The sequence below is a fragment of the Pecten maximus genome, chromosome 9 (assembly GCF_902652985.1).
Source record: "Pecten maximus chromosome 9, xPecMax1.1, whole genome shotgun sequence".
Classification (NCBI taxonomy): Eukaryota; Metazoa; Mollusca; class Bivalvia; order Pectinida; family Pectinidae; genus Pecten; species Pecten maximus.
Genome location: NC_047023.1, coordinates 36,614,548 through 36,902,905, shown reverse-complemented (window position 1 = coordinate 36,902,905; position 288,358 = coordinate 36,614,548). Strand labels below are relative to the sequence as shown.

The window sequence follows — 288,358 nt, the reverse complement described above, 5'->3', positions numbered from 1 at the left end:
TAAACAGAGAAATTACGTTGTTGAGATATTGTTATAATATATATAGGAGTTTTTAAAAAAAGCACACAAATAAACAACTCATTTAGATAATGCTAAATATAAAAAAAACTTCGCCCTACACCTGCTTTCGCCCTTCAAGCACTGGAGCAATGATATTAGGAACATCATACAGCTGTTTCGCTCTTCAAGGACTCGTCAATGATATTAGGAGCATCATAAACCAGTTTCACACTTTTAGGACTCGTCAGTGATATTAGCGACGTCATACAGCTGTTTCGTTCTAGGACTTGTCAGTGAGGCATGAGACCAAAACCATAGGTAATCTAAAAGAAGAATCAGTCAAATATTAAAATAGAGATCGGAGATGTGTACATCAATCTAGCATGGCATGCTGGGTAACGGCAAACCTCAGTGTCAAAAAGTTCATCAGCAGTGCTTGCTGGTCAGTATTCTCAAATCATTGTTCAAAAGTCATACAAGTGAACTTCATCAGAAAATGTGAAGTTGTTAAACAGTTAGCATTAGAAATAAGTCTGAAAATGTGACATCGTTAAACATTTAGCATTAGAGATCAGTCTGAAAATGTGAAATCGTTAAACAGTTAGCATTAAAGCGCAGTCTGAAAATTATCCGGAGTTTCCTCTGGCCCTGACACCATCTTTGGTAGGAAAGAGGTCTGAAAATATGAAATTTCAAAATAGTTAGCAGTCTAAAAATACTTTTCTAAACTGAAAGGAATATGTATGGTATGTTAAACGGCTATAAATTATATACAGAACCAGGTAGGTTTTCATTACTTTCATCCGGGCTGTAATTATAGTTTGCCGCATCCTAATTAAAGGTTAGATGTTTCGGTTACAGTGTGTCCTTACGTACATCACATCCCTGGAGTGCGGTTATTGTCGTAATTTAACAAAATAAAGCTCCATCAACGTCAGGCATATCATAAAACTGGAAAATGATCATTAAAATACTAAACCTATCCGACTCGTACTGGCAGGTTATGCATTATTTACTCTCAATACTTTATTGTGCATGCTGTTAGCTACATCACTTAATGACTTCCTCCTCACATGAGGGTGTAGCGGAATGTTAAAATAAATAAATCCCCAGAAGTGTGGTATACAGTGTCTTCCGTCCAAGGCTACATATCAGGAATCACAATCACTTTTTGGGTTACTTCCTTAGATTGTACAATTTTATTGGTGTCCATGGTATAATCATATACCAGTATGTCAGTGAAATTCTTAACTTGTCTCGAACGCTTTTTACGCGACTTATCAATACTGATACCAACAAATGATGCACTTTTCATCACCACTAAAATTATATTCAATAAGTAAAGAGGCATATACGTGCTACCTAAGTGTTTTCTCTGTTTTAACGAAATAACGATCTGTATGTATGTGTGTTTTGGGAGGCTGCGGTATGTTCGTGTTAAGTCTCCTTGTGATAAGCCGGAACTTTTGCCGATTTATAGTGCTACCTCACTGAAGCATACTGCCGAAGGCACCCAGCAGCACACCACACCCGGTCACATTATACTGACAACGGGCGAACCATTCGTCCCACTCCTAATATAATATGCTGAGCGCTAAGCAGGAGCAGCAACTACACTTTTTAAAGATTCTTGTATGTCTCGACTAGGGGACAGAATCCAAAGCCTTCCCCCACAGCTATCTCGATATAACATGTTTGAGCTATCTCGTTTTAACAAAACAGGTAGCTCATTGTAACGAGGGGGCTAGTTCGCTATATCTTATATTAATAATATAGCTTTATTGGGGGGGGGGGGGGGGGGGGGGGGGGGGGGGGGGGGGGGGGGTTGTTACAATAGATGACACGCTTCGTGATGTCAATTACAATGCAATTTTGTTTATTACAGACAGACATAGATTTCAAAGATATCCAAGAACGTGTCAGCCCTCGGTATCAAGGACATTTAACATTTTGCATTTTGCAATCATCAGTGTTTCCCCTTTCAGTGAAGTAGCGTTAGTGTAATGCTTACTCTCTAGTATTAGCATTGCATACTTTAGACTGTAAATTTCACGCATGACCATGGTATGGAACCCAATCATGTTATTTGTTTTTATTTGATTAATTTGTGTTTGTATCGCGTTCAAAGTATAAAACATTATATTATCTTCGCGTCGTTCACAGGGTAAATGCCACAAAATGCATCTCTTCAGAACAGTGCGGAGATGATTCAGTTAGTCCATTTTTTTTTCTTTTTCGAAAAGGTAAGTCTTAAGTTTACATATTATATCTCATTTGGCACCAATATAAAAAGATTAGGGAGAACGGGAGATGCTGCTCTTTAGATTGTATGATACTGGAGTAAGTCATTATTTACTATCGAACCATTCATCTATTGTGTGAATATAGTAGATATTGATTAAAGATTAACGTTTAAACGAGATACATACAGAAACATGCCCCGGTTTAATCAACGTCGCTTAGCTTAAATTAGTACATAGGAAAACATTATTGGGCTTGGTTAAGTGAGTTTTTAAAGTTAAAGAATATTGATGAAAATGGGACCTGTTCTTTATTTTTACTATTTGTATTACTGGTATCAAACATGATGTTATGCCGAACAGTTTGTCCTTTGAAACCCGTTAAGTACCCTTGGGAATTGATGAACAGTTAGGAAGAATTACATTAAATATACATAGATAACAATATAAAAAAAAATCTTTACTTAAAAAAGTGGACGTGGATCCTTCTTTACACTGTCTTAAGGAAGTCATAATGCAATAAATATACCATCCATCACAATTACAAAAGTACACACACCAAAATACATACTAAAAACACGGTATCATCATACATTCAATTAGCATCAGTACACAAACCTTACCACGCAGTGAACCCCTGTGTGTATTACACAGAGAATGAGGAAGGCCTCACGCTGGTATAACGAGGGGAACGAAACCGAACACACGTGTCTATCTGGGTAATGTGTTTGATCTTATATTTGTTTTTATTTTAATCTACTGCCTGTAAGTGAATCTTAATATGATTGTACTTGTATACTCTAGTTGGAATATTGCTGTCAGGTCATCTGAACCGAAGGGTCACGATAATCTATAGACATCGTGTTTCGTCCCTCCTCATCATGGTCGCCATCTTGAAAAATATCTAAACTCCGGTGGAAACTAACTTAAAACAATCCCGACTGTTTTCATCTTTCGACTCGGTCCGAAATCAAGGATGACAACAATGGTCACCATCTTGGGGGAAAAAAAGAAGAGAGAAAGAAAAAAAAACAACAAAAAATAGCAGTTAAACTTTTCAAAATTCTACCTGTGGGATTCAGCTCAAACTAACTTGAAATGGCCCAGATTGTTGTTATTTTTCCAGTCGGTCCGATATCCAAGATGGCAACAATGGCCTCTATCGCGTAAAACACATTTTTAACTTCTTCTCAAGTTCAATCAGTCGGCTGAAGCTGAAACTTGCCGAAATAATTCTGTGACTATCCTGACCAAATGCTGCTATTTTTCATGTCATCAATAAATCGAAGATGGCCGCAATTTTCTTAAAAACATTTTCAACTTCGTTTTAAAATCAATTGGTGACTTTGAGCTACAATTGATGGGGATGTTATGGAAGGGAAGCCGACAAACTTTTGTTATTTTTCTGTTTCGAGTTTCGACAATTTAATTTCCAGGTCGACTTGAAATCCAGGATGGCTTCTATGTGCCATTTTGAAAAAAAAAATTGTATACACACTCTAATTCCGTCAGTGGGATATTGTTGAAACTTGCAAGGAAAGATCCTGAGATGGTCCTGATCAAGTGTTGTTAATTTTCAAGACAATGTACAGTATTGCAGAACTGTTCCCAGTAGCACTATACTTCTACCAACTACATTGTACTTTTTAGTCAGATAACCGTTAACGGCCCATGGGCCTCTTGTTAAACGAAAGTGTGCTATCATAAATGGTTAGATTTATATAACATTAACTCTCACTATACATGCTTCCAACGCTGTTGTTAATATTGTAAAACAAAACTTGTTTATGCAACACAGCATTAATATACATGTATATATTCCATTTAAATGTTTATCTATTTGATAAAATAATGTTATGTATACATATTGATGGCTCATTTAAGCGAAAAGGTATTCTGCATACGTCAAAACATTGAAAGGGTATTAGCAAGTGTATTCCGTACAGTATGCAGCTCAATGTATGAAAAAGTTTAGATAAACGCCCTTCGGTGTTAGACGGCCCAGCTGGATTCTTCACGATATCTCGCTCTCAGCAAGATTATGAGTTTTGAGAAAGTGTCGGTAATCGTAATTAATTATCTGAAATATCAAAATAGAGGCAAAGAACCGAAGCCACTCGCGTACTTTTTTTCTATAAAATTTCTGTAGGGGCAATAGAGTACATTCCACCGCTAAATATCGCCTCTAAATCCTGAAATTTATCTGGAAAATGTGTAAAGATGTCTAATGAGATAAAATACATGTCATGAACATATACTGTTAAGCTATTAAAACATGATATGAAATAAGCTAACGTTTATCTTTGATAAAACGAATTTTCGTCGAGGATAAGTTTAGTTTAGCGTTACATATAACATGAATGCGTGTGGTATCGAACTAATGGTAACTGTGTAATGTTATAAATCACGTGATTAATGTTGGTAAGCCAGAAAGACGGGACTTCTTTTGTAGTACAGAGAAACCCGAAAAAAAAAAGAAATTGTGGAATATATCACCTTGTGTGCAAAACATGTAGACAGAGAGATACTAAGCGAAAAAAATATTTTGTAAACTCTTGCAACCGGCTTTGACTTCGATTTCAGCGAAGCATCATTTGTAGAGCATGGAATGATAACTATATTCATTTATGATATGCTTGCACTGCAAAGCTGATGACGATTTCAGAAAAAAATAGGTACGTGAGCTGTTTCTCTACGTATGTAAAGACGGGCTGATTCCTTTTTCTACCAGAAACGGAAATGAACTAGTGAAGAGTGGAAGAAACAAATACCGCTAACTACCACTATGCTAGAAATTGAGCTTATTAAAACCTAAGCAAAAAAGAAGGACGTAACGACCTTACTTAAACAACAATGGTGAAAAAATTATACTTATGATGAACTCACAAAATATCCTTCCAATGTTATGATAGGAGCATTTCACTCGCACGATAAGGTGATTATTAAAGATACGTAAACCAGAGAAGGCTTTGCTTTGGTGTTGTTTCACATCCTTTTTAACACTGATGCTAGGATCACTGCTAATTTTATAGTGTTATTACACTGAAATGCCGCCCCAGAACACGTTAGTGTAGCAAAAATAGAAGCAGGTCAGACAGATAACTCTAAAGATGAATGCCATATAGGCTTCGTTTGTCTTGACCAGAATAAAGGACATACAACATTCCTTTCAGGGGCGAACGTTCAATTAAGACCATACCAACAATACTAATTAGTGGTGGTGTCTTGCATCCTTGACTGTTGACACAGAGGGACGTAGAAGTTTTGGTCACATCTCTGTTTTATACACTCGGAAGTTCCGGAGCGAGGTCATGTTCAGCCATAAGCCTTCTACATTTCAAATCTGACGTAAAGTTGTTGAATATAACACAAAATGACAAGATAGTGAGTCACTCGAGATTACAGAGAAACCATGTACAACTCGAAGTCGCAGAGGGAAGCTCACAATATCATAGAACCTCTGTATCAACCCAGAGTGACACCAGTTGAATCCCACTCGGCCAGAGGCGACGGAGTACTCCGCCTAAAACCTGAAAAATGCTGCAGCTTTATTCATATTAAACGCCTGATAGAATATTTAAAAGCTTTAAATTACAAAATACCAGGGTTTACCTTAACAATTTCACTTAGCTTTAAGACCAGAGTGCACTTTTGCGGTATTTTATTGGACGATTTCATACTGCTTTATGACACTTATCTTAGCGGTAGCACCCTTGCAGTATGGCTAACGATTCATTAGTTGTTTTATAGTTCACAAATCGTGTTGTGAGGGATGAAGTAACCATCTTTACCTATCTACATTGTACGATAATAACGTGTTATATAGGCTAATTGAAATGCAGAATATAGGGTTTGCAGATACAAACACGCACAACGGTTTCCTATTTATTTCTGAATCTGGCTCAGTAAGAGTACAGGTTAGAGCCAAGTATACGTAATTTGAATAAGAGCACATTTTTATTAAAAGGCAATAACTGTTTTTGAAGATTGTATTAGGAATTTAGTTCATGCTTGCTTTTTTATGTTTATAAAAATTGAGGTATTTTTTAAGAGTTCCAAATGGTTCCCTTTTCAATATAGTGTTGAATATGCACATATCTGTTGCTTAATAGATGGGTTTTGAGACCTTGCTTGATATCTATCGCTTATCAGTGGTTATTCACAGGGATGTGAATGGGCATTGAACAATGATATTTTATAAGACTCGTTGGTTACCAACATTGGTTACATGTACGTATATTACCAATATATAAATAATCTTTTGAAGTTATATCATAAAATACCTGTATGCTAATTCTTTACTTTTATATTCATTGATTACCATAGAATAATTAATTTCTAGTATGCGTTGTTTACCTGTATGACCATTAAATATCTGTAATTACTTGTGTTACTGTATCATTAATTACCTTATATTGTTTACGTATACATGAGTGTGCGTATGTGCGTGTGTGTCTATTTTATTACTGTCCGTAAGTTTTTTTGTAAGTCCACGAGTAGGTGTATGCCTTTTGATAGTCCGTTTGTCTTTTGATTACCTGTCCGTAAGTTCACGAGTATGCGTTTGTCTTTTGATAGTCTATACGTTTGTCTTTTGATTACCTGTCCGTGGATTACCTGTAAGTACACACATTCCTGTGAATGCCGGTATTTTGCCTACACGTCTAATGACTACATGTCTAAGGGAATCTAGTTAGTCCATGAATTTCAGCCGGGAAGTTCAAGCATAACGAGATAGGATATGTAGCTGATGAAGAAATTAGAAAGCCAGCTACATGTATGACTAAGTTATAGAAAACTTTCCATTAATTATTGTATTATAAGTAGCGATGGAAACTAAATCTCTCCAAGTATTTTCGTTAAGACCATGTACATTTTCAACCACCCTCACCTTTCTTAAGAACTTCGCTCTTGGTTCAAGTTATACACACATCAAATGTGAACGAAAGTTCCAATAAAATTCCTGAAGCTATCCTCCCTTCACTAGAATGCCAAGCCCAGCTGGAAATGGTCTGGGCTTATTTTTTACAGATAAAAGTTATTTCGTTAAATGTAAAATTAAGTAAGTTTTTCCAAAAATATCTCTATTTATACATATTCTAGATATCTGGTATTATGATTAAAAAAAATGCTCAACTGACAGAAATTACACATATTGGTGAGTTCGAATAATCAAAAAACCAAATGTTTCAATAATCATAACAATTTGAATATATGGAGGAATGCTATTTGTACAATAAATATAGGTATCATTTGCTATGTACATTATGTCTTATCAAATTCGCTATATTCATTCCGTTGTACCTTGTAACAGTATTTAACAAATTATCTATATTCATTCCGTTGTACCTTGTAACAGTATTTAACACCTGATCAACCAAGCTATATTGAAGCTATCGTAGGTCACAAAAAGATCACCTTGGGATTACATTTATCTTTGTCATGTAAGAAATACATTCAAAATTATTCTATTAGTTATGGTGCTATTGTATTGACGAACTGAAAACAATAAAATAATTAAAATTGAAAATGGCAATTGCATATGCATATAGTATAGTGCATATGAATATATAATTGTTTCATACATCTGCTTACTTATTTCATTGTCATGGTGCAACATCTAAACTCGTTATGAATGATAGGGAACAGTTTAAATGTTATATTTATATTTATAAGTCCGGGTTATATTTACAAGTCCGGGTTATATTTACAAGTCCGGGTTATATTTATAAGTCCGGGTTATATTTATAAGTCCGGGTTATATTTATAAGTCCGATATAGTTCTCGATTAGTGTAAATACATCATAGTTCAACTTAAAAAAAAGATCATCATCCAAGGAATAATCCATCAAATGGAACAACCAGAGTGCAATGTTCTGTTCCCATAGTGATAAGCATGACGTCGAAATAGTCACGTGAGAAGCAGCATTATACATATTTCGATTTGAATGGTTTGACGAAATATCAGGCAGATGAAAAATAAAAAAGAAATGCATATGCATAATGTTATATGAAAGTTTAATATGCTGCCCGATATATTCTCAATGGTCGTACATAATTACACTCATTGGTTTGTGGTTCTGTAATTAATGTCAGACGGAGGAATACCCAATAAAGGTTAAAGGTCATAAAGGTTAAACCGAACAGACAACCAGAACTTTCTACAACTTGTTTAAGGAGCCAGACGATACCGGATGAACTTCCGCCCCACCGTAGGGGAAAGTTTAAACAGGACACACTCTAGACATCATGAAAATGGTGACAATCGAAGATAATACAATACAAAGGGGAATACGCGGGTCAGCAAGGTCACGGGTCAAATCTAGTCATTGTGATTACGAACTACTAGGGGCCATGCACTATTGGAGTCGCTCACATTGAGTGGACACTTGACAAAATAAATAATCAGAGTGATGATTACCCATAAAAGGGTACGGCATAAACGTAGCTAGCCCGTATTCCCTTACGATTTAGTATTGGTAGTTACTAGGTATTATCGATATAATCGATATAATCGAACACGTTATCATATTGAGCGCATGCTGAAACACAGTGGCGGATTTAAGGGGGGGGAGGGGGGGGGGGGCGCACGCACCCCTAAAATTGTATTAATCTATCGTGAAATACACTAGAATGCAGGATTTTGCATTTACCTGCTAAAATTTTTCCAGGGGGAGTACCCCCCGGAACCCCCGTAATTTGCCCCCAACCCAACCCAACCCAACCCAACCCATCCCAACCCAACTAAAAATCCTGTATCCAACCTTGCTCAAACATATAAAAAAAAACAAAAAAACAGCAACATGAAACAGTCAAATCGGGTTTGCTATTCATTGCTACCACTGACGTGAATTCCATCACAACAATAGCACGAAAAACACGTCACAAAACTGTCACATACTCCAGAAATTCGTTAGATATAGATAATACGAAACACTTCTCAAATAAAACACATCACTTGTTCCATCAAGCTGAGGTGTGGTATTGATTGAGATATCCCGACAGTAACGTCCTTATCACGGTAACGTCAGATACAGGAGGCCAGTGAAATATGGTTTAAATCATGCTGTTATGTTTCTCATCCGTGTAGTGATTGATTACGTTTATAGCGAATTACAATGTTGCAAAATAATATATCCTTTCTAAACAAAATCAGCTACAATTAAATACAGTAAAATAAATAATAACATATCTTATGTATATTCAGTCGCTGCCAAAATTACAACCATTAATAGATATTTGTGGGTAAGATTATGAGGAAAATTTTGTAGAATTGATTTATAATTGAGTAATAGAAATAGAAGTTAAGTCATAAATTGGTAAAAGTACGTAACAAAACAATTGGCATATGTCTACAATAAATTCATAATCGTTATAGGATTGGTTAAAACCATTGCCGAACTGCTGTGTACATAATATTAAGAGTGATAAAAGACGCATGTTGGTTTTATGAGGAATCACCATCAAAGCTACATGCTAATTGAAGATTGTATAGCATGGGTTTGTAGTTGAGGAAAGTATATCATCCTCTTGGTTCTTGTTAGAAAGGCATGATAATTTGGAGAAAACTTGCCATGTCGTTTACAACATTGTACGGCATGTTATCAGAGCGTAAATGGACGGTATAAACGTATACAATCAACATAGAGTTTGAAAAAAGCAAGACATATTACTTCAGATAAATTACCAATTTCATGACAACAACTGTCAACCTTCAAAACAACTCCTGAATATTCAGGAAAGAATTAAGACATTTACCGTGAAAATTGAATTCATAAGTCACAGAAAGCATGGGCAGCTCAAAGACTCGCTATGTAAATGTGTCCTTTCCAAAGTGCGTTTTCAAGAGCTGGAAATGTATGCCACTGTACGCAATGACATACAAAATATGTTCATAATTTTCTTATTAGAAACGTACAATATGTATATCATTCAAACCCAATAGATTGCTTTGACTTTTTACGTATGTCTAAGATAGCAATAGAGATCTTGCATTATACGATTTTACTTCTATCAATCAGTAATAATTAACACATATCAATTCCAAAAATTCTGTGATGGAACTCGTGTCTCCTGATTGAAAAATGTGTTCTTTATACTAATACGACATCTTTTAACTCTATTTATGGAAACGACTCGCTAACTTATCGCTTTTTATGGAGCTTTTCATCTCTGATGGCGTTCGCTGATATGAGTGCTTATAATTAGCCAATTACTGCCGTCCTTCAGCCAGTCATGACCTCTATGGTATCTTATCGGAAACAATTATCATACAGCGTCTGGTTTTGGTGCAGCAATTCGATAGTCCCTACTTCTGATATGTATCTATAAATGACTTGGTAATTGTCTCCGGGGACTAATTTCTAATCAATAACTATATCGGAGGGACGTCCACTACTAAACGCCAAAGTGATGTTTACTTCACATCATCCCTCAGCTGTTAGCTAGTTATAGAGTTTGTTTGTAACGCCTACATTCCATAAACGAAAATTAATATTATGAATGATGAAAGAATTGGTTGTCATAAAAAACGCCATTCAAAATGTAAATTGGTCACATATATTTAGTGTTCTTATTTTATTTGTATTTCAATCGCCGTTATATCATATTTGCCGCCGCCTCAATCAGAGTGGGTGTTTTATGTGGAAGAGGAAATAATACTTATGAGCGAAAACATAGATCTGATAATGGATATATTGTCATTTAAAACAAACATCATCACCATCACTCATGGAAACACAAAGGCTTTTAAAGTGCATACATCGACTTTGTGGCATTATTAAGACACAGTTTGATCCAATAAATAAATGAATAAATAAAAACAACACCTTAGCTATACGTGCAGAAAGTACAAGCGAACGTATAATGAAATATATAGCCATATTATCTAACCATACTAATGGGACAGTAAAGAACAATAGATATGTATGATAATATACATTTCAAAGACGAATTAATCTAAATGTTATCCTGTGCACAGTTGCAGAGAAACATTATTCTATTGAAATATAGAAAATTATTCAATCTGGAGAAAAACTGTTTTTCACTAGTGAAAATATCCCTTTTCTGATATTTTACGTTAGTGAAAAATATCTCTTTTTCTGATTTGACCAATCGAAGCACTGCTTTCAAACGACAATGGGAAAACTTTAAAGCTTCTGTGGTAGATTTTTCTATAAAAAGAATATCCAGCATTATCTTCAGTTATGCCAAATATATGTCACTAATACGAGTGAAAAATATCAAAATATTAGCACCACTCGTGAAATATATTTGGTATTATTGAAGACAATTTCACATGTCCTGTATATCTTGTGTTACAATATCATATGTCCTGTATATCTTGTGTTACAATATCACATGTCCTGTATATCTTGTGTTACAATATCACATGTCCTGTATATCTTGTGTTACAATATCACATGTCCTGTATATTTTGTGTTACAATATCACATGTCCTATATATCTTGTGTTACAATATCACATGTCCTGTATATCTTTTGTTACAATATCACATGTCCTGTATATCTTGTGTTACAATATCACATGTCCTGTATATCTTGTGTTAAAATATCACATGCCCTGTATATCTTGTGTTACAATATCATATGTCCTGTATATCTTTTGTTACAATATCATATGTCCTGTATATCTTGTGTTACAATATCATATGTCCTGTATATCTTGTGTTACAATATCATATGTCCTGTATATCTTATGTTACAATATCATATGTCCTGTATATCTTTTGTTTCTTTTGTGCAATATTTTGAGACTGCATAGACATCTGATGGTGGAGTTTAGTTCCGAAGGTTTGTCGGACAGGTGGTAGATACTCCAGGTAGGGTCTAGTTCCGAGGTGTACCGTTATTTGTATGCCACGCTTTATCTTATTAGAATAGAGACACGGTTCAAAATATACCTCCTAATTGAAAACCAATATTGCAATACTAAAAACCAGATTTATTGCATCATCGAACTATTGCTTCACCCCATTCAGATTTTGTAAGCTTTTTGGCCTATCTTAACTCCCTTGGTCATCCCCTGACTTATCATTAGCATTACTGACGTCTTCCAGAAGGACGAAACAGTTCTATGATGCAGTTTAATGTTTACTAGACTGTATAAAAGGTGTTTCTTACAACTAGTTGACAGCCTTTTCGTCATTCAGGCGTTACTGGTGACACAGCGATGACAATGGCAATCGTTATCGGTTGGTATATCTTGTTTATATACATATATACATCGACATGTTGAAATGTCTGGCGCTTCCGCTTGATGGCACAGCGCTGGTCGTGGCAATTTGGTTTCAACATATTGCATTTGGCAAACGTGATCAGGTAGGAGAAAATAAAACAGGACTGACTGAGTAATAGGTTGCTCTTTCGGTTGACTTGGAAGTAATTTTGCATGATCAGTTGATTTTTTAAGATATTTCTCTCTGTAGATTTGATCGATTGTTGTTTAGTAAAGTTGTTTAAGTGTTCATCGCTAGACTTTAAGCCTTTGCTTATTGACAGTAAAAAGCCTTAGACATTATGACTGATGCCGAACACAGCCAATGTAAACCTATTATAATGTTCTGAACATATTGACGTATAATCACCAGATTTTTGTTTCCGTCTGGAAAGCAAGCAATAGTCGTTCATGGAAATTGTTCCCACCGTATGTTCACTGGACAACAATAAAACTCTCGCTAACTTACAGATAACGAACGTTACCACCAGGAATTATAATAAACACAAAACATATGGACCTAGGGAGTGACAATCAAAACAATGTTCTATTCCAGAATCTGACGCTATATAGTCCTCCAGTACTGGTCAGCGATAATTGAATGTGACACAAACACACACCGCGATGATTCCATTGTCTCTATCTAATTGCTGCTCGACTCATTATTAATGACATAAAAAAGTGTTTTACGACACACTCGCCCAGTTTTGTGACCTTTTATTCTGCCGTATATTACGTGGTTAATATATGAGATTTTATCATGGTATATCGCTGTTTCTATGACATTTCTGGGATAGCACAGCGTGATCTGACCAGATAAAGACTAGACTGGTAACAGACGCGGAGGGGATATTAGCAATATGTGAATGTACGTTGTCGATATAAAAATGTAATAACAGGAATTTAATCATCATATTTATATATTCGTCTGATTTTTCGCGGATACAACGAATGTATGTGGAATATTGAGAGCATCATGCTTTATAAAATACAGATAGGAAACCTCGCTCTGTTTCTATGGAGAAGTATACTTCACTTTTAGCATTCGTGTTTCTTAAGTTACACATCAACAAGAAAGTAAGGTTGAAAATTATTCCATATTCGAAACAACGACTTATATTTTAACTTTAACTGAGCCAAAATAAAGTTGGAATGTTTTTTTCGTTTTTCTAATTAATATGATTTAACGAATATAATATCAATATATTTTCAAACATTTACGCATTGGTTTTTCGTTTTTATGAAATTGATGATAATAATCTAGCGGAATCCAGGAGCTTATCCTTGCGTATCTGACGTTGCATTTGATATGCGGATTCTGCAACCTGTAGCGAAATAGTTTAATTTTCGATACATGTACAGATCTTTTGGTACTGGTATCGGCAACGCACTACGATTCTGTGGAGAGTTGAGATTAGTCTTTTCACCAACGAAACAACATTACTACAATGTATTTTGATAATGTCGTAATGGTATTGTAGCAGTTATGAATAGTTCCCGTCTAGGTAAGTTCTGATAATATAAATTTTAAATTGAAATACAAAACGAAAACATATTAGATAGATTTCTGTTATTTACCGTTTACTTAGTTATACAGATAGAGTTATCTGAATCACTCTCACTAGAAAACATTGCTGTTGTAATCAATCATATGATATTTTATACAATACAAACAAGTTTTAAGTTTAGTAATTTGTACACAAATTGATTAAACGTCAATACCGATGCCCGCAAACCTGGTGTATCGCTAGTTTTGATGCAGGCTGATGAAATAATTGTTCGGTGCTGTATAGACCTACCTGGACATCTATAACTGCTCATGTATACAACCTGTTTCCAGTTTCATCAATATTTCTTAGCTTATGGAAATTTCTTAACTTAAATTTTCCCATGGGAAAGCATAACAGAATGTAAGGAACTTCTTGAAATGTTTCCCTTAAATCCAATAGTGCATTCATATGTTAAGTTAAGGAGTTTCCTTAATTAAAGGAACGTTGATGAAATCGGGGCCAGATGACAAATAGAGAGTTAAAAGTTATACGAAAATATCTTCATTCAAAAACATTTATAACGAGATTACACCTTTTCTGCAAATATGCGCCAGGAAAAACTTTAGATTCACATACAGTGGAGCCAGAAATGAATACAACTTATCATACGGTTGTTTCTAGGACTCGTCAGTCATGATGGTGACACCACACCGTTATTTCGTCCTTCTATGACTCGTCAGTGATATTAGTGACCTCATACCGTTATTCCGTCATTCTATGACTCGTCTGTGATGTTAAGAACATCATCTGTTGTTTCGTCCTTCTATGACTCGTCAGTGATGTTAGGAACACAGTACCGTTATTTCGTCCTTCTATGACTCGTCTGTGATGTTAGTGACACAAAACCGTTGTTTCGTCCTTCTATGACTCGTCAGTGATGTTAAGGGCACCATACTGTTGTTCCGTCCTTCTATGACTTGTCAGTGATGTTAGTGACACTGTACCGGTGTTTCGTCCAGGACTCTTCAGTGATGTTAGGGCACCATATCGTTGTTTCGTCCTTCTATGACTTGTCAGTGATGTTAGTGACACTGTACCGGTGTTTCGTCCTTCTATGACTCGTCAGTGATGTTAAGGGCACCATACTGTTGTTCCGTCCTTCTATGACTTGTCAGTGATGTTAGTGACACCGTACCGTTGTTTAGTCCTTTTATGACTCGTCAGTGATGTTAGGGACACCGTACCGTTGTTCCGTCCTTCTATGACTTGTCAGTGATGTTAGTGACACCGTACCGTTGTTTAGTCCTTTTAGGACCCGTCAGTGATGTTAGTGACACCGTACCGTTGTTTAGTCCTTCTATGACTCGTCAGTGATGTTAAGGGCACCATACTGTTGTTCCGTCCTTCTATGACTTGTCAGTGATGTTAGTGACACTGTACCGGTGTTTCGTCCAGGACTCTTCAGTGATGTTAGGGCACCATATCGTTGTTTCGTCCTTCTATGACTTGTCAGTGATGTTAGTGACACTGTACCGGTGTTTCGTCCTTCTATGACTCGTCAGTGATGTTAAGGGCACCATACTGTTGTTTAGTCCTTTTAGGACTCGTCAGTGATGTTAGGGCACCATACCGTTGTTTAGTCCTTTTAGGACTCGTCAGTGATGTTAGGGGCATCATACTGTTGTTCCGTCCTTCTATGACTTGTCAGTGATGTTAGTGACACCGTACCGTTATTTCGTCCTTCTATGACTCGTCAGTGATGTTAGTGACACCGTACCGTTGTTTAGTCCTTTTAGGACTCGTCAGTGATGTTAGTGACACCGTACCGTTGTTTAGTCCTTTTAGGACTCGTCAGTGATGTTAGGGCACCATACTGTTGTTCCACCCTTCTATGACTCGTCAGTGATGTTAGGACACCATACAGTTGTTTCGTCCTTCTATGAGTCGTCAGTGATGTTAGTGACACCGTACCGTTGTTTAGTCCTTTTAGGACTCGTCAGTGATGTTAGTGACACCGTACCGTTGTTTAGTCCTTTTAGGACTCGTCAGTGATGTTAGGGCACCATATCGTTGTTTCGTCCTTCTATGACTCGTCTGTGATGTTAGGGCACCATACCGTTGTTTCGTCCTTCTATGACTCGTCTGTGATGTTAGGGCACCATACCGTTGTTTCGTCCTTCTATGACTCGTCAGTGATGTTAGTGACACCGTACCGTTGTTTAGTCCTTCTATGACTTGTCAGTGATGTTAGGGCACCATACCGTTGTTTAGTCCTTCTATGACTTGTCAGTGATGTTAGTGACACCGTACCGTTGTTTCGTCCTTTTAGGACTCGTCAGTGATGTTAGTGACACCGTACCGTTGTTTAGTCCTTTTAGGACTCGTCAGTGATGTTAGGGACACCGTACCGTTGTTCCGTCCTTCTATGACTTGTCAGTGATGTTAGTGACACCGTACCGTTGTTCCGTCCTTCTATGACTTGTCAGTGATGTTAGTGACACAATACCGTTATTTCGTCCTTCTATGACTCGTCAGTGATGTTAGTGACACAATACCGTTATTTCGTCCTTCTATGACTCGTCAGTGATGTTAGTGACACCGTACCGTTGTTTAGTCCTTCTATGACTCGTCAGTGATGTTAGTGACACCGTACCGTTATTTCGTCATTCTATGACTTGTCAGTGATGTTAGTGACACCGTACCGTTGTTTAGTCCTTTTAGGACTCGTCAGTGATGTTAGTGACACCGTACCGTTGTTTAGTCCTTTTAGGACTCGTCAGTGATGTTAGTGACACCGTACCGTTGTTTAGTCCTTTTAGGACTCGTCAGTGATGTTAGTGACACCATATCGGTGTTTAGTCCTTTTAGGACTCGTCAGTGATGTTAGTGACACCGTACCGTTGTTTAGTCCTTTTAGGACTCGTCAGTGATGTTAGTGACACCGTACCGTTGTTTAGTCCTTTTAGGACTCGTCAGTGATGTTAGGGCACCATACCGTTGTTTAGTCCTTATATGACTCGTCAGTGATGTTAGGGCACCATATCGTTGTTCCGTCCTTCTATGACTCGTCAGTGATGTTAGGGCACCATATCGTTGTTCCGTCCTTCTATGACTCGTCAGTGATATCGATGTTAAGGGCACCATACTGTTGTTCCGTCCTTCTATGACTCGTCAGTGATGTTAGGGCACCATACCGTTGTTTAGTCCTTATATGACTCGTCAGTGATGTTAGGGCACCATATCGTTGTTCCGTCCTTCTATGACTCGTCAGTGATGTTAGGGCACCATACTGTTGTTCCACCCTTCTATGACTTGTCAGTGATGTTAGTGACACCGTACTGTTGTTCCGTCCTTCTATGACTCGTCAGTGATGTTAGGGCACCATACTGTTGTTCCACCCTTCTATGACTCGTCAGTGATGTTAGTGACACCGTACCGTTGTTCCACCCTTCTATGACTCGTCAGTGATGTTAGTGACACCGTACCGTTGTTCCGTCCTTCTATGACTTGTCAGTGATGTTAGTGACACCGTACTGTTGTTTCGTGTTAATGGCCAGAAATGTTGATTGACTTAGGATGCGGCGGACAGAAATGGTAATATATGGACGGGGAAGTGAATAGCACTATGATTCAATAAGATTAGTTATTTTATCATTGATTTTCAAAAGATTGCCAATTACATGTATTTTCTGAATGTTGTTACTATTAAAATGACTTAAAACGCGAACATGCAGGTTACGTCAAACCATACAACATGTAATTCACCATAAACATTTGTGTCCAACCTGTGTTCAAATTATTCGGATTAGCCTCCCAAGCCATTACCGGCCGCATACAAATCATGGATCTTGTTGGCAGCAACATCTACTACTGCAAAAGACAACGAACAATTGTTGATACAGATAATTAAAATACTGCTTTGAAAGCAGACCCACATTGTTATTAAAACGACCTCCATTGTAATCCAGTGTATTTACAAAACACATTATTCGACAACTTTCATTTTGAATTTCAATATCCATCCGTAGTCAGAATTTAGAACCTTCAATTGAAAGTTAATGTATTCTGTTCCCCCTACGCTACTTAAAATTTAGGCGAAACAAAACAGCTATTACGAAATCGGTAAAAGATCAGATTTATTCCTCTGTTTAATGGCTGAGCAAACTGTTAAAAACTCCAAAATTATAATGGTATTAATCCCTTTATTCCGAAGTAAATGGATATGGAAATATGACGACAAAGAGTCGATATTTATTGATTTTCAAGAAAACCGTATTTAACATTAATAACTTATAGAAACAAAGAGACATAACAGCAATTTATAAAACAAATATCTCTAACTGGAAGCGAACAATGTAACTTGATTTTAAGGTGCTGTCGATAAAGACTGGTTTTGCCAATTAAGATTCTTGTATCTTTCATTCAGATTTGCCGTATTTGTTTCTTTTCGTTAGTTTGTGGTTTGATAAAATGCAAAATAACATGATAATGTTCTGTAGAAATCAAGGTTATAACGACTTTTGTCAATTATGATATAGAAACCATATCTCATATGTGAGGAACGTCAGATCTCGGTATGAAAGGATGCAGATTTGACGAATAAAACCATAACAGAAATTATAGGCAGACGTATACATACACGAGGTCTAATAGATTAGAATATTAGCTTATAATATCTAAAGTGATTGCCAATAACCGAATAGATACAGGATACACTGTCATATTAGGAAAAAGGAACCGAAAATTTGCTTCGGAATGTTCGCTTTTTTGAGTCATGTAAGCTTGATTTGCCATCATGCGAATTGTTAATACGTATTGTTGTGCCGTATTTGTTATTTTTTTCCACCTTTTAAAAAATGGCATCCATGGCAATATGCACAATAAATCATTTATCACTGTTTCTCATCTCAGAATGGCATATATAACTTAATGAAAGCCATACTAGCTATGAGTCTTGACGTAACCATAAAACAACTCTCTCCTGTTAAAATCACATAAAGTGTGTTTTGTTGATATTGTTTGAATGTTATGAAATTATCTGGAATTCATTTCCCTGTATAACACAAAAGTCCTCCTGCAGATAAGCTAGTCAACCAGTCCTTAAAATCTCTCACAGTTCTAATAGGGGTTGATATGCATTTCTAATTCTCCAGGATGGGCAGTAAAGTCTGTTTAATCTACATGTGTGCTACAATGCATTATAGGCAAACTGCTTAATCATATGATTGAGTACTCATTTTCCGAAACAAAGCCTTAAGGTCATGTAGCATATAGTAACAAGTTCCGTCAAGTGACAATCGGAAATCATAGTTCTAAAAAATAGAAGATAGTTATGATATACATGTAGTACCTTTCGCCTTTCATTAACAAATTGGTAGCTAGATATTGTGGAACAAAGCATCATACAGCTGTTTCGTCTTCTAGGACAAGGTCAGTGATGATAGGGACATCATACATCTATTTCTACCTTTTAGGACTAGGTCAGTTATCTTGGGGACATCATGCAGCTGCTTCTAGTAGCTTAGTTCCGTCAAATAACAATCGAAAATCATAGTTCTACAAAATAAAAGATAATTAATAATATACATTAGTACCTTTCACATTTAAATACAAGTTGGTAGTTAGATACAGCTATTTCTTCCTTCTTGGACATGTCTGTAATGTTAGGGACAGCAAACAGCTGTTGCCGTCTTAGAGGACTAGGTCAGTGATGTTAAGGACATACAGCTGTTTCTGCCGTCTAGGACTTGTCAGTGATGTTAGTGACATCGTGTAGCTGTTTCTGCCTTCTAAGACATGTCAGTGATATGAAGGGCATAAAGTGTTGATACCTGGGAAGCGACAGAAAACAACTAATGCTCTATTTTTCAAAACAACATCAAGTATATGTGTATATTCTTAACTGTATCACTACGGAAATCCTCTGGGATTATCAGCAGTAGCTACATGTACAGCCAGCAATCTGAAAAGATTGTTCAAAGACACTAGAATAAGAACCTTTCACTATACTATGGCAGTTAAATACAACAGAGCCGGACTGAATTAAATTGCATCATTCAACAGTTGCTGTTTTTTTCTTTCTTCTTGGTCTCGCCAGTAATGGAACGCACTTAATTTGGTGTTAAATGGGGCGAATCATCGTAATTGCTTAGAATCAATCTATAAAATTTCAGTCATAGATTTGTCTCAAGAATTACTTAACATTTGTTTATGAAAGTCACCCATGCATTCCAAAGTGTATAAAATGCTGTTTGACAGTTAGGTAAAGCCAAACTTCTATAGGAAAGAATATGCCTGCTGTATCACACTGCATGTCGTGAGAGGCGACTAGTTGTGTGCCTCTACACCCACCCCACCCACTAATACATATGTAGATGACTTAATTGTCAAAACATGTTATGCATTCAATATTTGTCGATAGTTTCGTGACGTAGAAAGATAATAAAGGCCACAGATCGAATTGAAATTGTATCGTCATCAAAATCTCTTAAAACTGTCTGCGACTGGTTGCTACTGATGAGGCATCTAGCTCGTGGGTTTTTATTGGCGTATTTACACCAGTCTTAAATGTATGGAAAGGCTGGGCTCGTCTGGAGGATTTGCCAGTAAGTTACATATATAATACAGCTGTTCATCGCTTAACTATAACTAAAGTTTTAAACTCTGTAACAGAAATAGATAAACTAGTATTCCTTTAAATGAATCTTCCGATCGGACGTGGAAAGGTATGGGCTCACCTGCCCGCCCACGTGGGTTTTTCCCGGGTACTCAGGTTTCCTGCCACAGCAAGACCCCTCGCGCGCTTCTATCGGGGCTAACAAGAGTGATCAATATAAGTTAATATAACTTGAATCGCACTTGTTGTAAATAAAACTTACATTTTTCTAAATTAATTTTTTCCTACCTTGAGGGTGTGACAGAGAAATGTTCAACCCATGTGATATTCTTGGTTGTCTAACCTGAGGTAAATTATTATTGTTCTCTCATCAGACTATCGTAATTACAAAGGATTCAGTTGCACAAATATTACAGAAAAAAACAATATTGTTTACGTGAAATGATTAAATTTGCGTCTGAGCGTCATTGTATCGTTGGCACCACGTTACTCTACTGGATGACAGATAAATCTTAAACAGGTAATGTTGGCAAATATTTCTCCCTGTACTATTGTCGTCCTTTTCTGTTATGTCAGAATATACCATTGTTCAGCGATTTATTCATCTCCACAGGTGTCAACAACATCACGCAAAACAATTGTCCTTTGAATATATTGAAGACGACAATTGAAAACAAGGCACACACAACACTGAGCCATTGATGTTAATGCTACTGGTCTAATATATGGGAAATCATTTTAAGATTTTGAGTTGAGAACTGAGAATGAGGAAAGACTGGACGAGTACATTATGTTCAGGGACGGTTTCAATCGTGACTTCGGGTGTATTTTCTCTGAAGGTTAACAGATTTGACCTTAAGGTCAATTTTTTTACCTTAAGGTCTAAACTTTTGACCTTAAGGATAAAATCACATCATGTCAAAAAAAGTTATTTGACCTTCAGGTAAAAAGATTCGACCTTAAGTATTTTGAGTATTTTATGAAAGAATGGCGTGTCATAGAAAACACAGTAAGCATATTCAAGGAATTAAAAAATAGTATCTTTGTAAAATGCCCTTCTGAACTTCACTATTTATTGCAAATGTATTCCATAATTAACTGTCTATAAGTGACTCCTATTTCAGTCTAACATAAACCCTGTACAAAAATCAGAATATAAATATAATGGGCAGGTTTGGCTGTTGCAACAATGGTTGACTTTTCTTATCGGATGATAAATAACCCTGCTACGTCTATCAACTAACGTTTATAAATTGTTCATATGCTTTATTTCGGTCGTGATTGTCCACAGTCCGTATGGATTGTTTTTCTCTGACTCCATCCCTTTTGTTACATATAAATCTAAATGGAACTTTCATGACATTAGACAAATCAATAGGAACTGACGTATCATTAGATCATCCGAAAATACGCTTAACGAAAACTACAGGTATAAAGTCTCCAAAACAACAAGAACTGGTGAGTCATCAAACAGCACCCACCTAACCAGACATCAAAAACTAGGGTAGGATATGGGCTACCAAACAACAGGAACTGGTTAGTCGTCAAACAGCACCCACTTACCAGACATCAAAACGTAGGGTAGGATTTGGGCCACGAAACGACAGGAACTGGTGAGTCGTCAAACAGCACCCACTAACCAGACATCAAAAACTAGGGTAAGGTATGGGCTACCAAACAACAGGAACTGGTGAGTCGTCAAACAGCACCCACTAACCAGACATCAAAAAGTAGGGTAGGATTTGGGCCACGAAACGACAGGAACTGGTGAGTCGTCAAACAGCACCCACTAACCAGACATCAAAAACTAGGGTAGGATATGGGCTACCAAACAACAGGAACTGGTGAGTCGTCAAACAGCACCCACTAACCAGACATCAAAAAGTAGGGTAGAATATGGGCTACCAAACAACAGCACCAAATGAGCCATCAAAAACAAGGGCAGGATATGAGTCACCTAGTCCGCGCCTAGAAATCCCAAACAAGAAGAAATGCAACAAAAGTAGCATGCAAAGATTTAAAACTTTAGGAACAAACGAGTCGTGAAAACCAAACCAAACGAGCAATGAAAGCACTAGAAATAGATGATTCATGAAAACAGCAGGAAATGAGCAACCGCCACAACAATAGTACCAAAGTAACAAAATCCCCAACTAATGGACGAGTAACAAATTAGCAAGAACTGGGAATCACAAAACAATCGGAAATGACGACTCGCCAAAGCAACAGCTAAGTAATTAGAACCAGCTCACGAGATATTAGAAATTGCGGTATCAAATGTACGAGAAGTAGTTCAACAGTCGCAATAACAAATCGAGGAACATTAGTCACAATGAACTGGTACACACACGTGTTTACGTTTGTATTTGCCCTACAAATACCGCGGAAAAGGATGACGTCGACGGTCTATGTTTGTTACAATATAATAGTTTTATTGTTACAATATAATAGTTTTACTGTTACAATATACAATGTAATAGTTTTGTTACAATATAATAGTTTTATTGTTACAATATAATAGTTTTATTGTTACAATATAATAGTTTTATTGTTACAATATAATAGTTTTATTGCTACAGTAAAATAGTTTTATTGTAACAATATAATAGTTTTATTTGCTTTAATATCATAATTTGTTTGTTACAATTTAAAACTTTGTTACCGTATAATAGTTGGTTTGTTGCAATATAATTGTTTTAATATAATAGCTTGTTTCAGTATAAAAGTTTGTTTCAATATAATAGTTTATTTGTTACAATATAATATATAGATTGTTTGTTACAATTTAATACTTTGTTTGCTACAATATAATAGTTTTTTTTACAATATAATACTTTGTTTGTTACAGTATAACAGTTTATTACAATATAATACTTAGTTTCCTACAGTTTAACAGTTTGTTTGGGACAATATGATAGTTTGGTTGTTACAACGTAAAATATGATATTTGATTTGTAACAATAAAATAGGTTGGTACAATATACTACTTTGTTTGTTGCATTATAATAGTTTGTTTGTTTCAATATAATAGATATTTTGTTTGTAACAATATAATACTTTATTTGTTACAAATAGATAAACTTGCTTGTATTAGAAATGTTAATGTTGAGTCTCCGCGTGGTTATATATTTTATTTGAATCAGAAACCATCGATAGTAACTGTAATGAATGGTCCCTTAAATGTATTGAAAATACGAAAGAGCTACTGTAGAAATAGGTCTATATATTTTGGTAAAATTAGGTCAGAACATCAATATGTCTGCTTTTGAATTGCCAAGACGTACAGTGTATTTAATTACTACCAAACTTATTTGATTCCTGCAAAATTAACTATCGGTAATTAAGACACCTTGGTTGTTGTGGTTGTTTTGACTAGACATGAACACGTATCACGTCACTCGGCATGACCGGACGTCCGACCCTTTCAACTTCACCGCGAGTGATGGCTCGCGTGGCCTGACTACCTAGCTTGAGGGAGCAGGTTTACAGGTAATAGTTTGATTGGAAATAATTAACAGGTGTTCAGTCGCAATTAAATGATCAAAATACTTACCTAACACTGCATCCAACAGTACACGGATGAATTCTTAATTTACCATACAGGACGAGTACTGATAACGTATGTTATTTATACATTTTCGGGGCCTAAAGTTGCATTCAGGTGTCACGTACGTGGTGTATTTTCAATGTGAAAAACAGAATCAATGCTAAAATATCTGATTTATATTAATGTTCTTTTTTTTCTGTCACACAGACATAATGCAATGCTCACACTTACAACCAATTAACCTAAACGTGTCTTTTGATAAAATTTTGCTATATCCCAATGGAGTTTGCCGAAAAAAATCTTACTTTATGTACATGGCCAATGACATCGCAACGCGAAAATATCCACATCGCGAACAGTTTGGAGGCTGACTAAGCGAAAATTTCAACGCGCGAAAATATCCACTTTTACAGTAGTTTGTTTGTTACAATATAGTAGTTTTTTACAATATATTAGTTTGTTTGCTACATTATAGTAGTTTTTATTTTGCGAGTTTCCCTTGGGTCTGGGTGTAACATTGAATTATATCATTCCTTCTTGTTAATGTCTTATTATCTCTTTACATATATATCTATGCGCCACTATGAATAGACTAGAATAGCCTGACTAGAATAGCCTATCATTGAATCCTACTAGGGATATATAAAGTGTACTGCTTCCCAGAAACACCTTAATTTTATCGAAGTCTGTCTTTGAAACTGCCAACACCAATTTCCTTAGTTTTCTCCCGAGATCGGAAAACACGTTTATGGTATCAACAGAGACAAGTGGACACATCACGCACAATTTAATGTCGACTGGGATGAGTCTGTATCCTATATGTTTCCATGTGGGGAAAAACAGTGTATTGATATCTGTTGGTCCGTTTCACAGTTAAAATCTAACGCAGTAGCAAATAATCACAATAATATTTTTGCTGATTTAATGGAAAGTTTTTGTAATTATATTCCTTGCATACGTATTCACTTATATAATGTAACCATAAATTTTCAAATGCAATTATCTGTATTGAGTCTAAATGGCTCCATAACTTCTAAATGCCTTTCAGATAGGTTTGTAATTGATTCATATTCATATTCATATGCAGGTTTTGTTGAAATTTCCTTAAAGTCAGAATTCCAGAGACCGACGTAACGCAGACCTAAGAATAGTATAGGACGAACAAACGCAAACAAACAGAACTCATAAGACCACAATTATGCTAATCATACTGATTTTGTACTATATTATCAATAGAGTGACTCGGAAATGATTTTGCAGAGCGTTTTGCGAGTAATTTGCAAAACAGACTCATTTCTAGATTCAATTTTCTTTACACTTTAAATACGACAGAGACTGACTTGAGTCACCTTGGAAATAGTGATAGCAGAGAAGGTATCCTCTGGTAAAATGAATAGAGAAAGCAGTCAAGAGTGATATTCGATGAATTCGATATCACCCTCCGTCGAACTACATGTATATAGAACATGCCGAAATGAAATGAAGTTAAATCTTCAGTAATAAGATGATATACATTCCCACATGACTAACTATGATTCTGCCAGCGTGGGCTGCTCTAAATTGTTATCTCAGTTATTTTTTCTTGCAATGCTATGTTTTGAAACTAAAGGGGTAAGTACACGACCTCCGTTCCCCCTTTGAGAACTTAACATTTTTACCACCGATAACCCGTATATTTTTTCACCTTGTAATTTTTTAGACATCTGTTTTATTTATATTTTGTGTTTGTTTATCGATTTATCGTGTAAGAATGACTGTTTTGTTTACGTGTAGGCGTTCATTTATTGTTCTCTGTAGAACTCGTCGTGTTTTGTGTCTTGTTTACGATATTTGTGACTTGATGATTCGGTGGTATTCTCTGAAGTAATACATCACTATCATATCACATTTCCGCTGGACAATGCGCTTGGAAATTTTCGCTCTGACTACCACTAATACACATGTCCTTGCCAAGTGGCTGTCCGCAATGAACGTCCAGTGACGGTCATTGCTTCTGGCATTCCCTTCATCAACATGCAGACCGTCCTCTCCTGCTGTCTGGCCTGGACACTGACTGGGAGATTCTTCCTGTCGTTAGAACGTTCCCAGACGTTTGATGACGATATCCGAGATCTGAGTGGACTAATGAATACAATTTTTCACATGAATCTTTATTTTCCACGATACATTTATTCTGTTATGGTCAGAGTCGGAGAATGATGATAGGTGTCTGATTGGGCCAGCAAATTCACAAATATGTATTGATGGGTGACGAAGGAGATGATATCACTCCACCGCTGTAGCGACACCGTAAACTTCATTGACGAACATTCTACTTCAACTATTTATTGCTACTTTTTTGTTTTTAATTTAACTTGCATTTCAAATCGGTTCCCTTACCCAAGTCCGGGTTACTTGCAAATAGCCATGCAAATATGACTGTAGCCTAATTAATAACAGAGGTTGTTCGCGGTTCTTTCAGAATTTGCTACATGTATGAATCGAATTTTGTTATTATGCTGCCAATACAGCTATTTTTTTATGTAATGAAAATGGCGATGTGTAATGTATGAATTGTGAGAATGAACAAAGCAAAATATCATTTTCTGGAAAAATATCTTATGCTTTATATAAGAAGCCAGTCATGTAAATATATATATATATATAAATACCATCAATGTCTCGTTCACTTACATATAACCAATTAAGTGCTAATGACATTTCTTAACACACTTAGATATCCGAACATGGCGATATTACAAGCATACTCGTGCCATGTCAAGGTATCAGATGCTACACATACATTTGTAATTTCTGACGAAGAAAATTTTATTTTAAATAAAGCTTGATACAGATAACGGAGACTGACATTTTGTAAAACTTCCTTTTAATAAGCTTGTTCACTTCAGTCGTGGAATGTTTACTGCTCGCAAGCAGTTTTTCGTCTAACTATTTACATTGTTTATGCATCACCTCCATTTATGAATTGTTTACGCAAATATGTCAACGTCGACAGCGGGTTGTCTTATTTACAATTATAGCAACATTGTCATGAACACCTCAAGCTGATACTTAAAAAGACAGCATTTTAACTGTTAGTGTACATTACGTGTCTACTGTAACACAGCTCAACACTAGACTGGCAAACTGCATCATTTGATGCCATGTTAATTATTTGATTGTCATTGTTTACCACAAGGAGGCAACGTTCATTATTTGACAGTCGCTGTTATATGACGTCATGTTCACCATTTCGCAGTCACTGTTATATGACGCAATAGCTGCCTGGCTCTCTACGTGAATGTTAATTAAGTATTTTCAACTGCTGACCGGTTAATATTTTGACTGTTGACTGGCGAGAAACATCCGCGCGCGCCCATACACCCAAATAATTACAATGAAGCGTCTTTCTGATTCTGATCTGTAAACAGTATCTCTACCAACGCCTACATTCGAAGTCAAGAAGGTTCGAAGAAATCTGTAATCAGAAAGTTTGTTATATTTTATTGAAAACAGGGATTCGGCTACCACATAAAATGTCATAAAAGGGTCTGTATGAGTTCTTACAGCGTACTGCGAGGCCAAATGAACGTCAACTTTGGAGTTTGAAAATGCACCAAAGCCGGAATTAACAGTTTTCTGAAGAATTTTAACGTATTCCACAACCAAATTAAATAGCTTTTATGCGAAATTTGTGGATTATTCAGGTAAACAAACAGGTGTTTGACATGCCTTATCAGTCAACAGTCAAAACTTTCCCCAACGGTGTTGGAACCAACCCCGTAAACTGCGGCCTCGGGAAACAGCTAGTAGTACAGAAGTGCCGATTCTAGCGCAGGGTCATGGGGGTAACGAGCATATCTCGGGTAGAGGGGGTTCTCATTTATTTTTAGCGATAATGATTGTATCAGAATCAGAAACAACTTTGATGTGTTATGCCCTTCTACAACATTTTATGAAAGAGGCAGACCTTTATGGTGTACAACATTTTATTTCCCCGTCGCGACGGAATGAATACAGGTCGGAGAGCCATTGCATTACTGCAAATATGTCAGGTACCACACTTGTGGAAAGACTAACTTTGTCAAAATACTGTAACAAAACTGCAATCAAACAGATCTGTACTACAATAAAGACCGCGAAGGAGAAATTGTCACGATTTGGTATAGTTCAATAACCCCATCGAAAAACAACTGATAATGACTTTAGCCAGGCCCAAAAAACATATGAATATCTTCTCGTCGACTTGAAACTATCAAGATCTGAGACATTACGCATGCGCTGACACGTCGTTTCTGGACAGGCTATAAAAGGACAGAAAGAGCAAACTAAGGCTGATACCCAAACCGAGCGGACGTATTCCCAGCAGCAGCAGCAGCAGCAGCAGATTCAAACTCTAGATGATACTCCTTTACCACAAGAACATATGCCGGCCAGTGACGTTTGCGGTATTATGTTCCATGACATGCCTGATTTACAGAGACACTTGAAAAGCTGGTGTCCAGAAAATGTATCCAGAAAAAAGGACACGAGAATCCATAGACGAAGAAGATGAGCCTAAACCAAAAAGGTGGATTTCACATGAAGAGTCCGATGGGACATGTTGCGAAATTGAAGAAAATTAAGATTTCAATTCCCTGATGAATGAGGCACGGTCTGCAAATGAGGTGAAATGGAATGAGAAAAACGTGAACGAAGGTATGTCTGAAGACGAAGCACAGACGAAAGCGAACGAAAAGATGAAAGTTTAAGATTTGGAGAAATTCTACCAATTATAAATCCATTCTCCAGCACATCCTTCAGCTAAGAAATGGACTGATTCACGAAAAGATCACGGAAAATGTCACATAATTCATAATCGATGGTCATGAGCATCGTAAAGCGATCAAGATGGTACTTAAAAAGAATCGACATGTTTTAAAAGATTGATGGGAAAATGAATCCAAAGATAAAGAATCGGACGATCACTCCGAAGCAGATGAAAACTGATGTAGATAAAGTATATTGTTCAAAGCTTCATTTCAATGACTAGCACTCGATGAGGAAAGATGCCTTCCTGGGAAGACCAGACAAACTGTTTAGATATGTTCGGAAATATGGAAATACTTCATCAGCAAATACAGAATAAGTGAATGGTGACAACGCCAAGAGCCTTAAAGCCTTCAGAGATCCCTCTGACGTATATTTAAGCGAAATAAAATCATCGTTACTGGAATCGACGACCGATGGTCTGCAGATCTCATGGACAGGTTTAATTTCAAGAATGAAAAATGGTTATTCATACGTACCCGTATTCATAGACGTCTTTTCTAAGTGTTTGTGGATGAGACCCTTTAATTGCAGAAGAACTACAAGGCTTTTTAGGTCACCTGAGACAAAGTCTCAAGTGACCTATTCTAATCCCCTTTTGTCCGTCGTCGTGCGTCGTGCGTTGTGCGTCGTGCGTCGTCCGTCCGTAAACAATTTACATTTTCGACTTCTTCTCCAAAACCCCTAAACCAAATTCCATGAAATTTGGCAGGAAGCTTCTATGGCTAAAGGTCAACCAAAATTGTAAATTATATGGTCCCCACCCCCCAGGGGCCTGAGGGGCGGGGCTAAAAAGGGTCAAATTGACTAAAACTTCAAAAATCTTCTTCTCTACTCTCAGATATGGTGGAATCAAACACTCTTCATAGATGGAAGGGTCTTAAGGTGCTTTACTAAAATTGTAAATTTCATGACCCTGGGGTCTCACGTTTGCCCCACGGGAGGGGGTAAACTTTACTATAGTTTATATAGGGAAATCACATTTTTGACTTTTATTTGTTTTAATTCTATTGGAATTCAATCTAATTTGGTAAACATTGTCAGCATGGGATGACAGTTTGATGGCATGCACATGTTGGCCCTGACTGACCCCCAGGGGCTGATGGGCGGGGCTAAAAAGGGCCAAATTGACTGAAATTTCAAAAATCTTCTTCTCAAGACCAAAATAAGGTGGAATCAAATACTCTTTATAGTTGGAAGGGTCTTAAGGTGCTTTACTAAAAGTGTGAATTTCATGACCCTGGGGTCTCAAGTTTGCCCCTGGGGAGGGGGTAAACTTTACTATAGTTTATATAGGGAAATCACATTTTTGACTATAATATGTTTGATTTCTATTGGAATTCATTCTAATTTGGTTAACATTATCAGCTTGGGATGGCAGTTTGAGGGTATGCACATGTTGGCCCTGACTGACCCCTAGGGGCTAATGGGCGGGGCTAAAAAGGGTCAAATTGACTGAAATATCAAAAATTTTCTTTTCAGACCGAAATAAGATAGAATCAAATACTGTTGATAGATGGAAGGGTCTTAAGGCGCTTTACTAAAAATGTGAATTTCATGAGCCTGGGGTCACACATTTACCCCTGGGGAGGGGGTAAATTTTACTATAGTTGATATAGGGAAATCACGTTTTTGAATGATTTGTTTGATTTCTATTGGAATTCATTCTAACTTGGTAAACATTTTCAGCATGGGATGAAAGTTTGATAATATGCACATGTTGGCCCTGACTGACCCCTAGGGGCTTATGGGCGGGGCCAAAAATGGTCAATTTAATTAACTGAAAAATTTCAAATCTCAGGTGACCATTAAGGCTCATGGGCCTCCTGTTTTTACGAGGGGAGACAATCTGGTCGGACACGTACAGATAAAGGAGAAGAATTTAGAAAGAAGTAAAAGCACTCCTAGATGGATATGGCATACAACATTTATATGCCCAAAACGAAACCAAAGCCGCCGTAGCTGAGCGTGTCATCAAGACAATAAAATACAAATATTTCACGCACAGAAGAAACTACGAACACGTAAAGAAACTACAGACGTTTGCCAATAGCTATAGCCAAGCATATCACCGGACGATCGGCATGACCCCCGCAAATGTGTCTAAAGATCAGGAGACATCTGTCTGGTGGAGAATCTATTGGCCGAAAAAACAGTCAGTCTTGCGAAAAACGAAGAAAATCCGTCAACCTTTTAAGTTCAAAATTGAAGATACAGTGATGTTGTTTCATTTGAGAGAATATGACGAAATATGGACGGGGGATATTCACCTTTTCTCAAAAGATACTACGCAGAAGCTTGGCAGTGTATAGAGTCAAAGACTGTGGTTGAGACGAGACCAAATGAAAGAGCTACAGAAAATAGATATTCGGGACGATGTTATGTGGAAAGTGGAAACCATACTGAAAATCAGTGGAAAGGACAGAAACAATAATACTACGTGAAATGGCTTAATTGGCCTTAAAATTGAATTCCTTGATACGCGCGTCTGATGTAACCGATTTATCGGAGAGTGAACTACCCTAGAAAGTTATAATATCAAGACCCTTGGTTATGTGAAAGATTGTACATATGTACTGAACGATCTAATACTATAGCATGGGTGGTAGATGACTCTCATATAGATGCAAATATTTATATTGTCACTCTTTATAGGTAATTTATCTTTTGTACTACTACAGTTCATCGGGTTGGTCCCAACACCTCGGGGAAGAGTTTACTGTTTACGTAAACTGTTGACTGATAAGGCAAGAAACAACTATATCTTATATGATTATCTTTTTGGCAGTCATTGTTATATGAAGTCATAGTTCATTATATGACAGTCACTGTTATATGACGTCATAGTTCATGACTTCATGATTAGCATTGTTCACTAATTAGATTTAAGTGTTTTACTATTACATTTCATTATTCTACTGATACAGTTCATATTACTGGCGCATTATTGGCGAAGATCATCAATTACTGACTCATATTCTATTTGATTGCTACATTTTATTTTAACTGATTTCAAATGACTGCATCAAAGTGCATTACATTAATGTCAAGGACATGCGTAAGAAATAAGGTAATAAAACATAGTTTCCAAAATGATCCACTGCTTTACGTGTGCGCAATACAATAGTAAAATCACTTACGCGCGTTCACACTACATCCGCTGAAGGCTGTTTTTCTGTAGTGAATGTCTCACCCACGTAACATCAACTTACAACTAAGCCAACATTAAACAAAACTTAAAACTTTGTTTTAATTAAAATGGTATTGATTTTTAAAAGAAAAGTCAGACTTGAAATACTTACATACCTTGAGTCAGTTTTAAAGTTCATCGGTTCGTAATTGTTCACTATATAAATACCAAAATCGTGTAAAGGCAGAGTCAGTTATGCTAATTATCAAAAATTGATCAAAATATTTAATAATTCAAATAATCATCAATTGTAATATCTTCCCTAATCTAAACAAAATTGAAAATAGAACCGGTAATCATTGAATCAGAAGAAAATATTAATATTTCTGAATGTTCTGTATGATTTATTGTGATTACATGTTTAATCCAGGATAACGATGGATCTGTGTTATGTGACGTCGAGTCACGGCCAAATAAAAACTGCAAAAGATGGAGTCATCCTTTCCCCTTTTGTTGTGCTCAAATACAGGGAGCAACATGCCAATTACCGTCACAAAACGTTGATTTATTAACTAAAATTAGTCTGTAAATTAGCGAGTGTTAGGAAATCGAATGGTTATTTTTATCAGTGATTGTCATTTATCTTAAAATTGGTATCTATGTACGTGTATGCATATTCAACATCGACAGTATGACAAATATTATCCACATCTGGAATATCAAATATATATTATTATCTAAGTGACTTGATCATGATATAGCATCAACAAAATACATTTTATTTACCCAATCCGCAGTGTAGTTTTCGCCTCGTCAATCTTCCATGATTCCATGATTCATCGCTGAGGATTCATTTGCAAACTTCCAGTCTAGCAATAACATAATGATGACACTGTGGTAACACGTGCCTTTCACCTAAGCACCCGGGGTTCGATTCCCAAATCTGACTCGAAAAGGTATGAGGTCACCTGTCCGAACACGTGGGTTTTTATCCGGGTACACTCGCGCGCTTACATCCGGACCAAACAAAAGTGATTATTGTAAGTATATATAACTTGTTTCGCAATTGTAAAATGAATAAATTGTAAAAGCCATTGACACCAATGATCACACCGAAATTACTGCTGTGTGGAAGAGTCAAAAGCCAAATTAAATTAAATGTAAACCAACCATCACCTGGACGGAAGGAATTCATAATTCTAAGTTGGTAAAAACGAGTCCAAATATGTAAAAAAAATTCTACGTTTACAGTATGTTTGGATGTTAAAACAAAAATGATCACGTAAAGCAGTATTTCTTTGTGGTTTAATTGCTTCACCTTTATCTTCTCCTATCCGATAAGTCCTGTACGGACTCAGATGACCTGGTAACAAGCTCCTCTCATTCTTTCCACTCCGTCTTCTGATGGTTACAAACAATGTTATGCCAGTCTACTGTTTTTTTTTCTTTTCTCTGTATCTCTTCTTTCGTCCTGTTAATGATCCTTTCCATTGCCTCTCTTCGTTCGCCCTGTTCATTTTCATATCCCCTGTCTCTCTTATATTTTGAGTTTCTCTTCCTTCAGCCTGTTAATATTCTAATATTCCTTTCACCTATCCTATTTCCTTCGCCCTGCTAATATTCCTCTCCCCTGTCTCTTTTCCTTTGCCCTGTTAATGTTCCCTTCAGGACTGTCGTAATGACCGATGGATTGCCAATATTATATTTTGGTCCTTATTGGAGACTCGGTCTCTGCGTGTGATTTTAATGACTTTCCTAACGCATCGCATTTCGATGGCTTTTGTTCTTTTTTCTAGGGCTGACATTATTGTTAAAGTTTATAGACATACAGAAAACGAATAGCATTTCCTAAGATACAAGTTTTTAAGTACCGGAAAGTTCACACAGACTGTAGTAAAAGGTGCGAATGTAATTGTATACATGTGTCAAAAGAATTGTAAGCATTTTTCATTTGAGTTGAATATATTTATGTTTGGGACAGATTACGATTTTCTTTTCGGAAGTGTACCAAAGAGGACACCATTGAAGGATTGGTTGTCATAATTTGGATATGTATATAGAGATTGAATGTATTTTTGTCATTCTCATGGCGGCTATGAATAGCAGTAGCTATCTACATGTCCCTTGGTGCGCGTCAGCACACATCTGGAGATATTTACAAAATGTAGATAGCTAGTGATATTCGAAAGAAAAAAAACTACAATTGATTTATATACTTACATTAGGGTGATTTGAAATAAAAACATAGATAACAGAGTCATTGTTAATTTTTAACTTTTGATAGCTGGATGCGAAAAGATGTAAAATTAATGGAACAGTCAGTGATCCCGCTAATGCACTTTGTCATCGTTTACCGTATCCTTCCGCAGTTCCCAGTCGGTCATTTTTATCCAAAGCAACAGGACATCAAATAATATCAAATACAATAATTAGCGCTAAATCGATCGAATTCATCAGATGTTAATAGATGGCCAAGACAAAATCCCGTTTACGGAAATTAAACGATGACTATTTTTGTGGCGTGTAATATTTAAATCGTGTATTGTTTGGAAAATCAGCACGGCAAACGATGTTTTCATACTGCATGCATAGTGTTATCATGGTCAAATAGTTGTTGTTTTCACTTGGTATGTTCATATAAAGAATCAACGCTCAGAATGTAAATAATGGGGTATACATATACCATACATTGGGTGTTCTAGCATATCTCGTGGCACGCGTTAGCGGACCACGTTAGATGATATATGTATTGATGCATGCTCCACATAAAACTAAAACCAATCATTGATTTGAAAACGCCCCTCTTATGATGAGCTTTTCAAAATATTTTTTAACATAATAATTATTATGTTTCTATAATAAATTGTCATCCTGTAGACTATACTGACCAGTGCTCGAACGGGACCAGTGCTCGAACACTTTGTTTATTTTTGCTTCTCCTTTCCTAAATCGTACTTTCCGTCCGTTCTTTCCACATGAGTATTATGGGGTGTAACAGCACTTTCTTACCTCCGGTAGCGATAACTCTCTATCAAGGACGATAATCCAAATTTGAGCAGACGACAATGGTCATCATATAGTGTACAATCAAATATCATCAAACAAACATCGTTTCCGGAAAGGTTAGTATTCATGGAAAAATCTGTATTTTGAAAGAATTATAGCAAAATACATAATTCAAAAGAAAAGTAATGATTCAAATGTAGATCTGACACAGTTTTGAAAAAAATATCAAAATGACGGACAAACACAGATTCTTGGTTGAGTGTGACAGCAGGTACCACTAAGATTGTCTACCGTCACCTGTCCAAACAAAGGTTGACCTTAGCTTGATTGTCGACGAGTACCAATGGCTGTGTACCAGATGTAGACAAGAGTAATAAGTTTTGACATTTCTAGCAAAATATAATAGGTATGGGACATCTTTACTCGTCAATGCTACTATGATCTGAATCGGAAGATATGCGCACTGGTCCAAAATGTCAGCTTCCGCTGTGTTCCGATCTATTTTTATCCCACGGGATGTTTGATAATCTGAACAATATTTTTTTAAGAAAGGATGTATGTACATTGCAATATAACCGACTTTACCACAAAAAAACTGAAAACAAAAGTTTTATAGGGGTGTTGGAGCACTGGTCTGTACTTACGTAAATACCCGCCATTGCACAGGTGTCATGTGACCTGCTGCCAAAAATAAACCAACGTGCAAAAGTCATGGTGATAGGCTTGAAATTACTAACGGTAAGTCTGCCCTGTATAATCACAACTAAACTTTAACTTTTCAATAGGTATTGGAAATAAAACAACAAAAAACTATGTTTTGTGTTCGAGCACTGGTCGGATGAGTCTATAAGATGGCTAATTCCGCATCAGTATTAGAACAAACTACAGCTTCTATGCCAATTTATATTCGTAGGTTGGTATCCAACAGAATTACGCCACAGAGCAAACAAGCATTGTTTGCTGCCCCATCAAACGGATTGTATTGAAATAGATCCCCTTTGATAACAGCCTTTGATTTCCTGGGAAATTCTAGTAGGTTCCTGATGTTGTCATATAGCACTGTGCAGTGGGAATGTATATGCTAAATGTTGATACCTATTCTTGGAACAACCCGCATGTGATACTGAACATCAATTAGAATACAAAGTTACCTTCACTTTCACTATTATGCACTGAACAAAACGGCTGACATGGAATTATGTTAAGGAATAACAAAATGGCAAGAACTAGGAACAATCATCTACACATACATCATTTTATTTATTTTAGATGTACTTTTAATGTTGAAAATATCTTTCAAATAAGGCCAAGGCAAAGTACATGGTAGTAGGCAACATAACAAAATATTAAAGAAACGTCTTTGTGATCCGATCCTTCAGGCTGCTGAGCGTTGGCTTTACCATATGAGATAAGCAGACTGATCACATTTACATACAACACAGCAATATCCGATTGTTCTCCACCACACTGAACAATGCAGCAACATATGTTGTCATCTAGAAACTAGGAATAAGAACAAATATCAATTTTCTAGTGTTTTTGTCGTTTAATTAACGTAATTCAAATTAATTAAATTATTTCTATTAATCATGTAGTCTAAATTTTGATTAAAAGTCTGTAAGCGTACCCTTGAGATCAAGTATTTCGGTACTACATCTTAAAAGCTAATTATACTTTTTTGTTCAGACAGATTGACTTTTCAGCATTAACACGTAGCTCACTACTACATTGTCAATGAGCAAATACCATCATAGCATGTGATTGGTGATCTTGAATGATATTGTCCTCTTGGGACTATCCGCGATACTTCCAGAATACATTATTACGGAACTGTATTCCGTATCGTCATCAGTGCTACGAATTATAAAAAAGATGCATTTTATTATTAAAACAATTCAAAACTAGATCGTGGTCTCCATGGTCAATTTCCTTATCAAAACAATGTAAAACTAGGTCATGGCCTCCATGGTCAATTTCCTTATCAAAACAATGTAAAACTAGGTCATGGTCTCCAGGTTCAATTTCCTTCTTGAAACAACGTTAAACAAGGTCTTGGTCTCCATGGTCAATTTCCTTATTGAAACAATTGAAAACTAGGTCGTGGTCTCCAAGGCCAATTTCCTTCTTGAAACAATTTAAAACTAGGTCGTGGTCACGATTGTCAATTTCCTTATTGAAACATAAAACCAGGTTGTGGTCCCCAGGTTCAATTTCCTTCTTGAAACAACGTTAAACTAGGTCTTGGTCTCCATGGTCAATTTCCTTATTGAAACAATTGAAAACTAGGTCGTGGTCTCCATTGTCAATTTCCTGAGTAAAACAATGTAAAACTAGGTCGTTGTCTCCATGGTCAAATTCCTTATTGAAACATTTTAAAACTAGGTCGTGGTCTCCCAAGGCCAATTTCCTTCTTGAAAAAAATTTAAAAAGTAGGTCGTTGTCCCCATGGTCAAGTTCCTTATTAAAACAATTTAAAACTAGGTCGTGGTCTCCATGGTCAAGTTCCTTATTGAAACATTTTAAAACTAGGTCGTGGTCTCCATGGTCAAATTCCTTATTGAAACAATTTAAAACTAGGTCGTGGTCTCCATGGTCACCAGTTCCACCTATCGACCAACGTTAAAAGGAAACCTATTCAGAAATCGTCATAATTAACCTGACGTCATGCCATTCCAGGTTTCCTATCATTATAGCCGTATAACGGAACAACCAGAATCAGTTTCATATGGAAACGGATTCAACTATTGTGTATTGAAATAGTAGCAATCCTGATGTGTTTTTATAAAGTTTGACCGTTGGAACGTTCTAATAGAAATGGATAGTATTTCGTGAAAGCTGTGAAACGGACACCGGCGATTCAGTGTATGTGTTTATTATGTCGCACAATACATTTGCATCGGACAGTAAGAAATTGTGTTACATCTCCAATGAAATAGCCTTCAATATGTTATTACAATATATGTTATTACATTATATGTTATTACATCATACGGTATCACATTGTATGTTATTACATTATAAGTTATTACATCTTATGGTATTACATTGTATGTTATTACATCATATGTTATTACATTATATGTTATTACATCATATGTTATTACATTGTATGTTATTTCATCATATGTTATTACATTATATGTTATTACATCTTATGGTATCACATTGTATGTTATTACATCATATGTTATTACATTATATGTTATTACATCATATGTTATTACATTATATGTTATTACATCATATGTTATTACATCATATGTTATTACATCATATGTTATTACATTATATGTTATTACATCATATGTTATTACATCATATGTTATTACATTATATGTTATTACATCATATGTTATTACATCATATGCTATTACATCATATGTTATTACATTATATGTTATTACATCATATGTTATTACATTATATGTTATTACATCATATGTTATTACATTATATGTTATTACATCATATGTTATTACATTGTAAGATATTTTAAGTGTTCTACAGTCTGCCGCGAAATTGTAAATAGTGAACTTTAAGAAGTAAATTGCTGAGATAAATAGTGATATATTCATAATGTAAGTAATGACTTGTGATGTTGAAAAGTGAGGTTTCATAAAACCAACAAAAACATAGTATATATGTTCAAGCAATATGCTACATGTAATAATTTGCACTTACCGAAATTGTTTTGTCGCCGTCTCTTTACCATTTTTGCAATTTTTCGCATTTTAAGAATCATTAACTTTCTCAAGTTTAACCACAATTTCGAATTAAATGCTCACCTATTGTGCCAGACTACAACTTTAAAAGATGTCTAGCACTATGAACCAAATGAAATCATTGCTAAAATATTCCCAACCTGTCATAAATCTTGCTGTAGCCCTGAAGAAACATGGAAACCTTACATGTAACTGTTTTTAGCAGACTTCTGTTAATAATTACAAACAGATATTCTCTTCTGAAGTGCAATCTAATCCCATTAAACAGTGCAGAGTTGTGATGAATGTTGTATTCATGACAAAAACTCTTCTTTTCAAAATATACAGAACTCTGCGGCATTGTACGTTCCCTCGTTCCACAGATAACATGGAAAAAGCATTGTAGTTCCGGGGGTTACTCGTACTGCTGAGGAAAGTGACGTCATCGGGTTGGTGGCTTACAGATTAACGGACAGATAGTTAAAAATGTGTACGGTAAAAAGTATCATAACACTCCAACTGTATACAGACGCTTGGAATTGAATTGAATGGTGGGTTCCCATTTCTATTATCTATTATTGTTTATTGAGTATCTTATGTCTAGTGGGATTTCGAAATTGTTTTATAAATATTCAAAGAGGAAGCAAATAAGTTGTGTTAACACCTTACAGCCAAAATGAATTTTTCCTCTGTATTTTAAATGCATGATTGAACAATGTGCCCAGAAAATGTTGTAAGTGTAAGTCATATGAACGATAATTCTTACCTTGTTTGATTGTATTATTTAGATGACACACTAGACTGTTAGTGTTTGCCATTCTTTTCGGATTCATTAATAACATTATGCAATGCAGACATTATACTTTTCACTGAAAAAAAATATCTCTCTTTCAGAAAATCAATTAAACCAGACATAAATGTTCAATCCCTATACGTTTACAGTACGTGTTGTCATAAGAAGTTAAAACCTAAACGTATTATCTATTTGAATGTGATAGACACGGGATTCATCAGATATGTTTTATCCCGTTATCAACGATTCATTCATCCAAGTCGTCGAAACTCAAGCCAGCAAACAAAAAATGAAAATATAAGGATGCATTATAGGTGGTAACTCAAGAATTGCTGTAAAGTGTGATTGCACAAATACGTTTAAAAAACGTCCCGGTACAGAAATTTAATACTGGCAAGTTTTTATTGTTATAGGACCCCTAAAACTACCCTATGATCGAATTTGAACAATTTTTCATTAAATGGCCAATCAGAGACCAGGATATGGCGGCCATGTTTGATGAAAGTATAAGGCATGCAGACTATCACTAATACACATGTGAAGTCTCATCTGTATCCTACAAGTCGTGGATATGTGTATAACAGTTTGTCATTATCATTGTAGTACAGTGACAACATAGTATAACAGTTTGTCATTATCATTGTTTTACAATGGCCTCAGAATATAACAGTTTGTCATTATCATTGTAGTATAGTGACAACAGAGTATAACAGTTTGTCATTATCATTGTAGTACAGTGGCCTCAGAGTATAACAGTTTGTCATTATCAGTGTAGTACAGTGACGACAGAGTATAACAGTCTGTCATTATCAATGTTGTACAGTGCCGACAGAGTATAACAGTTTGTCAGTATCATTGTAGTACAGTGCCGACAGAGTATAACAGTTTGTCATTATCATTGTAGTACAGTGGCCTCAGAGTATAACAGTTTGTCATTATCATTGTAGTACAGTGACGACAGAGTATAACAGTTTGTCATTATCATTGTTGTACAGTGCCGACAGAGTATAACAGTTTGTCATTATCATTGTTGTACAGTGACGACAGAGTATAATAGTGTGTCATTATCATTGTTGTACAGTGACAACAGAGTATAACAGTTTGTCATTATCATTGTTGTACAGTGACGACAGAGTATAATAGTGTGTCATTATCATTGTTGTACAGTGACGACAGAGTATAATAGTTTGTCATTATCATTGTAGTACAGTGCCGACAGAGTATAACAGTTTGTCATTATCATTGTTGTACAGTGCCGACAGAGTATAACAGTTTGTCATTATCATTGTAGTACAGTGACGATAGAGTATACCAGTTTGTCAGTATCATTGTTGTACAGTGACGACACAGTAGAACAGTTTGTCATTATCATTGTAGTACAGTGACGACAGAGTATAACAGTTTGTCATTATCATTGTAGTACAGTGCCGACAGAGTTTAACAGTTTGTCATTATCATTGTAGTACAGTGTCGACAGAGTTAAACAGTTTGTCATTATCATTGTAGTACAGTGCCGACAGAGTATAACAGTTTGTCATTATCATTGTAGTACAATGGCCTCAGAGTATAACAGTTTGTCATTATCATTGTAGTACAGTGTCGACAGAGTTTAACAGTTTGTCATTATCATTGTAGTACAGTGACGACAGAGTATGCCAGTTTGTCATTATCATTGTAGTACAGTGCCGGCAGAGTATAACAGTTTGTCATTATCATTGTAGTACAGTGACGACAGAGTATAACAGTTTGTCATTATCATTGTAGTACAGTGACCTCAGAGTATAACAGTTTGTTATTATCATTGTAGTACAGTGACGTCAGAGTATAACAGTTTGTCATTATCATTGTAGTACAGTGGCCTTAGAGTATAACAGTTTATCATTATCATTGTAGTACAGTGTCGACAGAGTATAACAGTTTGTCATTATCATTGTAGTACAGTTACGACAGAGTATAACAGTTTGTCATTATCATTGTTGTACAGTGTCGACAGAGTATAACAGTTTGTCATTACCATTGTAGTACAGTGACGTCAGAGTATAACAGTTTGTCATTATCATTGTAGTACAGTGACGACAGAGTATAACAGTTTGTCATTATCATTGTTGTACAGTGCCGACAGAGTATAACAGTTTGTCATTATCATTGTAGTACAGTGACGACAGAATATAACAGTTTGTCATTATCATTGTAGTACAGTGACGTCAGAGTATAACAGTTTGTCATTATCATTGTAGTACAGTGACGACAGAGTATAACAGTGTGTCATTATCATTGTAGTACAGTGACGACAGAGTATAACAGTTTGTCATTATCATTGTAGTACAGTGACGACAGAGTATAACAGTTTGTCATTATCATTGTAGTACAGTGACGACAGAATATAACAGTTTGTCATTATCATTTTAGTACAGTGTCGGCAGAGTATAACAGTTTGTCATTATCATTGTAGTACAGTGCCGACAGAGTATAACAGTTTGTCATTATCATTGTAGTACAATGACGACGGAGTAGAACAGTTTGTCATTATCATTGTAGTACAGTGCCGACAGAGTATAACAGTTTGTCATTATCATTGTAGTACAGTGACGACAGAGTATAACAGTTTGTCATTATCAGTGTAGTACAGTGCCGACAGAGTATAACAGTTTGTCATTATCATTTTAGTACAGTGTCGGCAGAGTATAACAGTTTGTCATTATCATTGTAGTACAGTGCCGACAGAGTATAACAGTTTGTCATTATCATTGTAGTACAGTGACGACGGAGTAGAACAGTTTGTCATTATCATTGTAGTACAGTGACGACAGAGTATAACAGTCTGTCATTATCATTGTAGTACAGTGTCTACAGAGTATAACAGTTTGTCATTATCATTGTTGTACAGTGCCGACAGAGTATAACAGTTTGTCATTATCATTGTTGTACAGTGCCGACAGAGTATAACAGTTTGTCATTATCATTGTAGTACAGTGCCGACAGAGTATAACAGTTTGTCATTATCATTGTAGTACAGTGACGACAGAGTATAACAGTTTGTCATTATCATTGTAGTACAGTGACGACAGAGTATAACAGTTTGTCATTATCATTGTAGTACAGTGACGACGGAGTATAACAGTTTGTCATTATCATTGTAGTACAGTGCCGACAGAGTATAACAGTTTGTTATTATCATTGTAGTACAGTGCCGACAGAGTATAACAGTCTGTCATTATCATTGTTGTACAGTGCCGACAGAGTATAACAGTCTGTCATTATCATTGTTGTACAGTGACGACAGAGTATAACAGTTTATCATTATCATTGTAGTACAGTGGCCTTACAGTATAACAGTTTTTCATTATCATTGTTGTACAGTGACCTCAGAGTATAACAGTTTGTCATTATCATTGTAGTACAGTGCCGACAGAGTATAACAGTTTGTCATTATCATTGTAGTACAGTGCCGACAGAGTATAACAGTCTGTCATTATCATTGTTGTACAGTGCCGACAGAGTATAACAGTCTGTCATTATCATTGTAGTACAGTGACGACAGAGTATAACAGTTTGTCATTATCATTGTAGTACAGTGACGACAGAGTATAACAGTTTGTCATTATCATTGTAGTACAGTGACGGCGGAGTATAAGTTTTTGTCATTATCATTGTAGTACAGTGACGTCAGAGTATAACAGTTTGTCATTATCATTGTTGTACAGTGACGTCAGAGTATAACAGTTTGTCATTATCATTGTAGTACAGTGACGACGGAGTATAACAGTTTGTCATTATCATTGTAGTACAGTGACGTCAGAGTATAACAGTTTATCATTATCATTGTAGTACAGTGACGACAGAGTATAACAGTTTGTCATTATCATTGTAGTACAGTGACGGCGGAGTATAAGTTTTTGTCATTATCATTGTAGTACAGTGACGTCAGAGTATAACAGTCTGTCATTATCATTGTAGTACAGTGCCGACAGAGTATAACAGTTTGTCATTATCATTGTAGTACAGTGACGACAGAGTATAACAGTTTGTCATTATCATTGTAGTACAGTGACGTCAGAGTATAACAGTCTGTCATTATCATTGTAGTACAGTGACGTCAGAGTATAACAGTTTGTCATTATCATTGTAGTACAGTGGCGACAGAGTATAACAGTTTGTCATTATCATTGTAGTACAGTGCCGACAGAGTATAACAGTTTGTCATTATCATTGTAGTACAATGGCCTCAGAGTAGAACACTTTGTCATTATCATTGTAGTACAGTGCCGACGGAGTATAACAGTTTGTCATTATCATTGTAGTACAGTGACGACAGAGTATAACAGTTTGTCATTATCATTGTAGTATAGTGCCGACAGAGTATAGCAGTTTGTCATTATCATTGTAGTACAGTGCCGACAGAGTATAACAGTTTGTCATTATCATTGTTGTACAGTGGCGACAGAGTATAACAGTTTGTTATTATCATTGTAGTACAGTGACGACGGAGTATAACAGTTTGTCATTATCATTGTAGTACAGTGCCGACAGAGTATAACAGTCTGTCATTATCATTGTTGTACAGTGACGACAGAGTATAACAGTTTGTCATTATCATTGTAGTACAGTGACGACAGAGTATACCAGTTTGTCATTATCATTGTAGTACAGTGGCCTTACAGTATAACAGTTTGTCATTAACATTGTAGTACAGTGACGACAGAGTATAACAGTTTGTCATTATCATTGTAGTACAGTGACGGCGGAGTATAACAGTTTGTCATTATCATTGTAGTACAGTGACGGCGGAGTATAAGTTTTTCATTATCATTGTTGTACAGTACCGACAGAGTATAACAGTTTGTCATTATCATTGTAGTACAGTGCCGACAGAGTATAAAAGTTTGTCATTATCATTGTAGTACAGTGACGACAGAGTATAAAAGTTTGTCATTATCATTGTTGTACAGTGTCGGCAGAGTATAACAGTTTGTCATTATCATTGTAGTACAGTGACGACAGAGTATAAAAGTTTGTCATTATCATTGTAGTACAGTGTCGACAGAGTATAACAGTTTGTCATTATCATTGTAGTACAGTGCCGACAGAGTATAACAGTTTGTCATGATCATTGTAGTACAGTGCCGACAGAGTACAACAGTTTGTCATTATCATTGTAGTACAATGGCCTCAGAGTAGAACAGTTTTTCATTATCATTGTAGTACAGTGCCGACAGAGTATAACAGTTTGTCATTATCATTGTAGTACAGTGCCGACAGAGTACAACAGTTTGTCATTATCATTGTAGTACAATGGCCTCAGAGTAGAAGAGTTTGGCATTATCATTCTATTCCAGCGCCGACAGAGTATAACAGTTTGTCATTATCATTGTAGTACAGTGACGACAGAGTATAACAGTTTGTCATTATCATTGTAGTACAGTGCCGACAGAGTGTAACAGTTTGTCATTATCATTGTAGTACAGTGACGACAGAGTATAACAGTTTGTCATTATCATTGTAGTACAGTGCCGACAGAGTATAACAGTTTGTCATTATCATTGTTGTACAGTGACGACAGAGTGTAACAGTTTGTCATTATCATTGTAGTACAGTGTCGACAGAGTATAACAGTTTGTCATTATCATTGTAGTACAATGGCCTCAGAGTAGAACAGTTTGTCATTATCATTGTAGTACAGTGCCGACGGAGTATAACAGTTTGTCATTATCATTGTAGTACAATGGCCTCAGAGTATAACAGTTTGTCATTATCATTGTAGTACAGTGCCGACACAGTATAACAGTTTGTCAGTATCATTGTAGTACAGTGCCGACGGAGTATAACAGTTTGTCATTATCATTGTAGTACAATGGCCTCAGAGTATAACAGTTTGTCATTATCATTGTAGTACAGTGACGACAGAGTATAACAGTTTGTCATTATCATTGTAGTACAGTGTCGACAGAGTATAACAGTTTGTCATTATCATTGTAGTACAGTGACGACAGAGTATAACAGTTTGTTATTATCATTGTAGTACAGTGACGACAGAGTATAACAGTTTGTCATTATCATTGTAGTACAGTGACGACAGAGTATAACAGTTTGTCATTATCATTATAGTATAGTGCCGACAGAGTATAGCAGTTTGTCATTATCATTGTAGTACAGTGCCGACAGAGTATAACAGTTTGTCATTATCATTGTTGTACAGTGGCGACAGAGTATAACAGTTTGTTATTATCATTGTAGTACAGTGGCCTCAGAGGATAACAGTTTGTCATTATCACTGTACTGACACGAGAGGACACGGAATCCGTATCTTTTAAGCGATACTGAACAGCAATCTAGAACGCAAATAAGCAAAAGGGCTCAAATGCATATACATGTTATATTGATACAGATATATATACATGTTATAGCGAGACAGATATATATACATGTTATAACGAGACAGATATGTATACATGTTATAACGAGACAGATATATATACATGTTATAGCGAGACAGATACATAGCCATGTTATAGTGATACATATATATATACATGTTATAACGAGACAGATATATATACATGTTATAACGAGACAGATACATATACATGTTATAGCGAGACAGATATATATACATGTTATAACGAGACAGATATATATACATGTTATAACGAGACAGATACATATACATGTTATAACGAGACAGATATATATGCATGTTATAACGAGACAGATACATATACATGTTATAACGAGACAGATATATACACATGTTATAACGAGACAGATATATACACATGTTATAACGAGACAGATATATATACATGTTATAGCGAGACAGATACATATACATGTTATAGTGATACATATATATATACATGTTATAACGAGACAGATACATATACATGTTATAACGAGACAGATACATATACATGTTATAACGAGACAGATACATATACTTGTTATAGTGACACAGATATATATACATGTTATAACGAGACAGATATATATATACATGTTATAACGAGACAGGTATATATACTTGTTATAGTGACACAGATATATATACATGTTATAACGAGACAGATATATATATACATGTTATAGCGAGACAGGTATATATACATATTATAACGAGACAAATATATATACATGTTATAACGAGACAGATATATATACATGTTATAACGAGACAGATATATATACATGGTTAACGAGACAGATATATATACATGGTTAACGAGACAGATATATATACATGTTATAACGAGACAGATACATATACATAGTTAACGAGACAGATACATATACATGTTATAACGAGACAGATATATATACATGTTATAGCGAGACATATATATATACATGTTATAGTGATACATATATATATACATGTTATAACGAGACAGATATATATACATGTTATAACGAGACAGATACATATACATGTTATAACGAGACAGATACATATACATGATTAACGAGACAGATATATATACATGTTATAGCGAGACAGATATATACACATGTTATAACGAGACAGATACATACACATGTTATAACGAGACAGATATATATACATGTTATAGCGAGACAGATACATATATAAGCCTGTACATGTTATAACGAGACAGATACATGTACATGTTATAACGAGACAGATACATATACATGTTATAACGAGACAGATACATATACATGTTATAACGAGACAGATACATATACATGTTATAACGAGACAGATATACATATACATGTTATAACGAGACAGATATATACACATGTTATAACGAGACAGATATATATACATGTTATAACGAGACAGATACATATGCATGTTATAACGAGACAGATATATACACATGTTATAACGAGACAGATATATATACATGTTATAACGAGACAGATACATATACATGTTATAACGAGACAGATACATATACATAGTTAACGAGACAGATATATACACATGTTATAACGAGACAGATATATACACATGTTATAACGAGACAGATATATACACATGTTATAACGAGACAGATATATATACATGTTATAGCGAGACAGATACATATACATGTTATAGTGATACATATATATATACATGTTATAACGAGACAGATACATATACATGTTATAACGAGACAGATACATATACATGTTATAACGAGACAGATACATATACTTGTTATAGTGACACAGATATATATACATGTTATAACGAGACAGATATATATATACATGTTATAACGAGACAGGTATATATACTTGTTATAGTGACACAGATATATATACATGTTATAACGAGACAGATATATATATACATGTTATAGCGAGACAGGTATATATACATATTATAACGAGACAAATATATATACATGTTATAACGAGACAGATATATATACATGTTATAACGAGACAGATATATATACATGGTTAACGAGACAGATATATATACATGGTTAACGAGACAGATATATATACATGTTATAACGAGACAGATACATATACATAGTTAACGAGACAGATACATATACATGTTATAACGAGACAGATATATATACATGTTATAGCGAGACATATATATATACATGTTATAGTGATACATATATATACATGTTATAACGAGACAGATATATATACATGTTATAACGAGACAGATACATATACATGTTATAACGAGACAGATACATATACATGATTAACGAGACAGATATATATACATGTTATAGCGAGACAGATATATACACATGTTATAACGAGACAGATACATACACATGTTATAACGAGACAGATATATATACATGTTATAGCGAGACAGATACATATATAAGCCTGTACATGTTATAACGAGACAGATACATGTACATGTTATAACGAGACAGATACATATACATGTTATAACGAGACAGATACATATACATGTTATAACGAGACAGATACATATACATGTTATAACGAGACAGATATACATATACATGTTATAACGAGACAGATATATACACATGTTATAACGAGACAGATATATATACATGTTATAACGAGACAGATACATATGCATGTTATAACGAGACAGATATATACACATGTTATAACGAGACAGATATATATACATGTTATAACGAGACAGATACATATACATGTTATAACGAGACAGATACATATACATAGTTAACGAGACAGATATATACACATGTTATAACGAGACAGATATATACACATGTTATAACGAGACAGATATGTATACATGTTATAACGAGACAGATATATACACATGTTATAACGAGACAGATATATATACATGTTATAACGAGACAGATACATATGCATGTTATAACGAGACAGATATATACACATGTTATAACGAGACAGATATATACACATGTTATAACGAGACAGATATATATACATGTTATAACGAGACAGATATATACACATGTTATAACGAGACAGATATATACACATGTTATAACGAGACAGATATATACACATGTTATAACGAGACAGATATATATACATGTTATAACGAGACAGATACATATACATGTTATAACGAGACAGATATATATACATGTTATAACGAGACAGATATATACACATGTTATAACGAGACAGATATATACACATGTTATAACGAGACAGATATATATACATGTTATAACGAGACAGATATATACACATGTTATAACGAGACAGATATATATACATGTTATAACGAGACAGATATATACACATGTTATAACGAGACAGATATATACACATGTTATAACGAGACAGATATATACACATGTTATAACGAGACAGATATATATACATGTTATAACGAGACAGATATATACACATGTTATAACGAGACAGATATATACACATGTTATAACGAGACAGATATATATACATGTTATAACGAGACAGATATATACACATGTTATAACGAGACAGATATATACACATGTTATAACGAGACAGATACATATACATGTTATAACGAGACAGATATATACACATGTTATAACGAGACAGATATATACACATGTTATAACGAGACAGATATATACACATGTTATAACGAGACAGATATATATACATGTTATAACGAGACAGATACGTATACATGTTATAACGAGACAGATATATATACATGTTATAACGAGACAGATATATACACATGTTATAACGAGACAGATATATATACATGTTATAACGAGACAGATATATATACATGTTATAACGAGACAGATACATGTACATGTTATAACGAGACAGATATATACACATGTTATAACGAGACAGATGTATACACATGTTATAACGAGACAGATATATATACATGTTATAACGAGACAGATATATATACATGTTATAGCGAGACAGATACATATACATGTTATAACGAGACAGATATATACACATGTTATAACGAGACAGATATATACACATGTTATAACGAGACAGATACGTATACATGTTATAACGAGACAGATATATATACATGTTATAACGGGACAGATACATATACATGTTATATCGAGACAGATATATATACATGTTATAGCGAGACATATACATATACATGTTATATCGAGACAGATATATATACATGTTATAACGAGACAGATACATATACATGTTATATCGAGACAGATATATATACATGTTATAACCGGACAGATACATATACATGTACATGTTATAACGAGACAGATATATATACATGTTATAGCGAGACAGATACATATACATGTTATAACGAGACAGATATATATTCACATGTTATAACGAGACAGATATGTATACATGTTATAACGAGACAGATATATATACACATATTATAACGAGACAGATACATATACATGTTATAGCGAGACAGATACATATACATGTTATAACGAGACAGATATATATACACATATTATAACGAGACAGATACATATACATGTTATAACGAGACAGATATATATACATGTTATAACGAGACAGATATATACACATGTTATAACGAGACAGATACATATACATGTTATAACGAGACAGATATATATACATGTTATAACGAGACATATATATATATGTTATAACGAGACAGATATGTATACATGTTATAACGAGACAGATATGTATACATGTTATAACGAGACAGATACATATACATGTTATAACGAGACAGATATGTATGCATGTTATAACGAGACAGATATGTATACATGTTATAACGAGACAGATATATACACATGTTATAACGAGACATATATATATACATGTTATAACGAGACAGATACATATACATGTTATAACGAGACAGATATGTATACATGTTATAACGAGACAGATATGTATACATGTTATAACGAGACAGATACATATACATGTTATAACGAGACAGATATGTATACATGTTATAACGAGACAGATACATATACATGTTATAACGAGACAGATACATATACATGTTATAGTGATACAGATATATATACATGTTATAACGAGACAGATACATATACATGTTATATCGAGACAGATATATATATATGTTATAACGAGACAGATACGTATACATGTTATAACGAGACAGATATATATACATGTTATAACGAGACAGATACATATACATGTTATATCGAGACAGATATATATACATGTTATAGCGAGACATATACATATACATGTTATATCGAGACAGATATATATACATGTTATAACGGGACAGATACATATACATGTACATGTTATAACGAGACAGATATATATACATGTTATAGTGATACATACATATATATCTGTTATATACTTGGTTTTGGTGCAAATTAAATGGCATTTAGTACAGGAATACCATAATTGATACAGGTATACCATAATTGGCACAGGTATACCATAATTGGTACAGGTATACCATAATTGCAAGAATTCTTTAATTTAAGATTTCCTTATTAAAGCTAATAATGATCTGCCATGAACATTTTAAGATGAAGTATTTCCTCAAGTAAAGGAACATTAAAACTAGGACTAGGGCACGTGCCACGTGCTATAATACATTGTATGATGTCACGTGTCACACAAGGTTATTCGATTTCGGTTTCAGAGCACGTGTCAAATATATTACTATATCAGCTAATATCGCATTGCTCTGTTTACCTGGCAAATAGCACGTGCTACGTATATGTACAGTATACTGAACTATAAATAAGGATCCGTGAACGAAAATTAAAAGTCTTACGAAAACAAGACATTACACAGGGAGTTCACATATTCTTATTGTCGTAAAGTAAGTGCCTAACCTACCCATCAGTTCCGTTTTAGCGGTAATTGTTCCAGATATATGTATAAAAACAGTTCTGAGCGAGACAATAAAGTCAGCATACTTAACTGCCGAATTATCCCCCGTATACACCTATAAAGTAGGCTTTACACGATTTAATGTCTTTTATTTGAGCTTTCCTACGATTGCAACGTATTATGACTGCCATGTCTTATATAAGAAAGCCTGCTTGTTAAATTTGATTATCTCAAACCTTCAAACTGACTTTTTAAAATTGTGTTAGGTAAAGTTGTTTTTTATTTTGTTTTTTTTCTCTATGAGAAACATCACTACAAAGAGAATGAGAACATGCGGGATGTGTCAGAAACCCTCTGTTAGGTGTCGGTTTGTATTTGTGAGAGGAGGAGGAAAGCGACCAACATTGTGATATCATATTCTCCGTAATTATTTCTTACATCATTAAACACTACCTCATTTTCAGTCTTTGTGCTGGCGAGACAGGCTCTGTACTCAGACCAAGACAATCTGACATTGGTACTTACTGCTTTCTGCTGACCTGTACCTTTACAGCTGGCGGTAAGGGCTGAAGTTGTCAGTACATGTATCATGTACCGAGTTGGTTGTCATGCTACCTCATCAAGGTTTGGTATTTCAGTATGATAGCACTATATAACGGAACACCGTCTATAAGCTGTTTTGATGTTTTCCCCAAATGAATAAATTCGATCAGAAAAGTTACCTACAGTATTTATATCGTCTATTTGTGTCTGAAAAGAAGTCGAGCGAAAAGGCGAAACATTTTTGTGTTAAATTTAATACGTCAAATGATTTCCGTTATACAAACTGTGCTCCATTTCGTCTTCGTTATGGTAAAATGTGCTGAAATAGCATAGAATTGTTGAGTTTGTCCTGTTTCCTTCTAAAATCTTAATTTTTTTTCAAAAACTTGTTTCGAATTAGAAATAAAACGTAAAAGTAACACTTAGCATTAATGTGAAACGATGGTTACAAGCTTGCTAAGCTTGTTAATTCGCTGTGCAGTAATGTAATAAAGTCGTCGTACAAAGTTACAAAATACGACTCAAGTGAGTCGCTGAAGGAATACCGCAAGATTTTTAACAATGAAATTGTGACAATGGTGGATCGTTGGTTTGTGTTTTGTATAGTTTATTAACAAATAAAGGATCATTTATCAACTCAATACCAATCAACGATAGTTCATATCTTATATAATATCCCCTAATTTCCAGAAGAAAATCTGAAATTATTGAATGGTATAATTAAGTCACTCTAAGGACATATAGATGTTAACATGTGTTATCGTGGTCGCCAGGAGACGTTCGGAATGCCTTGGTACATAGCGCCCTCCATTCTGTCGATGGTACCCCTTTATTACAGACAGTAAACTCTTGATCAATACACAAACACATATTTCCGTATCGCTGCATGTTCAACGCGAATTGATGCGACACATGATATATATGTAAATCTAAAATCGTAGATACACAACGTTCCGAATACTGCGTGTCATAAATATGGATTTTTCAAATACCACTGATGATAAAAAAAAAAAAAAACTTGGTACCTTTTGTATGTGGCTTTTGACATTAACACTTTTTATATTCACGGGGTAAGTCAGCTCTTGTCTTTAAGAAATTTTACCTGGGAATAATAATAAAAGAAATCGTGTGAAGCCTAACATTTTCTTAAGTTACGCGGGTATTTTAGATTTAATCGCTAATTTTTACCCAAGGCTGTTCTTAATTAACGCCAACAAAACACACTGACATTCTTACTTCATGTTCACTACACACGTGTACAAACATTCTTACTTCACGTTCACTACACACGTGTACAAACATTCTTACTTCACGTTCACTACACACGTGTTCAAACATTCTTACTTAACGTTTACTACACACATGTACAGACATTCTTACTTCACGTTTACTGCACACGTGTACACATTCTTACTTAACGTTTACTACACACGTGTACAAACATTCTTACTTAACGTTTACTACACACGAGTACAAACATTCTTACTTCACGTTTGCTACACACGTGTACAAACATTCTTACTTCACGTTAACTACACACGTGTACAAACATTCTTACTTCACGTTTACTACACACGTGAACAAACATTCTTACTTCACGTTAATTACACACGTGTACAAACATTCTTCCTTCACGTTTACTACACACGTGTACAAACATTCTTACTTCACGTCTACTACACACGTGTACAAAGATTCTTACTTAACGTTTACTACACACGAGTACAAACATTCTTACTTAAAGTTCATTTCACACGTGTACAAACATTCTTACTTCACGTTTACTACACACGTGTACAAACATTCTTACTTCACGTTCACTACACACGTGTACAAACATTCTTACTTCACGTTTACTACCCACGTGTACAAACATTCTTACTTAACGTTTACTACCCACGTGTACAAACATTCTTACTTCACGTTTACTACACACGTGTACAAACATTCTTACTTCACGTTCACTACACACGTGTACAAAGATTCTTACTTAAAGATTACTACACACGAGTACAAACATTCTTACTTCAAGTTCATTTCACACGTGTACAAACATTCTTACTTCATGTTTACTGCACACGTGTACAAACATTCTTACTCCATGGTTACTACACACGTGTACAAACATTCTTACTTCACGTTTACTGCACACGTGTACAAACATTCTTACTTCACGTTTACTGCACACGTGTACACATTCTTACTTCACGTTAACTACACACGTGTACAAAGATTCTTACTTAACGTTTACTACACACGTGTACAAACATTCTTACTTAACGTTTACTGCACACGTGTACACATTCTTACTTCACGTTCACTACACACGTGTACAAAGATTCTTACTTAACGTTTACTACACACGTGTACAAACATTCTTACTTCACGTTTACTACACACGTGTACAAACATTCTTACTTCACGTCTACTACACACGTGTACAAAGATTCTTACTTAACGTTTACTACACACGAGTACAAACATTCTTACTTCAAGTTCATTTCACACGTGTACAAACATTCTTACTTCATGTTTACTGCACACGTGTACAAACATTCTTACTCCATGTTTACTACACACGTGTACAAACATTCTTACTTCACGTTAACTACACACGTGTACAAACATTCTTACTTCACGTTTACTACACACGTGTACAAACATTCTTACTTCACGTTTACTGCACACGTGTACACATTCTTACTTAACGTTTACTACACACGTGTACAAACATTCTTACTTCACGTCTACTACACACGTGTACAAAGATTCTTACTTAACGATTACTACACACGAGTACAAACATTCTTACTTCAAGTTCATTTCACACGTGTACAAACATTCTTACTTCATGTTTACTGCACACGTGTACAAACATTCTTACTCCATGTTTACTACACACGTGAACAAACATTCTTACTTCACGTTAACTACACGCGTGTACAAACATTCTTACTTCAAGTTCATTTCACACGTGTACAAACATTCTTACTCCATGTTTACTACACACGTGTATAAACATTCTTACTCCATGTTTACTACACACGTGTACAAAGATTCTTACTTCACGTTTACTGCACACGTGTACACATTCTTACTTAACGTTTACTACACACGTGTACAAACATTCTTACTTCACGTCTACTACACACGTGTACAAAGATTCTTACTTAACGATTACTACACACGAGTACAAACATTCTTACTTCAAGTTCATTTCACACGTGTACACTGTACAAACATTCTTACTTCATGTTTACTGCACACGTGTACAAACATTCTTACTCCATGTTTACTACACACGTGTACAAACATTCTTACTCCATGTTTACTACACACGTGAACAAACATTCTTACTTCATGTTTACTGCACACGTGTACAAACATTCTTACTCCATGTTTACTACACACGTGTACAAACATTCTTACTTCACGTTAACTACACACGTGTACAAACATTCTTATTTCACGTTCACTACACACGTGTACAAACATTCTTACTTCACGTTCACTACACACGTGTACAAACATTCTTACTTCACGTTCACTACACACGTGTACAAACATTCTTACTCCATGTTTACTACACACGTGTACAAAGATTCTTACTTCACGTCTACTACACACGTGTACAAAGATTCTTACTTCACGTTTACTACACACGTGTACAAACATTCTTACTTCACGTTTACTGCACACGTGTACACATTCTTACTTCACGTTTACTACACACGTGTACAAACATTCTCACTTTACGTTCACTTCACACGGTATACGTGAACTTTGCCTAATAATGCTTTCATTTAAACATATTAACATAATATTCGCATAATAACTGAACAAAATAACAAACATACATCTAAATTCTTAATTTTAAAATGTAGCAATATGCATACAACAAAACATCGATAAAATTTTAGATCAGTTAAGTTGACAATTTTCAAAACGGCTAACCAGCAATCCAAAAGATGTCCGGCAAAGACGGAATTCGAGTCTATTCCCTTTTCTTCTCTCGCAAAGTTCCAACGAATCATTTCCTTTCCTAAGGAAATACTCGGTTGTTGCCGCTTCCAGTCCATTTTACGTTTATTTTTGGCAGAATTCTGTCAGTGTTTTGGCAGGCTCACGCATTCGGCGTTCCGCCATTTTGTGTAGACTGATAACCCGCCCGTTGCATTATGGGACTATTTCGCATAGAAACTTGTTCTGTCGGACCCAGTTATTATTTTTAGGAATACCCGTATACTTTCATAAATACACATTTTCCTCCAGTTTTTGATTCGCGATAATTTATTAGGTATATATTAAGTCTGAAAACTATAAAGAGCTCGAATTGTAAACATTTCTTTGGGAGTATGTGGCTTTAACAGAAGTCAATATTTATATGATATACATGTTAATTTAGTGTCCAGTAAGTAATACAATGTCGATGGTGGTTACATCCTTAGAACGGTATTAATTGGAATCCAATTATCATTTTACACCATCTTCATAACAACTGTTACTTTTAGATACATAGTAACGACTTATTAACTAACAAATATGAGACTCGTTTACATACGGAAGCACGACATCTGGAGTTCTTCACTATTTAGGTAGAAAGGGAGTTTGTAAGGAGAAGGAGATAACATTAGGAAAGGGATCCGCGGAGGAAACCGTAAAGGAGTGGAGCGCCGTATAGACCTGGAGAGACGGAGCTAGGTTCGGCAGCAGTAGGTCGGCGGAAGGAATTATGAAGAAGTAAGAAGATTATACTACTTTGCTATTTTTGAGGGATAGTGAAGAAACCAAAGTTTGAGATGCTACCACCTCCCCCATTGCTAGAAAACAAAGAATACCGACATCATAACAAAGACTTGGAACCTTTATTATTGTCCCCCTTTCCCTCAACTCGTCCCTTTTCTGTCTGTTTCTTCTGTTGGTGTCTCCTGTGACAGTCGTTTTTGTGTGACCCTGGAGAACGTTAAGCCCCACACAAAAACTAAAAACAAATTTCTACGGAGAGAAATTGCAAAAGGAAAAAAAAAAAGTTATCGACTTTTTGTATTCTATTGGAGAGAGTAGCTGACTTTCCGATCAGAAGATGATTGAATTAAGCAGACACTCTGCATTTTTACATGCCCAAGCTCACGGCATGTCGCCATTAACGCCACCTAGTGGCAGAAGAGACCAAACCAACAACGACGACGTTAACGCCACCCACCGGCATCAGAAATAAGCAAATCAATCCCAATGGTGGAACTGAAAATGGCCAATAATGAACATATCATGGAGATTGTTTTTATTGTTATATGAGAACGACAATGTCGATCATTTGTGATAAAATATTTATGATGGCCAGACATGCTCTCTGTAATAGACGTGTCCTATAAGTGTATATCTAGGCAGAGACAACACTGCAGTCGCCAACTCACACTGTGTCATCTGCAGTACCCAGACAGTTGTGACCATTAGCTATCATCATCCCCAAAACCCGCGTTAAAGTAAATACTTGTACGGATACCTACTAACAAGTATATATCTATAGCTGCTCGTCATCGCCAACGTATGTTTTAAGTAACCGTACATTTTAAAATAGAATGATAGATGTTATCGTTTTCTCAATGAACAAGATGGAGGACAGCACTGTTTTACACAATATGTGTAGGAACACGTCTATTTAGGAAAGTGTGGCTATTAACTCGATATCCGGCTTTAAATGAGAGAGGCTCGCCTACTCTCAACGAAAAAGACGGACTCGACATCCATTTGAACATCTTTGAAATTAATCTTAATGAACAAAATGCTATTAATTTATTCGTTGAACATGATCCCCTTTGAGCATTTTCAGAAAGGATAATTTCTCACCACAAATCCTCCAAAGACTAGGACAATAGTACACAAAGAAATTTGATTAGTCGAGAATTTATGTTTTATTTTTGTAGAATAAATATACCCTTTAAGAACGGGGTTATAATCCACCCACAATCCAGAAAGAACCGAGGTTGGACACATGTACGAATTATAAAATCTACATTTAACATGTGAAGGACGGAGTCCTCTAATATACTGTAATACTATGGAAATCGATAGGCTGAATTAATAAGCAAAATATAGACAAATTTGGTTCAGATAAAATTTTATTAAATTGATAATATATACGTATATTTGATTTAGACAAATAATTTGGCTTGAATAGAATGTTATCAAAATATGGTACACAATAGCACACACAATAGCAAGGTCACTGACGAGGCCAGATCCGCGACAGTGTCGTGTTTATGTATCCGGTGGTTATGAAAATACTAGCCAAACACCTGTATCTGATGATATTTAATTTTTGCTTCGTGTGCTTAATTTCAACATATAATCCCTAATGTGGGAATTAGAGGGCAGTCTGGTTATTACGATCAACAGGAACGCACTCCATCTATCCTGAACCGGCTCATAAAATACCCAAGATTAACCATTTTGTAGGTTGAGTGACATACTGTATATTGAACTGTGGCTGATGTCGAATTCATGTGTAATAAACTTTAATGAAGTAAAAACACCGACTCCTTTCCTTCTGTCCGATCGGGTAACAATACGGATACCCACCTTAACTTTAGGACAAGAGCATCGTCCATTAAACACTTCAAACTCTCTAACGACAATTGAATGATTTTGTGTGTTTTGTTTAAGTACGACTCATCGACAGTGAAAGTCATTTAGGGTTAAATAAAGCTAAACGTTCATCACCAGCTGTTCACGGACCTTCCACATCTCAACATCAAAAAATCGAGTCGATTTCCACTACATCTAGATGACAAATATGTCCCTTCGCTAATCCTTTTAAAACAGAACTAAGCTATACAAGTATATACCCTCGCCCTACCCCCCGTAAAATCTTTTAAAACTTAAAGTATGTAGATTAGGAGATGCATGATGATACATTTAAAACGGGCACACATTACAAAATATTAAAATATAATTGCCCAGATATCTATTGGGAAAATCTCCATTATTACGCTATCAGATTCACTATCCCCGTCTCGCCAAGTCCAAAGCACGTCTGGTGCAAAGACGATAAAATTTTGTCTGATCAATCGCAATTATTGTAATGGCATAATTGCTATGATCAGAGAGGTACTGTCCGGGCCGTGTGTTCGATGAGGCGATACTCGTCTGCCGTCAGGACAATGTTATGGCCGGAATAGTTCCTGAATGTTGACGTTCACAAGCGATATCACTTCGGGCATGCTTGATACCGAACTTATATAATAGTCGATGTGCTCACTTAGTCAAGTATTTACTTACTCAGTAATAAGGAAACAAAAAACAAATAAAGATAAAATAAAAATACTACTAATGATAAAACATATATACTTAATAATGAAAGCATGCCTAAAACAGACATTCCTACATGTATATCCATTTCATTAAAAAGACGCCATGTTTGTGACACTGTTTTTGATTGGATAGTAAAACTGCAAACAAATTTCTTAAAGGAAATAGTCCGTTAAAGCAACTAAAATATCATATATTAAGCTTTGCTATATTTAACGATTATCTTAAATGATCATTTATGTTTGAAAGTCATCAGACAAACAAAACAACTCTATGATTGACTTTATACTATACTCCTGTTCTGTGTTACGTATCAACCTCATCAAATCTATTCTTAAAGAACACTAAATCATGAAGACAGAATCCTCCAGACTGTTGATATAATTATGGTCGGTACATGTTGTTGATATAATTATGGTCGGTACATGTTGTTGATATAATTATGATTGGTATATGTTGTTGATATAATTATGGTTGGTACATGTTGTTGATATAATTATGGTGGTACATGTTGTTGATATAATTATGGTTGGTACATGTTGTTGATATAATTATGGTTGGTACCTGATGTTGATATAATTATGGTTGGTACATGATGTTGATATAATTATAGTTGGTACATGTTGTTGATATAATTATGGTCGGTACATGTTGTTGATATAATTATGGTTGGTACATGATGTTGATATACTTATGGTTGGTACATGATGTTGATATAATTATAGTTGGTACATGTTGTTGATATAGTTATGGTTGGTACATGATGTTGATATAATTATAGTTGGTACATGTTATTGATATAATTATAGTTGGTACATGATGTTGATATAATTATAGTTGGTACATGTTGTTGATATAGTTATGGTTGGTACATGATGTTGATATAATTATAGTTGGTATATGTTATTGATATAATTATAGTTGGTATATGTTGTTGATATAATTATGGTTGGTACATGTTGTTGATATAATTATGGTTGGTATATGTTGTTATAATTATGGTTGGTATATGTTGTTATAATTATGGTGGGTACATGTTGTTGATATAATTATGGTTGGTACATGTTGTTGATATAACTATGGTCGGTACATGTTGTTGATATAATTATGGTTGGTACATGTTGTTGATATAATTATGGTTGGTACATGTTGTTGATATAATTATGGTTGGTACATGTTGTTGATATAATTATGGTGGGTACATGTTGTTGATATAATTATGGTTGGTACATGTTGTTGATATAATTATAGTTGGTACATGTTGTTGATATAATTATGGTTGGTACATGTTGTTGATATAATCATGGTTGGTACATGTTGTTGATATAATTATAGTTGGTACATGTTGTTGATATAATTATGGTGGGTACATGTTGTTGATATAATTATGGTTGGTACATGTTGATATAATTATGATTGGTACATGTTGTTGATATAATCATGGTTGGTACATGTTGTTGATATAATTATGGTTGGTACATGTTGTTGATATAATCATGGTTGGTACATGTTGTTGATATAATTATGGTTGGTACATGTTGTTGATATAATTATGGTTGGTACATGTTGATATAATTATGATTGGTACATGATGTTGATATAATTATGGTCGGTACATGTTGTTGATATAATTATGGTCGGTACATGTTGTTGATATAATTATGGTGGGTACATGTTGTTGATATAATTATGGTTGGTACATGTTGTTGATATAATTATGGTGGTACATGTTGTTGATATAATTATGGTTGGTACATGTTGTTGATATAATTATGGTGGTACATGTTGTTGATATAATTATGGTGGGTACATGTTGTTGATATAATTATGGTTGGTACATGTTGTTGATATAATTATGGTTGGTACATGTTGTTGATATAATTATGGTGGTACATGTTGTTGATATAATTATGGTGGTACATGTTGTTGATATAATTATGGTGGTACATGTTGTTGATATAATTATGGTGGGTACATGTTGTTGATATAATTATGGTCGGTACATGTTGTTGATATAATTATGGTGGTACATGTTGTTGATATAATTATGGTGGGTACATGTTGTTGATATAATTATGGTTGGTACATGTTGTTGATATAATTATGGTTGGTACATGTTGTTGATATAATTATGGTTGGTACATGTTGATATAATTATGGTTGGTACATGTTGTTGATATAATTATGGTTGGTACATGTTGTTGGTATAATTATTGTAGGTACATGTTGATATAATTATGGTTGGTACATGTTGTTGATATAATTATGGTTGGTACATGTTGTTGATATAATTATGGTTGGTACACGTTGTTGATATAATTATGGTTGGTAGATGTTGTTGATATAATTATGGTCGGTACATGTTGTTGATATAATTATGGTTGGTACATGTTGTTGATGTAATTATGGTGGGTACATGTTGTTGATATAATTAGTTGGTACATGTTGTTGATATAATCATGGTGGTACATGTTGTTGATATAATCATGGTTGGTACATGTTGTTGATATAATTATGGTTGGTACATGTTGATATAATTATGGTTGGTACATGTTGTTGGTATAATTATGGTGGTACTTGTTGTTGATATAATTATGGTTGCACATGTTGTTGATATAATTATGGTTGGTACATGTTGTTGGTATAATTATGGTGGTACTTGTTGATGATATATATCTATGGTTGCACATGTTGTTGATATAATTATGGTTGGTACATGTTGTTGATATTATTATGGTCGGTACATGTTGTTGATATAATTATGGTGGGTACATGTTGTTGATATAATTATGGTTGGTACATGTTGTTGATATAATTAAGGTGGGTACATGTTGTTGATATAACTATGGTGGTACATGTTGTTGATATAATCATGGTTGGTACATGTTGTTGATATAATTATGGTTGGTACATGTTGTTGATATAGTTATGGTGGGTACATGTTGTTGATATGATTTTGGTTGGTACATGTTGTTGATATAATTATAGTTGGTACATGTTGTTGATATAATTATGGTTGGTACATGTTGTTGATATAATTATGGTCGGTACATGTTGTTGATATAATTATGGTCGGTACATGTTGTTGATATAATTATGGTGGGTACATGTTGTTGATATAATTATGGTGGGTACATGTTGTTGATATAATTATGGTTGGTACATGTTGTTGATATTATTATGGTCGGTACATGTTGTTGATATAATTATGGTTGGTACATGTTGATATAATTATGGTTGGTACATGTTGTTGATATAATTATGGTTGGTACATGTTGTTGGTATAATTATTGTAGGTACATGTTGTTGATATAATTATGGTGGTACATGTTGTTGATATAATTATGGTTGGTACATGTTGTTGATATAATTATGGTGGTACATGTTGTTGATATAATTATGGTGGTACATGTTGTTGATATAATTATAGTTGGTACATGTTGTTGATATAATTATAGTTGGTACATGCTGTTGATATAATTATGGTTGGTACACGTTGTTGATATAATTATGGTTGGTACACGTTTTGATATAATTATGGTGGGTACATGTTGTTGATATAATTATGGTAGGTACATGTTGTTGATATAATTATAGTTGGTACATGTTGTTGATATAATTATGGTGGTACATGTTGTTGATATAATTATGGTAGGTACATGTTGTTGATATAATTATAGTTGGTACATGTTGTTGATATAATTATGGTGGTACATGTTGTTGATATAACTATGGTCGGTACATGTTGTTGATATAATTATGGAGGTACATGTTGTTGATATAATTATGGTCGGTACATGTTGTTGATATAATTATGGTGGGTACATGTTGTTGATATAATTATGGTAGGTACATGTTGTTGATATAATTATAGTTGGTACATGTTGTTGATATAATTATGGTGGTACATGTTGTTGATATAATTATAGTTGGTACATGTTGTTGATATCATCATGGTCGGTACATGATGTTGATATAATTATAGTTGGTACATGATGTTGATATAATTATAGTTGGTACATGTTGTTGATATAATTATGGTGGTACATGTTGTTGATATAATTATGGTGGGTACATGTTGTTGATATAGTTATGGTGGTACATGTTGTTGATATAATTATGGTGGTACATGTTGTTGATATAATTATGGTGGGTACATGTTGTTGATATAATTATAGTTGGTACATGTTGTTGATATTATTATGGTCGGTACATGTTGTTGATATTATTATGGTCGGTACATGTTGTTGATATAATTATGGTTGGTACATATTGTTGATATAATTATGGTTGGTACATGTTGTTGATATAATTATGGTGGGTACATGTTGTTGATATAATTATGGTGGGTACATGTTGTTGATATAATTATGGTGGTACATGTTGTTGATATAATTATGGTGGTACATGTTGTTGATATAATTATGGTGGTACATGTTGTTGATATAATTATGGTGGGTACATGTTGTTGATATAATTATAGTTGGTACATGTTGTTGATATTATTATGGTCGGTACATGTTGTTGATATAATTATGGTTGGTACATGTTGTTGATATAATTATGGTGGGTACATGTTGTTGATATAATTATGGTAGGTACATGTTGTTGATATAATTATAGTTGGTACATGTTGTTGATATCATTATGGTTGGTACATGTTGTTGATATAATTATGGTTGGTACATGTTGTTGATATAATTATGGTTGGTACACGTTGATATAATTATGGTTGGTACATATTGTTGATATAATTATGGTCGGTACATGTTGTTGATATATTTATGGTGGTACATGTTGTTGATATAATTTTGGTTGGTACATGTTGTTGATATAATTATGGTGGTACACGTTGTTGATATAATTATGGTGGGTACATATTGTTGATATAATCATGGTCGGTACATGTTGTTGATATAATCATGGTGGGTACATGTTGTTGATATAATTATGGTGGGTACATGTTGTTGATATAATTATGGTTGGTACATGTTGTTGATATAATCATGGTGGGTACATGTTGTTGATATAATTATGGCGGGTACATGTTGTTGATATAACTATGGTTGGTACTTGTTGATATAATTATCGTGGTACATGTTGTTGATATAATTATGGTGGGTACATGTTGTTGATATAATTATGGTTGGTACATGTTGTTGATATAATTATGGTCGGTACATGTTGTTGATATAATTATAACTGGTACATGATGTTGATATAATTATGGTTGGTACATATTGTTGATATAATTATGGTCGGTACATGTTGTTGATATAATTATGGTGGTACATGTTGTTGATATAATTATGGTCGGTACATGTTGTTGATATAATCATGGTCGGTACATGTTGTTGATATAATCATGGTTTGTACACGTTGTTGATATAATTATGGTTGGTACATGTTGTTGGTATAATTATGGTCGGTACATGTTGTTGATATAATTATAGTTGGTACATGTTGTTGATATAATTATGGTTGGTACATGTTGTTGATATAATTATGGTCGGTACATGTTGTTGATATAATTATGGTTGGTACATGTTGTTGATATAATTATGGTTGGTACATGTTGTTGATATAACTATGGTCGGTACATGTTGTTGATATAATTATGGTTGGTATATGTTGTTGATATAATTATGGTTGGTATATGTTGTTGATATAATTATGGTTGGTATATGTTGTTGATATAATTATGGTTGGTACATGTTGTTGATATAATTATGGTTGGTATATGTTGTTATAATTATGGTTGGTACATGTTGTTGATATGATTATGGTCGGTACATGTTGTTGATATAATTATGGTCGGTACATGTTGTTGATATAATTATGGTTGGTACATGTTGTTGATATAATTATGGTTGGTACATGTTGTTGATATAATTATGGTCGGTACATGTTGTTGATATAATTATGGTTGGTACATGTTGTTGATATAATTATGGTGGTACATGTTGTTGATATAACTATGGTCGGTACATGTTGTTGATATAATTATGGTGGTACATGTTGTTGATATAATTATGGTCGGTACATGTTGTTGATATAATTATGGTTGGTACATGTTGTTGATATAATTATGGTTGGTACATGTTGTTGATATAATTATGGTCGGTACATGTTGTTGATATAATTATGGTCGGTACATGTTGTTGATATAACTATGGTCGGTACATGTTGTTGATATAATCATGGTGGTACACGTTGTTGATATAATCATGGTTGGTACATGATGTTGATATAATTATAGTTGGTACATGTTGTTGATATAATTAGTTGGTACATATTGTTGATATAATTATGGTTGGTACACGTTGTTGATATAGTTATGGTTGGTACATGTTGTTGATATAATTATAGTTGGTACATATTGTTGATATAATTATGGTTGGTACTTGTTGTTGATATAATTATGGTGGTACACACTGTTGATATAATTATGGTTGGTACACGTTTTGATATAATTACAGTTGGTACACGTTTTGATATAATTATGGTTGGTACACGTTTTGATATAATTATGTCTGATACACGTCGTTAATTATCTAACGCTTGACATCCGTTCTAGTATTTTCTTCAAACAGTAATTCCTTACCCATTCTCGTAAATTTTAGATGTCGGATTACCGAAGCTATCATTGTGAGTATGCTGTCCGGAATCACTGGAGGCTTTAGCCTGAATCGTTAGTGTATTGTTGAAATACTAGTTGATGATATGGGTTTAGTGGTTAACTGGAGGCTGGCACTACATAGTATGCACATGATATTACTACTGTAAGGATACTGCGGTAGCCAGCGAGCATTGTCGGCTGGCGAGAGGCGGAGAGTGTGGGTTTCGATCGCACATCGCTAGTTGTCTCGTGTATTTAATGGTATGAAACAGAGAGAGCCGTTAGTCTGCTATACTTTTAAATGGAATGTACGCTCAAACACACAGTATAAATCACACTTATACACACTTCACATTTCGTCGCAGGATAAGAAAACGGTTTAACACTTTAAACAAGTTAAAGTTGTATGTCGCTTTTAAATCTGAAGAATTAGGATTAGGATTAAATGGCAGTTAATCTGTGATCGGCCGAGGTACCGGGGAGTTAGACTCGCAACAGGTGTTTTATTTTAGTGTCTCACGTGCCCCTTGGATTATTGTATGTAAAGAGTTGATGAAGTCTGACATAGAATGGAATAGTTTTAAAGTTTCTTCATTCAGTGGACGTGTATGATGGGGTAGAGTGTTGGGTCGAGTTGACTTGACGAAAATGACAGGGACGTCTGGCTATTGTGGGCCTAGGCGACAATGGATTCTACTGGCGTGTAAAGTTAATCTCGTCCTCAGTGCCACCTTTATGCTAGGTAAGTATTTTTTTTTAAATATTTGATATTGTTAAGAATATGTCACACTGTATGAGATGGCGCTACTTGATCTATATGTTTATATAAAAAAAAACACTAAATAAATAAATGCGTCTTGATGTAACGCTGTGAGATACTCATTTTATCAAATTATATGTAAATGAGCTATGCGATGTTTTCTGAATGGTAATATTCGCTGCAAAAATGTATACCGTTGTTCCACGTGATATTAAAATGGTCCACCCTTTAAAGTGTTCTCCAGGCGGGACGATCTACAAATGGATATAACATAATTACAACAATTAAAACGTCTTTTTATAGAAAACTAGCACATGTATTTATCAATATAAATATTAAATGTATTCATCAAATATAATCATAATATAATCATTAGTTATATCATTTATACTATTATATTTCAATTCCATTGCCGTTAAGCTGCAATTAACATTTTTGTGAAACGTGATGATCATTTCGAGGTATGAGGAATTGTCGAAATAGCGTGTATAACAAATATGGATTGGGTGATTTAAATCTCCGCTGGAACAGAACTCTTTAAGATAAACGTTGAATTCGATGTTAAAACTGCTGTGGGGTTTAGGCAATATTACTAGTATTTAAATTGCAGTAATTCATGGGGCGTTTACCTGCTTTTGTGCTCATTTCGTTACGGAAAAATCCGGAAATAACACCCAGTTGGTGGTGTTTAGATGAATAACGTTTGGTGACTTCAAGCATTCCAAAGAGTTACGAGTTTGGGTGGGTGTAATCTGGATTTTCGACGCCCGGAGGCAATTACTAAACCTTCATTCTCGTCTAATGATTCATTACGTTTTTACGGATTAACGTGATCACGTGTTTAGTACGTTCCAATTTACTGTAGTAAATTATCAGGCAGAGATAATTTGATGGAGAACCGATAGGGTAAAAAGTTAACGATATATTCATAGTTATAGTAATTGTGATATATTTAAAAGTAAGGTTTGTTAAAACAAAATCCTGAAAATTATACGGGAATTGTTCGTATACGTATATTTAAAAATCAATATATCTGTATTAAATTGACATGGAGCATACAGTCAGATTCAATCTATGTGTTCTATCTGTCGTTTGAAAGAGTTTCTCTGGAGAATTTTGGAAAAGTTTTTATTCCCATAAAAATTAAATGTAACTGAAACATTTCCGATTGATTTCTACCAAATCGTATTAAATGTACACGGGTTACTCACAATCTAAAGATTGTAATCCTGTCAATATATATCTTATATGGAACGTACATACATGTATAAAAACAAGATTTAGTTTGAAGAATAAGTATTTTACCGTTATCAAAACACAAAACTACTAGAAAATACTTTACAGGTACACAGAGAAAGGATGTCAAAATCTCTTATTTGTTTAAAGTATAAGGGAAACGATTTTGTAATCTTTGGTTAGTTAAATATTATTTGCTCTACATAATCACATGGTGTTAGGTGCAGAAAGCAATTAAGGAATAATACAATGTACCAGTCAGCGAACAAAGCGTGTACACAGGTATTATATACATCTTTTACATAAACATTTTCATTTCTAAAAAGTCTAGATTTAACTTCGAAACTAAATATTACTCTTGGCCAGGTAAACTTTTGATAACTGTATCATGTAGAGGTTACCAAAACTAAATATTACTCTAGCCAGATATATTTTTGATAATTGTATACGAAAACTAAATATGTATTATATCCAACGACAATTACAAGGTTTCTATACCAAACAAAGATAAGAGAGTCATATGGGCGTATTTATGTGCATTTCCACTTTATCTATTTCACAGCAAAACATGTTATATCAACTTATATTAATCACTCGTGTTGGTCCGGGTTGAAAGGTCTTAGTTTGGGAGGAAACCGGAGTACCCTGGTAAAACCTGCGTGGTCGGGCAGGCGACCCCATACTTTTCTTGTCCAATCGGGGAATCGAATCCCAGCCGCCTAGGCGAAAGACAAGTGTGTAACCACTGTACAACCCGACCACCCACATGTGTAATGGGGAAAAAATATACAACTATATACACAATATCAACATATTTGCATGATTCTTGTGCATTTACATTAACATGCTTATACATTTGTATTTTATTCTGTAATTAAGAAAAAGCGTAAAAGATAATTGATATAATTTTAAATGTACTTTTCCACGCTATGAGAATATCAATATTCTACCTCTACACTCACACACAACATCACTTTCATGTATCATTATTGGTGTACTGGGTTGTGACTGTCAGGTTAATTTATTCGAATATCGCATGTAAACTCACCATTTGTTTTCCTGTCTACTTTACTCGTATTTGCTGCCAAAAGTAACCTTTGATAAAATAAATAAAACGAATATCGTTATTTTTTTCTACACAAAAACGGGACACATAACATCAATTATTGTAACACTGCCTGATCTTTCATCCTTGTCATTAATATGTCAGGGTTTGGGAATATGGACCGAATCTGTTGGGATCCTACGCACAATCAAATGTTGCACGCGTATACTTGCTAATATTTGATATAATAATTTATATATACAGTATGAGTATTAAATAATAATGTATTTTCTCATTGGCTGGCTTCCATATAGAGGATATCGATGGGTTTCCCGTTGAATCTAACATTCACACTCGTGAAACATATCGATATTCTGTCATACGAGTGAAATATATGTTATATTTAACGGGAAACAATTCAATTTTCTATTTATTTAATTATTTAAGACGATAAAGAGATATGCTCTATGTCAAAACAGCGCGGGAATGAGCAGCGTAATATTTACGTCGTATCCTTATGACGTTTCGCTTGACGACACTACAGCGCCATTTTGAATTTACTGCTCAACGCAATTTTCATTCTTTTCTGATCTTACTAGGTACGTTTTGCTTGCATAACTGTTGTCAAATTAACATGCTGTGAAAACCTGCATTGTATAATGCAAAGGTACAGCAAAATAAAATCTTACTTTACCTTCGCTTCATTCATAATCAGTGGGTTTCACCACAGAAAATGCCATTCTGATTGGTCAAAAACAAAAATTAAATCATCACAGTGATGAAGTAAGATTCTTATAATACAATGTACATGTATACATACTTATGACATAACAATGCTATGTCCTTGGGGAAATAACTCATATCGGGAACATAATACTGGATATATCCCTCAACAGAGGGACGTAAACGTTTTATTATACCGAAACAAACAACATGATCAATAATTATAATAACTAATTAGTATGTTTTTGACTTTCAACAGTTAAATTAACGAATATTACAATAAAAATAACAACAATAAACAAATAAATAAATAAATAAATAAAACACAATAAAATATAATTATATCACAATTGACAGAGTCACTTCTGAACATTCAAAACTGAAATTAAATAATGAAATTGAAGCAGACGACTTCTGGCACAGACGCGTTCCATGAAGAATGGGGATGTACACAGGGCGGGATTTTTCCATGGTGTTATTCAGCAGGCGGGGGTTATACCACGGGATCTTACACAGGCGACGGCATACGGGTATATTTGATTTATAAAATGTCAGGTGACCTTTTTTCCTCCAATGAAAACATTTCTAATGGAAGTGAGGTATAACAATCACTGTGATGATATGTATCGGCCGATGGGGGATCCTTTTTACAACATTACGATATTTATTGTTGTTTATACCTACTATATTTGTGTAACTGTTTATGTTCTATGTCTATATGTGATCGTATGTAATTTACCTGTCTTGATAAAGGGGCAGATTGCCTCGAAAATTCGACAATTTACTTATCTGTACTATCGTTATTACTACTTGACATATATTTATACATGTACAGGTAAACTAATACATGCCTTCATAACAAATAGTGACAAATCCATCACATCTAATAAGCCGATATCGGCTGGATATCACGTTTATGTTTGTAAATATTACCATTTATTTTTTATTGTACTGCGATATTGCAACTAATAAAATGTATTGTATTGATAATCTATTTTCACTGGCGCACGTGTTTTACATAATACAAACTAACTAGTTATTGTTTTACGATATTCTTACATGTCAGAATATTTAATGTATTGTATACTTTAAGGTATAAAATAATTGTGGTTTGGTTAATATTGCTTAACGTCCTATCAACATCTATGGTCATTTAAAGACGACCTCCCCTGTATGCGAGATGCAGTTGAGTAGTGAATGTCTGGGTCCTTGTCATAGCGCGGAACTGATGCCGACTTTATAGTGCTACCTCACTAAAGCATACTGCCGAAGACACCCAGCAGGACACCCCATACGGTCACATTATACTGACAACGGGCGAATCAGTCGCTCCAGTCACAAAAATGTTGAGCGCTAAGCAGGAGTAAAAGTTACCATTTTTATAGACTCTGATCAGTCTTAGCCAGGGGACAGAACCCAAAGCCTTCCTCACAGGGGTGAACGCTCAACTAAAGGCCAAAAGTGGGGCATTGTCAAGGGAAACATTAGGAATTTGGAAGAGAAAACACAATACCCCCAATTTAGTCGCCTCTTATGATCATGCTATGAGGGCAGCAGGTACAAATCATTGTTATGAAAAATAATTTTTGGTATGTATGTAAATATTTACGTTTTGCAAGGTGTTGTTGTTGTTTTTTGACTGGTTTGCAATCTAGAACAATTTTTTTGGAAGACCCATTGAAAGCTTCAATCCGGCATCATGCTAACTTTATCTTAAAAACAACAACAGCAACAGCAACAAAACTCAATGGAAAGTTCCGAAGAGCCAATCTCCACAGCACAAATCTGTTTCAGTAGCGCCACGACACAAATATAGCGTTTATGTATTTCACAGCATCTACTAAAGGCATTACCAGATTTTACCGTTTGTTTTGTTGGAAGAAATCATACATCATATCTCAAACGATATTACGCGAACTGTGAAAGGCGTGAAGCGGTGTTGTACACGTCGAGATACTGTCTGGTGGTCGGAAAGCCAAAACGTTGACATCTAATACTGCCTGACAAATCACTGGTATTTTTTCAGAACGATCATGAAATCCCGAGATATATTTTTATAGATGACTTTTCAATGCACAATAGAAATAATGCGGGAACTAAACCAAAGAGAAATATGTCATAAAAACACTTTATGTAGTCCACATCCTATAGAGTTGCAGACAGGAAAATGACAAACGCGTAGTTCTTGCTCAGTCACTCTGTGTGCGTGCCATTTTTTCTGTACACATCTAGGGATTTGTTGAGCGATAATGTTTGTATTGTAGCCGGGCGCGTACAGGGCATTATTCTCACCACTTGTAAATGTACTTAGAATAAACGTGATACCCTAGAACATTATTATATATGTGTTAAGTATTGAGGTCTTTACTTGTTGTTTATCCTGTATTACACGTTTATAGCAGATCTTCTTTGTTTTGTTGTATTTCTACCGAAAAATCCACACCAACCAAACCACCTTTTGCGTTTATACAAGCCAATTGTTGTTTTGTTTTGCCGAATGTGTAGCATTTTTTATGACGTTTAAAGACAGCTTAGTATAGTGATGTTGATCACGTGGTGTGTGTATTTGTTAAAAACTGTACAGATTGACGATTCCATGTATAACCTCATTATTTAAGTACACTTTAACCCAAACTTTGGATGTTTCTGTGACGAGCAGTCTACTTCCAACTCACCTGTAAATGTGTACATGTACAACACGCATTTTGTAGATAAGTTTTATCTAAGACGATGAAAATGTCCAAAACGTAAAGGAAGGCCCGAAGAAAATGAACCAGGTCAACCACCTCTGCAAAGACATCTAATAATATTCTCCGATACTCCATGTGATGAAGTCTAAAATGCCTTATTGTGTCTATATAACACAAAATAATTAACGCTTTTGAATGAAAAATGGCTTCGTATTTATAAATGAACCTTAAAACTCAATCTGACATTTAGATGGTACACCTTGTGAAATGTCACCAGTAGCTTGAAGGCTGTGGATTAAATCAGGGTGTCATGATAGCACACTCATTGTGCACATGCCTCCAATTGAAACAAAGACATTACTGTCATTAGCCAGCTGTTCCACTGACAGAGCGAGTTTCCAATGATTAATTAAACATATTTTTATGCTTATTCTGTGACTTATTACAAATGTTTAATACTGACAGACATCGTATTCTATTTCAGCTTTTCTATAAATCCCATTTGAACTAAACAAAAATATTTTATGATTCTGCTGAGCGAATCAAAAGATGATTGTTATGAATAACGGATTTTAACTACATAATATTAAAAGACGAAAATAATTAATAAAGGCATATCTACTTACTAGAGGAATAAAAAGATGCGAAAAGAAATAACGCAGTTTCACGATCGGTGGATATGTGCCTAACATTTATTGGATAAACAATATGCCATACCGAGATCAAGCTATCGATATATTTAGACATACAATGTGTAGAAAATCTCAGAGTCTCGACTAAACTATTTAGACATACAATGTGTAGGAAATCTCAGAGTCTCGACCCAACGCCGCGACTAAATGAAACAAAAAAGAAACAAAATACCACAGACATCAAATTGAGCCCCCATTCATGGTGTGTTTCTCAGTCCATGTTGTGCTGTTTTATATTCAGCACTTGGGGTTTTATTTCAAATTATTTCGACATGAAGATAAATCGTAATTCACTGTTACGATTTAGTTGGTAATTTTTATATCACATAAGCTCTTCTAAAACATCTACACGCGTGTATTATACTAGGTACGTCATACGCTCTGATAAAGTGTATCATTAAACGGACATGATTCCAATGGGATATCACAACATTAATGCAATCATCCAAAGTTTAAGGCGTACAAACGGCACTGTATATATACATTGAACCTACATTCCGTAAACCCACACCTGCATATTTCTGTAGTTTTGAGTTTTGGTTTCAGTATAGGGGAACGGCTCCTTGTCGTCAGCAGATCTCATATATTTTTTATACATATTTGAAACAGAGGAATGACATTGTAGTTATAAAAGTGTTTGTGTCAACAGAGAAGGGGTTTTAGTTTATACATGTAATAAATACAGTGAAATATATGTCAATTAGCGATGCGGGGGGTAGGTCTGGTTGTATATCCTACGATCAGCCATAAAAAGGTATGTACAATGTAACAACATGTATGTAACAACACAAAACAACATGTATGTAACAACACAAAACAATATGTATGTAACAACACAAAACAACATGTATGTAACAACACAATACAACATGTATGTAACAACACAAAACAACATGTATGTAACAACACAAAACAACATGTATGTAACAACACAAAACAACATGTATGGGACAACACAAAACAACATGTATGGAACAACACAATACAACATGTAACAACACAAAACAACATGTATGTAACAACACAAAACAACATGTATGTACATTATTTGTAACAACACAAAACAACATGTATGTAACAACACAAAACAACATGTATGTAACAACACAAAACAACATGTATGTAACAACACAAAACAACATGTATGTTAGGGTGCTGTATAAATGTACACGTATTATACTTTCTTAATCAAATAAATCAACGGAAACCTCAGAAACAATTATTATAGAATGTTATCGAGGAAATTAATTAGTCTATATAAGTACATAGTATAACATTACAAAAGGGACACCCGGGTGTTGTATAACAGATGTAGCTCAGCTGGACGACCCAGACTTGTGTGTCTCGGAAGAGGTGTGAAATCATGATAATAGCCAAGAGTACATGTTAGGTAGTTTACATACTAAATATATGGTGGAATAAAGACTCGATAGGATAATAAAAATCTATAATACGGCATGCAAGATTGATGGCGATAGGCGGTTTTACGGGCGTTCCTAATACTACCATGAATATAAGTTGTGTAGAGGTGAAATAGTACACCGTGCTTTACACGGGTCTGCGTCATTTACGGATGGAAAGGTCCATTCGGAAAGCTTATACTTCTGTTTCATTCATAAGTGTTACAATACATCAAATGAACAATGGACATCGACGAAACTCTTTTCAACAACAATCATTAGATGAATGTGCAGGGCATATTTTTGTTCACTAAAGACTAAGATAAGCGTTGAAGACTTGCTTCTTCGTCAATAGCAATTGGGTGAAAATTATCGACACTTCGTTTTATGGACGAATTGGAGAATAGTGCTGACGACACTTTTTTAAAAGTTTAAGATGAGCGTTCTTTACATTTTTTTCGTCTACAATTCAATTTCTTTTTTGTGGTTTTAATCAAATCAACTGTATGTACGCTTGAATGATTTATGACAAGTGTGTCTATCGACACGTTCTGATTCAGGGTGCGGGGAGAAGGTGTACGAACACAGTCTAATCCTGGTACGGGTAGAAAGTTTACTTATACCGTCTGTTACGGGTTGCGGTAGAAAGTCCGAGTAGTGGAAGCGTAATCTAGGCGATGTTTCACAGTGTCTGCACAGAAATACGTTAAGTAACATTTCATTATAAAAAAATTAAATAGATAAGATGAATTGTATTCATCTATCAAAACCTTAGGCAAACTAAACGACCTTTAATATAGAAGCTTCTCTGAGCAAAATGTATTAATTTAATCACATTAAGCGTATGTATCATTTCACGCTAACATAATCAATATATACAATACGTAAGAGAATGCTTTCTTATAATTTACACACTCTAAATCTATATATGTAAGACATGTACTGACGTTTTCTCCAGCCCCATCACGCAATGCCTGGTTTATACAATCACATGCTATCGCGGTCATTGATCAGATGGTATTAACTTCCTTCACTGACGTGCTATTTCAATGTACAGTTGGTGTTTTGTACCCATCACCTTGTGACTGTTGCGTCGTAACGTTGCTGATTGATCAAGGCGGTGTATCTGAGTAATGACGACACAATGGTAGACATCTATCCTTGAAATAATAAAAACAACTTCGGCATACAACATACAATCTTAAAACTTCTTTACAATTATTTTTATTTAAGATATATTTTTATTTTAGATATACGTGTTTCAGTATTCGAAATTCAAATACAAGTACTCAAATTTCAACAACAGCTTACGACGAAAGTGTGTCGCTCGCGAATGTAACTTCCGGTTTATCAAGAGCTAATGCCCCGTTATAGTGCTGACTATCCACCCCGGATAGTAAAGAGATGTCATTCCTTGACCGGTAGGGTGGACATCGCTGGCCATCGAGGCAGAAATGATAGCCCCAAATTAAGGCGACTTTTATGTTCATACTATGGGTATATATATACTGAATACTTTTGCCTTCAAAATTTCGATAACGTATACTTTGTACACGTGTTCGTCTTCATGCAGCAGAATGCAGTATGGCTGTTTCGAGTTAACACAATTGTCGATTTCTCATTCAGATCGATTTGATTCAAACCTTGTGCGCTCTTGCAACACCGCTTTAATGTTACACGTTAACATTATTTCTTGTTGTTTTAAGTGATATCAGTTTAAGGTATTGTGTTGTTACGTGTTGTGTTGTTACGTGTTGTGTTGTTACGTGTTGTGTTGTTACGTGTTGTGTTGTTACGTGTTGTGTTGTTACATGTTTTGTTGTTACATGTTGTGTTGTTACATGTTATGTTTTGTTGTTACATGGTTTGTTGTTACATGTTGTGTTGTTACGTGTTGTGTTGTTACATGTTGTGTTTTGTTGTAACATGTTGTGTTGTTACTTGTTGTGTTATTACATGTTGTGTTGTTCCATGTTGTGTTTTGTTGTTACGTGTTGTGTTCTTACATGTTGTATTGTTCCATGTTTTGTTTTGTTGTAACGTGTTGTGTTGTTACTTGTTGTGTTGTTACGTGTTGTGTTTTTACATGTTATGTTTTGTTGTTACATGTTGTGTTTCACATGTTGTGTTTCGTTGTTACGTGTTGTGTTGTTACATGTTGTGTTGTAACATGTTGTGTTGTAACATGTTGTGTTTTGTTGTTACGTGTTGTGTTGTTACATGTTGTGTTGTTACATGTTGTGTTGTGTTGTTACATGTTGTGTTGTTACATGTTGTGTTGTTACATGTTTTGTTGTTACATGTTGTGTTGTCACATGTTGTGTTTTGTTGTTACGTGTTGTGTTGTTACATGGTTGTGTTGTTACATGTTATGTTTTGTTGTTACATGTTGTGTTTCACATGTTGTGTTCTGTTGCTACGTGTTGTGTTGTTACATGTTGTGTTGTTACATGTTTTGTTGTGTTGTTACATGTTGTGTTGTTCCATGTTGTGTTGTGTTGTTACGTGTTGTGTTGTTACTGGTTGTGTTGTTACATGTTATGTTTTGTTGTTACATGTTGTGTTGTTCACATGTTGTGTTTTGTTGCTACGTGTTGTGTTGTTACATGTTTTGTTGTTACATGTTGTGTTGTTCCATGTTGTGTTGTGTTGTTACGTGTTGTGTTGTTACGTGTTGTGTTGTTACGTGTTGTGTTGTTACATGTTGTGTTGTTACATGTTGTGTTGTTACGTGTTGTGTTGTTACGTGTTGTGTTGTTACATGTTGTGTTGTTACATGTTGTGTTGTGTTGTTACGTGTTGTGTTGTTACATGTTGTGTTGTTACGTGTTGTGTTGTTACGTGTTGTGTTGCTATATGTTGTGTTGTTACATGTTGTGTTGTTCCATGTTGTGTTTTGTTGTTACGTGTTGTGTTGTGTTGTTACATGTTATGTTTTGTTGTTACATGTTTTGTTGTTACGTGTTGTGTCGTTACATGTTGTGTTGTTCCATGTTGTGTTTTGTTGTTACGTGTTGTGTTGTTACTGGTTGTGTTGTTACATGTTATGTTTTGTTGTTACATGTTGTGTTTCACATGTTGTGTTTTGTTGTTACGTGTTGTGTTTTTACATGTTGTGTTGTTACATGTTGTGTTGTTCCATGTTGTGTTGTGTTGTTACGTGTTGTGTTGTTACATGTTGTGTTGTTCCATGTTGTGTTTTGTTGTTACGTGTTGTGTTGTTACTGGTTGTATTGTTACATGTTATGTTTTGTTGTTACATGTTGTGTTTTGTTGTTACATGTTGTGTTGTTACATGTTGTGTTTTGTGTTGTGTTTGTTACTGTTTGTGTATGTGTGTTTTACTGTTGTGTTGTTCCATGTTGTGTTGTGTTGTTACGTGTTGTGTTGTTACATGTTGTGTTGTTACATGTTTTGTTGTTACATGTTGTGTTGTTACATGTTGTGTTGTTCGTTTTGTGTTACTGTTGTGTTGTACATGTTTGTGGTGTTCATGTTGTGTTGTTTGTTAGTTTTGTTGTTACAGTTTTGTGTGTTGTTACTGTTGTTGTACATGTTGTGTTGTTCCATGTTGTGTTTTGTTTTACTTGTTGTTACATGTTGTGTTGTTACATGTTGTGTTGTTACATGTTGTGTTGTGTTGTTACGTGTTGTGTTGTTACATGTTTTGTTGTGTTGTTACATGTTTTGTTGTTACATGTTGTGTTGTTCCATGTTGTGTTTTGTTGTTACGTGTTGTGTTGTTACGTGTTGTGTTGTTACTTGTTGTGTTGTTACGTATTGTGTTGTTACATGTTTTGTTGTTACATGTTGTGTTGTTACATGTTTTGTTTTGTTGTTACATGTTGTGTTGTGTTGTTACGTGTTGTGTTGTTACAGGTTTTGTTGTTACATGTTGTGTTGTTACATGTTGTGTTGTTACATGTTTTGTTGTGTTGTTACATGTTTTGTTGTGTTGTTACGTGTTGTATTGTTACATGTTGTGCTTTGTTGTTACGTGTTGTGTTGTTCATCACGTCAAACCTTCCTTTCTTGAGGATTTTCCTTTTACACCAGTAATACATGTAATCTGGAGATATGAACACCTGCCTTAAATCCCGTTCCTGACTAACATGCTATTTCAATGTTCGACTATTAACGACAAGCCAAGTTAGACGTCTCGAACATTAGCAGGGTAAAGGAATGCTAGATGTATACTAAACATCACACAACCCGTGTTGTACCTGTGTGTAGGTATGCCAGCTACGTTACCTATGGACCAACCGGGGCCGGTGACATACTAATGTACTTGTCGGTGTAGCTTTATTGCCCCCGTACTGAGTTATATAGCTAATGTTTCACGCGATATTCGCCGCTAATTAGTAGAGTATTGGTATATCTGTATGCATATAACAGTCCCGGTGTCCATAACCACTAACACAGCAAGCACTCCAATGTTTTCTTTACTTTCATTATCTATTTGATTATTTCCACTTGGGATCTTCATTTGAGATATTTTTAGTGGTTGTCAGGTATGGAGGTTGCCTTTCGTTTTAGTTTAAGATTCGTAAGATGTATTGCCCTGTTATTTACCGTCGTATTTCATTTAGAATGCATCTTCATTCTTGGCTTCGTATATCGTTTTAATCTATGTAGTACAGTGTCTTACATTATAGTTTAAATCAAGATTTGTTCATGTGTGGCCATTGTACCTGAATTTTGAGGTATTAGTTTGTGTTATAGTCAAGTGACAAAAGATACGACGTTGATTAATATAATGAATCACCGACAATTCATGAAAGCACCCTGACGTTTTCGTATGTACTCCGTTTCGCATCCATTTCCAGTCGACTTCTATAAGTGACTGAGACGTGCGGCTATGATTGTTGACCGAGTCACTGTAAATTGTAGTGACATGTACTACGATGTTAGGTTTGCTGCCGACATATAGGTAAATGTTACCTGGAATCTAAATAAGTACCTTTAACTGCTACAGTAGTTTAGTGTCATCAACTTTGACACAGAGAACAAAGCGATGACCGCGTTACAGTGTGTCTGATTCCAATGACGACATCGGGATTTATTTGATAACGAAAACAAAATAAATTCACCAGGACACAAATCTGTATGGATATTGACAATGTTTACATAAATCCCCGTCATATAGATATTGACAATGTTTACATACATTCCCCGTCATATGGATATTGACAATGTTTACATAAATCCCCTTGATATAGATATTGACAATGTTTACATACATTCTCCTTGATATAGATATTGACAATGTTTACACACATTCCCTGTCATATGGATATTGACAATGTTTACATAAATCCCCTTGATATAGATATTGACAATGTTTACATACATTCCCCGTCATATAGATATTGACAATGTTTACATACATTCCCCGTCATATGGATATTGACAATGTTTACATAAATCCCCTTGATATAGATATTGACAATGTTTACATACATTCCCCGTCATATAGATATTGACAATGTTTACATACATTCCCCGTCATATGGATATTGACAATGTTTACATAAATCCCCTTGATATAGATATTGACAATGTTTACATACATTCTCCTTGATATAGATATTGACAATGTTTACATAAATCCCCGTCATATCGATATTGACAATGTTTACATACATTCCCCGTCATATCGATAATGACAATGTTTACACACATTCCCCGTCATATGGATATTGACAATGTTTACATACATTCCCCGTCATATGGATATTGACAATGTTTACACACATTCCCTGTGATAAGGATATTGCCAATGTTTACATACATTCCCCGTGATATATATATTGACTATGTTTAAACATATTCCCTGTGATATGCAAGAAGAACATGACCATGAAGAACATCCTTTACAAAGGGTCAAGGTCACTCATTATTCAATATGGATCACGTGCTCTCTCTAATTCGCAATATAAGTTATTTGGCATCTCGTATCACTAACGTTATTTTACATGATCTCTTGTGCTGGACAAACGGCAGCTTAGAGCTGGTTTACCGCGTGTGCCAAACGCCCCCATTGTGAGAGGGATCAGAACCAGGCTTGGTTGTACCACTGCCATGACATCATCAGTTCCTGTTCCCTTCGGCCATCTCTGTGAAGACAAACTGTGGCTGTGACATGTAATTTTGACTTAATCAAACAGTTTAGAAGTTTATATGAAATGAACAAATGGCAAATTTAATATGGTATCGATAAATAAAAGAGGTAGATAATACTTGTTATAGAATTCGACAATTGACGTATGTTTCATATAAAAAATTAAAATAATAGGCAAACGGTTTGACTCAAACCAATATTATTTTCAAAGTTACAATTAATATAGTAAAACCCGGCATTAAAAAACAAAACTATTTTTAAAAACGCAGTTATTTTTTGTATTGAAAAGTCCTACACACAAACGTCTTACGGTGCACGGACGTTCATACAGAGCCTCGGAAAACAGGAATTGTAGGCAGATGAACAATTGGCTGAGAGAAGAAATTCTCATAGGTGATAAATATTCAATAAACGATGATAATTTTTCGAGTAGCTATTGGAATCTGAAAATTAATCAGTCCGTTATATTACCTCTGTGGTAGTTGAGTGCAGACTTGGTATTTGTTAGATTCCCAAGACCGGGAACCTAGCTCCATCTACATCAGCCGCTGATGAATACGGCGCGTAATGGAAGTTAGCACGTCATGTTAATGTACAGCCTTTAACGGTTCGCCACGCTAACGTACTATGTGTACCAGGTTAGGCAGCATGTCGTTAGATCGACCACGTCTATGAAAAAGAGGCACGTAGTTCGGCAATTGGTAAATAAAATCAAGTAAGTTAACAAGTGTAAGCAAGTATGTTACGTCTGGGCAGGTGTTGGGAGTTGGTCGCTGCTATGTGAGGACAGTTAAGGTCTTTGCGATATTGAGTTAGGCTATGGTGGGGGATCATACTTCAAATAAATATCATTCTACATGCATTCCTACTGCTACATTTGTAATTCCGAATATTGCCAATAGTTTGTAATCTGCACATTTAGGTCTTTTTTGTTGCATTCAATGCACGTGCATTATATTCAATGCACGCGTATTACATCGTTTAACAGTAAACGCCAATACCGTAGGAAGATGTACTAATTAAGATGGGGACATGCTGAGAGAAAGGTTTAAAGCGTCATGGGACACGATGATGGCTTAGGCTTAATCATATTTCTAACGTCATACTCTATATAGGCCCCACAGGGGCAGCACTACAGTTCAAAAAGAAACATTCAACTATCATTTTATGCGTATAATAATTATACGGAATGCATGTTTTATGAACTCTTCTATAAAATGTCAATATTACGATATAAAATAATGCCAATATTGATCCAAGGCTCGTAGTTTGACCATTAAAGTGTCCACTGAATTCTGACAGAAGTCATGATAATGCCAGAAACAATTAAGTAATCAGCTTGATAGGATCCACATTGGTCTTGTGTGACGACAATTAAATATCATAACATGGCTCCCATACTGACCATGTAATGCCGGTCATCTGTCGGTCGATCGTCCAGCACACTTCGAGATTTTTCCTGTCTGAAAGTGGCACGCGTTACAGTTTCTGCGGTTGACAGTCTCGTGAATTCTCTCGTTACTTGGTTTAGAATCTGCCCGAGGATTTCTCTAGATTATCACCAGACTGTCAGTTTCAGCTGAACAAGCGCTGTCATTGATGCCAAATTCGGACATATTGAAATAACAGAACCTTAATGTTTCTTTTACGAAATATCAGCCAGAGGGTGGATGTATTGTAGACGTTGTTTTCACCTCCTCTCAATGTTGGCTGCAATGGTATAGTAACAGAATATACAGATACTGGATGTGTTTCCTTTAATTGGTTGAGGGAGAGATGACAGGATACCCAGAATACGGTTTCTTTTTATCAATAACATTTAAATATGATTGTTCGCGCAATAGATATCACAAAACCGGATATTTCATCCAATTCTTTGCGTTATCTTGGCTATTTTCATATATTTTCTCCAACAATGTACACAATAGAATTTCAGTTCGAAGTTTATGTAAACCCGACATTTGAACAAAAGGGGAGGAAATAAACTTCGATACTTGTTTAACGGGTGTGGTGTGTTAGCAAAATCGTTCTTAATTAAAACGAACAGATGGTTGTTAAAGATTTTCTATAAAAACCGTCTGGGACAACTGAAACAGCCTATTTCCCGCTAACTAGTGTTTCAATGAGTGCTCGGTAAAATATATAACGAAAATTAAAACACCTCTCGCACTGTTTCAATTAATTTTCTAGATTTCCCTTCCTGTAAACCTATGAGGGCGCATACATACACCATTGAAGAAAGTGTTTTCAGACAGCCATTGTCCTACACTACATTGGGTTTAAGTGTTGGTTCTTAAGACCAAGCTTCTCCCGAGTATCTGTAGCACTTTAACTATCCCATCACGTTCATTATACTATAACCGCTGGCTATGTACTCACCACCCATTGATTAGATAAAGATATACTCACCATCCATTGACTAGGTAAATATATACTCACCATCCATTGACTAGGTAAATATATACTCACCATCCATTGACTAGGTAAAGATACATCATACTATAACCGCTGGCTATATACTGTACTCACCATCCATTGACTAGGTAAAGATATACTCACCATCCATTGACTAGGTAAATATATACTCACCATCCATTGACTAGGTAAATATATACTCACCATCCATTGACTAGGTAAATATATACTCACCACCCATTGACTAGGTAAAGATATACTCACCATCCATTGACTAGATAAAGATATACTCACCATCCATTGACTAGGTAAATATATACTCACCATCCATTGACTAGGTAAATATATACTCACCATCCATTGACTAGGTAAATATATACTCACCATCCATTGACTAGGTAAATATATACTCACCATCTATTGACTAGATAAAGATATACTCACCATCCATTGACTAGGTAAATATATACTCACCATCCATTGACTAGGTAAAAATATACTCACCATCCATTGACTAGGTAAATATATACTCACCATCTATTGACTAGGTAAATATATACTCACCATCCATTGACTAGGTAAAGATTTACTCACCATCCATTGACTAGGTAAATATATACTCACCATCCATTGACTAGGTAAAAATATACTCACCATCCTCTGACTAGGTAAATATATACTCACCATCTAAGGACTAGGTAAATATATACTCACCATCCATTGACTATGTATACTCACCATCCATTGACTAGGTAAATATACATCAGGACTCAACGATAATGTATGGATGTCAACACATGACTCTTTAAATTAAAATATTGTCTGAGGGTTAAACAGACAATTGCTGGAAGAAAACAAATATTTGTAGAGAAATTGTATGTGTATGTTGTAAAGATATTCCTGTTGGTTAAGGTTTTTGGCGGTAAAGTTTGAAATAAAAAGGAAACCTTTCTTCTGAAATTATAAAATAGGGCATGGTAATAGCGTTTTTTGTTTGTTTGTTTTGGTTTTTTTAACAGTGGATAGCAGAACTCTTGAATGTTCAGCACTCATTACGGTTACAAACTCTGGTGTATATTGTAACACTTACTGACCGTAACAGCTACCATAGATAGTAAAGACGGCCATGTTTTATATTTATAGAATCGTTTGATTGGCAGCATACGCAATGGTTTCAATGTGTCCTTACCGGGATGAAGATGTAGATATATTGAAGGTTTAGAAAATTCAGAGAAAAGACTCATCTCTTTTGTTAGAGAACATAAACGGTAACACCTGTGCATGTTTGTTGTGGCTATATGGTCTAGACAATTACATACGTTACACAACAGCAAAATTGTTGGGTCGGAAATAGTTGCGTTTGATGACGCACACACTACATGCAAAACATAGAAATTGAGACAATATCACATCTAAACATCTCCATGCTCTTGGATTAGATAGACCTGCCACGGCCAGTCTGTTCATTTCAATTCCTGTTGTTACATTACAACTTACATCAAGGCCGTGTCTGCTTTCAAGTGTCATATCAATCAAATATCAGTATCAGTGCTGCCATGTTCCAGTTATGGGTACGATTTTTATATAGGTTTGCCGAGTTTTGTATCGATAATTTGTCGTATTGTATATGACCATTTTACTGCGGAGGCCAAAGAAACGATTTGGCGATGAGTTTTACACGGTCATGTAGATGTTTCGCGAGTTTTACATTCATGTTGATATTTCGCGAGTTTTACACAGTCATGTTGATATTTCGAGAGTTTTATCGAGCTTGATATGAATAGTTTGTAGAGATTAATATAACTATTATTCGAGTTAGATATGAACGGATTATCGAGTTTACATTGATAGCTGTCCGACTTTAATATACATTTTGTAGATGAAAAACCTAAGGATTTAGTTTGACGATATATTGAAGACATAAAATAATCACTTAGATAAACGAAAACTTTGAGTTTGCGTTCAGAGATGTTAAATTGATGTTTTTGAGGAGCGATGGTTCTTTGTACTGTAGCTAATGAAATTCTTCTAACCGAGTCCCAATTATTGCGTGCTTTTATTTCGAAATTTCATTCATTTACTTATTTTGTATCTTAGTAATTACTCTGGTTGTGTATAGTTCATTCAAAAGAGTCAGTTTTAGTCAACTTCCCATAAAATCGATCTCAAATTTCGCTGCCTTTCTGTACGAATGATTTTGCAATACCGTAAATCCTTTGATTCCAAGGTTAGCAAAGAATTGAATTGAACGACAGTAAAATCACTTCAAATACAGGAATGATTGAACAGGTCTCTTAACGCAAGTCCAACATCTGCTTCGGCAGCCGTGCAAGAGATATTGATACTCTAGAATAAAATGAATTATTTCAACCGAGTTTTGAGCATCCAGTATTTCAAAGTGTAGTGATTTAACACGTCATCACTTAGAATCCTAAGTAAATGTGCAGTTTAAACACCTTTTGTCAGTTCGATGATGAAGTTTGAATATAATCAACACAGTGCGCCGTGCATGCTTAGCATACCCAGTGTTTAACACCGGAACCTAAGCCTTGAACTTCCGGAAAAGGAAGAACGCTATGCATATCTGTTGGCATAGTCGTCGGACTGGGAAAGCTTGTTATTGCGTTACAGTTTATAATTAATATGTATCCTTCAAAGTCTCATGTATCTACAGTTTGTTCTGCAGAAATAACGAGTTCAGAGACTTCAGATTGAACGTTTAATACGGAGAACACTCTCTTTTACTTTGGTAATGAATGAGAATGTTGCCTGCTACCACGTTCGAATTCATTACTCACTACCAATAGCCTTTTGTACAAGACGTTTGCGTAAAGATATATAAGCTGATTAAGGCCATATTTCATTGCAAAATGACAAATGTTAGTGTTATCTCAATCAGATTTTTTTTTTTACTTTTTATGATATTCCCTAACCGATTTACTCACATCGACATAATATAACTACATTTCCCCTTTCGATGCAGATATACCTAATACAATCCACCATCTTTTACATAAAGATGGAGAAGTTATGGAAAACGATTTTAGGTTTTTTGATGACATTTCAATCAATTTGCGTCCCTCTAGATTAGGTCATGATCTGATCTTAGTGCGCAGACTCTCGGGTAAAGGAGTGTGACCTTCTAACAAGCACACAATCAGACCTAATCACAGACGCGGAAGAATATTGACTTACCGCAATTGCGGAGTAATCTTACATCCCGTAGTAGCTAAAACATCGACATCTTGAAGACGCAAAATACTTGCACAAATACACGTATTTCGTAAGCTGACATTGATCGATTGTTCACCAAAGAGTAGTGATACTACCTTTCAAAAGTGAATAAAATAAATATATTCTCGTTCAGTAAGACGGGAATTCATTTCCTCGCCTCGTTGACGTAGGAGTGTACATCGACATTAAGGCTTAATCGGGTGACGATTGGCCTAAGCCCATTCCCGGAAATCACGTGCTCTGATGGATAGTCATTCATTCATGCAAATGTCGCATTAAAGTGTAAATATGGAGCTTATCAGTACGGCAGACCAATTCACAAGTTTTGTTTTTCCGGACGCAAATAAATAGCCGACACTGATTCAATCAAATCTTGAATAAATATTTAAGCAGTTGTTTGAGTTTATTATCACACCTAATCCGTTTCGATTTTAATGCGTTTTAACACATGCTTCCATTTCCAAGCACTGATAAACGTTAGACTCATCCGTCATTTTGCTGATACGAAATGAGGTTTATGATGCAATGCATTGCAACTGTAATGCTTCGGGAACGAAATATCTTTGACGAAATAATAATTAAACAAAAAACAAAAACAATCCAATTATTGCATAGAAAAAGTAATAGCTGTCATACCAGCAAAACAAAAGAGTTTGATGGAGCATAATATTTCAAAATTTGACCAATAGTGTTGTGTTTAAATACTTTGAAAACATGATGAATTTCCGGTGCACGATCAACCGCCTGACGTAAAACATTGGCCGTTATTTAATTGCACTGTTGCTATGGCAACGAACAAAGGACGACACTACGGTTGAAATCAAGGACCGCGTTAACCACGATCACATTAGTGTTTGTACATAAATGTTCGTCTTCAGAGACGATTTGACCATATACAACACAACATCTATCAAAGGTCCAGGTTACGTAAGAGTCGTAGGTGCACAAGCGATCAATAATTCTAGCATCTGAACACTATAGTGTACTGTGTGATCATTTCACATTCTGCTGTCCAGAAAGTCCAAAGGGCATTACGAAAATCTGACTTCCTTAATATATCACAATTGATGAAATTATCACTGAAGGTTTGTGCAAGAGTTGAAAGAAAGAGGGAAATATAGCATTTTAACTACGAAACACAATTGAATAACATCCAAGTAAAGGTCAGTGCTTGTGACTAGATGCACATAATACGTATATCTAGAAACGTGACAGGCATCATGTCGCTGTTTTCCGACTAATACCACGAGATGGCGCTTTTGTTATCATATTGAACAAGTCACTGCTTCCAACAATGGAACTTTTCCTACAAATACCACAAGATGGCGCTTTAGTGATATGTCGCTACTTCTACTAGTGAGTCGCGGTACTTCGAAATCTGATTTTTTTTCCCTACACATACCACAAGATGGCGCTTTTGCAATTACAATATACCGATGGTTTTATAATGCAAATACTTCCTGCATTTAATATAATAGAAATACGCCGGTTATAAAAATTCCGAATACATTACACGTCGCGCAAATCATTCTTATAGACAATAGGAAAGGATTGCCAGACTTCGCATATACATATATATAATAATAAAATGGAAATTGTCAGACATTCTTGCGCGAGAGAGTTGGGTTATAGTTGTTCCATCATTTATGATAGGGTTTTAATTACATATCTCTCAAATTATACCCTTTAACAAAAAACACAGAATTATAGGTTATATGGTACGATATGTCATACCAGACATTCTAGATTTAAGGATCGCCATCGCAAAGTAAAAAATGAGGATAATGATGATATATGGCTGCAGCAAAGGTCGGGATTTTTTTTAATGTTAGCTTGTATATGTTCTATATGTCTGCTAGAGTCTGTACTATATATCACACAAACATTACGTAAACCCTGGCCCTGGTGATTTTGTACTAACTCTACAGAACAGTTCTCATGAAACAAGGTTACCTCATTTGTCAGTTTTACATTCAATTGAAAAGGTCGAGAGTTGTTATTACGTCAAAATGTTACAAGCTTAATATGACAGACAATATGGCCATCAGTCGTTAGGGTCTGAATGTAAAACAATGAACAGATACATTGACCGTATAAATATAGTATACGAGTATACAATTGACCTAAATACGTATAGTACTTATCGGAAGTGATTCTGATGCTGTGTACCGTTGATGTGATGACTTAGTATCGTGATATATAGTACTGATTTGTAAATGTTTGAATAATTCATGTTCAGAACGCCCCTTTTCTACCCACCACAGAGGTTACAGTGAAGGATACGAAATGACTTTCATTACATAGAATTTATAAATAAATGGTGTATATGAATGATTTTCCAGCAGATTTAAAGAGTATACTGATTTCGTATCTCCACTAAAGTAAACATGACTAAGATAGAGTTTATTAATGGGAGTGTTCTGTATCACGTAAGCGCTTGCGTAAACACACATTTTAAGAGGATGCCAATTATAGAATGTTCACAAAAACGCAATCCCTGATGTACATTGAGGATGGCAGAGCTTTTCCTCAGAAAGTTAATATGAGGTTAATTCGCTAGTAATAGAACGTTTAAATGACTTATTTCTCGTGTTACACTGCTCCTCACTTAAGTAACACGTGTACAATTGCTTGTTTTTATAGTGGGTCGCATACATGTATCTTAAACTATTGTCACGTGTTTACCAGCAAAAAAGGTGTAAAACCATCCACACAATAAATGAAGATTGGCAGTAACTCTTAACGCAGTAATTTTACAGTTAATTTATAACACATGACATGATTTTAACTTACATTAATCTTCAGCATTGGGACTACTAAATGGAGGAGTCGTATAGCGGTGGATTTGGTATACGAGAGGTTACTTTATTATAAAATAAGTATTCGGTTAGATTTTGCAAAGAGAACTGGTTATTATACCATTGCATGCGGATAAGCCATAGGCTACAGGTAAGCTCATCACTTACCGGCTTTTTTTGTCTAAACACTGTTGCTCTCCTATCAAACACTGCTATTTCTGTACACAGGGTCACACATCATTTGCCCTTAGTTTTCCAATGTATGCTATACACCACATCCTTTCCTATCATTTGCCATAAGAGTACCAAATTTTCACTTTATCTACAGTTGAAGCAAGCCTAGACCATGCACACGATTATTCTACAATAAAATCCGATATCTAGACAACAAGTGCCAAGTGTTCTTTTTCAAAATACCCCGTTTTACTACGCATATATTTTTATATTGAGGAAACTGCTACTAAAATATGCTAAAGTACAAACCGGTCATATTGGATAATATTGACGTGTTTGTAAAGAAACGGGTCATGATTTGTTCTTAAATGCTTTCAGATGTGATGTGTAAATAAGTGACATTCTGAATACCCACACTTTATTAGTGACCAAGTACAATGTCACAACGACGAAAAGAATATCACGAACATTCATATGACAAGGTCAAGTAATTAAACAGGTGCATACTGAATCATTATGTGTTCTATAAGTTAAAGTCATGTGATGTATAGGATCACACAATTTGTGACGTGTTCCCTGCTGGGGATTACTGGTTCAGATGTGATCAAGTAGACAGTCTGGTCTTGTTTGGGCAATGGACACATTAACCCCTGCGTAAGGTCATGGTTGGTGAAGGAAATGATTACAATCCTTAAGTATTGATGTGAACGCAATGTTTTCTTTCAAAATATATCCATTCATTCTATCTAATGATATCATCGCCGTTGATTTTCTTTCATTTGAATCAAGGTTCTGGAGTAAATTAGGTTTTCGTAAGCTTCAATGTCACAGACATATTATCAGACAACTTCTCTTTACAAAGTGTCCTGAAGGAATAGAAGTCATCGTATCTTGGTATACTTGTAGAGAATTTCATTTCCCCTGTCTGATATGTGGAACAGAGAAACATAGCGTTTCCAATGTCTCCTATAAAGACACATTACGAAATGAGATTTCGAATACTATTGGCTATTTTCTGTCGTTAAGGTAATTTCATGGCTAAATCAGCCAAGTTACTTACCGCTATACGTTTTGGATATCTTCGAAAGGCATTTCTCTGCAATCATGATGGAATTGGTTTTATATCAAACATGCTAACTATAGTTTCTTATTTGCAACAATAGCGTCCTTGATATATTTTATTTTAGTGAATTTGAAATCAGGGTTTCATTAACGGGAACCAATTGGTTAACTTCTTATAAAAAAATGTTTGTAAGCTCACGGCAAAATTAACTTAACCAGGGGAAAACGAAATAGACCATATATGTCATTCAGTGCTTGCGCATAACGTCAATCGATTGTCATCGATCTATTGTCAACAAACTGTAATGGAGAGTAGTAGTAAAATGAAATATGATTACAGAATAAGTGTATAATAATTACACAAAACGTTTTCCAAATATTTATACTCGAATTATAGTCACGGCAAACTCGTGCAGAGAGCTAATGTCTCCCTGTGTTCAATTCTCGGTAATTGTACTACGTCCTCATTAAGACAATTAGGAGACGATTTTAATGTGGAAATAAAGCTTCTTTCGCTTGACTGGTTTACTGAAAAGAAAGTGGTTATCGATAAGATATTAGGTAGTCAGCCTTATTTTTCGCGAGTACTAATTGATTGTTAAAGTTGAAGTCAACACCAGGCCATTTAGGAAAGTCAAAACCTCGTTAATTCTACACGTCTAATTTTACCTATTTTTAAATTCTTCAAATTACATTTTTTTTCTATTTTCATCTTTATTTCCATTGTTCAAATCAACAGTAATTTAGGAGACGACGTATTGCACTGATGTATAACCATACACCTAAATAATGCAATCGCATACTTATTACTGTTTAACGACGTGATGAAATTACATTCCTGACAAATAATATAAAGATTCCACGTAATAAAACATTTTGCTGATGAATGAAACCTTTAATTCTGTTTTATTTTTAAACATTAATTTACTGGCTTTCTAATTCAGAAATTTGGAACGTTAACAGGATATACTTGGCATCACTCTAAGTTCCTTCAACATTGTTCCCTTCTTTATTGCTTGGTCTTCTTTGATCCCTTTACAGCTAATGGACGTTGTTGGCAGTTATATAACCCGAACGAAAACCATTGTTTTAAACCAATTACCAACTCTCTATCAATAAACCTCTTTTATTGTCAAGAAGGATTGTATGTTGCTACGATACAAATGTATATATTTTTATAAATCACCTTCCAATTGTGCTTAATTAGGATCAGTCTATCTTAGATGGTGATTGTACAGTCATATATTTCCTTGTCTGTATGAAGTGTTTTCTGTCGGGCCCTATCCCAATCCTCTTTCCAAGTTAAAGTTATGTATGTCGACTATGACAGGTTTGGAGGAGTCGTTACCGAACGACTCGAATAATCTGATTACCTGAACGTCTGAGCCTGTCTACTATTGGGATGCGACGACTGTGGGAGGCAACCCTGGGTCTGTGATGGATGACACACAAGCAGATGTCTCGGTTCTATACCAACCATCCATGATGAACTGAACTTTAATTTGATATTTTCTGCCCCATGGGTCATGATCTGTCCATATACCATACCCTTCATATCTCATTTACTCTAATATAAGTAGTCCTGTGTACAGCTTATGCCTAAACAATAATATGTGGGCCCGATTGCCCAAAATACAAATTTTATAAAAAAAAAAAAAAATTAAAAAAAACACGTTTGTCCAATGATCATTCCAAGGAGACCACTACAGTTTTTAAAAGGTAGCCAGTATCCCAAAGCCCTATTGTTCGAAAGCCGAATTTTCCAAGCAGAAATGCGACAATGTCGATCTCCAGACCTTAACGCCTAAGAAAATATATCCTCGTGCAAATGGACTATTGGAACATCTTTAATCTTAAACCTGTCGAATAAAATCTATTTCTGTGAACTTTAATCGACAAATTACCGGATCGTCGGCCATCGGTGATTTTATATTGTCAGGCTATTTGGCAGACACTATACCTATGGTCTAAACAGAACTTAAAGGTCAAGTATAGCATTGAAGAATTGTAGATCTGTCATTTGTCAGTCTATCTCTCTGAAGAGCTAAGTTAAACTTGACTAGACAAACTCCAATATTGAGAATAAGACACCATATGTCTTCTGTAACTCATTTAGATCGATGCCTGACCTTGACGCGCAATGCAGCAATTTAAATTCCGTAACATTTTCAAGTAGCTTTCAGTTCTAGGAACTCTAGACTGGGTTTGGTTGCCTTGAATTAATCAACCCCTTAAACTGTAAATTACAACGCACAAACTTATCATACATTGTTAATAGAGGTTACTAAATGTATTTCGCACTCACTCCTAAAGGTTAAAAAAGACAAACATAATGTACCTGTATATATATAACGACAAATGATTGCGCATCAGACAAATGAAGAGTGAAGTAGCAAATTTAATTCGCCAATAAGAAAACCGGATATTGATTATTAATTACGACGTTACATATATTCAAACCAAATGTCTACAAAAGACTCCAAAAATGCCAGATGGCAAGACAAGATGAAGGTATAATACACTGTTAAACTCCCAACACATACATCTAGATTAATGTGTTCATTAAAACAAGTTTATGTGCCATATCGCCTGTACGTTTTGTTTGTTTACGACGGCAAACATGTTTACTTAGACTGTTTATCATGTGAGATTCCCTGTCATTTCAGTATCAACCATGACCAATTGTCGAAACCTATAATAGTCAAACAACTCGATAAGAAGCTTGCGAGCGCCAGTTGTTGTCTCATTCTTCATCCTGATATGTTATATCGAGGCTGAAGTGCTGTCTATATTCCATTGATTTAAGTTGTTGTATTGCGCTGTGCGTGTTGTTAGCGATAGTGCAGTAGTCCTGCATGGGTTGATGGGTGTATTTAGGGAACGTGTATTGACTTAATGTGAGTAAAGAAACCGATATATTCTAGATAAACTATTTCTTTCTATAGCATTCTCCAGTATCGTTGAGTATGTGCTGAAGATTTGTTTGTTTTCAAGACATATCAAGGCTGTGTAAATTAATACTGGAGATAGTAATGGTACCTCGTGACAAAAAACTGCAGTTATAGCTTCTGTTTATACAGTTACGGGTGGAATTGTGGACGCTTGTAAAGTTAAGATGGCACTGGGGACCTATGTATAGTCAAGGGTGGCACAGTGGACCTTTGTACAGTTAATGGTGGCGTTATTGGCGTTTTTACAGTTAAATGTGGCATTATTGACACTTGTAAATTAAAGGTGGCACTATTGACGCTTGTACAGTTAAATGTGGCACTGTTTGTACAGTTAAGATGGCACTGTGGACGTTTGTACAGTTAAGATGGCACTGTGGACGTTTGTATAGTTAAGATGGCACTGTGGACGTTTGTATAGTTAAGATGGCACTTTGGACGTTTGTATAGTTAAGATGGCACTTTGGACGTTTGTATAGTTAAGATGGCACTGTGGACGTTTGTACAGTTAAGATGGCACTGTGGGCGTTTGTATAGTTAAGATGGCACTATGGACGTTTGTACAGTTAAGATGGCACTTTGGACGTTTGTATAGTTAAGATGGCACTGTGGACGTTTGTACAGTTAAGATGGCACTGTGAGCGTTTGTATAGTTCAGGAGGGGGCACTGTGGACGTTTGTACAGTTAAGATGGCACTTTGGACGTTTGTATAGTTAAGATGGCACTTTGGACGTTTGTACAGTTAAGATGGCACTGTGGACGTTTGTATAGTTAAGATGGCACTTTGGACGTTTGTATAGGTCAGGCGGGCACTGTGGACGTTTGTATAGTTAAGATGGCACTGTGGACGTTTGTACAGTTAAGATGGCACTGTGGACGTTTGTATAGTTAAGATGGCACTTTGGACGTTTGTATAGTTAAGATGGCACTTTGGACATTTGTACAGTTAAGATGTCACTGTGGACATTTCTACAGTTAAGATGGCACTGTGGACGTCTGTACAGTTCAGGAGGGCACTGTGGGCGTTTGTTTAGTTAAGAGTGGTACTATAGATACTTGCTCAGTTTAGGTTGGTACTGTGGCCGTTTGTCCAGTTAAGGGTGGTACTTTAGATGTTTGTATACTTGATGTGGCACTGGGGTTGTTTGTCCAGTTAAGGTCGATACTGTGGTCGTTTTTTACAGTAACGACGGTGCTGTTGGCGTTTGTACAATTACGGGTGATACTGTGGACGTTTGTACATTTAAATGGCAACTTGAACGTATCGTTGAGGTGGCACTTTGGAAGGTAAGAATGGTACTAGGGAGGTATGTTCAGTTTAGGTGGCAGTGTTTGTAAGTTAAGGTGGCACTCTTGACTTCCATTTATTGCGGGAATATTATTTTTGCGTTTTTTGTTAGAACACGTGCGCTAAATTATGATTGAGTAAATTATATAAACAGCTTATTGATTCTACAGCTAGTGTTGGGAATGCCCTCATCGGTTATAGTTTGATCATGCACACAAAGCTTATACATCAGTATAATTATAGATGTTTAAAGTATTCACAAGAATATTACTTTATACATGTGTATATCAAATTATGTTGGTAATATTATTAGATATATCCACTTGAACGTGATAATGCTGTTGATTTAATGATAGTGTCCTTGGCGCTCCTACATAGTTCTTGCATAAGGCATACATTTTGGTCCATTTGAAGAATAGAAAACCATCAAGAACTCTTACAGGTAATCCAGAAAACTTTCCACTAACTCTGACTCACTTCTCATGTCGTTTTTAGTTACCTGTTTGCTATAAATTATTAAACAGCAACGGACAAGACATTCTAAAACAGGCTTCAATAAAGTTTCAATCAAAGCATTGACAGTCAAAGTATCTGACCCGAGCGGTTTGAAATCAAATAACTATATGATATAAAAACCACCGCTAAGAACGGGGCCACTGGCCTCTTCCTGGGCCTAGTCCAGACAATCCCACACATAAGAATTTAACATAGCAACCGTCTACACAGGTGTACCATATTACAGGAGAAGATATCTAAGGGAGATAATTTGATATGTTGTATATTTTATAGGTAAACATTCATATTTACACACGGTCAATCTTCAGTCACTTTCCAGATCATTGCTGGCAAAAACTTTTCGGGAGGTGATAACAGCGAAGTCGTAAACTAATCATTAAAACCAATAGACAAATGATCAAATTACTACATCTCCGTCAAGTACGACCTCCTACTGGCATAAGACGTACGGGTATATTTTATCGCATTTCGATTTGTGTATTAGATTAAACCTCTCCAACATTGACTTTTCAGCTGGAAGGAGGGGTGATAAATATGATCAATCGAGGGGTAGGAAGTGTGAACAAACATCATCATAATTAAAACTCCATATATCTGTTACGTTCCTCGTTCTCCTCGCTATTTAAATACGTTTATAGGTTTCTTCCTGCCTAGGCAATGCTTTCATCTTACATGATAAACTGAAATATGGACTTGATTTCTAGCGAATGTTCTTGTCTTTGATATTATGTTGTGTTATTTACCGGTGTGTCATGTCTGGTCGTCTGACATGGTTCATAAGATATGTAGTAGTCTAAATATACCCGGACGATCAAGTGAATAAGGTCGATTACAGGCCCAATGTTTATTTACACATCGTAATGAAAATTGGCTGAAAATGATATTTATTTTTTCTACATAAAAAAATGTAATGGAAATTACTTTTCTCGGGTTGCCCCGTATTTCTAATTTCATTTTATCAAAGCACACAAATTTGTTTGTTTGATGTTTTTTTCCCTTTTTTTTTGTTTTTGTTTTTTGTTTTTGTTTTATTTAGTGTTTCTTTTGTTTTTGTTTTTTTTTGTTTTTGTTTTGTTTTGTTTTTGTTTTTGTTTTTTTGTTTTTTTTTGTTTCCCTTATAACTTGAATAAAATGCTGTAATGTTAGTTTAAAGCAAATACTGCTATGATAGAAAATATGATCGCTACCAATAACCAGGATCTGGCTGTTTGGAGGTAAACACCGGGAATAGATTGGATTTGGAGAGCATTGAAGTTCGATAGGACTCGGATGATATTGAAGTTAGATTAGAAACAGGGGTCCTATAATATACAAATGTTTCCCTTTGTCTTTGAACATAATTTGAACGCTATGTTTATATTAAGACAATATAAAAACCTTGCCCTTCTGTTATTGATAGGATTGGTTATGGTGTCATTTATGGCAAGCTATCAGTCGAACAGCCACGGTTTCTGAGTGAAAAATTATCCAACGAACATCGTGCATACTTGACCATAATGTACGCCGGAGTGGCCGCTAGAAGCAGCGAGACGATTTAGTGATATGGACCTACTATAACGATCATTATGTGGGAGTGTTTAACCCTCTACAAGTTAAACGAAACAAAACCCATTACTTTAAAACGAGCTCCATTAACAATGTCTTATTTGTCCCAGTTATATAGACTTGTTCGGTCAATTTAGTTGTTTTTAGTAATAGTACGATATGACAAAATTTCCATATAGATAGCTAACTCGTCATCCGTTTAGCATCAAACACACATATCCTTATCACGGTCTATAACTAATGACTTCAATTAGACCGTACTTATGGAAATCATATCTGTATTTCAAATGACAATTGTAGGAGACGTTCGGATGTCCACCATTGTAACGGAGCCTCGTTTCCAGACATTTGAACTCTTTATTGTTTAGAAGTATGTAAATGGCTTCTGATTTTATTTCCAAATATGAGGTAATATCATAAAGCCGACTATATGTCTCACTGGGATCGATAGGACTATATCACGCGTGTCTTTTACTTTGCGATATGCTATGATAGATGATGTAGAAACAGTAGCGAAATAAAACCCTTTCCCATACACATGTGTACTTAAATCATAGTATTGCTTGCTGTTTTATATCGTCAAAGCCTTTCCTTGTATCACATCACAATGCGTTTGATTGATGTGTGACGTCTAGACCTTCTATCGTTGTTGCATGTATTGTAAACTTGAGGAAAGAAAATTATCAATTCATTTCAAACTCTTTCGAAATTTTTCATTTAATTTCCTAGCGTTTGTTGTCGAAAGTAAATGTACTTTGTAGGAAATATACAGAGGAATATATCATTTGTATCTTTAATAAAGAGACGTTATGTGAATTCATGAATACAGTTTTGTTGCATTTCCAATAGCATAACCTCTTGTGTTTATGCCAAAAAAGACCCAGAGTATTTCGCTGTGAGCTAGGGTTACCTGTGATGGTGCTGTATTTTTACTCTTGTATCAACTCTATGAATAGGCATAGATTAGTTATACTGTAACTGACTCACATAGTATAGACATTAGAGAAAGATTTGTGATGTCATTTATGGACATATCTCTGTAACAACAATAATGTACAAATGACAACGCGTCAATTATTTGTATTTTGCGTAAGATTAAAAGATAAAAGAAATAATATCTAATATTTATACAAACAGTAAGTAAACATAGTTTAACAGAAACATTTCTTAGATTTAAAGGACAATCGTAAATCAAACACTTAAATTGTCACATAAGAGAGTCAAAACTCCTCGAGATTGGTCGTTTGGGTGTAATCTCGATTATTGAGATGTCAGAGGATGGCATTATAGTACATGTAACTAATATAGTTTACTGTGCTGTCCAAGTGGTGAGCAATTCCAACAGGAAGACACACAATGATATAGATAGAAATAATTTATTTTAAATGGGTGCAACAATGATTTTTATTCTTTGTATATAAACTAGATCAAAATACATCAATTTTCTCTCAGGAGCCAGACAAAATGATTAGACTGAAAGGACATCGAGTAACTACGATGTGTCGGAGTTCGAATCGGAAAAGTATACGAGGGAGTTTATCATAACGATACTGGCCCCTAATATCGAGAAAGGATCTAGACAGAAATGGCAAAATCCTAACATCTCTACCAGTACAAACGAGCATGAACTCGCATTCATTGATAATATCCTGGTCATATTATAACGTTGCATGGTTTGATAGCATTCTGTACGAAAGCTTAAAATGTCTCAATTGGTCGAAAAGCTACGAAAATAATCGACAGAGATATGCAGCACACGAAAAGGAGCTACCTCGCAGTAAGATTAACATTAATCCAGTCGTAGTCACAGAGAAGGCTCTTATGCACACTAATATAGCGATGGCGTGTTCGAGGACAAGGGATGACACACAGGGCGGACGCTATCGGCGTGTGACCGGTGTTAGGACAAATGAAGTCGTGTTTTAACATTATTGTTATATCAATAACCTAAGTGGCAGGCACGAAGGGAAATCTTCCGCTTTATCAGCTACTAATTAGGTTTGAACAGAAAAGCCTCATTACTCCTCGGCGTAGTAATCTCAAACGTCATCTCCTGTTTCCAGCCTTATCTTTTGAGGACACGGATTTGGCGCGCGCCAGTGGAGCAGACGACCAGGCAATACGGAATGATACTTGGGATTGTAGATCTAATTCCGTAAAACACTACAGGAATACTGCCTCAATCTGTGGGTGGTGTGCTGTTTTTTAAATCTTGCAATTGAGTTAGGAATTCCAGTGTGCTTGCGACAGCACATTTTATCGCTATTCCATCTTCAGGGATTCGTGTTTTGAAAGCAACACAGGCGAAATTCAAACATGATGTTATTTGCGGTGTCTTCATCGTGTTCACTGATAAATATAGTTTTTCAATTGGAACACATCCTACCAATATAAATAGTGTCAACATCGCTTGCAGCAACACTTGAAATAACCAGCGAGATGAAAATGATAATTTATAATGATAAACAACCCGTCTTATTGATACAAAATATAATAATGTGCAACTGAGAACATTTTGTTTTTAAATGTTAGACCAATGTTTCTAAATGTTAGACCAATTTTTCTTAATTATAGACCAATGTTTTTTTAATTATAGACCAATGTTTCTTAATGATAGACCAATGTTCTTAATGATAGACCAATGTTTCTTAATGATAGACCAATGTTTCTAAATGATAAACCCAATGTTTCTTAATAATAGACCAATGTTTCTTAATGATATGCCAATGTTTCTAAATGATAAAGCAATGTTTCTAAATGATAGACCAATGTTTCTAAATGATAGAGCAATGTTACTAAATGATAGAGCAATGTTTCTAAATGTTAGACCAATGTTTCTAAATTATAGACCAATGTTTCTGAATGTTAGACCAATGTTTCTAAATGATAGACCAATGTTTTTAAATGATAAACCAATGTTTCTAAATGATAGACCAATGTTTCTTAATTATAGACCAATGTTTCTTAATTATCGACCAATGTTTCTAAATGTTAGACCAATGTTTCTTAATGATAGACCAATGTTTCTAAATGATAGACCAATGTTTCTTAATAATAGACCAATGTTTCTTAATGATATGCCAATGTTTCTAAATGATAAAACAATGTTTCTAAATGATAGACCAATGTTACTAAATGATAAACCAATGTTTCTAAGTGATAGACCAATGTTTCTTAATGATATACCAATGTTTCTAAATGATAGACCAATGTATCTTAATGATATACCAATGTTTCTAAATGATAGACCAATGTATCTTAATTATAGACCAATGTTTCTTAATGATAGAGCAATGTTTCTTAATGATAGAGCAATGTTTCTTAATGATAGACCAATGTTTCTAAATGCGACATACGTAAACAAGATATGCAATTTTTCCCCTTTTTAACATTCCAGTTTAATTTTGTTCCATAGTCTCTTTCAAGATTACTGTGTATTGTCTAAATACATATTCGTCATCAGTATTGAACTTCGACAGTAAACACTAGGTGGCGTCGATAGCCAAAATACAATACCTCATATGAATTATACATCTCAAATCCAATCCTGGACCGGATATTACATAGGAGTTCGTTCTGTTGTGAAATTGGTAATTACGGAACTCGTTGCGTAGTTGCTTCGACTCTATTCTTACCATCGTCCGAACGTTATGTAAACGTCTAAAGGTCAAAGAGGAGTTGGTGGCTGTGATCTGCTATCGTCAACTAGTGTGACTGAAGAAAACTCTGGAATAATTATATATTGGTAGAACTTTCTTTCAGAAAAAAGGGCCCAGGAAACCATTTATCCAACGCTCTCTTGAACTGTCTCATTTATTGTAAATACAATGAATACGCTATCAGAACAACAAAAATATACCAACATTATAACGAAACAATAATTCAAACTCAAAATCGACAAAATACAAACATAAATACTAGTAGATATTTGCATGGCGAGGCCTGTAAAAGTACAGAATAACACCTCTCCGTAAAAGAATTCTCCTTCATCGGCAACAAATCTAGGTCTAGGCTAAGTCACAATCTCAAATGAGAGTTAGGTAAGTGACAACGGAATTAATTACTGGTTATATCAACAGCATCAATAGAAGAATATTTTCAAATGAGATCCCAATGTCGACAGTTATACTTCCCCATGATCTTTATCAACCTGAATCTCTCGAAACCGTGTGTTGTTAATCTGCATTAGCAGTCGACATCTGTCAACTTGTGAATGTAAGCATCTTTAGCCTCTGTCGTTACCCAATTGACAAACACATGTACATGTACATTGTACCTCGCGTATCTACATTTCAAACAATTTCTACAAAGACATCAATATTTTGCTAACATTGTACTGGAATGTTTAATTAAACAACAATATCCTCTACGTATGGTTTTAGTACACGTCATTATTGGTTTGACTATCCATGAACATTAATGTAAGAGTCGTTCTCATATCATACATGTAAACGTGTACGTCAGGGTATATGGCCCGAGTAAAGGGCTATCTTACATTACCATTACTTAGGTAGAGAGTAATCTTATTACGTTTTCATTGTTTTAACATAAGCTCGCAAATATTGTCATTTATGTAACTTCAATCAGATATTTTCTTGACACTATTATCTCCCTACTGAAATAAACCATACTACTGGTTTGAAAATGTGTAAATTGATGATTTGATCATTTTATCTAAATCGGATAACATATAAGAATAAACGTAAGAAGGTCACAAAAAGTGTATTTAATGGCTTAATAAAACATAGACTAAAAGCTTTTTTAATATATTTTTAGGTTACTGCTTTATCTTAATACATGGTGACATTGTACGGTGAAGTGTTTATCTACTAAATAACTCGTCATTCTATAAGTGTATTCTTGTTCCTCCCCTACCTATCATCAAAGACCATATGTCGCATAGGAATAATGCTAAGTGTTTTATATCAAGTTACACATTAAACGAAGCGATCTATTGCAATACCTTTAACTGGTGTTCTGAACGTTCAGTACCATATTTGCAATCGTATTATCATCTCACAATATACACGGTAGATAATCGATTGCCATATGCTCACATGCATTCGTCCGTACATCGTGCACGTACCGGAGTGTTTAAACAAGACGACGAAGTCATATTGAACTTAAACAAGTTTTCATTTTTCTCGAGGGCAATTGATTCTACTAGAGAGTATCCCATTGATGCTGCATTTTGTTGTCTTGTTATTGCGAACGTTCTATTGAACCAGTGTCAAAGCTGTGTTTGGCTTTCGTTGGATATGAGTTGCTATTGTATCATGATATAAAAAGTATTTTAAAATATTCTTAATTTGATAAGTTGCTATAACATCAACTGCTTGTAGTTATCTTAGTTAAATGACACAAAACCTTACACTTCAAACTTATTTTGTTTTAATTTTCCGCGCGTGCATAAATAGAGCATCGGAAAGCTAGCAGTACATGCAAGATCGATTCCAACTTAAGCCCGTATAACCAACCCATTTCCTGTAATGCCTGTCTACATGCTGTGTAGGTTCATCACAGAAATGGTGATTTCTACTAAAACGTTAAAAGGTAAAAGTACAAAGGGGTTTATTTACTTTTAATCTTCTTCAATTTTCTTTACCTGGTGTATATGGTTTGAATAGACAATATTCACCCTGGCTATACCTGTAGTGTTAATATGTGCACAACAGAGATAAGATATATGGAAGTAGCAGTACTTGGGCGTTTTGGTGTCTGAAGAGCAGAACACCCTTGACGAAGAAAATCGTTCTCAAACGACCAAAGGGGTCTTATTAGTTTGTATTTTACTTAAATCTTCTAATAAAGCTCATTAATACTAGAATATATCCATCTCGTATAGTGTGTCTGTGCAATATATACTCCCAACAATCCCTAAACGTAGGAAGGGTGTATTGAAGCTAGAAATCCTGGCGTCACTAGTCTGGGTTCTAGAGCTTTTAACTTTTGTCTTCCTGCAATGAAAGCACATTATGGGAAACAACTAGATTTTCCAGGGGACTTAATTCAATTTTTTCTTCAAATCCTCCATTTTATGTAGTTCTTTGCAAGTAATACATATGCCTATTTTGTAACCGCACAGTATATTCGGTTTTGAATTGGGTATTGACTAATTGCTGTACAGTAACGGTAAATGTATAATAGCCTGTATCTGTCCACAACATCAGGTAAGGATCAGTCTAACATAGACATAAATAGAGCATTGTAATCCGTACATAACGAGGATAGTGGACTTTGCTTGAGTCTTATTAAGTTATCATTATCCGCAGGGAACCAGTGCCTTTTACAATTTCCAAGATTTTCGCAATAAAATGCATCCTGTCCTACTATATAAATGGAAACTGACATATTTGCGAACCAAATAGTCCAATTTCAAATACAATAATTGACGAACCATAATGACGGTCTTTCAGGAATGCTTATCTAGCTGAAACCAGGAAGGCTTGTTTACTACACAAGATCAGTCTCGTGTGTGTCTACCACATGATACGCTTCCTTCGTACATCAAATCAATTTTATATGCGTTGGATTCAGAACTTTGTGGCTCACATAATGATATTTATGTGTGTATTGGCATATCGTCCGGAACTTTTGCTCTCCATCAAAACTATAATTCGCTTTTGTTGTATATTTATACACTTATCGTTGCATGTTAGTCCATCGACAGAAATGTAAACTTGATTAGCTCGATGAGTAAAGGCGTAACAATGTTATTGTATATCGCCTATTTAATAGTTTTACCATTAAATATTTATCTTAGAGACCCAGTTACCTACAGTTGATAGTCGAGGGTATCGGTCTGCATCGATTTTGGCAGGTTAGCATGGGATCGTTCACTGTATGATGCATATTCACTTGCAGATTCTCCAATAGTCTACCATTGGTTTTACAGTATGTAAGCAGATATGGTTGACTGTGGGGATTTATTTATTCTTTGATATAGAATTTTTAACGGGACTGTTCTGTCTGTTTTCAACGTTAATCAGAACAACTGTCACTCTTTATACAGTGTTAAAACCAAATGTTATTCAATAAAGAGACGCCATCGAGAGCTGCTATATAGCCCACGATAATGTCAATACACAATGTCTTTATACACCTTGTATCAACATGAGATTACTTTTTTTTATATGTTTCAAGCTTTTCTTTCATACAAGAATATTTATAAGAGAGAGCTGCTTTCGATTATAGCATAAAGTAAAATATCTTTATAAACTCATAAATGCTGGTTGGATCATTTCATCAACAATACTGTAATGGACTTTTACGGCAAAAATGTAATGATGTAATGCAAGAGATTGTTTAAATCATAAGACTTTTCATTTGTTTGGGAGGGGGGGGGGGGGGGGGGGGGGGGGGGGGGGGGGGTAGTTATTGTTCAAATTGACGTATAGAAGAATTGTCTCATTTTTTACAAGTCTTGTACACACAAAAAATATTGTACAAACAAGATACAGTTATTATTATCTTTCAGACTAAATACCGTTATCGATATCTATCGCCCAAAATAATGTTTTCTCTATTTTTCAGACTAGATACTGCTTTCACCATCTTTCAAACTAAATACTGTTATTACTATGTTAAAAACTGAAAACCGTGATCACTATTTTATTGACAGAACACTGCTATCACTGTCTTTCAGACAAAATACTGTTATTACTATCTTGCAGAATAAATACTGTCATTACTTTTTTTAACTGTTAGCACTATATTTCATCCTAAATACTGTCAGTACTATTTTTCGTTTTGTTGTGATCGCTATCTGTCACCTTAGATACTGTTTTCATTATCTTTCACTTTAAATACTATCACTATTTTTCAGACTAAATGCCATTTTAACTGTTTTACAAACCAAATACCGTTATCGCTATCTTACTCCCTGAATACTGTTATCGCTATCATCTTTTACTGTTTTCACTACGCTGGTATTCATTTTGAGAACGTGACATTTTCTGAACGTGACATTGATTTACATGACGAGTGTAATTGGTTATTAAAATTAATGCTGACAACCCAGGAACAAGAAGTGTCCTTATACTTTTTCAATGATCTCCGTGTCAATCTTTTGTGTGTATTTAACCACGTTTTATGAAGGTATATTTAATGTTTTGATATGCCTCCGCTGTTTTACACAATAGTGAATATATATATAACAAAGCAGCAGATCTCTGTTACCCAATAGCGATTTATCAATAAAACAAACGCCGTATCATTTGTATTTTGATTATTTCTTCGGGACGATTGATGGTTGTGTCATCATTTACCCAGTTAAGTTAAATACTAGTCAATGCCTCCGATTGATAGTACAAAAGACAAAGAAGGAAACATCGTTATAAGTATGCTAGGTTTTGCCTTTGTTGAATTAGGACAAGGTTCGCTATGATCATATAATTATCTTAGTTGTTCTTTTTTACTGTTTTTCAATCAAATAAAATTTCTGATCAGCTATGGCCGAAAATAGTTGTAAACTGTAAATTGTATCAATCATTATTCACGAATTTGCAAAAACAGGAATTCGTGTATGACGGGGTGCGATATCGTGCGTGACGAAGCTGACTCTGAGGAGTGAGACCAAGTCCCCGAGGTTGGCAGCAATGTCCGAGAGTCATAGAAAATCAAATTACAATGACAGTTAATTCTACGATGGTGGCCAGGTCAATATTTGACATATTAAAAAATCATTAATGTATCCTAGTGATGCTTACGGTATCATTTTTCGAAGTGAACCCGATAGAGTACTCCCAATTCCCCTACGTCAAAAACGGTGTTTGGGAAGTAATGCCCCGGGAGCCGATCCGAATGCCTGGGAAAGATACATTGTAGAGCTTCCCCTCATTGCAAGCTCGTCAATAGTATTGAATCAGACAGAACATCTGATTTTTGGGTTGATAACGGAGAAAATTTGATGTATTTAGTTATGGCGTCCCATTATGGACGATATTTAGTTGACACGTTCGTTGTTAATATTATATTAGATATTTTACATTGATAAGGACAACATTGGCCTTGGCTAAATGCAATACTCTTCTTCATTAAAGTAATGCTTTATATCGATTTTTGCAGTTGAAACGACCCTGTTGATACATTGGAAATGTTTTAGAAAATATGTATGCCTCACCTTGGAGACCCCCTGCTTGCGAGAGGGAGTGTCAATATGGCCATTGCAATTTATATAGACTTCACGATATTTGCATTACAAAAATCACCATCTCCGCTAAAAATGTTTATTTCCTACGGTCGTTTTACAGATTTTAATTTTTGCAACTATTGTGTCATTTAATAAAATTGTAACATTTATATTTTTGCAGGTAACTTCTTTGTATTCGTCTGACAATGGCTACACACGAGATGTATGCTATTTTAGATTCGTTACTCTCGCCACAATATCAGCGACGCCAAACGGTATTCACTGGAACTACTACCCTGTCATATCTGATATATTGGTTTTATTCCTTCAGGAAGAAATCATACATAGCTACACTTTGTCTTCCGGATAAATCTGATGGTGTCTAACAAAAATATCAAATCATGTTGAAGTCATTTTCTATCTTGTAATGTCCCTTTGTCACGAACCACTGTAATTGAATCAAGTACAAACAAAAGCGTAAATGCGATTGATTTGTCAATTGGAACCGATATTTTGTTTTTATTGATTCTTCGTTTTATTAAATGACACATTCGTTGCAACTCAATGCACATGATGAATATCTTATCTAGGCGATCACCCTTGCAGGTTTTAAACTAGTCGGGGTGTGTATTCTCAGAAGAGATGGGCATAAGGACATAATACAGAGACGATATTATAGATTCCTCAGACAACTCATGCTGGCTTTAAAAAGATTAGTAGCAATTGAAATGAAACACGGAACTAACGGAAAATCCAAGTATGAAATGACAAACGTAAATGGTGAAAAGAACTAACAGCTAGCGTTAATCTGACAAATTGGGCTGCTGGTTTTGCAAGTTACGGTGAACTCAGAAGGAACTTTAAGATTCAATGCAATGCCACAAACATACACTATTCCCAATATGAGACAATGTGTTGGCCCATGGTCATAATACAACTTTAAATACATGCACGTGACAGTAACATAAGAAAATACTCCTTTAACAAAATATCTCAACGGGTTTCTAGAACGTTAACTTTAGTCCACGTTTAGGACTGGACATACTCAATGATCACCGTCAGTCCTTCATATTATTATGTTAGGGTCAAGTTACATTAGGGAACAAAGACATATAAACTGACACAGTATGTTTGTACCGAGAAAGTCTATTTACATGGAGTCATGATAAGTCAGATGTTTTTTTGTCAAAACTGCCTAATTTATAAAACAACTTACAAAAACTGAATCCACCTAACGTATCAAAACTACCTCATTTATAAAACAACTTACAAAAACTGAATCCACCTAACGTACCAAAATCACATTACTTCTCCTTTGATGGCCTGTACCGGAATGCGTTTCATACACATAACATTGATACTTGGTTTGATAGCACTATAAAATCTCCATAGAGTTTTGTTTTTACATGACGTATAGACGAAGATGACATCTTCATAGTTCCGTCCTCATATAGCTCTAGCCCCAATCTATCGATCAATTATTCAATAAATGATAATGTAGATAATGTCTATCAGTCTGCCAATACGTATTCATAGGATTGTTTAATTGGATTGATTAATTGTGATGCATCTAGCATAATTTGATTTCGGTGAATTTTGTGTTATGATTTTATATCGTCTCAGAGTCATCTTACTGTAGTAGAATCAAATACAGCAGAAGTGCAGAAGCAACATGTTGTTAAGTGTGACTTATCATCTGAAACTATATCCTGCTAAACTGATGGTGTTGATGTAGGCGATGATTCTATTAAGCAAGTTGCACCATGTTGAAGCGTGTGTTTTAAAACACCGGTAAAATCATTTGTCCTAAACTAAGTCATACTTATGATCACCAAAGTAATCAGAAAGAGTCAAAAAGGCGAAAGTCTATCTATCAATATTTCATATTTAGCAAAATGATAGTCGGAAATTTATCATTTGAATGACGCTTATCTCCAAAGTCAGCAGGAATAGACGAGAGCTCTCAAGTCAATGGGTATTCATACAACAGTTACACGTGCCTAGCAAGATTTTTGTTGAGTATAGCTATAAAAATGATAGACAGATTCCTTCACGAAATATTGTTGGAGGAAGCTTCAGATCAAATCATGCCCCAACAGTTCAGTAACACTGGTGTAAGGCAGGTTTTATTTTTCCAGATCCCCAATCGTAGGGTTTACAGTTTAATCATGTAGAAATCGCTAATGCAAGGAATCACTGCATTTTTGTATAAGTAAGATTGGATAGTTATACATTTATTGAAATAGCTCAATATCGATAACGTACATTGTTGTTGTTGCTGATATTCTTGTTGTTTATCCAAAGAAATATGCTCGCTCAGCTGAGTGACAGAGGCTAAACTGTTCCTAATACACTACTCTCTCTTCTTTTTTCGCGATTTTCCAACGTTTTCTTGTTTAAAATTTATTTCAGATATACTCGTTTACTATTGTACATTTGTATGTTAAATGAAACTAACAGAAAAGCAGAACGAACGATATTATCATAAACAACAACGAATGGTTATATCCAATAAAGTTATAATTGTATCATTGTCGTATGGTATGTAGATAAAAACTCAGTTGATAAAGCAATGCCCTTTCATATTGAGACAATTTTTGCAATATTGTACATTTTGTATCAAATGTAAATATTTAAAACGAAATCCGTAACACTAATATGACAGTATCTATCGAATGTATGATATAATTAAGTAAATACCCCGGTCGTGAAGGCTGTTGTTGTGGAACATGAGATACAGATATACAGTTTTCGTTTCTACAAAAGTTACATACAAGCATAAGCCGGAGAGCATATATACATCCGTCTGAAGGTCTGCTGTCGGTGGTCGTACTGCTCTATTTTGGTCTCCACAGATCGTAAGATTACAACATACACAGCTTCAGTGCACTCCTGACACTCAAATGTGTAAAGTACATTTCTCCCTCAATTAAATGCAATTGTATATTTATGACGGCCATTAAAAATAAACTGGCGCACATACTCATAATGCACAAGACGAAGGTCGTTCATGTATACAAGCGCGGTGAAGATGGTTCGATATTTAGGATAATAATTTTTGTTTTATTATCCTATAATTCATATCAGTCGCGAGTCTCGTGTTCTAGACAATGTTTCATTATGATAAGGATCATTTTGCAGAATACATCTGGGAAACATACACTCAAAATGTAAATATATATATGTATATTGGGAATAAGATAAATTATCGAAAAAGATGAAAATATTATTAAACAATGAACGACGTGTATCATATAAAATGATATGAAAGAAGTACACGTATAATGTTTACAAAATATGATATATTCCCTTCGTGGACCTCAAACATCATGGACGAGGCTGGAGAATTAGCTAAAACCGGAAGTAGTAAACTGGTCTGTGAACAAGGAATAAATCAATGAGTGATGGAAAACCGATCGACACAGTGGTGGTCATTATGGGCCATCCTACGCTCGAAGACCGAGTCGGCGGCAATAGTCAGGGAGCTTGTTGTCAGGTGATTATTTTTGCATTAGGTTTTTATCAGGCGATTCGAAGTTGGTATGTTGTCCAATCTGAACAAAAACAAGCGATAAACCTCTATCAATTGACAATGCGATGCAATTTATCACTAGTTTGCTGTCTTTTCATCCTAGTGTGGAACTCATTGTTTTCCACTTACACATCCCAATACATATTTAAAATCCAAATCTACTAAAGATAGTGCAAACTTGTACGTGTAGCTATTGCTATAACTTACAAACGTTATCGAGTACTTTAATGTATTCTAGGGAATAGAAAAGGAATTCCTTCTACATGCATTATACATTTGTGCATTTGTGCATAGCAAGATGTTGTAAGGAAAAAGTGAAAACGCAATATGTTGCTCTGTGAAACATAATCAACACCGGCATATATAACATTGTGCCGATAGAATTGTAAAAGATAAAACGTTGAATACCAGTATACACATCAGCGCGGTAGCATGTAGGAACATATAATTACATGGCTTCAATAAAGAATGAAGTGTAGTAAGGGACGATAACTCGTTATCGTTCCTTACGGAACGTAATGATAGTATGAGCTAATTCGCCATTTTTGCCGGCTATTGTAGCGATTTGGGAGCGGAAAAAATGGCACATACAATTTTGATGGTCTTTTGAACCGTTGTAAAACTCGGCTCGATCTAGGTCTGGATGTATTTGGTATCCCTGTGGAAATTCGTATTTATGAGATATTTTGGGTCAAACATGCCAAAATCGTCACTTTGACCGGTAGCTTCTGTTTAACAGGTCCTTAAAAATCAGCGTTTTAATCCAAAAATCTGAAACTCCAAACAAAACAAGAAGAGATAGTTCTGAAGAAAAGCTTATCTTTAGTTTTTCTATATCTTTCATAGAACGGACACAATAGGGTTTTGAAAAAGGGTCGTATTTTATTGAGAGGTGGCGGATGTTACGTCAACAGTCACCTAAATATCCAATCAGTAGGCCCGGATGCATTCACCTTCCTATTAAATCTTCTGCCCAAACGGGAAAAACCCACAATCTATTTTCTATTTGGTTGGGTGGTCCCTAGAAGCCCTGATTTTGACATCATAATGATATAGATGACATTTGTTTTGATCTTTTATCGTATATGTAATTATTTGTCGATTAGAATACCGCGAGTACATCTGTTACTAAGATGAACTTAGGGTTGATTGTTTGGTTGTTTTATCAACACGTGTATATATTGCAATCAGGATCGTTTTGAGTCTGGGTCTCCTTATAGTAGTGGGTGACTACCTCACTGAACAACAACACACGAGAGACCATAACGTATGCTTGCATAGATGCCAATTGATGTCTCATAATCAATTAATGTGTCATATTCCAGAAAACTGAAGAATTGTGAAAATTATTACAGTGGTAACCCTCAAACCTTCAATTTCCTCGCGCCAGTATTAATTTGTAAACGTATTTTTGAGTTTTAAATGTCGCGGGAATAAATTAAGTGCAAGTCAGAAAATTAAGTGAAAGTGAGGAAATTAAGAGCAAGTGAAGGTATTTATGCTAAAGGAAAGGAAATAAAGGTTTTTGGGGTTACCAGTGTTATAAGATAACCAATAATCTATTTAGTAGCCAACTTAAAAAAAAATTGACACAAATGTTCTTCAATGTCATGGGGTTTGCAACTGATCTTTTATTTTCCGATCGGTCAGCCAAGATGGCCGCCACAGACTTATTTGCCTCTGACTGGTAAAAATTTAGATATTGTTTGATTTCGATTATCATTGGTATATGGTATATATTGGTATTAGGGGACTGCGAATTCCATTGCATGGGTATCATTGCCATATCAAGGTTTCTGATTTGTCGAAGTTTAGACAATGGATTTGGATGCAAAATGGTACATTTTTGTAAATAGGGGAATTCGAATTCAACCACATGGGATTCATTGCCATAGCAACCACATTGAGGAATTCAATCGGTCAACTTTTAGATGCAAATTCAACCTCACGGTTTTTCTTGCCATATAACCACGCTGATGCTTCTTATTTGTCGAAATATTGACATTGAACGATTTTGATGTAAACCAGGACTCGTGCATGGAACCTCTGAACTCAAGACGGACATTTCTGTATCACTCTCAGCATTTATTTTTTTCTGTCTTTCATGCTCATCCAGAGTTATCTTCCCTAACTACACTTCATTCTTTCTGTGACACTCCTTTAGGTGTCACCCCACTAGTAATAATATGTCACACTGGAAGGTCAAATACGTCAATTAGAAGGATAAAAACCCGGAATTCTTAACCGAAAACATCTAGACTGCTTGTCAAACGACGTCGTACGTCCTGACTGACTGATTTGATTCCTGACGGGTGAGAAGATGGTATTTTGTGTTTTTTACGTGTACTGTCTGTTTGTCCTGAAGGTTAACTTATCACAGAACATATGGAAACACAGATGTAACATACCATAACATATCAGCCAACAGTAATGACGCTACTTTGACATACAGGTCAAATAAGCATTATACAGTATGTAGGATGTCCAAAATACGTTTTTATACACTTGAGGAATGTGGCAGCATTTTATGGACATTTATTTCTTCTTTTAGATAAGTATGCGTCATGTTCCCGAATAATCTTGATAAACAGGGTTTTCTACAGGGTAAAAATCGATCTACGTTGGTGGATTTTACAGTCTAAAACCATAACCTGGTTTTGAGTTGCAATGTCTCTTGTTTGCCATAATCACCTATTCATTGTCTATGTTCTAAGGTGCCCTCGACCTACTTCTGACAAGATAAAAGTAGATACAGTAGATTCCGTTTTGTTTCAATTCGGCTCTCAATCCTATTTAGAGTCATTCTATTTCAAGGGGTAATATGTTGAGTTTGATTTCCAGTTTTACCTTCACTTGTAGACAAACTACTAGTGTATAACATGTAAAATTCGTTGTGTATCAGCTTTAGTTGTTTTCCTGGTTGCTATGGAAACCAAAAATATGAATACGACGAATATTGTTCTATATATTATTGTCATATCATTGTTGTATTGGGTAACCACGAACGTTTTCACCCACGAAATGATTTGAAAGCTCTAAACCACGAAAGAAAGTATACATAAATACTTCATGTGATATAGTATACCTTTCTATATTGAAACTGTGGTACACTTTGCCTTGACAGTTGGTATTGTAGTGTTTTATATTGATGCGCTGACGATATAATGTAGGTTTTGCCTTAAAACACCCGGTGGGAGTGGTCTGCCCCACCACATTCCAACCAATTGATACATGTAATTCATTTTATCATAATCCTATTTCTTCCAAACAAAGAAATTAGTATACGTTTTATCCTTCATTTATACCTTGGCTCGTTTAAAATATTTATAAAAGCCAAAACCCAAATAAAATGTGTGTATAAGAAATCGGCATTCAAAGGCCTTCCGGTTATTCTGGCGCTCACATAGCACCATATAACTTGAAGTCAGCACTTATATCGGTAAAATGTAAGTTAAGCTCATGAAAATGTCTCCTCAAATCTTCATAAAACCATTACGGATTATGAGGAAAATCTATATAAAATATACTAGGTATGCTTTATCTAATTAAAGCATTTACCTTACAATGTGTATCAATACATTGTGTATACATATATATATATATATATCAGGAATGACGTCATTTTGCTCGTTTGAAAAACAATTATTTAGAACATGACCTCAGTTTATTTGTTTGCATATTTCTCAGGTATAGTTAGAACAGAAAAATTCGATAACGATATAGAAAAAAAATATCGTCTCAAATAACATGTTGGATTAGATCTAAATCTACTTCTACACAAATGTGATTGAATGTTATTCAACGCGAAAGGCAAAAGTAAGCAAATAATTGAAAGCTATTAACTGTCTTTGTAAGGGATTAAATCTTGAGACTAAATTAATAAACAGTTTCCAAACGATCCTCATGAGGGTATTGTAATTGGGAGTGTAAACACTGTGGGGCGGTGTGTCTTACACCACAAGAGTATAAGGAGAATGGATGGGGGATATAGATAGTATTTAAGTACCTTACTCGAACGGTAAACATGTCAATATGATAATTATTGTCATTATAATGCATGCCGGGTACAATTAGTATGATAATAAACAACTATAAACCATTCAAACAACTTGAAGAAGTTGCAAAACGTAAAGTTGCGTTTACTGTACCGTTGGTAACTAATTGTCTCCTCGACAACTTCTACAATACAATTTTATATCATGCTACGTTTGGTGGTGTAGGGAAGATGGCTACGTTTAGTGGTGAAGAGAAGATGACAGCCTTGTTGAATCATCGTGTTATATTACAGAATTGTATCGTTGTATATGTTGATGTCTTTTTGAAGATTTGACTGTATATTATTGATTCATCTGTGTTTTAGGTCTGAAGTAAGGTTTAAAAACAACAATATAAGACTGTTACCTCGTTCTCCTTCAAGCATCGTGTTTATCTTCTTCTATAACTGATGTGCTGTCATCTGTCGTTTGGCCATGCCTTATTGTCATGGTAACATATTATCTATCATTATTATCAATAACTGTTTTATCTGGAATAAATGTATCCTGCATGTCCTCTCCTTTCCTGATATTTCTAAAGGGATAGCATTTGAAGAATTAACGCCATATTATCCAACATCACTGACTTTATGAGACAATAGTCGACGAGCTGTAAAGCCTTTGTTGACAATCAAATATTCTTCGCGAACCAAATCATCCAGACCCTTTCTGTGGACTTAATTCTATCAAACATACATTAATCAGAGAATGATTGAACAGACGTCATCGCGTTGAAGGGAAAGAATAAATTTCATTCTCAGTTATCATGACGACATCTTTTACCAGGTTCAGATTACGGAAAGCTGTCAGTTTCTTGTTAGATACATGCAAACATATCAAAACTTCAACTATGGTCGTCAAAAATTGACATCAAAAGTGCAGGAACACTGATTAGTGGCTTTATTTTCTGAGTGGACCGTGACCTATTTTATTGTATGTTAAACCTCGAATCAGTCATTAAAATGCTGGCAGTTTTTAAATGCATGGCAAGACTACAATCTTCAGATCATTGTCCTCTAGAAGCTTACCATAAGGTGACATTTTGGCGGGACATAGTGGTTCCACAAAAAAATATCACTGCTTACAAACTGAAGCGTTAGACGCTTTCGTGATCCAAATCTTGTAGCCCACTATCAATAAATCACAACGCATTTTGCCATTTCTATAGGAATTAGTTGGTCTTAGTTAATCCTAAATCTCTCAGCGATCTGGCCGGTAAAAATTCCAGAGATTGTAATCTAATATTTACAAAATATATCCTACCATAGTTAAGCCCCGCCATTAAATTGATCGTTGATTCTTAAAAGGTAGTCCGTCGGACTGCTGAAAACCATGTGGCGACACCTAACGACGCATACAAATCTTCTTCTTCTTCTTCTTCTTCTTCTTCTTCTTCTTCTTCTTCTTCTAAACTTTTTATATGACCTATATATAGCTTAAGTACAAGTGCCTTTGCATGTGAACCAGTAACTTTTATATTGTCTGGGATAGCCCTGGGACCGGGATAACGTCTTTGTGTCTAAAGTGTGCTGTAAACGATTTGAGATGTGTTTCAAACAGTTAACATTTAGTGGTTATGCCAGTAGCTTTAAGCTGTCCTGATATCCTGAAACGAGGAAATACGATTGGTTGTATGTACGTCAGTCAGAGGGTATTACTTCAAAAAATCCCAGAACAATACGATTTTGAAGAACGAAATAGCACCTTTCCAATCAGCTAAAGACAAAATTATAGACACAACACGGAAATGCATTAAATTTAACTTTATACTTGAAGGAAGCAAGTTACAAATTACATAAAGATGCTTAATACCGAAATCCTTCTTTGTGAATACTTTTAATGGATAATCAATCAATCTGAATTGTAGTTTATACGTTAGAGTCCCGAAATCGCAACATCAACAATCAGTTATACATTTCATACATAGAAGTTAATGCATTATTACGATATTGTGCAGAATCATATAAATAATATATCTTTAGGTATATATGATAATTTCTAAAGCCTCCGGATATATCTTTGTAGATTGAAAAAAAAATGTTTTTAAATAGCATCATGTATCTATTTTTGGGGAAAATAAGAAAAAAAGAAAAATATGATGCATTGTATAGTCGCCTCTCTGATAAGTGGAGCTTCTTGTCGGAACTATGGCACGTTGTAAAATTCTCAAGGTCATTGCCTTTAGGAAAGATCTGTCGACAATAGATACGACAGAAGTACTAACAGCTTCCTACCTTGAGAATATAGAGAGGCCGACAACATCAATTAAAATCTTCTTCTGTTGGAAGGAATACTGGACACCTAAGGCAAGTTTAACGTGTTCCTTCCTTTGTCCTTTCATCTGCTGTTCTGCCAAAATGTAATATGCTTTGGTAATCTTTCGCCTCCGATAACAGACAACGGTTCGCTAAGGCTCGTTAGTGCCAATATCCTTTTGAGTTGTTTTATGGGCATGTATTCGGAATTAAACATTATAATGTTTCACAAATTAAACACAGAATGCTGTCTGTTTAATCTTATAGTTTCACATATTTCAAAAGCGTCTCCTGCTGCTGTCTAATTCTCTACAATTAGGCTACGTTTTTGTACGATACTCAATTCTAAAATGAAAGTATGGTCTGGACACAATTGTTCTTAAACAGAGTTAGAACGTCGCCTACAAGACGTTACAAAAATACATTTTAATCATTACGTTCGAATAAAGCTATCAGGAAATATTGCATTTGTTACGAACTGGTTATTTTGCAACAAGAAATCTGCATACTATAATTATAACAATTCCAAACGTTGAATTCTCATTTACAATGAATCTTTTTATGCGAAATATTCCCTATTCATTTGATTTCATCGCGTTTCTTTCATTTCATGTTGAAAATGATTGTAACAAAGCGAAGAGAAATAGGCCAAACTCAATGATATTTTTTTCATCATTGAAATCCTTAAAATTTGAATAGAAATCTACGCCATAACTTTGTATCATATACGTATATCTATATAAATTATATTTGTGATGCACATGCATTGACATGCAATACACATTCATTAATTGAAACATCAATCATTAGCGTATAGTGCACATGCAGTAACTGAAACAATGGCCACTAGCGTTCAATGCACGCGCATTAATAGAACATATGTCATTTGCGTTTATTTCGTTTACATTAATCAATTCGTCAGTAACATGCAATGCACATACATTTATTGGCCTTGAATGACTTCAGTAGTCGATAGACTTCAAAACAATGCAAAATCAAACATTCATTAGCACATAAGTATACCTGTAACATGTAAATACGTGTATTTCTGAGGACAAATGGTCATTGTTATGTAAAACATAAGTGTGTTGACAAGAACACGTGCCACTCACGTGAACATGAAACACATTTCCTTTTATGAACATTTTCATGTTATATGCATACAATGGTAAGTATACTTGCCTTTCTTTATCAAACAACGCCAGAAACCTAGAATCTCTCACAAGATTTTCTGACTTTTACACTCGTAACCTGATTCTCAAATAAGAAGATTACATATTTGCTCTGTGAATTCGTGTCTATTAAAGCCATTTACTTCTCCTCCATTTGCATGTAACTTTAATGTCTGCAGTTTTCAATTTAATATATCGATTATACCTCCCCCTGGAGCGTTTCCTAGTCGGGGCGAATATACAAAGAGGAGCAGGCCTGTTGAATAACCATATTGAGAAGCATAGGTCTATTACATTGACATCATTATACTCGTTATTGCCGTCTTCAATTGTCTGAGAATGGAAACAGTCATTGAAATTGTGTTAAGAGCTATTTTCTTGTTACTAGAACACAGAAACTGTGATGAGAAAGGTCTAGCAACAATACGGCAAAAACAAGGTCTCGGAAACGCACCTCTAGAGTTGTAGTCAACAATCTAGTAAACACATACAGTAACACCGACATAAAACGTCGGTCGTAAAATATCTCTGAAATAGAAAACAAATATCTGATTATTAATAACGTCATAATTCCCAATCCGTTCATGGTTTTGCATTAACACGTTACAGCTTGACTAGTGCTGGTAGGCAGACACCGTTATATGAAGACAGATGTACTAAATTTGTGTTTTACAAAGACTACCTGTGTGCCCCTATCCTACAGAAGAGAATTAAATTTCATTATCACTATGGAAAAAGAATTTTAAATTCCTCTGAGTTTTTAATTACCTATCGGAGTATTTTATACATTATTCAATTAAAATAAATAGACGCAATTACATTTTATATTTATATCAATTACACTTTATTAGCACATTTATAATTACAGTAATAAGTTGATGGCTTTCAACTCGTAACAAACAGAACTTAGTAAACCAATTTACATGATATAAAGTCAAACTGTGTGAAGCCTCATTTTTCCTCAGTTCTAATGACTCTTTAATAGATAAACAGGTCTGAAGTATCTGATTTGTATCATCAGATGAAAATATATGAGCATGATCACATAATGTAGAATTAAATAAGCTTCCGATCTGAGAAGAATACCTTTTTCATGAATATTGATGAGGAGACCAGTTAAAGAAAGAAATGCAATCAATTCACAAATGAATTGCAGGTTTTACAAATTCTTCATACGGTTGGAATGTTTTTATAACCCGTCCTTGACGATTTTAAGTTCCTGTTCACAAAATCTTAATTTTGTGAAAAGCCTTCTGAGATAAAATGAGATCGACAGCTACTCCTTACACATTGTTTACACTCTGCCTATGTATGAACCATAACTATTCTTATACATGTATATTCTGTACGTAAAGTGTTAAACATATATGATATGATTCTCCAAATTATACACAATTTTCAAATGACACTCAATAAGCCGTTTTCATATCAGCATTTACTGCTTTTAAAGAGTGGTAGATTACGTTGTCATTTACGACACCCTAGTGAGTGGTAGATTATGTTGTTATTTACGACACCTCAGTAGAGTGGTAGATTATGTTGTTATTTACGACACCCTAGTAGAGGGGTAGATTGTGTTGTTATTTACGACACCCTAGTAGAGTGGTATATTATGTTGTTATTTACAACACCCCAGTAGAGTGGTAGATTATGTTGTTATTTACGACACCCCAGTAGAGTGGTAGATTATGTTGTTATTTACGACACTCCAGTAGAGCGGTAGATTATGTTGTTATTTACGACACCCCAGTAGAGTGGTAGATTATGTTGTTATTTACGACACCCCAGTAGAGTGGTAGATTATGTTGTTATTTACGACACCCCAGTAGAGTGGTAGATTATGTTGTTATTTACGACACCCCAGTAGAGTGGTAGATTATGTTGTTATTTACGACACCCCAGTAGAGTGGTAGATTATGTTGTTATTTACGACACTCCAGTAGAGCGGTATATTATGTTGTTATTTACGACACCCCAGTAGAGTGGTAGATTATGTTGTTATTTACGACACCCCAGTAGAGTGGTAGATTATGTTGTTATTTACGACACCCCAGTAGAGTGGTAGATTATGTTGTTATTTACGACACTCCAGTAGAGCGGTATATTATGTTGTTATTTACGACACCCCAGTAGAGTGGTAGATTATGTTGTTATTTACGACACCCCAGTAGAGTGGTAGATTATGTTGTTATTTACGACACCCCAGTAAAGTGGTAGATTATGTTGTTATTTACGACACCCCAGTAGAGTGGTAGATTATGTTGTTATTTACGACACCCCAGTAGAGTGGTAGATTATGTTGTTATTTACGACACTCCAGTAGAGTGATACATTATGTTGTTATTTACGACACCCCAGTAGAGTGGTACATTATGTTGTTATTTACGGCAACCCAGTATAGTTGTAGATTATGTTGTTATTTACGACACCCCAGTAGAGTGGTAGATAATGTTGTTATTTACGACACTCCATTAGCGGGGTAGATTATGTTGTTATTTACGACACTCCAGTAGAGTGGTAGATTATGTTGTTATTTACGACACCCCAGTAGAGCGGTATATTATGTTGTTATTTACGACACTCCAGTAGAGCGGTATATTATGTTGTTATTTACGACACCCCAGTAGAGCGGTAGATTATGTTGTTATTTACGACACCCCAGTAGAGTGGTAGATTATGTTGTTATTTACGACACCCCAGTAGAGTGGTAGATTATGTTGTTATTTACGACACCCCAGTAGAGTGGTAGATTATGTTGTTATTTACGACACCCCAGTAGAGTGGTAGATTATGTTGTTATTTACGACACCCCAGTAGAGTGGTAGATTATGTTGTTATTTACGACACTCCAGTAGAGCGGTATATTATGTTGTTATTTACGACACCCCAGTAGAGTGGTAGATTATGTTGTTATTTACGACACCCCAGTAGAGTGGTAGATTATGTTGTTATTTACGACACCCCAGTAGAGTGGTAGATTATGTTGTTATTTACGACACTCCAGTAGAGCGGTATATTATGTTGTTATTTACGACACCCCAGTAGAGTGGTAGATTATGTTGTTATTTACGACACCCCAGTAGAGTGGTAGATTATGTTGTTATTTACGACACCCCAGTAGAGTGGTAGATTATGTTGTTATTTACGACACCCCAGTAGAGTGGTAGATTATGTTGTTATTTACGACACCCCAGTAGAGTGGTAGATTATGTTGTTATTTACGACACTCCAGTAGAGTGGTACATTATGTTGTTATTTACGACACCCCAGTAGAGTGGTACATTATGTTGTTATTTACGGCAACCCAGTATAGTTGTAGATTATGTTGTTATTTACGACACCCCAGTAGAGTGGTAGATAATGTTGTTATTTACGACACTCCATTAGCGGGGTAGATTATGTTGTTATTTACGACACTCCAGTAGAGTGGTAGATTATGTTGTTATTTACGACACCCCAGTAGAGCGGTATATTATGTTGTTATTTACGACACTCCAGTAGAGCGGTATATTATGTTGTTATTTACGACACCCCAGTAGAGTGGTAGATTATGTTGTTATTTACGACACCCCAGTAGAGCGGTATATTATGTTGTTATTTATGACACTCCAGTAGAGCGGTAGATTATGTTGTTATTTACGACACCCCAGTAGAGCGGTAGATTATGTTGTTATTTACGACACCCCAGTAGAGAGGTAGATTATGTTGTTATTTACGACACTCCAGTAGAGTGGTATAATATGTTGTTATTTACGACACCCCAGTAGAGTGGTAGATTATGTTGTTATTTACGACACCCCAGTAGAGCGGTAGATTATGTTGTTATTTACAACACTTCAGTAGAGTGGTAGATTACGTTGTCATTTACGACACCCCAGTAGAGTGGTAGATTACGTTGTCATTTACGACACCCCAGTAGAGCGGTAGATTATGTTGTTATTTACGACTTCCCAGTAGAGTGGTAGATTATGTTGTTATTTACGACACCCCGGTAGAGCGGTAGATTATGTTGTTATTTACGACACCCCAGTAGAGGGGTAGATTATGTTGTTATTTACGACACTCCAGTAGAGCGGTATATTATGTTGTTATTTACGACTTCCCAGTAGAGCAGTAGATTATGTTGTTATTTACGACACCCCGGTAGAGCGGTAGATTATGTTGTTATTTACGACACCCTAGTAGAGGGGTAGATTATGTTGTTATTTACGACACTCCAGTAGAGCGGTATATTATGTTGTTATTTACGACTTCCCAGTAGAGCGGTATATTATGTTGTTATTTACGACACCCCAGTAGAGTGGTAGATTATGTTGTTATTTACGACTTCCCAGAAGAGTGGTAGATTATGTTGTTATTTACGACACCCCGGTAGAGCGGTAGATTATGTTGTTATTTACGACACCCCAGTAGAGAGGTAGATTATGTTGTTATTTACGACACTCCAGTAGAGTGGTATAATATGTTGTTATTTACGACACCCCAGTAGAGTGGTAGATTATGTTGTTATTTACGACACCCCAGTAGAGCGGTAGATTATGTTGTTATTTACAACACTTCAGTAGAGTGGTAGATTACGTTGTCATTTACGACACCCCAGTAGAGTGGTAGATTATGTTGTTATTTACGACACCCTAGTAGAGTGGTATATTATGTTGTTATTTACGACACCCTAGTAGAGGGGTAGATTGTGTTGTTATTTACGACACCCCAGTAGAGTGGTAGATTATGTTGTTATTTACGACACCCCAGTAGAGTGGTGAATCATGTTGTTATTTACGACACCCCAGTAGAGTGGTAGATTATGTTGTTATTTACGACACCCCAGTAGAGTGGTAGATTATGTTGTTATTTACGACACCCCAGTAGAGTGGTAGATTATGTTGTTATTTACGACACCCCAGTAGAGTGGTAGATCATGTTGTTATTTACGACTTCTCAGTAGAGTGGTGAATTATGTTGTTATTTACGACACCCCAGTAGAGTGGTAGATTATGATGTTATTTACGACACCCCAGTAGGGTGGTATATTATGTTGTTATTTACGACACTCCAGTAGAGCGGTAGATTATGTTGTTATTTACGACACTCCAGTAGAGTGGTAGATTATGTTGTTATTGACGACACCCCAGTAGAGCGGTAGATTATGTTGTTATTTACGACACCCCAGTAGAGCGGTAGATTTTGATGGTATTTACAACACCCCAGTAGAGCGGTACATGTATATTATGCCGTTATTTACGACACACCAGTATTGAGAAAAACGTAGGATTACCGTAACAACAGCGGTCTTGGTACATCATCAGTTTACGCAATCGCCCTTTTTTGTTCTGTATTAACCAAGTTAATTAAAACATGCACAGATGTATGCTTCTTTGTAAAATGTCGCGGCGTCTGCTTTGACTAGACTCGCGAAGTAATGTCTCAGAATCACGTTACACTTGCAAGTAGGACATTGTGCTCACTATCACACATTTCAACGCTAACTGCTGGTTCTAGGCCATATACAGACCTACATGTATCCACACCATAAAACAGATCCAAATCAGGATGTTTCTTGGAATTAGAAAGAAATGGATCGATCTGATACTTCCTGTATAACAAAGGTCAAGGTCACATGAACGGTGATCATAAGTCTGACAGAGCTATTTTTAAATGCATTCTTATGACTCACGAAATACCCACATCTAATGAAAAGGTTTGAGAATGGCTTTCCTGGGCGTTGTGGATATGAAAGCATCCTGCATGAATGTACTGCATTAGTGTATAAAGTGGCTGGCAGAACGGTGATACACAATATATATTATTTTATAATGACCAACACATCCTAATGGTATACTTGGACGATATTTCAAGATGCAGCTATTCAGATTTATGACGGAATATTTCCGAAATGAGCATACGTACTCGTTGAATCTTGGCACATACACAGCATCGACTCACGAACTGACTCTATCACGCTAACCAATCAGCTTGTGCAACATACTATCGTTATCTTTGCTTCATGTTAAATTCGAATCCTGAAATGACAAGACAGAAAAAAATGGAACATTCTCCTCATCTATACACCTACCGCTATGTAAGATATTATCGGAACACCCTCTAGATTGGTCTCAGTCAACACTTGGAATATCCTCTTGATTTGTCCCGTTTAAGCCATTTCTAAGCGACGTATATATTATCATACCTGAAATCCAACTTAAACGCCTAACAGCAGAATTATAATTACTAGAAAATGTTTAAATATCATGTATGATGAGATTCACCTGTCATAGTTGTACAGATATGTATCTGGAACATAACACACATAGATATTGAGGAAAGGTCAGTCCAATTCTGCATAATTCAGCAAAAGTATTCCCGACCTCAGCTGTTATTCCCTGTAATACGCAGTCTAAAATTAGTCTTAATTTGTCATATAGCCCCCTGACCATTCTATGTTTATGTGCTATACCATACATACATTATATCCCATCTCTATATCAATCTTGGCCGTCGTACTGCGCGTCGTTCCAACGCGGTTCGGGAAGGGAATTAGAAAGTGGGGATCACTTACACAGTAACGAGACAGGGATATTTTTGCCATAGGATCTCTCTAATGTCTTCATTTTCGCTTCTCATTCTCAGTAGGACCTTGGAGCGTCTACCACATTACAGATCGTGTGTTAGAATGTGTATCCCAGATCAGGCACCCGATTCTAAATAAAAAACGTTAATGTAATATCGTGATTTAGACAAAATGCATCACGCACTGATGACGTCTTTCGTTCATAAAGCGTTTTACTTTTTACATTTTACTCTCCCGAACAGACCAGACAGTAACTCGTGATTGTCGTTGTATAAGTAATTGTTATACCGACGTTGCACTATACCGATTATAACTATACGGAACATATTACAATGTGTATTAGAGAAAAATTACCAGCAATAAATACATATAAAAAATCATATAACAGGTATCTGACCTTAATGACCTTAAAGCCCAGTCATTGTTTCTCTAAGAATAGCATGGTTCTGTTATAGATATACTGCTTACAAAATGATTATGCATGGAGTTCGGCGTTATCTTTGATATGAAAACGATTTGACCAGCATAGTGTAAAGCAGGCTAACGGACATTTTTAATCCTTGGAGCTCATTTGGAGTAAAAGTTGTGTGTTGTTGACATTTGGTATGCTCAAGCAAAACACGATTCGCAACGGTGAAATATTGTCTTATGTGAATGACCGTTACGAAATTTCTGACCACTTTTGGGCGTGAAGTTAAGTTCTACTTCTGTCTTGGCAAGGTGCAGAGAAAAAGTTCAAACGTTGTGTCTGAAGTAATGACATGTTTAATGTTAAGCCATTATATAGAAAATAAAAAAATTCATTACTGTTAAAAATACGCCCATCCCTTATTTCACGTGACCAGATGATGCCGACGAAATTAATTTTGGAGTCGGTAGCCGGGCTTTGTTTCCGCCTTGCACTAGCTATGAACATAATATTGCGGAAAAGTTAAATCTCAAGGGATTCGTAAGGGAGAGGCGAAATAGACTACTGCTAGATAAAAGTGAATGACATGTGTACTATAACTGTCACAACTGTCAAAATGTGAAACTTTCCGCTCGATTTTGCCATACACTGTTTTGAAATTATCTGCTCATAATTACTTTCTTCAAACAATAGTATTCATTGTAAACGCCGTCTAGGACTGAAACTTACCAGCCTTCATCTGGCGTTGCATTCTGACGCGACCTGGAGGAGTCGTAAAACTATTTCATTTATCTATTATCAGTCAAGGATTTACATCTTTCTCTAACATTTACGATGACCTTCGGACTTACCTTCAACTAGAGCCTGTAAAACTACGTTAGTTCACTTTCGTTTTCAACATTGATTACTCTTTGAAATTGCAATTCTCGTACGCGTTTATATGATTGCCTTGTATCAGTAAAATTTATTTCATTATGGAAAATCCTTCTAGTCTGGTATTTCTACATAAAGGTGCTATCCAGCTGTATGTCTTGCCAAAATTGGGTTCCATTACATTGAAATGTACATATATACATACCTATTTCAAAAAAGGTTGGTTAACAGAGCGTAAACAAATAATTAATGATATCATAGAAATATGAATATATCGCACGCATTGTTTATTAGGGCGACATTTAAAGCAACATTCCTGATGTATGTACATGTTTTATATAGCATTAGCGACCTTGTCCGGGTTTTTTGTTGCTAATAAGTCTATCGCATGCAATAATTCTCCAGATTTCCTAAATTGACACTATCAAATGTCTCTAAAATGACGTCTATCTTGTTCTGGTTCGAGTTAAACTGTCTTGCTGAAGTTCTTTACAGCATCAAAGTAACTTTTATTAAAACTGATCATGCTTTATTAGAATAAAGACTGCACAAAAAGAGGAACTGTTCATGCTTTGTTAGGTGAACAATGCATCACAGGAGACTCGATCTGACCCTGATAGTACTAATGTAGACGTACCATACACACCAGATGACCATTGCAGGCCAGACAAACATGCCTTCCGACCATTTCTGGAATGCAGGTTTACAGAAAGCAGCTCTTTGTAGCATGGTATTACTAACAGTCAAATAATCATTACATGATAATAAACAGCCAAATTTATTTGTTTAAAGTAGGAAAAAAATCTTTAGTTCCGAATTGATCACTGTTTTGATAGGTTAAAGTGCGATCAACAATATCTATACGGCACTGAGCAGCGCGTAATTATTTTAAAGCAGTTTAGTATCAGTAGGAGGCATCAAGAACCAAATTAGCTCCAATTTTGATCCAATTTTCTTGTCTACAAATTTTATTTTTGTTCAAATGAAGACGTAGTTCTACATCGTATATGTCAGGAAATCCTGATAGGGCATATTAACTTGTAATTGTACGAACACGTTCTTTATAAATTCCTTTAAATTTCTTTTCAGTGACAAAAAGTAATTTTCTCTATTAAATATTTACGAATACTACGGAAATCGGAAACATGCCTTGTTAAGTCGTATGTCAGACGCAATATCAGCACCATCATATTTCCGTGTTATTTAACAACGTGATAGTACACGTCATCTTCGAAATATATTAATGCTTGGTTTCAAATCGATGTAACACACTGTCAGTATTAAACATTGCTCACGGAATCAGAGGTGTTGCACGCGACATGTTTTCGCCCCAGCATGTTGGAATCTCACACTTGCGATGTTTTCTTCAGCAGAACACGACCGACATCATTTTTTCTATCGCTTTTATTGTTAGAAAATCGCACGTAAACAACCTAAATAGTACGCAATAAATTCAATTGTAGAACAGTTGTGTTTGTGTCGACACAGGTTGTCATTTTATTATTATGACAATACAAGTCAACAATGGTTTAAAAGGAAAATTGATTATTTTATTGTCTGTAATTGTTGCTGCTCTTTATGCATTAGACGTACTATATGTCACCCAGATTCAAATACACGTCATGTACATATTCCTCTTGGATGGTAGGCTATTCTAAACGTATGAGGCCGTATGTCCCTCTCCTCTTCGTTGTTCCCAGGCAGTTTACAGAATCAAAGTTACTGACAGTTCTCCTTGTACTTGTATAGTGCACGTGTGCAATTGACGGCGAGTGATAACGCAAATCAACGATATTATACGTTACGGCCCGGGACATGTCACAGACGCCTGACACAGAGGTCGTTCTGGACCGTGCATCACCTGACCAGACTCTGATAAGAAACACGCACTCTGTCGACGTATGCGGTGGTTGAAGGGTGACCTCATTCTTCACTTTTCCACAAATGTTCTCTCAAACAAAAGCATAGACAAGGCATGATGAGATACATAACCTTTGTGCATGTCTATGAGATAGTTTTAAAGATATACTGACGTACTGAGTGTTTATGTACATTAGGGTGGCGCGTGCTTTAAACAAACATTTTATCAACATTCACTGGAGTTGTGGTAATAACAAAAGGTCCTACACATCATGGGCAAGAAGACGTTATCATAATTGTTAAGATTGTGTTGTTGATATTCTTAATTGGTCTAATCACGACAATAAAACTTTTTCCTGTGGAACACCTGGTTTCTGTCTCCACGTACTTTTGAAGGATGTTCCCTGTCAATCTATATTTTGTTAAAACTGTCCCTGTTGTATCTATACAAAGTTATATCGTAATATGTCGGTATTGTCAGGTCATTTTGTATTTGTTGTTGATGTTATGTTTGTGTGTTGCGTCCGTATACAATACTTACAGTTCAAATCGAGGTCAAATTTATCTAGTTCCTTGCAATACGTACCGGCGACTTGATTAATGGGACTGGTATACAACGTGAACCTCTAATACTTTATTGCGTCATTTGCTTTGTTTTCTACATTCTTGGCCACGTTACAGAATGAAGTGTTTCTGAAGAACATAGCGACAGCATTAGGATGTGTTATGTTGCAAAGTGACACAATGTTGTTTCTGAGAAATGGTGAGACTTATTTATGTACTGAGTGACAAAAATCTGAAGAGTAGTTCTCCGAATGTAGTGATCGATAGAGATACATTCAGCAGCGCGACTCGCACAAATAAAGAAGGCTGCTATCCTGGCAGGCTGTCCTCACGCCTCTGTTGTTTAGAGGGTACGCCGATGTGTTGGAGAGTATATCTTCCTATCTTCCTAATTGATAACCTGATAGATGAGACGCGATCAGTATTAAATATTTCCCAGAAACCTCCTGGGAAAGTAAACCCTATATTTTAGTTTGATTACGTTTTTAACAGACTATACTTTGCACAGAGCACCTTCATTATTAGTTGCCTTTTGGCTATACCTCAAGGACGGCCAATTACAATCAGGATCGATCGAGGCTTTGACCCAAATCAAAGACACCATTATTAACTTAGTGTGGATTCATGTATATCTACAAAAGGTGTAAAAAACTTTAATAATGAACAATGAACGTTTGAAGAAGTTTTACGTACGCATGCCTTTAAATTGTCAACAAACGATATAAAACGAAATGATAACACGTATTAATAGCCATATCCATTCATCAGAACCTTGGTCCATGGATTAATACCAAACAGACAGACACGCGATTAGCCCATTCATAATGAAACGTTAACCCCGTGGGTGTGGAGGTACTGGTGATACTGTGGTAACCAAGTGGCCGCCCGGGGAGGAACATGGCTCGGTTTTCTCTACGTTGGTTCCTCTGACATAGGATTAACCAGTGAAATTATATTAGTAGCAAAAAGGATGATATACCCTTAACTATTTAAAACAGTAATAATGCTTTATCTCAAATAGAGGTCAAAGGAGAAAAACAAAGATCAACAAATGGTTTGATCATATTTGAGAATGATTAAATATGATTAGTTTTTAAACTTTTTGTATTTCAGTTTATAATCGCACGGCATTTCGTAAGTTACTAAAAACTTTTGTATTTTTAGATTGTTGTCGTTTCGTTTCGGCTTTGTTAGAGATACCTTTCTCTATTCCTTCGCTCATTTGGTAAAACAACGAAAGTTTCAACCATTTAAAATACATGTACTCTCTACTATCAATCTAACGTTTTCTTTTATCAGTTCCAACCAAACAATTAGATATTGGTTATCTGAAAAATCGTCCCACTACATTATTTCAATAATGGTTCTCTGATAAAACATTACCTTAGCATATTTCAATATAAATTCACTGATAGAGCATTACCTTAGCTTATTTCAATAATGGTTCTCTGATTAAGCATTACCTTAGCTTATTTCAATGTGTGTTATCTGGTAAATCATTCTACTACATGTAGTTTATTTAGTGTGGGTTACACATTACACTAATTTATCGAAGCTGACAAGTTTATGCCCTATCCTCATATACGTGTGTTCGTGTAATTCACAGAAAAGTAATTGCGATACATCTTCTCTAAAATCCTGTTTAAAGTTAATATTAAACAGATATTGGTGCTTGCTATACTTTTATCTTATATTGCAGTAATAATGTTCCATGTAAATATATATATATATGCGAGACTGAATAATGTATCCCCACCTTTTCATTGTCCATACATATACAGCAGAGTCCGCAGGTCCCTGGAAAGTCTTTTTTATTAATATTTTAATTGAATGTCAACAAGACATATCAAGTTTGGTTGACTGATTGTTATAGTATGTAGACTGCCTTCAAGTATGTGACGTAATGTGAAGGTGCCTATACTTCGTTCCAGTTTCTTTTCTTTTTTTTTTCTCTTTTTTTTTGATATGCTATCAAAAATATTCATTTCAATATTCAATAAAACAAACTCTTTCCTATCATACTTTATTCCCGAGACTTGACATTAGCCATGTACATTTACGGCGACCGTCTTTCCAATACTACAACTAAAAACGCCCAGGAGAAATATCACAAACTAACTCATCCAGGATTGTGTCGATTTCCTAGATATCTGAAACTGCTTGTAAAATATTACGATGATTTTTGGCGATAAGCACCAGCTTTGCCCTAAACTACGACACATGTACATATGTACGTTTGGAGTGCAGACATTGCCCTCACCTCAATACTGGTCAGGACAAACTAAACGTAGCATGTGTTTCATGTTACATTATATGACAATATCGTATATCATATAATTAATAGAACCGAAGTCGTCAATTAGGCCCGTACGTACAACTTCGTCATTACCAGTCATACATCTAATGCCACAACACCGGTTTGTTAAACTTTGTATATTTAGAAGTTGCACACGTTCAGGAACATCATATAATTTTGGTCAAGCATTGCCAAAGCGAACTCGTAAGATATATCATACAAAAGAGATGACATTAATTCCAGATCAATATTCCACAAAACTCATTGAAATCCAAGTGTTATTTAGAGATTATCAATTCTTATCTTAAAAGAACCTAAAATGTCAGTCTAAACCCCTTTGTGACCCTGTTTGTTCCTCATGACAACGTGTAAATGCGGAGGTCGACATTTCGTTGCTGTGGTCAAAATGACACGTTGCCATGGGGCCTTAACACCGGATATATCGTGGATACTGGAGAGATATGCTGTTAGGAAATTATATAACATTCACAGAACTCCAATCCAACTATACATTCATTTCCTTGCACCGACGATCCATTAGTAACGATCTACTTAGTGCTACGCTATTTCCAAATCAAATTATCAAAACATGCTCTATGTAAAGGTGTGTACACAATACATACAGAATATGCTCTAAATAAAGGTGTGTACACAATACATACAAAATATGTTCTATGTAAAATTGTGTATACATTGCATAGAAAATATACTATGTATAAAGGTGTGTACACAATACATACAAAATATACTCTATATAAAGGTGTGTACACAATACATACAAAATATACTATATGTAAAGGTGTGTACACAATACATACAAAATATACTCTATATAAAGGTGTGTACACAATACATACAAAATATACTCTATATAAAGGTGTGTACACAATACATACAAAATATACTCTATATAACGGTGTGTCACAATACATACAGAATATACTATGTATAAAGGTGTGTACACAATACATACAAAATATACTCTATATAAAGGTGTGTACACAATACATACAAAATATACTCTAAATAAAGGTGTGTACACAATACATACAAAATATGCTCTATATAAAGGTGTGTACACAATACATTCAAAATATACTCTATATAAAGGTGTGTACACAATACATACAAAATATACTCTATATAAAGGTGTGTACACAATACATACAAAATATACTATGTATAAAGGTGTGTACACAATACATACAGAATATACTATGTATAAAGGTGTGTACACAATACATACAGAATATACTCTATATAAAGGTGTGTACACAATACATACAAAATATACTCTATATAAAGGTGTGTACACAACACATACAAAATATACTCTATATAAAGGTGTGTACACAATACATACAAAATATACTCTATATAAAGGTGTGTACACAATACATACAAAATATACTCTATATAAAGGTGTGTACATGATACATACAGAATATACTATATGTAAAGGTGTGTACACAATACATACAAAATATACTATATGTAAAGGTGTGTACACAATACATACAAAATATACTCTATATAAAGGTGTGTACACAATACATACAAAATATACTCTATATAAAGGTGTGTACACAATACATACAAAATATACTCTATATAAAGGTGTGTACATGATACATACAGAATATACTATATGTAAAGGTGTGTACATGATACATACAGAATATACTATATGTAAAGGTGTGTACACAATACATACAAAATATACTATATGTAAAGGTGTGTACACAATACATACAAAATATACTCTATATAAAGGTGTGTACACAATACATACAAAATATACTCTATATAAAGGTGTGTACACAATACATACAAAATATACTCTATATAAAGGTGTGTACATGATACATACAGAATATACTATATGTAAAGGTGTGTACACAATACATACAAAATATACTCTATATAAAGGTGTGTACACAATACATACAAAATATACTCTATATAAAGGTGTGTACACAACACATACAAAATATACTCTATATAAAGGTGTGTACACAACACATACAAAATATACTATATATAAAGGTGTGTACACAACACATACAAAATATACTCTATATAAAGGTGTGTACACAACACATACAAAATATACTATATATAAAGGTGTGTACACAACACATACAAAATATGCTCTATATAAAGGTGTGTACACAACACATACAAAATATACTCTATATAACGGTGTGTACACAACACATACAAAATATACTCTATATAACGGTGTGTCACAATACTTACAAAATATACTCTATATAACGGTGTGTCACAATACATACAGAATATACTCTATATAACGGTGTGTCACAATACATACAGAATATACTCTATATAACGGTGTGTACACAACACATACAAAATATACTATATGTAAAGGTGTGTACACAATACATACAGAATATACTCTATATAAAGGTGTGTACACAACACATACAAAATATACTATATGTAAAGGTGTGTACACAACACATACAAAATATACTATATGTAAAGGTGTGTACACAATACATACAAAATATACTCTATATAAAGGTGTGTACACAATACATACAAAATATACTATATGTAAAGGTGTGTACACAATACATACAAAATATACTCTATATAAAGGTGTGTACACAATACATACAAAATATGCTCTATATAAAGGTGTGTACACAATACATACAAAATATACTCTATATAAAGGTGTGTACACAATACATACAAAATATACTCTATATAAAGGTGTGTACACAACACATACAAAATATACTCTATATAAAGGTGTGTACACAACACATACAAAATATACTATATGTAAAGGTGTGTACACAATACATACAAAATATACTCTATATAAAGGTGTGTACACAATACATACAAAATATACTATATGTAAAGGCGTGTACACACACACATACAAAATATACTTTTTGTAAAGGTGTGTACAAAATAATACAAGATATGTTCTATTCTATTGGGGTAAACAATACCTGCAAAAATTGATCGGCACCTTTAAGCATGAATTTGATATTATATACAGTATATACCGAGTACAGAAATAAGTAGAGAACAGTTTTATCTATTTATCTATCTAGTTATTTAACTGGGTGCTACGGCTTCGCATACTGAAATCACATGATGGCGATGTTCACGTTAGATGATTTTATAAAATACCAATTAAGTAACAGTCAATGAATTGTCACGGATACGGTAGCAAATTATTGATAATATTACAATGCCAACAGACTAAATTACTAGACCCTGCCTTCAGCTTCCTTTCTACCGAACATCAAACGATCAGAAGTGTGCATATGTGTATAGCACCAATTCGAAATCTAGTGACCTCCAGACTGTGACCACACCAGTTTACGGTCTCTGTCTTCACCCAGTATGATTTCTTCTGTCAGTAAATAGACTCATCGATGTGTTGTCAACCAATGTTGTTGTTTTTGCTTTAATTACCTTCTGCATTTCAGGTGTTATTTAAGAATGAGGAAATTCACGTAAACAATTACTATTGTGTTATGGTGCACGTGCATGCATGTAACATGGTAAAGTTGAGTCCATTTCTATACAACAGAAGCGTCTGGGTATCTGTATAATAGACTGGAGGTATTTTGAATTCAGTAAATCAGCATATCCAGAATACACCAAGCCAACAATCAAAGCCTTAGACGAAATCCATGCCATTGTCTCCACTCGGAACTATTGTTTAAATTGTCTGGTTTTAATGTAAAAAAAGAGGCTTCAATTTCAACCAAGTCACGTTTTAACACCCTCTGTAGTTTCATATCGATTTTGGACATCTGATATTCTCAAGTCATTCCTATACAGTTTCACGTTTGTATCAAAATGCTAAGAAATTCACATATCATATGTAAAGATAAAGAAATGTCTTTGTGGATAGTGATAACGGTAGGCCAGGCTGCGATAGTATAATTAAACGAGAGTATTGTATCGCGATTATTTTTCTTTTTAATTCCATACAATTTTAAATGTTCATAATATTAAACGTAAAGCAAATAATTCCATATTCTTAGCCTCGGAAAAATCTTAGATATGCAATCCACTGTCTAACAACAACCATTTTGACGTCTAAGATTCCTATCGCGAACTTTTCACTTAAGATTTAGGCCGAGGGGATTCGGCACAGCGATAGGTTAGATACATAAGTGCTGACAGGACAGTGAAAGATTGAAAACAGGCGACCACAGGCGTACATCAATCGAACCATTTGTCTTTAACTGTGCCATCAACACGCCTCCCGTGCATTCTTACAAAAAACTTTGAATTGTTTTTATGTATTGTCAACACCCTAATGATTTAGGTAACATCTTGTTTCCATGAAAAGTTACACGCTTAGCCACCTGAGAGTTAAATAAAGAAACTATATTTTTTATTCTGATCTTAAAATTGCATGATCTAGCTTATGATGTTAATGTATACTGAGGTCAACAATGTCAGTTTTTTCACACTGGTATCGCAGAAATAACGTGACGTGGATTTTCCTGTTAACCTATCTCCAGTAACAGTTACTGCTCATAATCATGTAAACCGTCGTACTTTTGTATCGTAAACATTTTCCAGATATGTTTTCAAAGTCCATAGCGAGTATTAGAACCGCGTTGTCCCAAGGGAATATTTGTATTTGTTTCGTTTTTCACATAGTTAAAGAAAGCGTTTATAAAGCCCCGATAATTTGGCCGCATGTCTTTGCTTTTTTTTCAAGGAAGAGAGTAAAAGTAATATTACCATGGCTCGGATAACTTGGTCTTGTCTCGTCGGCAAGGCAACAGTCGTTATTGGAAAATGATGGTGAGATTTTATGTCAGGTGTAGGTCCCAAGTATCTCCTGCCGCCCTCGCATACTAACGTAATGTGAACAAACGTTAGAGGAGTGTCCGTATAACAGACGAAAATTGTTCTATTGTCTTCATATCGGAAATTAAAAACAAAAAGTCCTGTGTAGTGATGTTAGCAATATACAAGTCAAATACGGCTGGGAGCACGTTTACTCCGAAGCAAGCAAGGTATCTGAATGTTTACCAGTGCTGATTAGATAGAAAATGTCCTTTCACATACCGCATGGTTAAACGATAAAAAAATATCATAACTATCTTTTCATATTCTTCAGATATTGATGTAAACAGTTCATCATTTTTCTTCTCACAAATTCAGATTTTTGTCACTTAAAATGTAATGCTGTCAGTGCGAAAATGTGTTGTGAAATAAAACAATTGGTACTTTGAATTATGAAGCAATGTTTATTTCATATGTAACAGTCATATCAATAATAAACATTTATAATTTGGCGCGATACCGTTATAAAACAGCAAGGTATGAATGCGGTTCATAAATTATTATCTGTGGTTGTCTTTCTCATCTCCCTGGGAAGCATGCAGCCGGAGCTGCCATTTAGGCGCTAACAGCTTACACACAACATTTTTTTTACAATGCCTTATCACGTACTCATTTACAGCTGAGTCGATTAAGCAGTGTATAAAGGAATTGATATCGAAGTGCCGCGTGTATATAAAGAAATCACTAACGATGCATGTGTTTGTAATCAAAGCAAGATTTAGTACGACAGTTGACTTTGTATAGGTTAAAAGGTCAATGATGCTATGGTGGTAAAAAAAAGATGATTGAGTTGGAGTTACATGTAGTTTTCTTTTGCAGACAGCTTGACGTTGCCCATTGTGTTAAACAGAGTTTAATTCACTAAAGACGAGGTTAGCTTTGTTAATTTTTTGCCACAAATGGTGTTGTGATAACAACCCTGATTAAGTGGCACTATGTACGTAAATTACATATTTACATATTCATAAGGAAATTGATGACTGTTTTTTTGTAAATTGGCTTGAATTGTGCTGCTATCAAAAATTAAATTGGTTCATCGGGCAATACTATTGGTGTAAGGAATTCTTTACTACTTGCAGGTTGCATACTAATGTATTTTACAAACGTCACATGCATATGTATTCTAGTAATACAGAAAATAGTCTAAAATATGAAATCCGGGCTTTACTCCTGTTGGTAGAAGTTTTGGGAGAAGTCGTCTATAAGTTGGAAAAACTTGCTGACTAATCCCTTTGTCATTATTATATGTCAATAAAATATGTTTAAACTAAACTCCTGTTGGTGAGAAGGTTGGTGGCTACAGTCTGTTGGTGAGAAGGTTGGTGGCTACAGTCTGTTGGTGAGAAGGTTGGTGGCTACAGTCTGTTGGTGAGAAGGTTGGTGGCTACAGTCTGTTGGTGAGAAGGTTGGTGGCTACAGTCTGTTGGTGAGAAGGTTGGTGGCTACAGTCTGTTGGTGAGAAGGTTGGTGGCTACATTCTGTTGGTGAGAAGGTTGGTGGCTACATTCTGTTGGTGAGAAGGTTGGTGGCTACAGTCTGTTGGTGAGAAGGTTGGTGGCTACATTCTGTTGGTGAGAAGGTTGGTGGCTACAGTCTGTTGGTGAGAAGGTTGGTGGCTACAGTCTGTTGGTGAGAAGGTTGGTGGCTACAGTCTGTTGGTGAGAAGGTTGGTGGCTACAGTCTGTTGGTGAGAAGGTTGGTGGCTACAGTCTGTTGGTGAGAAGGTTGGTGGCTACAGTCTGTTGGTGAGAAGGTTGGTGGCTACATTCTGTTGGTGAGAAGGTTGGTGGCTACAGTCTGTTGGTGAGAAGGTTTGTGGCTACAGTCTGTTGGTGAGAAGGTTGGTGGCTACAGTCTGTTGGTGAGAAGAAACACATTCCAGTTCTGTACGAAACTGTCGTTGCACAGTTTGGCGCATCATTTGACGTTTTCGTTTTTATGTGTCGTACATCTCTAAGTGTGGGTATCTATATCTCTCTATAAAACATTGTTAAATGTCCTTTTCTCAAGAAATAGTCCCAGTGGGTTAGGGTGCATCTCCTTTTCCTTATTAAACCTTTATTGAGGCCAACATTTTGCTATCTTTCTTCTCGGATTTCCTATCTTTTGGGCCCCAGCACCACTGACAAGTCCTAGGAGGACTGTACAGCTGTATAATGCAGTTTTATATTCATTATTTGGCTTATGTTGCTTTTCTCTACCACTAAACTGATATCGAAAGGCGTCTTTCAGCTATCTCTTGAACAATCCTCAGTCTCCGTTATTGAAGAAATGCATTTAAATTTAAAAACCTATTTTACCATGAACCGCATTGATTTAAACGAAAACAAATGATTAACATAAGATTAAAGGGTGATAAAGATTCTACTTGTGTGAAAATCGAAATAATATCTATTTACAAAGGACAATGACATGTTAAATACTTCCATGTGGTCATAAATGTTGCTGATGTGAAAAAAGATGTATACGTTCTTTTAAAAGAATTTGAATCAGTACACATGTTAAAGCTATGTTAACTACATTCCCTAATGAATGTGAATCAACACACATGTTAAAGCTATGTTAACTACATTCACTAATGAATTTGAATCAACACACATGTTAAAGCTATGTTAACTACATTCACTAAACACTTTGAATCAACACACATGTTAAAGTTATGTAAACAACATTTCCTAATGAATTTGAATCAACACACATGTTAAAGTTATGTAAACAACATTCACTAAACACTTTGAATCAACACACATGTTAAAGTTATGTTAACAACATTCACTAAGGAATTTGAATCAACACGAATGGTAAAGTTATGTAAACAACATTCACTAAACACTTGGAATAAACACACATGTTAAAGTTATGTTAACAACATTCACTAAGGAATTTGAATCAACACGAATGGTAAAGTTATGTAAACAACATTCACTAAACACTTGGAATAAACACACATGTTAAAGCTATGTAAACTACATTCATTAAGGAATTTGCTTTCGAACATAAATAAGTTTTCACTGCAAAAAAGTACCGTTGAAATCTTGCAACGACGATATAACCTAGATTAATTACTTTTTTTCTGAATAGTTTATGTTCCAATATAACATCATTTGTCATATTCGCGGAATTTTAATTAGCAATAGCAACAATTAATGACCATTTAAAACGCTCTAGTGAATCATATATATCAAAATTCCCACTCGTCGATAATTTACTTCAATAGATGTTTGATAGCAAACCACGTGAGCTTATTTTAAATACGATGTGTTGTAATAAGATAATTACATGATGAGCAAACCATATTGTAAAATTTTATGTGAACATTTTTATGGGCTGATATGCAGGCAATTCATTCCTTCTGGTTGATCGGTGATTGCAGCTCTGCGTCAACGGTGCGTTTGACGGGACTTCCCAACTAGCCGTCTGCTCGTGCGTCCGTTCTTCCGGTCAATGTCAGGTGGCTGATAAGGTAGTGGTTGGCAGTATTTACACACCAATACAGTTTATTCGAATATGCATATGATTTGCACAATACATTAAGGTGTCATGTGACATGAACAGGAGACTGAATTACGGCGTAATTAATCAAATCTGGATTACAGAGAGACTACTGATAAGGTACATACCGTGTTTTCTGTAGATACTAAACAATGTGTGTGATGACAGTTATTTCTCGCCTAGCAAATCACACGCCCAGTAAAACGACCTCGGTGAATTTATCGTGTAACATGTTTATACGTATTTCACAATGTGTCCTGATGTCAAGTGTTTCTGTTCTGTTTTAATGGGTTCAATGTGATGCATTGAATTCTACGTGAAGGGTCTTCTGTGAAGTATGTAAAATGTGTTATGAAATAAATGTTGTTTAATGTTGCTAGTGTCGTGGGGCGTGGTGTTCACTTTTCTGCGATGTGTTGTGTTGAGTTGCGTAAAGTGTTATCTTTGTGTATATTTGTTGTTAATCTATATTTCACAAAAGTGAAGCAGCACATGAAAGATTTTTTGACAGGATAAAGGATACTTCTGTTTTGTTGTTGTTTCTTTTCTTTTTTAATTTTTTACCCTATCACATTTTCAATCATCATCAATTTTTATCTACAGCAGAAATGCAGGCAGCCATGAGCGCATATTCGCAGTCTTTAGGAATGCTTAAACATATAAACCGTAGCAAATTAACGTGTTGTAATGACAACTATTTATACAAGCGCAAAATGAATTGATGTCGTCTATATATATAGTTTTTACTTTCTTTTAATGTTGATACAATGTAGCTTGTTTGGATTATCTTGTAATTAGTCAAAGTTGTTTTTGTAAAGATTGTTTATTTTCGTGCTGTGAGCTAAAGATTATGCATTTAATGAGGTAGCTATCAGAATCCACCTGTCTTCCTCGCGAAATCAACACTGTAAGTACGAGTCTTTCATTAATGATAAGAGTGCACCACGCTGTAAGTACGAGTCATCCATTCAAGATGAGAGTGCACCATGCTGTAAGTACGAGTCATCCATTCAAGATGAGAGTGCACCACGCTGTAAGTACGAGTCTTCCGTTCATGATGAGAGTGCACCACGCTGTAAGTACGAGTCATCCATTCAAGATGAGAGTGCACCACGCTGTAAATACGAGTCTTCCCTTCATGATGAGAGTGCACCACGCTGTAAATACGAGTCATCCATTCAAGATGAGAGTGCACCACGCTGTAAGTACGAGTCTTCCGTTCATGACGAGAGTGCACCACGTTGTAAGTACGAGTCATCCATTCATGATGAGAGTGCACCAAGTTGTAAGTACGAATCTTCCCTTCATGATGAGAGTGCACCACGCTGTAAATACGAGTCATCTATTCAAGATGAGAGTGCACCACGCTGTAAGTACGAGTCTTCCCTTCATGATGAGAGTGCACCACGCGGTAAGTACGAGTCATCCATTCAAGATGAGAGTGCACCACGCTGTAAGTACGAGTCTTCCCTTCATGATGAGAGTGCACCACGCTGTAAGTACGAGTCTTCCCTTCATGATGAGAGTGCACCACGCTGTAAGTACGAGTCTTCCCTTCATGATGAGAGTGCACCACGCTGTAAGTACGAGTCTTCCCTTCATGATGAGAGTGCACCACGCTGTAAGTACGAGTCTTCCCTTCATGATGAGAGTGCACCACGCTGTAAGTACGAGTCTTCCCTTCATGATGAGAGTGCACCACGCTGTAAATACGAGTCATCCATTCAAGATGAGAGTGCACCACGCTGTAAATACGAGTCTTCCGTTCATGATGAGAGTGCACCACGCTGTAAATACGAGTCTTCCCTTCATGATGAGAGTGCACCACGCTGTAAATACGAGTCTTCCGTTCATGATGAGAGTGCACCACGCTGTAAGTACGAGTCTTCCCTTCATGATGAGAGTGCACCACGCTGTAAGTACGAGTCTTCCCTTCATGATGAGAGTGCACCACGCTGTAAGTACGAGTCTTCCCTTCATGATGAGAGTGCACCACGCTGTAAGTACGAGTCTTCCCTTCATGATGAGAGTGCACCACGCTGTAAGTACGAGTCTTCCCTTCATGATGAGAGTGCACCACGCTGTAAGTACGAGTCTTCCCTTCATGATGAGAGTGCACCACGCTGTAAGTACGAGTCTTCCCTTCATGATGAGAGTGCACCACGCTGTAAATACGAGTCATCCATTCAAGATGAGAGTGCACCACGCTGTAAATACGAGTCTTCCGTTCATGATGAGAGTGCACCACGCTGTAAATACGAGTCTTCCGTTCATGATGAGAGTGCACCACGCTGTAAATACGAGTCTTCCCTTCATGATGAGAGTGCACCACGCTGTAAATACGAGTCTTCCGTTCATGATGAGAGTGCACCACGCTGTAAGTACGAGTCTTCCCTTCATGATGAGAGTGCACCACGCGGTAAATACGAGTCTTCCGTTCATGATGAGAGTGCACGATGCTGTGAAATTGTGTCGTTTTGTTACACATTGTCCGGGGACAGTTTTGCCTGTCTCATTTTCAGTATAATGTTTATTAGCAAAATTGATGACGCATTCTCACAACGACATACGTTTATTGTAATGTATGTACGATATATAGTAATGTATGTACGATATATAGGAGGATGACATAAAGAGGGATATTACCCCGTGAGACCTGATATGATATGTATATGAAAATGATAATGAGGTCATCTTACAATCATTCCAGAATTAAGATTCAGCAACATAACTCCATGTTTGAAGCAGATATTTAGATGCAACATAACTTTATTCTGAAGCTGGAATGGCCTGATCTAGCTCAGTTTTAGGTACGTGGTGCTTTATTCGATACTTTTGTCAAACATTACATTACCTCAAAACATAGCTACATCACAAAGTCCAATGTATTCTCTGTCGGGCCCAAAATAATACGACCATTGCTAAATGATACGTTGAATGCTTCCATGTAAGAACGAAATACATGCAAATAGAAGGGACGTAAATGTGTGAAACCTATGTACATGTCTGTAAATAACTGATTGACATCGGAAAATACTTTAATGTCGGTTTATTAATGCGCGGTTGAGTACATGAGGGTGAGACATTTCGTGCCAATTAACACGTAAAGGTGACAGACAGCTCGAACGAGAAGGAAAAACAAGCTGACAATCAAGATAAGGCTATGTCCTACTGTCGGATGAAGTGTGAAAGTTGTACATTGTCAGTTGTCTTTGGAAATCAAGACGACCGTATAATCGAGTCAGCACATGACATGTGTCCGGTGTTATATTGACATACCTGGTCATATTTCTGGCTTAATGTCTTGAGTTATAGTTCTATTGGGAGACATGGAGACTGGTGACGGTATAGGAAATGGCATTTCGGACTGTAATCGACCATAACTTAAAAATAAAACAGTAAAAGTTGAGCGTCATCTTCAAGCGAAGAGAATATTACGTTTTGTATCCTCGTGATGTTACCTTTATAGCGTGTAACGCTATCCTATCAGGTGTTTGTAGAGGCCGCGATACTCCAGTCAGACATGTTCAATATCAGGTTCGATTCCTATCAGGTGTAGAGGCTACGATACTCCAGTCAGACATGTTCAACATCAGGTTCGATTCATATGTGCTGCAGTTTGCGTTTCTCCGGAAGCTTGGATCACAGACTCTCCCGTGCTATCGTGATTGTGTCTTTGGGCAAAAGACACGTTACTGCAAAAATTAATGAATAGCTTGCAAAGGGACTCAGGTTTGGCAAGCTTAACGAGATCCCACGTTAAAATGGCCCGGGGGGAATCCAGAAGGACTAAAACTGTAAAGTAGCAGACCACACAAAGACTGCCTGGTCATGGGCGTTTTTATTTTTATTTATTTATTTTTTTTGTTACAAAAATAACTATTGTATAAGGATATGCATAAAAAATGAAAAAATAAATATATACTATAATTGGTATATTCATTATGAAGTCGTACATAGATGCTTCACATTTGTAAAAACTAAAATAAATCAATATGTTCCGGGGCCATTTTGGAAACAGGCCCTTTCCGGATTTTCCAAAAGTGTATTGACACTGGAAATTTAGTTTTGCCTACAGCGAAGATTGCGAAAAACCTTTATGTACAACATATTTATAAAACAAAATTAATGCTGTCTTTGGAGTAGAGATATCATATAAATATATAATTTACATGTAGAATAGGTTTCAGAAAGAAAGAAAAATGTCATGATATTTTGCCATGGCTATGTTTACATATCTAAAACATGTGCCTTATTTTTTTTTTAGAATTGGGCATTTTTTACTTTACACTGTTAACTAAGCTGATATTACCGAAATGCATTATTATTACATGGTTTCTTACATTACTTACTTAATTTGAATGTCACCAATGTAAATAAAGGTGAATAAACTGCTCAATGAAAATCATACATAGACGTTTCAGCTGCATAATTATAATTCTGAGAGGTATTTTTCAACAAAAAATGACTACGTCTACGGGATAACGTCGAAGTATTATCCGGCATACTACAGATGTTCGACCAATAACTATCCTGGTATGATAACAGGAAACCATTTTTTTAGATTAAGGCGAATCTTTCAGGAGTCTATAGTTATTATATCAATCAATCAATCAACCAATCACTCAATTTGTTTATTTATGTGTCATATATCACAATTACACTGTACAAGTATGTAGTAACAAAGTATAAATTATAGTTTAACATCACGGATCAGTCATCTTAATCATAACCATAAAATACAGTGATATCGTAAAGGAGAACTGTTACAAAAAGTAATTATTACATAAATAATCCACTCCAGAGAGCAGGTGATTGGGACAGCTCCTACCTACCAAACTCTCTGAAATCGTACTTACATATACATAAATGATTAAATACTTCTTTTACAATAACTGTACTAAAACATCATGTCTTTTAAGGTAGTATTGGATATAATGAATAAATACACAAAAATATATCAAGTCAAATATCCTTTTTCTCAAATTGATTCATAGATATTCTTCCGATTTCTACAAAAATGTTTCAACATTCCTTTGCATCGGTTTGTTTGTATGCTTGTTGATAGATTGAAACTGTTATATATTATATTATATATGTTAGTGATGCCATATGAAACATTGATGTTATATTTTTTTTTTATTAAAAAACAGTTATTACGGGTAGACAATCCGTCAAATAAGTGTGAATGTCGGAATAATTCGGTACATGTCGGTAGAATTCGGCTTAACTTGGCAGAATATTGTTGGTTAAGTATGAACGGTAGACTTGATTTGTTGGACTCAAAACGAAGCTGCTTATTTGTTTACAAATAAATTGAAATAGTCTTTAATTTAAATTCATAGTTCATTAAAGTTTTGTTGTTTTTTTTTGTTTTTTTTTTTTGTACACTTTATTTCCAAAATAACGTTGGAGATAATGTCTTCAAAATCTAGTTCAAATCTGTTGCTTACAAGGAAACCTATCTGACAAGATGGCGAGCAGGTGAAAGAACTATAGAGCGCGCTAGTATCCACACTTTTAACATGTGAGTATTTGACTTGATTGATGGAATGTGCCTTCGCTGAAATATAGTACATCTAAAAAGAGGGGAATGGATAATGAATAGGCGATTGCATGTGAACATTCCCACTGATACTAGGACGCACGTCAAGTAATTAATTACATCGGCAAGGAAATTCATTTGTTTCATCACCAATTTTACGAGACTACTGAAAGGGGGGTTTACGTTCAAATGTTCTTAATATTACCTTGACGGGTCTTGCGTTGAAACGAAAAAACTCGAAAGCAATCTAGAATTAATAGGCACAATTCACACTTTCCTAACCACGTAATTATCCAACTTTTGCGACCTGTGCTTCTAAGAAGCTGTTTTTGTTATTCTTTAAATCCCAAACATCCTTTCAACATGATGGTGGTCTGATAAGGCAGCTAAATAGCTTAAAATGAAGGTCGCAATTAATATAGAACGGGCTAATTGTTCAACCTAAAGGCATAACCACAGTGCTGTTACGTGTATGTCTATGTTACAGTGCATTCCTTTTGGATTCGGAAGAACCACCTGGCTAGACAGGAAATAGGAATACTACCCACCGTATCATCTGCAATTTCCCAATCCTTCGTCTAGTAGTCGTAACCTTGGCTTCGCTTCAACTCATCTGTTTTTGTTTTGTTTTTGTTTTGTTTTTTTGTTGTTTTTTGTTTTACTTCTTAATTATAGCAGAACTGAAAGCAGGATGGGTTTCGAATTGTTCTTATATACATGTGTATACCTTATTTTAACGCCTTTGTGAGGTTGATGTGATTATACCATTCTCGACAGGCAATATGAGCCGGTGAGGTCGACATCACTTCCTGCTGTTCGACATACTAAGACAACTAAAATACCCAATGTTTTCTAAACGTTATATGTATCAATACCTACAATCAATAAAGCAAGACAAACATAAGATACAATATAAAAAAATTAAATGATCAGGAAGGTACACACACCCTCAAACACCCTCACACACACATCACACCCTTACATACATACACACACCACACATACACCATTTTCACGGACAATTTTGATTTTCCTGGCATACCATTTGTTCTAGAATTCCAATGTTTTGATCCTCATTATTACATGTACTAACGAGCCCTAGAAGGAGCAGGATGTAGTTGTTTTATATTGATTATTCGTTATATAATGATTATTAAAATGTTGATCGGTTATCGTTTGTCCTTACAAACAACTCATGAATATGTTCGATACGGAACAGTATTGTGTTTTGTTGGGGTCACGCCCGGGTACCTTGTAATCAAACAACCATGATATATATACGTTTTCCACTACGCTCTTAGAATTCCCATGTTGCAAAAAAACCACATCTAGATAAAGCAAATGCATGTATTAATTGAAACTTTATCACAGCATCAAAAGATAGCACACACACAAGAATGTATTAATGAAATGTTCTGCTTGACCTTTTTGGCTGTTGTATCCATGAAACAGGCATCATATCAATGGAAAATCTTTTCGTTTCATTTTTACCTGAGGATATTTCATGAGATATCGCATTGGAAGCGTACGTAGACAATTGTATATATTTTAAAAATTTATATGCTAACTTATAAAAATAGCGTCCGATAGGGTTCTAATTCATGGTTTCCGCGTGCAATTAAATACTCTCTTGTGTTACATGTATGAACCCCAAAGTTGACTTGCGTGTCAAATGGTTAGATATGGAGATAGGAACGTGCTTTCAATATGAGTGATCACATTTACTAATTCATGAGATACCAAGTAAATAAAACATTCTTCGGGTCAGAGCAGTGTGGCAAGTCCGCTCTGGTGCTGCAGCATCTGTATCTAGAAATGACAAATAGATCCCGTTACAATCTATACAGGTCTACCACAAAAATACCGATGTCAGATACAAGTTGTAAATAATGTAGTGACCAACCAGGCTAGATTTAGTCTTTTAACATCCATGGATTGTTTAAATGCACAGTGTAATGGCTCAAATTTCCCTATACATGCAATGGAAAGTACGCACCCAAAGTGTTAAGACGTCATCCGAAAATAACACAATAGGTATTTTTCAGCTTTCTTTGAAGTTTAAATTCCGAACGTACTTTAGAGGGAATTGTTGCCATGGAAATGTTTGTTGTGTAGAGTTATCAATTCAGTTTGATGAGTTGAAAGTGCGTTGTTCTTAAAATAGATGATAAATATGTTTTATGACTGAAAGCATAAAACTGCTGGCAAACATTGGTTTTAACATTTTACTGTCGTTGTTTTTATCGACAATGTTTTTGTTATCATCGAATTTATCATTCGAGTATCGCCAGTTAATATGAGTTAATGAGTCACTTTGTAAGAGCAAGATAAAAGCGACAATGTACACACATATATACAAATATACATTTTGTGTTTTGTCTGAAATCACACTTACAACGAGGTTTTGTTATGGGTGAATGCAGGCAAGTGTGTATAAAAGCGCGCGACAAAGAGTACTCTCTAGATCATGTCCGATATTAATTCTTATTAATCATTATTTTATTACTCTTAATTAAATTCTATTGAACTCAATGGGGGAATAATGACGTTACATTGAAATAACATAGAATTAGAACCACTAGATGGTTCCTGACAGCATTAACAATCGATAGGTGCAATCTGAAATCATTCCATGAACCTTTTGAAGAAAGACATATGCAGTGGTAATTTTCTGGTATAGAATCATATACCTTGCCATTTTTGTGTTCCGTTCTATTCTACCCGACATTTACAATTGTCTTGTCTTTGCATTAAACTGACATGACCCGTGTATACACTTCACACTGTAATTATCGACCTTTTGTCTTAGTAAAGTTCGCGTTGCCGTCACATACCTCGTTACTTATTGGTACCTTTGTGTTGTGGAGTACAGCTGATGAGTACATAAAGCTCCTTACATGTTGTTTGTATTTTCATTTCCACTACTGGAAGCTTTAAAGGAATCCACGTATCAACTGCTCCATAAATCTGTGGGGTAATCTGAAAACCAGATCGCACCTTTCCGGTGGTCTTTCATTCATTTTGTTTTCTTCCTAACAATATCACTTTCATAGTCTTATAATTAATTTTTCTTTGTTTTCATGGTAAATACTCAAATGTGATTGGTCGAAAAATTCTTTTCGTTCTTCTATTAAAGAAATTCCGAGAATGGCGCGAAAAATGTGACGGCACAATACGACAATTGACGTTGCGTATTGATTTGAGAAAAATAATCCCATTTAAAACCAGTAAAATTGTACATAAAACATGTTTTAAATTAGAAACTCATTTTCAAAAATTAATTATAAGCGTTGATGTTAATTATGTTTTAGTTTTATCTGGTTAATACAGTTTGCAAACCAAATTTGTTTCATACCCCGATGACACTAAAAAAATGACATCAATGCTTAATCATTTCACAGCATTGCAACAGCGAATCCTCCTCTTCCTCAAACATGTCTTCTATTACATTTATACTACTTATATTAGGAGAATTAGTTATTTTTATTTACTACAACAAAACAATCCTCCTAGTAGTTCAGCCTATCATCTGTCTTTTGCTGTTTTTCTTATGAATATTAATACTTTTCTCATCGTGTGTCTTTCATAGTTATTGCAGTAAGATTGCTGAAGGAATGCCTCGTACATGTATGTTGTTTGTGTCAAATTCCTTAAATTACATATACAGTACATTAATCAATTATGGACTTTTGTTGGGGGAATTATGCGGTTATATACACAATACACATGAGAATAGTAACCGAGACGAAGAAATTGTCATATGCCAGTTAAGCATGAGTATTAACATGTGTTATGAACTTAGATTTCGCTGATTTATTGACGAAAAAAATAGACGTTGTATATCTCACATAGGCACGTGTCACATTCGCAATGATCTAAACTGCGGGACGGCAATATATGTGTATCAACCAATAAAAATGCACTTTTCAGAAAATCTACCATTGGTGTGTGTTATTTGAATGTGCACCTAAAATGCACTTTGTTTTTTTCTAAATCCACTTTATTTAATGAAATAGTGACAATAAAAAGTCCACAGAAGCAGATGCTGCTGTAACGTAATATTCCCAACTCTTGGTGTCATATGCATTAAAACATTATTCGGGCATTTGGGACACAAATAAAAAAAGGATAAATCTACTATTATTGAATTATAACTAGGATAACACATTTATGTGCAGTCCCGGGACATTTTGGCGTTAATGTATTTGACGCAGCCTGCAACAAAAGGTAGTTGGAAAACGCTTTAGATGCCTTAGAAATAAAATATACATAAAAACGTTTATTTGAATTAGTTTAAAACGGCAGTCATAAAAATGAATTCACAACATTTTTTTTTTATTATTTTGTACAAACGATAAAACGCCTCTTGGTGTGTTCGCTTGGATGTATGTTTGGATTATCACGATTCAAGGACGTCGGCAAGGTCAAGGTCACATTAAGAAAACAAGCAGCGAATACAGACATGCATAGAATTAAACTGTAATTTTAGTCTAAAATAGATAAAACGGTGGTAAAGTATAAACAAAATGTATGTTTGTGAAATTACCTGAAAAATACAAGATGAATATGGCAGGTGTTCCAGAGGGCGAGCGTCTTCCTCGACCCGCCATAAAATCTAGGTCACGTCTTTATGAGAACGCTTACAATAACAATCATATTGCATATTTACGCTAGATTTGTTATATATGGTCTTCCCTCGGCATCCTAATCAAAGGTCATGAGGGCTTTCACACGGAGCTGACAATATCATCATCGTTTACAAACAGAGTCGCCCCAGCAGGACATCCCGCAGTGCAAATACATTTGTAATAACCACAAAGCCAATTGTGCAAACTACAGTTTTCGTATCTTTCCCGACCAGCTGATACTCAGACGTGCCATAATTTATATCAACCCGGAGTGACGGAAGGATCCTCCTGCGAGTTGAACACTAACGCTTGTGACGTATCACCGTTTTAGGATTCTGGGCAATAGATTTAGACAGTCAATGGTGTTTTCCCTCCTTATCACCACCGTTACTGACCAATGTGTTCACTAAGCAAAACATAGCATTGGAGTTAACGATGGCAATAAGAACTTGTTTATATTGGTAATCACATATTACAGTTGATGTATACCACGTAAATGGTTGTCTACTGTTGAGACCACTCTATGACATACCGGCGAATGTAACCATTAATGTCTCGATTGAAACATTAGGTCAAACTAGATGGTATTCATTATCTTTTTTCGGTTTGTCATATGTATGGAATATAAAAGAGATTTGAATTAATTCATTTTACCTAAATACAAAATACGTGACTTTTTATTTCAGTGGTAGATCACATTATCGTTGTTCGCTTTAAGGATTTTTCGTTCTTTTGACCTGGGATGTATCTATTCTGCCAATATGTACATATACACGCGTTCGTCAACAGTTACCGTTGTACACGATTTATGAACATGAATATGAATAACTAGTGATATGAATAATAAATAACTTATGTCTGTGTTCTTTGATGGCTTCATACATTGTAAGTCTTTACTGTGGCATGTTTCCGCTTCTCTTTCATCACCGGGCTCTCAAAAGTCTGTATACAAGGTTTGTTTATGCATTCTGAACGTTGAATGATGCTTATTGTTTGTTTTAACGCGTTGATGTTCTATTAATATTTAATAATGTATTATGTTCCACCATTTGATAACAGTCTTTCATATTGACGCTAGGCACAGTCAACCGTTTTATACCCGAAGCGTAGATGTTGTCTTTCAAATGAACCATATATCCTGTAAAATAAATTGTATCCTTGTGGCTGTTAAGCAAAAACAAACATATAACAGAATCCAATATGTAAATAGATTATCCTCGGTAACAAAGTAATTGATAAAGTAAGTTCTATAGTCCACGGCCTCCGGGTGATATCTTACCTGCCTCTCATGTGGTTTGTGAGATTCCCCTACTACATTCACTGTATATATTACAACATTCATCAAAACTGATTCTGATTTCCGTAAATCCCGTTGTGGATTTAGTTCGGTTTGATTCCAATATCAGTGAGGATCCTAGAAGTTCGAAACAGCTGTGTATGATGCAGTTTAATCTTATCATTTTTGGCATACACGGTTACAGAATCTATTAAATTCATATCCTCTTGTGCATAACTTTTGCGATAAATGTGTTTAGAGATTCCTAGCAACAGAAAATACATTTTAGTAGTATAGCGTTTGAAAAATTTAGTGAAGTACAACCAAATAAGGTCCCTCTGTGTCTCTTTCTGGTGCAAACTTTAATATATTGGTAATATATTTTGCTCTTAAGGAAAATGATTTGCTATGCAGTAAATTTAAAATTTAAAAAGTACGTGTTCTATATCTTAGTTTGCTGTTTTGTTTTAGATGAAATATAACTTTAACACATGTATTCACATATATACTAAGTGTAATCAGTATTTGATTTCTGTCAATCGTCTTGTGTGCCAAGGAACTGCCATAACACTTGTTGATTTCTGTGTCGACTCGCGACTCATCAATGACGTTGACAAATCTCTAAGGACCTGTTAACATGACCGGTGTTTAGATCTTGCACAAAACTCATTAACTTTTCATTTGTCATCACTCCGTGTTGGCAAGGCGATGAAGGTTTCCCTATTGTCGATGGAGTAATAAATGAAGCGACGTGCATGCGATATGAAACGAATATTTATATCAATTTAATGGTATGGTTATCGCAATGAACACGCGTCCGGTGTAGTGCTGATTAAATGAACCAAAACAAAGGAAGGGTCGACCCTAACTCTTTTCTCTCATAGATAATCCTGTTATCTCTATGATTACCCAATTATTCTAACCTTCTAATTCATCCATCCGACCTACCCGACTTTTCTCAATTTTTCTCTAAGCTATGCTTCTTTTATGCTTCCTTTTCATGTCAATACCGCATTTGTATGGGGGTTAACGTCCGTGTAACAGCTATTGTTATATAACCTACACGTGTTTATTTGAGACGTTTATGATCTGAGGCGCCGGTGGAGTTACGGCGACAGAGACGACGTTGTCAGAGAATTTTAGCCGATAGAAACAGTGTTGTATTAAACTCTTCATCTAGTGTATCACGGTTTAACAGTTTTGTGTTGTCAGCGATGGAATTTCCAGTTTAAAAATAAGACGTGATAAAGAAACGCTGTAAAAACAACGCTGAATATTTCCAATACCAGATTCTGTTTTTTTTTTATTTAGATTGATTATCCAAAAACGTTTTCTCCAAGCTGATGTTTATCATCTTTATTTCCAAATGTTATATCCCCTAAGTTAGTATACAGTTTTAACAGACTCTCGTTATACAGGCCTCTCCAATGGTTTATACGTGCTGTTAAAGAGAAATATCCGCAGCTGTATCGTCGGGACCATTATAGTATTAGTTTCTCTGATCCCAGACGCCAGACCCTTCTACTCTGTGTTGGGCAGTCTTTGATGGCTGTCATCAGTGGCAGACGGTTGACCAGATACTCAGGGTTATTTCCTTGCATTTGGAACGAAACTGTATCAAGTTCAGTTAACTTGATCAAGTACTATTTATGACTGAAAGTATATTGAAGCCTTGAAATAGCTGATGTATATATGATACAGTCATTCACGTCCCTGTGGATGACCAGTAAGCACATTCAATTCCATTGACTGTCTGTTGGATATCGCACACCTCTTCGCCAAGGGAACCAGACTGCACTCAGGATGATATACGACAACCCGAAAACTGGACGGACACAAATATATGTAAAACATTTTCCGCGTTAGGATAGAAACTAAACATGGAGCTCAGGTTAACTTGTCTATCTTTAATACTTAGGTCATTATATTTTTATCAACTAATATAGTTAAACAATTATCATTAATGCTAGAAATGCTTTACGGACCATCGCCTAGTCCTACTCTGTCGGAATTCGTTTGGGATGAAAAGTTAGACTAATATATATATATATATAAATAACTATGCTTATGCTTCGGATGATTTACATCAGTTGGTTTTAGTCTGTTTGTAAATCTAGCCCTTTTGTCCACGGTATGTATTCACCATGCTACTTTTTGTAGACGAATTGCAGTTATGGCAGTATATGACGGATTAATATCAGGACTGCTACTACATCGCGAATGATGTCAGTTACGGTACGATATCGCGGACGAATAACAGTTATAGCACAATACCGTGGGTGAACATCGGATATTATACAATATTGTGTATAAATATCAGATTGGAACTATATTGCGGATCCCTGACATTATGTTACAATATCTTGGATGAAAGACTAAGAGAAATATTAAATTCAAGCGACACTAATCCTAAAACTTTCCATATTATCGTTATTTCTGGGATTTATAAACAAGAGAATTGCAGTAGAAGTTATCTTATAGCTAATGAGTAAGGAGTCGATTTAATGGTCCAGGTTTTGTATTATAGAATTGGACGAAAGCTATAACATGTGGTCTTTTAAATGTGAAGTCATAATTGTAATAGACAGATTGTTTTGTATGTGTAATTAGGTGTCCCTATGCGACTTTATTTTGACATGCAGCTGTCGTTGAATGATCCATTATTGTTACCCAACAGTTCCGTCGACTAACATGTTAATTGGCTCGTTCTGACACGTCAACACACTGTTACACACATAGCAGGATGGCAGAAAATATGCGATAAGTCTTGGTCCATACTCTGCAATGTGAATATTACACTTTTTAACCCCGACATGCTTTCACAAAATTCTGGAATGTGTATCTTTAAAATAGTAATGACTGGCTTACCGCTCCCCTCCTGTTACTGCAAACAAGAACTGGGAATTTTGAGTATTAAAGCACACAGGCATCTGGGACAAAGTGTAATAACCTGGAAATCCGCTCGGATACCGGAGTATGATACTCACGAGGCTCTAGTCCACGGCAAGTCGTCTCCCAGAGATGTGTCAGGTTTCTAAAAACATATTCCATAAAAAATGAGAAAAATCAACAAAATTCTCATCAGGCATGATCGGTTCGATAACAAGTTAATGGGTCTTCTTGTATTAGCGTTTTTTTATTCTGTTAAAACAGCACACTTTTGGTTCGGATTCGTAAATTAATAAGAGAGAGACATGTGAAGTGATCCTCCCTGTCGGCTGCGAAACACTGACTAAGTGGGGCACATTTGACATGATGCGATCCTCCTGGTGCTCGCCTACTATAGCGATAGTGTTCCAATGTTTCCAGCCACTGTGGTATCCCTGCATCAGTCCGTGCGTCAGAGCGGATGGGCCAGATTGGATGACGGACAGTCAGCCATTATGTAAGCTTATTTCTGGATATGTCTCAACTCTATTTTGCAACTCACGGCAGGTGCCGGAGTTTAAACTTCCCGATATCACAATGACAAACCGTGCATGTAGTATTAAGAATGGAGAACGACTGTGAGTCTCGTGCTAATGCTTCCGTGTCAGCCATTGACGAAGTAATAGTTACAGATCGCTCTGTGGCGATATGCCTACGGGACACTACACTAACCTAGGCTTTTAAGTTGGATGTTGTCGTAACCTTTACCCAGACCTGTATTCTTCTCTATCTTACCTACTTATCAGCTACAAATATTAGGACATACTGATACATGTTTTGATCTTTCGGAACCTATCGTTCATTTTCATCTAGACAGTTTTATGCCAAGGCGTCGTGCAGTCGTGTACTTTCGTCATCAGAGGGTACTGTCGACCTTTAAGCAAACATTTTGAATAGTTTGGTGAATGGTGATTAGTTTGGTGATTGGTGAATAGTTTAGTTCGTGCTGAATAGTTTGGTAATGAGGTGCATTTGGTATTATATTTTTCTTGAAATCATTTCTCATGGGTAAATGTCAGTGCGTCGACATTCACAACAAACTGATTTACAAGAATTTCCTTGTGGATTTTACACAAGACACATACGTGATTAGCAGATACAGTAACTGTCGAATTATGAACGTTAAACTATAGTGACCAATGGTGTGGAACTCGTGAAGAGAAGTTACCTATTCGGCACTCTTATTGGCATAGATTTATTTCTGTGTGTGTAAAACCACAGGCGTCTGCATCTAGCTAGTATTTCTTCTATATCAACAAGGTGTAACACTCGTATCAACAATATGTAACACTCGAAATGCCGTCATTGGGGGTAGTAGCTTCGATATTAACTTTGAATTGCAGTTCTATCCGACTAAATCATCAAATGCACATAAGCTTCAGTAACTTATCTCGTTTTAGAATACTTAAATATCAATGCATGCTACTCTTTTGTCGTGTGACAATGATTTAAAGATGAGAAAATGGATCAAAAGCGGTAGTGATAGCCGGCAATGCATCAGCTTTAGAGCGGTTTGCAACGGGCAATCTGATTGGTCGACAGCTCTGTAAACAATACTAACTATCAATGTCGATCAATCAGACTGTCCGTTTTAAAACAGCTCTAAGATGCATCGCCTACTTCCGTTTCTTAGGCGATGCGTTGTCCGATTTTCAAGTGGTACACTTTGTTGTTATAGCAGGGGTAGGGACTTGTATCTTTTTCTGTAACTACTAACTACTAACTAACTAACTACTAACTATATGTACTAACTACTAACTAACTACTAACTACATGTACTAACTACTAACAACTAACTAACTACTAACTAACTACTAACTAACTACTAACTATATGTACTAACTACTAACTAACTACTAGCTATATGTACTAACTACTAACTACATGTACTAACTACTTACTACTTACTAACTACTATTTGGTTTGTTTTTGTTTAACGTCCTATTAACAGCCAGGGTCATTTAAGGACGTGCCAGGTTTTGGAGGTGGAGGAAAGCCGGAGTACCCGGAGAAAAACCACCGGCCTACGGTCAGTACCTGGCAACTGCCCCAAGTAGGTTTCGAACTAGCAACCCAGAGGTGGAGGGCTAGTGTTAAAGTGTCGGGACACCTTAACCACTCGGCCACCGCGGCCCCTAACTAACTACTAACTACTAACTACTTACTACTAACCAGGTGCAGACGTCTGTGATCAAACCTCTTGCAATAAAGTGGATGCAGACAGCGATATTAATGTTTGATATATTGATGTTTTATTTTAAACGTTTTCTCTCTGTACAAATCCCTCGATCTTATTATTTTCATAAAATTCATAAATACAATGTACATCATCAACAAATACATTACGTTGTTAATTAGAATAGCAATTGATCACCTCGTGATTCCCGCCAATAAGATAAACCACGTGCTCTGTGTTAGTAAATCTCGTTAAGGGTATATATGGGATATGTTTGTCGACAGGATAGATAATTATGTATTTCCTCGACACTGTCTATCTGAGCTCTGGTCTTGTTTCCGTATGTCAGAGGCAGAGTTGTTGTCTCGTATATCAATTACCTTGTACAGAGGCAAATAAACACTAACATAAACTGGTTAATTGCCTTCCCATCATCCATCTGCAGGTGAGAAAATGTTTCAGTTCCTTGGCGAGGATTATATTTGCTGATATAGATTCAGATATCAACATGTGTGTTTGGGTGTTAGATGAAAAAAGACAGACGAGAGAAAAAGCAAGCCAAGAAATGGAATATATTTTGATAACAATTAATTGGTTCTTACTAATTTGGATATAGATATAGAGACAAACAAACATATCAAAACGTCTCGGACGTGTTCGGATATCGATATACTTGTTTGCCATTTTAACAGATATAAGACACACACCAACATCCTGTTAAGTAATAGATTCTGATCGGTTTGTCTGTTTTCAGGTAATAGATGCGCCCTGGTATGACTTTGGTCTAACATTCTCGGCTGTAGTGACACCTTAGCGATATACCTAGCATCTGTCTTAGACTTACAGGGGAGTTAGGCAGATAGCGAATATAAATTCTACAGCAATAAAAACAATGTTGTTGGAATCAACAAATCGCACGTGCTTCTGATTTCTTCCACGTTGTGATTTAATGTATCATATCGGCAAATGAAGGCGTAAAACAGAGTCTAATTGGGCATCCCAGGATTCCTCTCCAGGCGGTGTGGATAAGAATTAATGCATCGGCTATAAACAACACGGAACAATTTCTTTAAGGTGGTTATGATAACTGTACACCTAATACTTGTATCAGAAACAGTTGTTAGGGAACATAAGAAAAGTAAATCAGTGTAAACATTTCTCTTTGATGCGTGATATCTGCTTTTGATATTTCTCCTGGATAAATCAATGGCCGGCAAAAAAATGTAAATATAATCAATCTAGCACATAATCTTGTTTGTAACACTTTTTTCAGTTCTGGTGAATGGAAGTGTTTTCAAGATGTAATTCAATTTGCAGCAAGTGTCTGTTGTAAGTATACGTTATGGTCACCCCAATGTTCCGAACTAACTACTTCCCTGGCATAGTGAGAACAGCTGGCAAGTTAGTACTTCGGGCTGGCCGAATTCGGACATCGCATCTACATATAATGTACATAACAGTAAACACGAGCTGACCCGTACAGTTATACAGAAGATGACGAGGTGTAACTTTACGTACACATGTATATTAACAAGAGTGCCCTCTCCACGCCCATTAGGACAATTTGGTCAGTAAATTGTCACGTACTTGTTTTCACCTGGGCGGCCTGGGTTCGAGTCCTAGTTTATCACACGATGGGTCATCTATCTGACCACGCGGGTTTCCTTTCACACTTTTACTACACGTGCGCTCTTATTCGGGCCAACAGGAATGATCAGTATATTAAACAGTATATAACGTGTTCCGTAATGATCGTAAAATATAAAGTTTACATTTGCTGTCAGACATCGTACCGTGTGCCCTGTGTTTTATTTGTATTGAGTAAGACACTTCGTGGCTCGTTAGGACCTGTTAGCAGGGTGGCCCCAACGAACGCAAAATAAGATGTATCTATTTTAGACCCTCGGGAACTTTTTTAGTGAGTTATGTAACACAGATTCCGATAAAAAGGTGGTATTATGCCTACACATAATGTTCTATTTTAAGCATGATGAAGATCTAGAAATATAACGTCGGGGTGTGCCTTAAGGTATTTTGGCGTAGTCACCCTTCCTCCATCTGTTTAGCGTTGAGTGACTGGTCAGAGCAGGCTTAGTGAAGGCAAACGGACTGAAATATCTCAATGTGGATGTTACGTTGTGCATTTCGGTGTTCATTATCATTCATCCCGAACGTTTAATGAATTGTCCTATTTGATATTAGGGGAAATTGAGTGCATCTTGTTAATGTATGCCATTATATGACAGTTATTAGTAAGATTCCGTTTGCGGTGCTCGTTTCATTGTTGAGCATTGCTGTGGGATCCACATTCCTGTAATAACTGTCCAGTGTTTGTCTAGTCTGTAGTCTGTATCCACTTGACGATATCACAGACCATCAATGTGATGACGTCACAGCTTCTGTCCACAGACACCGCAAGACGCCATGTGACAGATCGAGTTTCAGTGAAAGTACAAGTGCTACGATCAATCTCAACACAAGTGTGGCTTTAGTGATATCGCTACCTCTCCCTTCTGTTTGACACATCTTTCTCTGTCAATAATCAAATCATGGCCGCATCAGCTGTACATATTTATACCGCCTGCTCGATATCCGCCTTTAATAACTATCGACTGCAATATACTAATATCCATTCGATAGCCCTTTATACACTTATGTATATAGATACCGGTAAAAACATACAAGTGTTTGTTTTCTATTCGATACATTTCTAGTTACAAGTTTACAAGTAACTAACAACCTCCAAAATAAGTGTCGTCTGTTCGATACACTTCTATTTTTTTTATATCCTCCGGTTATTTGATGGATTCAACAACCAGTCATATGTATCCACGATTTCCTCACCTCATATGCTTATCTATCATAAAGGGGACAGAGGAATCTAATCAAATTAATGTATGATACATTTGTATCTCAAAAAAAAAAAAAATTAAAGATATTGGAAATAATACTCGGTATCTTTGAAACACAGAATAATGTATATTTTATGAATTGAGTATAGACACGAGGGAATCCTAACATTTGATATGGCATATGACTCACATATTTATACAATGACATTGAGTAATGAGGGCATTTAATTTTCAAGGACCAAATGGAGTGTTTGGATGTAATGCCGGAAACGGGATCGACCCCCGCCGCAGTGATTGACTTTTATTATTGATCAAAGCGATTGTAATTATTAGCAATGACTGTGCAACATCAAGTGTATTTGGTGTGTCGTTTAATTTCGTAATGGGACTGTTTATTTAATTACACTAATGGTATTTCATAATAATTATGTCAATCCAATTAAAAAAAATATTTCAAAACTCTCCAGACAGACGCTGCAGTGTTAGGAAGTTCGATTTGTTGGGCAAGAATTACTCCTCGGCCATCGCATAGGATTTACTCGGTCACGTGGTTGTGCACGTGCGATGCGGTAGACTGCCTTATAATTCTAGAAAACAGATCACGACATTTTGTAAACAGAAATTGAAATTATTCACAACAATGTATTTTATTGTAAAAATATGTTTGCACGTATAGCATGGATCTGCCATCACATAACGAGATAATTTTGTCAACATAGCGAGATAAATATACCATATAGCGAGATAATAAAACGACATAGCGAGATAAAACAACTGTAATAGCGAGTTAATTTAACGCGTTTACGAAGTCGCTATCTCGACATCTCGCCGCATTAGACGCTACTACTGATATGGAATTTTGTTCTTGTCAACGTCACGTGACCCCCATTCGGAAGTCCTAACATGCTTAGTTTACCTGTTTGTTGTAGATATTAGGCCGTTCAGCTTCCCTGTCCAAGCCTCGTGTGCACTGGCGCGCTGAACTTCCGAATGGGGGTCACGTGACGTTGACAAGAAAACAAATCCATGTCAGTAGTAGCATCTAATTATATAATGCGGCGAGATGTCGAGATAGCGACTTCGTGAACGCATTAAATTATCTCGCTATGTCGGTTGTTTTATCTCGCTATGTCGTTTTATTATCTCGCTATATGGTATATTTATCTCGCTATGTTGACAAAATTATCTCGTTATGTGATGGCAGATCCATGCCACCATACATAAATTCAAAGAAAACTAACCAGCCTAATTATGTATAAGGATCCGTGTTTCAGACAATGAGTTAGAAAAAAAGCCATTGCCTATAAGAACTACTACATATTGTAAGTGTTCTATCAATTAGTCCATGTTACACTTTAGGGGCACCCTGAGTCTCCACTGGGGTATAATGTGTACAGACGATTCGTCATACCGCACTGCCCATATAAACTCAACCCCTGTAATGACATTAAAGACGATTCGTCACAATCATTAGTGATACCCTTACTTGTGTATGATGTGTACGGACGATTCGCCACAATCATTAGTGATACCCTTACTTGTGTATGATGTGTACGGACGATTCGCCACAATCATTAGTGAGACCTTACTTGTGTATGATGTGTACGGACGATTCGTCACAATCATTAGTGAGACCTTACTTGTGTATGATGTTTACGGACGATTCGCCACAGATTCATGCCCATGTGCTGATGTCCTCACACAAGCATTACTTCATCGACTCAATCCATCCCTGATGATTTTTTATTGACAAAATAAACATCGATTTGAGAAATTACAAAAACACCATCTGCTCTCTCCTGCTAGTGCATCGACGTCATATCCATACAAATTCATTGTCCAATCACGTTCTCAGCTTCCCGTATTTATCAATAGACATGCATACTTAGTGCCATATATTGTATTTATGCCTGCATTAAGCTTGTTCATTTGGTATCACGTGGGAACCCTTATTGACTGGATACAATGGGATAACAGAATTGAGTGTGTTTAAATGAATCGTGGTCGGTACTTGGGACATGTTCTTTAATGCATGACACTGCTCATGTTCTGAAATATCACTTCCCCTTTTTTGTATTTTTCACAAGACATCTGACGTTTAGGAAGATGAATGATTTCTGATATTTTGTGTTGATAAATGTTCTACTATATTATCGATATGTTACATTGTATTTGTTTAAACACCGTATCGAACCGTTTGCATGCCTTGCATAGACTATGGAACGCCATAGCTGTCATACATGACATTAGAATAATATACTAATTGATATTTTCATTATATCATTAGACTTTATCAATATATTATTCGATTTATTGATAAAATCGAATAATTTATTGATAAAGTATAATGATATAATGAAAATATCAATTAATATATTATTTTAAGGTCATGTGTGACAGCTATGGCGTTCCATAATAGACGATTGAACTATCAAACCGTTTATTTGGAATGTTCCATCAAACCGTTTATTTAGAATGTTCCATCAAACCGTTTATTTGGAATGTTCCATACTCCATTCAAACATCTGTCCTTCAATGACATTAGCAGCTATTGATAGGTCAATACTAAACCAAGTACACTGTAATTCAAACGTTTGCGAATGTCTTACTCCATCTTTATTTTAGATGTCATATCAAATATTTAATTGTATGTGTTTATATGCCCAACATAAGCATTCAGGTGTCATACATAAACGTTAATTTGTCCTACGTGCAAGCGTTTATATGTTCCATTCACATGTCATACATCAGCATTTACATACTCTACACATAAGCGTTTAAATGCGATCCATAAGCGTTTGAATGCGATACATAAGCGTTTAAATGCGATACATAAACGTTTACATGCGATACATATAAGCGTCTACATGCGATACATAAGCGTTTAAATGCGATACATAAGCGTTTAAATGCGATACATAAACGTTTACATGCGATACATATAAGCGTTTACATGCGATACATATAAGCGTCTACATGCGATACATAAGCGTTTACATGCGATACATAAGCGTTCACATGCCCTACACACAAGCGTTTATATGCCTTTCATAAGTGTGTACATGCCCTATACAGAAACGCTTGTATGCCATACAGAGAAGCGTTACCATGGCCAACAAATAAGCGTTTACATGCCATATAAGCGTTTACATACCATACATAAGCGTTTAATGCCATATATAAGCGTTTACATACCATATATAAGCGTTTACATATCATATATAAGCGTTTACATACCATATATAAGCGTTTAATACCATATCTAAGCGTTTACATACCGTATATAAGCGTTTACATACCATACATAAGCGTGTAATGCAATATATAAGCGTTTACCTACCATATAAGCCTTTATATGTCCTACATATATTCGTGTTGATATCATACATAATCATAATACACATAATCACTTACATCACGCAGCCTCCCTAAGCACACACATACATTATATGCATGGATCCCGCACACCAGGGAGGCCATCCTTAAATGATCCTAGCTGTTGATATGACGTTAAACAATACACAGCGCAGGTCGTCCTTAAATGACCTTAGCTGTTGATAGGACGTTAAACAATACACAGGAGAGGCCATCCTTAAATGACCTTAGCTGTTGATAGGGCGTTTAACAATACACAGGGGAGGCCGTCCTTAAATGACCTTAGCTGTTATAGGACGTTAATCAATACACAAGGGAGGCCGTCCTTAAATGACCTTAGCTGTTATAGGACGTTAATCAATACACAAGGGAGGCCGTCCTTAAATGACCTTAGCTGTTGATAGGACGGTAAAAAATACCAAACCAGACATTACCGTTTATGTCCTACATAAGAGTATCTGTATCACAATGTAAACACTGCATACAATACAATGCCCTACTTTGTAGATACGCTTTAATTCTGGCATAAGCCTTTATTTTTACATCTTATTTATGTCCTACATAAACGTTTACTTGCCCAATTCAACATTAAAAATATCCTGGCTAAACGTTTCACAATCTTAATTAAGCTTTAAACTTTCCTAACGAAACGTTTAAATATTCTAACTAAACGTTTATATATCCTAACTCAACGTTTAAATATCCCAACGAAACATTTAAATATCCTAACTAAACGTTTATATATCCTAACGATACGTTTAAATATCTTAACTAAACGTTTAAATATCCTAATTTAACGTTTAAATATTCTAACTAAACGTTTATATATCCTAACTCAACGTTTAAATATCTTAACTAAACGTTTAAATATTTTAACTAAACGTTTAAATATTCTAACTAAACGTTTAATTACCCTAACTCAATGTTTAAGTACCCTAACTTCACGTTTAAATATCCTAACTTCACGTTTAAATATCCTAACTAGACGTTTAAATATCTTAACTTCACGTTTAAATATCCTAACTAAACGTTTAAGTACACTAACTAAACGTTTAAATATCCTAACTAAACGTTTATATATCCTAACGATACGTTTAAATATCTATACTTCACGTTTAAATATCCTAACTAAACGTTTAAGTACACTAACTTAACGTTTAAATATCCTAACTAAACGTTTAAATATCCTAACTAAACGTTCATATATCCTAACGATACGTTTAAATATCTTAACTTCACGTTTAAATATCATAACTAAACGTTTAAATATCCTAACTAGACGTTTAATTACCATAACTAAACGTTTAAATATCTTAACTAAACGTTTAAATATCCTAACGAAACATTTAAATATCTTAACTAAACGTTTAAATATCCTAACTAAACGTTTATATATCCTAACGATACGTTTAAATATCTTAACTAAACGTTTAACTATCCTAACTAAACGTTTAAATATCCTAACTAGACGTTTGATTACCCCAACTAAATGTTTAAATATCCTAACTAGACGTTTAAATATCCTAACTAGATGTTTAAATATCCTAACTAGACGTTTAAATATCCTAACTTCACGTTTAGATATCCTAACTAGATGTTTAAATATCCTAACTAGACGTTTAAATATCCTAACTTCACGTTTAGATATCCTAACTAGATGTTTTAATAGCCTAATTTGACATTAAACGCTCCAATAAAATCAACACTTATCAACTGTTAAAAGTTCAAATGTCCTCTGAAATACTTTTTTATATCCTAAGAGTCATTTTATGCGTTTTGCACATCCTATCGTTTAAACATGTACATCCTGCATATCAACAGTTTCGTATTCAAAACAGTTGCATATTATGTAAATGCGTTAGATAGTTCACATCTCTTTCAAAAAGACACTCATCACAAAATGTTACTCGAAACAAATATGCATCAGGCGAGTATGTTAATATGCGTTGTGTGGAATATCTGAATGCCGTAATCACAAGCTTAGGGTCATATATTCAAATTTGATGTATAAATATCTTATTTGATGTGATTTGAATACAACAACTGTATTCCATTAAAATAGATTTCGGGTCCAATAACTGTCTATAAATCACTCGATTTAGCATATCGCTTTTAAAGTGTTACATTGTGTTTCTCGTATTTGTTTAATTTGCACGTACATGATAAAATGTGTACGTGTCAGTTCCAATGATAGATGGATTGAATTCCACTACACAACATTTTATTAAGTTTTCCAATTCTTGTGTCATTACGTTCCATAATATCAAACAAAATTATCAGGTTATTCAGAAAAAAACAATTTCTGCTGATTAAGGATTCTATTATAATTGCTATCTTCCTTTGTTCTAAAACAATCAATATTATCGTTGATCATCTTGTTTAATTACAGTGTGTAAAAGCCATAATGAATTACGTGTTCAGTCTTGATAGTGTTTACGGGGCAGAGATTACACGTCTGGATACAAACACAAGTATCTAACCACCAGCTTTCTCTCCTTTGAAGTCGTGCTTTTCGAAAATTATTGCGTTGATGTATTTTTTCTTTTCTTTTCCCCCATCAACATTATTTTCTAACAAGCCGTAACGGATTCCTTGTGTGGTTATACGGCGTTAGACCTAGTTACAGTACATGTAAAAATTAAGAATTAACAGATTGATACATTCTAAGTGACTCATCATCAGAAAGAAACAACATGGCGACACAGGGACATGTACAATTGTTACGATCAAGCCGAATTCGGACATATTATTTTGGTCAGAATGACCTCATCTTATAATAATCTTATGTATTATGATAAAGATCCAAAACACAACTAAACTGTTACAAATGTTCAGGTTCCTGTTCATTGTCAGTATCTCGTGTTCACACACATGCATAATTCTGTTTTGTTTTAACGTCACATCAACTGCTATGGCATTCTATTTACATTTTGGTGGCAAAGCCACGATATAAGTTAGTAAAAATATTTGCAGTCTATGTGAGCATAACTGACACCCAAAACGTGACATCAATCCGTGCTAGCACAATATGACGTTTGTTTGCAAAGCTCTGGCATCTATATCGACCATAGACACCACATAAAGACAGGTAAATCCTTAATAAGGATGGTCTCCTCTGACTACGAAATTCATGCATGTAGTGTATGAGTGTGAATTTCGGGAGACCGCGATATGCTCGTGTTTGTCTCCTTGTGATAGCGTGAAACCGACATCGACTATATAAATGTAGTGCTGCCTCACTGAAACATACAGTAATGTTGAAGACACCAAGCAGAACACCGTAGCTGGTCAAATACTGACAGCGGACTAACCAGTCATTTACCTTTACGATCATGTAGTGAATGCAAGACGTCACCCTATGAGAAGGACATTACAAAATAGGCCTAAATACACCTGAGCCTTTAATGAGTTTAGTGAACATACAGTATATCTCGAATATTACATCTACATCATACAGCAGCGATGTCCTAAGGGCTAATCAGTAATGAGATAGGTCAAAATTGAGGAACACCAAAAGTAAAGGCATGGACTCCCTAAATAATATCTGACTCTTGAGTTTGAAAGGACATTGACATTATGTTTTGATTTCTGGGAAATGTTGATTGACTTATGAAAATACTAAAAGACAGTCGTCAAATGGGATCCCAGTATTTGTCAGTATACAATTATATAATACGGTCGTCAAATTGCCGAACTAGTGAATACAATAATATACATCAGTCAAATTGCCGAGCTCTAGATATAATGTAAAGACGGCAGAGAGAGAGAGAGAGAGAGAGAGAGAGAGAGAGAGAGAGAGAGAGAGAGAGAGAGAGAGAGAGAGAGAGAGAGAGAGCAGTGCTTTCAAGGTGAAATAAAGTCCTTTGTTCTGATGGGTTTCATAAATGATCATTGGCCTGCCACCTGAAGTGGCTAATGTTTTACAATGAAGAAGGAAAGCCAAATATGTGGTTACAAGCTAGATTTGGTTGCTAGGCGCCTATGGCTTTGAAACAGACCAGTATGATAAATGAGAGGAGCTTGAGTGTTTGCGATAATGTACTCCATTTTATTGAAGGAAACACAATCAGACAAAATCTAAATAAGAACACCATAGATATGACTGCTGTATGTCAAACAGATTTAAATTCTTACATATGAAGAGTACGGATAGCGCTACACAATGGCCTCGTGTCGTTTGATGCCGACAACAACCTCGTATTCCAATGATTTATGAATGGTGTTCATCATTTCTGATAAGGTTTTCAAATTTATTAAAAGAAGTCAAATCTAAGGCAAATTGTATATTTAAAAAAGGCAGCTGTGTCATAAATCATTGTAATCAAACTCCCAGCCTTGACAGCTTCTCTTTGAGTATTACATTGATCTGTCATCTTTTATCAACGAGATGATCGTTATTATGGAGGCGAATTCTGACAGAGTTATCTCCGCTCAGCAGGCTATTTGTAACGTTAAATACAATTTGACGTGAACACCGCTCGAGAGTTGTGACATACCCTTACTGTATGAAAAGCTGAAATTTTGGTTTATATCCTTGTGTAGTAACAATGCAACAATAATGTAATGTAACCTTTAAATAATAATCACTCCCGAGGGATATCGAAAGGCTGTAATCGGATGAATTTGTCTTTCAGTGTTTTACATTCTCCTTGAAAAGTATTTTAAGGGGGCGATAACACAGTGGTTTTACTGAGTGATTTGGCTGGACACCTCCAGATGATCATTTTATTTCGCCGTTTTCGTTTCACATTGAAGTACGGGTGTAGTCGTGAATCTCTTTCGGGCTCTTGGTACATATATTTATATCCAGAGAACATTGTGGATATAGACGACGGTTATCTATTTTCAAAAATACCAGAGAGCTATTGCTGTTTTTTGTATGATGTATGCAAGATGTGTTTTGTTTACGACGATGGAAAGAGAAAGAACTTCTCAAATGTAACATTGCATTAACGCTCAATATTTTCGCGTTCGAACGCAACGCTCAGCCACCGTAATCTACTATTCTCTTGCCAGAATTCATTTGTACGAGGAAGTACTGGGGCGTGTAAATAGGGCGGGGAGGGACACCGGTAATGAGGGACCTAAAGTGTCGTAAGCACCATAAAACATCGTCGCGACATCGTTAGCGAACTCATCACTAGAAATAAAGCAGTTTTATGGAGAAATCAAAGTAATAGAAATCATGGGCGTAAGAATACTGGATTCTATCGAATCCATGAACATCATTGAAATTACGCAAGTAATTTAACGGTGTAATTAAACAACATGTATATGTAAAATTTGTATATCAGTATAAAGTATGAAGATATTTACTCCGATAAAGTGTAAAAGGCGCTTACAAAGTTAATTTTATTTTCATATGGTGGTAAATGATACTTACAACTGACGTAATGCTACACATATGTTATGAAAGGGGGCAATGCGGCAATCAAGGGAGTGAATGCGAGGCAGCTGTGGTATGTAGAAAGCCAAAAATACACGGAACATATCGCTTAGCTCTTCGCAATATACATATATCAGAATATCGCCAAGCTCTTCGCGATAAATATCTGTCAAGACATCGCCAAGCTCTTCGCAATCTACATCTGTCAGAATTTTGCCAAGCTCTTCACAATATACACATGCCATATATCACCACGCTCTTCGTGGTGTATCAGGATATCACCAAGCTCTTTCCGGTGTATCAGGATATTACCAAGGTCTTCGTGGTGTATCAGGATATCACCAAGCTCTTCGTGGTGTATCAGGATATCACCAAGCTCTTCGTGGTGTATCAGGATATTACCAAGGTCTTCGTGGTGTATCAGGACATCGCCAAGCTCTTCGTGGTGTATCAGGATATCACCAAGCTCTTATTGGTGTATCAGGATATCGCCAAGCTCTTCGTGGTGTATCAGGATATCACCAAGCTCTTCGCGGTGTATCAGGATATCGCCAAGCTCTTCGTGGTGTATCAGGATATCACCAAGCTCTTCGTGGTGTATCAGGATATCACCAAGCTCTTCGTGGTGTATCAGGATATCGCCAAGCTCTTCGTGGTGTATCAGGCTATCACTAAGCTCTTCGTTATGTGTCAGGATATCGTCAAGGTCTTTGCGATATCTTTTCCCCAAGCGATTCTGTCCAAGGGTGAATGCCAAACCCCAAAACCAAAAAGGACTTGCATATATACATGTACGTATACTATTCGTATACTGTATTGTTAATATGAATGTATGAAAAGCTACCAAAATCCCATTATTTGAACCATGTGTGCACACAATTTGTACAAACGCCCAGAATCAAAATCAAGTATGTAGTGTTGTTATATGATTCAAATGGTATTTGTTGTCACAACCCAGGGGAAATGATTGAATGCGCATGCGTGAAAACATTCTTATTTTTACAGTGAAAGCGTCTAGATTGAGGAAATGACATCCCTAGGGATTCAAACTATCAGCCGTTCTCAAAGTTGTGGTGCATAACAACATGTGGGCTTCAAATAAGGTATACGCGCGATGATTACTCTCAAGTAGCGAAAATACTAAAGTTGCTATATTTAGCTCAAACAGACGAAGGATCATTATTTTTGAACATGCCAGTCACTAACTGTTTAATAATAAAATTATACATTATTGGATTGGATGATGAAGCAATATTTGATCACATGACTACGGGTCCTCGCCATTCGCCATCATTTATATATATATATATATATATTACTATGATGACGGTTTTTTTTTTATCGATTTCAATTTGTGATTACATTGTACAGTACTCGTACCATCTCTGTATATATTTCTATTCAGTGCTGGGCTGTATGTACTTGAAAGATGCAGACATCAGTTTCACTGACCAGAAAGAACAGTACATTTAATAGTGCAGGGTAGAAAGTACAGACAAAATCACAGGGACTTGGCACGAATTCCAAACCCACGGTTCATATATATGTAATACATTAGGACTTTGGGTTGTGAACTTGCGCCAAATCCCTGTGCACAATATAGAGGTAGAATATATCTTACAGGAAGATGTATATTTATTAACTTACATGAAGAGTATCAAAAGGAAGCATCATCTTGTTACTGTAATTAGTCAGTTTAACTAGCTTGTTTGTGAAATACAAGGGCACGTGTTGAACGGAACCTAATTAGCCTGCGCGTGTGTATTCCGGGAGTGGTTCTATTTTAACAGGTTCCAATGGGTGCCTATTACTAAATATTTGGTGTTTGTCAAGCAATTTGTGTAAATAATCACTACGGAAAGGAGTAGTGTACACAGCAAACGCTCAACATGTTTGTAAGTAATGAGCAGTTTATCATTATTAAATGAACTTCTGAAGCAACACTCTCACTTTCAGTGGCGGGAACACTCACGTGGAACTTCCCAGGATTTTATTCTCGTGTACATGTATCAAGCTATGTGCTGTTTATATTGCTTTGTGTTCATAGATGTAGCTACCAGTATATCTTTTAAAGGCGCAGATTTGCTATTCTTGGCTAAACTGCTTTCTTATATCTCTGAATGCTAATTGCGCACTGACAACTAAAAAACATTTTTTTTAATGTTTTGAAAAGTTTAAAAAAAAAATAAAGAAATGGAAAAATCTTTCCTTGCTACTTAACAACTGTACTGACCATAAAACCAATCCAAGTGAAATCCATGTACATTGATTCATCAATATTGAATATGCAGACGTACACCTTCCGCCCCAGATTCGGGCCGGTTTGATACTGAACCTTTTTGCATATTTGTAGCGCAGTGTATTGTAGTGTAGTGTAGTGTAGTGTAGTTTAGTGTAGTTTAGTGTAGTGTAGTGTAGTGTAGTGTAGTGTAGTGTAGTGTAGTGTAGTTTAGTGTAGTGCGATCGACAGTAGGTATTCTGAAGTGTAGTGTAGTGTGATGGACAGTAGGTATTCTGAAGTGTAGTGTAGTGTGATGGACAGTAGGTATTCTGAAGTGTAGTGTAGTGTGATGGACAGTAGGTATCCTGAAGTGTAGTGTAGTGTGATGGACAGTAGGTATCCTGAAGTGTAGTGTAGTGTGATGGACAGTAGGTATTCTGAAGTGTATTGTAGTGTGATCGACAGTAGGTATCCTGAAGTGTAGTGTAGTGTGATGGACAGTAGGTATTCTGAAGTGTAGTGTAGGCGATCGACAGTAGGTATTCTGAAGCGTAGTGTAGTGTGATGGACAGTAGGTATTCTGAAGTGTAGTGTAGTGTGATTGACAGTAGGTATTCTGAAGTGTAGTGTGATGGACAGTAGGTATTCTGAAGTGTAGTGTAGTGTGATGGACAGTAGGTATTCTGAAGTGTATTGTAGTGTGATCGACAGTAGGTATCCTGAAGTGTAGTGTAGTGTGATGGACAGTAGGTATTCTGAAGTGTAGTGTAGGCGATCGACAGTAGGTATTCTGAAGCGTAGTGTAGTGTGATGGACAGTAGGTATTCTGAAGTGTAGTGTAGTGTGATTGACAGTAGGTATTCTGAAGTGTAGTGTAGGCGATCGACAGTAGGTATTCTGAAGCGTAGTGTAGGCGATCGACAATAGGTATTCTGAAGTGTAGTGTGATGGACAGTAGGTATTCTGAAATATAGTGGATATGGGTTTTCCCCGGTATTGATATATCAATAATATGTCGAAGCATTTATATGTAGTTCCTTCTGGTGTATCCAGAAAAGAAAAAAGTCCATTCTAATTTCTTAAAAAAAAAAAATATATCAGTTCAAAATCAACCATGGTCCAAGCTTTGTGAAAAGCGAGGTACATTTTTTTTTTTTTTTTTTTTTGCAGACCAGTGTTCCATCAACATATGTGTATAACGCTCATTTACTAAAAGAACCTGATTCCAATACACTTCAAATACATTTCATGTTCTGGAAGTTTTGTTTACAACATTTTTCACTGACTCTCCTGTTACGAAAATTATCTCTCGCTGTCCATTGTGAGGGTTGCGCCCCTGACATAAAGTTCCGGGGTGATGAATCTACTATAGGCATTAAACGACATTCTTATGTCTTCATTAATATTTTTGTTCTTGGAATTATAGTTAAACTATTGTTCAATCTTTGTACCCGTGCCCTGTGCGTTAATGTCTGCACGCGCTCCATCACGTGTAGCAGTAACGAACCTGCCGGGGTACGTCAAGGGTATTTAAAAGAATATACATGTATCAACAATTTAGAAATGGTATTTAGATTGAAAAAAGTGTCAAATTTGAAAGAAAGATCATGAGATAAAATCGTAGTTTTAACGACTATGGCTTATTCATATGTAATATTTCAGAAATATTTACAAGAATCGGTACTCGTTGTTGGCAAATAGTACAGCAGGTTATTCCGTTACTATCGCAACCAGTTACGTAACAGCCTTTACATGTAGCAACGTGAACAAAGACAAGGAAGATAAGCATGTCTGTATGCTAAACAACTAGTATAGATACTATATAGAACGGTCAAGTATTTTTTCGTTTAAGACCTGTTTTTGTTATTTCGCTTAGAAAAGACGATGTTTAGTGAAATGATTTTTAGGATGCTTTGCGCGACAAAAGTTTGATAAAATTATTTTCGCGGCGAAATTACGAAATGAAAATTATATGCCACCATGTCTTTCGACTCTTTATTGAGATGACTCTTGATATTAACAAAAAGACAAAAGGACATGCTGAGATGGAGTTGTCCATTTCATCGACGAATAGATCCACTTTTTCCGTGAGAGTGGCTTAGAAAACATAAAATGCTTTTGAATCCGAAAACCATCTGTATTCATGACGTAACTCTGCAATGTTCATCGCATCAGTGAGTTATGATATTAATGCATTTTGATCTGAAGAGCCTCTATAACAAATTTACTCCGCCAATATTTTATTTTGTCCAATAAATTGCCATGATTTGAATTATGGAATTCCGTGCTGTGTTGATGGCGCTCTGACGCAGTATGCTCGTTCGTCACCAGTCTCGATACCAAGGGCTACTTCCGTGTATCACAGGCGCTAAGTTGAGCATCCTTTTTACGACGATTTTACGACATTGTCGAGTGCATGACGCCGTTGTTGCAGATATACAGACGACGAGACAAGTCGCGTAGGAAGTGGTTTAGGTTGAAAGTTTGCATAATATTATTTTAGATGTGAAAATCATACAAGCTATGTTTACAGCCTAACTAGAAATGTATCTGACATTCCATGTATTTCGAATGTTTTGGTATTGTTTGATTTTGATAATTTCCTATTGCCCCTTATCAACCGATTCAAACATCAATATCGTATTGTTTTCTGAGATTTATGGATATCAGTTATGTTGTAGTAAAACTCCTAGTCTCCGTGATTTACAGCAGTAACATTGGTAACAGATGGTGGTATCGTCTAAGACAAAATATAGCGACATCGGTGACTTAGGGAAGTACTATCGTAACAGATAGCGGTATCGTATGTGACAAAATACAGCGACATCGATGACTTAGGGAAGTACTATCGTAACAGATAGCGGTATCGTATGTGACAAAATACAGCGACATCGGTGAATTTGATCAATGTAGGTCGATGTATCGGTGACTTAAGGTAGTGTTATCAGTGACTTAGAACGCTGAATCGTTGACTTAGGACAGTGATATGGATGACTTAGGACGGTGATATGGATGACTTAAGTACATTTACATGTAGGTGATATGGATGGCTTAAGGCGGTGATATGGATGACTTAGGACGGTGATATGGATGACTTAGGACGATGATATGGATGACTTAGGACGGTGATATGGATGACTTAAGACGGTGATATGGATGACTTAGGACGATGATATGGATGACTTAGGATGGTGATATGGATGACTTAGGACGATGATATGGATGACTTAGGACAGTGATATGGATGACTTAGGACGATGATATGGACGACTTAGGACAGTGATATGGATGACTTGGGGCGGTGATATGGATGACTTAGGACAGTGATATGGATAACTTAGGACAGTGATATGGATAACTTAGGACGATGATATCGCTGACTTAGGACAGTGATATGGATGACTTAGGACGGTGATATGGATGACTTACGACGATGATATCGCTGACTTAGGACAATGACGTCAGCGATTTTTGACAGTGTTTTTGGTGACGGTGATACAGTAAAAGGAGATCTCAGATGAGTAGCTCCTGCTATAGACTACAAGTACATGTGAACTGAAACAGATTTGTCCTGACAGAACGCGTCAGAACCAATAAAAGTCAATTAAGAATGTGATTTGGGATAGAAAAGGGGTGTTACACGATTCTAGTTATCCTGACTGGACGGTGTTCATAGCAAGTGAGTGTTAACACTTAATTATGTAGCTGTGGATAATCAAATATGAACATGCTGAACGAAACTGGAGGTACAATTTATACTGTCTGTATCTGAGAGGACACGCTTTGTTGGTCAGAGTGTTGGAGGTGTGTAAAGGCATTGAATCAGTTTTGTCGAGCAATATGTACAAAACTCTTGATGGAATTTTGAAAGTATATTACGCTAAATCTTGGAGTCGATACGGAATGCAATTCAATTGTTCTTTTATGCAAGTTTGTGATTATAAGTTGATTATATATCAAGCCTCCCAAATGTAAACGTCATTAAAATGCTTTTCGATTTTAAGTCAACGGGATCTCGATATTTTTGGTATTTAAACATGTCTGTATTCAAACATTTGCCTTTCTTAGTGTACGTGCCTTGTTTGTTTCACGCGGAGGCTGTAAGACTTTAGTAATGACACATTCTATAGTAATGTGATATCAACATGTACAGTAATGTGATATCAACATGTACAGTGATGTGATATTAATATGTACAGTGATGTGATATCAACATGTACAGTGATGTGATATTAATATGTACAGTAATGTGATATTAACATGTACAGTAATATATTAATATGTACAGTGATGTGATATCAACATGTACAGTAATGTGATATCAACATGTACAGTAATGTGATATTAACATGTATCTATAAATGCCTTATTTTGACAAAGGTAACACAGTTATGCAAATTCAGAAACATAATGTGGATTATAAATGCAACCTGTATGGCTATTTAGGAACTTGTCAGTCAGCATGAATCTATCGTGAAATACGCTAGAATGCAGGAATTTGCATTAACCTGCTAAAATTTTTCACGGTGGAGTACCCCCGGACACCACGTAATTTGGCACACCCCACCCCCTCCCCCTAACTGAAAATCCCGTAACCGACTCTGGTTACCGTAGTGTTACCGGCATTAGCCATAGTACCGTCGAATTGAAAACTATGGATCACCTTGATCTACCGTAAAAACACCGTGAACTACTTTTTTTGCGCAAAAAATATATAAACACGGTACGGTTAACCCCGTTAAAAGCCTGGACACCGTGATACGTCGTGTTCACTACCGACACAGTGTGACTGGGATTTGAGCTATATTACATGTAGATACTTATAATACTACTACCACACAGTGTGACTGGGATTTGAGCTATATTACATGTAGATACTTATAATACTACTACCACACAGTGTGACTGGGATTTGAGCTATATTACATGTAGATACTTATAATACTACTACCACACAGTGTGACTGGGATTTGAGCTATATTACATGTAGATACTTATAATACTACTACCACACAGTGTGACTGGGATTTGAGCTATATTACATGTAGATACTTATAATACTACTACCACACAGTGTGACTGGGATTTGAGCTATATTACATGTAGATACTTATAATACTACTACCACACAGTGTGACTGGGATTTGAGCTATATTACATGTAGATACTTATAATACTACTACCACACAGTGTGACTGGGATTTGAGCTATATTACATGTAGATACTTATAATACTACTACCACACAGTGTGACTGGGATTTGAGCTATATTACATGTAGATACTTATAATACTACTACCGACACAGTGTGACTGGGATTTGAGCTATATTACATGTAGATACTTATAATACTACTACCACACAGTGTGACTGGGATTTGAGCTATATTACATGTAGATACTTATAATACTACTACCACACAGTGTGACTGGGATTTGAGCTATATTACATGTAGATACTTATAATACTACTACCGACACAGTGTGACTGGGATTTGAGCTATATTACATGTAGATACTTATAATACTACTACCACACAGTGTGACTGGGATTTGAGCTATATTACATGTAGATACTTATAATACTACTACCACACAGTGTGACTGGGATTTGAGCTATATTACATGTAGATACTTATAATACTACTACCACACAGTGTGACTGGGATTTGAGCTATATTACATGTAGATACTTATAATACTACTACCGACACAGTGTGACTGGGATTTGAGCTATATTACATGTAGATACTTATAATACTACTACCGACACAGTGTGACTGGGATTTGAGCTATATTACATGTAGATACTTATAATACTACTACCACACAGTGTGACTGGGATTTGAGCTATATTACATGTAGATACTTATAATACTACTACCACACAGTGTGACTGGGATTTGAGCTATATTACATGTAGATACTTATAATACTACTACCACACAGTGTGACTGGGATTTGAGCTATATTACATGTAGATACTTATAATACTACTACCGACACAGTGTGACTGGGATTTGAGCTATATTACATGTAGATACTTATAATACTACTACCGACACAGTGTGACTGGGATTTGAGCTATATTACATGTAGATACTTATAATACTACTACCACACAGTGTGACTGGGATTTGAGCTATATTACATGTAGATACTTATAATACTACTACCACACAGTGTGACTGGGATTTGAGCTATATTACATGTAGATACTTATAATACTACTACCACACAGTGTGACTGGGATTTGAGCTATATTACATGTAGATACTTATAATACTACTACCACAAAGTCATGTTTCTGCATATTTACTTTTTCATGTTCATAATTGTACATAAATCAATTTTCAAACATTTTCACGTGCAGGTTGTTTGTACATTCATGGTACCACGCCCTCCTGCGGCATGTGACCTTGGCATACCGCCAATGTGCTTAGAACTGCTCATTTGTGATCTGCACCTCCAAGACAAAGAAATCTCAATAAATTATGCAAAAAAAGATAGTCATTAATTCTGGAAACTGCAATTTAATCCGGTTAAAATTAAACTTGAGCAACGATATTTCAATTAGCGAAATCACGCGTACGGTAGGCTATTGGCTATAAACTGTCGGGATAGCGTTAAAGGACACGTGCACGGCATAAATACCAATTAATTTTCACAATCAGTAGAAAAACATGTCATGAAAATAATAACTAATGCTGGGATTAATGTTGTTTTGATTTGATTGTTAACTGTTGGTGATATGGGTATGTGGAGGCGTGTTCCAGCAGTGTCAGAGAGCTATCTATACCGAGGTATGGATTAGAAGAATCGGATTGTAATACAACAAGCGATGCCAAAATGAATTTCATCATGGCAAATTAAAATATGTACAATTCATCAGAAATGTACTTTGGAAAAGTAACGAAGATTTAAGGACACAACAATATATCACAATATTTTGGAATAGAGATAACATCGGGAGATAGTACTCGGAAAGGCTCGGGGCAAACAGTCGAAACGAGTAAGGGAGGTAATTCCAGGAGAAATACCAACAAAGGTACGCGTGTAACGAGTGCGGCTAATATTTCAGTATTTTTCACGAATGCGCAGCACGAATGAAAAAAAAATCAAAATATTAGTGACACGAGTGAAGTATATTTGGTATTACTTAAGATACTGTTAGATATTCTGTTTATTACATTTTATAGCAAAACATACCGGTCAACTCTTATTTTCCCATTGTCCTTTGTAAGCAGTGTTTTGATTGGTCAAATCAGAAAAAGTGTCACAAATGAAAGATATTTTTTTATAGAATGAACATTTTTCGATATTTCACTGGTGAAAGTGTAATAAAGGGAGGTTACCTTCAGTCCAATATCAGAAATGGACGTACATGTAATGAGATAAGCAATACCAGTAAGGGAAGCCGATCATATATAGAAGCAATAGCTGGGAAAGAATGTCAACAAATGTACAGCATACTAATATAACTATCGATAATGGGGAAGGCTGTTACAGGATAATTAATCTCATCATGTCAGTAAGATTTTACTTTCAACTTTATGTACCGACCTATTTTGTTATACAATCAACCATTATGTCAAACAGCGGGAATGGATTAGGATTGTCAGTAACTTTATTAAACAATGTTACATGGCTTTACATTTCTTAATATTGCCGTCGTTATTTCAAACAATTTTCAATTCAATACCACCAAGAAGATTCTATCATATATATTTTTACTTGAAATCGCTCATTTAATTCAGGTGACAATATATCATGTGTTAATTAAATTAGCTACATTATTTAGCCAATGAATATATTAAATTCAAGAAACGCTACACAAACGCTACACAAACGCTACACAAACGGGTGTACGGTACACAAACGGTACACAAACGGGTGTACGGTACACAAACGGTACACAAACGAGTGTACGGTACACAAACGGTACATAAACCGGAGAACGGTACACAAACGGTACACAAACGGGTGTATGGTACACAAACGGGTGTACGGTACACAAACGGATGTACGGTACACAAACGGTACACAAACGGGTGTACGGTACACAAACTGTACACAAACGAGTGTACGGTACACAAACGGTACACAAACCGGTGTACGGTACACAAACGGTACACAAACGGGTGTACGGTACACAAACGGTACACAAACGGGTGTACGGTACACAAACGGTACACAAACGAGTGTACGGTACACAAACGGTACACAAACGGGTGTACGGTACACAAACGGTACACAAACGGGTGTACGGTACACAAACGGGTGTACGGTACACAAACGGGTGTACGGTACACAAACGGTACACAAACGGTACACACATTTTAGTGAGATTGTGTATGAGTCTGTGATAGTTTTAACAAAAAATGGCTTTGTCATTTTTCAAGTGGTGTTCTGGACATTTCAGTCATTTAATAAATTGACACTCACTCTCATTTTTGTTTGATATTTGTTTACCTGTATGTCTACAACATCTTCAGAAAAAACTGAGCTTCAATGGCAGCCGGTGTATTGCTATTCAATTCTTATCTAACCTAGCGAACACAAACACATTTTAGTGTGATCAGCCTCACTGCTATCATTATATGCTATACCAAGTTGACATATATTTCAAGCTGTAGTATGATCCCCTAGTATTTCAAGCTGTAGTATGATCCCCTAGTATTTCAAGCTGTAGTATGATCCCCTAGTATTTCAAGCTGTAGTATGATCCCCTAGTATTTCAAGCTGTAGTATGATCCCCTAGTATTTCAAGCTGTAGTATGATCCCCTAGTATTTCAAGCTGTAGTATGATCCCCTAGTATTTCAAGCTGTAGTATGATCCCCTAGTATTTCAAGCTGTAGTATGATCCCCTAGTATTTCAAGCTGTAGTATGATCCCCTAGTATTTCAAGCTGTAGTATGATCCCCTAGTATTTCAAGCTGTAGTATGATCCCCTAGTATTTCAAGCTGAAGTATGATCCCCTAGTATTTCAAGCTGTAGTATGATCCCCTAGTATTTCAAGCTGTAGTATGATCCCCTAGTATTTCAAGCTGTAGTATGATCCCCTAGTATTTCAAGCTGTAGTATGATCCCCTAGTATTTCAAGCTGTAGTATGATCCCCTAGTATTTCAAGCTGTAGTATGATCCCCTAGTATTTCAAGCTGTAGTATGATCCCCTAGTATTACAAGCTGTAGTATGATCCCCTAGTATTTCAAGCTGTAGTATGATCCCCTAGTATTTCAAGCTGTAGTATGATCCCCTAGTATTTCAAGCTGTAGTATGATCCCCTAGTATTTCAAGCTGTAGTATGATCCCCTAGTATTTCCAATGACGAGACTGTTAACCATTACGTACATGTACAACATATTTATCTTGTCTATTTCAGTGTCCGCCCGGGAACGCTACAACTATAACTCCCGATATCCCGTCCCAAATTTCTTGACGTCAGAAACCAACGTATCCTATATGGCGGGGGATAAAGCCGTGCTGGAGTGTGCAGTGGAAAATCTGGGAACGAGGACGGTGAGTCATCAATACATTACAGTACTGGATACAACACCAGTCGTGAGTCATCAATACATTACAGTACTGGATACAACACCGGTCGTGAGTCATCAATACATTACAGTACTGGATACAACACCAATCGTGGTTATCAATACATTACAGTACTGGATACAACACCAATCGTGGTTATCAATACATTACAGTACTGGATACAACACCAGTCGTGGTTATCAATACATTACAGTACTGGATACAACACCGGTCGTGAGGTATCAATACATTACAGTACTGGATACAACACCGGTCGTGAGGTATCAATACATTACAGTACTGAATACAACACCAGTCGTGAGTTATCAATACATTACAGTACTGAATACAACACCGGTCGTGAGTTATCAATATATTACAGTACTGGATACAACACCAGTCGTGAGTTATCAATACATTACAGTACTGGATACAACACCGGTCGTGAGGTATCAATACATTACAGTACTGAATACAACACCGGTCGTGTTATATCATTACATTACAGTACTGGATACAACACCGGTCGTGACTTATTAATACATTACAGCACTGGATACAACACCGGTTGTGAGTTATCAATACATTACAGTACTGGATACAACACCGGTCGTGAGGTATCAATACATTACAGTACTGGATACAACACCGGTCGTGAGTCATCAATACATTCCAGTACTGGATACAACACCAGTCGTGGTTATCAATACATTACAGTACTGGATACAACACCAGTCGTGAGTCATCAATACATTACAGTACTGAATACAACACCAGTCGTGAGTTATCAATACATTACAGTACTGGATACAACACCGGTCGTTAGTTATCAATACATTACAGTACTGGATACAACACCAGTCGTGGTTATCAATACATTACAGTACTGGATACAACACCAGTCGTGGTTATCAATACATTACAGTACTGGATACAACACCGGTCGTGAGTTATCAATACATTACAGTACTGGATACAACACCAGTCGTGACTTATTAATACATTACAGCACTGGATACAACACCGGTCGTGAGTTATCAATACATTACAGTACTGGATACAACACCAGTCGTGGTTATCAATACATTACAGTACTGGATACAACACCGGTCGTGAGTTATCAATACATTACAGTACTGGATACAACACCAGTCGTGACTTATTAATACATTACAGCACTGGATACAACACCGGTCGTGAGTTATCAATACATTACAGTACTGGATACAACACCGGTCGTGAGGTATCAATACATTACAGTACTGGATACAACGCCAGTCGTGGTTATCAATACATTACAGTACTGGATACAACACCAGTCGTGAGTCATCAATACATTACAGTACTGGATATAACACCGGTCGTGAGGTATCAATACATTACAGTACTGGATACAACACCAGTCGTGGGGTATCAATACATTACAGTACTGGATACAACACCGGTCGTGAGTCATCAATACATTACAGTACTGGATACAACACCGGTCGTGAGTTATCAATACATTACAGTACTGGATACAACACCGGTCGTGAGGTATCAATACATTACATTACTGGATACAACACCAGTCGTGGTTATCAATACATTACAGTACGTGATACAACACCAGTCGTGAATTATCAATACATTACAGTACTGGATACAACACCGGTCGTGAGTTATCAATACATTCCAGTACGTGATACAACACCGGTCGTGAGTTATCAATACATTACAGTCCTGGATACAACACCGGTCGTGAGGTATCAATACATTACAGTACTGGATACAACACCAGTCGACCAGTCGTGAGGTATCAATACATTACAGTACTGGATACAACACCGGTCGTGAGGTATCAATACATTACAGTACTGGATACAACACCGGTCGTGAGGTATCAATACATTCCAGTACTGGATACAACACCGGTCGTGAGTTATCAATACATTCCAGTACTAGATACAACACCGGTCGTGAGTTATCAATACATTACAGTACGTGATACAACACCGGTCGTGAGGTATCAATACATTACAGTACTAGATACATCACCGGTCGTGAGTTATCAATACATTACAGTTCTAGATACAACACCGGTCGTGAGGTATCAATACATTACAGTACTGGATACAACACCGGTCGTGAGGTATCAATACATTACAGTACTGGATACAACACCGGTCGTGAGGTATCAATACATTACAGTACTGGATACAACACCGGTCGTGAGTTATCAATACATTACAGTACTGGATACAACACCGGTCGTGAGTTATCAATACATTACAGTACTGGATACAACACCGGTCGTGAGGTATCAATACATTCCAGTACTAGATACATCACCGGTCGTGAGTTATCAATACATTACAGTACTAGATACAACACCGGTCGTGAGGTATCAATAAATTACAGTACTGGATACAACACCGGTCGTGAGGTATCAATACATTACAGTACTGGATACAACACCGGTCGTGAGGTATCAATACATTACAGTACTGGATACAACACCGGTCGTGAGTTATCAATACATTACAGTACTGGATACAACACCGGTCGTGAGTTATCAATACATTACAGTACTGGATACAACACCGGTCGTGAGTCATCAATACATTACAGTACGTGATACAACACCGGTCGTGAGGTATCAATACATTACAGTACTGGATACAACACCGGTCGTGAGTTATCAATACATTCCAGTACTGGATACAACACCGGTCGTGAGTTATCAATACATTACAGTACTGGATACAACACCGGTCGTGAGTTATCAATACATTACAGTACTGGATACAACACCGGTCGTGAGTTATCATTACATTCCAGTACTGGATACAACACCGGTCGTGAGGTATCAATACATTACAGTACGTGATACAACACCGGTCGTGAGGTATCAATACATTACAGTACTGGATACAACACCGGTCGTGAGGTATCAATACATTACAGTACTGGATACAACACCGGTCGTGAGTTATCAATACATTACAGTACTGGATACAACACCGGTCGTGAGGTATCAATACATTACAGTACTGGATACAACACCGGTCGTGAGGTATCAATACATTACAGTACTGGATACAACACCGGTCGTGAGGTATCAATACATTACAGTACGTGATACAACACCGGTCGTGAGTTATCAATACATTACAGTCCTGGATACAACACCGGTCGTGAGGTATCAATACATTACAGTACTGGATACAACACCAGTCGACCAGTCGTGAGGTATCAATACATTACAGTACTGGATACAACACCGGTCGTGAGGTATCAATACATTACAGTACTGGATACAACACCGGTCGTGAGGTATCAATACATTCCAGTACTGGATACAACACCGGTCGTGAGTTATCAATACATTCCAGTACTAGATACAACACCGGTCGTGAGTTATCAATACATTACAGTACGTGATACAACACCGGTCGTGAGGTATCAATACATTACAGTACTAGATACATCACCGGTCGTGAGTTATCAATACATTACAGTTCTAGATACAACACCGGTCGTGAGGTATCAATACATTACAGTACTGGATACAACACCGGTCGTGAGTTATCAATACATTACAGTACTGGATACAACACCGGTCGTGAGGTATCAATACATTACAGTACTGGATACAACACCGGTCGTGAGTTATCAATACATTACAGTACTGGATACAACACCGGTCGTGAGTTATCAATACATTACAGTACTGGATACAACACCGGTCGTGAGGTATCAATACATTCCAGTACTAGATACAACACCGGTCGTGAGTTATCAATACATTACAGTACTAGATACAACACCGGTCGTGAGGTATCAATAAATTACAGTACTGGATACAACACCGGTCGTGAGGTATCAATACATTACAGTACTGGATACAACACCGGTCGTGAGGTATCAATACATTACAGTACTGGATACAACACCGGTCGTGAGTTATCAATACATTACAGTACTGGATACAACACCGGTCGTGAGTTATCAATACATTACAGTACTGGATACAACACCGGTCGTGAGTCATCAATACATTACAGTACGTGATACAACACCGGTCGTGAGGTATCAATACATTACAGTACTGGATACAACACCGGTCGTGAGTTATCAATACATTCCAGTACTGGATACAACACCGGTCGTGAGTTATCAATACATTACAGTACTGGATACAACACCGGTCGTGAGTTATCAATACATTACAGTACTGGATACAACACCGGTCGTGAGTTATCATTACATTCCAGTACTGGATACAACACCGGTCGTGAGGTATAAATACATTACAGTACGTGATACAACACCGGTCGTGAGGTATCAATACATTACAGTACTGGATACAACACCGGTCGTGAGGTATCAATACATTACAGTACTGGATACAACACCGGTCGTGAGTTATCAATACATTACAGTACTGGATACAACACCGGTCGTGAGGTATCAATACATTACAGTACTGGATACAACACCGGTCGTGAGGTATCAATACATTACAGTACTGGATACAACACCGGTCGTGAGGTATCAATACATTACAGTACTGGATACAACACCAGTCGTGGTTATCAATACATTACAGTACTGGATACAACACCGGTCGTGAGTCATCAATACATTACAGTACTGGGTACAACACCGGTCGTGAGGTATCAATACATTACAGTACTGGATACAACACCGGTCGTGAGGTATCAATACATTCCAGTACTGGATACAACACCGGTCGTGAGGTATCAATACATTACAGTACGTGATACAACACCGGTCGTGAGGTATCAATACATTACAGTACTGGATACAACACCGGTCGTGAGGTATCAATACATTACAGTACTGGATACAACACCGGTCGTGAGTTATCAATACATTACAGTACTGGATACAACACCGGTCGTGAGTTATCAATACATTACAGTACTGGATACAACACCGGTCGTGAGTTATCATTACATTCCAGTACTGGATACAACACCGGTCGTGAGGTATCAATACATTACAGTACGTGATACAACACCGGTCGTGAGGTATCAATACATTACAGTACTGGATACAACACCGGTCGTGAGGTATCAATACATTACAGTACTGGATACAACACCGGTCGTGAGTTATCATTACATTCCAGTACTGGATACAACACCGGTCGTGAGGTATCAATACATTACAGTACGTGATACAACACCGGTCGTGAGGTATCAATACATTACAGTACTGGATACAACACCGGTCGTGAGTTATCATTACATTCCAGTATTGGATACAACACCGGTCGTGAGTTATCAATACATTACAGTACTGGATACAACACCGGTCGTGAGTTATCAATACATTACAGTACTGGATACAACACCAGTCGTGAGTTATCAATACATTCCAGTACTGGATACAACACCGGTCGTGAGTCATCAATACATTCCAGTACTGGATACAACACCGGTCGTGAGTTATCATTACATTCCAGTATTGGATACAACACCGGTCGTGAGTTATCAATACATTCCAGTACTGGATACAACACCGGTCGTGACTTATTAATACATTACAGTACTGGATACAACACCAGTCGTGGTTATCAATACATTACAGTACTGGATACAACACCGGTCGTGAGTTATCAATACATTACAGTACTGGATACAACACCAGTCGTGGTTATCAATACATTACAGTACTGGATACAACACCAGTCGTGGTTATCAATACATTACAGTACTGGATACAACACCGGTCGTGAGGTATCAATACATTACAGTACTGGATACAACACCGGTCGTGAGTTATCAATACATTACAGTACTGGATACAACACCAGTCGTGGTTATCAATACATTACAGTACTGGATACAACACCGGTCGTGAGTTATCAATACATTACAGTACTGGATACAACACCGGTCGTGAGTTATCATTACATTACAGTACTGGATACAACACCGGTCGTGAGGTATCAATACATTACAGTACTGGATACAACACCAGTCGTGAGTTATCAATACATTACAGTACTGGATACAACACCGGTCGTGAGGTATCAATACATTACAGCACTGGATACAACACCGGTCGTGTTATATCAATACATTACAGTATTGGATACAACACCGGTCGTGAGTCATCAATACATTACAGTACGTGATACAACACCGGTCGTGAGTTATCAATACATTCCAGTACGTGATACAACACCGGTCGTGAGTTATCAATACATTCCAGTACGTGATACAACACCGGTCGTGAGTTATCAATACATTACAGTACTGGATACAACACCGGTCTCGAGTTATCAATACATTACAGTACGTGATACAACACCGGTCGTGAGTTATCAATACATTCCAGTACGTGATACAACACCGGTCGTGTTATATCAATACATTCCAGTACGTGATACAACACCGGTCGTGAGGTATCAATACATTACAGTACGTGATACAACACCGGTCGTGAGTTATCAATACATTCCAGTACTGGATACAACACCGGTCGTGAGTTATCAATACATTACAGTACTGGATACAACACCGGTCGTGAGTTATCAATACATTACAGTACGTGATACAACACCGGTCGTGAGTTATCAATACATTCCAGTACTAGATACAACACCGGTCGTGAGGTATCAATACATTACAGTACTGGATACAACACCGGTCGTGAGTCATCAATACATTACAGGACTGGATACAACACCGGTCGTGAGTCATCAATACATTCCAGTACTGGATACAACACCGGTCGTGAGTTATCAATACATTACAGGACTGGATACAACACCGGTCGTTAGTTATCAATACATTACAGTACTGGATACAACACCGGTCGTGAGGTATCAATACATTACAGTACTGGATACAACACCGGTCGTGAGTTATCAATACATTACAGGACTGGATACAACACCAGTCGTGAGTTATCAATACATTACAGTACTGGATACAACACCAGTCGTGAGTCATCAATACATTACAGTACTGGATACAACACCGGTCGTGAGTTATCAATACATTACAGTACTGGATACAACACCGGTCGTGAGTTATCAATACATTACAGTACTGGATATAACACCGGTCGTGTTATATCAATACATTACAGTACTGGATACAACACCGGTCGTGAGGTATCAATACATTACAGTACTGGATACAACACCGGTAGACATGGGTCAGGTTTATATACTACATGACGACGCTTTTATGTTCCTGATTGCGACGGAATCCAATAGAACACAATGTAAGTAGAATCAACGTCAGGCTCCTGTACGTACGTATAATAGTGGTACAATGTCGCCTACAGAGCCCAGTTTCATCAATATTTCCAAATTTCCGAAGGTAAGTGTTGTTGAACTTCAGGGGATTTTGTTTTTCTTAAGAAATAAATACTTTCCTTCAGAAAATTGTCTGAAGTTAAGGAATATTGATGAAAATAACCCCAACTAGACAAAAATGACTCTTTTGTGAGATTGCCGAGCCGATACTGTGCTTTCTACTCGTGTAAAATCAGCGTAGATTAATCCCGAGGAGGATATCGGGCTGCCACATATATACATGTATAATGAATAAAACAACCAAAATGACAATGGATATCGTAATATACAATTATATAAAATCCCTCGTCGTAACTTTTTACGACCCCTTAATACTTCGTTGTGATTTGCTAATGCAATTTTTTCAGATTACAACTTATTGCAGTGCATACTTTAAAGGGCACTGACAGATCGGTCGTAATTAATTATTCACATGCCGTATATCAGTACATGACGACGGTGATGCGACCATTGGGACCTCGTACGGCTCGACAAGTCATTAGGATACCCCTGCACCAATCACCACCTGCATGTTTGTTACCAATAAGCCAATCAGCGAGGATCTTACAATTAAGGCTATGCCGGAAGTACGACACTCGGGAGTTTGAAAGGCTGTTTCTGTTTTTATGATGGCCAATATCAATGGCGTTAAGAGCACGTTTGTGCCTGTGTGAATTCTTCTATGGGCGTTCTGCGGATACGACAATCTGATTGAAATTTCAGAAGATGATGACATTTGCATTCTCGAGTAATTTAAACTTGAATACATGATTTGTAAACTCTCCGTCGGCAACCATTGGTATTAATAAGAACAGTGCAGAACGTAATATCTCTTAATTGCGCAATTGCAACAATGGTAAATTGAATTAATGAAATTAAACTTGCTCCAGTTCAATTTAATTTCGCGGTTTTTACCAACGATTTTTTTTTCTCCTTTTTTGTTTTGTTTTGTGTGTACCGCAGAGATGACTCCCGGTCATGCCATAACTAGAAACGTACGTTAGAATAAACGTATTGAGATTGTGGCAGATAATATGTGTATAAATATATCTGAAAATTACTTTACCAAATAATCTTATTGTGACGAAATAACAATAATTACGCACCTCACTCGTTTAAATTGGATTCCAAAACATTTCTAGTTGCAAAGATGTCTTAAAATGCATTGTTATTTAGTACATGTACCATAATATCCAGTTATATCGATTGTTTTCAGTTCAAACATTCGACTTAACAACTCATTTCAAGAAGAAGAAACCTTCGTGATGAGAGTTTCGCTTTCCAGAAATGTCACAAGGAAGGATACATGTATTTGTACTTTGTAAAAACACAGGCATTGATGAGAGACGGTGAAAGTAAAGATTGATTAAAATCAGGGTTGTCATTATATATCTATTGAGTGTGCTGGTATAACCTTCGTACCAGACTATTGACACACCCACATTGTATCAACCTATAAATTCATTAGGGCGACTAGATGTATATAAAAAGTAATGGAGACGTAACAGAGACCTTCAATTTCTCTTTCTGATACATGTCTATAACGTAAAACAGAAAGTCTATTGACCATGTCGACCGTATATATACCCCGTGTCCTTGAAATTTGGACTCCACTCGTCTACACCAGCCGCTATCCGAGGCGTTTATTTCAAACGTTACTAAAAGGAACCACTAGATTGTCGTGATTAAAGTCTAATGTTTCTAATGTTTTTACAGTAACGACCCTGTTTCTCTAACTTTGGTATTTATATATGGTATTTATATCTATATATATGATTCGATACTCAATATCTTTATTCGTTCAATGTTAAGCTTTTCATGATAGGTATCTTACTGTTGACAGGTAAATACACCACGTGATTTCGGGAGATGAGTGTGATGACATAGTTTTAGGATGTTTTGTGGTCGCCATTGTGATATAACTTGAGGGAATGATTTATATAAGACATTTGTGTATGGTAACACGTGTTATGAATAGTTACATATGTTCGTATAGAGAGTGGAAAATGATGCAACGTTAACATTCTGTGTTGTATTTACCTAGGCCTATATGTCCTTTGTAAACCAAACTATGCATTTGTGGCCCTGGTTGTAAGCCATCGGAAAATATGATAATTAGGGTTAATAAACCTTCATATTTCCCTGAAACCAGCCCCATAAAATGTTTATTATACTGAAAAATAATAATAAAGGATGATATTTAAAAAGAGAGTCAGGATATACAGTATGAATATCATTTTTATAACAAACCGCTGTGATCAGAGGCGCTTGATTGATAGGATTCCAAGTCCAGGTGTTATTACATTACCAGATTCCCTTAGAAACTCTCGGGCATTTGTTGGTATTTCGTGGTCTGAGTCTTCGACTGCATGACAATGTTTTATATCGCAGTCGTATGGTCCGTGTCTACCAATCAGGGCACTGTTACAAACTTGAGATATAATAATACAATTTACAGTGATTTGGTCACTCAGTGTACATGTAGGATTACATCTACAGGTAGTCTAGGTAAAACAAATTAAAAATGTCTGACAGTTAATTTCGGTATCAACAGGCATAGACAAATATCTCAATTTGTTAACTCTAGTTATATACAAGCAATCACAAAAAATACAGCAACTTCACAAGTTATGACGTTACTAACGTCTTACAAAAAAGATGAAGTTTTCACAAAAATAATACAGCTTAATTTGTGTGAAAACCATTGTATGAACGTGTCGTTTGAGATAGGAAATTCGACTACCATCGGGTTTGAGCTTACTCGCATCATTTATAGGACAAGCGGGAAATTCAAACGCATTTTTGCTTCAGTCACAAAAAAAAAAAAAAAAAACATTTAAAAAAACTAATTTAAATACAAAGTATTTAAGCATTAGACTGTTCAATGCTTAACTATAGCGCCTCACTTATAAAGAGTGTGGGCATAATCCCATACGATATGTGTTAAACTTTAAAGTTCTGGGACATTAAGATGTAGGGTTTTAAAATACAAATCAGCACTCCAAAATAAAGCTTAAAATTACCGTTTTGGTATTTTTAATATGATAAAAAAATAAGTTGGTAACAGGTTTACTTCCATATTATTTTCAAACGTACCTCGTTGCTCTCGGATTTTTTTTTTATTAATTTGCATATGAACTCCAGCAACTGTTCTGAAAGATATGTTCAGATATATGTAGAATCTACATGCTCCCAACCAACTCTGTGTGTGGTAGGGTAAAACTCCAGCTAGGAAAGAAAACATTTCTAAATTTATCATAGCATACAGTTGCTTAGATCAAATTGAAACTTGTTGAAGTTTTAGCAGTAGCCAAATAGTGTTTGGTTACATGTAGTGAGAGATTATGTTGGTGAACTTCCTATTTGATATGATTGCGATAGGTTTGTATCTACTTAAGTGTCTGTTTTAAATACCTCTTATCCATCTCATCAGTTTCTTTATACGTGAGAAATTTCACAGCGTTTTATCCTTCGCACATATTGTGAAAAGTAGCATGGAATGAAATGCTGCCGTTATCTAGTCTCTGTATCAACCTTGATATACAAGCACACGATTTATTATTGTTAGAACAGTGAAATAAATCTGACCCTCATATATATCTAAGTAAAAACTCATCATGATATCGTCTCAGCAAGAATGCTTCACGCGGAAAGGTGCATTCTCCTCTGGAATCTTATGTTACCTACTTACAGATCAAAAGTAACGGAGATGTAAAACCACCTTGTAATTAAAACCCCGCTTACTATTAAGATATTTTCTCTGGGTATATGGGATTTAAAGTAGAAACATTTACGGAGAAGTTATTTGTTGTATACCCTTGAATCCGGATTAGACCTAACGAGTAGCAAGACTTTTTTATATGATATAATTTCAATCCAGCTGATTACAGCGCGATATCATCTCTGATGTAGGTGTAATATTGTTTAACGTGAAGACAGACAGCTTGATCCTCTGTAACACTCCTTACTTACGAGATATACGCGTTACGTACCGATACACCTTTAGCCTATATAGCTACGTTAATATCGGCTGCCTCTCAATACATATTTTCCAAAAAGAGAAGATGACCAGTGTGTGTTGGAATTTGAGATTTTCCTGATTACCGAACGGCTTTGGACACGTTGGTGACAATGTAGGATGTCACATTGCACCGTAGGGACCGCGACATTTTCTAAACTTTGTCACGATTTCTACCGATATAAAGGAATTTAGTAGAATTTTAATCACCAAAGAAATGTCAAATGTGCAGTTATTATTGTAGAATCTTCAGGGCATTTAATAAAATAAAATGTTAGGTGTGTTGTTCGGTACTACCACCCGAGGTGATTTGTTTCCTAATCACAGCATTTACCGTACAGAACAAAATACATAATTGGTATCTGTTACCTTCATGCGTGTTTTAATTGATGTGGTTTGCCTTTCCACAGACAAATACAAACCGTCGCAGAAAAAAAAAATATATTTTCGAAAAGCCAGTAACTAGCTGTGGAAATATGTATATATCATTTCTTATAGATACACTGCTGTACATTGTACAGCTGACTTATTTGTGTTCATTTTTATCATACGTTTCAAATATTTGCCTTTTCCCTCCAGCGAAATGAAAAAAAAGAACGAAAACAATCTTTTTCACTTTCCTGATTCGCATAAGATTAGAAAGAAAATCTAGTCATGCCCATAGGACCATCTCTGTGTGGTGAATATAAAAAAGTCTGCCACTAAACGTTTATTCTTATTACTACTACCATTGTTCTGTTCCTTGTGATTACCAGTTATACGTTAAAATAATTCCTACTGCGCTGCAAAAAGCAATTTTCAATTCATCAAATTTTACTTTCCTCCAATAAAAGACAATGAATGGCGAAAGAAAAATGGGAGACTTGAAAATTACTATTCATTTTGAATATTTCTCCTTTATAACTTCTAACTAACGAACTTCTTTCAAGAAAACTGTGCTTGTAAATATAGACTTCGTCCAAATAGTTGTAAATGATGATCGAAAACACAAGTTACTGAAGATCAGACAAATGATGAATATTGATATTCCATCTATATTGTACTTTATATATATGGCCACCATATCGGTGAAACCTTTATCACGAATCCGTAACAGCTCTATTTCCCGTTACAGGTAGTATGGCGGAAGTTACCTTCCACGACGCCCCTGACAATCGGTCGCTTCCTGTACATCAGTAACGATGCCATCACCGTGGGGCACCAACCCGACTCTCACCATTGGAACCTACACATCCACCCCGTGACAGCGGATGACGAGGGAGAGTATGAATGTCAGGTCTCCTCTTCGGACAAAACTATTCGCCAGCGAGTCAATCTCACCGTAGTAGGTACGCAACAGTCGCCAAGAGGGTCACCCTCATCACCATAGTTACGCACGGGAGATCGTCAAGACTTTCCTTCATACAAAGTTGACTTTATTTCAGATGTTTTAAAGATGCTACATCGACGACAGCGTACGAACTGCTTCTCACATAAAAAATAAATAAATACATAAATAAATGGAAAAGATATATTTAACCAACATAAATAAAATAAAAATGATAACAGTAATCGTTAAACAGAATCTCAAACTTTTGATGGTTAAACATAAGCCATAGCCGATTCTTGACTTCGATCGATCATAATTACTCGACGATGTAACACCTTTAAAATTTGGTTGTTATCACCTGACGCATAAGTGACGTCATATGCAGAACAGGTGTAGATAAATAACGTGAATTAAAATTTGTTTTGCAGCTCGATGGGGGTCGAATCCATGTAAGTGTAACACTGATTAGGAAGCACCTTAGCGTCACTATGGTACACTCACCTGCTGGCTGTTTCTAGCCTCTTACACGCGCAGAATGCTGGTTTGAGTTTTATTTCTACAAACTGTATACATAGTGTTCTTATATCAGACAATCTCTCATTTCCAAAACAGTTGTAAAAGTGCAAAAGTAGATGCATTCCTTTATTTCAGAAAACAATACGCGATTTATATATTCCATCACTGAATAGTTCAATGTCTCGATTTTTGACGTGTTTTATTTTGCACGTGTTATGCAAACTATGATGGCATATTTGAGGGTTAATATTTTAGGTTTTAATAAACCTAACACCAAGCAATGATTTACTGTTTAGATTATTCACGAGGAAAGAAAAGCATGCTGGTAAAGATGTGTTAGTTTAACGCATTAAAGGGAAGATTGATTAAAAGGAATCTGTCGCGATGAGTTTAGGTCACGTGATTCCAAATCAACCATCGGTGGCAGTCCATGATGAAGATCAATGGAGAAAAACTCAACTGAAAGTACTTTTGTAACATTCCTCATTTGTTTACGTCTACAGTACGCACACCCAATGTACAATATACATAATTTCTTTTTGAAAAGAGTCTTTCCCCTTCTTTTACGTATCTCATGATCAGTTATGGTGAATTGGGTTTTTTTTTATATAGATTTCAGTCATGTATATAAAACGTTTCTACACTCTAAACATAAATATGTGTTACCAGACGTGAAATCCCCATGTGAATTTCTGGTTGTGTTTTAAAAAATATAGACAAAAGATGTCGGTGTGTATGGGCTTGACCAATATAAAGCAACTATACCAAGGTATTATAGATTCCACAAAACGCTCCACTCACCAAGATCTAAATTCAATTTAATATGATGACAAGCGTTCAGTTGACCATAACTACAAAATAGATCAAATTCATATCAATCATGCTGTATACTCTCAGACACATTTATATGGCGGGAATCTGCAGTCAAGGCCAATTGAAGACGGAACCTATTTACCATATTTAGTAATTATCATGTTACAGACATGATTGCCATGGTAACGCCGTCATAAAAAATGCATACACTAGAGAAAGGTTGTATATAGGGGATGGTACTTAATTTGGGGAATTGACGGCTTGTATTACACATTTCCGGATTACGTATTCTACAGTTTTATTCCGAGCTCTAGCACTTCCATTAATTTTGTATGCGCTGATACTTTTTCTCCAACAATTATCACTATAGTATTTGCAAATATAATAAAGCAATCTTCAAATCACGTTATCAGTATCATGTCAAGCTAGCTTCTTTTTCTGTTCAGACATTACACTTTGTCATCTATATAGAAAATTTCACTCCGTTGATATCTGACATGTTTGTAGCTTAATGTATGTTGTGATTGCAGTCTACCTCATCATTACATACATACAACATTGCACTTGTCTAAATTAGGCACACACACACACCTGACCAACGATGGTAACCTCTTTACATTTCCATATGAATTCCTTTCCCAATTCCTTCCTTATATCTTTAGGTTCGTTGATGGTGTTGCTATAATAGCAATTAAGCCGTTCGGCATATACTTCAACACCAAATGATGATATGGACTTCCTGTCTTTCACTAATTAAGCTTCCTCTGATTCCGGAAATGGAATGGCTACTTCCGGTCACACATTAAAGTCGGTACACTGACCGGTCATCACCGGGTCGGAGGATCCGTGGTGGTTAAATATTAACAACACATTATTAATTATTTTACCAGTTGCATGCAAGTATCATAACGTTCCTCGCTCTTATGATCTCATTTGAATATTTACATTAACACGGCACCTGATATTATTGGAGCAGCTTACCCTTCTAATCAGATCGTATCTCTCTTTTACGTTCGAAAGTGTCTTGTATATTTTGCCCTCTTTTTAATTTGTTTTTATCTTGCTATTGTCGTATTGTTTTGATAAAATTATTTGATGCTTTTATTTGACTTGTATAATTTCGATTAGAATTGGTCTTTTACAAAACGAAATTAGAATTTTTACTGATGGTTCAAGGGGACGTAATTTCTCTGCATAGTAATATATTTAAAGCGCTCTGTACGTCCACAGCCCATCACACCCAGAGTGCAAATCGGGATATAAAAGTTATCGGTCATATTCTAATAGATAGTACCAGCCTTGAATCTAGCTTTGTCATCAGCAACATCACAGAGATTTGTGAAATTTCTGTTAAAGCCATTTTAAATATGGATGGATCTTGTCATTGAAGGTGTGAATCACGCGTCTCAATCACCATCACACGACCACAAGCCTTTGTAGTGGCCGAAGTTATGGGCTGTCCTCCAAAGCGCGTGTTTAATGAAATAAATATGTCCCCGCAGCCAGTGCAGTTCAAAGTTAGTTTTACTTAACGTCTGCCATTCACCCCTTTGTATATCGGTATTGGACAGCTTTACGACCCATTCAATGCGGCGATATCATGCCATGGTGTTTCAGCACCAAATAAAATGTCGGGGTGTTGTTAGATATTTTTTATTTCTCGAAAAGTGTCATCAGCGCTCTCTTCCGCAAAACATGATGCTGTTATCTAATTTATTAGCGCTATGGCATGTTGCCATTTTTACCTTGTCATAAAAAGATCGATATGTTTAAAAATCCTTCCAAACCATTCTGCTTATCAATTATTGTATGACAAGCCGCTGCGTCCTGCCTTGCCAAGCCCGTGGTGATAGTGTTATATGGACAGGAAATGACGTTAAACCTATATAGTTATGATATCTCGCCCACCTCTAATTAACTGCTGTTGTGATTTCATATTTTCCTCTTTGGACCGCCTATCGACCACTAAAACTGTATACTTTATATCATATTAAGGAAACATTCTGTTAATAATAGAGGTTTTTCTTCATTGAAGTAGTTTTACTTAATAATACCACTCCAATAATTTACTCAGAACTGATAATTAAGTAATGTTTCCCCCTGTGAATCTAACATGTTTCCCTGAGCTAAGTCCTCAAAGACTGATTAACCAACGTTCCCCTAGCTGTTGGGCCGTGTTTGGGATTTCTTTGTGAAACAGTTTTAATATTTTCGTTTTTCCGATTTACTAATTATAACATCATATGAATTAAAGATGGGGCATCGCCTCCTTATTTGAATTGATAACTGATGGCATACTTGAATAAATATTTTGTGTGAAGTCCTGTTTTAAATCTCTTTAACATGCACACATCTGTCTTTGACATGGGTTTTGTTAATTCTGATTAATCAATGTGTTATCATCGGAAATTGTTCACATTGTAATTTAAAAGGGTGTATGTCTTTGATTTCGATGGGAATTTTGGTATCTGCAAACATAATGTCTGGTCACTGGGAATCACCCACCTCTTTCCCCTTCCCCATTGTTTTCCAACTGATATGGCTGTACCTCATGGCAATCATATGTGACGTCACTGCTGCACGTGCTCTACCTCGTGATGTGCCATTACTGATCACCTTCTATCTCGTTGATTTATTCATCCGTGTTTTTCATTTTATCAAATCAAATTCATTCCAAAATGGTTTACCGTCTCAAACTAGGTGGAGAACAGAACGACCAGCTGCCTGATGTTTTTCATGTGTGCAGACAACCCGTCTACTATAATGCATTGATTTTTTGTGTGTTTCTATTGTTCTATTTGTCTCCGTTTAAAAACAATGATTATTATTTTCAAGAGTAAATGTGAAATAGATACACAGTATATTATATTTGCATCTCTGTATAGAAATGAGCATGTTTTGAATACACAAATCACTTTTAAATGAATAAAACATTATAAACGAAATACGTCTTTCTAATAATATTGTATTTTTATGACGTTGTTTTATTTTGTAGATAAAAAAGAAAAGGGAACGAGCACGCCGGGTAAGTTCAAGCTATTGATTTTGTATTTTTGTTAAGTACCATTAAGGATACGAGCAAAAGCTAGGATGTAGTTTAGGAGTATCCACTGACCCACATTCCAGCTATATTACTATAACACCGATGATTTATTGACGGCAGTTGATAGAATTTTGCTAACATTCTCATTGAGTCTATCAGCTGCCTCTTGGTTGTGTTACCGATACATATATATATATATATATATACAATGTATGACGTAATGTTCGTATCATTGGAAAAAGAAATGAATCGCGTAGAATATCCTAAAGCTGCTTTGCCGGAAATATGTTTTATCAAAACTAAAAGAAAGAGTTGAGGAAATCAACAAAATCGACAAAAGGAGCTTGTTGCCTTTGTTATCTGCATTGCGACTTGTGTCGCCGCGACACACGGTGAAGGAGCGGTGAAATTATATGGAGGCTGTGCCTCACTGCATGTCGTCATCATGCGACTAAATGCGGCCCCTGTAGGAGCTAGGACAAATACCACAATGAGTATACCGATAATGTGACACTTGAAAACCCAAGATAAGACCTACATGGCAATCGTAGGAGGCGATTAAAAGTTTTGCAGAATCTGGATTTTACGTTTCGTATTTTTATGGGACAATTTATAAACTTGATATGCAGCCCTCATTGTTGCACTTTATCTTCTCCCATCTACCCTCTTTTTTCTGTGTTTTGTTTTCTGGCTCAGTGTTTTGTTTTCTGGTTCTGTGTTTTGTTTTCTGGTTCTGTGTTTTGTTTGCTGGTTTTGAGTTTTGTTTTCTGATTCTGTGTTTGCTTTCAAACTGTGTTTTGTTTTCTGGTTCTGTGTTTTGTTTTCTGGCTCTGTGTTTGCTTTCAAACTCTGTGTTTTGTTTTCTGGTTCTGTGTCTTGTTTCTGGTTCTGTGTTTTGTTTTCTGGTTCTGTGTTTTGTTTTCTGACTCTGTGTTATGTTTTCTGGCTCTGTGTCTTGTTTCTGGTTCTGTGTTATGTTTTCTGGCTCTGTGTTTTGTTTTCTGGTTCTGTGTCTTGTTTCTGGTTCTGTGTTATGTTTTCTGGTTCTGTGTTTTGTTTTCTGGTTCTGTGTTTTGTTTCTGGTTCTGTGTTATGTTTTCTGGTTCTGTGTCTTGTTTCTGGTTCTGTGTTTTGTTTTCTGGTTCTGTGTCTTGTTTCTGGTTCTGTGTTTTGTTTTCTGGTTCTGTGTTTTGTTTCTGACTCTGTGTTTTGTTTTCTGACTCTGTGTTATGTTTTCTGGTTCTGTGTCTTGTTTCTGGTTCTGTGTTATGTTTTCTGACTCTGTGTTATGTTTTCTGGTTCTGTGTCTTGTTTCTGGTTCTGAGTCTTGTTTCTGGTTCTGTGTTATGTTTTCTGGCTCTGTGTCTTGTTTCTGGTTCTGTGTTTTGTTTTCTGGTTCTGAGTCTTGTTTCTGGTTCTGTGTTATGTTTTCTGGCTCTGTGTCTTGTTTCTGGTTCTGTGTTTTGTTTTCTGGTTCTGTGTTATGTTTTCTGGTTCTGTGTTTTGTTTTCTGGTTCTGTGTCTTGTTTTCTGGTTCTGTGTCTTGTTTCTGGTTCTGTGTTTTGTTTTCTGGTTCTGTGTTATGTTTTCTGGTTCTGTGTTTTGTTTTCTGGTTCTGTGTCTTGTTTCTGGTTCTGTGTCTTGTTTCTGGTTCTGTGTTTTGTTTTCTGGTTCTGTGTTATGTTTTCTGACTCTGTGTTATATTTTCTGACTCTGTGTTATATTTTCTGGTTCTGTGTTATGTTTTCTGGTTCTGTGTTTTGTTTCTGGTTCTGTGTTATGTTTTCTGGTTCTGTGTTTTGTTTTCTGGCTCTGTGTCTTGTTTCTGGTTCTGTGTTTTGTTTTCTGGTTCTGTGTCTTGTTTCTGGTTCTGTGTTATGTTTTCTGGCTCTGTGTTTGCTTTCAAACTCTGTGTTTTGTTTTCTGGTTCTGTGTTTTGTTTTCTGGCACTGTGTTTTGTTTTCTGGTTCTGTGTTTTGTTTTCTGGTTCTATATTTTGTTTTCTGGTTCTGTGTTTTGTTTGTTTTTTTGGTGCCTTTGTGCTGTTGGTGTCGTAGCGTCCTCGTATGACCCTAGCTGTGACGAGGACTGTTACATGTGATCACGTCCTATCAAGGTACAGGAAAACAAGACCAGTATTGTGTTAAAATAAATATAAAAGGGGAAGGTGCGTGTGTCTAATTATGTATCCAGGCATGGCGGGGAATGTCTCGTCCGTCACGCGTATCTCCATTTCTCGTTCTATACACTCTACCAATAAAATACCCACGATTAGTTACATTTAAACGAAGCCAATTTAATACAAGAACACAAGTACATTTTATATCGTGTTTTATTTCCATTTTCCACGTTATCTAGTAAAGTATCATGCTGAAATAAAACAGCATAATACGGAATTACGGTATGCTCGCGTGCGTTTTGGATTCATTTACAGTCCAATGTTGTGTAAATTAAATTTAAAACACTTACTTCATTTAGTTGTGTATAATGAATTCTAGTTAAAATAAACATGTTTTGTCGATCTACCGAAGTCAATAATAACATTTTTTGCATTATTGTTTTACTTCAACGAGAAAACTATGTGTTAAAAAGCCGGATACAGATGCTAAGGCACACGGCGTGTTATGATAATTGTCATGATGTTTCTGTGTCACCAAAGTGCACTTTCGGCCGCGAAGTAATCCGCCAAATCATTTTTACAACATTATTTCAACAATTAAGCTTCTTTCGAGACATTTCCAACCGACATTTGAATGATTATTTTGAGTAATTGGCAATAGTAAAGGCATATATAGGTACTAACAGTCTGAACATCAAATTGCACACGCCGTACTCGCTTAATTTATTGCCAAATTGAATGTCCTTTTGAAAGTTTGAGAAACGAACAAACCTTCAGTATCCGCTTGTATCTGCATGTCGACAAATTAATGGGGAGCCCCGGCCCTTGCCTGCAAACGTTTTTTTTTTCAGCTAAGGGTCAGTACTTTTCAGATTGGTTTATGTTTAACTATTGATTATTTAAGTAAGAACAATCCTATATGACAACAGTACTGATGAGATAAAAAAAAATAATGGAACGTTCGAATAATATGCCAACAAAATACTGTAACGAAATAAGTAAAAAAAAAAAAAAAGTTTTTCTATAAATACCATTTTTATTGGTGTTTTGTATTCCCAGTATTTCTAAAACGTTTTATTTGAGCATTAAACATATTATACCTTGGAGACAATGACCTGTATTATTTGTTGTTGATATGGTTGCAATAAAGTATTTAATAACGTCTTGTTCGAACAAATGTACGTCGCCTTCAAGGGTTTTGCAAGATACATACAATATAGATACAGTAAAACTGAAATGAATTTTACTGTACCACACAGCTGTTTCTCCCTTCTGGGACTAGTCAGTGATGTTAATGGTCTAAATAGGAACATTAAGAACATGTGCATATCTTAACCGTGTCACTATGACAAACGGGGTACGATAAAGTTTTCTCAAATTCTTCAAATTCTCGAAATGGAGAAAGATGTCGAAGTGTGCAGGAAAATTCATCAGTAAGCAAACTTGTGGTAGCTCATGGAAATAACTTTCCGTCTGAAACTATTAATACCAGTAAAAATGTTTATCAGGACAAAAATTACTATTCGTGATAATTGGCGGGAAAATAGGACTCTAATCGTAGTCGCCTGGACATGGAGTGTAATATTGCCAGACACGCTTTGCATTTCCGTGTAAGAGGATTTATCATCTTCACATACAACACAAATAATAAATAGTCTAGTAATTCTGAAGGAAGGAATCTCACCGCAGAAAAAAGCAAGCATAGTATATCTTGTCATGGAAGTAAAGAATATATAAGGATGCTTCAGAAATCTGATTTTCATCACGAGTGCTAACACCGAGATTGACAGTGAGCGCGGTAAAGTAATTGGGGCGCGAGCGAGGAGATCCTCTTTCCACGCGGAACGAAACAATGACTTGCCCTCATACATAAAAGATGGCGACTGTCACGTGGTGTTGGAATATTAATCAATGGCTGCAGGGTTTGTAAGTAATTTCACACTAGTGATGGCGGGGAACGGTGGTTAGAGTTGGAGGCGTGAAGACCTATGACAGGTGTAAAATGTTCCACATTGGTTAATTCGCGGGAATCGCATTGTGATGTCCAAGTTTCCGGTTGAAGGCCGAATATCGTGAAACGCTGTAATGAAAAACAAACACGTTCTTACAGCTTTTTAGTTGTTGAAATACAAATTTTCATTGAGAAAATCAATTTTAATCAAAAACAACTTTGATGAATTACAGGAAATTTAATAAAAACGAAATGCATATGACAATCAGCTTAATCCTTCTTCAAATTCGTCAAAATACGAAAACGTAAATAATACTTGAAAGCATAATCTAAATATCATAGATATTTGTTAATTTACTCATATGAATGCCACGATTGCAATTACTTTATGACAGGTTTCTTGGAGTTCGTTTCAAAACGGTGTCTACACTATAATAAGCATGTAGACTTTTAAACATTGCTTCCCTAATATGTCTTAGAAGCGAAACTTAAATAGTAATCCCCTATAGAAATTTTTACTCAATGCATCGATTGTGACATTTTGTTTGTCTCTTTGATGTGTACACATACGATTTAAGTAAAACACACAAGTAAAACTCAAGTAAAAGAAACACGTACTTGACAACACTGCACTGCTCGTACCATCTGATAGAAGGTACCTTAATCATTGGTACAGTTCTTGAGTTCAAATTAAAAATGTATTTAATTAAGTTGTCCCCAATTAGTCCAATTTGAAACCGCGGACAATGAGTCCGTACGTCTAACGCCAGAGGTTTGGGGTCCAATGCGTACAGTATGCGTTCATTCTGTATTCTGCGCTAATATCTCCGTGTCTTGATTTGTATCTTCATTGCAATGGGAAGCATGATGGGTTGTTTCATGAGGAGTGTGTGTTGCAAGCACATTCTATAAACTCAATGAACTTAACACATAAACTTGACAATAGACGATACCAAAGTTTATGTACCGGGAGGTACAGTACATGAATAGTGTATTTCTTGATTGACTCAAAGGTTACGAGGGTTAATTGTCCGTGTTCATCAGAAGTAGACAATCAACTGGACGACAACGTGAGGTGAAAGTGAGGTCACAGCCAACAATATCCCCGACAGAACACTTCTCGACACTGTCATCGACACTGACGAATTGGCGGTAAAATTTCAGTTCATTGAAACATATGTCCGTCTGATTGATCAAATGTCTCCACCCGAAATCCTGACCAGTTGATGACCACATTCTGCAGTTTGAGGTTATTGTGAACAACAATCTGTTCTATTCACATAAATTTTGTCCTTTCCATGGATGTTGATGGTATTTACTTACACGTGTGCCAATATGACAGTGTGAGGACACGCTATGAACCAATCATTTGAATAAATCATATTGGGTGTTTTTATATAACAATACATCAGTGAAGTCCGGATCAGTGGTCAATGCGGACACCTCTGTTGTTCGGAATAACTAAGGTCACATCTGAAACACGGGAAGTGCTCATGAACAATTTGCTTGATTATGTCACAAAATGCCTTTATTTATAAATACTGTGGCGTTTAAAATAATGTATGACAAAATTAATCCAACCCAGGGAGGACAGTAACGTTGCGGTCAGCATCCAGATTTCATTCATATCCAGACGAACTGTCGTTTATCCGATATGACGACTTTTCAAGAAAATCCGTTAAATTGACACAATTTAAAAACAAATTTTCAGTCGCTACTGATACAGCTGCTGCCGGGACCGACTCTGCACGTCAGAGGTCTCTTCTCTTCTGGATTAACAATGGCGAAGACGTAAACTGGACCTTCTGGATTAACAAGGACGAAGATGTAAACTTGACCTTCTGGATTAACAAGGGCGAAGATGTAAACTGGACCTTCTGGATTAACAAGGGCGAAGATGTAAACTTGACCTTCTGGATTAACAAGGGCGAAGATGTAAACTGGACCTTCTGGATTAACAAGGGCTAAGATGTAAACTGGACCTTCTGGATTAACAAGGGCGAAGATGTAAACTGGACCTTCTGGATTAACAAGGGCGAAGATGTAAACTGGACCTTCTGGATTAACAAGGGCGAAGATGTAAACTGGACCTTCTGGATTAACAAGGACGAAGATGTAAACTGGACCTTCTGGATTAACAAGGGCGAAGATGTAAACTGGACCTTCTGGATTAACAAGGACGAAGATGTAAACTTGACCTTCTGGATTAACAAGGGCGAAGATGTAAACTGGACCTTCTGGATTAACTAGGACGAAGATGTAAACTGGACCTTCTGGATTAACAAGGACGAAGATGTAAACTAGACCTACATGTATCTGTCCCTCTTTAGGAAGATCGCGCGTAATTTTGTCATCGATTCCCCGTCACAGTTGCATACAAGTATGAAATAGTTTTGAGACAAACGAGAACTTATAACAATGTTATTTCATATCCTATTGTGGCGTCTTCATTTATACGTAATTACTAGTGTACAATTACTAGTACGTAGATGCGTAACCGCGTCATTACAAGTCTGCAATGATCCCCGTCCCTTCTCACTACAAAGCTTATGTAAGACGAGATCCAGACGAGCTGTGGGACTGAACATAACTTGATAAAGAGGTTCCTATGCCACGATACTTCACACTGCTGGGTTTTAAAAGGTAGTTGAATAGAATAATATGGCACGTGAAATGAAATAAAATAAATGTTTATCGAGTTTAAATAGTATTTTATAGTTTTCCATCATCGACATGAAGAAACAAGCTTAGAACGTGAGTTTATTTGATCTGTGACAGTACCGTGATAATAAACTTATTAATCATACATTTTTCTTTAAAAGTACTCTTTCCCCTTCAAATATTTTTCTAATAGGATTCACCGAGATATTTTGCCTTTGTAATAATTAAGATCCCATATAAATAAAAACGGGGAACATGCGCGATGCAATGCAAAGCTTTGAATCAACAACCTCGATCCTATCAGCATATTACAATAATACAGTTTGCTATCGAGTATCAGTATTGGCCTCTATACTCCTATATTACATGTAAACCGATATTAGCCACTTTTTAATTATGTACATGGATATGCAAAACAAATGGGAGTTGTTGATATGAAGCGGTGTAGTACAATGGTGGATCCGTAGACCAATATGTGGATCGCTAAAAAGATAGGAGATGGTTAGGAGGTTGAGTGGAAGGGTGATGATGAAGTGGAATTATTTATTAAAAGAGAGGGAGGGGGGGGGGGGGGGGGGGGGGGTCCACATTAAAAGAAAATCCCTAAATTAGGCAGATGTAGTAGACCCCCACCACTGTTTGCCAACACATACAAGCGTTGCTCTCTATGATGACCGTGTACTTTACGTGCTTGCTAGGTGTTGCCGTGAACGATAGCATTGCCAGTTTTGTGTTGCATGATGAAAATATCTCATACTTGCATTCTGAGCACAGCTTAAGGCGTTACAACTGCACATGCATTTAGGGGTCAGCCAGCCGGCCCTTTTACCATATCATCATCATCATCAAATGTTATATACATGATCAATGTACGTTGCAACAATTGTTAGTCAACTGTCCCATATAATCATATGGACCTTATCAATGCTCTTTTCATTATACATATCTTTGCATCACGATGCGTGGTAATGACTAGCATTTAGTTGTCAAACGACTACAAACAGACGCTGATATAGACATACTCTGAATGTTTGTGTATGTTGATAATTTCTCACATCCACCTCATGGAACAGGCGTGAAAGCAAGGCGTTATCTGCAGTGTTCTGTTGCAATTTTTATATGTTTGCCCTAGACAACCAGAATCGGTATTTAAGGATGCTCTCGAGAAAATGAACGACCGCTGTCCGTTTAAGTGCCGCACCTGTATTCACACGCGTGTCCGGGCCTTCCCCGATAGCATCAGTAACCAAAGTTAATGGTATCGCTCTGTGAAGATCTTGTCTTACGTAAAACGACAACTGTCTTCATTAGTGCGGATTTAATACAGAATCCTTACTAATATCCATTCGTCTTATTCTTATCAAACCTACACAGATATTGTCGCTTTGGATCTTCTTCAAAACAAAACAGTCTAGATGCGTCTTTGACACACAAAGATATACATGTTTATATTTAGAGATGAAAAAGCTCCTAAGTATGGACATACAGCTGGCCAATTTCTCAATTTACTTAATTCAAAGAACTCTTACTTATAGAATTTAGTGTTTGTAACTTCTACTTTATAAGTATACTTGACATGTATATTACAGTGAATTGATAATATGCCACTGTCGTAATGAATAAGAACAAGGCCGGGGTATTCCGGCATACCTGTGATCTGATCTCAAGAATAATTATATCGTTTGTGATCAAGTGAAATTCAAATCGGAATTACGGTAATATTAATAGGCTTAGATCTCGAGGGATTTCTTTGGAAATCCTCAAATAAAAGGTACCATTGTTTATTAGCTTTATTGTGATTATTTCATATATATTTATCTGATAATGGAAGATAAACCATATAATTTTGTTTATATCAAACTTCATGAAATGTGTTTGTGAAATATCAGCTCCGTCTGTTTCAGACATCAGAATATTTTCTCCCGAACACGTGAATAAAGGCCATCCCATCCAGTTACACTGTAATGCCACAGGGGCGGACACACAACTGGACGAATTAGACTGGTTCATTAACGGTCACAGGGTCAGCACCAACTTCCAAAAGGGCGTGTATATAGACAAGACGGTTTCCCTTGGCAGCAATACCATCTCTAGCACGCTCCACATCGCCCAGGCAAGCATGGACGACATGGGCACTTACACGTGCCGGACCTCAGCCGCGCAGATTAAGAGTACAAAAGTCACAGTCCTTAATGACCTGTGTAAGTTGCGTTTTTTAAATCTTCAACAAAACAATTCTTACTATTAGGAGAATCTATGTGTATTTTATAACTATCTACACGTATATCGTAACTACTCTACCTGTATGGCTTACCATCTGATACACTGAAATAGAGGGGAGCGGGGACCTACCCACAATCGCGACCCAGTGAAATATACGACCTTGGCATCACACTATTTAAGTGAAGCTACGAATTCGCAGGTTGTATAATTTGTTTGTAGTTTGGCATATAAGACTGTATATTTGATCAAGTGTTGTATAAATTGTGCTGATATCGTGAAAGACCTTTGGTACAAAGCTAGTGCTTGACGTCCGTCCTATGCAATTTTCTCGTCACAATCGCTTGAGAGAATAACATTACGTCCTTAATTTATTGACAAAAGGTACTACTTTCCAAACGAACAAAATATCGAGTTAAATGAGAGAATGTCTTCATTATTCCAAATATTTGCATTTGACATATATACATTTTACATATGAATAAATTCAAATGATAATTTCGAAATGCTGGCCATTGATAAATCGTCTTACATTAATTTTGGCGGCAATCATTGGAGGGAAAAGGCGCAAGAAAGGGGATTTACAAGGTACGTCCAACAGTTCAGGATGTTTCGGACGACAAACATTTTATTTGTGCTGTTAAAAAGTATTTCATTATTCAGAACATCAAACAGTGTGACGTAACCTGGAAAATCACCCGTTGTGACGTCATCATGAACGTCACACACAATGATTTTTATGATAACTACAAATGTATATTGATACATAGAATTTGAACCTACAATGTAAATTGTACCGAATTCAACCATTTTATGCTTTAACGACATCCATTAGTTATGGTCCTTCGGTAACGTTCATTCTGTACCAACCAGTATTTCAAATTCATATAACCGCGGGGTTAATATCTTTGTTTATTACATCAGAACAATAAAAATGAAACCGTGCAAGACTTTACTTTCACTGTCTGTACCCCATCCTCGATAGTCCAGTTGCAATGTTCATTTTACTCGCTGGTCGCCCATCTTCGATAGTCTAGGGGTAACGTTCGTTTCAATCACTGTACCCCCATTCTAGATAGTTCAGAGGAAACGTTTATTTCACCCATTTCCCCCAATCCCCGATAGTCGAGGAGGGACATTCATTTCACTTTCTCTGTACCCCATTCTAGATAGTCCAGGGGCAACGTTCACTTTATCTCTCTGTACCCCGTCCTAGTTGGTCCATGGGTAACATTCACTTTCACTCTGTTCCTTAGTTCTTAATAGTTCAGGGGCAAATTACAATTTAACTCTCTGTACCCCATCCTAGATAGCTCAGAGGAAACGTTCACTTTCAGTCTCTGAACCCCCATCTTCGATAGTCAAGGAATAACGTTCACTTTCACTCTCTGTACCCCAATTCTAGATAGTTCAGAAGAAACTTTTATTTCACTCATTGTATCCAATCCTCGATAGTCGAGGAGCGACATTCATTTCACTCTGTTCCCCCATCCTCGATAGTCAAGGAGTAACATTCACTTTCGCTCTCTGTACTCCTTGGATATGTCATAACAATATTGTAGGCTCATCGCCGCCATTTTGTGGATAAAACCAAAATGACTTAATGATAATTTGACGGACATCAAACGAATTTCGTGGCTAATCTTCAAAAAATGTCAGCGTAGCATTTGGCCAGGGTATTTTCCTGACACAAATTTGATAGCTATACTTGTGCCTTGGATTTGTCATGGCATAATCCAGCAGTGCAGAGGCCAAACGTGAACGTAACTCATGGAGTATCGATGATGAACGAAACGTTAAGAAAATGCTGTCGACGTATTGTTACCACCATAAATCTTCAGAGACGCATCCACTTCTAATCTACGACGTCGCCACGAACGCCTTTATCTGAACTTAGTGGCACAAATAAAATAAAATAATAAATTGATACTTAATTCTAATCAAGTTAATACTATTCGTAAAAAGGGGGGAAATAAACATATTTATTGCAAATAAAGGTTCGACATGATAGAGCTATGCAACGTACACAAAATTCATCTCAGTACTTAAAATTTAATCCTGTTTCAACACCACTGAATTTTGACTTAATAAGGATACTCTCTATGGAGAATTATCTAACAGCTCCACTGGGCATTCACGAGCAATGTAATAATCAACACTTTTATGATATTGGTTAATTACATCACTTTAGCTAATAGAAATAATTCAGACACGATTCGTGTATATTTTACATGTAATGGGTATGTTGACACTCATTGCAGGTTTTTATTTTTTTATTTTAGACGTTTAAGTGACTCGTACAGATGATTATCATTTTCGTATCAATACATTTTTAATTATTTTTCTTTTCACAGCTGATATACCAAAGGACAAGAGAGGTGAGTACGCATAAGTATATACCTGTACTGTATTGAGGCGACGTAATATTTACCAGAGAGTTTGGTTATATTATAGCCACAAGGGGAGATAATTAAATCGTAGCCTATAGTACAACACTTTCAGATAAAATAAAATCATTTCAAAGTCTGACATTCCTCGGAGATAATTTCGTACTATAGCAATTTCAGACAGGGGAGACAATCCCGTTTTCCGGCGTTCGTCGTAGCGATAATATCGTATTACAACACTCTAACGTCAAGGGTGGTAATTTCAAAATCAAGCAGTGCCGTTCAAGGGAGATAACTTCGTAATTCAGCATTCTTTCACAAGGGAAATTAATAAGATTATATTCAAGTTCCGTTCGTCCGATGCTATCAGAGGAGGAAATAAAATTGTTGGTTAGCACTCTGAAGAAAGGAGAAGACATCACACTTAAGCACTCCCTCGAAAGCATGTATGTACACGTACGTGTACTGTCCAAGGAAACAATATCATAGCTTAGTTGTGTCACTCGGATAAGGAGGGTTCTATTGCAAAACAAAAATACGTACACAATGCCAACATTTGGACAGTGAAACACCTTGTAAAAAAACAACAATGAATTGTTTGATTTATATTTTACAATTGAAATGTTACATAAAAATGCTTTAATCGACAGATAGGAATGATTGAGGTTTACTGTTTTCTTCTTACAGACAACCCCACGGATTCCGTTCTCCTGACTGCAGCCAAACAAGAGCCATCGGATAGTCACAACGGAGGCACTGCGATATCATTACAAAAACGCTTAGTCATGTTAACAATAGTTCTGTGGATTTGGACGTAAAATAATGAATTTTTGTTTGACAAGAAAGGCACAAATTAATATTCTTCGTTGAACATATAACATCTCGTATCCAGAAATGTTAACACTGTGTCTGTTACTATAAAGGGAATATACGTGTATGGGAAACTGGTGAATGTGAAATGGCGGGGACGTGTGTGCCTGTAGTATACAGATATGAACGTTTCGTAACTAGTCCGTCTTCTACTATACCTTTGTAGCGCAGCTTATCCAGCATATCAGACGATGCACGTGCAATTTGGTCGGAGATGGACTTCAAAGAAATGCATTGTTGACTGATATAAAACGCCAAGGGAAGAACACGGAGCGCGGTAGTTTATAGAGACGAGATTCAGATTTAGTTCTTATAAACGTTGTTCAACAGTTATTCTGATACCACAAAACGCCAACATTTCTCGAGTAACGACGGGTTCGCCAATATGCTGGAGAATGACCATAGACCATTGTCGTTATTTATCGAATATGGCAATCCCAATGCTCGTGTGAGACATTAAAGTCAAAGTTTAGGTTTATCTTCGGTTAACGTGACAGTCCCAGGATATCGTCGACAACATTGTCTAATATGATAGTTTCAACATTAGGTATCGGAGGACGACGTATCGTCGAATCAGAAATCCGCTCGAGTTTCAGTATTGCTCTAAGAAAGATAACTCGCACTTGATGTCGCAATAATAGTGGAGTCGTTTCTGACGGAATACAAGCTGGACTTTGCAGTGCTGTATTTAGGAAGCATGTGCCGCACACACAAAATAGCTGTTTAAGGGTTCTTTGTGACTTGCTGACTAAGCTAACTTCATCTTGCAGGTGAACAAGACAAATGATTTGTTTGAACATTTCTGTTGTGAATACAAAGATAATATAATAATTAAGTAAATATAATTATTTCCGTGTATTTATTTTGTAAATTGTTGATTGTTATTAGTTTAATCTAGTAACTTGCATTATGTTATATTTAAAATTGGGTGTTTAAACTTCACATTAAAATTGAAACCACGATCAACACACTCGGTACTTTGTGTATATGGACATATATATATTGTAAATATGACAGATACGTAAATATATATATATATATATGTATATGAGCTTTCATGGTACGGGTTAGCCTTGAAGTCAGTGTTCATATATATAAATGATACAAAATGTATGGTCTATTTATATAGTGACTTGTTTGCACGTGGAATGTGACGTCATAATAATATCTATCGGTTATCTCCCTTCCTGGACTACATAAGATGGTGTTATTCATGAACGTTGTAAAAATATCGTCACAGATTATGTAAACAAAGATTTAAGTACGAGATATGTTCTTCCTTTCATCCGTCCTTCATATTCCTTTTAATTATCTTTATCTATGACCAACCTGCGATGTTTTAAGTTAAAATATCAGCAATATTTATCCGTAAATATCGTGCAAATATATATCATCATATATACATCATATGCACGTGACGTAGCGCATGCACACACTTCGTTTACTGTCGCTATTATAGTTCATGAAGGGAGACAACCATCATATCACATAGGAATTAAGGAATCATATTTTTTCAGGTTTTTGTCATTATGTGTCAGTTTTTTGTGTGGATACGAATCATTTTGTACATTCCATTCAAGAATAGTAATTAAGGAGAGGGGTGTGGTCTGCTGTCGATCACCCTTAAAACGGGTCGTTTTTTTTGTTTTTTTGTTTTTGTATTTTTTTTTCGCTTGTTGATATTTCACAAACAACACCCGATAAGATATTTCTGAGGTGTAGAACGTTTATAAATCAATAATATAAAACAAACTGCTAAATCTCTTTAGACACTGCAGATATGTAACTGTATAATGTAGATTTATTTCGAAGCACTGCGCTTCTCTTTCTTAGCAATATTGAATTTGTGTCTTAAGAGTGCATTTCCTGAATGTTCCTCATCAGATGACGAATGCCGAGAATAATTTAAATCGTATTTATACCGTGATTTATTTTGTTTTGTGAATAACCCTTCTACAGGCCGAATTGTTTGTATGCATGATTACTCCAAACTCTATCAGATTATAATACAGCATGACTGGTATTTTGGCGGGTTTTTATACTGTGATTTATTGTCTTATCCACATTACATTTGGCGTGTAACATTTTTCGCCTCGCGGAAATTTTGTGAGCAAAGTACACCTGAAGGTCTTGTTTTGCCATCGATGAGCAAAAACTAAAAACACACCCTGGTAAACCCTTGCATCTCAACCAAACCAAGTTTATAATTTTCGCAATTTACTATTTTTGCATTCCCGTACACACTCGCAAACATTTTCGATTCATAAAAATAACCAGTAAAACGGTTACCACTAACATAATGATGTAAGAATCAGCTATACCATCAGCATTGCGGTTGCGTTGCATACATTTTCTGTGTGTATTCATTGGTAGATTTGATGTAAGAATATACTGTATTCACAAATACCGTGGTATGTTACTAACAAACCTTTTGTAGTTATTTATTTCAATGTTTTGCTCTATGACAACCACGTAAACCGTAAATGTACATTTTGTATAAGCCTGTTCACAGCTTGTGTTTTTTATGTATTCGTTAATACCCAAATATGGTATAAAACAAACCGTAGTTAAGTTTACAAACTAAATACCCCTAGTTCTTCCGAAACAGTCAGAAAATTAAGAGCATTTCTCGATTGTAAAATTCGCCGCTAACGACAGTACGATTGAGAGCTCTTTGTGTCCACCGGAACAGAAAATGAAAGTTTCAGTGTTGTTTCAAAAATACTCTTGATGAAACAATATACTACATAGCACTGTCCTCCAGATACATTTTAATTAGAGTCCGATATAAGCGGTGGGCACATTTGTAAAGTACATTTTCCTTTTCAATTACATTTCATTACAAGATACTCTTTGCTCACTAGTTGGCATTTAAATTAGTTTCACATGTAAATTATCCGATTAGACGGAAGACTTCCAACTTTGGACCTTAAATTTAGAAGAAGGAAAATCAGTATTTTCCTTTTCATTGTTTATAATTTTTGAAATATATTGATCCAACATTGAGAAAGAGCAGCTTATATGTAGTTTTAATCTACTATTTTGTCAAAATGAGAATATAAAATTGCAATATTAAACACGTGTAGTCTCTGCTATGGAAATCCCAAGAGATCTAAAGTGTTTTCCTATGAGAAACATTTCATTTGCTTCCTATCACAACGGCCCGAATGCAGGAAGCACCATTCGCTATATAATCATTACCAGGATGTTGTACGGTTATCAGAGCCCTGGTTTACGTCAGTGTGGTTTAAACCACAATCTAATGGGACAGTCTATATTTCTGAAAGGATTCGTGAGATTGTAAATATGTATCAGTTTCCATGAAATAAAGATCATCATCATCGTCTTCACTGGTTGTAGTTTTCTTTTGTTTCGGTTGTTGCAAACCATTACTACCTATATTTCAAGGTGCTTTTGCAAAAGGTGTCGTAATCCGGAATTGGTCTGGATTCAGTTACCTGAGGATATTGTCACCGTTACCTGAGGATATTGTCACAGTTACCTGAGGATATTGTCACAGTTACCTGAGGATAATGTCACCGTTACCTGAGGATAATGTCACCGTTACCTGAGGATATTGTCACAGTTACCTGAGGATATTGTCACAGTTACCTGAGGATAATGTCACCGTTACCTGAGGATAATGTCACCGTTACCTGAGGATAATGTCACCGTTACCTGAGGATATTGTCACAGTTACCTGAGGATATTGTCACCGTTACCTGAGGATATTGTCACCGTTACCTGAGGATATTGTCACCGTTACCTGAGGATAATGTCACCGTTACCACAGGATATTGTCATCGTAAAGAGAAAAAAAATGTCCTAGTATTTCATTGTCAAATCTAGGAGAAAACAAAGTTTGAATAATCTGTGAATAATCACTTAAGGTATTTGATAAAGAAAATGAAACTGTCTGAAAAAAATCAAATCTTTATTTACATAACATATGCTGAGTCCTTATTCAATGTACTATATTCTCGCTTATTGCAACACAGGATTAAGTTTAATGGTGTATGAGCATATATTTCTATGAATGAAGTTCTGTTAATAAAATCCACTCCATATATAATCTCAATATAACAATTACTTGTCAGTGTCTGTTAGCACACTATGAAGTACATGAATCCTTAAAAGAAAAAGAATTAATATATTAGCTCAAATCATTATATCAAGTTAAAGCCATATTTGATGACCGTATTTTATATATTACGGTCACCAATGTGTACACAGTGTAGAAGACTTGCATGGCTCACAAAGATATTTGAGTTATTACAGCATATTACTCTAATTCAAGTTATGTTTCAGGTATTTTCCTTTTGAACTGGCTCTCCAAACAATGATTCAAACTGTAGGTGGACTAAACTCCTGTCATTCATGAAAAAGAAAAAGTATTTTTAAGTTTTGTTTTTCTGTATTTCCCCTATTGGGGCCCCTTTTCTCCTATCCCAAAGGTGTCATATCCTGTTTTTATGCAATATACAACATTGACAGATAATTCTCCAGACCAAATTTATCAAAATCCATTTAGTTGTTCATAACTAATAGTGATTTAAATTTTTTTACCTCAATTTCCCCTATTGGGGCCCGCCCTTAGCAAAGCTACACAATCCAATTATACAACCTTTGCCCAATAATAATCCAGACCAAATTTCATCAAAATCCATTCAGGTGTTCAAGACAAGTTGGGTTTAAAAAGTTAACCTCAATTTCCCATATTGGGCTCTACACTTCTCATTGCATATGCTCACAGGACCTTCAGGCCAGGTAACCTAGAGGCTCATGGGCATCGACTGTCACCTGAGTTTCGAAATATTTTAGTTAATCTAATTTACCCTTTTTGGCCTGACTCATCAGTCCTAGGGGTCAGTCAGGGCCAACATGTATGTATCATTAAGTTGTTTTTTTTAATCTACCTTATTAGTGTCTGGAAAAGAAGATTTTTGAAATTTCAGTCATATTTGACCTTTTTTGGCTCCGACCATCAGCACCTGAGGGTCAGTCAGGGCCAATATATGCATACCATCAAACTGGCATCTCATGCTAACAATGTTTATCAAGTTAGAATGAAATCCAATAGAAATCGCACAAATAATAGTTTAAAATGTGATTTCCCTATATAAACTATTGTAAAGTTTACCCCTCCCCAGGGGTAAACGCGAGACCCCAGGGTCATGAAATTCACAATTTTGGTAAAGCACCTTAAGACCGTTCCATTTATAAAGAGTATTTGATTCCATCATATCTGAGAGTAAGGAAGAAGATTTTTTGAAGTTTTAGTCAATTTGACCCTGACTTTGGCTACGCACCTAGGGCCCCTGGCAGGTAGGGACCATATAATTAACAATGTTGATTGACCTTCTGCCAAATTTCATTGAATTTGGTTCAGCGGTTTTGGAAAAGAAGTTGAAAATGTAAACTGTTTACTGACGCACGATGGAAGACGATGGACAAAAGGTGATTCAAATCACAGGTGCTTGCATAGAAAATGTGATTTTCATTTTTTTTTTATTTGACAGTGGTATGTGTAATCTGAATTATACAGTACACTTGACAGTGGTATGTGTAATCTGAATTACACAGTACACTTACCACTGATATCATTTTTTTTAAATTCTCATTTTCTATGCAAGCGCCTGTGATTCAAATAGGTTACTTGTGACTTCGTCTCAGGTGACCTAAAAATTGTTTACAATATTATTACAAAGGGTAGTAAGTTATTTAAGCAATGAACAGTGGTTTTAATATTGTTATAGTCGATATGTCAGCAAGATGTATGTTAGGCAAATGGCATGGAACCCGTTAGGGTTCCCATGCTACATTTGCCCACATTCATCTTGCTGCCATATTGACTATAACAACATTAAAACCACTGTTCAATACTTATATTTACATTTTCTTACCATTTCGTCAACTTTGAAAAAAAGTAAACCAACACTAAAAAAAACGCCATTTTTAAGGTCACTGGGTGTTATAACCCGAGGCACTGGGTGTTATAAGCGTAAGGTGGCAAGTGCCTCTTAGCATAGTGTCAATGGGGAAATGTGGAGCAAATGTAAATATTGTTGAATAATTCCCATTTTCAAACTCATCCGAGATCTTGTCAATACATGACTGCATATATACAAAATTTCAATAAATTTGGTTGATTCTGAATGACATTAGTTTACATTGGTCCTCTGGACCAGGTGAGCTAAAATTCTTCAACTGCCTCATCTTCATCATCTTGGCCATTATTTCCTTCATCTTTTTCCTTGGTTGTTTTCAAAATCAGCTCCTTTACAAGTTTATGCTGAATGCTCCCTATAGACTTAGTACCAGCATCGTTTTTAGAAGCCATGCCATCGTCTTCTTTTAACACACTGTTAGCCTGGGTAAGGAGAGAGAGGATATTCATCTCCTTCTTCTCCGCCTCAAATTTGTCAACAGCTTTTTTAAAAGAATCAAGCAGCCAGCCACCAATTCAGTTACTAGATTTACTATAATATCCTGAAAAATGACAATAAAATATATCTATATAAGTATAGCCTTTTGATAGTGTCAATACGAAGTTGTATAAAAATCAGCTATGTCACACCTGTGTAAAAAGATAAAGAAAAATCATTAACCAAGATCACTGATTGTCAGTCACTTGGCTGATCTGATCATGAATTCAAATGAATCTCCACAAAAACCATGACCTGAATGAATTAACACTTAATTGCCAAGTGCACCTATTTTTTTTTATGTCAACACAAGTGTTACAGAAAACATCCACTATGAGTAAACCAATCAAGCCACACATCAATACAATGTATACGATATGTTCACAATTTACACAGTGAACCTAAACTTTTATTCATATACATGAATTAAACTACATTAGCAGCGTTTACTTCCTACCTTTTGATATCATTTAGCAACAGGAACAAGAGGCCCAATGGGCCTGTATCGCTCACCTGGCTCTACAGCAACTTTGAAGTTGATTGAGTTCATTTCTACAGATACTATGCTGATTATCATAGTAAGCTAGGTTTATTCATACTAATAAATTTTCTAGTCCTTCATTCCAGCATTTTATTGGCCTAATATCTGGTCTAGGAGGCTCTTGGCTATCGCAAAATTATTGTTTACAGATTTAAGCCGATTTCACCCCTGTGATCTTAAATGTAGGTCAAGGGTCATTCATTTGAACAAACTTTGTAGCCCTTCACCCCAGCATGCTACAGGCCCAATATCAAGTCCCTGGGCCTCTTGGTTATTAAGAAGAAGTCATTTGAAGAATATAGCCTATTTGACCCATGTGACCTTGAATGAAGGTCAACATCATTTATTTGAACAAACTTTGTAGCCCTTCACTCCAGCATGCTACAGGTCCAATATCAAGTCCCTGGGCCTCTTGGTTATTGCGAAGAAGTTGTTTGAAGATTATAGCCTATTTGACCCATGTGACCTTTAATGAAGGTCAAGGTCATTTATTTGAACAAACTTTGTAGCCCTTCACCCAAGCATGCTACAGGACCAATATCAAGTCACTGGGCCTCTTGGTTATTGAGAAGAAGTTGTTTGAAGATTATAGCCTATTTGACAAATGTGACCTTGAATGAAGGTCAAGGTCATTTATTTGAACAAACTTTGTAGCCCTTCACCCTAGCATGCTACAGGCCCAATATCAAGTCACTGGGCCTCTTGGTTATTGAGAAGAAGTCGTTTGAAGATTATAGCCTATTTGACCAATGTGACCTTGAATGAATGTCAAGGTCATTTATTTGAACAAACTTTGTAGCCCCTCACCCCAGCATGCTACAGCATCAATATCAAGTCGCTGGGCCTCTTGGTTATTGAGAAGAAGTCGTTTGAAGATTATAGCCTATTTGACAAATGTGACCTTGAATGAAGGTCAAGGTCATTTATTTGAACAAACTTAGTAGCCCTTCACACCAGCATGCTACAGGCCCAATATCAAGTCCCTGGTCCTCTTGGTTATTGAGAAGAAGTCGTTTGAAGATCATAGCCTATTTGACCCATGTGACCTTGAATGAAGGTCAAGGTCATCTATTTGAACAAACTTAGTAGCCCTTCACCCCAGCATGCTACAGGCCCAATATCAAGTCCCTGGGCCTCTTGGTTATTGAGAAGAAGTCGTTTGAAGATTATAGCCTATTTGACAAATGTGACCTTGAATGAAGGTCAATGTCATTTATTTGAACAAACTTAGTAGCCCTTCACCCCAGCATGCTACAGGCCCAATGTCAAGTCCCTGGGCCTCTTGGTTATTGAGAAGAAGTCGTTTGAAGATTATAGCCTATTTGACCAATGTGACCTTGAATGAAGGTCAAGGTCATTTATTTGAACAAACTTTGTAGCCCTTCACCCCAGCATGCTACAGGCCCAATATCAAGTCCCTGGGCCTCTTGGTTATTGAGAAGAAGTCGTTTGAAGATTATAGCCTATTTGACCCATGTGACCTTGAATGAAGGTCAATGTCATTTATTTGAACAAACTTGGTAGCCCTTCACCCCAGCATGCTACAGGCCCAATATGAAGTTCCTGGGCCTCCTGGCTATTGAGAAGAAGTTGTTTAAATGAAAAAGTTGACGCCGGACGGCCGGACGGCCGGCCGGCCGGACGACGGACGCCGCACCATGGCATAAGCTCACTTGCCCTTCGGGCAGGTGAGCTAAAAACCATATACAGTATAGATAGGTGGGACATACATACAGTATGGACAGGTGTGACATACATACAGTATATATACAGTATGGACAGGTGTGACATACATACAGTATAGACAGGTGTGGCATACATACAGTATGGACAGGTGTGACATACATACAGTATATATACAGTATAGATAGGTGGGACATACATACAGTATGGATAGGTGGGACATACATACAGTATATATACAGTATGGACAGGTGTGACATACATACAGTATATATACAGTATGGACAGGTGTGACATACATACAGTATAGATAGGTGGGACATACATACAGTATGGACAGGTGTGACATACCTACAGTATATATACAGTATGGACAGGTGTGACATACATACAGTATATATACAGTATAGATAGGTGGGACATACATAGAGTATGGACAGGTGTGACATACCTACAGTATATATACAGTATGGACAGGTGTGACATACATACAGTATATATACAGTATAGATAGGTGGGACATACATACAGTATGGACAGGTGTGACATACATACAGTATATATACAGTATGGACAGGTGTGACATACATACAGTATATATACAGTATGGACATGTGTGACATACATACAGTATATATACAGTATGGACAGGTGTGACATACATAGAGTATATATACAGTATGGACAGGTGTGACATACATACAGTATATATAGAGTATGGACAGGTGTGACATACATACATTATATATAGAGTATGGACAGGTGTGACATACATACAGTATAGATAGGTGTGACATACATACAGTATAGATAGGTGGGACATACATACAGTATATATACAGTATGGACAGGTGTGACATACATACAGTATGGACAGGTGTGACATACATACAATATAGACAGGTGTGACATACATACAGTATATATACAGTATGGACAGGTGTGACATACATACAGTATAGTTAGGTGGGACATACATACAGTATATATACAGTATGGACAGGTGTGACATACATACAGTATATATACAGTATGGACAGGTGTGACATACATACAGTATAGATAGGTGGGACATACATACAGTATAGATAGGTGGGACATACATACAGTATATATACAGTATAGATAGTTGGGACATACATACAGTATATATACAGTATGGACAGGTGTGACATACATACAGTATAGACAGGTGTGACATACATACAGTATAGATAGGTGGGACATACATACAGTATATATACAGTATGGACAGGTGTGACATACATACAGTATAGACAGGTGTGACATACATACAGTATAGATAGGTGGGACATACATACAGTATATATACAGTATAGATAGGTGGGACATACATACAGTATGGACAGGTGTGACATACATACAATATAGACAGGTGTGACATACATACAGTATAGATAGGTAGGACATACATACAGTATGGACAGGTGTGACATACATACAGTATACAGGTTTGATATACTTACAGTGTACAGGTGTGATATATGCACAGTATACAGGTGTGACATACACACAGTATACAGGTGACATACACACAGTATACAGGTGACATACACACAGTATACAGGTGTGACATGCACACAGTATGGACAGGTGTGACATACATACAGTATATATACAGTATGGACAGGTGTGACATACATACAGTATATATACAGTATGGACAGGTGTGACATACATACAGTATATATACAGTATGGACAGGTGTGACATACATACAGTATATATACAGTATGGACAGGTGTGACATACATACAGTATATATACAGTATGGACAGGTGTGACATACATACAGTATATATGCAGTATGGACAGGTGTGACATACATACAGTATATATACAGTATGGACAGGTGTGACATACATACAGTATAGATAGGTGTGACATACATACAGTATAGATAGGTGGGACATACATACAGTATATATACAGTATGGACAGGTGTGACATACATACAGTATGGACAGGTGTGACATACATACAATATAGACAGGTGTGACATACATACAGTATATATACAGTATGGACAGGTGTGACATACATACAGTATAGTTAGGTGGGACATACATACAGTATATATACAGTATGGACAGGTGTGACATACATACAGTATATATACAGTATGGACAGGTGTGACATACATACAGTATAGATAGGTGGGACATACATACAGTATAGAGAGGTGGGACATACATACAGTATATATACAGTATAAATAGTTGGGACATACATACAGTATATATACAGTATGGACAGGTGTGACATACATACAGTATAGACAGGTGTGACATACATACAGTATAGGTGTGACATACATACAGTATAGATAGGTGGGACATACATACAGTATATATACAGTATGGACAGGTGTAACATACATACAGTATAGACAGGTGTGACATACATACAGTATAGATAGGTGGGACATACATACAGTATATATACAGTATAGATAGGTGGGACATACATACAGTATGGACAGGTGTGACATACATACAATATAGACAGGTGTGACATACATACAGTATAGATAGGTAGGACATACATACAGTATGGACAGGTGTGACATACATACAGTATACAGGTTTGATATACTTACAGTGTACAGGTGTGATATATGCACAGTATACAGGTGTGACATACACACAGTATACAGGTGACATACACACAGTATACAGGTGTGACATACACACAGTATACAGGTGTGATATACACACAGTATACAGGTGTGACATGCACACAGTATACAGACATACACATAGTATACAGATATACACATAGTATACAGGTGTGACATACACACAGTATACAGGTGTGACATACACACAGTATACAGGTGTGACATACACACAGTAAACAGACATACACACAGTATACAGACATACACACAGTATACAGGTGTGACATACACACAGTATACAGGTGTGACATACACACAGTAAACAGACATACACACAGTATACAGGTGTGACATACACACAGTATACAGACATACACATAGTATACAGGTGTGACATACACACAGTATACAGGTGTGACATACACACAGTATACAGACATACACACAGTAAACAGACATACACACAGTATACAGACATACACACAGTATACAGGTGTGACATACACAGTATACAGGTGTGACATACACACAGTAAACAGACATACACACAGTATACAGACATACACACAGTATACAGGTGTGACATACACACAGTATACAGGTGTGACATACACACAGTAAACAGACATACACACAGTATACAGGTGTGACATACACACAGTATACAGGTGTGACATACACACAGTAAACAGACATACACACAGTATACAGGTGTGACATACACACAGTATACAGACATACACATAGTATACAGGTGTGACATACACACAGTATACAGACATACACATAGTATACAAGTGTGACATACACACAGTATACAGACATACACACAGTATACAGGTGACATACACACAGTATACAGGTGTGACATACACACAGTATACAGGTGTGATATACACACAGTATACAGGTGTGACATGCACACAGAATACAGACATACACATAGTATACAGACATACACATAGTATACAGACATACACATAGTATACAGGTGTGACATACCCACAGTATACAGGTGTGACATACACACAGTAAACAGACATACACACAGTAAACAGACATACACACAGTATACATACATACACACAGTATACAGGTGTGACATACACACAGTATACAGGTGTGACATACACACAGTAAACAGACATACACACAGTATACAGACATACACACAGTATACAGGTGTGACATACACACAGTATACAGGTGTGACATACACACAGTAAACAGACATACACACAGTATACAGACATACACACACTATACATGTGTGACATACACACAGTATACAGGTGTGACATACATACAGTAAACAGACATACACACAGTATACAGGTGGGACATACACACAGTATACAGACATACACATAGTATACAGGTGTGACATACACACAGTATACAGACATACACATAGTATACAAGTGTGACATACACACAGTATACAGACATACACACAGTATACAGGTGACATACACACAGTATACAGGTGTGACATACACACAGTATACAGGTGTGATATACACACAGTATACAGGTGTGACATGCACACAGTATACAGACATACACATAGTATACAGACATACACACAGTATACAGACATACACATAGTATACAGACATACACATAGTATACAGGTGTGACATACACACAGTATACAGGTGTGACATACACACAGTAAACAGACATACACACAGTAAACAGACATACACACAGTATACAGGTGTGACATACACACAGTATACAGGTGTGACATACACACAGTAAACAGACATACACACAGTATACAGACATACACATAGTATACAGACATACACATAGAATACAGGTGTGACATACACACAGTATACAGGTGTGACATACACACAGTATACAGGTGTGACATACACACAGTATACAGGTGTGACATACACATAGTATACAGGTGTGACATACACATAGTATACAGGTGTGACATACACACAGTATACAGACATACACATAGTATACAGACATACACATAGTATACAGACATACACATAGTATACAGACATACACATAGTATACAGGTGTGACATACAGACAGTATACAGGTGTGACATACACACAGTATACAGACATACACATAGTATACAGACATACACATAGTATACAGACATACACATAGTAAACAGACATACACACAGTATACAGGTGTGACATACACACAGTATACAGACATACACACAGTATACAGGTGTGACATACACACAGTAAACAGACATACACATACATGTAGTATACAGGTGTTACATACACACAGTATACAGACATACACACAGTATACAGGTGTGACATACACACAGTATACAGGTGTGACATACACACAGTATACAGGTGTGACATACATACAGTATACAGGTGTGACATACACACAGTAAACAGACATACACACAGTAAACAGACATACACACAGTATACAGACATACACACAGTATACATACATACACACAGTATACAGGTGTGACATACACACAGTATACAGGTGTGACATACACACAGTAAACAGACATACACACAGTATACAGACATACACATAGTATACAGGTGTGACATACACACAGTATACAGGTGTGACATACACAGTATACAGGTGTGACATACACATAGTATACAGGTGTGACATACACATAGTATACAGGTGTGACATACACACAGTAAACAGACATACAAACAGTATACAGACATACACATAGTATACAGACATACACATAGTATACAGACATACACATAGTATACAGGTGTGACATACAGACAGTATACAGGTGTGACATACACACAGTATACAGACATACACATAGTATACAGACATACACATAGTATACAGACATACACATAGTAAACAGACATACACAGAGTATACAGGTGTGACATACACACAGTATACAGACATACACACAGTATACAGGTGTGACATACACACAGTATACAGACATACACACAGTATACCGGTGTGACATACACACAGTATACAGACATACACATAGTATACAGGTGTGACATACACACAGTATACAGGTGTGACATACACACAGTAAACAGACATACACACAGTAAACAGACATACACACAGTATACAGACATACACACAGTATACATACATACACACAGTATACAGGTGTGACATACACACAGTATACAGGTGTGACATACACACAGTAAACAGACATACACACAGTATACAGACATACACATAGTATACAGGTGTGACATACACACAGTATACAGGTGTGACATACACAGTATACAGGTGTGACATACACATAGTATACAGGTGTGACATACACATAGTATACAGGTGTGACATACACACAGTAAACAGACATACACACAGTATACAGACATACACATAGTATACAGACATACACATAGTATACAGACATACACATAGTATACAGGTGTGACATACAGACAGTATACAGGTGTGACATACACACAGTATACAGACATACACATAGTATACAGACATACACATAGTATACAGACATACACATAGTAAACAGACATACACAGAGTATACAGGTGTGACATACACACAGTATACAGACATACACACAGTATACAGGTGTGACATACACACAGTATACAGACATACACACAGTATACAGGTGTGACATACACACAGTATATAGGTGTGACATACACACAGTATACAGGTGTGACATACATACAGTATACAGGTGTGACATACACACAGTATACAGGTGTGACATACACACAGTAAACAGACATACACATAGTATACCGGTGTGACATACACACAGTATACACTACAGGTGTGACATACACACAGTATACAGGTGTGACATACACACAGTATACAGGTGTGACATACACACAGTAAACAGACATACACACAGTATACAGGTGTGACATACACACAGTATACAGGTGTGACATACACATAGTATACAGACATACACACAGTAAACAGACATACACATAGTATACAGGTGTGACATACACACAGTATACAGACATACACATAGTATACAGGTGTGACATACACACAGTATACAGACATACACACAGTAAACAGACATACACACAGTATACAGGTGTGACATACACACAGTAAACAGACATACACACAGTATACAGACATACACACAGTATACAGACATACACACAGTATACAGGAGTGACATACACACAGTATACAGGTGTGACATACACACAGTAAACAGACATACACACAGTATACAGGTGTGACATACACACAGTAAACAGACATACACACAGTATACAGGTGTGACATACACACAGTATACAGACATACACACAGTAAACAGACATACACACAGTATACAGACATACACACAGTATACATGTGTGATATACACACAGTATACAGGTGACATACACACAGTATACAGACATACACACAGTATACAGGTGTGACATACACACAGTATACAGGTGTGACATACACACAGTATACAGGTGTGACATACATAATAAGCCTCTCTATGCAAGCCAGTAGACATGTTTTGTATGACCAAAAAGTTGCTGAGCAAACAATATCAATCACATTTTGATTGGCTCGGAGGCTTTTGCTGTGACATATTCCAGGGGTGTAGATAAGTGTAAAGTATTGTGGCTGCATTCATCAGAGACAAATGCGTCATATTTACCTTCTGCACTTGAAAATGCCACAACACTATGAAGAGGACACATTTCCATCGCAACAAAGTCGTCATATGATGACTGAACTTCATCCTGTGGAGAAGTATGAACAACAGTACGTACATTAAACAAACAGCATTCCTTTGGTTTATTCAAGTGGCATGGGGCATGTCTATTTTGCAACAAATTTATTTTTGAAACAAATTAATTCAAAAATCCAAACAGATTCTAATAAAATGCATAAAATCCATCTTTCAAGTTATATACATGTATATGACATTATTCTTTAAATACAGGCATGTAAGCATCACTATGATTCAATATTTATCTTCCTTGTTGTATGTATTTAAATGATCAAGTATTAAACAATATTGAAACAATTGTAATATTATTTTTAAAATAAATCATACCCTTTGACCATGGATTTAAAACACATTCTCTAAGTCTACAACAAGTAATAATGAAATAGAGTAACACACTGTCAGGCTGCGCTGAGTGACTGCAAGCCTGAATTTTCTTCAGAGCAAATTGCTAATCTTTTCAACTCAGCTGGAACCCAAGTCCAAATTTTCTGATTATATTGCTATGCAAATTTGTCTGAACTTCTTACATACAGAAAATGAGCAATTTTCTGACCCACCCTCAGGTTGCTATTCGATCAATATTTTCCTGGTTCTCTTCAACCTGACATAAAAGGAATAATTATCAATTGAAAAACCATTACCGTAAATTGATTATTTGTGTTGTTGAAGTGACCATTTTGTACCACTTCCCTGGAAATATGCTCCTTCTTTATTTTTGTAGGCTCAGCAGTCTTTTATCATATAGTAAGCAAACAGTGTTTCACAAATTAAGCCCTCCCCAAACTTTCATACAATATGAACCATTAGAAGATTTGAGGATGAGTACATAGTACTATCTTTCAGCAATCACTGGTATTGGATGAACAGACCTTACTGAACCCAGAAATTCAAAGCCATGATATACATTATCTTAAGACATTTCATTCACACCACACTTGCTTTTTTTGTTGGCCACAAAGTCTTACACAGTTATTGTATGCCCTAAAGTCTGTGATGCACAAGGTAAGCAAAAAAAATTAAAGTGTCAAGGCCACTAATAGGTGCTGTGCATGATATAGAATATATCACTATAGAATAATTCAAAACATGCAACCTCATATTGCTATCGGAATCTCTGTTGCGGAAAACAAGCTAACGTTAAGTTTCGCCTCATAATTACTTCAACCAAATCAACCAGCACAGCAATTTTATTGTGGCCTATTTCTCGGAAATGAGGAACTAATCGTAAGTATTCTTCTTTCATTTTGAGTATTGAATATGAAAACAATCGCAGATTTCACTAATCGATTTCCAATTGGAAAATCTGAGACAAAAAACAATATTCGATGGATGAGGGCCATTTTTATCAACCCAAGGTCTTGAGGTGACTTTCCAATGTTCCATCAACTAGAGTGTATAAGAGTTACCTCCCCTCGCACAAACCAGGAAGCAAGCGTAATAATTTGCACAGAAAATACTCAAAACAGTTCAGAATACTCGTCGATAAAACAGGTCAATGTGTACGATTTAAGCTGTTTGTCAGAAATGTCTATACTTTATTTAAACTCAACAAATGTCTTCAAACATATAAAAGCGTGAATCATATTACTGAATCACAAACAAATACTTCACATAGTGAAATCATTGTAGAGAGAGTTTTAAGCTTTTTTTGGGAAAAAATATTTCCGGTCCCATCCTGGACTCATCAGGATTTATCATTAAACAAGGAACATTTTGATTCCCCCGAGAGTTCTGAATTAATTTGTTATAGCAAAATTTGGCAATGACCAAGTTAATGTTTCACAACACCTAAAAATAACAATTGACCTTTCATTAACTGACTCATTGATTAATTTCTTCATAATGACTAAACAATTAAAATAAAATGTTCAATACTGACCCAGCGACCTTGATCTGACATCATGACCTTGTGCTTTGGTTGGTTGACTCTTGTTTAATTCTGAACAACTTTTGCCTCATCATGTCATGACAAAATATTTTTCAGTGAAATGGTACAAAATCTGACCTTGATATTTGATGTGAAGACTTTTACCTCTGACCAAATGACCCTAAATTGTTTAATTCTGACCAACTCTGCTTCATTATGTCATAACATAATGTTCATCAGTGAAATGATTTGACACTGACCTTAGACAGAGCAACTTTCACCTCTGATTATGGATGACAACAGACCACAAATGCAGGGCATTAACTTAATTAGCCCAAAACATATAGTGGATATATGACAATATACATAGCGTATAGTTTGGTACACATCATAAACAGACCTGTGATGATGATGGTGTGTTTGGAGAAGAATCTGTTAGGCCCCCTTGTTTAGGTCCCATATTCCCTGTCGACTTGTCTGAATTATCTTGGTTTTGTTCCGAATCTGTTAGTTCGGTCAAGCTCATTGATACTATGCCACTGTCAGTTTCTTCAACGAAAAAGCAAGTAGGTAAAATTGATCCTTTCTGTGAATGTTATATAAATAGTTGGCATTATCAGTATTGCATAAATTCTTACTTTCTTTTTAAGCCAATATTTGTAACATAAAAAGGCCATATATATTGTTCTTTCTTTTGTGGTTTGGAACATAAGAATTATTTTGTGGGTACAACTTTCATAGAAAGCTCAAGCAACAATAATGTAACAATAACACATACAATATATGTTGTATTGATATCCGTAGTTCTACCACAAAAACAATGAAAGTTTATACACAAGGAATGTTTAATGTTATACAGTATACCCTACAGAATGACTTTAGGTAAATATGAATATTTATGTCAATATGGTTGGTATTTGAGAAAATGTGGCTTATCATAAGCAAGAGGCCCATGGGCCTTAATGGTCATGCGCCTGGGTTTGATATATTTTGGCAGACTTGTTTCCGTGACCTTCAATTTGAGGACCAATTGTTCACTCCAGCATGCTACAGGCCAAACATCAGGATTAATTGTATTGCTTCTCAAGAGGAAAAAGGCGTTTAAAAGATTTAAGTATATTTCTTCCCTGTGACCTTAACTGAACATCAAGGTCATTGATTCAACAATTATGATAGACTTTCATCCTTGTATGCTACAGGTACTATATCAGGTCTCTGGACCTCTTGCTTAATTAGGAGAGTTCTAATGCGAATTATTTACGAATGGACAACACACAAGGGACAACAGTTGGCAGACAAAAGGCCATTAGAATAGGTCATTTGAAACTTTGCCTTACCAGGGAAATTGCTTGTTTGGTTCTATCTTTGATAAACCTGCAGTCCTCCAGTTGGGTAAATATTTCACTGGAATATAGCCCTTAGTTATTGGATTAGATGTGAACCAATGCCCAACACTACATTAACACACCAGTTATTGCGGTGTGGGTTAATCAAATACCCTGGTGAACAGCCAGGGTAATGTTGAGGCAAAGTTTCCTTATAGTAGCTTGTGAATACCTAACTGATCATAACACAAAAAGGCATTCCGAGTTACTTTCCTTCATTAAACTATATATCATAACAATAATCTTAATAGCTTAATGTGGCCAAAAATGTCCAGTATCAAAGCACCACAGGGTCAAATGTCTTGCCCATGGACAACACCTTGAAGGATGTCCAATGCCTAAGCTTCAAGAGAAGTCATTTGAATACATACTAATAAATTTACCTTAAAGACTTCAGGTTGCACCACTTGTTTAAGTATAAGCGTCCAATAATTTTATTTTGGTTCACTTTGGCTTACAATTTTTATCACAGGAAATATTTCATTTGTAAAGGAAGAGTTAATAATCCTACCTGGACTGGGTTCTAGTGTCCTAGTCTGATAAAAATCCACACCACGGTCCTCTTTAATCTCCTCTGCAAGCCTGGCAGAAGAATGACAATAATACATGTATCAAACACACCCCTATATTTGTTAGATATCAGCAGAAATTCCTGCTATATACTGTCAGCCAATCTTAAGACCAGCTATATCAAACATTTTCATCAAAACCATGAATGCACTGATCCTGTAGTAGTGGTCACTCTTATCATAATCACATACATAATTATGTTAGCTGTGTAGTTCCATTGTATGAAGCAAAATTTTAGGATCTGAGCACAATCTAGCTATGAAATACCAGCTGCATCCCTTAAGATCTTCTATATATAGGCATAATATCATGATTGTCCTTCATCCCAACAATTTACAAACATAGCATGACCTTCCCCTACATCCCAACAATTTACAAACATAGCATGACTTTCCCCTACATCACATCAACCTATAGGTATACATCATGGTTGCCCTTCATCCCAGTATAATTATTGGACTTAATTGTGCTGTTTAGGAGAAACCAGTAGATCACATCAATAAAGACAAGGAAACCAGTTACTATAGTTTGTTGCTATTGACATAGGGTATGGTCAGGTCGCACAGTGGTAACACACCTGCTTTTCACCTAGGCAGCCAGGGTTTGATTCCTTGATTGGACGTGGAAAGGCATAGGGTCACCTGCCTGACCACGTGGGTTTTGCCCGTGTACTCTGGTTTCCTCCCACAGTAAGACCCCTTGCATGCTTCCATCCCAGCCAATAAGAGTGATTGACATAAGTCGATACAACTGTATCTTGTTTCGCATTTGATGTAAAGTTTACAATCATGTACCCTTTTAAGTTCAATTAATAATGAATGTAATGCATATGTTACAATTAACACAAATAAAAGATATAATTCACAAATACAGACCAGAGCATACATATGTATAATTAACACGAGTGATGATAGTTTCAGTTTAATTAGATTGATATGGAAACAGTAAAGATAAGGACATAATTAGGCCTTCAGGTTACGGAGGATAACCTTTAGAGAAATGTAAATATTCATTTCTGGATAGGGTCAAGAAGAAGTCGTCAATATGTACAAGAATATTGTAGTACATATCATAACACGTTGTGCTATATTCACCTAAGTATAGTGGAAAAGGGGAGGTAATAGTGTAATGAAGGTGAGGATGTGGTTGGATAGGAGAGGAATAAATGTATCATGGTACAAGAGGCCCAATGGGACTCTATTGCTCACCTGGCTCTACAGCAACTTTGAAGTTGATTGAGGTCATTTCTACAGATACTATGCTGACTACTTCTTTATTCAAATATCATAGTACTACATCTAGGTTTATTCATATTAATAAATTTTCTAGTCCTTCATTCCAGCATTCTATTGGCCTAATATCAGGTCTCGGAGGCTCTTGGCTATTGAAAAATTATTGTTTACAGAATTAAGCCGATTTCAGCCCTGTGACCTTGAATGTAGGTCAAGGTCATTCATTTGAACAAACTTGGTAGCCCTTCACCCCAGCATGCTAAAAGCCTAATATCAAGTCCCTGGGCCTCTTGGTTATTAAAAGGAAGTCATTTGAAGATTATAGCCTATTTGACCAATGTGACCTTGAATGAAGGTCAAAGTTATTTATTTGAACAAACTTTGTAGCACTTCACCCCAGCATGCTACAGGCTCAATATCAAGTCCCTGGGCCTCTTGGTTATTGAGAAGAAGTTGTTTAAATGAAAAAGTTGACGCCAGACGGCCGGACGGCCGGACGGGTGGACGACAGACGCCGCACAACGGCATAAGCTCACTTGCCCTTCGGGCAGGTGCGCTAAATATATACTAATGGCCCATACCAGATTTTTAAGAACCAATAAAATATCAGAAACAAACATTCGGATTAGGTTACAGTGAGCCAAGATGATGGATAATATTTCTTCTGAGGAAAGGGTAATGTCAGGTATATAATTATATAGTTAGAAATCACACACATAAATATTAAAGTCTAAGACACCAACTGCTTACACAAGAATGCATGTGTATGCTACTGTACAAAGGCATAGAAAAGCAAAGTAATCCGCTATTGGGTTAAGTAGGAGTATAATAGCGTTTTGAAAGTAAAAGTCTAACGACGCACAGTGTCGGAGAGAGAGCACAGTGAACGGTGGCTATAGGTCATCCTGACCTTTTGGGTCACCATGCAGATGGTCTAAAAAGTATGGTTCATATATTAATCATAAAAATGACTAATTAATATCAATTGACTTATTAATATAATTAATGATTCTTTTATTAATATGAATACTTTATTTATTATGTTATTATGATATTAACAATTATATTAATCACTCTTGTTGGCCTGAAAGCACGCTTTTCACCTCCGATAGGGGAATCGAACCCCAATCACCTCCGATAGGGGAATCGAACCCCAATCACCTCCGATAGGGGAATCGAACCCCAATCACCTCCGATAGGGGAATCGAACCCCAATCACCTAAGTGAAAGGCAAGTTAATGGTAAAATTTTATACCAAGCATACTCAGTATTTTCAAAGCAAAACATGTCTCCTACTGGTCCCTGCTAGCTATATATTATGGACAAACTTTCGTGTTACATACATATATAGATATACAGTACAGATGAAAAATCGAACCTAAAGTATCCCCCAAATGGCAACCCTGTTAATAAACATCAATAAATACCTGTTTTTTTCCAAAACAGCTTGCGACATTGTTTTGACTAATTTGTCACTTGACATTACCGGTCAAAATCATTTCAATGCCATGTGATGCATTACCCAATGTAAGTTATTGTGAGACATTGTATCTCGTTCTGCTCGAATTTATGTTGAATCTATAAAAAGGCTTGAAGCAAACATTTGAGGAAAGTCTTACAGGTAAAAGGCAATTGATTAAATAGTTCTTAGTGCAACTGTTCTAAAGCACCGTTCCATATATATAACATGGTCTACTGCTGCGCACCATGAAAACGTATGCATGGTTTCAGTGCGTTTAATTGTCATAATACTGATACATTTTGACTTACCCAGGCAAGTTAAACATGAGCTAAGCTACATATGCTTAGCACTTTTCATGATCAGCATAATACTGTGCATGGTTTTAGCTAAGTTAATTAAAATCTAAAATTTAAGTGCATATTTAGCCTAATCTATTTAGTTTGTTTTTGTTTAACGTCCTATTAACAGCCAGGGTCATTTAAGGACGTGCCAGGTTTTGGAGGTGGAGAAAAGCCGGAGTACCCAGAGAAAAACCACCAGCCTACGGTCAGTACCTGGCAACTGCTCCACGTAGGTTTCGAACTCGCAACCCAGTGGTGGAGGGCTAGTAATAAAGTGTCGGTACACCTTAACCACTCGGCCACCGCGGCCCCCTTAGTCTAATCTAAGACTTAAGACTATTTCATGATCCTGAAGTATCCATCCCAACACATAAATGGTTCTGTATATACATGTAACATTTGATAAACACAAACATGCATTGACATGAAAATGTAGAAAATATAATACAAAATATACCTGGATCAGAATTATCATAGGGCATGAATCAGGTAAACATTTCCTGAATTGTCCAATAAGGTAAGATGTGGAAATCCATCTGTTCTCCTTTTCATTTGGTTTAGGTTCACTACATAACAATTTGTGACAGATCCTTCCATTTTCCTCTTCCATTTTACCATGGGAGCTGATTGAAACAGCTAGGCAGCTGTACTCCGACTGCTTTAGATTCACTAAAAAAAAAACCAAAGAATGCTATGTTCATTGAACAGAAAAATGGTCGACTGGAATTTTGCAATTGAAATTACAGTGCAAAGGCCCATTGAAATTTTAATTTTGCTGAAAAGAACCTAAAACTGGCACAATCGGCTAAATCTATTCCTAATGGAAGGATACAAATGATATTCTAGCATAGTTTCAAAACAGCTGTAATTTCAACTTTTTGTTGCTAAGGGGACTACTAATAAATCGCATGCAGTTATGGTTTCTGTTAACTGACTCTTGCTAGAAAAAGAAAACAAAATACAAAATATTACAAGAGGCCCAGGGGCCTTAACGGTCATCTGACTCTAAATTAAAACCCTTATATTATTGTAGTATGCATTCTCTGTAGCAAGTATATAGTGGCACTGTTGGCCATGGTGGCCATCTTGGATTTCTGACCGACCCAATAAATAATAACACTTGGTCTGGACCATCTAAGGATAATTTCTGGTAAGTTACAGCTGAATCCCACCGGTGGAATTTGAGAAGAAGTTTGAAATAGGTGTTGTTCAGGAAAACCATGATTGCGTAATCATGTTACAAATGGCCGCCATTGCTGCCATGTCAAAGTTTTTACGAGGCCGAAAAATTAACAACACTTTGTTGGCCCTCCTTCCTTAACATCCTCACCAATTTCCACCTCAATGGCACCAGTGGAACTGGAGAAGAAGTTTAAATGTGTTTTTCAAGATGGCGGCTATGGAGGCCATCTTGGATTTCGGACCGACCCGAAAAATAACAACACTTCCTCAGGACCATCTCAGGATCTGAAGTAAGAGCTGAATCCCACTGGTGGAATTTGAGAAGAAGTTTTAAATAGGTGTTGTTTAGAAGAACCATGATTGCGCAATCATTTTACAAAATGGCCGCCATGGCTGCCATGTCGAAGTTTTTACGGGGCCAAAAAATAACAACACTTTGTTGGCTCTCCTTCCTTAACATCCTCACTAATTTCCACCTCAATGGCACCAGTGGAACTGGAGAAGAAGTTTAAAATGTGTTTTTCAAGATGGTTGCCATGGCGGCCATCTTGGATTTCTGACCGACCCGAAAAATAACAACACTTCCTCAGGACCATCCCAGGATACTTTCAGGCAAGTTTAAGCTCAATCTCACCAGTGGAACTTGAGAAGAAGTTTCAAATGTGTTTTCAAAATGGCGGCTGTGGCGGCCATCTTGGATTTCAGACTGACCCGAAAAATAACAACACTTAGTCAGGACCATCCCAGCATCATTTCAGGCAAATTTCAACTCAATCCCACTGATGGAACTTGAGAAGAAGTTTGAAATGTGAAAAGTTTACGCACGGCGGACGGCGCACGGCGCACGGCGGACGGCGCACGACGACGGACGAAGCATGATGACTATAGGTCATCCTGACCCTTCGGGTCAGATGACCTAAAAATGTTAAACAATAAACAAGCTACATCACCATGTTGGATCTTAAGAAGAATTGGGTCAGTTGTCAAAAGCTTTGTACAAGATCTTGTAGTGCATTTGTTTTTTAAATTGTGGTGTACACTAGAGAGTATATATATACATGTACATTGATCACGTGTACACTAGCTATCACTACAGAGTATATATACATGTACATTGATAAATTGTGGTGTACACAAGCCATCACTACAGAGTATATATACATGTACATTGATAAATTGTGGTGTACACAAGCCATCACTACAGAGTATATATACATGTACATTGATAAATTGTGGTGTACACAAGCCATCACTACAGAGTATATATACATGTACATTGATAAATTGTGGTGTACACTAGCCATCACTACAGACTATATATATACATACCAAGGGGAGGAAATTGATTTTTGTTTTAGAAAATGTTGACATATTCAATGTATATTTTGTGTATATTGGATGTATGTGGGCCAGTCTCGTGTACATGGATGCAGCACGCTATAGGCGGTGTCTTGACAAATTCTCAAACAACCAAATAAAATGGCACAATTATTCCTGTATAAAAAAAATAAAATTCACATTAATTTAGAATCCCAAAATGGTTATTTATTACACCAAAAGTTACATATAAGTTAGCATACAGTATTTTAAAAGTATAGGTACAATGAATACCACTATTGATGCTAATGATAAATTAGCTTACCTCTAAAAGTTCAAATTTTAAAACACTTACATACTTTTTAATTTGTCTGTGTAATGTTCCAGTGAAGCACATTACCTTTTTAATACAGAAATATTCTTAACAACATACCTGTACGAATGATTTGGTCAAAGCCAGAGTATGACACATTCTTGTGTACATGTTCAAAATCTTTATCATTCCCTGGCAAATGTGAAAATCCAAATTTATCAATAAATGGGTAAAAGTTCTTGTTGGTAGCTGAATGCTGAAGTTGAGAATATCCTTCCACATCAAATTCTGTGTTTACTATAGAGACAAACAGCCTTCTTCTGTGTGAGCAAATATTATATCTCTCATCCATTGTTCCCCTCTTCAGTATCCTGCAGCATACACAAATAATTGATGCAGTGATTCTCATTAGAGTCAAAACAAATGAACTGCATCTGTAATTTTGAATTGATTAATAATAATAATAAAATACATGTATATTTAATACCTTGATACCTCAGTAGTACTACAATAAAATTAAAAGTTAATCAACACGACAGGAAACTTCTGACAGGCTGTCATGTAATATCCACCAATGTAATCAGGTGGAATAAAACCTCATATAGGTATAGGAGTACCTCAGTAGCTGAGATGACAAGGCTTTCTGGGTATGAATGAAACACCTGTAGCATGTGCATGCATGCATGAGCTCACCTTCATATAACTCAGATGCTATCTATTGACAGGAGTAATGACTCTCAGTGGATACAAAGCCTTGTCATCTCAGCTGCTGATTTGGACATTGTGGACATGAAAATGAATGTTGTTTTGTGATGTTTCTCGCCAGGTTTCTCCAAAACAAAAGGCCCATGGGGTCTGTATCGCTCACCTGGTTGGATTAGACCAAATGTCAAAATAATGTTCATATTCAATTTGTTTTATTTGTAAATCTCAAACAATGCTATATATGGTTATAGTGTGGGAATCCAAACTGCTTTAAAGATTAATGAAGTCCAGACTCTCTAAGGTCTGAAAGACTTCAAGAATTGTTTTTAGAAAATGCATTCATCACTTTATGACTAGTAGCGATTTAAAGGAATTACCGCTATTTCCCCTATTGGGCCCCGCCCCTTTTGCCCCTTTGGGGTCAGAGTCACCATTTATGTAAAATCTGTTCCCCTTCCCCCAAGGATGTTTCTGACCAAATTGGGTTCAAATCCATTCATAACTTAATAACTAGTAGCGATTTAAAGGAATTACCTTTATTTCCCATATTGGGCCCCGCTCCTTCGGCACCTTTGGGGTAAGAGCCACCATTTATGCAAAAACTGTTTCCCTTCCCCCAAGGATGTTTCTGACCAAATTGGGTTCAAATCCATTCCAAAACTTTATGACTATAGTAGCGATTTAAAGGAATTACCTCTATTTCCCCTATTGGCCCCCGCCCCTTTGGCCCCTTTGGGGTCAGAGTCACCATTTATGCAAAATCTGTTCTCCTTCCCCCAAGGATGTTTCTGACCAAATTGGGTTCAAATCCATTCATAACTTTATGAGAAGTATTGATTTAAATGAATTACCTCTATTTCCCCTATTGGACCCCGCCCCTTTGGCCCCTTTGGCCCCTTTGGCCCCTTTGGGGTCAGAGCCACCATTTATGCAAAATCTGTTCCCGTTCCCTAAACGATGTTTCTGACCAAATTGGGTTTAAATCCATTCATAACTTGATGACTAGTAGCAATTTAAAGGAATTACTCTATTTCCCCTATTGGGCCCCGCCCCTTTGGCCCCTCGGGGTCAGAGTCACCATTTATGCAAAATCTGTTCCCCTTCCCCCAAGGATGTTACTGACCAAATTGGGTTCAAATCCATTCATAACTTAATAACTAGTAGCGATTTAAAGGAATTACCTCTATTTCCCATATTGGGCCCCGCTCTTTCGGCACCTTTGGGGTAAGAGCCATCATTTATGCAAAATCTGTTTCCCTTCCCCCAAGGATGTTTCTGACCAAATTGGGTTCAAATACATTCAAAACTTTATGACTAGTAGCGATTTAAAGGAATTACCGCTATTTCCCCTATTGGGCTCCGCCCCTTTGGCCCCTTTGGGGTCAGAGTCACCATTTATGCAAAATCTGTTCTCCTTCCCCCAAGGATGTTTCTGACCAAATTGGGTTCAAATCCATTCATAACTTTATGAGAAGTAGTGATTTAAATGAATTACGTCTATTTCCCCTATTGGGCCCCATAAAAACTTTTTGACTAGTAGCGATTTGAAGCAAATGTTGACGGATGACGGTCGCTGCGCCATGACATAAGCTCACCGGACCTTCGGTCCAGGTGAGCTAAAAACTTGGTAGGTTGACATAGGTACAGGATAACACACGTGAAGGTAAGGAAATAATTTATCTTTCATGAAACGAGAATACTGCAGCCTCGTGAACACCGGCAAAATATGTAATAATTTATTATGAAAACGAGAAATTTCACTTTTGCCAACATTTCCCCATTATTTTATCCACTATTATTGTCAGCTGTGAAAAACTACATGTACGTAATTTGGTATGAAAACGTTTCGATGCAAGGTTTCTAAATAACCTGTTTTCACCTGATGGTGTCGGCCATTGCACTCGGTAATGCCTCTTAAAAATGCTATGCCCATTCTATTTATAAACGTACAATAATCAATCTAATAATGAACATGTACATTGTACACGTTATACTTACTGCACTACTTACTATACTCACCACATAGAACAGACAAACCAACTACCAACAAGGAACGGTAGAATTTTGGACCTACTTCTAACCTCGCACTCCAACCTTGTCATGAAACAAACAAGGGCCCAATGGGCCCAAATCGCTCACCTGCAATGCAGTGATCTTTTCATATATGGATCCTGCAGTTATTTGAAAGCATGCTACAGGACCAATATAATGTCTCTCTGCACTTTGGCTTTTCACTAAAAGTCATTTAAAGATTTAAGCATACTTGATCGACGTGACCTTGAATGAAGGTCAAGGTCATTCATTTGAACAAACTTGGTAGCCCTTCACCCCAGCATGCTACAGACCCAATATCAACTCCCTGGGACTCTTGGTTATTGAGAAGAAGTTGTTTAAAGATTTTAGCCTTTTTGACCCCTGTGACCTTGAATGAAGGTCAAGGTCATTCATTTGAACAAACTTGGTAGCCCTTTACCCCAGCATGCTACAGACCCAATATCAACTCTCTGGGACTCTTGGTTATTGAGTAGAAGTCGTTTAAAGATTTAAGCCTTTTTGACTCCTGTGACCTTGAATGAAAGTCAAGGTCATTCATTTGAACAAACTTGGTAGCCCTTCACCCCAGCATGCTACAGGCCAAATATTAGGTCTCTGGGACTCTTGGTTATTGAGAAGAAGTCGTTTAAAGATTTTAGCCTTTTTGACTCCTGTGACCTTGAATGAAAGTCAAGGTCATTCATTTGAACAAACTTGGTAGCTCTTTACCCCAGCATGCTACAGGCCAAATATTAGGTCTCTGGGACTGTTGGTTATCGAGAAGAAGTCGTTTAAAGATTTTAGCCTTTTTGGCCCCTGTGACCTTGAATGAAGGTCAAGGCCATTCATTTGAACAAACTAGGTAGCCCTTCATCCCAGCATGCTACAGACCCAATATCAACTCCCTGGGACTGTTGGTTATTGAGAAGAAGTCGTTTGAAGATTTTAGCCTTTTTGACTCCTGTGACCTTGAATGAACGGTCAAGGTCATTCATTTGAACAAACTTGGTAGCCCTTCACCCAGCATGCTACAGACCAATATTAGGTCTCTGGGACTCTTGGTATTGAGAAGAAGTCGTTTAAAAGATTTTAGCCTTTTGACTCCTGTGACCTTGAATGAAAGTCAAGGTCATTCATTTGAACAAACTTGGAGCCCTTCACCCCAGCATGCTACAGACCCAATATCAAGTCCTTGGGACTCTTGGTTATTGAGAAGAAGTCGTTTAAGATTTTAGCCTTTTTGACTCCTGTGACCTTGAATGACGGTCAAGGTCATTCATTTGAACAAACTTGGTAGCCCTTCACCCGAGCATGCTACAGCCCCAATATCAACTCCCTGGGACTCTTGGTTATTGAGAAGAAGTCGTTTAAAGATTTTAGCCTTTTTGACTCCTGTGACCTTGAATGAAAGTCAAGGTCATTCATTTGAACAAACTTGGGAGCCCTTCACCCCAGCATGCTACAGACCCAATATCAAGTCCTTGGGACTCTTGGTTATTGAGAAGAAGTCGTCTAATTTTTTTTTAGCCTTTTTGACTCCTGTGACCTTGAATGAAAGTCAAGGTCATTCATTTGAACAAACTTGGTAGCCCTTTACCCCAGCATGCTACAGACCCAATATCAACTCCCTGGGACTGTTGGTTGTTGAGAAGAAGTCGTTTGAAGATTTTAGCCTTTTTGACTCCTGTGACCTTGAATGAAGGTCAAGGTCATTCATTTGAACAAACTTGGTAGCCCTTCACCCCAGCATGCTACAGGCCCAATATTAGGTCTCTAGGCCTTTTGGTTATTGAGAAGAAGTTGCTTTAATGGAAAGTTGACGCCGGACGGACGGCCGGACGGCCGGACGGCCGGACGGACGACGGACGCCGCGCCACGGCATAAGCTCACTTGCCCTTCGGGCAGGTGAGCTAACAACACTACCACCCATAGGGAAAGCCGACCATGATATCCTCTCAACAACATTCATCACAAGACCTCACACAGCAAAACCGAACAACAGATACGTACCAGTCTACAACAAGGCAAACTGGGAGCAGATTAGGAAAGACATGCACGAATTAAGGATACAACAGGACAACACACCGAACCAGACAGTAGACGAAATATGGAAACAACTGAAGGGAACTATTAAGAGATGTATAGAAGAACATATTCCCAAGAAGAAAATAAGACAGAGGACAGATGTACCATGGATGACGAGAGAAATCAGAAGACTCACAAGAAAGAAACAAAGACTATATAACAAGAGCAGGAGGAATGGAGAAGATCAGGATAAGAAGAAATTTCAGGCCTCAGGAAAGAGATTAAGAACAAACTACACAACACATATTGGAACTACCTAAACAACATGCTAGACCCAGAGAAAGACAACACATCTAAATCCTTTTGGAAATACATCAGAACAAGGAAACAGGACACCACAGGGATCAGCACACTGAAAGCAGACGGCATCATTGCAGACACAGCACAGAAAAAAGCAGACATACTCAACAGACAATTCACATCCGTATTCACCACAGAGGACACCACATCGATACCACACAAGGGAGACGGCATATACACACCGATGGAGAACATCACAGTCAGTGAACAAGGTGTAGAGAAGGCACTCGATCGACTCAACCCCAGAAAAGTCACAGGACCCGACCAAATCCCCATACGCATCCTAAAGGAAACCTCAACAGACACAGCACACATCCTCACAGCACTATATCAGAAATCCTTAGACACCACGACCATACCCGCAGACTGGAAAGAAGCAAACATCGTACCCATATACAAGAAAGGCAACAGAGCAAAACCCGCAAACTACAGACCAGTCTCACTCACATCAGTACCCTCGAAGATATTAGAACACATCATAGTTTCACAGATAATGGACCACCTAGACAAACAGAACATCCTACACGAAAATCAACACGGATTCTGACGAAAACGCTCCTGTGAAACACAACTATTCCTCATAACAGACGTCATCACCAAGCACATAAACAACAACAAGACACAAGTGGACATCGCCATACTCGACTTTGCCAAGGCATTTGACAAAGTCGCACACCAATGCCTTTCATCAAAACTACACCACTACGGGATACAGGGGACCACACAGAAATGGATAAACAGCTTCCTGACAGATAGGACACAACAAGTTTTAGTAGAAGGGAGAACATCAACATCATCACCAGTCACATCAGGGGTACCACAGGGAACAGTTCTAGGACCAACACTATTTTTAATATTCATCAATGACATAGCAGACCACATTGACTCCACCATCAGACTATTCACCGACGACTGCGTACTCTACACACCAATCAACACACCAGCAGACCACGAAAAACTACAACACGACCTCAACACACTGTGTCAGTGGGCAGACACATGGCAAATGGAATTCAACATTAAGAAATGCGCCATAATGCAAGCCACGAACAAGAGCACAACCCAACATTACAACTACCAGATGTCAGGACAAACCTTAGAGATAGTGAAGCACCACCCATACTTCGGAGTAGAATTAGTAGATACCTTCAAATTCGACATACACATAGACAACACCATCAACAAAGCAAACAGGACACTAGGTTTTTTGAAGAGGAATTTAAGACACTGCCCATTACAAGTAAAAGGAAGAGCCTACAAAAGCCTAGTCAGACCAAAACTTGAGTACAGCACCACAGCATGGAACCCACACTCGACACAATTAACACATCAAGAAACTAGAGCAGGTACAGAAAAACGTCGCAAGATTCGTACTCAACAAACCACTCAACTACAACAAACCAGACAGCACAACACAGATGGTCAGGGACCTTAGATGGGAAACACTAGAGCAGAGACGCAAGACAACAGACATCATATTCATGCACAAGATCATACATCACCACGTAGCAGTGCCAGTCGCCTACCACCCCACCTTCTCTACAGTGACAGCACAGGGGCATGTCTAGTTTTATATTACAAAAAATAGTCAGAAATACCTATATATGTCAATATATATAGGTATTTCTGACTATTTTTTTGTAATATAAAACTAGACATGCCCCTGTGCATGTACCAAGAATCTGGACACCTTTAAGGCGGCAGTCAAGAGATCAGAGGTGTAAACATCAGACATTGTAAATAGTTTTAACCTGCACAAAAGGCTCCACACTGCACCCATGTATATAGTCCGCACCCTCAGCGTGATGACCGACTGCGGTTTTTGCTGAGTACTACATTGAAGTTGAAGTTGAAGGTATAATGTACAGCTGATGTACGTTAGATCACAGGGACACGTTACAATAATAATGTATGTATAAAATATATGGTGGGTCGATATAAACATAACAATATCGACCCCCCACATATTTTATACATACATTATTATTGTAACGTGTCCCTGTGGTTAGATCTACAGTTACCAATTGATAGCCGTGTAAATTGGTGTTTAAGAAACACTTCTGGCAATAAATACTTTCTGGTGTATTGATATACACATAAATGTATTTGATTTTATCATGAAAGTACCATGAACGTATATTTTAAACATATAACATGAAGTGAGACTGGTTGTACATACTGTAAACCGAAGTCGATGTAGATTCTACTTCCGTTTTCGCTTTACGTATATAGTAGTGTCGTTTACGATCTAAGAACCTCGTTAAGCACCTTGCTCTGATTGGCTGAAAAACACACTACCAATCTATCGCGCTCGCTTATTGGTCAATAATAATAGAAAACGAAAGTAGCTTTCCATACAGTTCGGATACACGTAGATTTACTTTCCACCTCATCCACAACTTCACTGATAGATTTTATATTTAACGTTAAGCGCGAAAATTACTAATCTTCCATCTAAAGAAAACACAGCAAACTTTGCATCCCGGAAACAAAATCTGTTATTGTTCATACATTTTGTATGTTCATATTAATATTATTGTAGCTATTTATTTGGAGACCCCTCCTTACTTATGTTGTGATTTCAACAATTTTTATTAGGATAACAAAAGGATTCGACAACAGGCAGTGCCTATATATATATAAATATACAGTTACCCAGTAAAATAATTTGTTCAGAAGCGAAAAAAAAACAACAACATTTGACACTTTTACTGCCTTTTCGGAAAATATTCAACTGTGTATCTCCCATCTAAGAACCTTGACTATACTGTATATCTCCCATCTAAGATCCTTGCCTATACTGTGTATCTCCTATCTAAGAGCCTTGCCTATACTGTGTATCTCCCATCTAAGAACCTTGACTATACTATGAATCTCCCATCTAAGAACCTTGACTATACTGTGAATCTCCCATCTAAGAACCTTGCCTATACTGTATATCTCCCATCTAAGAACCTTGACTATACTGTATATCTCCCATCTAAGAACCTTGACTATACTGTATATCTCCCATCTAAGAACATTGTCTATACTGTATATCTCCTATGTAAGAACCTTGACAATACTGTATATCTCCCATCTAAGAACCTTGGCTAAGCTGTATATCTCCCATTTAAGAACCTTGCCTATACTGTATATCTCCTATCTAAGAACCTTGACTGTACTGTATATCTCCTATCACCGCTGGAATGGCTAATGTGGGCACTAAATCCGAAGAAGATTTGCTTTCTATCCATGAGGATAATGTTCTACATGTAGACGAGGAGCCTAGTGCTAACGTCAGTGATAATATTAACATTGTTAGTAACGAGGACGCTGTTTCATTATTTAGTACCACTCTTCAAAAAGTGTTACAAAAACAGACTCAGGAAATTTTAAACAGTGTACGAGGTACGTCCGCCACACAGGCCGTTGGGAATTTAGAGACCAAAGCTTACGAGTTTAAGCACGAAGGGCATACACTTCAGTTTGCTTTTAACACGGAGAGGTTAGCGGGTCTTTCTAAGTTGGAGAGTGCCTTTAATTCTTTTCATTCTGACGATTTCGGCAAGATTTTAAAGGAGGAGTGCGACGCCTTAAAACACCGAAATAAACTGTTAAAAATCGCCGACCGCCATGGCTGGGATACCGTGCATGAGTATTTGGACCATCCTCTTGCTGACGACAATGACGACGCTATTAAGTTACGTGCTGCACTAGGAAGCGCGCGAACGTCAGTCGGGGAAAGCCCTACGATAGAAAACCAGCTGGCAGGGGTCAACAGGGTAATTTTGTGCCAAATGACTTTTTTCGTGGCTTTAACAGGTCATTTGAACAGCAAACTGGACAGAGCGTCAACAGGTCTAAACACATGCTCTGTTACTACTGCCGACAACCAGGACACTTCGCGAGGAATTGCCCCGTCTCTGCGATCATGCCTGCAGCCTCAGCAGCCGGTGGAGCTTTCGGCACACAGCAGCCTACCGTCCCCGTCCTCAGTAACTTCGCATCGAAGTGAGGAGGCTCCAGAGGTCAACCGAGGGTCGTCATTTGCTGATAAAGTTGAGTATTTTGAAACTAGAGATTATGAGTTTAAGAAAAGTCACACTACTGTAAAGTCACGTTAAAAAAACCATGTTTTATATTGGCAAGATGTGCTAAAAGCTCCAAGTTTTATTCTGAATACTGTAAAAGATCGTTACAGAATTCCATTTGAAAGTGATCCATGTCCAAAAATCTTGAAAAATAATCGATCTGCCATCAATAATTCTGAATTTGTAGTTGAAGCTATATCTGAACTTCTAAAGGCTCGGTGTATAAAGCAAGTCGATCGTCCTTATGTTTGCAATCCTTTAACAGTTTCTGTCAACAGTACAGGCAAAAAGAGATTAGTTCTCGATTTGAGACACGTTAATCAATATGTCGAAAAGATGAAGGTCAAATTTGAGGGTGTGAACGAAGCATTACATTATGCGCGGCAAGGTTTTTATATGTGCAAGTTTGATCTCAAAAGTGGCTATCATCATATTGATATTCATTCTGAACATCAGAAATTTCTTGGGTTTTGTTGGAAAACTGGGAATGATACAAGTTATTACGAGTTTACTGTTTTACCTTTCGGCCTCAGTTCAGCCGGTCACATTTTTACCAAGGTTGTACGCGTACTTGTAAAATATTGGCGTATGCATGGAATTCCCATTGTGGTATATTTAGATGATGGTTGGTAGTGCGCGGGAAAAATTCAATGTACTCGTTTTTCTCAGTTCGTTAGAGATTCTATCTTAAGTTCAGGATTTGTGGCAAATTTTGAAAAATCGCAGTTCATTCCTACTAAGCAAATCATTTGGTTGGGTTTCTTATGGAATTTGGAGACTGGAAATTTAGAGATTCCTAGAAAAAAGGTAGTTTCAAGACTGATTGAGAGTTTTCAACATAAAAATTCCGTTTAACGGCAAGAGACTTAGCTTCGGTAGTAGGAAAGATAATATCCTTTAAACCTGCTCTAGGTAGTATTTGTCAGCTGATGACAAGGCATTTGTCTATGCTTGTTTGTCACAGGGATTCGTGGGATCGAGTATTCTCGGTATCATCTCCGGCAGTAAATGAACTAACTTTTTGGTTGGGGAGTCTAGAGGGTATTCCGAGTAATCCCGTTACTAAGGTACACAATACACCAGAAAGTATAGTGTTTACAGATGCGAGTGGTTTCGCCGGTGCGGGTTTCACAGTAGGTTCTGACAAGAATGTAGTACACTTAATGTGGAATGAGGAGGAGAAATTACAAAGTTCTACTTGGAGAGAGTTAAGAACCGTAGAAATCGTTTTGCTTTCGCTGGGCAGTATTTTATCAGTAAAACTTGTTAAAGTTTACACAGATAATCAAAATGTGGTCAGGATAGTTAGCAAAGGTAGCATGGTGGAGGCTTTGCAGAAGTTAGCATTAAGTGTTTACAAGTAATGTATAAAATTTAGCATTAAGTTTGAGGTCGAATGGGTACCCAGAGAGCTTAACGTTGAGGCAGATATGTACAGTAAAATGTTCGATTTTGACGATTGGTCGGTATCCGATAATGTGTTTACATTACTAAATAGAAAATGGGGACCCTGTACATGCGACAGGTTTGCTGATTGCAATAATTAGAAACTTGACACATTTTATTCTAAGTTTTGGGTACCATGTACATCTGGTGTTGATGCGTTTGCATATGATTGGTCCGTGGGTATGAATTGGCTTGTGCCCCCTCCTTATTTAGTACCAAGAGTTCTGGTACATTGTCAGATTTGCAAGGCTAGATGGATTTTGATAGTTCCCAAGTGGGTGTCTGCTATATATTGGCCTATTATTTGGAACGAGCAGAAATTATGTTTTCACACATTCATAGAAGATCATATAGAATTTGTCAAGCCGTCAAACTTTTTTGTCTCTGGTTCCGATGTGAACAGTATTTTCACAGATGGAAAATTTGACAGTAATGTACTGGCATTAAAAATCAATTTCTTCATGAGAAGATGAAGGTCAGTCTCTGTGTGAGTGGCTACAAACATGACACATAATAAAATAAGCCATGCTACAAGAAATCTAGTCAGAGGGGCGACATATATATGTACATTGTATGTTGTATTACAGCCATGCTGAAATGAAGTCGATTACGATACTGTAAAAAAAAAACAAAAAAAAACGACCATGTCGAAACGAGATGTTTTGGTATAAGTGGATTTCTTTTCAGTGAATGTCTTGTCATATCGAGCATTTTTCTTTTCAATTCAGAGAGCCTCACTGAAGTCTTCAGGTGCTGTTACGGACGGCCGGGGAATTGGGGCTATATTACAGTCTATACGGGCTTCGGATGATTCAGAGTTCAAGTCAGCCGCTCATCAAATTCCTTCTATTATACGAAAAGGGAGAAGCGAACGGACCAACTCGAAGTATGACACTTATTTCAGGATATTCAGGAGCTGGTGTGATTCCAAAGGCTTAAGTTGTTTACCGGCCGCAGTTTCCACAGTAGCAGTTTTTATTAGTGCGCGGGTCCAGATGAACGTATCGGAGTCCGTTATCAACTCTTTTTACGACAGTATTAAGAGATATCATGACGTACATTTGCTATCTAATCCTTGCGAGGATAAATTAATTCTACTGTTATTGGAAGGAGCGAGGCGTATGGTGTGTAAGGAAGTTCAAAAGAAGGAACCCATTTCTTCGGACATTATCAAGAAGATAATATCAAAGTACGGTTCGGACCTTACTAATCTTCCAAATTTAAGATTGTGTAATATGTTTTTGATAGGATTTGCAGGTTTTCTAAGGTTTAACGAAATAGCACAGTTGAGAGTTAAACATATAATTGTTTTTAAGGAATACATGAGTATTGTCATTGAACGCAGTAAAACGGACATATATAGGAGAGGGAATAAGGTTGTTATCGCTAGGACAGGGGAGGTAACTTGTCCAGTGTTGTGGATGTGTAGATACTTAGAGCTAGCCGGCATTTCAGAAAGTCCTGACCACAGGTGCCTGACTCGTTTTATAAAATAATAACATATAGAGTACATCTAAATGAGAAAGGTTCTGAACTCCCCCAGGCTTGAAATCTGATGTATTTATTTCTAAGTACCGTAGCTTCGGTTGTTTTGGGTGGATTTTTTCGAAGTAGGACTTAAATTGAAGAGAAATGGTCAATCTTTAAAATAAGCCATAACATGTTCTTGATTTCTCGATATTAGTTTACGAAATCGGGTGTGAAACTTCAAAATCCCCTCGATTTTGTTTAGTCGGACAAGTTGACGTAACGGGGTCACCACACTTTGACTCTATTGGACATAGCTTTAAATACGAAGTCCACGGGTTAATCAAGAGGTACGCTTCATCAGATCACCGAATACAACTATTACATACACTTACTTTATGTATACGAGCACCCTATCGACGGCCCCGGGACTTTTTATGCATACTGATAGCAGATATTCCACTTGAGTAGCCATGTTGTGTCAGCCGCGGTAAATTTGAACAAGCATTCTGATTGGTTCAACACATTTTCTATAACCAATCAGAATGCTTGTTCAAATTTACCGCGGCTGACACAACATGGCTACTCAAGTGGAAAATCTGCTATCAGTATGCATAAAAAGTCCCGGGGCCGTCGATAGGGTGCTCGTATACATAAAGTAAGTGTATGTAATAGTTGTATTCGGTGATCTGATGAAGCGTACCTCTTGATTAACCCGTGGACTTCGTATTTAAAGCTATGTCCAATAGAGTCAAAGTGTGGTGACCCCGTTACGTCAACTTGTCCGACTAAACAAAATCGAGGGGATTTTGAAGTTTCACACCCGATTTCGTAAACTAATATCGAGAAATCAAGAACATGTTATGGCTTATTTTAAAGATTGACCATTTCTCTTCAATTTAAGTCCTACTTCGAAAAAATCCACCCAAAACAACCGAAGCTACGGTACTTAGAAATAAATACATCAGATTTCAAGCCTGGGCCGGGGGAGTTCAGAACCTTTCTCATTTATATGTACTCTATATGTTATTATTTTATAAAACGAGTCAGGCACCTGTGGTCCTGACGCTTTTATTTTTCGCGCAGTTGTTTCTTGTAAAAAATCGAACAGTTATAAGTTATGTAATTTGAATAAACCTTTATCGTACACCAGGGCGAGGGAGTTACTTTTGGATGCTCTGTCATCTATAGGCCTAGACAGAAAGAAGTTTGGTTGACATAGTTTAAGGAGTGGTGGGGCGACTGAGGTGTCGACAAATCAGCAGGTGTCTGCTCGTCTGTTAAAGGCCCATGGTCGATGGAAGTCAGACGTAGCTAAGGACGGATACATAAAGGATCCACTAAGTACACAGTTGTCAGTGTCTTTGAATTCAAATATCTAAACGTAATATCTTTTTCACACACCTTTGCTTTTCGAATGAGCAACGAGCTGCAATCCCATTAATGTGTTTGTTATTCATTTGAAATTAATTACTTTATGTTCGGACGAATATAATGAGGGAGAACATAACTTCTAAGAACCTTGTCTATACTGTATATCTCCCATTTAAGAACCTTTTCTATACTGTATATCTCCCATCTAAGAACCTTGACTATACTGTATATCTCCCATCTAAGAACCTTGACTATACTGTATATCTCCCATCTAAGAACCTTGACTATACTGTATATCTCCTATCTAAGAACCTTGTCTATATATACTGTATCTCCTATCTAAGAACCTTGCCTATACCGTATAGGTATAAAAAATTTGGCTCGCGCCTACGGTGCTTGCATTATCACTAAATTATGTAATTTAGTGATAATGCAAGAGCACCGTAGACGCGAGCCAATTTTTTTTCTCCATTTTTCAGGCTATAAAAAAATTGTCCTCCTCCTCTCATTCATACAACGGTATCAGGAATTGTTTGGTCCATGTTATATTGTATGATAAATAATGGATGCAGGCAATGTGCCTCTATATCCATGTTTCAATTATTGAATTAAAATCCGTTTATATCCTTCATCTATTATTACAGCCAGAATGTCATTGTGTGATTTTCTCATTCTTGTACATGTGCTAATTACTTATCCACGGGCGTTATATGAACAATAGGAATACTATTCGGATTATTGGTGGGTCTTGTTTCCTTAGTTTGGACAGTCGCGTTCCGGATTCCAATAACCCTGGTCCCCAGTCTCTCGTGCACGTGTTTAGGTCTATATTTCCGTTTTCTATTCTTTGGACTTTGGTTGCTGGGCTGGAAATTAGAATTATAGGGACGCTTATCGTTTTCCTCTTTCCGTCTTTATTTTCTTTTCCGCGCGTAATTGTGCCTTCAAAAGCCTCTTTTCATCGCTGCCGTCATCTGCCAAAAATTGGTTTCATACTCCATACTCGCTAACAGCGAGCCAATCTGCCTCGGCCGAGTCCACTAACCTAGCAGTTTTGACAATGGGAAATGAGTTGCATACGTACAGTACCTTGCTCCACTTTTTCCAAATCGCTTGGTACGGTTTCGTCTTCCCATGGCTTAAACAATAACCCCATCTTCTTTGAATTTGTTAAAGTCTGTTGAGCATGGACTTCAAAAATCCATTTATAGTAGCAGTGACCTCAGGTGGTTGAAATTCAGTTTCTAACAAGAAATAATACTTTCAAGTACATTGTACTTCGTATATGAAGTTTCAGTGAAAACTTTGATGTTAATTAAGTCAGTAGAGTAAAGATATAAAAATATATAGTAACAATGACCTTATTTTTTGTACCGCAGATGATTGAAACGTGAACTTGTACAAGAGAGAATGGTTGTGAATAATTAATAAGTGTATGAAATTTCAGTAAAATTGGACCATTAATGAAGTGATTAGGATGAGGATGTCCAAAATCTATCTAATCTTTAGTAACAGTGACCTCATTTTTGATACAAGGTGATTGAAAAATGAACTTTTACAAGAGATGATGGTTATGATTAAGTATATGAGCCTTCAATCACCCCCCGCCAATAATAGGTAAAAAGAGTTTTGAGTCAAAAAACTATCCTGAAATATTTCAGTGGATTTCCCACAATTGGCTCTTGCCCTCCAGTATACAACTCAAATTTTTTTTTTGTATTTGGCGAATTGGTGTTTCAATATATCAGCGAAACAAAGCTGTCTGGTGTTGTACATGTAGAAAAATGGAACAAACCTTAAAATGAAAACAAAGATTGTTACATGTGATTTTTTCTGATTTTTTTTTTATTTCCCCCGTGTCACAGAGGCTATCTGTTACAATTTGAATTTCTTGGCAGATTTGCCGTCCTCTTTGCCATGTTTACGCTTTTGAGAATCCTTACTGCGGATCTGTGTGGTTACCTCCTCCTGCAGCTGGGTGAAGAATGTCTTGGAGGAGGCCAAATTGCCACCTTTCTTCTGCTTGTTTTCCTGCAAATGAAAAGAATCCAAAGTTTCAACAGGATGCTTACAATACAAGTCCTCAAGAATATTTTACCAAAATTCATAACATCTTTGCATTTAATTAAGGTAGCAAAGGGGGTGAGGGGGTAGTGGGGTGGGGGGGGGGTGTAAGACACATCCTCCCCTTCCTCACACTGTGCCCATCAGCGCCACACATGCGGAAGCTTTACATTAACTATGTAGGGCATGCTTCTTATTGGAGAATAATACAAGAATAAACAGACTATAATCAAGTAGCTTAATAAGATTGGAGGTGGTATAAATCCCTGTGGATAAATACCTTTTTTGTTCATGGCTGGGCAACATTTTCTTGGGCATATTTACAAATTTAGACAATATTCATTAACAGTATCAGTACCTTGAGGATGGTTAGCCCTCCACCAGCCTTGCTCTGTTTTTCCAATCCTCTCAGGGCTTTCTCCTTTCCTGCCTTCTTCCCTAGATCCGGACGTGTCTTTTCTAACCAAGCTTGTCTCTTCTCTCTTTCTACATTCTTTATCTTTTTATCTTTCTTTTTCTTTCTGCGATCCCTCTTTCTATCGGTAACTGACTTTTCTGTCTTGGCCATCAGCTCTCCCTTAGTTTTATCCTGTAATGCAGTATATAGTATCTCATAAAATCACTTACGATTCCATATTGTGTAGTGGATTTTGAATGGTTCATTCAAACATGGAGTTCAAATTCCAAGACATTTTAAGGACTTTCCTTCTTTAAATTTATAGCCTTTTCAGACAGTGATCAACACCAGGTGAAACTGAAATGTTTTATGCAACACCGATTAATATAATCCGATGTCCTATTACATTAACAATTTAGTGAAGATATGAGACAAATTAACTATGCAGTGAAGATATAGTGTAAATTCATTCAAATTTACATTATATAAAACAAGAGGGTCATGGCCCTTAATGGTCATCTGACAATATAATTGAACCATTATATATAGAGGATCTAACACAAGTGTCCATGTGATATGACCCTGGCCCTCTGTCGGAAGGGGTCGGACCTGCCTCATTGATATGAAGTATGTTTGCCCTCCCCAAACAATTCTTCACATTAAATTTGGATGTAATCCAACCAAGGGTTAAGCAGGAGTATAGTTTTGAAAATAAAAGTTTAACAGCAGAGGACGCAAGACAATGGACAGAGCACGATGGCTATAGGTCATCCTGACCCTTCAGGTACAATGACCGTAAGATCATAGACAAACTGTGTTTTTATTTTGACACGAGACATAAATTCTAGCAATTTCTGTTGGACCATGTGATATGACACCTTTAAACATCCATGGAAACTCTTTATTTTCTGATCTGAACCTATAAGAAGTTAAAATGCTTCAATTCAGATTTAAGATCATGAGATCAAATACAGGTATATTTGATTTGGAATATGTAAATAAGATAAAACAAAAACAAAAAAAAACCAAAAAAAAACCTGCATTTGATCTCATGGTCTCAAATCTGAATTGAAGCATTTTAACTTCTTTTAGGTTCAGGTATAAAAAGGTCCACGTTGTAATGAGTTCATTATATGGCTTGCTACCAAACTAACCATATACATAATGTAACTAATAATATAGGATACCAAAAATATCTCAGCCAATCAAAATAAAGTAAGTATTCTTATAGTTAAATTAGGAATATTCGAATGCTGAAATTTCATGTTTTTTTATGTATTTAGCACATTACACATATATCACTAAAATTTCGTAATAAACAGCATTGTAATCATAGTAGGGACTAATTATTTTAGTAATCCATTTATAAAACTATAACTAAGAAGTCATCAAAACAAATCATCTAATATGATTGAATAACACCCCAACAGTTAGAAATACCTGGACTTCTTCTGGAGCCAACATCTTGTGGTCACTAACACTGACCGGAGCCACTTCCTCCATTTGTATAGATGGCAGATTTGATACAATCCTCAATTCAGGAGCCGCCTGTACAAATACAAAGGTTGTCATGAATACATACAGTTTAACTTTACAAAGTCAACTTTATACTAGTTACTTAATTAAGCATATTAACATTTCATTATTAAATAATTTCCTCAGGTTATAATTGAGAAGAAAGTAGAGATATCTTTACCGGTTTTGGTGTGTAGTGGAAGTTGGACAGAGCATCCAACTTTACAAATAATTTCTGCATCATCTTCTTTATTTCATCATGATCAGGATCTGCCTTTTCCTCTTCTTCCTCTTTCTATGTAAACAATACATCAGTTCAACATATTTACAATCCAAGCATGGAATTATGCAATATAGTGGAACAGCATAAAACTTTTTATTTTGAAATAGTCAACATTTGACCTAGTGTGTAGGTCCCTAACTACAAGCAACCATGTACCCCAGTATCGCTTTTCTACCTCATTTTTTTTTTTAAACCAAGACTTTACCTCCTTTATACTGATACTTTGAGATATTGATCATCGTAACACAAATGAATTATTATTATTATTATTATTGTTAGCCATGGTTCAGTGGTTTTACCTGTTGTTTGAGGTATTCCTGCTCATAAATCTCCCCAAGACTCTGTTTACTTTTCTCCTGGTCCAAAACTAGCCTCTTTTTGTACTCAAATGGATCGTCCTTGGGTTTAACCTTCCGTTCCACATCATCATATGCCTATAATTTACAGACGGTAACAGATATGACTCGGTATATAGATGGCTTGAGAAACGGACTGTTACAAGTTAGTCCATCATGGAATGTGATATATAATGTATCATGAAATTTTTTATGATGCTCAGCTCTACTTCAGCATAAAACATCCGTGATATTTGGCAGACTTTTGTAGTTTGATTGTCATATTGTTGTGGAAGGAACAAGTACTCTCGCTGATAGTCTCATCCTCAAAAGAACATTCTTCCTACTCACCTTCATCTGAGTTAAATATTGAACTTTTATATTTGAATGTTTGTCTATTTGGAATATCTGACACTTTTGAACACCATATATTTTTTTAACCTTCCGGTATCAAAACTATGGAGGTCAAACTGGCCTCTTCTGATTCAACAAAAATTAATGAGACTGAGGCCGAAGCTCTGATTCAGAGAAGCTGATGATCTTAAACTACAATTATAATAGTAATAGAAACTGCCATGACCTCTGACCTTTGTGACCTTACCTGATTTGAGTAATGAGACTGAAGCTCTGATTCAAAGAAGTTGATGATATTTAACTACAATTATAATAGTAATAGAAACTGCCATGACCTCTGACCTCTGTGACCTTACCTTATTTGAGTAATGAGACTGAAGCTCTGATTCAAAGAAGTTGATGATATTTAACTACAATTATAATAGAAATAGAAACTGCCATGACTTCTGACCTTTGTGACCTTACCTTATCTCGAATCCTCTGTATGATGATGTCCTCCAGATTCTTTGTGGTCTCTTGAGTGATCACAGGTGCTACAACCAAATATTATCATTACCTTTAAAAATGTACATTTTACTACAAATGCATTTAACACATCAATCACATATAGTTCACTGGCAATAAATGACTTTTTAACTCGTTGGGCTGTAAAACAACACAAGAACAAATAACAAACATGACCCATTTCACGAAATGTTTAGCTGTTGAAAGTTCATTCTCAACACTTTGATAAATGTAGCCTTCACTTACAGATGTTCCATTATGTATTCTATTATTGATCCAAAACATTTAGTAGTAAATTCTTACAATGATATAGCAGTTGTCTCCCTTACCAAGTTTTGTAGTGTGCTCAAATCCTAGATGCTCCTCCAACAAACTGTTCTCAGGTCGACTGGCTGATGTGATCTCCCCCTTAAGCTGCCAAGACTTCTGCTCCAGGCTGGCATCCTCCATCTGGGCAATCTTCTGTTTGAGCTGTAATTAACATTATATGGTACTTCCTTTTCTAGGACAAAAATTGTGTTCCGAAATAACATGAATACAATTGATCTATTTCAAGTGTTGTTTTTTCAGAATCAGACATATTTAATGGGTTATATCTGAATCTGAAGAAATGAAACATTGATTAAGATATCAAAATATTTAAAACTTCAACATTGAACAACTGAAAGTGTAATGAATTACAGAAAATCCAACTCTAAAACATCTGTTTGAAAAAACTGTGAAATATAATAACATTTAAGCTAATAAAAATAATGACATTCTTCTTTAGATGAGATTTACAAGATGGCTGCCACCTTGGATTGCGGACCGACCCAAACAATAACAGTACTTTATCAGGGCCATCTCTGGATCGTTTTATGTAAGTTAGTGCTCAATCCCACCGGTGGAACTTGATCAGAAATATAAAATAGGTGTTGTTCAGGAAAACTATGATTGTGCAATCATCTTACAAATGACCCATATCAAAGTTTTTATGAGGCCATAAAATAGCAAGACTTTGTTGCTATCCCCATCCTTAACATCCCTACACTTAACACTTGGTGTGGATCATTTCAGGTAAGTTAGAGCTGAATCCCACTGGCGGAACTTGACAAGTTTTAAATCTGAAAAGTGTGCGGATGGTGACTGACGAAATATTGAAGCACAATGTATACAGACACTTCTGGCCAGATGACCTTAAAAGACTTCTCATTTAAGAGTTCCACATACAGAAATAAAAAAAGGGACTTCTAGAGAATTCCCTTTTTTTAAAAGACAGAGAGAAACCACATTATCAAGTGGGATTAGCTGTTGTTACCAAGAGGCAACCTTTAAGTTATAGAAATATTTCAGAAAGGACAATTTTTTTTGTATTCTCACTCTGTAATAACAAATGGAATATCCTTACAATGAATATACTTAAGACTAAAATTCCAGAGCTATAAATAATTTCTATGCATTTATTTACATACTTTTTCCTGTCTTTTTTCAAATGATGATTTGTTGTCTTTCTGCTTTCCCCCAAGGATATCTTCAACAGCCTCCCCCTCATCACTGTCACTACTACCAAGCAGGTTGTGACCCCCTGACCTTTCTTTAAAAACCTCCTTTTCTTCACTAGCATTGTCATCGTCTTCATTGTCGTCTTCATCATCTTCATCCTCCTCATCATCATCACTATCAAAATATATGACATATACATGTGTTTAATAGAATTTATACATTATCATTGCAATGTAGATTATCATCTGAAATCTTGACTGTTTTCATATCAGCTAAATTTATACTTACACTTGGTAATTAAAATGGTTTTAACAACAAAACTTGTATTCTTTTGATTCAAAGCTCTCAGTAAGCTTTTAACACAACTAAAAGTGTGATTTTAAAAATAAAATCCTGAAAATGTCCACATTTTGTCTTGTTTTATAACCACATTGCAGTAGTTGAACACTGGGTCAACGGTTTTAATATTTCAAACCAATATTTTAACACAGCTCAGTGGTTTTAATCTTTTGAAACAAAATTTTACATAAAAGCTCAGTGGTTTTAATATTTCAAACCAATATTTTAACACAGCTCAGTGGTTTTAATCTTTTGAAACAAAATTTTATATAAAAGCTCAGTGGTTTTAATATTTCAAATCAATATTTTAACACAGCTCAGTGGTTTTAATCTTTTGAAACAAAATTTTACATAAAAGCTCAGTGGTTTTAATATTTCAAACCAATATTTTAACACAGCTCAGTGGTTTTAATCTTTTGAAACAAAATTTTACATAAAAGCTCAGTGGTTTTAATATTTCAAACCAATATTTTAACACAGCTCAGTGCTTTTAATCTTTTGAAACAAAATTTTACATAAAAGCTCAGTGGTTTTAATATTTCAAACCAATATTTTAACACAGCTCAGTGGTTTTAATATTTTGAAACAAAATTTTACACAGCTCAGTGGTTTTAATATTTCAAACCAATAGTTTAACAAAAGGTCAGCAGTTTTAACTTTTTGAAACAACAGGTACAATGTAAGTGTAAATAAATCTGAGTTTTTACTAGACATTTTGAAATAAATGTAGATGCAGATTTGATGGCCTATTTTTGTCTGACAGTCAATATGTAACAGATGGAATACAGCAAGCAAGACTGTGAACAGAACATTTATCAATTACAGATATATCCCCCGAAATATACCCATTGGTCCACAAACTTATTTCAATTTTGTTTTTGTTTGATTTTAACGTCCTTGAAACAGCCAGGGTCATGTTAGGACAGGTTATATTACTGGTTAACTGATTATGACCACATGATTCATCTATAGGTGCCGCAAGCTTATTACCAGCCATGGAATTATTGTGAGATAAAGAAAATAATGATAAAAGAGAGATCATCTTAGCATCCCTACACCACATTTAATATAAGATATTTGGTAACTTACTCTTCCTCGTCATCTTCCTCAATATCATCATCATCACTATAATCATCACTCTTTTCTTCATCATCATTGTCTTTCTCCTCCTCCTCTGTAAAATGCACCTTTTTCTTTGTTTTTGAGTTGGTATCATCTGCTCCCTCAGGTGGATCAAAGAAATCCTGATATCTAGCTTTTCTACCACCTGTCTACAATTACAAAATGTTTTTATTAATATACATGTATAAACAAACACGTATCAGGAACATCTTAAGTGTGTACAGTGTTAAAAATATTAATTTCAAACTGATCACTGTGCATTAAAGGCATGTATAAGAATCTAAAATGAATGCAGCATCCATTTACGGTATATACATTTGTATTTTTTTTATAATTTGAAATTTTTGTTTTTAATTAAGTATGTCACCCAAAAAAATCTCATAATTTTAAACAAGTCTGAAGCATTGTCAAATTCTTGAAACTATATAAAATTTGCAAAATTAACATTTCATTAAGCCAACTTCAATATTCACTTGAAAGTTGAATGCATTAAATTCAAGAAATGAATATATACCTGGTATATATCTGTATGAAATAAAGATTGTACATGTTCATTTCACCTATAATAAATTAAATCTTTACCTCTGCTTCTTCCTCATCTGAGGGAAAGGCCTCAAACATATCAATTTCTTCCTCATCGTCAGATTCAGATTCAGATTCCTCATCCCCACCTCTCTGATATTGTGCCCTCTTCTGTTCTTTCTCCTCCCTGGCATCTTCTTGATCCAAAAAAGTTGCCATATCAGCTAGTTTGAAGAATCTGTCATCTACCACACTGCCCTTTGACCGATTACGTTTGGATTTTTGTTTTTGCGGACTTGACACTTGCAATTGGTTGTTTACGTCAGAAATGTGATTATGATTAATTTTTGCTTCTTGACTTTCGTCATCTTCAAGATCATCTTGGTCACTCGGATCACCTAATTCATTCTCTAAGTTACCAAAGTCAAAGTCTAATTCATCATCATTCTCATCACTATCATCATCTTCTAAAGCCTTGAGTCTTGATTTGATTCTTTTTAATTCAGTATCAGAATCCTCCTCACTCTCATCTTCTTCACTATCATTTAATACATTATTATCATTTTCATCTTCATTAACACCTTCTAGGAAGTCATCCTTTGAATTGATCTTTTTAGACTTTTTATTTTTTGTTTCATGAGATAGAGATGGCTTGCTGTCACTTTGAGATTTTTCTTTCAGTTTTTCTGCCTTTCTCCTGCAGAAGGACAAGTGTTCTCTAAAATAAAAGAAATCCATATTTGTAGAACAATGTTTCAGCAACAAATGGTCCCACTAAATATACCTTTTTGAAATATTTAGAATGGGAATTACTAAAGGATTTTTTTTCAAGCAAATGCTAAACATGATTTTCAAAATAATGTTGAACCCCATTACAAAGAGAGGAGGAGGTGTAATGTTTGGTGACATAGATCCAGGCTAATGAAAGATATCTTTTTCTGAATGATGTAAATCAATTCATCAGTGTAGTACATTACCGTATTTACCGATATAAGCCCATGCTCGGATATAAGCCTACCCCCCCCCCCCCCCCCCACCCATTTTTCTCTTTTTTTTTTCTGCATAGGCTCTTATTTGGGAATAAGCCCACACCCAACTTTTGAATATAATATATAATCCACAATGAAAAAAATTGTAATCAAATAAAACAAAACATATGTAGTGAAAAGAGTTGATTAATCTAGATGATCTTTTTACTGAATAAAAAATGATATTTTTTTCGGATGAAAACAATTTTTGTTTAGATTATCATTGATAATCTATCTTATTCTGGATAAATAATAAATATCTTAAACTTGAATATATATATACATGTATCTCTTTTTCATATTTTGAAAATTTATTTTTTGTTGACAAGTCCAATGGTCCAAATTTTTATAAACAGAAAAATGTATTACATATCATCAGAGTAGATTTCAAAACGAGGCTACGACGAGAAAAGTACACAATGGACAACGGATTGATATGGTAAAATTCCTATTTGAGTGTATTTAATTCTCTTAATCTAGCTAAAAAACGCAAACAAGCTGAAGTGATTTATTGAAATCTTAATTCAAAAATTCTTAGCAACAAATAGATGTACAGCATTAATAACTGATACTTTCTCGATTCTCGTTACAGAAACAAATCCATTGTCCATGCCACATTATGTACATAAACATGAAAGCTATGAGATTGTTGCTCGCTATCTAAGCTAATTATTTTAGAAACAGCATGTCACTGACAAATAAGTATATATATATAATTTCGAACAGTCTGATCAAGTGATAGCCTATGCAAAACGCAGTCTTTGCCAGTATACTCTACAAAATATTTCTTAGTTCTTAGTACCTTTCTCTACTCATAATATGAAAATAAAACAATGAGAAAATGATTCGTACATTCTTATTTGTCTTCCCAAATTATGCGGTGACTAAACACATTTTCCGAACCCTGTAACTTACGATTATGTCACCTGTAATTCGTTGACAAGATCCAAATGGAATAAACGATGTATTGCATTATTCAAAAAAAAATCTTTCAGTCATAGATCATTGATGTAGATCAGGCTATCCTCTTTTGTATCATAATTCAAGATGGCGGTCAATTTTAATTTCCCCTTCTATAATAGGGTCTTATCCCGGGATAAGCCCACCCCGGACTTTTACCCATGTGACTTTACTATCCAATGTACATGGTGATGTGGTCTCTCTACTCTACCTGTGAGTTGTAAGTGGAGGAATCTCGGTCATGAGACCATCAACAGTATAGCTGTTCTGTAGCTCCAATTCCTGCCAAATCTGTTCCTCATCAAAGTTCTGGATAATGAGTTCTGGGAGGGAAGAATCTGAAGCTGTTCTACAGCTAGACTCTGAGGACTTTGATAGGTCATAAACTCCCTTCGTAGCATCTCTGAATTGTCTGTAAAGTTTATCTTGGACACTGAAATTAATAAAAGTAAAAACCTTGACATATGGAGTTATGTCCCTTGTTTTGTTTACCAATTACTTCAGGCCCAACTTCGAATTCTGTTTCATCCAAGGTTGGAACAATAACTACCCATGTATCAATGAATGGTAAGCTATTGCATTACATTCCGTTGCGATATTCAATAACAGTGATATTGCTAATGGCGCCACTAGTTTAGTTCTGGTCCTCAAAGTACATTTGTAAATACATGACAGACTGCCTGCTTGTTTGAATCTTAAACCAGATAACTGTATAGTCTATCTAAAATAATTACTGATACTAAATCATTGTTGCTTCAATGCAGTGTAATAATGTCAACGTGACATGATTCGGTCTGGTGTAAACCCTGGGAGTGAATATACCCACATGATACTTGTTTGTAAACCCTGGGAGTGAATATACCCACATGATACTTGTAAACCTGAAATAACAATCTACTCAATTTGATTTTTTGAAAAAACAAAAACATATGAAAAAGGTAATAAAAATCGAGGTATTACTGTACATAGGCACTTACATCTAAAGTATAATGGATTTTAACTCTGGGTGTTAATTGACAGATGCAAGTGGTTTTACATTGTATGGTAGAATACCACGATTCTTTTTCACAATTTTTTTTCCAATGTTTTTTCCCTTCAAAAATCACATGGTTGTCCAGTAGGCCTATATTATTTAGTTCAACCGCTCAAAGCGAAATAACTAGAATAGAAACTATCTTCATTGACTGATCATGACTGCACTAAGTGTGTTAGCCCTCTAGCCCCGTGATATGTTCCGACGTTTTTAGATACCAGTCCTCGGTATCAGAGAAAAGGATATATCTTTTTACTGCAAAAGTATTCAAGCTACATTATATTGTCAGAGTTACCTTAAAAAAACTTCTGGTCTCTCAGTTAACTCGATAAAGTTCTGCAACGTTTTCGTCACGAGGTCTTCACAGGGCAGCGCCATATTGGAATGACGTTTAACTAAAAGCTACCGTACTAAAGACAGACCAAAGGATGGCCTGCTACAACCGAGAATGCGCAGCGTCTGAAGGGGAGTAACTCTTACAGCACTTGTGACCTTTTTTCATCAGAAACGGAATAGATGGACAGTAAAACTTAGTCTAAAATTGACACGCATATGTAACAACAACAAAATCAAATACAACTCCGGATTTTCTCAATTCTTCTCCAGAAAGCATTCTTTATCAGGTTTCTTTTGTCTGATTAGTGTGTTTAATATTTAGTATTTCGTATTTAGCTATACGAGTTATTGCCCTTAGCCCTTAGTTGGCCAAAGTTCTTTCCCTACCCGTGTTAGAATTAAAATTTTAAAAATCCCAGCCAAGACTTATCACAATGTCATATTAAATAGATGCTGCGCATCAAACACAAGGGACAAATTATCAGGATTTCAACGTTAAAACATTAGCTTAGATCAGGCGTTTAGACGGTGTACTGTGTCATAGAGGCTTTTACTCGGGACATTTCGTTTTACTGAATCATATACTTGAACAACGCAACAGGTTTTGAATGAAATAAGCACTTAAAAAAGTTTTAGAAAATCGAGGTATTCTATAATTTATACACATCTAATGATGCTAATTTATTTGATCATACCGAAGAAAATGAAATGCACCAGGTCTGAGATGGGGGTTGACAAATATGGTACTATGCCGTATTAATGTAAAGATTGTAACTTTTACTACTTGAGAAAAATGCACATTTTCCATTTAGTTCCATTTGACGTTCTAAACTTTATTCAAACAAAGGAATACCCCTCCAAAGAGTATATTAATCATTCTAAAACGAAGCATCCAGCATCAAGGCCATTTTCATTAGGTTATCCCCTACTTCACATAGCATCGAAGAAGGAACTTTTCTTAAAGTCATATCTTCACCCCGATTGAATTTTCCTCGTTTCTATATTACTAAAATTAGTCTAAATTAAATTTTAGGCTACATGTTTAGGTCTGGCTTTTAATTAATCAACTCCGAACATGTTGATTGCTTAATTCTGTCGAAAATAAAAGAAATTTTCAAAATGTACAATAACGTTTGACCTTTAAGCATGTATTTCTTGTTTCGTGTTATGAGCGAAACAGAGGGTTTTGATCAATTTTGGTTTGAAACATCATTTGGGGAAGGAAACCAATTTTGTATAAACTGTTGGTCTGACCCTAAAGGGCCTGAGTGTCCAATAGGAAAATCTAGCAAAATCGTTCACAATCTTCTTCTGTAGGAATGAAAAGATGTATATGACAAGTTGTCATTTATTCATGGAGGAATGTTGATCCAGTATTCAACCAAATCACTTAAGATATTTCATTTATTATACATGTATGAACTATCTTATAAAGTTATAAGAGATCTTATTTAATTATACAATAAGATAGCTTATATTATACTATAAGATAGCTTATATTTTTATAAGATATCTTATTTAAAATGTATGAGGCATCACAAAGACTTCTCATTTGGTTGATGAATGGGTCAATATTCCTCCATGGAGAAACGATAGATCGATTTAATCTGACGCATCCTTGGGTGAAGGGGAACCAATTTTGCATAAATATTGGGTCTGTCCCCTAGGTGCCCGAGTGGCGGAGCCCAAAAGAGGAAAACAGCAAATTCGTTGCAAACTCTTTAAAACCTTCTTTAGGAATGAAAAGGTTCGGCCTTAATTTGATCTGATACATCCTTTGTTGAAGGGGAACCAATGTTGGGTCTGCCCCCTAGGAGCCTGAAGCACCATTTGGTGAAAAGGAACCAATTTTGTACAAATCTTTGGGCTGTCCCATGAGCCTGAGTAGCCATATTTGATTTGAAGCATACCTGGGTAAAGGCTAACCAGTTGTGTTTTAGTCGGTTTGTCTGGCCCCTTAAGGATCCGAGGGGCACAGCCTAATAGGGGAAATGGGATTTCGGTCCTATTTTATTTGAAGCGTTTATGTGTGAAAGGGAATCATTTTTGTATTAACGGCGGGTCGGCCACCAGGGGTCTGAAAGGTTCGGCCCAGTTTGGGAAATAACGCCAATTAGTTCAGAAATTATTTCATATGGTATGGTCTATATTTGGTCTGAAGCCTCAATGGGTAAAGGGGAAACAAATTTTATATAAAATGGAGGTCTGGTCCCCAGGAGTCTGAGGGTGGGGCCCATTTTAGGAAATGTAGCAAGAATGAAATTATTTGGTCCATATTAAGTCTGCAGCAACCTTTGGTGAAGGGAAACTGATTTTGTTTTAAAGACATTTTTTCTCCGCAGGTGCCTAAGGAGTTTGGGAAATATAGCAAATTCTTTGAAATCCTCTGCTGTAGAAATTATATGGCGTTTTGTTTTAATCACAGCGATATCTAGATGAGCAACTCAGGTCTTCTGAACCGTTTTTTTTTTTTCATTTCTCTGACAAACTGGAAAATATCAACTTCATTTGGCGCCCCGATTTGAAATTCCTGGATCATTCGTTCACACAGTTGTGTATAGGTTTACTGCTCGCCGTTGACTTCCGTTCAGTTTGGTTCTTTGTTCGTACTCTACTTGTCCTGAATGGCTTGCTCTCATTAGATTCTATCTTGCGAGAAAATATGTAATCGTGCTGAATACAATCAAACCTGTCTATAAAGGCCACCCAAGGGAAGCAACAAAAGTGCCCTTTATAGACAGGTGCCCTTTATATAGAGGTTCCATTCATACTGTGAAATTTGATCACCAGTAGCCCTTTATAAAGTATAACAAGCTATAAAATAAGGTTCACATCTTATTACAGTATTAAATAAATACACATATACAGCACCATTTTATAATATTACTCAACATGAAATTACATTTAATTAAAAAACAGTAAAAATTCTGTAAAACATTTACCAAACTTAAGATAATGCTACTGTAAAATGTTACATAAAACACTACTCATTGATCACAGTTAATTCCACAGCACTATTTGTTTACCCAATCAATGTATCAATATTGCACCAATTCTAATCAATAAACACTCCAAGCCTTCTGGTTGTTGGTAATTGAAAGTGCCCGTTATAGACAGGTGCCCGCTATATAGATGTGCCCGTTAACATAGGTTTGACTGTACATATATTTTGTTTCTTCAAATCCATTTATGGTATCGGTCATTGATCAATTAAGGAGACAGGCGAGCAGAAAGATGTCTTTAGACTGTAAACTAATACCGACGCACCAAACGGAACTATAATGCTGATTGGATCTCTCTAAAACGCGAGAAAAATATAAACAGGAGACAATCAAAAAGTCCGTGGAAAACACGTGTTCCGAAAGGTTATAGCTTTTAATGCTTCATCGACAGCATCCATCATGCCTTGACATTTCATTAGGGTACATCAAAATCTAACGGAATCAGATAGACTTGGTAAATGCTTGTATTATGCGATGTGTACGTGTGTTGTATGTATAACAGTGTACAGATAGGAAGAATGAGGTTTGTAATTTACTGATAACCCTCATTAGAGAAGTTTCAGTTATATACTGTATCGATACCAACACCAAACTAACGAAATATGTTATCATTGTTGATAACATGTGTCCCTGTGAATTAAAATCACGCGATAGTTGATATTCTACAACGGAAAATATATAAATCTGGATTATTTCCACCAAAAATAATTTGCCTACAACGTAAATTTGGAATCACACTGTTTTGACAGTGCTCAGAGCGGGAACTTGACTACACAATATCCACATGGCGGTTATAATACCACTGCTAAGTTTTAACATCCTCGCCACTCATTGTCATTGGTATGACATTTAGCCATGACGCCCACCTACTCGTCTAGGATGGCATCCAAAGGTATCCCGTTGGCCATTTCTATCTTTGTAGCGTGTTTTGGGGATAATTGGATATTTGTATAATGCGTTTCCATCCCTCCAGGAAATTCGTCTTGTATCTTACCGGTATGCAATGCATACCATTAGACAGTTTATATCTTGTACCCACGATTATTGTTTGACCATGGCGTGTACATTATTGTTGGAAGTTGATGTGAATGTTAAAATTGCTAAAAAGATAAAGTTTGCAATGCATAAGAATATCAACTGATTTGTGATTGATGTATACATTGACTAATTATTGATTTTATTAATGATTAATGTAAAAACCTAATTAGTCCTTACTTCCATCCATTCTAACCCGGATTTGACCTAGATTTACAAGATGAATGTCAAACGATTGTTGCAAATGAAGCTATCTGATTTGTAGTGGTCGTTTGAGTATCCCCTAACACAATAACTGTAAATCCCTGATACAACCGATGATTCCTAACCATTTTTATGGAATTTCGTCTAAAGATTGTACAATACATACAAATACATTTGAAACTTTCAAAACATATTGAGAGTAAGATACAGCAGGTGTAAATAAATTAATAGCACTATACAGCTGATTGTCCTTCCAGGCCTCGCCAGTAATGTTAGGGATACCTTACAGCTGTTTGTCCTTCTGGAACTCGTCAGTGATGCTAGGGACATCATACAGCTGTTTGTCCTTCAAGGACTTGTCAGTGATGTTAGGAACATCATACAGCTGTTTCGTACTCCTAGAACTCGTCAGTGATGTTAGGGACATCATACAGCTGTTTGTCCTTCTGGAACTCGTCAGTGATTCTAGGGACGCCATACAGCTGTTTCGTACTCCTAGAACTCGTCAGTGATGTTAGGGACATCCTACAACTGTTTGTATTTCTAGGACTCGTCAGTGATGTAAGGGACATCATACAGCTGTTTCGTCCGTCTAGAACTCGTCAATGATGTAAGGGACATCATACAGCTGTTTCGTCCTTCTAGGACTCGTCAGTGATGTTAGGGACATCATACAGCTGTTTCGTACTCCTAGGACTCGTCAGTGATGTTAGGGACATCATACAACTTTTTGTTCTTCGAGGACTTGTCAGTGATGTTAGGGACATCATACAGCTGTTTCGTCCGTCTTGGACTCGTCAGTGATGCTAGGGACATCATACAGCTGTTTGTCCTTCGAGGACTTGTCAGTGATGTTAGGGACATCATACAGCTGTTTGTCCTTCGAGGACTTGTCAGTGATGTTAGGGACATCATACAGCTGTTTCGTCCTTCTGGAACTCGTCAGTGATGTTAGGGACATCATACAGCTGTTTCGTACTCCTAGGACTCGTCAGTGATGTTAGGGACATCATACAACTGTTTGTATTTCTAGGACTCGTCAGTGATGTAAGGGACATCATACAGCTGTTTCGTCCGTCTAGGACTCGTCAGTGATGTTAGGGACATCATACAGCTGTTTCGTCCGTCTTGGACTCGTCAGTGATGTCAGGGACATCATACAGCTGTTTCGTCTTTCTAAGACTCGTCAGTGATGTTAGGGACATCATACAGCTGTTTCGTACTCCTAGGACTCGTCAGTAATGTTAGGGACATCCTACAGCTATTTTGTCCTTCTGGAACTTGTCAAGTGATGCTTGGGACATCAGACAATTATAGAATGAGGAAACAGCTGTATGGTGTCCCTAGCATCACCTATCTATTATAGAATGATGAAACAGATGTATGGTGTCCCTAGCATCACCTACTATTATAGAATGATGAAACAGCTGTATGGTTTTCCTAGCATTATTTACCGATTATAGATTGAGGAAACAGCTGTATGGTGTCCCTAGCATCACTTAATCGATTATATAATGATGAAACAGTTGCATGGTGTCCCTTGCATCACTGACCGATTAAAGAATGAGGAAACAGCTGTATGGTGTCCCTAGCATAACCTAACGATATAATGAGGAAACAGCTTGATGGTGCAGTCTTAAATTCATTAATAAAAAAAATCTTCTATTACATTCATTAAATTTACATCTGAATGCTGTACTTACTTGTACATTTTTATACAATCCTTTGGTTATGTATTGATAATACGATTATATTGTATACATATATTGTTACTAGTAAGCTAAAGTAAAATTTAAACTGTAAATCAATTGTTAAGAAAATACACCAGATGCAATAGTCAATTTTAAGTCTGAACTGACTGTATCAAACTATACAACGCTAATCCTCGTATTTGGAATCGTTTTGATATTTAGAAGTTTCGAAAACAAGTTTCAGTATATATCTATATATCCTATGAATTTGCTAAATAGCTTATCAACATATTTGCTCATAACAATCAATCCATTATTCGTGCGTACACATACATACCCAGCCTTACAAGCACGCACACACTTATCCACTCACCACTGTATAACCTCTCATTTGTGAGACACCCTTTGTATAATATCACCAAAGAAAAATAAATAAATAAATAAAAAAAAAAAAAAAAAAAAACAACAAAAAAGCAGACAATATCGACATCAAATCGAGTCCGTACTTCTAATTTCAAAATCGATAAAACGAGGACCAACACGAACAAGAATTATCGATTACCATGAAGAACATTGAAAAAGGAGAATAAGACCAGACGTTCCGAAAGAATAAGCGTTTTTTTTTTCTTCGACGACACTCGTCATAAAAATCTATGTTAGATACGGTTTAAGTTATATTCTCAAAATGAAAAAACAAGCCTCAATCACAATCGCAAATAGAAAGCAAACTTTGACAAAAATCTCCCGGTATCCATCACGAGTCACTTGATCAATGGATCGTTCTTTGGTACGTGTATGTGTTTTGTAAAGAAATCAATTTCCGTCTTCTGTTGATTATATGAATAAATAGATACATACATAAATGAATAAATAATTAAATAGATAATTAAATAAGTAACACATATTTATTTTATCTTAATCTCGTTCAACATTTTTCTTCTCCATTCTTACATACTGCGTCTTTTGAAAATACAAAATCATAAAATATCAAGGTGTATTTTAAGTGGCGTCAGATTTGTTGTGTCGTCCATGAAAATATTATTGTTATCGTCGGGAATCTTTTGAAAAATGAGTTGATCATGACATGTTTATATAGGATCGGCGGATTCAAATTGAAAAAAAAAATGTAAATTGGCGCACATGTGCTATTTCAAACAGCCTTCTGAATATGTATTGATTTAGTTGACAACACTCCCGATCCGGAAGCCTTCGGCATTGATAAGCCCTTTTACTGTTCTGCATAACCAACCTTTCAATGAGATTGAGACACTCCCGTAAAAAGCTGTCAATTCAACGGAATAAACCCAGAGGAGTTCCGGGCCAAACTCCCCTTGTCGCAGCTCCAGTCTCACAATAAAGGATTGGTCCGTTCGTGTCTGTCTCTCTGCAGGAAATGATTTCTCTTTTTAATATGTCAATATCGGTATCAGCAGGCCTACGAACAGTTATGATACCAAATTCATCAACGACATAGTTATATATTGTAATGGCGGTAATGATGATGGGGAAACATTGCATGGCGTAATGTCTGTAACAAGATACAAGAATGGATATTCATGACAGATTCACAATACGCATTTCCATGTTTATTTATTTGATATCATTTACAAATGTAGGTGTTAAGCAATTACGAAATAAACAACAACAACAGCAGCAGCAGCAGCAGCAGCAGCAGCAGCAGCAACAACAACAACAACAACAACAACAACAACAACAACAACAGCTTCCACCTTGACCGATGACTACCAAAATCTGATCGGGTGTAGACTTTGTGGGTAAAATGCTAAGGTTTGTATATGAGCTAAATCTGTCAAAGGCTTCGTGAGATATCGTATACATATACCTTAAACGTACTCATGGGCGCACAGACGCCTAGACAAACTATTGCTTTATACCCCTCTCCTTTCAGTTAGTGGAGGTATAATAAATAAAAATAAACACACGACTAATCCACTGATCCAGCCTGTTTAAACAAACATATGAGTTTTAGATAAAGACATTACGTGACTTAACATTCAAATGACACATGAAAGCTTCAACCTCTAATAAATCTCACAAATACCACTTCTCTTGTCGCCTGTGCATATCTGTAGGGATTATTTCATGACCAGGAACTTTCTAGAAAAACAAGAGAACTGCTTCCGATGTGCGTGACGTACTTCCCCTGAGCGTCGTTACGGGCTGAAACCATAACCAGTGATGGCTGTCATTTCACTAACTGCGTCGATATGTTATGTATAGCATAGGGTTTGTTTGATTACGAGAGACAATCGGGAATGATAGGACTCCCTAGGGATAATTTATGAGGAAATGACCTCAATTGTACAGGTCATACAACGGAGATCAATTTCGTTATCGCTTAAGCTCAGTAATTTTGTTTTTATTTTACATTGTCAGGAAACAACACATAAATCTTGGACAATTGTCACATGTAATTTACATCTGTTCGATTTTTATATGAAAAACCCAATTTTTTGTGAATATAATTTTTTTCTTTACGGTTGTGATTCATATATTATATGTCTAGTTAATAGTACCCAGAGCCGAGGATCTATTGGAGTGGGATAAAAGTCCGGGCACCCCCACTCCTTTAACCCCCTCACAATATAAGTATGCAAGAGGATGCGAAATTAACATAAGCTTCATGTACATAAGACGTGTAAGTATGGAGACGGGTGTCAAGGAGACCCCAACAGGCAGAGTCATATTGGGACGGTTGTCAAGGAGACCCCAACAGGCAGAGTCATATTGGGACGGGTGTCAAGGAGACCCCAACAGGCAGAGTCATATTGGGACGGGTGTCAAGGAGACCCCAACAGGCAGAGTCATATTGGGACGGGTGTCAAGGAGACACCAACAGCAATAGTCATATGAGACGGGTGTCAAGATGGCACAAACAACAATGGCCATATAAGGATCGTTGTCAGGGAAACTCCTAGAGTGAAAGACCAGACAAGAGAGAAAGAGAAAGAATATACAGGATAAAAGATACTAAGCGTTGCAATGTAAAGCAACAGGCAAACTTTGGTCTTTTAAACTCTTCAATATCCCCTAAGTAGAAGATACGGAAGTTCTTTAATCATCAATACAATTCTGCAAGAAATCCACTTATACGAGTAATATGCAATTCCATGTGACAATTGTCTAGTTAGCAAAATATTCGAGAGCACTACGACTATGACCATATTTATATCACCTTGAGAACACCTCTAACGTACGTCCCTAAATTCGCTTGTATCATCTCGGTGGCTTATTTTCGCTTTATTCGTATCACCTCTCACCCCACCCCCCTATTCCACGTACGCACGTACAAATTTACACACTCTTCCCTCAAGTTTTGGACTCTTTCATTGTGCCCCTCATATAATGATTCCGTTATTACTGAAGGGATTGACAATATCAAAACTTTACGGTCGTGGAGTTTTGATAGCTCTATCAGACAGGATTTATGTATGGAACCCATATGTAGACAATACTGGTGAGCCAGTTTGTTCTTATTTATAATCTACTGCTGAAGAACAATACACCAAGCCTAGCGTGAGGCATTTCAATAAATCATCTCACAGGAAGGCAGTTATTTCTGATTAATGCATCGAAGTACTACAAATACTATCAGTTCGTCTGTCATCGACGTTTTCGTTTGTCTTTCCCTCTTAACGTGTATTTTATCCGTATTTGCAGTAAGTTTTACATTGGCACCCATTCAATGTTTGTTCAGTTGTCTGATAATTGAAACATTCCACAGAGGATAATGAAAGCACTTCATCGGGCAATACTTTCCAGGACCCTGTTGAATCGGTTACTTTATAAGATTCCTTTGGTGTCGATACATTAGTCTTGTCAGCCACACTACTCCTTGTCACCTTTCATTGAACATTTCCAACGCAGGTTACAAAGAATTGTACAAAAGACATTGACACATTTGATACGAATGGTTCGACACAGTTCTACCAAAAATAATTCAACCGCATCATACAGTTGTTTCGTCCTTTAAGGACTCGTCAGTGATACTAAGAGTCTAAATTGTTGATCAGAAGAGATGACAGCCAAAATAGGTAGAAAGAAACCAAATGGCTGAGAAAGGCTCCCTAGCTCGGTGACAACAAGTAACAAGACACGGAAATTTATAGCACCTCCAAATACAAATACCAATCTTAGATACAGCACAACACTGTACATGCGAATAAGGGCATATGTACAAATGTATTTCTAAGACTCGTTAGCGATGTTAGGGGCCAAAATTGGGGGAAATTCAGAAAAGAAGTCGGGAAAATAGAAAGAGCCTAAACTTACTATAATAGTAAAGAAAAAGGCAAAATAGTATCATAAATTACATTATCTTTTTATATTTGATAATTTAAGATAACAATAAATAAATCAAAATCATTGTTTTCCTTAGAGTAAAACTCTGTTTATGCATATCCTATTTTTTGTACTTTTTAGCAATGCCATTCCTACGGAAAATGTACTTTGGCATCGTTTTCATTGGGATAATTGATATTACTTTAACGCACATTTAGATACAGGACTGAAGTAGCTAATATTACGGAGTTGCATTTTATTCACATAAACTCTCAAGACTCTTCCATCTCTTCATATCGATATATTGTATTAATAAACAAACTCGAGCATTGTATAAACTATTAATCAATATTCAGCCTGGTAAACGCGACGTTTTGCCTCATTTTTTCATATTATGATATATTGACAGTTTGTCAAGTGCGTTTTAAACACTTCTAATATCAATGAAATGTATACGCTATAATTTGTAAAAGACGCAAATGAAGCAATTATGCCGATATCAAAATTGATTATTTTGAAGATGCCTGGCACAGATCCAACAATTTTTCGACGACGTTGTTATGGTGCTTAGTTTTGTAAAAAAAATCATCTAGATATGATATTTCACAAAAACGTATAAAATATCCAATAAAACTCCCCATTCTTTCATTTTCCGTAGTGTAGTCTGAAGACATATTGTTCTAAATAATGGCAGCGTTTCTAGAGATAGTGGGAATATTCTGTAGAGTCTTAAACCGATATAAGACAAAAACTAGTTTTGTAGATATATATTCCGTTCCGAAAATGCATGAAAGTCACATGAATGTTAAAAAATATTTGGTTTTCTGCACTTCTCTTTGACTTTAATTTAAATTCATAATGCTGTTATAAATAAAACGGAGTAACAAGAAAGCATACGCTTTGGAATATTTGTCTTTTTACATGAGACTTTCCTGGAAAATATTTTATTTATTGCCGCTCTTAATTGAATTTAATTTCCACTTTAGAAGTGTTTTCTGTAAAAACCTTGGAACCATAAATCAAGTAACATTTTTGTGACAAAGAGCTGTTTGCATTAAAGTGCAATAAAGTGGTCGAAGGCTTCAACTATAGCCGATAGTGTTTATTTTGATGAGGATCCCTTTGGACCTCTCATGCGATTCCATAAATACCATACTATATATATGTCCGACACAGGAGACACTACAGGTGGATGTGACTATCTATAATTCAGTTACTGCTGTAAAGTGGCAATGACACTGCAAGTAAAAGGGTTATAGCTCTTATTGGCTAAGAAGTGGTCACGTGAGATTTTACTACTTTTGTCACGGATCCCTTACCTATCCACGCTTAAGTCTAGTGAAAGGCCATATGGCTATACTACCAGAAACAATAGGCTATTATTATCTTAGTTTAATTGTGACATGATGATAAAATGATTTCTGACTTGCATGTTTTTGATTAGGTTCCACCTCCATTAATGATCAAAACCACAAATATATGTTTCCCGAACAACATGATTTCACAAAAGAAATTGTTGGCACTAGAATAATATGCAAATTTAATAATGATGATGATAATTCTAAAATGATTTCATATTAAAGAAGGTACATTTTTCAGTGTAATGCTATGCCTAATTATGACTAAAATAATGCTTCAGGTATTTAACCTTTTTTGTTTTGAATCTGACTCAATGGATTATAAGAATATGTACAAAAACAGAACCACATTCATGTGATTACCTGAAGAAGCAGTACAGGTGAGAGAGTAAGAAAAAAAATCAGCTATTTTCTTTATACGATACATTTTAGCTATCTAAAATTGGTGCCTATGCCATCATGTTTAATTTCAGTCAGTAGTTATATATTTCTCATTGCAGACATTGCTACTGACGTAAAAAAAAATGGGGCTTGGAGAGATGCAGAAAGATGACTACCATAGGATAGTGTTATGATCGACACTGGTAAATAATCTATTTCCTGATGCGAAGTTAGATTTGGTTATAAGGATATGACCTACATTTCCATGGCGGGAGTTGTTGATGAAACAGAAGGCACAGATCCACCGGAACACTTGGTCCTATTTTCCTTTTTACTTATCAGAATTTCCATGCAAATTTTGTTCATATTTTGTTCTCGGTATATAGATGTTTAGTAAGTATGAGGATATTGGTTATCGGTATTCTTGTTTTAGCGCACCGATTTAAGTGTATGTTTATTATCCTTTGTCAATGTTTAGTAATTAGTGCATTACTATCCGCGGTCATTGTCCATCGTTTTACAAAGTTATCATTCAAGTTCTGATATCATCAAAGTTTGAAATCTCTGTGAGGCAGTCCGCGAGGGAAACAAAGGTAAGCATGGGGATAATGTCTAACAGTCTCACCCTCCACTTTTCTTTGTCTCCGTTTGATTCATTAACATCAGGTATACTCCAAAGTTACCTTTCTATTGTATATGCTTGTTTTCTCTGTTGTTTCAACACAAGTTTGCTTCGTTTTGTATTTCGTATCGTAGGTTTATATCATTTGTGACTTACCACTGTGACATTGGCATCGTTGTTTGTGTCAAGGATCTGACTTTAGATCAATGTACATGGCCGGCTTCATACAAATAGTTATACATCAGTTTTGAATTATAGCTTTTTGTGTTCAATTTAAACAAAATGTCATTAATCATAAATGTTTTAATTACATCTCCAACAAAAAGAGAAATATCTCCTGAGGACTAGTGTATTTAATCTTCTATTCACACCTGGGGTCAAACAAAGGTTAACCAATAACAAAGCTTAAATATCAAGTGGACAGCACGAGATTTAACTCCTATCGATCAAATTATCTGCCAACCGTATAAACGGTTCTCCTATTCACTCCCTCATGCGTGAGCGAAGTAAACTTTTATCTCCGGATCCCCTAAAGAAATGTCAAACCCATCGAACAATGGCCCTCAACTGATCATTGACAATCAGAAACAAAATAGCAACATGGACCATTGAAGTATTTCTGTTGACAAACGTTCTTCAGAGTGAAATTAATTTGAGATGTCAATTTCTGTCATCAGTGACATGACGATATAAGATGTCACCCTTTTAGTATTTTATTCAGTGAATGGCGATGCCTTGTTTCATCACACGTTACCCGGTGACTAGATCTACCGAAATCACACACGCAGATATTGTTTTCTCTTTCGAATATATTCAGATGTATCAGATCATTTACTGTGGTTCAGTTATAGTAGCCAGGGTTGTAATAATTGTTATTTCCTTCCTCCGCTTCCTCTCGCGGCAATTAAAATTCATTCTAAAATCTAACTTCCGATTCTTTTTCTCCACCAGAAACCGACACCTTGATAATTGTGCATGTGTTTCTTCATTGTTATGACATACATTGTATTTTCGTATTTGCGTCACATTGTTTCTCAGTTCGGTATGTGTGAGTGTGTGTGTGTGTGTGTGTGTGTGTTTCTGGCTGATTCCTTTTCTGCAATTGGATATTTTATTAAGTTTGTCATTGAGGAAAGGACATATTTATTTCTGATTGAACACGATTGACGGGATATGTCTAAATATGGAACTGAAATATGTGTCCTCCTTCATGAAGTAATTTAGCTACGTGTTAATTACATTCACACTTTAAGTGTTCATTGATATTTCATCGACCGATTGCATTAATCGTACATTTAAATATCAATTTGAATTTACCAGCTTTATTAATTCCTAATTACAATTAGTTTTCAATTAGTTTTCAATTAGTTGAAATATTTATTGTTTTATTCAAAATTATTTGTTTCTTTGTTGATTGACTTCAATTGATTGCGATCTCATTTTTGTTAGATATATATTGACTACACTGACTTCCACAAGAATCAAATTAAGAAAGCAATCAATAAAACCCCTACCCATTCCTAATGAAAATGCCCATATAAGGCAATTTTGAACGGCAGAAACACTTACATCTGCTGTATTCACAAAAGCTTTTAGTTTAATTTGTTAGGGACTGGTAGCCTGGAGTTGATTCAGTTATATACAATGCATCTGTCAGAGGTTTATATGGACATAAGCAGTAGGTGTATGATGGAGCGTCTCTCTAGCTATCTATATCTTCCGACACATTCGTGCTAAGTATGCATAGACACTCCCCTCGGGGTCTCGTCGTCCTCTCCGGGGAAGTTCCGGGAACTCTTGGATCGTCTCCGGAGAGCGGGATCACGGAGAGGCAGATGGTCTCGGTGCCAATAGTCGCTGTAAAAGACGCGTTATGTCCGTCTGTAATCCATCGAGGCTGTAGATGAAGTAATTAAACATCAGCGATATTACTGTTATATAGGACCAGACTGCTATATAATATACAACTGTAGGATTTCGATTATTTCTACTTCAGGCACATGCATGCGTCCTAGACTAGCTACCAGAAATTTAATATAGAATAGTGTATTCGGATTTCAGGACTCATCTCCTCCTTTGAATCAAACGTATTTGAGCCGCCTTGATAGAGTCATATATATCTTTTGTCCGTCTGTCCGAAACAAGTTTCGCTGGGGTGTTTAGTTTCATAAAATCATATAAATCTTTCGTCCGTCTGTCCGAAACAAGTTTCGCTAGAATGTTTAGTTTCATAAAATCATATAAATCTTTCGTCCGTCTGTCCGAAACAAATTTCTTTAGGCTGTTTGATCATGATTGTCATGCATCCATTGGTGATGACAAGATAATTCTATCTTGCATGAACGCTCTATAAGGTTAAAAGGTAAGGATTTGCAGTCAATTTGGAAAATTTACACGTATTAATTTTGTTTTCAAACTTTCACTTCTCGTGTACTAGCTTTATGTCCATCAAACTGGGACTTCAGAATACATGAACATGTTTCAAAACCAAATATAGTTAGCTGTCATTTAAGAATTATAAAGGTTTTAAGTGTAAGTTTGACTTAGTTAGCACTAATTTCCCCGTATATGTAGGTGTATGAGTGAAGGTTTTTATACAAACGGTGAGAGATTGTATACTAAACAAGAGGGACAGTTTTTTTCTCAGCAAAACCAGAATGCTTTTTTTCCCGTCTTCACCGATTTGATTTCCGTTTTGTTCTGAGTTTGAAAGTGTCACGTATAACCATACAAACCTGATAGTGATTTTGTACTGTAATCATATACAACAACAGCCCAGTGGTATTTCGTTGTACTTTATTTTAAACCGAACCTAAATATTTGAAGATGGACAAATGGAAATGAAATCTCTTATAGTCACGAGGCATTTATTCAGATACATTATAAAACAGCGAATATTTTTCGTTGATATCACATGCACTTGTAAAAGTCCGTTAAAGGATGGATATGGTAATAGTTTATGGATACAAAGTACCATCATTGGGATCTATTTCATAGGAAATCAACCAAAAAAGCGTTGTTTACGCCGCCCAACGCATTAAAATAGCTTGTTTACGAGAGTGCGACGGACATTCCAAATTCAAAAATAATCTAAAAAGATTCATTTTTACTTTTGCAGATTGCTTTCTTAAAACAGCCCAGCAATCTTAATTTCCATACATTTATGCCAGTTCTAAAGTGCATATTAAGATCTTTGTTGCGATATATGTAAAATGGTTAGAGATAATTTGAAGTTTCCGATACAAACCTCTTAGTCAAGGATAAGAATAAGGTCGGTCTATATACAAACTTATGGAGATGGGGTTACATGCTGCTAAATGGAAACATTAGTCAGACATTAATTATGGAATTAATGCAAAGGCAATTATCCCCTGGCACTTATTCGCAGTTCACAGTAGGACTGGATACGCAGAGTTCATCTAACGGCCCATTTAACAGCACCAATAGAAGATGTTTGCTTGTAAGATAGTATATTTTATCCAAAACTAAGTAAAGTTACAATTGTATCGCCAGAAAAATGTATCTTCGACATTCCGTAACAATGAAACAGCCTTCAGGGGCTCTAGCTCTTTACTGGGACATATTTATCATGTTTGGTAAGCTTGAGCAGGCTGAAGTGACATTCACTACTTAAACTTGAACTAATATTTTTAGAAAGATACATAGTATGTGTTGGAATTTTACAAGATATTTTGATAGAGATGTAAAGTATGAACAATAATTTTAAGTTTATTTGGGGTGAAATCAGTTTGAAAGGACTAGTAATCGTTTAGTTGGTTATAACAGTACAATGTGGTGAATGGAACCATATGATGTACCCCTCGTCCAATCAAATTCTCTTTCGTTAGGTAATGATATGATGACTTTATTCAAATTATCATAAATTAATATTAGAATTATGTTAAATTCTCTACCGCTAAAATATACAGAGTAGCTTAAATCCGTAAAAAAACAACTTTGGCTTTATGCCAAAACAATAAATCACGTGCTTTTATGGCATTGGAGATATAGCTTGGTTCGAGGATAGCTAAAGAGAAATTGTAGATAAAGTCTTTATTGTCATTCAGGCCACTTGTCGACGATTGTCCCTCTACGATATTCTACTTATCTATGGATGGGATATTGAGAATGTATGACGGATGAATCTATACTTCCAAAGAAAAAGATGTTACATGGGACGTAAATCAGATAAAATGAAACAAACACGAAAGGCTTGCTCGATTGAGACATCATGCCTGTTAAACCCACAATTCTGTTGTTTACATAATTCGGGAAGGGGGGGGGGGGGGGGGGGGGGGGGGGGGGGGGGGGGTATTTTAGTTGTTGGTATTGTTTGAGGACAATTTAAGTTATTGGTATTGTTTAAGGACTATTTAAGTTATTGGTATTGTTTGAGGACTATTTAAGTTGTTGGTATTGTTTGAGGACTATTTTAGTTGTTGGTATTGTTTGAGGACTATTTTAGTTGTTGGTATTGTTTGAGGACTATTTTAGTTGTTGGTATTGTTTGAGGACTATTTTAGTTGTTGGTATTGTTTGAGGACTATTTTAGTTGTTGGTATTGTTTGAGGACTATTTAAGTTGTTGGTATTGTTTGAGGACTATTTAAGTTGTTGGTATTGTTTGAGGACTATTTTAGTTGTTGGTATTGTTTAAGGACTATTTAAGTTGTTGGTATTGTTTAAGGACTATTTTAGTTATTGGTATTGTTTGAGGACTATTTAAGTTATTGGTATTGTTTAAGGATTCGCATCCTCATATAAAACAATATACATACGCACTTGTTTGTATATTATATACAGAATGTCTCTTTTCTATATTGTGATATAGTATCAGTGATGTTTGCGATTGACGCTTGGCCATACGGTATGTGAACGCTAGAGATACAATAAAAACTAACAAATGACCCTATTGTAATTCAATCGTATAGTTTAGGACCTCGTGAATCATAACAGCGATGGGCATACTATCACAGTCAGCGAATGTAATTATTATCTGATCACTCCCAGCAGGCACAGGCCAATCTCTGACGACGAACATACTTAAACCGATTCTGGCAATCGAGTCTGTTTTAGAATGATAGACCTGGTATATATGTTTGAATATTTTCTAGACACTCCATTTCAGCTATGAGATGTCGTTATTGAGGTTAGAACGCTCTGTTTCGATGTATACGATCTCCCCAATGATTTCTTGTTGGTATTTTTACATAACGTAATATTGGTGTAGTCCTTGGAGATGAACTCTTCAGATTGTGAGATGTCCATGTATGTGTGATGTTAACTTTTATACAATACTGAGTAACTACTGTACCGTGTACTTGTAAGAACTAGAATGTTATGAAGAATAACCCAGACAAATATCCTCCGTTTGCCAATACCAGTAATATTACTTCTGTCAGCTTTCACATACAACAGCATTACCACAGAGAATATGCAGATGTTATGATCACTTCTGACAGTTATTGTTTAACTTATGTAGAATTTCCAAATTGTCACTGAAAAACTATCTGCTCGTCTGTACAGTAACAATGCTACTCTTGTCATTACCGTCTCCGCTTTGGTATAAAGCTGCCACGGATATCACTGACGTGACTGTTTATCACCTGCTGTGATATAAACAGATCAAGGATTACATTGTCATCTTCTCGCCCGCGACAATTTAAAACAATGGATTATTAAATCATTTCATTTAGAAGTAATCAACATTTGTTTACGCCATCAGTATCAACGTTAAGAGATGTTCAGTTCAGAAAAAAACATCGCACACATAATTTATTTTAAAGAATCGCTTATCATAATGCTTTACGATAATAAAAACTGTTTATGTGCGAGAGATCGCAGAGATGTCGGAGAACGTGCCAACGATAAAATCACAAAATAAGGTTTCGAACCTCACAATAACACCATTAGTTAAACCAATAATACGTGCCAGTCTGACCGTAGGGCTGGGGAGTAAAATCATACATCCTCAATTTATTGTTAGAAAGAAATGCATCTAAGAACTACTTAACTCGCAATTAGGTTGGTATCGGGTAGTTGTTCCCACATAGAATATTCTGTATGATATTGATTTTGTGACCGAGTGTGAGCTATTAAAATGGGGCTTTCGCCAATATCGCTTTTAAAGTAACATGTACTTAATTGGATTTGTAAATTGAAATTGAAGATAAAAAAATCACATCAGCAAGGAATATTTTAATTCCTACATTTTGTATCATTGCAACTAAATGCCTATGTGGGGTGTGAAATGAAGACTGACTTATTTTACGTAAAATGGAGTCAATGTGCTATACAGTTAGCAATACTCGACTGACCTGTAAAATGGAGTCAATGTGCTATACAGTTAGCAATAGTCGAATGACTTTGAATTGATTGTATTCGAGATCATTGATACATGTACCTAGCAAATGACATTGATGGCATCTCTGTCAAACGAGCCTAGAGACAGCGGCTAGTTTTCTGTTAACAATATTGAAAAATGATAATGGAACCAGTAATATATGTTATTATGTCATTTATCAATGACTTATCAATCAAAATATATTCTTTCAGATCGGTGAGTATAATTAGGTCTTCTCTACACTAAAATGTGCCTTCCAACATACAACAAAAACGCAAATATCCATAAATATATTCTTTCAGATCGGTGAGTATAATTAGATATTAATGTGTTGTGAATGTACGTGACGAGCTGACTTCTCTAAGCGAAGGTGTTTATGTCACCTCGTCCCGGAGTTTACGTTCGGCCGTGCGTGACCACTATCGGCGTAGTCTACACCTGGTCAAGCTTGTACACGGACGTATTTACATACCTCACTCGCGTGATCGTAGACTACACCTGCCATTGTCGGCATATTATACATTGTTGTATATTATATATCTATTCTGTCATCTTGCACGACAATATGTAGGTAACAACAAAGTTGTGGTAAACATTGGCACTGATGACCTAGCTCAAAATTTGAGTTACAGATGTAGGTCATCCCTATCCAAGGTACCAAGGCAGGACAATATGTTTAAAATGTCACCTAGATAAGAACATCAACACAAAAATGAAAAATGAGAAATAATACCAGATAAAATTCAATGATAGAGGAATTGTTTCATATACGAAATTAATCCCAGCAAACTGGCCCCGGTCGTGACAAACACGAGTATAAGCTCCGCGAAAATAGACAACTTCCTGTATAATATCTGGTCGTTTTCACGTGAGGTTAATTTCGCTAATTTGCTTGAAATATTATTCCCACTGTTTATCTCAATGCTAAGTCTATAACGTACTGATAGTGGTGCGCAATGCTGACAATATCTGAACACACTACTGATATCAGGCCATTGTCACACTACTGATATCAGGACATTGTCACACTATTGATATCAGGCCATTGTCACACTACTGATATCAGGCCATTGTCACACTACTGATATCGGGCCACTGTCACACTACTGATATCACGGCATTGTCACACTACTGATATCGGGCTATTATCACACTACTGATATCAGGCCATTGTCACACTACTGATATCAGGCCACTGTCACACTACTGATATCGGGCCATTGTCACACTACTGATATGAGACCATTGTCAAACACTACTGATATCAGGCCATTGTCACACTACTGATATCAGGCCATTGTCACACAACTGATATCACGACACTGTCACACTACTGATATCAGGCCATTGTCACACTACTGATATCAGGCCATTGTCACACTACTGATATCGGGCCACTGTCACACTGATATCAGGCCATTGTCACAGTACTGATATCACGACATTGTCACACTACTGATATCAGGCCATTGTCACACTACTGATATCAGGCCATTGTCACACTACTGATATCAGTCCATTGTCGCACAACTGATATCAGGCCATTGTCACACTACTGATATCAGGCCATTGTCATACTACTGATATCAGGCCATTGTCACACTACTGATATCAGGCCATTGTCACACTACTGATATCAGGCCATTGTCACACTACTGATATCAGGCCATTGTCACACACTACTGATATCGGGCCATTGTCACACTGATATCGGGCCATTGTCACACTACTGATATCAGGCCATTGTCACACTACTGATATCAGGCCATTGTCACACTACTGATATCGGGCCACTGTCACACTACTGATATCACGACATTGTCACACTACTGATATCAGGCCATTGTCACACTACTGATATCACGACATTGTCACACTACTGATATCAGGCCATTGTCACACTACTGATATCAGGCCATTGTCACACTACTGATATCAGGCCATTGTCACACTACTGATATCGGGCCACTGTCACACTGATATCAGGCCATTGTCACAGTACTGATATCACGACATTGTCACACTACTGATATCAGGCCATTGTCACACTACTGATATCAGACCATTGTCACACTACTGATATCGGGCCACTGTCACACTACTGATATCACGACATTGTCACACTACTGATATCAGGCCACTGTCACACTACTGATATCGGGCCATTGTCACACTACTGATATGAGACCATTGTCAAACACTACTGATATCAGGCCATTGTCACACTACTGATATCGGGCCATTGTCACACTACTGATATCAGGCCATTGTCACACTACTGATATCAGGCCATTGTCACACACTACTGATATCACGACATTGTCACACTACTGATATCAGGCCATTGTCACACTACTGATATCAGGCCATTGTCACACTACTGATATCAGGCCATTGTCATACTACTGATATCAGGCCATTGTCACACTACTGATATCAGGCCATTGTCACACTACTGATATCAGGCCATTGTCACACTACTGATATCAGGCCATTGTCACACTACTGATATCGGGCCATTGTCACACTACTGATATCAGGCCATTGTCACACTACTGATATCGGGCCACTGTCACACTACTGATATCACGACATTGTCACACTACTGATATCAGGCCATTGTCACACTACTGATATCACGACATTGTCATACTACTGATATCAGGCCATTGTCACACTACTGATATCAGGCCATTGTCACACTACTGATATCAGGCCATTGTCACACTACTGATATCAGCCCATTGTCACACTACTGATATCAGGGCCATTGTCACACTACTGATATCAGGCCATTGTCACACTACTGATATCAGGCCATTGTCACACTACTGATATCAGGCCATTGTCACACTACTGATATCAGGCCATTGTCACACTACTGATATCAGGCCATTGTCACACTACTGATATCAGGCCATTGTCACACTACTGATATCAGGCCATTGTCACACTACTGATATCGGGCCACTGTCACACTACTGATATCACGACATTGTCACACTACTGATATCAGGCCATTGTCACACTACTGATATCACGACATTGTCACACTACTGATATCAGGCCATTGTCACACTACTGATATCAGGCCATTGTCACACTACTGATATCAGGCCATTGTCACACTACTGATATCGGGCCACTGTCACACTGATATCAGGCCATTGTCACAGTACTGATATCACGACATTGTCACACTACTGATATCAGGCCATTGTCACACTACTGATATCAGACCATTGTCACACTACTGATATCGGGCCACTGTCACACTACTGATATCACGACATTGTCACACTACTGATATCAGGCCATTGTCACACTACTGATATCGGGCCATTGTCACACTACTGATATGAGACCATTGTCAAACACTACTGATATCAGGCCATTGTCACACTACTGATATCGGGCCATTGTCACACTACTGATATCAGGCCATTGTCACACTACTGATATCAGGCCATTGTCACACACTACTGATATCACGACATTGTCACACTACTGATATCAGGCCATTGTCACACTACTGATATCAGGCCATTGTCACACTACTGATATCAGGCCATTGTCACACACTACTGATATCACGACATTGTCACACTACTGATATCGGGCCATTGTCACACTACTGATATCAGGCCATTGTCACACTACTGATATCAGGCCATTGTCACAGTACTGATATCACGACATTGTCACACTACTGATATCAGGCCATTGTCACACTACTGATATCAGGCCATTGTCACACTACTGATATCAGTCCATTGTCGCACAACTCATATCAGGCGATTGTCACACTACTGATATCAGGCCATTGTCATACTACTGATATCAGGCCATTGTCACACTACTGATATCAGGCCATTATCACACTACTGATATCAGGCCATTGTCACACTACTGATATCAGGCCATTGTCACACTACTGATATCAGGCCATTGTCACACTACTGATATCAGGCCATTGTCACACTACTGATATCAGGCCATTGTCACACTACTGATATCGGGCCATTGTCACAGTACTGATATCGGGCCATTGTCACACACTACTGATATCAGGCCATTGTCACACTACTGATATCAGGCCATTGTCACATTACTGATATCAGGCCATTGTCACACTACTGATATCAGGCCATTGTCACACACTACTGATATCACGACATTGTCACACTACTGATATCAGGCCATTGTCACACTACTGATATCAGGCCATTGTCACACTACTGATATCGGGCCATTGTCACACTACTGATATCACGACATTGTCACACTACTGATATCAGGCCATTGTCACACTACTGATATCAGGCCATTGTCACACTACTGATCTCAGGCCATTGTCAAACAAATGATATCAGGCCATTGTCACACTACTGATATCAGGCCATTGTCACACACTACTGATATCACGACATTGTCACACTACTGATATCAGGCCATTGTCACACTACTGATATCAGGCCATTGTCACACTACTGATATCGGGCCATTGTCACACTACTGATATCACGACATTGTCACACTACTGATATCGGGCCATTGTCACACACTACTGATATCGGGCCACTGTCACACTACTGATATCAGGCTATTGTCACACTACTGATATCACGACATTGTCACACTACTGATATCAGGCCACTGTCACACTACTGATATCACGACATTGTCACACTACTGATATCACGACATTGTCACACTACTGATATCAGGCCATTGTCACACTGATATCGGGCCACTGTCACACTACTGATATCGGGCCATTGTCACACTACTGATATCAGACCATTGTCATACTACTGATATCGGGCCATTGTCACACTACTGATATCAGGCCATTGTCACACTACTGATATCAGTCCATTGTCACACTACTGATATCAGGCCATTGTCACACACTACTGATATCACGACATTGTCACACTACTGATATCAGGCCATTGTCACACTACTGATATCAGGCCATTGTCACACTACTGATATCAGGCCATTGTCACACTACTGATATCAGGCCATTGTCACACACTACTGATATCACGACATTGTCACACTACTGATATCAGGCCATTGTCACACTACTGATATCAGGCCATTGTCACACTACTGATATCGGGCCACTGTCACACTGATATCAGGCCATTGTCACAGTACTGATATCACGACATTGTCACACTACTGATATCAGGCCATTGTCACACTACTGATATCAGGCCATTGTCACACTACTGATATCAGTCCATTGTCGCACAACTGATATCAGGCCATTGTCACACTACTGATATCAGGCCATTGTCATACTACTGATATCAGGCCATTGTCACACTACTGATATCAGGCCATTGTCACACTACTGATATCAGGCCATTGTCACACTACTGATATCAGGCCATTGTCACACTACTGATATCAGGCCATTGTCACACTACTGATATCAGGCCATTGTCACACTACTGATATCAGGCCATTGTCACACTACTGATATCGGGCCATTGTCACAGTACTGATATCAGGCAATTGTCACACACAACTGATATCAGGCCATTGTCACACTACTGATATCGGGCCATTGTCACACACTACTGATATCAGGCCATTGTCACACTACTGATATCAGGCCATTGTCACACTACTGATATCAGGCCATTGTCACACTACTGATATCAGGCCATTGTCACACACTACTGATATCAGGCCATTGTCACACTACTGATATCAGGCCATTGTCACACTACTGATATCGGGCCATTGTCACACACTACTGATATCAGGCCATTGTCACACTACTAATATCAGGCCATTGTCACACTACTGATATCACGACATTGTCACACTACTGATATCAGGCCATTGTCACACTACTGATATCAGGCCATTGTCACACTACTGATCTCAGGCCATTGTCAAACAAATGATATCAGGCCATTGTCACACTACTGATATCAGGCCATTGTCACACTACTGATATCACGACATTGTCACACTACTGATATCAGGCCATTGTCACACTACTGATATCAGGCCATTGTCACACTACTGATCTCAGGCCATTGTCAAACAAATGATATCAGGCCATTGTCACACTACTGATATCAGGCCATTGTCACACACTACTGATATCACGACATTATCACACTACTGATATCAGGCCATTGTCACACTACTGATATCAGGCCATTGTCACACTACTGATATCGGGCCATTGTCACACTACTGATATCACGACATTGTCACACTACTGATATCAGGCCATTGTCACACTACTGATATCAGGCCATTGTCACACTACTGATATCAGGCCATTGTCACACTACTGATATCAGGCCATTGTCACACAACTGATATCACGAGACTGTCACACTACTGATATCAGGCCATTGTCACACTACTGATATCGGGCCATTGTCACACTACTGATATCAGGCCATTGTCACACACTACTGATATCAGGCCATTGTCACACTACTGATATCAGGCCATTGTCACACTACTGATATCAGGCCATTGTCACACTACCGATATCAGACCATTGTCACACTACTGATATCAGACCATTGTCACACTACTGATATCACGACACTGTCACACTACTGATATCAGGCCATTGTCACACAACTGATATCACGACACTGTCACACTACTGATATCAGGCCATTGTCACACTAATGATATCAGGCCATTGTCACACTGATATCGGGCCATTGTCACACTCATATCAGGCCATTGTCACAAACTACTGATATCAGGCCATTGTCACACTACTGATATCAGGCCATTGTCACACTACTGATATCACAACATTGTCACACTACTGATATCAGGCCATTGTCACACACTACTGATATCAGGCCATTTTCACACTACTGATATCACGACATTGTCACACTATTGATATCAGGCCATTGTCACACTACTGATATCAGGCCATTGTCACACTACTGATATCAGGCCATTGTCAAACAAATGATATCAGGCCATTTTCACACTACTGATATCAGGCCATTGTCACACACTACTGATATCAGGCCATTGTCACACTACTGATATCACGACATTGTCACACTAATGATATCAGGCCATTGTCACACTGATATCGGGCCATTGTCACACTACTGATATCAGGCCATTGTCACACTACTGATATCAGGCCATTGTCACACTTCTGATATCAGGCCATTGTCACACACTACTGATATCACGACATTGTCACACTACTAATATCAGGCCATTGTCACACTACTGATATCAGGCCATTGTCACACTACTGATATCGGGCCATTGTCACACTACTGATATCAGCCCATTGTCACACTGATATCGGGCCATTGTCACACAACTGATATCACGACACTGTCACACTACTGATATCAGGCTAATGTCACACACTACTGATATCAGGCTAATGTCACACACTACTGATATCAGGCCATTGTCACACTACTGATATCAGGCCATTGTCACACACTACTGATATGAGACCATTGTCAAACACTACTGATATCAGGCCATTGTCACACTACTGATATCAGGCCATTGTCACACTACTGATATCACGACACTGTCACACTACTGATATCAGACTATTGTCACACAACTGATATCAGGCCATTGTCACACTACTGATATCAGGCCATTGTCACACTACTGATATCAGGCCATTGTCACACTACTGATATCAGGCCATTGTCACACACTACTGATATCAGGCCATTGTCACACTACTGATATCAGGCCATTGTCACACTACTGATATCAGGCCATTGTCACACTACTGATATCAGGCCATTGTCACACTACTAATATCAGGCCATTGTCACACTACTGATATCAGGCCATTGTCACACTACTGATATCAGGCCATTGTCACACTACTGATATCAGGCCATTGTCACACTACTAATATCAGGCCATTGTCACACTACTGATATCAGGCCATTGTCACACACTACTGATATCAGGCCATTGTCACACTACTGATATCACGACATTGTCACACTAATGATATCAGGCCATTGTCACACTGATATCGGGCCATTGTCACACTACTGATATCAGGCCATTGTCACACTACTGATATCAGGCCATTGTCACACTTCTGATATCAGGCCATTGTCACACACTACTGATATCACGACATTGTCACACTACTAATATCAGGCCATTGTCACACTACTGATATCAGGCCATTGTCACACTACTGATATCGGGCCATTGTCACACTACTGATATCAGCCCATTGTCACACTGATATCGGGCCATTGTCACACAACTGATATCACGACACTGTCACACTACTGATATCAGGCTAATGTCACACACTACTGATATCAGGCTAATGTCACACACTACTGATATCAGGCCATTGTCACACTACTGATATCAGGCCATTGTCACACACTACTGATATGAGACCATTGTCAAACACTACTGATATCAGGCCATTGTCACACTACTGATATCAGGCCATTGTCACACTACTGATATCACGACACTGTCACACTACTGATATCAGACTATTGTCACACAACTGATATCAGGCCATTGTCACACTACTGATATCAGGCCATTGTCACACTACTGATATCAGGCCATTGTCACACTACTGATATCAGGCCATTGTCACACACTACTGATATCAGGCCATTGTCACACTACTGATATCAGGCCATTGTCACACTACTGATATCAGGCCATTGTCACACTACTGATATCAGGCCATTGTCACACTACTGATATCAGGCCATTGTCACACTACTGATATCAGGCCATTGTCACACTACTGATATCAGGCCATTGTCACACTACTGATATCAGGCCATTGTCACACTACTAATATCAGGCCATTGTCACACTACTGATATCAGGCCATTGTCACACTACTGATATCAGGCCATTGTCACACTACTGATATCAGGCCATTGTCACACAACTGATATCAGGCCATTGTCACACTACTGATATCAGGCCATTGTCACACACTACTGATATCAGGCCATTGTCACACTACTAATATCAGGCCATTGTCACACTACTGATATCAGGCCATTGTCACACTACTAATATCAGGCCATTGTCACACTACTGATATCAGGTCATTGTCACACTACTGATCTCAGGTCATTGTCACACTACTGATATCAGGCCATTGTCACACACTACTGATATCAGGCCATTGTCACACACTACTGATATCAGGCTATGGTCACGTTACTGATATCAGACCACTAACGTCTCTGGAAACCCTCTGTTGTAAGTTTGTTTTCGTCGGCAGTCGACATCTGTAACGAAATCGTGAAAAAAGAGAAACTCCTTCGATATCACGCAACTGTGGCATGTAAACACCTTAGGTTGACGAATCTTAGGTAACCATGGGGACGATCGTTAGAAAATAGATAATGGTTTTCAGCTGAAATCATCTTTATTAACCTACTAGCGTCAGTTTAGGAATTATTTTCTGTTTCGATGCGACGAGCAGGTGTTGGTCTAAATATAGTGTAAAATCAATGATCAATCAACCTGCTGTCACTCCTACAGACCACAGGTTACGTTACACAATTGTGTAAAATAATGTTAGATATTGTCTTAAATGTCTCATTTTCTTTTTAATTGTAACGTTTAGATCAAAGTGTCGATGAAGAAACAGGCGCATGTAAGCGGACATTTAATGAAATGCTACCCAACGCACTGCGGGCCTTTACTGTAATTGTTTTATGCAAAGTGCACAAAGACTACTAGGCAAGAGCAGACAATTTGTCATTAAAGAGTAAACGTCTTTAGTGTATATTTTTAAGCAATGCTTGTAGGGACATCACAGCCTCTCACACAACAATAAGTTATCAACCTATCACAAAACAATAAGTTATCAACCAACCACAAAACAATAAGTTAGCAACCAATCACACAACAATAAGTTATCAACCACTCACACAACAATACGTTATCAACGAACCACACAACAATAAGTTATCAACAAATCATACAACAATAAGTTATCAACCAATCACACGACAATAAGTTATCAACCAACCACACAACATTAACTTATCAACCAACCACACAACAATAAGTTAGCAACCAATCACACAACAATAAGTTATCAACTTATCGCACAACAATAAGTTATCAACCAACCACACAACAATAAGTTATCAACCAATCACACAACAATAAGTTATCAACCAATCACACAACAATAAGTTATCAACCAATCACACAACAATAAGTTATCACCATCTCCCACACCCGCGTTCACAGTGACCCCCCCCCCCCCACCCCCACCACATCATCCACCCTACCGGCCCACTACTACACCCCCCCCCTCCCCCCACACTCGTTACTCAACCACATCACAACCCACACTAACTCTCTCCCCCTCTCACCCCACTCAGTTCCCCAGACTAACCCCCCCCATTCCAACCCCCACACCATACCCGCCTCGCAAAGTGCCCCCCCCACCACCACCGAACCCACCCCTAACTACAGGCCTCCCCCACACCAATGACCACCTCGTCACACCCCCCCTCTTCCACCCTCAAACCCCCATCGCGCCTTCTCTTCCCCCCCCACTCGTTCGCCACCCACCCTCCCCCCCCACTACAAGAGTTGCTTTACTGCGACTTCCCCCCCTACACACTTCCACCCAACACCCCCCCACAAGCACAAGAACCCCGTTGCTCCCCCCCAATCTACTAGGATATCACACCAACATCGACACAGTTATCACCCACCCCCCAACACAACAATAAGTTATCAACCAATCACACAACATTAAGTTATCAACCAACCACACAACAATAAGTTATCAACCAATCACACAACAATAAGTTATCAACCAATCACACAACAATAAGTTATCAACC

General features: G+C 36.4%; 2 protein-coding genes and 1 long non-coding RNA gene across 8 annotated transcripts; 1 reads left to right on the top strand and 2 right to left on the bottom strand.

Annotated features, from left to right (window-relative positions):
* The first annotated feature begins 66,498 nt into the window (after positions 1 to 66,498).
* LOC117333832 (kin of IRRE-like protein 2) lies at positions 66,499 to 210,455 on the top strand. Of its 2 annotated transcripts, XM_033893246.1 has the most exons (8): positions 66,499 to 67,005; positions 177,733 to 177,869; positions 190,335 to 190,548; positions 190,958 to 190,978; positions 194,854 to 194,883; positions 203,537 to 203,833; positions 206,207 to 206,230; positions 206,927 to 210,455. In XM_033893246.1, the coding sequence occupies exons 1-8, from the start codon at positions 66,912 to 66,914 to the stop codon at positions 207,055 to 207,057; spliced, it is 948 nt and encodes a 315-aa protein (XP_033749137.1). In that variant the 5' UTR covers positions 66,499 to 66,911; the 3' UTR covers positions 207,058 to 210,455. The 2 variants fall into 2 exon arrangements, with proteins under 2 accessions (XP_033749137.1, XP_033749138.1); XM_033893247.1 differs by lacking the exon at positions 190,958 to 190,978 and having other exon boundaries at positions 66,502 to 67,005.
* Positions 210,456 to 211,026: 571 nt separating this feature from the next.
* On the bottom strand, positions 211,027 to 245,340 carry LOC117333833. Of its 5 annotated transcripts, XR_004534014.1 has the most exons (8): positions 240,096 to 240,144; positions 232,913 to 233,163; positions 232,492 to 232,656; positions 230,438 to 230,649; positions 226,887 to 226,957; positions 225,391 to 225,539; positions 223,049 to 223,133; positions 211,027 to 213,598 (listed from the first exon to the last, which is right to left on the bottom strand). It is a non-coding gene; the product is annotated as an uncharacterized LOC117333833 (long non-coding RNA). The 5 variants fall into 5 exon arrangements; XR_004534015.1 differs by lacking the exons at positions 232,492 to 232,656; positions 240,096 to 240,144 and adding an exon at positions 245,298 to 245,340; XR_004534011.1 differs by lacking the exon at positions 232,492 to 232,656.
* A 2,760-nt stretch (positions 245,341 to 248,100) lies between these two features.
* LOC117334715 (U3 small nucleolar ribonucleoprotein protein MPP10-like) lies at positions 248,101 to 258,614 on the bottom strand. The gene is made up of 12 exons (XM_033894503.1): positions 258,510 to 258,614; positions 257,393 to 257,614; positions 255,254 to 255,911; positions 254,639 to 254,820; positions 253,180 to 253,384; positions 252,058 to 252,199; positions 251,690 to 251,757; positions 250,835 to 250,969; positions 250,434 to 250,547; positions 250,178 to 250,285; positions 248,699 to 248,929; positions 248,101 to 248,307 (listed from the first exon to the last, which is right to left on the bottom strand). Exons 1-12 carry the CDS (start codon positions 258,590 to 258,592, stop codon positions 248,152 to 248,154), a joined length of 2,304 nt encoding a protein of 767 aa, XP_033750394.1. The 5' UTR covers positions 258,593 to 258,614; the 3' UTR covers positions 248,101 to 248,151.
* Between the last annotated feature and the right edge of the window lie 29,744 nt (positions 258,615 to 288,358).

Bases quoted from the DNA above. Each gene is read 5' to 3' on its own strand.
- LOC117333832 (XM_033893246.1), top strand. From the start codon at position 66,912: ATGACAGGGACGTCTGGCTATTGTGGGCCTAGGCGACAATGGATTCTA. The intron at 194,884-203,536 runs GTAAGTTCAAGC...CGTCTGTTTCAG, and splicing joins AAAGGGAACGAGCACGCCGG to ACATCAGAATATTTTCTCCC. The intron at 206,231-206,926 runs GTGAGTACGCAT...TTCTTCTTACAG, and splicing joins TATACCAAAGGACAAGAGAG to ACAACCCCACGGATTCCGTT.
- LOC117334715 (XM_033894503.1), bottom strand. From the start codon at position 258,592: ATGGCGCTGCCCTGTGAAGACCTCGTGACGAAAACGTTGCAGAACTTT. The intron at 251,758-252,057 runs GTAAGGGAGACA...ATTTGGTTGTAG, and splicing joins TGAGCACACTACAAAACTTG to CACCTGTGATCACTCAAGAG. The intron at 250,286-250,433 runs GTAAAGATATCT...GTATTTGTACAG, and splicing joins TCCACTACACACCAAAACCG to GCGGCTCCTGAATTGAGGAT.